We start from the raw sequence: 243793 nt of genomic DNA on the forward strand, positions 1-243793 counted from the left end.
GAACTCAATCAGCACCTCCCCCACCCTGTTTCACAGTCCGCCGCGAATTACATGACATGAACTTACGGGGTCGTGTTGCACGGGCCAAACCGCTCATCAGGTACCATAACGCTTTCGCACTCCGCAAATGGTGCCGCGACCATGCAACTTGGACCGTTGAGGACTGGAAACGTGTGATATGGTCGGATGAGTCATCCTTCACCCTATTCCCAACCACGGGCCGTGTTTATGTGTGGAGAACGTCCAAAGAAGCTTATGATCTGCAGTGTCTCCGCCCAACTGTGAAACATGGCGGCGGCTCGGTGATGCTGTGGGCCGCCATATCATGGTTTTTATTGGGTCCTGTGGTCACACTTAGCGGACGAATCACTGCCAACGATTATGTCGCAATTTTAGGAGACCACTTGCATCCTATGGTCCGGATGTTGTTCCCGGACAATGACGCCATCTTCCAGGATGATAATGCACCCATTCACACAGCTGACGTTGTTGCAGCGTGGTTTGAGGAACATCGGGATGAAGTTCAACACCTCCCCTGGCCCGCCCAATCCCCAGATCTCAACATAATTGAACATCTGTGGTCCGTCTTGGAAACGCGACTCCGGCGACGATTTCGATTTCCATCCTCTCTCACAGAACTGGCCGATGCCCTGCACGAGGAATGGTGTAAAATTCCACTTGCTACCATTCACGACCTCTATGCCTCCATCCCACGTCGCATCAAGGCTGTTCTGAAGGCGAAAAGTGGCCGGACACCATATTAATCTGGTAAGTTGCAATTTCGTTTAGGTGTTTCCATTTTTCTGATCACCATCTGTATCTTTATGTATAAAATCATACTATTTGTCTTAGGAACTTGGATGCTCAGTTCTTCGTGGATGGAGATCGAACCCGAAGGACGACATGGCATCGTTGCGCGTTTTTCTCTTGAAATGATGCCGTACATTACGTGAGTTGTCTTGATTGTATAACCGCTACCAGGTTATAGAAGGATTTTTTGTGGACACTCTGTATATTTCGTCAAGACAGTGATCATTATTTTCGATTTATACTTTATTCTGCAACGCATATAAGTTCTTTATTTGGTGGGAATTGCTTCTTTCCCACACAATTGGACAAAGAAGTCTTTCATCGTTTTCTCATATATATATTTAAACATTGCTTTTGCTGAGAACATTTCAGCGAATGACTAACCATTTCAGTGTTTCTCCCTGACTTATTATATGCACAGTATATATTCTATAGTTATTGGGAACTGAATTAAGTGCTTTCTTTAATCACTTATGGAAACATTATAATAGATTAGAGAAATACGGGCTGATCAGATGTTCCAGTAACCAAAGTGGCACCAACTGCGTTGTTTCGTAGCCCGTTATCTGTACTTTCTCACGCCAGTGTTATCGCCGCGTCTAGTGCATTATAGGCAGTTGACTAAAATTAACATAAATTGTTTTCCGTATTCTGTTTGTATGTGCATACAGGTGAGTTAACCGAGTGATTTTTGAAATGAACTGCCAACACTTTTCAGTTGACCATCGCAACCCGTAGCTTGAGCTTGGATGCTCGAGGAGTTTGACTCCAGGTCTGGAAGATGCAACCACGCATCTCGCGTTGAACTTCAAACATAAGTTGTGTTAAGGGGCACAAGCTATTTAGCCGGTGAAGGACGATTTCTTACGGCTAGCCCCAATCAGTGAAATCCCAGGTCCTCAGACCTTGTGCGTTTAAAATGTTACATACGCGCCCTCCAATATCTGTATTCCATTGTGGAGATCTTCTTTTGTGTGTTTGCTGAAGATTCACCTTTACGCTGCAGGACTGTTCAGCGTAACAACTGGATTCATCGTGGGACGATCCAGACAACTTTTCCCCAGTGCGAATCCCCCAAGTGTGTTAATGGTGTGAGCAAAGTATTTATAGTGATACCTGAATTATAATCATATATATAGAAAGGGCTCTATTTCCCGAAAAGGGCAAAACGTAATTTCAGCGGCAAAATTTATTAGTGTCCAGTGTTGTGTTCATTTCTCTTCGTTATTTTTTTCAGAATAGTGTTCTAATAAATAAGTATAGTGTCATTTAACCCAGTGTGTTTTCGTTGTATGTATGAGTGGTGTTTGTGTGCGTTATGGTCTGGATGACCGTCTGATCGTCCGTGAGGTTTTCGAGACGAGACACCCGAACCTCTCGGCGCCTAATGCTCATCTCATTATTGAGACCGACGAGCTTTTTGGGAAACAGTTTGTAACCTTTCTTGGAGAGGTCTTCGTCGTCCTGTCCAGGTAAGTTAAAGTATCAGGAGTATACTCATTGGTAATACCACGAGCCAAGGACAGCGAACAAAACTAAAGGCGGTTACAAATAAATAGCTGCCCGAACAGTGACCCGACCTCTAGCCGGTTACAAATAAATGTGTGCCCGAACAGTGACCGGAACCCAGATGGTTACAAATAAATAGCTGCCCGAACAGCGACCAGAACTCCTGCCGGTTACAAATAAATGGCGCCCGAACTACCGACCCGAATCGAGACCGTTGGTGCTCGAATACTTATAAGATTAATATTTTAATATATCATTTCTCTTTCAGCTCAGTACCAGTAATCTGAAAAAAAATTTTAAAAAAATCTCTTTCAGGTGATTTTAATCATATGTTTTGGTGATAATATATTTTATTCTAATCATACGTTTTAAATTTTACTTTTGTCCATAATGGAACATCAAGAAGTAGATATTATAACTAGAATGAGTTCACTTCTCGAAGAATCGATGAGAGACAATAAAAAGAATTTTGCTCAATTTAAAGAGAATTTTGCTAGATTAGAACAGGGAAATAAAGAGAATTTTGAGAGGTTAGAACGAAAGCTAGATAAAAATAATGAAAAAATTGAGAGATACATAAAGGAAAGTAAAGTTGATTTTAAAGAGAGCTGTGTTGAGTTTAAAGAGAATTGTGCTCGCTTGAAAGAGAATCTCGTTGAGTCAAAGAGTGGATTAGGTCAAAAGATAGACGCTTTACGGGACGTGTTTCGTGAAAATAGTCAGCAAACGGAAAATGCTGAAAACAAAACACGGGAATGTGAACCCCAGTTACAGTCAGATGTTCCTACTGGATACGAAACACCGGAAATTGAACCTCAGTTAGCGACTGATATTCCTAGTGTAAATAAAACATTGGAATTGAAACCTGAGCTAGAAACTAATACTCCTAATGGAAAGGAAACGCAGGAATCTGAACTCCATCCAGAGACAGGTAGTCTAAACCAACCTCGTAACAAATCTGATAATGATTTTATTTATTCAGGATCTAGTGACGCCGCTTGTAGTAGAAGTAGTGAAATCCACGAACATATGATTGTACACGACAGAGGTCGTAAGCGCACAAGAATAACTACCACAAACCACAGAGAGAAAAGGCGTAAACGAGATTACAGTAATAGCAATAGGCAAAGATACGCAGACCGGAGCGTAAACAATACGAAATTTAAAGGGAATCAGAACCGAGAGCGCATACGAAAGAATAACAGATACAAAAGAAGTCGTAAATCACGGCCACGTAACCTGAGTTCTCACAAACGAGACAAGAACCGCAATTTGTGTGACATTAAACATAGATTTGTACATAGAGGTAACCGCTGTAGGAATAGACGAACAAACCGTAATTATCAAAGTAGAAACAGTAATCATAGAAAAAGAAAAAAAAACACTGATACAAATTTTTCTCCTAGGAGAGCGACGCATTTCTAAGCGATAAACATGTATTCATTTTCTTTCTTTCTGCTTTTAGTTTTGGTGATGCCTGGAAAAAATGAAAAGGAGAACTACGCATTTCTTTTAAACTCATTTTTGCTTCCAGCTTTTAACTGTTCGGCAATGAGCAGATAACACGTTTTTCTTTATTTATTTTGATAAGATAGTCGCTGCATTCTCGACCACCTGTGCTTATGGTTACGAATGACGAACGACACACAGCTGATTCTTTTCCGCTTTTGGTCTTTACTCCGTGTCGCGCCTCACAATTGAATACTAATGTTGCAAACCTTATCACTGACTTACTATTAGTTTAATGTCATTAATTTTTTCTTGTTTTCATTTCAGATGTTTGAATTTAGATTTTTCAGTAAATGATTAACGTATCCCATACGTAGGGAGATTGCATTTATCCAAAAGCAATTTGAACTAGTGGCGCAGTTCCGTATTCCTAGCTAGTGGGAAGATATTTTGGCGTTATAATGTATATATTTTTATTGTGTTTTAAAATTAAAAAAAAAATCTTTTAGGATCCCTTCCCACTTTCGAAATTCATAAATATGCTATTACGTGTTACTTACAATTCATGTTTGGTTTTCTTTTTAGAATTTTTTCCAAAAATATCCAGATGCGCAAGATCAGAATATTTTAGTTGTTACTAATATAGATGTATATAGTTGTATGTTTATAATTAAAATTTAGTATGTATTCACATACGTAGGGGAATTGCATTTTAAAAGCAATTTGAAATCTTGGCGCGATTTCCGTACCCCCAGCTAGTGGGAAGATATTTTGGCGTTATAATACATTTTACAGTATTTTAAAATTTTAAATTCCTTTTTAGGATCCCTTCCCACTTTCGAAATTCTCAAATGTGTTACTACATGTTATTCACAATTAATGTTTGATTTTCTTTTAGATTTTTTTTAATAATGCATCGAGATGCCCAGGAAGAGAAAATTTTTAGTTATTCATTTATGTACACTTGTATATTTGTAAATGAAACTTAGTACGTAATCTCATGCGTAGAATATGGAATTCTACATTTATAATCAATCTCAAATTTATTTTTTAGTGTTAATCTTAGATTTTCGTTTTCATTTTGATAGTAACCTGTAATTAAGCATGTGTATTCTTAGGTTAGATTTTTTGAGTATATTTGTTTAGTAATATTCTAGTGAATATCGTAATGTTTATGAACCGCAATTTTATTATGAGTATTTGTATGCTAATGTGTTACAATGTTTAGTTTATACATTAATTTTCAGAAAATTGTATTTTAGTTCCAGTATGTCCCAAAATTATTTGGAATTTATTAGTAAAATTGTTTTTGTTATGGAGGATTTTTTTTTAATCAACATGGCCAAAGGTTTTGGATAACGAACCTTTAGGTTTCAGCTATAACAAACAGTATGGAGGATTTCCTTCAGAAATCAACATGGCCAAAGATTTTGAAATACAAATCTTTAGGTTTCAGCCATACTACCATTGACGGATGATTTTCATCAAAAATCGACATGGCCCATTATTTATGAGGTTTCAGCCGTCTCAGAAATATTGATATAGATCCCGAAAAATAAACTTACTTTCTTTCCAACAGCATGAAGCCATAACGATTTTTTAAAATTATTTTCTGTCAATTATTTCGTATGCTCGATGACTGAATTTTAATGCGTTAATAAGACCATTTTGAATATTTTGTAGCGAAGATGCCTAAGGAAGTTTAACTGTCGTGGCGCGACGTAACTGTTTTGTAGGGAATTTAATTTGGATGTTTCAGACCGACCAGAAAGTTGTAATGTCGTTGACTATATTTTTGTTTGTATCTCATGTTTTTCTTTTAATAGGTCTCATGTGTTTTGTCTTATAGAGACATATCTTTACGATGCTACGAAAGCATTTGTATCTTGTGTGTTTACACATTTCTTCTAGGTGGAAGACGTATGTTATGTTCCAGGGAACATACACGTAGTTTACTGAATATTAATGTTTATATTTCAGTTTTGTACAGAAACATTTTGTAAGTGCCTATGGTTGCAGGCCTATTCACGTTTCTAGTTTTTGCCTCGCAGGTGTCGATGGCATATTGTGTGTGTAAGTACGTGTAGTATTACACATTTTTCCCACCTATGGTTTTGGTCAATTCATGGTGTAATGACCATTTATTTTCAGGAATGTTTGGACTAGTGAGTCAACTTCCTTGATTCAGACCTTTGAAAAACTTGGATCAATATTGAATAGTTTTCAACACTTTATTAATAAATTTTTTGCAGATAATACCCACCTATTCTGGTAACCCTACAATGTTTACGTTTTTGAAAGTGAACAACGACCATTATCCTAGGCCTAAGCTAATAATAACTTTGTTTCAGAACGAAACCATTTGTTGTATTGAGCATTACTGAATTAAAGTCTCGATTTTCACGACGAGCAGATGGCATTTGATCTTATGGCGTGCCAAATTTTCTTCATACATGTCAACGAAATCACGATCTTTTTCTTTGATATGCAGAATCATGCTTATTTCTTGGAATTACTATGAACGTCAATTTTGACACTTAAGTTTATTTTTTTATTATTTTTAAAAAACGATTTTTCGTTCTTTTCTGCCAAACAACACGAGGCACATTTAAAAAAAAAGGGGACATACAGGTGAAAATCTTATTTCGTTTACATATTGTCAGTTTATCATGTGTTTACATTTTCATTCATTTTACTTTTTCAATGATTTTCATATTTTTCTAATATATTATAGTGATATCGAAAGTTTAACAATAATTTTAATATTTTAGTACCTTTAACATGTTTTGCTATTTGCTTATTCATTCACATTTTGATATTTTAAATACAGATATCAGTATATTTACTAATTTTTATTGAGATATTTGATAATTCTTCAAGTCGATGTTTTCATGAATAGTTATCGTGTGTGTATATTTATTTCATATTACACAAAATAAAGTGATCGAAACGGAACAATTAAACATTTTATGAAAAGAATTTATTAGTGTTTAAAAAAAAAATAAGAATTTTAATAGCCCTATAAACGCTTTCTGCGAACTTAAAAAAAAAAGTTATCATACAGGTGTTGTAACCGTACTTCGTTTCTCACACCAGTGTTAAAAAAAAAAATCTCCCCTTCTCCCCTCATCAACTCATCGTTGGAGAACCATGGAGGAATGGAGGATACTCACACAGGAAGACAGCATGGTTTCAACATGTGAAGAAACGGAAGATAAGGAAACTCAACTGCACCAATTGTTCAAGAGGATCTTATTACTTTATGGAACATTTGGATTGAACATTGCTCATGCAGGAACCTCATCATGTTGTAGTGAGTGAACAAGATATTTAACTATTTTAACAGCCCTTTTTCAGGTGAAAAACCATTCATCGTTTATACACGTAAGTCTCACACCATATGACAGTGTTGCCAAATAACTTATTTTAAATTTTCAGGTGAAAAACCTAATTTTATTCATACTTCGTCAGACGGCCAAGGGTTCTCAACCTGTCTACGTGTACACTTGACAGGTCGTTCCACTTTCGGACACCATATATAACCGCTACCAGGTTATAGAAGGATTTTTTGTGGACACTCTGTATATTTCGTCAAGACAGTGATCATTATTTTCGATTTATACTTTATTCTGCAACGCATATAAGTTCTTTATTTGGTGGGAATTGCTTCTTTCCCACACAATTGGACAAAGAAGTCTTTCATCGTTTTCTCATATATATATTTAAACATTGCTTTTGCTGAGAACATTTCAGCGAATGACTAACCATTTCAGTGTTTCTCCCTGACTTATTATATGCACAGTATATATTCTATAGTTATTGGGAACTGAATTAAGTGCTTTCTTTAATCACTTATGGAAACATTATAATAGATTAGAGAAATACGGGCTGATCAGATGTTCCAGTAACCAAAGTGGCACCAACTGCGTTGTTTCGTAGCCCGTTATCTGTACTTTCTCACGCCAGTGTTATCGCCGCGTCTAGTGCATTATAGGCAGTTGACTAAAATTAACATAAATTGTTTTCCGTATTGTTGTTTGTATGTGCATACAGGTGAGTTAACCGAGTGATTTTTGAAATGAACTGCCAACACTTTTCAGTTGACCATCGCAACCCGTAGCTTGAGCTTGGATGCTCGAGGAGTTTGACTCCAGGTCTGGAAGATGCAACCACGCATCTCGCGTTGAACTTCAAACATAAGTTGTGTTAAGGGGCACAAGCTATTTAGCCGGTGAAGGACGATTTCTTACGGCTAGCCCCAATCAGTGAAATCCCAGGTCCTCAGACCTTGTGCGTTTAAAATGTTACATACGCGCCCTCCAATATCTGTATTCCATTGTGGAGATCTTCTTTTGTGTGTTTGCTGAAGATTCACCTTTACGCTGCAGGACTGTTCAGCGTAACAACTGGATTCATCGTGGGACGATCCAGACAACTTTTCCCCAGTGCGAATCCCCCAAGTGTGTTAATGGTGTGAGCAAAGTATTTATAGTGATACCTGAATTATAATCATATATATAGAAAGGGCTCTATTTCCCGAAAAGGGCAAAACGTAATTTCAGCGGCAAAATTTATTAGTGTCCAGTGTTGTGTTCATTTCTCTTCGTTATTTTTTTTTCAGAATAGTGTTCTAATAAATAAGTATAGTGTCATTTAACCCAGTGTGTTTTCGTTGTATGTATGAGTGGTGTTTGTGTGCGTTATGGTCTGGATGACCGTCTGATCGTCCGTGAGGTTTTCGAGACGAGACACCCGAACCTCTCGGCGCCTAATGCTCATCTCATTATTGAGACCGACGAGCTTTTTGGGAAACAGTTTGTAACCTTTCTTGGAGAGGTCTTCGTCGTCCTGTCCAGGTAAGTTAAAGTATCAGGAGTATACTCATTGGTAATACCACGAGCCAAGGACAGCGAACAGAACTAAAGGCGGTTACAAATAAATAGCTGCCCGAACAGTGACCCGACCTCTAGCCGGTTACAAATAAATGTGTGCCCGAACAGTGACCGGAACCCAGATGGTTACAAATAAATAGCTGCCCGAACAGCGACCAGAACTCCTGCCGGTTACAAATAAATGGCGCCCGAACTACCGACCCGAATCGAGACCGTTGGTGCTCGAATACTTATAAGATTAATAATTTAATATATCATTTCTTTTTCAGCTCAGTACCAGTAATCTGAAAAAAAATTTTAAAAAAATCTCTTTCAGGTGATTTTAATCATATGTTTTGGTGATAATATATTTTATTCTAATCATACGTTTTAAATTTTACTTTTGTCCATAATGGAACATCAAGAAGTAGATATTATAACTAGAATGAGTTCACTTCTCGAAGAATCGATGAGAGACAATAAAAAGAATTTTGCTCAATTTAAAGAGAATTTTGCTAGATTAGAACAGGGAAATAAAGAGAATTTTGAGAGGTTAGAACGAAAGCTAGATAAAAATAATGAAAAAATTGAGAGATACATAAAGGAAAGTAAAGTTGATTTTAAAGAGAGCTGTGTTGAGTTTAAAGAGAATTGTGCTCGCTTGAAAGAGAATCTCGTTGAGTCAAAGAGTGGATTAGGTCAAAAGATAGACGCTTTACGGGACGTGTTTCGTGAAAATAGTCAGCAAACGGAAAATGCTGAAAACAAAACACGGGAATGTGAACCCCAGTTACAGTCAGATGTTCCTACTGGATACGAAACACCGGAAATTGAACCTCAGTTAGCGACTGATATTCCTAGTGTAAATAAAACATTGGAATTGAAACCTGAGCTAGAAACTAATACTCCTAATGGAAAGGAAACGCAGGAATCTGAACTCCATCCAGAGACAGGTAGTCTAAACCAACCTCGTAACAAATCTGATAATGATTTTATTTATTCAGGATCTAGTGACGCCGCTTGTAGTAGAAGTAGTGAAATCCACGAACATATGATTGTACACGACAGAGGTCGTAAGCGCACAAGAATAACTACCACAAACCACAGAGAGAAAAGGCGTAAACGAGATTACAGTAATAGCAATAGGCAAAGATACGCAGACCGGAGCGTAAACAATACGAAATTTAAAGGGAATCAGAACCGAGAGCGCATACGAAAGAATAACAGATACAAAAGAAGTCGTAAATCACGGCCACGTAACCTGAGTTCTCACAAACGAGACAAGAACCGCAATTTGTGTGACATTAAACATAGATTTGTACATAGAGGTAACCGCTGTAGGAATAGACGAACAAACCGTAATTATCAAAGTAGAAACAGTAATCATAGAAAAAGAAAAAAAAACACTGATACAAATTTTTCTCCTAGGAGAGCGACGCATTTCTAAGCGATAAACATGTATTCATTTTCTTTCTTTCTGCTTTTAGTTTTGGTGATGCCTGGAAAAAATGAAAAGGAGAACTACGCATTTCTTTTAAACTCATTTTTGCTTCCAGCTTTTAACTGTTCGGCAATGAGCAGATAACACGTTTTTCTTTATTTATTTTGATAAGATAGTCGCTGCATTCTCGACCACCTGTGCTTATGGTTACGAATGACGAACGACACACAGCTGATTCTTTTCCGCTTTTGGTCTTTACTCCGTGTCGCGCCTCACAATTGAATACTAATGTTGCAAACCTTATCACTGACTTACTATTAGTTTAATGTCATTAATTTTTTCTTGTTTTCATTTCAGATGTTTGAATTTAGATTTTTCAGTAAATGATTAACGTATCCCATACGTAGGGAGATTGCATTTATCCAAAAGCAATTTGAACTAGTGGCGCAGTTCCGTATTCCTAGCTAGTGGGAAGATATTTTGGCGTTATAATGTATATATTTTTATTGTGTTTTAAAATTAAAAAAAAAATCTTTTAGGATCCCTTCCCACTTTCGAAATTCATAAATATGCTATTACGTGTTACTTACAATTCATGTTTGGTTTTCTTTTTAGAATTTTTTCCAAAAATATCCAGATGCGCAAGATCAGAATATTTTAGTTGTTACTAATATAGATGTATATAGTTGTATGTTTATAATTAAAATTTAGTATGTATTCACATACGTAGGGGAATTGCATTTTAAAAGCAATTTGAAATCTTGGCGCGATTTCCGTACCCCCAGCTAGTGGGAAGATATTTTGGCGTTATAATACATTTTACAGTATTTTAAAATTTTAAATTCCTTTTTAGGATCCCTTCCCACTTTCGAAATTCTCAAATGTGTTACTACATGTTATTCACAATTAATGTTTGATTTTCTTTTAGATTTTTTTTAATAATGCATCGAGATGCCCAGGAAGAGAAAATTTTTAGTTATTCATTTATGTACACTTGTATATTTGTAAATGAAACTTAGTACGTAATCTCATGCGTAGAATATGGAATTCTACATTTATAATCAATCTCAAATTTATTTTTTAGTGTTAATCTTAGATTTTCGTTTTCATTTTGATAGTAACCTGTAATTAAGCATGTGTATTCTTAGGTTAGATTTTTTGAGTATATTTGTTTAGTAATATTCTAGTGAATATCGTAATGTTTATGAACCGCAATTTTATTATGAGTATTTGTATGCTAATGTGTTACAATGTTTAGTTTATACATTAATTTTCAGAAAATTGTATTTTAGTTCCAGTATGTCCCAAAATTATTTGGAATTTATTAGTAAAATTGTTTTTGTTATGGAGGATTTTTTTTTAATCAACATGGCCAAAGGTTTTGGATAACGAACCTTTAGGTTTCAGCTATAACAAACAGTATGGAGGATTTCCTTCAGAAATCAACATGGCCAAAGATTTTGAAATACAAATCTTTAGGTTTCAGCCATACTACCATTGACGGATGATTTTCATCAAAAATCGACATGGCCCATTATTTATGAGGTTTCAGCCGTCTCAGAAATATTGATATAGATCCCGAAAAATAAACTTACTTTCTTTCCAACAGCATGAAGCCATAACGATTTTTTAAAATTATTTTCTGTCAATTATTTCGTATGCTCGATGACTGAATTTTAATGCGTTAATAAGACCATTTTGAATATTTTGTAGCGAAGATGCCTAAGGAAGTTTAACTGTCGTGGCGCGACGTAACTGTTTTGTAGGGAATTTAATTTGGATGTTTCAGACCGACCAGAAAGTTGTAATGTCGTTGACTATATTTTTGTTTGTATCTCATGTTTTTCTTTTAATAGGTCTCATGTGTTTTGTCTTATAGAGACATATCTTTACGATGCTACGAAAGCATTTGTATCTTGTGTGTTTACACATTTCTTCTAGGTGGAAGACGTATGTTATGTTCCAGGGAACATACACGTAGTTTACTGAATATTAATGTTTATATTTCAGTTTTGTACAGAAACATTTTGTAAGTGCCTATGGTTGCAGGCCTATTCACGTTTCTAGTTTTTGCCTCGCAGGTGTCGATGGCATATTGTGTGTGTAAGTACGTGTAGTATTACACATTTTTCCCACCTATGGTTTTGGTCAATTCATGGTGTAATGACCATTTATTTTCAGGAATGTTTGGACTAGTGAGTCAACTTCCTTGATTCAGACCTTTGAAAAACTTGGATCAATATTGAATAGTTTTCAACACTTTATTAATAAATTTTTTGCAGATAATACCCACCTATTCTGGTAACCCTACAATGTTTACGTTTTTGAAAGTGAACAACGACCATTATCCTAGGCCTAAGCTAATAATAACTTTGTTTCAGAACGAAACCATTTGTTGTATTGAGCATTACTGAATTAAAGTCTCGATTTTCACGACGAGCAGATGGCATTTGATCTTATGGCGTGCCAAATTTTCTTCATACATGTCAACGAAATCACGATCTTTTTCTTTGATATGCAGAATCATGCTTATTTCTTGGAATTACTATGAACGTCAATTTTGACACTTAAGTTTATTTTTTTATTATTTTTAAAAAACGATTTTTCGTTCTTTTCTGCCAAACAACACGAGGCACATTTAAAAAAAAAAGGGGACATACAGGTGAAAATCTTATTTCGTTTACATATTGTCAGTTTATCATGTGTTTACATTTCCATTCATTTTACTTTTTCAATGATTTTCATATTTTTCTAATATATTATAGTGATATCGAAAGTTTAACAATAATTTTAATATTTTAGTACCTTTAACATGTTTTGCTATTTGCTTATTCATTCACATTTTGATATTTTAAATACAGATATCAGTATATTTACTAATTTTTATTGAGATATTTGATAATTCTTCAAGTCGATGTTTTCATGAATAGTTATCGTGTGTGTATATTTGTTTCATATTACACAAAATAAAGTGATCGAAACGGAACACTTAAACATTTTATGAAAAGAATTTATTAGTGTTTAAAAAAAAAAATAAGAATTTTAATAGCCCTATAAACGCTTTCTGCGAACTTAAAAAAAAAAAGTTATCATACAGGTGTTGTAACCGTACTTCGTTTCTCACACCAGTGTTAAAAAAAAAAAAATCTCCCCTTCTCCCCTCATCAACTCATCGTTGGAGAACCATGGAGGAATGGAGGATACTCACACAGGAAGACAGCATGGTTTCAACATGTGAAGAAACGGAAGATAAGGAAACTCAACTGCACCAATTGTTCAAGAGGATCTTATTACTTTATGGAACATTTGGATTGAACATTGCTCATGCAGGAACCTCATCATGTTGTAGTGAGTGAACAAGATATTTAACTATTTTAACAGCCCTTTTTCAGGTGAAAAACCATTCATCGTTTATACACGTAAGTCTCACACCATATGACAGTGTTGCCAAATAACTTATTTTAAATTTTCAGGTGAAAAACCTAATTTTATTCATACTTCGTCAGACGGCCAAGGGTTCTCAACCTGTCTACGTGTACACTTGACAGGTCGTTCCACTTTCGGACACCATATATAACCGCTACCAGGTTATAGAAGGATTTTTTGTGGACACTCTGTATATTTCGTCAAGACAGTGATCATTATTTTCGATTTATACTTTATTCTGCAACGCATATAAGTTCTTTATTTGGTGGGAATTGCTTCTTTCCCACACAATTGGACAAAGAAGTCTTTCATCGTTTTCTCATATATATATTTAAACATTGCTTTTGCTGAGAACATTTCAGCGAATGACTAACCATTTCAGTGTTTCTCCCTGACTTATTATATGCACAGTATATATTCTATAGTTATTGGGAACTGAATTAAGTGCTTTCTTTAATCACTTATGGAAACATTATAATAGATTAGAGAAATACGGGCTGATCAGATGTTCCAGTAACCAAAGTGGCACCAACTGCGTTGTTTCGTAGCCCGTTATCTGTACTTTCTCACGCCAGTGTTATCGCCGCGTCTAGTGCATTATAGGCAGTTGACTAAAATTAACATAAATTGTTTTCCGTATTCTGTTTGTATGTGCATACAGGTGAGTTAACCGAGTGATTTTTGAAATGAACTGCCAACACTTTTCAGTTGACCATCGCAACCCGTAGCTTGAGCTTGGATGCTCGAGGAGTTTGACTCCAGGTCTGGAAGATGCAACCACGCATCTCGCGTTGAACTTCAAACATAAGTTGTGTTAAGGGGCACAAGCTATTTAGCCGGTGAAGGACGATTTCTTACGGCTAGCCCCAATCAGTGAAATCCCAGGTCCTCAGACCTTGTGCGTTTAAAATGTTACATACGCGCCCTCCAATATCTGTATTCCATTGTGGAGATCTTCTTTTGTGTGTTTGCTGAAGATTCACCTTTACGCTGCAGGACTGTTCAGCGTAACAACTGGATTCATCGTGGGACGATCCAGACAACTTTTCCCCAGTGCGAATCCCCCAAGTGTGTTAATGGTGTGAGCAAAGTATTTATAGTGATACCTGAATTATAATCATATATATAGAAAGGGCTCTATTTCCCGAAAAGGGCAAAACGTAATTTCAGCGGCAAAATTTATTAGTGTCCAGTGTTGTGTTCATTTCTCTTCGTTATTTTTTTTTCAGAATAGTGTTCTAATAAATAAGTATAGTGTCATTTAACCCAGTGTGTTTTCGTTGTATGTATGAGTGGTGTTTGTGTGCGTTATGGTCTGGATGACCGTCTGATCGTCCGTGAGGTTTTCGAGACGAGACACCCGAACCTCTCGGCGCCTAATGCTCATCTCATTATTGAGACCGACGAGCTTTTTGGGAAACAGTTTGTAACCTTTCTTGGAGAGGTCTTCGTCGTCCTGTCCAGGTAAGTTAAAGTATCAGGAGTATACTCATTGGTAATACCACGAGCCAAGGACAGCGAACAAAACTAAAGGCGGTTACAAATAAATAGCTGCCCGAACAGTGACCCGACCTCTAGCCGGTTACAAATAAATGTGTGCCCGAACAGTGACCGGAACCCAGATGGTTACAAATAAATAGCTGCCCGAACAGCGACCAGATTACTGGGCGATTACAATTGCAAGGAAGAGAAATCTCGAACAACACTAGAAGAAAATAATGCTACATAGGACAACGTCTACGGGTAATATAGGCATCTGATAAAGCAGTAGAATATTACACGAGTGCAAGAAGTCTTGTATTGGAAACTATTTAATATAATGGTCAATAATTAACCTGTCATTAACGTCAGAAAAAAGTGACTGACATGGTTTATTATACTAGAATATTAATTCTTTTTTTTTTTTTTAAAAAAAAGTTCTCGACTCCCACAATTCCCTACACCGTATGCCCATGCTTCCAATAACTGTACAGAAGATGTCGAATTAAAAGCCTGATATTTCAGAACTACTATGAGTTTCTATTTTTAAATTTATTATATAATTTATCAGTTGTGTACGAAGAAAAAAAAAAAGAAGTCGTCGTCGTCGTCTGTATCCTTGGTAAAAAAAATGTGGAAACAATGTCATTTACCCTGTTTAGTTTGCACTATTTAATGTTTTCAACGACCTTCTTCTTATCTAAAGCTAAGACTCTTTTTTAGTCTTTAAATACACATTAGTTGTAAATGTGACTTCTGAAACACGTTTTCTCTGCTTCTCGTCCTCCACGAAGCTCTACTGTAGATGTTCTGTCGTTTCCTCCAATGGCGAGGGAATTAAACTTAATGATCTGGAATGAATGGTACATTTATGCAACATGTGCCCAAAATAGTACGACACAAAAAGTGAAACAAATGCTTCCTTAACTCAAACGTGTCTAAAAACGTCTACTAATATTTCGTACTGTAAGATTGTGTAACCCTTTTTCTCTTTGTTATGCATATTTCTCTTGATATGCAAATTCTAACAATAGAACTCGTTAATATCTTCCTGTTCAAAATGAATAGATTACTTTCAAACAACGTAAATATGATTACAAGAAGTATTATGTCCACTACCTTACATTGTAATAAATCTAAAATTTCATTAGTTTTTAACGGTTTATGTATATATTGCTCAGAAGTAAGGCAAACACCTATCAATAGATCGTATTGAACTTAACATGAAGTAAAAGTCATGTGTAGTATTCGAGAAAATGGATAGAATGCAATTTATTTAATAAACTTAAAAATTGATAAAAACCATATCCCATGCCAAGAGAGTGGGCGAAACCCTCTAGTGGTGATTCATTTCTTCTTAATATTCTTTCTGAAACAATATTTTCCAAATCTGTCTCCCTCTATAAAAAGAAAAGAAAAGAAAAAAGAAAGAAAACATTAAAGAAAAAAGAAAACTTTAAAAACTTGATGCTCTGTGTGAACTATGCCGTTTATGGCGACAGCAGATAGCATGATTAATGAGATAGCCCAAAATTATAACTAAGCCTAAAACTTTAATTTGTGTTTAACTATAATGCTGTCCAAAAACAACACATATATCACTGAGAGATCACATCGGGCTGAACAAAATGACATACTTAGAGATAAATTCTCATGAGTAGTTCTTGAGAAAATTGAGCAAAGCTATTTTTGTGGCTCTAAAAAGTATGCTGATCGTTGCTAATATTAACTAAGAGTTTTAGGTTTCCAAACTATTCTATGGCTAAGTGTCTGAAGTCTTATAAAAATGCTATGTCCGTCCATCCATCCGTCGACAGCAGTAAGAGATATCGAGAAGCGGTTTTTCGCAATCGAATCAGCATGCCAAGAATATATTCCATCTCCTCCGTTAACTTTCTATTTAAACCGAAAATAGTAGAAGTCAACCATTTCTGGTTTCAACGTTCATAGAATAAAAACGCTAACAGATGCCAACAAACTTTTTTTTTTTTTTTTTAATCGATTCAGCGTCTTAAGACAACATACCATTACTACCAGCGCTATTTATTAAAACCGGGACTGGTTGAACCGGCTTGGTACTTCCAGTTTCAATATTGATTTCAATTGAGCGAAAATGGTAAGACATATCGAAAAGTTTTTTTTTCTTTTAATCGATTCACTATCCCAAGAATAAGTACAATATCTACCATTAATCTTTATTTGAACCGGAAAAGCTAAAATAAACCATTTCCGGTTCAATTTTGATATAAGATCTAAATAGCAAGTTGGTACGTCTGTTGAATATAGTCTGGGGTTTACACATAGACCCCCAGATTATAATTGTACTTGTAATGGCTTGTAATGTTGTAAGTAGAACACGAACGTTTCGTTGTCGTAGTCATTTTCTCGTGCTATACCCTGATGGGTAAATATATGTATGCATTTACGTTCATCCAAGACCCTACATGTAATGTTTACATATGTACTAACCTTCCATTTGCATATTTCAGAATTTCTTGCTTCGTTCCCATTTTCGAAAAAAAAAAAAAAAAAAACCTTAACTTCTGTGATAACACTCGTACTTCTGCTAATACACTCAAGTATACATTATATATTCCCTCAAGAATTTCCAAAATTCTGAAAACCTTTTGTGTGTGTGTGTGTGTGTGTGTGTGTGTGTGTGTGTGTGTGTGTGTCATTAGATAAGCAATATTAGTTGATATTTTGTGTGTGCTGAAGAGTGAGTGGCCCAGTTGTACAGAGTTTTCAAAATAATACAATAGTTCTCGTTCTTACTCTTCAGGTATAGGCTGCTAAAAACATGAAAAAATGAACTTTTAAAAGTCCATAGCTCCAAAACTATGGGACTTATCGTAATCGGGTCAAGACTTCACTTAGGAACTAGTATGTGTCCTATCCAAAAATCCAAGTTTCAGAATACTGTGCTACTTCGGCAACAATTTTTATAGAGGTACTTGGAGAGTACTTCAAATTATATGCCCGTAGATAAACTCCCTCTATAACAATTGCTTCGTAAGTACCTTAGGATTCTGAAACGTATTTTTGGATAGAGCACATAGTAGTTCCTAAGTAAAGTCTTGAACCGACTACCGTAGGTCCTATAGTTTTGGAGCTATGGACCTTTAAAGTTCATTTTTTCATGTTTTTGGCAGCCTATAACTCCGAAAGGAAGCATTTGTGCACCCAGGTTGGTGTACACTTCTTATCTTATCCTGGTGTCAGGAATCACCTCCCAAACGTTGTCAGTGTTGTTTTGAAACGCCCTGTATAACATTCGCCTATGTTACAAGAGACCTCTGGTTTGATCTCAGACTATGTGAGCTTGAGGTGGGCAACATCGTGTCTGTAAGTTTCTCGAGATTCTCTCCTTTCTTCCCACATTCTCATTCCACCATTTTTCATAAGCATTCGCTTTCATTAGTCACCTTTCTCCTTCAGTCTACAGGGAAAGTGTTATGTAAAACTAAATGATTTCTTTTCAACTCACATGACCGCAGGGGTAAAAGTGTGGGGGGAACGCGGTAGACGCCATCCCCTCACCTCCAAAAATAGGTGTGTCGTGTCCCCCAGTTTATAAAAAAAATTGCAAAGGACAAAAATAGACAGGGGGACGGCGTGACGTCATGTCGCTACCTACCGCCCCCCTACCTTTTCAGATCCACTTTAGCCTTGCATGACCGACGATAAAACCAGGTGTCCCATGGTAAGTGCTTAACCAATGGCGCCGATCCTGGGGGGCCGAGGGGGCCCGGGCCCCCCAAAGCTCATGTGGGTCCCCGCATTGTATTTATGAATATACAATATTTGGCATAATTTGAATGCAATTTGTTTTAAAATCCTCATATATATGACTTCTGCATATGAATGGGCCCCCTTGTGCTTACTGAGTTATCGTGTTCTGTAAACTCGTACGGTGTTCAGCAAAATGATTAAACAGTATATCTGAACTGTTTATCATTGTTTATAGAAATTGTAGTATATTTATAATGAGATTGGTAATAATCATACCAATGTGTTATATGTGTGTAACCTTGGAGATACATATCCCACTATTGGGTAATATCTCTAAATTTCCAATACATAATATCTTTTAGTGAAATTATTCTTTGGAATAATATATAATGTAATTTGTAGATTTCTGTAATTATTATTGAAAATAATAATGTGACAAGAATGGGAATGAATGTATTGAAAAATCTAATATCTATCTTTCATGAATACTCGGAGAAAGCAGCGAAGTAAAGAGAGTTGCAAATGTCACTGCAAGAGTGAAACTGAAAGTATTACGTATTCGTAGGCTTTTGACTGTACGATGTTTGAATCAGAAACAGAGTTAATATTCTGGAACGAATTGACTTCCTGTTTTCAGCTATTGAAACGGGATTTATTTTCGAATGACCTTTTCTTTTGTGTAGATAAAGCAGAATGCCAAAGAGCTGCATGATTGATAATAATAAAAAAAAGAAAAGAAAAGAAAAGAAAAGAAAAGAAAAAAGAAAACCGTTTTGACTTGCTACTAGCTACAAGAGCAGGAAGTATTCAATATGAATTAAGATTATATATCAACTTTTAATTATTATTAATAATTGTTAAAATACTTATGAAATACTTCGTGTGGAGATTTAGATTTACTATACAGAACAGAAACATGGAGAAGGCTGCGTGAAACGGAAAAGTAATGGGGGAAACCATTAAAGAAGAGAGAGAGAAACGAACACTACTATAGATCATGGATAAAGAAGAAGAGGGAGAAAGAAATTTATTAATATTTTGCAGTCATTTTTAACTGAGTGCTTTGTGACTCATAGTTTACAGCTCCTCTTCCCGGTGAACTACACGGAGAGAACACGTTCAGGCAGGAAATCTGGCATTGAGGAAAAGCAGTGCTACCAAGCAAACAACAATATCGGTAGTTCCTCCCTTCCCTCCCGTTGTTCCAGTTAATTCAGTGGCAATAGCCGAGTGGTAGCCCTCCCCACAGGTCTAGTGGTTAGCGCATACACCTTTAGTATACACGGTCCCGGGTTCGATTCCTGATGAGAGAATCTGAATTTAAATTGTCCTCGATGTTTCTGTGTTCCTGTCTCTGTCATATCAGGTAGTTCTGAATCTGTCGACAAAAGCGAAAATAAGTCAGAAAGTTTACCCCTTTCTACTAGTCTAATGGGTAGCACGTGTGCCTCTTGTGTTGGTGATCCCGCATTCGATTCCCGATAAGAGAGCGTTTGGAATTTTAACTGTTCTCGATGTTTGTGTGGTTGTGTGTCTATCCTGTTCTGTAGTCTTGAATAGTTGAAAAAAAGAGTGAGGAAGTTAACATAAAATAAAATAAAAAGATCATGAGGCGAAATCCGTTGGGAATTCAAGTTCCTCTGAAAAGCATGATCTGATTCCTAACTGTCCTCGATATTTCTGTATTTTTGTTTCTGCTATTAAGGTAAAATATTATAAAAAGGAAAACCAGTAAAAGTTAGGTAAATACAGTAACTGGCAAATGTTCGGTTAATCAGTTAACATTAAAAAATAGTGCTAGCGCGTACCTTTGGTTCACAGGGTTCTGGATATTTCCCGGGGCTTTGCCTCTACCCCCGTCCTTTCAGAGCTAAGAGAAATTAAGTACAATTACATATCACTCTTATCAAGTACATTAGCAAATAATGTCTCAGTGCAGCCCCTTCATATTGATTTTGCCTTCTCCCGGACAAAATTTTATAGAAATTTGAAAGTAAATTGTCGCAGAAACAAATTCATTCGATTTTAGTTTAACGTCCTTTTGTAGCACTAAGGCTATGTTATTAGGCAAGGTTAACTGTTGTTCAAATTGGGATACAAACCATTACTGACGTTTGTATCCGAAGCACGCGCGTTAGTCAATTGGCCATTCAGGACATAATTACATACAAAGGATTTCCTTGTGCCAATCGAATTCAGTCAGAATTCTTTTACTCATCTCCCTAAGGTCTTGCTTTACACTGCTCTCTCCTATTCTACTCGGCCTACCCAGGGTTGGATTTACCACTAGACTCCTAACGTCCGGACCTAAGAGCACAACATTCCTAGGGGAGCACGCTGAATTAACATACATGAATATGTTCAAAAGATTTTAAAATGCAAAAGTTTAATAATAATAATAATAATAAAAAAAATAATAATAATAATAATAATAATAATAATAATAATAATAATAATAATAATAATAATAATAATAATAATAATAATAATAATAATAATAAGATCCTGAGACGAATATTCGGACCCAAGAGGAACGGGAATGGGGAATGGCGGAAACTTCATAACGAGGGACTACATAATTTATACGGTTTATCCAACATTATTAGGGTCGTCAAGTCTAGGAGGCCTAGGTGGGCGGGTCATGTAGCTAGAATGGAAGAAAGTAGAAACGCTTTTAAAGTCTTGACTGGAAGACCAATCGGAAAACGACCATTAGGAAGACCTAAGCGCAGATGGGAGGACAATATTAAGATGGATCTTGCAGAGATAGGAATACAAAGTAGAAACTGGATGCAGTTAGCTAAGGATAGAAGTCAGCGGAGAGCTTTTGTGAACGCGGCATTTAACCTCCGGGTTCCATAAGCCACAGAGTTAGTTAATAATAATAATAATAATAATAATAATAATAATAATAATAATAATAATAATAATAATAATAATAATAATAATAATAATAATAATGTTATTATTAATAATAATAATACAGTAGTAATAAACATAATTAAAATAAAAACAAATTTTCTTATTCTGTTTATAATAACCTTTTCTCCTATTTCATTTCCTTTTATGATTTAATAAAAAAATAATCAAAATAATTATTTTGTATTACATTAAAAACAAATTTTCAGCTATCAACACAATTGTTCTAGTTGTTTTAATGCTATTTTTGGCGCTTAAATATTTACAATACTTCTGACAAATTTCAAAACAATTTTCTTTTTTATTATTGCCCTATGCATAGAAAATAAAACTATTCTCTGTAATTTTAACATTAAAAAAGTATATTTGTAACAATTCAAAGCATTCTTTTACACCAGATTCAAAGTGAAAATTCATTATAAAGAACGTTGAAACAAAGGCATGCATAAACAAGTTTATTTTTCGTTTTATAATGTGTTAAAATTGGGTACGTCGGGGTGAGAGTTGGTTCTGGGTATACCCAAGGGATTTCTTTCCGATTAGAAACCCTGCAAATTATATGCGTCGTTTCTAGCCCATTTTAGATGACTTGATCTTGCTAAACGAAGTGTTGAAGTTTCGTATTGTCTGATCTTTCCTTTCTGATTACAAAAAACATTTAAGAAATCAGCTAATGAGAATGAGTTTTTCGATTGAGAACATAAACCGTCCGTCACCGGTTTTAGCAAACCTTTATACTAAGAATTAGATTTCAGGGCTTTCGGCACCTATTGCCATGTTAGCCCGCTGCGTAGGAGGGATGACATCCCACGTCGTCACACTCTCCGAGGAAAGAGACGGAAGAAAGAATTGGGGAAGGAAGGAAGCGCCCTAGAAGCTGGATGTAAGGTACCATTCCAACATTTGCCTGGTGTGAATGAGAAAAACCAAGGGAAACTTTACGCAAAATGGCTTGGCTGAAAAAACTGTTAAACTTTTTCGACCGAGTGTCCCCACCGGGACCGCTCGCACCAAAAGCGAGAGCGTTAACGACTATTCAACACGGGGCAACTGGTTATAAATAATCACCTTAAGTAACAATTAATGAATCTATTTGCGAATCCCAAATTAAATGACATAACTTAGAAACCGAAAAGTCCGTATAGGAAAGTATTTCATGTGCCTACTAAACAAGTCAAAGTTTACCAGCATGCAAAATTTAGCCAAGATCACAAGAGTTCTGTGGGTAACGTACGAAACACAATATATACTGTTCTCGTGATTGATCTTTCTCATATTGAAAAATCAAGTAAAGGATAAAAAGGAAGTTTAAGCAAAGGATTTAAAAAAAAAAAAAAAGCATTGAGTCATCTATACATATTCTATATATATACAATTTTTACATTCCACGTTAAAAAAGCATGAATCGATCAGAAATAAAATTTCCATTCATTCTTACTTCGCAATCTTCCAACATATAGTATGTTACATAACACTATTGAATGACATTTATATATATAGACCTCTATATTTTACATACCATAACGATTAGTTCAGGGTCGTGCAGATAGGTCCCTGGCACTGGAATGAATTATACAGTTAAAATGCACGAACCTACTTCTTCATGTACGAAGATACCGGGAAGAGGAAGGGGGGAATAAAGCAAAATTAATGCGCAAGTTATTTATTGTCTAGGAACTACCCATTTAGAAAATCCTTTCATAACAGGAAACTCTAGAAAGCGTCAATAAAAAATAGCGATTTTAGAAACCTTGTACACATTTGCCTGTAATTCCAAGAGTATTCTTGTTGGAACTTAAATAACCCAACAGAGCTGAGGATGAACCACGTTTAACGATGATAATGTTAATTTGTTTACGCAATTCTTTGAAACCTAATCACACAATCCAACACTTAAAATTAACTCGGAACGCTTACTGAATTAGTTGGTGGGGTTAGAATTTAGCATCCCTTTAAGCACCAAGGCTCTATTAGAAGTGGATGTACATTTTAACAAATCCAAACTAAATTCGAAGTCTGTAATTTGTACAAATTCCAACGGTGTCCCACCAAGAATCGAATTAGGCACTGTGTCCCAATGCACATGGGCGTTAGCCACTTAGACTAACGAAGAGGGCACAATTGATCATTGATACAGTACTCACCTCGACAACAGGCCACATGAATTTGTGACGAACAATATCATGTTCATATGTTTTCTTGAAATTTTCTCCATTTTCATTTTACCGACCTTCAATCCTGAAAAGGGGTCCGCGGTGGCTCAGTGGTAGAGCGTTCACCTCTTATGCTTGGGGTCCCGGGCTCGATCCCCGCCAAGTGAACTTTGTGGTGGACAAACACGGTGTGCGTGGGTTTTCTCGGGGTTCTCCCGTTTCCTCTCACTTTCATTTCACCCGTCTCCTTTAGCCTAACCGTCATAACCGTTGGACGCGGGACGCATTTGTTACACGTGGTTTCGAGTTCGACTCAAAGATTTCATTTCATTTTTATTTTTTTCAATTCTGAAAAGATTAGAATTAGGAATTAGATTTCTGGGCTTTCGGCATCTATGGCCATGTTAACCTGTCACACATATGAGGGAAGACATCCCTCGACGATCACACTGTCCGAGGAATTGGAGAGGAAGAAAGGATTGGGGAAGGAAGGAAACGACCCGGGACATTGGAGAAACAGTCTGGCAAAGTATTTGACTAACACATGCGCATTTGTTGCACGTGGTTTCGGGTTCGATTCCCTATGAAACAGCTTTAAAATTTGAACAAATAACGGTGGTTCTAATTCCATGTTAAACTGTAGATCCACGTCTCATAAGCCTCGGTACTGAAGAGGGACGCTTAACTTGAACAAACAATATATCACTAATAATACGTATATGGAGCACGGTATTTTAAAAGTTTTGTGTGTTGGTTCGCCTGACATGGTAGTACATTTTTTTGTGAGAAAGAATAGTAGTCAAACTCCAATAATTCGAAAGGAAATTCTGTTATAGATATCGTTGAAGTTTTCTATCATAAATGTAGAGTGCTTCAGGCAAGCAAGCAAACAATATTATTAGAGAAATCAGCAACAGTTGTAAGTTACCTGAAGAGTAAGAATGAGAACTATTGTATTAAAAGAGGGAAAAAAATGATAAGGTCAGCCAATGTGTTTGAATATCCAGTAATTGAACCACATGGGGTGTTCCGGAAATCGGTTTGTACAGCATTATTGTTTCTTTATACAATGAGTTAGGACTTTGACCATGAGTCACTACCATGATCAGGAGCAGTTTTACACAAATAAAAATAAGTATTGTCGAGAAGGACAGTGACAAGCGAAAGCCAGGTGTGTGCATTACAAACTAACCTTATGTTGCCAAGGAAGTTAAATAATAATAATAAAACAAAGAATACTCCATTGTTACTAACCAACAAACTGTGAAATGTATTAATGAAGTACAGCACTAAGCAACTGAAGTACAATTGAACTCGTTTACATTTTTTAAAAACATCTTGCAGCTACAACTTAATTAGAAATCAGTTGGAATCTCTCATACTTGTTGAAGTCTACGTGGTTTCTTATTTGAAGGGTACACGGAAAAAAAGGGCTCATTGCAATTTTAGTGAAAAAGCAGATATGGACACTACCTGTTGGTGCTAGTTTGCACTTCTAAATGCACTACGAATATTATGAAAAAAATGACTTGCAGAGAAACTTACACAAGAAATACAGCCATACAAGAAAAGGAGGCGCCCATCAACATTTTAAATTGCTTCTCCTGACAAAAATGTAAAATGCCGATTACCCCCTTCTTTCCGTCTACCCTTCATTCATTCTGGCCCATTTATTCCATTACATTTTGCTATAAATTCAAACTATCTCTAGAGTAAACAAGATACCAAATGTGCGGTTTTCAGTTACTATTTATTAAACAGCAATCATGAGAAATTGGATTTATTTTTTCTTGCAGACCGATGTGATACCATAATATTGTTAAATGATTGCTTTCGTCACTTTTAAAGTTTTAAGCTTTCACTAAAATTCCTTTCTACCTAAGTACTTAAAGCTACCTAAGTAAGTAGCTTTCCTTATTACTATTTCCGGAATAAATATAAAGTATATTTTTCTTTATTCATTCTTATTTTTTTAAAAAAAAAATAAGAAAGCCATTTTTGATAAATAATATAATCCAAATATCACTATATATATATATATATATATATATATATATATATATATATATATATATATATATATATATATATAGACACACACACACACACACACACACACATATATATATATATATATATATATATATATATATATATATATATATATAGATAGATAGATAGATAGATATAGATAGATAGATAGATAGATAGATAGATAGATATAGATAGATAGATAGATAGATAGATAGATAGATAGATAGATAGATAGATAGATAGATAGATAGATAGATAGATAGATAGATAGATAGATAGATTAGTAGTCTTGATTTACATGTGTTCTCCTCTTCTTTTAGCCAATTAATTTGTATGAGGGATTGTTCTTCTACAGTGGGACATCGATAACTCGAAACTGAAGGGAATAGATACAAATTCGAGTTATCGAGTTTTACGAGTAATCAAGGTTCGAGTTATCAAGGTGACAACAAAAATTCGAAATATCGAGGTTCCGCGTTTCTCATGAAAAGTGTCTATATAACCTACAACCCGAAGCTTTTTTTCATTCAACCTCTATAACTCGAAGTTGTGCAAGTTCTTTAAATTAAATAAGAATGGCTAGTAAAAATAAAATGAGTAAAACACAATTAAAGTTCACATTAGCACCATTGACAGGACTAGCAACAATGACAATTATGTAAAAGCATATTAGAGCATAGCTTCGAGTTATCAAGGTCATATCAAGAGAAATTCGACTCATACAGTTAAACTTCGACTCATATCGTAGATGTTCTCAGATTCTAAAGTCCAAGTACTGATTATTAAACCTTTAAAATTCGATTTATCGAGGTTGTAATTTTCAAACATTATTATGAAGATTATTTTAACATTGAGTGTTAAAGAAAATTCAAGAAAATGTGAATAAATCGAACTACCAAAGGATTCGAGTTATCGAGGTTCAAGTTACCGATATCCAACTGTATTTTCTTTGAAATGAACTGGAATTTTAATTATTTGATTCTATCAGTGGCGTAGGGAAGGGGGGGGGCGGAGGAGGTCTGACAATGTACTTTGGTGCTTTGATGTTTGTAATTTTTTACATATTTCTATGTTTATATATTTTTTTGTTTGTAATTTTTCTATATGTACCTATAACAGCACTTGCCCCCCCCCCCAAACACGCATCCTGGCTACGCTACTGGATTCTGTTGATATCTCCTTCGGGTGTAGCTTAGTATCTTCTCGTTTTACAAAATGAATTTGCATTCCTATACATAAATTCAATGTTACGTAATGAAATTTGGTTTGTAAGCAGGGGTAAAACTGAGGGGGAACGCAGGGAGAAATCGTCCCCTCACTTTCAGAAAAAAATGTAGCGTCCCTCACTTTCTATATATATATATATATATAAAAAAAGAACTACAATGGGCAAAGATAGGCATGGGGAATGGCGTGCCGTCATGCGTCCCCCTAACTTTTCAGATCTACTTTTACCACTGTTTGTAAGTATTGGAAATGTGTATAACAAAAGTCAATTTTCACGAAATAAGGGACATTTAAATAGATTTGAATGGGGAAACAAACCAGCAAAATCAAAACATTTATAATTCTAGTTAATTTCAAAGAAAATGTAGAAATAAAATTAATGAGCTGAAACACAAAGATAGCGCAGGTTCTCGGCATCCTTAATCTCCATCTGAATTCATCGTGATTGATCCTATATAATAAAGAGATTTATGTAACTTTAATTTACGAATAAACATATAATCAACAATATGCTTTATAAATATGGTGTATAACTTTTATCTTATGAATAAGCTCATAATCAAGAAGATGGGTAACTATCTTGTACGAATAAGTTTGTAATCAAGGGAATGATATAACTTTAGTCTATCAACTAGGGTGTAACAAGGAGGTTGATGTAACGTTATCTTACGAATAAGTTATAATCAAGAAGATGAATATACCTGGACCCCAAGTAACGGAATTATAACAGTCAGGGTTCCAGATACTTTTGTGGGTGACTGTACTGTAAGCTTATAATCAGGAGGATATTATAACTTTAATACCTCAATAATTTTGTAATAAATAAGTTGAAGTAATTTTAATTTATGAGGCTCAGTGATAGAGTTCTTACCTTTAGTGTGTCGGGTACCTGGTTCGATTTCCGAGAAGTAAGTTCGTGGGGGACAACATCGTGTCTGTCAGTTTTCTCTCATTTCCTCCAACATCCTCATTCCGCCAATTCTTCCGTCATCATTCACTTGCCTTAATTATCCATCTATTTTAGCCTGAAGAACATAATCGTTAAACTGGAGATTTCATTTACTTTACGAGTAAGGTTATACTAAAAAGACTGTCTAACTTTACTTCAAGTTGCGAGTATTCGAATAAAATAAAATAAAATAAAATAAAATAATTTAAAAAGATACTTTTCTTAAAAATAAAACAAATCACACTAAAAACTAAGAAAGATAATACAAATCATAATAAAAAGTAAAAATATTAATAAAAATCGTAATACAAATCGTAATAAAAAAGTAAAATAAAAATAAAATAAAGTTATAAAAAACATTCTATTTTCAATTTTTTTTTACTTTAATAACAAATCTGTATATGAATGACTACAAGAAAAGCATGGGAAGCGCTCTAATATGCAATCAATTTATAATATATGTATATGAGAACTCTATCTGTTTTTCTTTTTAAAGTAATTTTCTTTAAAACAGTTTTTTTTTACTTTTATAGCAAGATTTGTTTTATTTTTTTAAAGGAAAATGTTTCTAAATTTTATTTTCTACATTTTAGCCTTAATTAAACACATTTTCAGAATCTTTTTGGGGTATTTTGTAAAAGCATTAATTTTATTATTTTTACAGCTTTTTTTTTTAAAAAAAAATATTTTCACATTTTATTAGTTCTTGAAGTTTAGTCACTATCTCAAAAAATGTAATTTACGAAAATATCCTCAATGTTATACTATATATGTCAACTTCACAGAGTTTCTGGTTACATAAGCAATAAGCTAGCAGTGTCATATTGCTATCAATGATGCACTAGTTATTTTTAAAAAATAATAAGTAATAGCCTTATCCACTATCACTAATTTTCCACGTACCTTGAACCGGGTCGCTACTGTAAAAAAAAAAAAAAAAAAAAAAAAAAAAAAAAAAAAAAAAAACACGTAAAATTGCTCGAACTTAAAGTTTCCCTTTCTATTTCGTGGTTCAACGATCAAAAATACAGGAGAAATTTTACGTTTAAGAAAGAAAAAGGAAAAAGGATAGAGTTTTTAGCTTGAAAGGAGAATTCATGTGTACAAGCAACACTGTCTCATCTCATCATCATTGTTCCTTTGTTTGGTCGCTTCTTCCTGAGATGGCGCTCAAGTAACGGAAAGAAGTGGAGCTTGAAGAAAGAAGACACAATTACAAAGAGATACACTATACTATTGCCCTCAACCTGTTTTGTCATTCCTTCTTTAAAAAAAAAAAAAAAAAAAAAAAAAAAAAAAAAAAAAAAAACAATAAATTCATTGTTTGTTGTCATCAACGGAAAAGCATTAGTCAAGGAAGGAGGTGATTTTCCACATACAAACAGTAAAATACTACTTACAACATTCTGACAACAAAGACATGACCAGAATAATCACATGTGTACAGCTGAAGTAACTTGTTCATAGGGAAAATGTAGGGATGTCACTTTTTCTTGGTTTTTATGAACACAAAGATATAGGTTGTGACTTTTTTTTTTTCAAAATGGACCATTTTTATTAATCAGAAAGTTCTACGGACTACGACTACGTTACTCTTGTGTCCTCCAAAAACAAATTTACTCCTTTTTAGTATAATTTTCGTCATTTCGGGCCTATTTTATAAAATCTCTGTCTCAAACTCCTTCCAGTGTTTAAAAAATTCATGAGCAGATATTATAAATATTCTCTTTCATTTTTATCTCTTTTTCAAATTTTTATCTGTATTACTCACAACTTTGGTAATCGGAGTGAATTCCTTGTACTCTGAACGTCACGTATGTTAATACCAGTATGCCTGTATTTTAAAGTAGTGTGGGTGTGCAAAAGATGTTAAGTCACAAAATGTTACTTTTGAGAAAACTCAATTTGAAAGTTTGAAAATTCGACAAAAATTAGAAACTACAATATATGATTTTTTGTATATTTTATTTCAATTAATATTCCTTCGTGCACATTATACTCAGTTTTTAGTGCTTAACAACTTATAATAAAAAAAGTTCTAGATTTGTTTTTAGGACTATGTTTCAGAACTTGTGGACTTATCTGACTCTGCACTTAATACAACTTATAGCACTTGTGGACTTATCTGTTTTTGCACTGAATGTATATAGTTATGTTATACTGTGGATAATGCTATAACATTATTTTAATGGAACAGAGATTAATTTTGGTAAAAATATATTACATTTCTGTTACAGTTTCGACAGATTAGCTCTGTCTTCTATAGACAAACATTACATACTCAAGTAAGCATGTAATGTTTGACTATAGAAGACAGAGCTAATCTGTCGAAACTGTAACAGAAATGTAATATATTTTTACCAAAATTAATGTCTGTGTGTTTTGCTCAGGTTAATTCTATAATATGGTTAATGTCAGTTTACTAATCGTCTTCATTTGGACTGCTTTCTGTTTTATCAGGAATTACATTTCGAACAGAGGATGCAGTTTTAATGACCTGTAAAACTCATGAAATACAGGGGATTCAAACGGAAGCTGTTCCAAAAGATCTTTCTTGTTTTTACTGCTGATTGCTATCGGTCCATTGTAGAGACGTTTTGGCATCAAAACACTTTGCTTTCCCTTCTTGAAACATCCATAGTTTTGAAATTTCCACAACTATTGTGTGTTGTCTTGTGAAATAATACACCTGGCTTTTGTTTCTCATAGCGTAACCACTTAATATGTCTCCACAGAAAACGTTCACCAGCACTGTCACTCTTGCAAAATTGAATAGATTCTGTTAACACAGAGGTAGAAATCTTCAAACATTTCACATACTACAAATTGTTTTTTCTTACCTGCTTGACGAATTAATTGAGCCCAGTCGTGGGGATGCTCGATGTTACCATTAAACATTTTCTTCTTTTTCTCTATAACACTATGATCTGTATCACATTCCATATGTGTATGACCTGGTATTAGAAATTTGTGGTCAATAGTTTCAAGGTTCGTAGACTTCTGTAAAACTGTGAAGCACATGGCTGCAAAGTGGGAATTGCGATTCTGTCCAGCACATGAATCGGAGTACATAACTACTTGTTTCACTTCTGGATTCATATTTTCTAATAGAAAATGATAAATACTTGAGGCGATATCATTTGCTCCTCTTTCACCGATTCCCTCATGCCACACACAAACACACACACACACACACACACACACACACACACACACACACAAAAAAAAAAAAAAAAACTGTTTGTCACAATCGTGAACTGTAAGATTAAATGTCCATAACTGTCTTTTGTAAAATGATACTGAGTCCTGTAAAAAGGGAGTTGGAAGACATTGTTGTAAGTCAATTGTGATGGTCTTGCGTGTAATATCATTCCTAGACAGTTCTTCGTCGGAAGCTTTAGAGTTATATTCTACTTCAGCCTCTTCATGATGTTTATCCAATTGTGTTTTTATGGAAGGATCTCCGGACACTTTAAGTTGAAGAAATCACAGACTTGACATATATCTACGTGCGGTTTCTTTATTTTTCAAGTTCATTTTGTGGAATTCTCGCTCATACAGACGTCTACTTACAGGAATCCCATTGCATAGTCTCTTATACTCCTCATATAGTCCCGAAAGTGTCACGTATGGCAGTAAATACTTTTTACTGGAGTCTCGTCGGTAATAATGACTTTTATATGAGAGAACTGATTGAACGTGTTTGCAAACCTCTTCCAGTTCATTTTGGGACTTGGTGTTGGAAGGTTTGTGGGTTCCTCGGCTACTAATGTCTATAACACTAGAGAGAGAAGCACGCTTCTTTTAAATTACAGACTCTATGAAGCTTTTGCTTTTACAAAAAATACACAAGAAGCAACTTTTACACACTTCATGTCTTTTACCCGACACTTCGATGTGATACAAAACTGTCACTTGGCGATAGTGCTGCTTTTCAAAATCTTTCTGTCTGATTCTGGTTCTCTGCTTATTAGCAATATTCAGCAAACTAGAGATATACATAACTCTTCGATTATAATTACCAAGAGCCTAGTAATTGTCAAATATATTTCTAAATACTTCTTCTGCACTGAAATGTACAAGCTAGAACGCATTTCCCTTTCGAAGTAACATAGGATTAACCTGTATTTCTGAGACGTTTTCTCGTTTCACGAATTTTTCGTGTATCGCCTTTCAAACCTCGTGATTCCTTCCGTCCTCTATTTTCACGTGACCTATCTTCCACAGGTACCTCGCGTTTGATGTCAGATGTTCCTGGTTTCTCTAATAAATTGGGCAGATCTGTACACTGGCTGAGTACAGTAATAGATGTTTCTCCCTCTCTCTCACTACTATCTTCTTTCATTACTTTTCTCTTACCAGTCTGTTTCTTGCGTCTCATCCTATGACTTTTAAGCTTCTCTTCTGCTTCGGATTCTGTTGATTCGGATGCAGAATCACTCCCATCAAAATCCGGGTCTATTTCTATTGTTGCGCATTTGTTTTGTTCATAAAAATATTCAAATAGAGATAGAAAACAGAAACAGAGTAAATGATTGTATTTGTTTCAAACAAATACTACTTAACCTCTGAATAATATGAAAAATCAATATAATTCGAATAGTAACTAAGCAAATAAGGACCTCGCACTTTTCTTACGGAAAGTGGCTTTCGGATAATGTTGTTGAAATTTCGCTGGTTGATAGTTCTTAACATGTGGATCAAAAGTCTCAATGGGCACAAAGACCGAAATCCACTCCTTCCCCCCCAAAAAAACCGCCTCCAAGTAGCTGGGGGGGATTGAACTGATTTCAGCATGTAAAACAATTGATTGTTTTAATCAACCCAACAAGGACCCCAAACAAGAACAGTTTTCACTACCAAACTACTCCACTTGACCCCCCCCCCACGAGTTACCCTACGGATTTTTCAGATTACTGTATCAACAGAAGACAATCAACAATCGTCGGTGAGACCAAAACTGTAGGTATTTCAACACATATGCGCAACTATAAACTACAGTGATATGGAACATCCGTAAGGTAATTTGCGGGGGGGGGGATATGTGGGTGGAAAAGGGCGGTGTCAAGTGGGGTAGTTTGATAGTCTAACATGAGGTTGTTTGGGGTCCTTGTTGAGTTGATTAAAACAACAAATTGTTTTACATGCTGAAATCAGTTCAATCCCCCCCCCCAGCTACTTAGAGGCGGTTTTTTTTGGGGGGGAAGGAGTGGATTTCGGTCTTTGTGCCCATTGAGACTTTTGATCCACATATTAAGAACTATCAACCAGCGAAGTTTCAACATTAGCCGAAAGCCACTTTCCATAAGAAAAGTGCGAGGTCCTTTACAAGCTCGTTTCTCCTTAACATATTTCACATAACTTTATTGCTTGCATTTGTTTCATTCACACGATGAAAATGGTTTCAACAATTAGGTGCAGTGCAAAACGTGTTAAGTCACATTTTATAGGACTTACCTTTCTTTTCACACATATATGAATGAACAAAGTTGGGAAAAACATGTTAAGTCCACTTACTACGGACTTAACTTGTTTTGCACTAAATAGAATCAGTATGTCAAACACGACTGAAAACGCACGGGTTTGTAACATCATTGAAAAACCTGATAGGACTTAGCTGAGCATACACAATTGTAGAGAAAAATTTGCTTATTCAGGTAGCGTGAAAAGCTCATTTTTGACCATTTTGGACTTAGCATGTTTTGCACACCCACCCGAGATATTGTATTTATTTTAATTTTATTCTTGTGTTAACAGAAGAAAATACATTTTTTTTTTTTTTAAATAATCAAAGGCTAGGAAGAAACTTTTATAAATTAGATAGGGTAACAAATTTCATCAAATATCTAAGAAAGATACTGAAAAACGTTTGCTTCTAAACTTCTTTTTTGAGATTCTCATTGTCAACTATAGGATCTGATGTGCAATCCACTTGAACTATATTTCTCTTTTTTGTTATTACTATTAATGCTCAATTTAAGAGGATCACAACGATAGACACCGTGGATCACAGTTTGAGTTGAGTTGAATTGATTTTGAGTTTAACGTACCTTTCAGGAGTGAGGCTATATGAGGCGGGACCTACTGATTAACATGGAATCTGAACCACATGAACGCCCGCCAGGAATCGAACCCGGGTCTCCCATGCCAAAGATGTGTATGTGGATCACAGTTTGAGCTGGAGAAGCTGTTTAACAAGTTCACAATGAAGTCAAAAATAGAAGTGGAAGACACGCAGTTAGAAAAATATAACACGTAAGTTTACCTGAGGCAGAAGATCTCTATAGACGGAAAATTTACAGACGCATCAGACTAGATTGGAGTGCATTCGGAAGAAACAACTTTACATTGGAAAGTAAAATACAGATGTGCCTGGAACGGAAAATATTTAAGGAATGTATTCTACCTATTTTCAGGTATAAATCGGAGACTTGGACACATAAAATTAGGCACTTACCGTCTTTAGACTATACAAAGAAGCATGGAAAAACGCACTCTCGGTACAGCCCGGAAAAAGAGGAAAAGAAATACGAAGGATGACAGGAGTGACGGGTATAATCGCGAAAATAAGGGACCACATCAAATTCTCCCAGTACGACAATATCTTGTTGCAATGTATCTTGAACTATGGATTGGTCGTGAGAGTCCTATCGCATGGATACCACGGTCCCCAGATTTAACTACTGTTGATTTTTTCTTGTGAGGCTACATTAAGGAGCAAGAGTTTAAAGTAGAACCTGAAAGCTGTGAGGTTCTACAACAAAGAATTATTCACGCATGTGTCTCTGTGACACCAGCGATGCTTCGAAGAGTACACAGGCACGTTTAATTCAGTAGGCTTAACGGACAACCTTTTGAACACTTATATTGCGAATAATGTCACAAAAAATATTGGTCTTGCTTTATCAGTTTCATAGGTACGTGTCTCTAGAAATAAAAATAAATTACAACTACAGACGTACAAGTCACTGCAAGCTGGTAGATCCTATGAGATGGAATATAAGCGTCACACAAAAGTGTGGCCATTTCTAATGTTATCATTGTTATTTTAATTGCTGTAATGATTCACTGATATGATTTAACGATTGATTAGCAGTACACGAAACAATAGAATATGTAATTCAGTTTCGTAATTTTGATTTGGTTAGTAATTTGTCAGTGTGAAATGTTTTGTTAATTCGAAATACATATAGGTCTAAATTATTTTAAACACATGTGAATACACGTTTTGGAAGAAGGTTAAATAGATATAGATTAGATATAGTTGATTTTATTCCTGAAACTTTATTGAATGGTTTTTCAGTCGCATTTACACCGAACCGAACAGTAGAGAAGATTAGCGAACGAGCCACAACGAATAAAACACTGCTTTCCGTTGAGGTGTGTGTCTATGTTAATGTCCAGGCATATAATTTTTGTGTGTGTATGCATAATTCTATAATACAAAATTATGTGCATTTTTATGTAATTTAGCTTAACTTATTGTCTTCCTACGTTGTGTTAATACAAATCATTTTTAAGTTCCTATATCGTGTGCACATACTAGTATAATTACTATTCACAAATGGGATGAACATAAATGTTCAATATAGTATAGTATAGATTATATAAAATTCAACCTATGAAACAACATACAATTTTAGACACTTGTGTATGATATTTCGACAGCTGCCTATAACAACACTGATTCAAATTAAGTTGTTGTTGGTGGTATAAACTACGCACGGAATTTGCAGTAAGGAATGGAAATGAACATCTACGAATGTTTTCTAAATGTTCGTATGTTAGTGTTCTCTATCATTTGCTTCGGTGTACATGCTACCTTAGAACGTTCAGCAAATGACGATCGTGTAATCTTATTTTTTAAATAGATAAGATGGTTTCTATATGACTTAATTGTATTCCTAATGTTCATATTGATATGTTTGATGCTATTATCTGGCATATGTGGATTAAGCCAGTTAAATGAATGAAGGAATTTTACGATTAAGTTGGAATCGAAGATTTAGATATGGATATGTAGGAAGAGGTTATTTATTTTAGATGGAAGATATCATATTAAATGATGGTTTTGATGGTAATTCGCTGTCGTCTGCTAATTGGAAATTATAGGTGTAGTTTAGATTGTCTAAAATAAGATTTTTTTATTTAATTAGTGAAGAAATTAGATCAGTGCGTTGATTACTAATTGCTAGTTTATTATTCAGAATTTCGGCTAGACTTAATTATGAACAATAATGCACGATTGATGAAACAGATCTTTCGTCATGGAGTAATTGTTGAAATACGTAATGTGTCTTAGCAGTTTTCTTGACTCGGACGTTTGGGTTATTTTCCTTTTCTTCTTTCTTTCTTTCATTTACTTCATTTACCGTAAATGTAGATTGTTGTTAAATGTATATGTTTCTTAGAGCAGTAATAATTTTTAAACAACTTCCACATCTCATATGCTATATGAATATAGTTTATTACTTTTAGTATCGGCGAAAGCGACTCGCATGATACCTCCAATATAATTCCTAAATGTATGATATGTTTTATCTGAAGACAAAGTTCTTTTGTAAGCATGTTACCCTCGGATTTAGGCAACTCAGTTTACTTCACTGTATGGTTGGTTGTCCAACTTCACTATTCTACGGCGCAAATGGACCACCTGGTATATATAACAATAATAAATTATATATATATATATATAGGGCTGCCCAAAAGTAGGTATAGAGTACTATACTGGTCAGCTCATTGCATTTTATATAATTTCTTATTGTTATACATCAAATAGATCTAGTTTCTTTATTATTTGTTCTTAAAGCGTTTTTACTTATACCTTAAGCTCGGGACGGCCGAAGCAAATAAACACATAAACTAGAATGTTGTATTTGATCAATGCAGCGTTGTATACCTACTTTTGGGCCACCCTATATATATATATATATATATATATATATATATATATATATATATGGAGAGAGAGAGAGAGAGAGAGAGATTCCTTACTCGTGTGAAAAATAAATTGTATAATGCATAATTTTACTAATATTTATAAATCAAATTTAATTTGAGTGATTTTACATTTATCAATAAAGCAAATGGAAACAAATGGATTTTAACAAAGCAGGAGACAAATACCAATGTCAAAACATTTAAAAAATGGAGTTCATTTCAAAGAAAAGGGGAAGAACAGTTTTCCATATAAATCAATCAACTAAAAACAAACCAGATTGGCGCTGTTAATAAATGCCGTTAATTCTTCGCTTAGAGATACACATAAGAAAACGTCAATTTCTTCTTATTCAATCTTTTTTTTTATCATCCATTTTCGTTATTCATTCTTTGTATTTTCGTTATCTAGTTTTTTTCCCTCCATCTGCTCTTTCCTTTGTTCAAATCAATTTTCAATAATTTTCAATCAATTTTGTTTTCATTTCCTTTTTTACTGTAAAACAAGTTATGAAGCATTAAAAATTAATAAAATACATTGCAAAATAAAAAAAAAAGTTGTCAGTGAGTGCCGATTCCAAAACAACATTCATTCTTTTGAAAATCTTACAGAAATTATGAGAACTATTAATTTCATATTACCATATTTAAAATACCATCACACATGTGTATATTCGATTAAAATACAATACCTTATTAGTCAAAGTTATTATTATTATTATTATTATTATTATTATTATTATTATTATTATTATTATTATTATTATTATTATTATTATTATTAGTAGTAGTAGTAGTAGTAGTATATTATTATTATTATTATTATTATTATTATTATTATTATTATTATTATTATTATTATTATTATTATTATTATTATTATTATTATTATTATTATAGGTTTGGGCCTGAAGATATTTCTCCCACGTTTCTCCATATTCAGCTTCCCCTTTTAATTCCCAATATGCTCTTAAATTTATCAAGTTATCGATCACTTGTGTTATTCTTCTTCTTTTAACTCTCTTTTTCCTTGCATCTCTTCTTCTATGGCGGTATGAACAAGATAATTCGTTCACAAGATGTGTCCAAACCAATGGGTCTTCCTACGAAGGATACTGGCTAGAAGCGTTGTCTTCTCTCCCATCCGTTTTAAAACATCTTCGTTTATTACTTTCTCGATCTATTTTATCTTCATCTTCCTCCAAAACCATATTTCGAAGGTCACTATATTTCTTCTCTAATTTCAGTAATGTCCAAGTCTCTGAACCTTACAGTCCAATGCTCCAGATATAGCACTTGACCAACTTCCTCTTAAGTCCAATATTGAGCCTGCTAGTTAAGAATGATATTTTCTTGCTCAATGCAATGGTAATTCTTGACCTGATCTCTTTGGTGAAGTAAGCGTCTCTCGTAAAAAAAAAAAAAAAAAAAAAAAAAAAAATATCGACCTCTTCAACTTTTCTGTGTTCTACTCTGACTTGTAAGGACGCGTCTCCGCGGGATATTCGCACGACGCGACGTCCGATATTTCGACATTGATTTCCATTCCATATATTTTTCCAGTGTTGTATTTTGTACACCATATCCTGTGATCCTTTTTCGATTCTAGCTATAATAACCGTGCCATTGGCATACCTGGCCTTGTTAATGTTCTGCCCTCCAATCTTGAAGTCTCTAATTCCCATTAATACTTTCTTCATTAAACATTTAAATGTTGAATAATTGGGGCAACATAACTCATCCTTGTCTAACTCTCAATCGCCACACTATTGGTTTTTACTTGACTCAAGCGCAACTTCACACGTTGTCTATGTACAAGTTCCAAATGGGTCGTCGGTCTCTCCAGTTGACTCCGATTTCTTTAAGTATTTTCAGAAGTTTGGTCCAATTGACCCGGTCGAAAGCTTTTTACCAGTCGATGAAGCATAAACACATTTCTTCCTTTACGTCAAAAACTCGTTCTGATATAATTCTCATCGACCCAATAGCATCCCTCGTGCCTTTTAATTTCCGGAATCCAAATTGATATTTCTCCAACATATTTTCAATCTTACTTTCCAACCGCCTGTTCAGTATAATGATAATACTATACAGTTTTACCAAGATTTACGTAAATTTATGCAACCACTCATGTACAAACATTTGTTATTGTTGTATAACCTTGCAGGAGCTTAAAAAAGATCGCTGTTTTATCGGATTATCTCACAAGAACTTATAGATAATGATAACTATGGAGTCAAGTTTACCAGAATCGGCCGCATGCAAAGGAAAACTTTGATAGCGAATGCCGGAAGCGACTACAGAAAGTTTAGTCATTCAGCACCAGCTTTTGCCTTTCAAGGCCTACTTACTAATAATTCTACAATAATATATGGTGAGTATGACAGATTTTTTTTTTCTAGAGATAGGACATATACTAACCAATAGTAATGAGCTGAACATAAGAATATTGGTAAGTGTAAATCATCACGTGTTGTTATCGACAAAAACGAAAATTTTGGTAAACCTGAAAATTAAAACTGGATGATTAACCACGCCATCTGTTAAGGTGAAACTGGTACTAAAATATAGTATACTCTCATCAAGCTCTTTGCCTAGCAAGGTGACAGCAGATAGTATGGTTAATGATGTATAGACCAAAATTATATAAAAAAAAAAAAAACACTTAAAACTTTATTTCTATTTAACTAAATTATTCTTCAAATATGATAACTACATCAGTCAATTGACCACATCGGCTTCAAGAAAATGTCAACCTTGAGGCTAAATTTTGATGAGCAGTTTTCGAGAAAATCGAGTAAAACTAAATTTTATGGTGCTGAAAAGTGTGTCGTTTGTTACCAATAACAACAGACAGTTCTAATGCTGCTGGAATAGATTGTTCATTTATTTACTAGCAGAAGATCCGTTCTTCTCACTCGGATAATAAGTTTAATTTTGTACATAATGGGCACCAAAACTGTCACAAATCAATTAGGGATCCCAAAACTGTGCATTGGACACTAATATCGGTCATTTTCGATCATTATACATATACATACATACATACATACATACATATATATATATATATATATATATATATATATATATATATATATATATATATATATATATATTACAGTGGCGGATCCAGGATATGATCTAGGGAGGGGCTAACCATAATTTGCCGCTTTATCCAATGTTAAACAGGATCCGGTGGTTCAAGAGGTATGAAGTCACAAACAGTCACTTTCATTTATATATCTATATCTGTCTATCTATATCTATATCTATATCTATATTTATATCTATATCTATATATCTATATATTTATCAATATATCCATTTCTATCTATCTATCTATCTATCTATCTATCTATCTATCTATCTATATATATATATATATATATATATATATATGTATGTGTGTGTGTGTGTGTGTGTGTGTATGTATGTGTGTATGTATGTATGTATGTGTGTATGTGTATGTATGTATGTATGTGTGTGTGTGTGTGTGTGTGTAAAATAAAGCGCTGTTTACTACTCTATTGTTTGTGACATTAACACACACATACACACACACACACACACACACACACTTGGTAGTATCACATATCTGTAACAGTTACATATATACAGGTAACAATTATGCATATATTCCTGACAGTTACACCACTACTACTTGTAATGTAAATTGTGAAATGTGATTATTACTTCCCTCAACATATCTTTAGAATATTCTTCTGGTTCTGAACAAAAATGGATGGAACACTCGCAACTACACTACGAGGATAGTATCTGCAGTTTAAAATGACCAAAAAGTTTATCACATGAACCATACTGTAGGAATTAGGTATCTATTTGTAAATGTAGTTATTATTATTATGATTACTATTAACTGCATATCTATATATACACTATTTCCTCGCTACCATAGCACAATTAATTTAAATCAAAAGTTTAAATAGTAACGACACAATATATTTTATTTACAGGAAGTATACATTTAGTTTTATTAGATTGACTGTTTTTTATACGTAACTTGCATAGAATTTTTGTTTTTGTTTGTTTGTTATATCAGAACATAATAATAATATTATATTTCTCCAATTCCATTTAACCAAAGGGAAACAAAAAAGCGAAAGTGTAGTGAATGTTTACCTTTAGAAATATAGCTTGTAGCAAGCATTTCAACAACTTTCTAACTTCAGCAGTGCACATACGTACAATAACAACAACGAAATTATATTGTTTCGCATATAAAAGAAATATTATGGGATAATAAAATATGTTTTCTTTATACTTTACTTCCTTTGTAATTTCCCATTTTAAAGTTCATGTCTCCTTCAACGCTGCCCACTAGTTTTGGTAAGATAAAGCATTTATAATATCTATATGTATAAAGCAGTTGTAATATAGAATCACAAATGTTTGTATATATGCATCATATAGGGGGAACTATGAGATGGAAATTCCACATTATTTTGCCTATTATACGATGTATCAGCGTACTTTTCATTAAAATTACAGCAAATCATAGTAAATGCGCTCCCATGAAAACATTGTGAAGCGACAGTGAAGCCAACAAGACATTTCTTTTTAAAAAATCAAGCCTTCAACTTCAATATTCGGATTGTATACATTAATACAGCGTTTCCCAAACTGTGGTCCACAGTCTGGGACCTCAAGTTCTGCCTTTGTGGTTCCTCTTAGATTGAACTTAGTCCAAAGAAGAATAAATAAAATTTAAGTAAACTAATCACATACAGCCATTGATAATCTTAAACATGCATATAGACAAATAATAATCATAATTTAATATGGTAAAGATTATAGGAATCGTAACATCTTGTGTGGATGTATTATTATAAAATATTCTTGATATATTTCACTATTTCAGTTAGTTTTAATTAATAGTATAAGTATACTCACAATACTGTAAATTAATATAAGTATAGTTTTAAATTTAAGTATACTCACATTAACATATACTCAAACCATTTAAAATACATTAATTTATTTTCGAACTTGTCAAGAATAAGGTAATCAGTAGAGCTTTGTGACTAATAAAAGTTATTCTTAGTTCAAAAATGTTTGAGAAATATTACTTTAACAGAAGTACAGCTAGGAATCTGTTATTTAATACCAATCTAATTGTGACTGTGGTATTTATATACGAGTATAATTCATATCTCACCATGTGAGTAGCTAATCTCTCTTCAAATTTGTAACTCCTTCATTTGTTAGGAAATTTTCCACTTTGTAGAGAAGGAAGAATGCTTGTAGTCACGTATTTTCAAACAGCAAATCCACCTGAGAAACTACGGGAGAGTGCAATTAAGTGTAAATTTGCTGAAACCTCTTCTCATCAGGCAGCAAACATATATTGAATAGCGAGTCTCATAGGAAATTAAGTTAATTGAGCGAGAGAAATTTCAACTACTAATATAATTGATTAAAAAAAAGTTATGTAAATGAAAATCAGTTGAAATTTGCAAATACAGACAGGTAAGTTATATTGAGTTTAGCAAAACAATTGAAGCGCGTAGTTTATTTACTGATTTTTTTGTATGTAAAGTGAATAAACTACGTATACTTTCTCTGCAAAAACTTTTTTATTTATTTATTTTTCTTCTTAATGTTTCCTCTCTCTTTTGTCGAAATCTCTCACGAAGAGCAGCCACACTTCTCCTCGCTCGCCATGCTCTACTTACTCAAGACAAAAGTTGCGTAAGTCCACACGAAACGTCACCATAGACGGAAGCTCTTTTTTTTCACGCAATTAAAATCAAATTTTCTTCGTAAAAGTGTTCTTTTTTTTTTAACGTGAATGGAGTATACGATTGCGAATTGAAAAATAGTTTAAAAAAAAAAAGAAAAAAGAGAAAAATTACGGTATATATACATAAATGCTACCGTACTTCTTCCCTCGATTGCTTCCATTCTATTCCCAGATCAATAAAAAATAAAAAATAAATGGTTTTCTCTTTAATTAAGGTGGGGAGTCTTGAGCAATTACGTATAAAAGTATTGAGCTCAAGTTCCCGGAAAGAAGGGTATCATCGCAGGAAGTTAATATGAATGTACGTATATTAGCTACGAATCCATCCTTGATTTTTTTTTTTTAAGTATGAGCTTACATACAACAAGGTTTGACATTTTTATGACCTTGTTTCGTTGAAGTTTTTTAAAATTATTATCATCATTATCATCATAAGGGAGGCTATTCTGAAACTGCTGGGGGCCGCGGTGGCTCAGTGGTAGAGCGTTCACCTCTGGTGCTTGGGGTCCTGGGTTCGATCCTAGCCCCCGCCAAGTGAACTTTGTGGTGGACAAACACCGTGTGCATGGGTTTTCTCGGGGTTCTCCCGTTTCCTCCCACTTTCTTCATTCCACCATTTCATTCATCTCTCATCACCACCGTCTCCTTTAGCCTAACCGGCATAACCGTGGGACGTAAAACTCAAAGATTTCATTTCATTTTCATTTTCATTTCATTTCTGAAACTGCTGGTAGACTGGTGGCAAATTGAAAAAAAAAAAAACATTTTATTAGTCTAAATTTTCTGAAATACTATTAGCATCTAACAGGTAAAAAGAGAAAACTACAAGAAATAATACATACATCAATCGAAACATATTCCAGTGTTCGTAGGTTTCCATAAGAAATTTCCCTCGACTGATATTTTTCCCCCTTTCTTATCAAATTTTCCCTAATTTGTTGATTGTCCAATTTCAAAGTATGACAGAAGTTATGTGATAAGATCAATTTAGCCATATGAAAAAGGAAGTGCCAACCACATTCATTTACTTTTTTTGCTTCTATTGTTTTTACTTTTTCCTTCATTTTTAATTTTTACAATAAAAGCACACACACACAGACAAATACACCTAGCCAACAAAGGGTACAAATTATGCTACTTTGAAGACACACACACACACACATACACAAGAATTATTGCTACTGTGTGGGTTTATTTCTGATGAACAAATGAAATTTAACTATCTATATTAGTCAATCAGTCAACGCGAAGATTTTCACATTTCTCAAAAATTCCCCTTTCCCCTTTTTTTTTCTAAATTTACCTACAAAATTTTCCTAGATTAGGAAAATTTCCCTCAAACTACGAACACTGACACATATTCGTCGAATTGAACAAAATTATATGAGTGAGTGTAATTCCTCATGCATAGTTCTTGGAAAATCCGAGAAAAGCTATTTATTTTATATTATTTACTTTTTTTTATTCATTTGTAAACTTCAAAAATTGATGCAATCCACGCTAAAAATTAAAAAAAAAAACTGATAAAATGAAGTGTATGCTAATGAAGCTTTACATTACAACATGAGCAAGATGACATAGTTAATGAAGTATAGCCCACAATTACGATTAACTTTTAAACTTCGATATTTTTTGTAAGACAATATATCAATGGTGAGATTACGCGCTTCAGGATAGATTTCTACTCTTAACTTTAGAGAAAATTACGGATGTGCACGAGACGGGAAGAGACAGAATTTTCCTGACGAAATTGGAGTCGAGACACAGCTCTTCCAATAGAGAAATAGACAATTTCCGAGTCGAAACATCATTTTTATAGAGCGTTTTCGAGACGAGACAGCCTCAAATCTTGTCTCACGCGCACCCCTAGAGAGAATCAAGAAAAAACTCGTTTTTATAGCGTAAGAGGGTAATATGTCGTCTGTTGTCAATCTAAACCAGTTGATATTATAATACAGTATATATATATTCCTTTTAATGACAGAAAACGATTCAATCGAGAAAACTTCCGTTTCGACACTTTTCATACTGAAATGTCTAATCAGAGTAATTCTTAACGTAAGATTATCCTGTATAGGTAGTTCGGGATGGGGTTCCTGATTCCATCCTAGCTCCACCAGGTGGACTTTGAGGTGAACAAACACCGTGTAGGTGGGTTTCCTCGAGAGTCTCCCGTTTCCTTCCACTTTCTTCATTTCACCACTATTATCCACTATCACCGTCTCCCTCATCCTCGGTGCCTAATTGTGGGACGTTAAATTTTAAAAAATACGGTAATAATAATTAATGAAATAACAATGAAACATAGGAAAGTGTACTGTCAAAAAATCATTGTTACTTATAGTGAAATACGTAGAATCTTATGGATATTGAAATAATGATATTTATATTAAAATAACGAATAATACTAACAATAACTATCAATCTTTATCTATTTTAATATCAATTATATTGTATCACTATATATTTGCAAGAATATATTCTCAATTCTCGTTTGCGAATGATTCGTAGTAACTTACTGGCGATTTAACATTGCTAATCCATGTTTTCTTAGCTGATGGCTAACGTTATTGAACTGGTATAGATACTGATTGTCTCGAGTAAGTTTTAGTGTCAAAATTGTGAAATAGTTCTACTATTAATAAACACAGAATTTTTGTTAAGTTTTAATCTGTAGTTCACGTGATTTTTTTTTTACATTTTAAAAATGTAATTTCAAATATTCTATTTTTTTTAAAAAAAAATAATAATGCTTAATCAACTTGTAAATAATAACTGAATGAAATTAGTACTATATGCTGCACTTCAGTTAATCCCTTTACCATTTTAAACATATTTTATTGCAAGTTCGTGCGAAATCTTCGACAGTAACTCTCTGCGAGTGTAAGCAATTATAAACTTTGTATTGTATGTGAACAATAGAATAGAACTTTACAGTATATATATAAGACAGTAGATTGCAACGATCAAATTTTCTACTTTTTAATAAAGATGAAAAAGGAAAAGAAAGAAAAAGAAATGTGTGAAATACATTGAGAAATTACGGTAGACTTCCAAACTACAAGGTTTTCATATTGTAAATAGAAGCAATATAATTATCAGTTCGACATCAATAGGCGGATAAAGGAGGAGATAGAACCTACTTCTAACATGGCGAATATATATGAATGTGTGTGTGAATGTGTGTGTGAATGTGAATGTGAATGTGTGTGTGTGAGCAGCGGAATCTTTTTAATTCCAAGTCCAAGATGACATGAAAGAAAGTTTGAATTATCCAAAATTCGAAACATCAAAATATTATATTATATGCATTTTTTGAATACCCCAAAGTCAAACGAGTTATACTACTGAATCTGCACGGAAAAGAAAGTATACAACTAGCTGAACCTGCGCTCTCTGCATAGCGCATCATTCACATACGTATGAGCATGAATCTCCTTGTCATTCATTCCTCACAACATCCGTACATGTCAATTTACAGACACAAGTGAAAGGCGTCTTGATAAAAATCGGCAAGGGGTACCATAAAGGGGAGAATTTTTCGATTATTTTTTTTCAATACCTCGCATCGTTTGCAAGATTTGAGGGTACTTCCGGTTGTAGTTTCTCACACATGTGTGACTAGTGTTTTCTTTCTTTTCTTTCTTCTTGCATACAGTATGTAATAAGCAAATACATTATACACACAATTAATTATAATGTCAGTGATCTATGGTGTTCATTGGGCAAAACAGTCCAAACAATAAACAATCCTCTTAGACTGGAAAAATCGATACCTTTCGTTTTTCACTATCATTTGAGAATGAAAGAAACACCTGAGAAGTATACTACTCCTGTATTTAATTGTTTTGTGCTGGAATGTATAACTCCTAGGATATCATGCTTTACTTTTTTTTTTTTTTTAAATCAACACTTCCAGTATACCCTTAAAAATGAGATAAAGAAATAACGGCCATGTTTTTTTTTTTTTTTTTTAATATTCAATTAGAACTGGACAATCCACACAAAATTTGGAATCAACCAGTGAAAACGGCACGTTTCTAGCACTTATGATTTTCGAGATCTCATTGTCGAAGGGATTGGAGACAAACAAACTTTTCTTTGGAGACAAACATATAAACCTAGCATTCTAATATGTAGATAGACTTTACCCTTAAAGCTGCACATTATTTGGATGATACACTACTACAAACAAACAAACGACAATCACTCGCACATAAAATAATCCATACAAACCATAGAGAATACACTTAGGTACAGTAATACATGCACTGAAGCCACATATGCGAGTAACAACGTAAATTATTTGTTTTCATTTAAAGAAGTTCGTGATCCTCGTTAGTTTTGATTTGGTTCTTTTTTTTTACAGATCAACAAATCCTTCAATTCCATTTCTTGTGTAAAATACGTCATTAGTAACATTTGATTGACATTCTATTTATCTTTGTTTAAAAAATTCGGAAACTTCAGATGAGTTTGGCACATGCTTTTTCTTTACTTCGTCGCCTATCTCATCATCAGATGGATAATGGTTTTGTGTCACTTCCATACGACTCTCTGGACAACTAAAAATAATTGAAACTGCATTCTTCTGTTTTCAATCTAACCAACAATAAAACAAACCTTGCACTGTAATTACTTGGAATTATCCAAACAGGAAGTTCAAAAGTTCGATTTACTTGCGAGTTAAATCTGGGGACCGTGCTATCCACGCGATAGGACCCCCACAACCAGTCTATTGTTCAAGATACACTGCTTTAAGATATTGTCGCATTGCGATTATTTGATAAGGTAGTGTGCCGTCGTGTTGAAACCAATGATTGATAACCAACAACATCTTGCAAACAATTCTGAAGGTTCAACTCATTTTGAATCAAATTCAAATATAGTTGTCCCGTAAGTCTAGGTTTGAGAAAAACAGGCCCAATGAGGTCGCCTCCAAGTATACCACACCTCATCGGTGCTGCGTATTTTAAACTATTGTTTACAATACAGTTTTCAAAGAGAATGAACTTCTGTTCGAATTAACGAGAGTTTGCTCTATTTAAAAACTATTTTCTTGCTATGTCTTGCCTTTCTTCCTTTAAAGTGATCAATATTTAAACCGGAATAGATATTAAAACCCATATTGAGCCTATTCTACGAACTTAAAACTCATATAATATTATTATTATTATTATTATTATTATTATTATTATTATTATTAATAATAATAATAATAATAATAATAATAATAATAATAATAATAATAATAATAATAATAATAATAATAATAATAATGTTACGGACTATGTTAAACTCATTTATTAAACTTTTATCCGTAACTATACTTTTAGTTCATTACTCTTCAATATGCATTGCAAAAGACAATAAAAAAAAGAAAGAAAACTAAATATTTCAAAACTCAATTATGATAAACTTAAAAATTCTTTATCTGTAAACATTGTTTTGTAATTCAGTCTTTAAATTTGTTTGCACGTACCTTACACAAGCCATAGTGTAAAATCATGCGGTGACAAACATGATGATAAAAAAAGTATATTTTTGTAGGTGCACTTACCTATTATGTTATCACCAATGCAGTAATTACATAACATTACTACTACTACTACTACTACTACTACTACTACTACTACTACTACTACTACTACTACTACTAATAATAATAATAATAATAATAATAATAATTTTCGCTATTTATTACCTGCTTTTGCTCTACGAGAATCAATATTGAAACCGGAAGTTGCAGTGCACTCCAACCACCTCCGGTTTTAGTAGAATAATAAGGGCAGAGAATAAGTCTATTCTTGAGATGCTGAATTCATACCAGAAAACTCTTTCTTTAATCTGTTGTGATTAACATTGAAACGGAAATGGTATATTTCTACTACTTCCGGTTAGAATAGGGGGGGTTAAGAACGAAGATGGAACGTATTTTTGGAACTCTGAATACATACCAGAAAACTGTTTCTAGCTCTCTTTTAAAATTGTTTTGCACTGACACCTGTCGACGGAGAAATGGACTCACATAACAGTTCTATAAGACTTCCAATAGCATGGTTTATTTAATGTCATAGTGTACAACACACGAAGGAGTTTGGTTGAAATACATTTAGTTTCATTTTAACGTTGTATTCTACGGACAGATTAGAATTTTTCATCCTTACACGGGAGAGCCCCACAAGTTGTTGCTAAAACCTGATTGTCACGTAGCACACCTGATAGAGCATCATGAGAAATGAACATGAGCAAGATTTAAGGTGCTATGGACTAGAAGGATAGGAACTACGAGGATTCAAAATTTGAATATCCAAAGAATTATCATAGAATTATGTACGTTTAAAACAAATATCTTGAAAACCGTTGAAACAATCAAAACAAAAGTTGCACAATAAAATGAAAACAAAATGCCCTATCGAAAACTATAAGCAGTATTGCCATAGGTGAAGTGTTGCCAACTCAGCATAAAAATATTTTGTTTGAAATAGCACCATATACAAGTGTGCACAGATTTAAAATGCACTATTATCACTAAACATAACAGTGAAGTGTAGTGGTACAGTGTTGCACACTGTTGGAGCTACGTGTACTGTAAATGTACAATGGAGAAATCCGATATGTGGCAACAGATGGTAATAAAGGAATCTGGGTCTCTTACTATGAATTTAGTTCAAATGCATAACACAGATAGTATAACATATCAAAATGTCAGCAATGTTATAAAATATTGATGCATTTGAAATGCGAAATTGAGTGATGCCATTTTTACGTCCTGCGAAGCTCCGAAGCTATATAACAGTGCAAAGTGGGATCCGAATCACTATGAAAGAGAAACATAACAATGAAATGTAAGTTGAAAAGTATAACAAAACCATGTCCGAGGCGGGATTGGAACCTGTGATGCCTAATATGTCGGTTGTCTAGCCTTCTAGACCACACCGCTATCCGGTCCGACTAAACACGAAATAAGGTACAGTAGTAATAAAATAATCATATTTCCAATGTGAATATGGTAATATTACAGTGTGCAAATATAGTCATATGATATGTAGGAGAGGGAGTAAAAGAATATGTCACTTAACACGAAAGACACAAGCCAAGAAAGTACTCTTTCAAATATTGATAAGATAACCTGGAGAACCAGTTTACGGAATTAGAAAACACATGTTTCTTTCCTCGCGTGTATCACTTTGTTTTCGCGAGTTGTCTGCTTATTCATTGGGGCAACAGAAGGAGGCCTATATTGCAAAATCTTCTCTTTTTTCTAATGTATTCCTTTATTACTCTTTGTTCCCACATATCACACTTCTCCATTGTACATTTTCAGCACATGTAGCTCCAACAGTGTGCAACACTGTACCACTACACTTCACTGTCATGTTTACTAGCGATAATTATGCATTTTACATTTGTGCACACTTCTATATCCCAGACAGCACAATGCACGTACAGTATCCGTATAGTACATGTACAATTGCACGGATGCAACATGTGCATCATCTGTATAAATGCACGCCTGTACATGTGATGCACATATACATGCCAGGTTCTATTCAACATCTTCACGTGCACAGAACATGTGCAATGCACACGTACACGTCCTGCACAAGTGATTTACACCTACCGCGCAGGTGATTTACAAGTAGCACGTATTCGATTTACATGTAGTTCACAAGAGATTTACATGTAGGACAGCGGTGATTTACACGTAGCACACAGGTGATTTACATGTAGCACACAGGTGATTTACACGCAGTAACCAGGTGATTTACATGTAGGACAGAGGTGATTTACACGTTAACACACAGGTGATTTACACGCAGTACCCAGGTGATTTACATGTAGAACAGATATGATTTACACGTAACACACAGGTGATTTACACGCAGTACCCAGGTGATTTACATGTAGGACAGAGGTGATTTACACGTAGCACATAGGTGAGTTACACGCAGTACCGAGATGATTTACATGTAGGACAGAGATGATTTACACGTAGCACATAGGTGAGTTACACGCAGTACCGAGATGATTTACATGTAGGACAGAGATGATTTACACGTAACACACAGGTGATTTACATGTAGGACAGAGGTGATTTACACGCAGTACCCAGATGATTTACATGTACGATAGAGGTGATTTGAAGCAGTACCCAGATGACTTACATGTAGTGCACGGGTGATTTCCTCATAGTACAGAGGTGATGTAAAAGCAAATTCGAGATGCAACGAAAAAAAAGGAGTTTATATATTTGGTGTCTTACGCAGTAACACCGTCTATAACTGCAAAGACATCACCTTCAAAGTATATAACAAGTAACTAATAATTGTCAGTGAGAATTTTAGTTTTGGAGTTTATTATTTGCTACGAGCAAAGCTTTAGGTAGTATGTTTGACATGTTAGCCAAGTAACAAATAACGCAACATATTCTGCTGTAATCGGTCCCGAAAATAATTTTGTAAACATATGAACTGCCTGACTGTAGTTACATCAGTACAATGCTGCCACCTGTTTATTTTGTATCCTAGCTCAGTGGACGTTATGGAGTTTTTACAATCATTCAGCAGTTATTCGTCGAATAGTCTCTATAACACCGCCTGGAGGAAAAACGACACCTACTAAAAATGGAGGTTACTTTCTGTTGATGAGAATGAGAGTAAAAGAATGAAAGTTAAAGTATACACTTGTACGGTATTATGGACGTCTCATACACACGTGCAGTAGCCGTGCAAATACCCACGTGCACACAACGGCTTAAGCACCGGTATTTTAAATGTGCTTCATCCACGCAAACGCACATTTGCATATGCACGGCTCAAGCATGGGTTATGTACATGCGCTGCATCCACGCAAATGCACATGTGTACATAACGGCTTAAGCACGGGTTATATAAATGTGTGCTTCATCCATGCAAATGCACATGTGCACATAACGGCTTAAGCACGTGTTACGTACGTGCGCTGCATCCATTTATATAAATGTGTGCTTCATCCATGCAAATGCACATGTGCACATAACGGCTTAAGCACGGGCTACGTACGTGCACTGCATCCATGCAAATGCACATGTGTGCATAACGGCTTAAGCACGGGTTATATAAATGTGTGCTTCATCCATGCAAATGCACATGTGCACATAACGGCTTAAGTACGGGTTCTGTACGTGCGCTGCATCCACGCAAATGCACATGTGTATATAACGGCTTAAGCACGGGTTACGTACGTGCGCTGCATCCATACAAATGCACATGTGTATATAACGGCTACAGCACGGGTTATATAAATGTATACTTCATCCATGCAAATGCACATGTGCATGTAACGGCTTAGGCACGGGTTATGTAAATGTGTACTTTATCCATGCAAATGCACATGTTCACATGCACGACTTAGTCACTGGTTATGTACGTGTGCATAACCCACGTAAATGCACATGTGCACATACACGGGTATGTATGTGTGCTTCATCCACGCAAATTCACGTGTACGGCTTACGTACGGGTTATATATGTGTTCATCATCCATACAAATGCACATGTGCAAATGCACGGCTTATGCATGGATAGTACACATGTGTCGGACACGTACGTGTTGTCTGGGATGGTGCTATTCATAATAAAATATTCTTATGCTGAGTTGGCAACACTTCTTCACCTATGGCAACACTGTTTTTAGTTGTTGATAGGGCATTTTGTTCTCATTATATTGTGCAACTTTTGTTTTGATTGCTTTAACGGTTTTCAAGATATTTACTTTAAACATACATAATTCCATGATATATTTTTTTTTTGGATATTCATATTTTGAAGCCCCCTAGCTCCTATTCTTCTGGTCCATAGCCCCTTAAATTTTGCTCATGTTCATTTCTCATGATACTCTATCAGATGTGCTATGCAGTAATCAGATTTTAGCGACAAGTTGTGGGACACTCCCATGTGAGTATTTACTAACCCGCTGATCTCATCAGCACTGCGGGTAGTCTATCAAGCAAGGATGATATCAGTAATTACTCCCACAGGAATACATTCGGAACCAATTTTTGCTTGTTTATATCTTGGGATCAACTGGATGGACCACCTTCATAAACAAACTTGATTCTTAACTTTTGACCCTCTGATGGTAGTCCATCAAGTAGTTTGTGTCTCCCGGACAGACAAAAGAACACGGTAAATATATAAGGGAGTTTTGATAAACCAAATTCAATAAAAATAAAAAATGGAAGTCTCAGTGGTAGAGCGTTCACCTCCGGTGCTTGGGGTCCCTGGTTCGATCCCAGCTCGCGCCGTGTGGACTTTGTGGTGGACAAACACCGTGCTCGTGGGTTTTCTCGGGGTTCTCCCGTTTTCTCTCACTTTCTTCATTTCACTTATCTCTCATCTTCACCGTCTCCTTTAGCCTAACCGGCATTACCGTGGGACGTAAAACTTAAAGATTTAATTTCATTTTTTCGATCGATGTATCGAAATATCGAAAAATAACGAAAATATCGAAATATTAATATTTCAGTCAGTGAACTTTTTCAATATCGATATTTCAATACTTGAAATATCGATCGATAAACCGAAATGTCGCACAGTCCTACTTAAAGGCTTATGTTTTTCAGTTTCTAATTTCGCTTTAATATTCGTGATGTTTGTTAGGTCTCGCAGTGTATGTTGAAACTATATATTACGAAGTACAAGGCGTATCCAGAAAGTAAGTTTCTTTAGGACGGTAAACACAAAGAACATAATAAACTTCAAATGTTCATTGCCATAGATACAGCACAGGTAACACTGTTTCTCAACATAACCGGGATTCAGACACTTGTAATACCGCGGAATCAACTTTTGCATTCCGATGTCGTAACAGTCAATTATCTGGGAGTGGAACCAGTGAATGACTGCCGTTTGTAATTGTTCGTCACCATCAATATCCTTACCGGACAGGACCGGAGGTGTAAGAAGACATGAAAATTTATGTATTTCTTTAAACATGGTTTTACTAACATGGTCCAGTCAATTTGTACACTAACCCGGAAAAAATCATAACAAGCTGAAATTTTGCACATATCTTTGGGAAGGTGTATATAGCAACATAGTAAAAATCCTGGAAAATCCGGTGACGGGTGTGGCCGCCATATTGGAAAATGACCGCCAAATCGTTATTTTAAAGGTAATAACTGGTTCTCACTTTAATAGCTATAACTCACGTTGTATTTGCACTATTGATGTTATTTTTACTTTACTTGAATAATAAAGGACTACGCTTACAGATACCTACCAGTCTACTACACACGGGGGGAGTAACGGAGGGATTTTGTAAAAAAAAATCCCCAAACTTTCCCTTCTTCCGATTACTTTCTCTTAATCAGTTGACGATCTCATCCTCTGAGAGTAGCAATTAAATTTACATTAAATAAAACATTATATGTAAAATATAGCTTCCAAGTTTTATTAGAATCATAAGGATAGAAAAGAAATATTTATACAGTTGGTGTAGCAGGGTTCTATTGGAGGCCAGTTTACCCCTAATCTTAGGCAAATCATCAACGAGTCACTAAATTCTCTTTAATTTATCAATAATAACAGTTATAAGTAATAAAAAGTCTGATTACTTTCCCTTCTTCCGATTACTTTCTCTTAATCAGTTGACGATCTCGTCCTTTGAGAGTAGCAATTAAATTTACATTAAATAAAACATTATACGTAAAATATAGCTTCCAAGTTTTATTAGAATCATAAGGATAGAAAAGAAATATTCATACAATTGGTGTAGCAGGGTTCTATTGGAGGCCAGTTTACCCCTAATCTTAGGCAAATCATCTACGAGTCACTAAATTCTCTTTAATTTATCAATAATAACAGTTATAAGTAATAAAAGTCTGATAACGTGCACAGTCTACAATAGTTCCAATTAAAGAGGCTTTTAGAATGTTTTCATGTATCCGAAATGAAAAGCAATCATAATTGTAGAATTCGTTAAGAACAGAGTGCCTTTTTCAGTACACAGTGTTTCTAAATGCAGTCTGGGTTTTCAATAATGATTATTACGTTTCAATAGTGTCCACGTTCGTATTTTCATCGGGATTGATTTCCTCATAAGAGGAATTGCTGTAACCACTGCCATTACAATGTACACACAACGAGGTACATATGAGTCCTATTTTTCTGCACTTAAATACGAAGCACATCTCGTCTTCACATCTCGTCTTGCAGCTATAATATATAAGTTAAAGTAGAGAGTCAAGAGCTGGAGCTTTCACTGTCATGATTGGTTCCAAACACGTTTCAATCCTCTGCGATCCCCAGGAAGTAAGAGGTAACTTATTGCCCTTCCAGAGTTGTATCTGATGGTAAACCAGAAATAAGTGCTGATGGGCTGCTGCACTGGTAGGTAGCAAAGCTTCCAACTGAATTTCACTTGTGACAGATATTTCGCAATAATTTTCATGAATGCTCGACAACGCAGCTGATCTAAGGTAAGCACTGACCTTTCAGCACCGTACAAAATAAGAAAAAAACAATTCACCAGTAGCAGTGACGGATTCAGGGATTGCATTCTCATCGTTGAAAATGATGACTTGTTTTTGTATGTCTTTGCGTTTCTTCAGCAAATGGTATGCATTTTACTTTCCTTGGCGGTAAGGAGCTGATGATGTATCGCACCTGTGACAGCACATATAAATGTTAAATGTGTCTTCATCTTTCCAAGATTTTCTTGTAATTTTCTTGAACTGAAGACTTTAGAAGAGACTTTTCCTCTGCCAGGTTTAATGAATGTAACATCTATAAAGGTAACGAAGGAAGTTCTGTTGCTTCTTCACCCACGACCTTCGAACATTGATATTTCACTTAAGACATACCCGGAAGACCAAAAATAGTCCCCATTAGCATCGACGACCTTCTGCCAACGTTCTAGAGGGCCATGGATTCCATGGAAATTTTGGTGATTTTTAAAAGTAAATCCTTCCTTTATTTCCTGCATGTTGAGTAAACTGATAAGTGTAATACGTGGTAACACTTCTCTCAACCCTATTCACTCTCAAGTACTCTCAACTTACAGGAAAGAAAAGTGACAAGAAGAAGAAAGCAATCTAGACTGAACTGAACAATAGCTATGGGCCACAAACTTGCAGCCTCTTCTAATCACTCGTTTTAGCAGACCTCAACCCAAAACCATCTCTAAATATGGAAAATATGTCTATACTCAAAGCTTAAGTTTTGACTTTTTATTACTTTGCATGATGAAACAAAAAAATGTTTATCGTTCTTATCGACTAACAAGCCACGTATTCAAGACCGAGTTTAGGTGATTAAGTGATGCACACCACGTGAGATTACTACAAGCAGCAGACGACGGACCACTGGCAGCTCCTACGAAGCACATGACGACAAGACAGCAGCAGCGCCACCGCCGCTCTGGATACCTATAAATTGAATGGCAACCAGCTGACCACCAACAGTTCTCTGGTGTCCCTCCTACTGCTTGCCTTGGAGCATTAGGAATAACCTACTCCCAAAGCCTCTAGTCTGCTTCGGGACTCTTGGCTATTCCTTTCCTCCCGGCTTAGCATGCTTCGGAGCTCGTTGGGATTCCTAACACAGTTGTTTAACCTGCTCCGGGACAGTGGAGATCCTGTCCGCGACCTTATGGTCAAGGAATACCTAATTTCTATCTGACAAATTAAAGGAAAGAACTTTTGTAGTATTATCTGTAAACACTATTATTATACAGAATTTATAAAATTAACTGGTAGTGGGAGCCGATTCCGGTCCTTAATTTTATTACCCTAGCTCTACCTACCAAAGAGTTTTACAATATTCTCAAGTGTATTATATCCATTCACATACCAATATGTTGTGGTTCAGTTTCATTTCTTTTTCCTGCAAACTTTCATTCAAAACTTAAGTTGTTTTTCTCCTGTAAACCTGATGTCTTAACGACGTGCTGGGATCATTGATTGCTCGGCAGTTCAAAGATATATTTTCTATTAGAAACTCAGATTATATTGAAATTTCATACTTGTTATGAGTAATGAAAAAAAGAGAATGATTTAAAAAAGCAACTAATCGCTATTTTAAAAATGGCATTTGGTAGAAGAATCTAAAAATAAAGAATTTGAGTGTTTTGTTCTGTTTCAGGCAGTTTATTTATTAGACAAGAAAATTATTCACAAAGAATACTCTTTTATTTATTTATTTTTTTAAAAAATGAATACTGGGTAGAATTATGTTTTATTATTGCATATTTGGCGTTGCAATTTCTTCCTTCGTGTGTAATGCCGACTAACACGCAGCTTGGAATTCTTCTATACAACAGTGCCTATATTCTAACTTCTATTTTTTCCTTTTAAATATGTGCATATATTGGTTGTGAATTATTTTGTGTATGTATCCAAGTACATTCCAGCATTATTACTTAATATTTCCGGTAAATGTAAATCAATAGGTATTGAAATAGTTCTCTCTGACTAAGATAAGCAGCATGATCAAACAACCGTGGTAATTACTCTGAATACATAAATAAACAAGGTAATTAATTATATTGTTAATGCGTGAATACACATATTTAAGATGTACAGCCTATATACATTTATCCTATTTATTTATATAATTATATATTTAATAAAATAAAATAAATACGCATCGATCCGTGATGTTCAGGAGCTCGAAACCTATAGGAATCACCTATTTTCGTTCGTAGGAGAAAAAAAAAGTTTCATTTTGCCGACCAGTGTAATCATTTTCGGTTCAGCGAAATTAGATCCCTAACAAAATTTAGTGGAAGATCAGATGGCATCCCGGCTAGCACGTTCCTAAAAAAGTTCGAGGCAGAGTGTGAGTTAATGGGAAAAATGAAATGAAATCTTTAAGTTTTACGTCCCACAGTTATGCCGGTTAAGCTAAAGAAGACGGTGATGATGAGTAATGAATGAAATGGTGGAATGAAGAAAGTGGGAGGAAACGGGAGAACCCTGAGAAAACCCACGCACACGGTGTTTGTCCACCACAAAGTTCACTTGGTGGATGCTGGGATCAAACCCGGGACCCCAAACACCATGAATTAATGGGAGTAGACAAATCTAAATTGTTGAAAATTCTACCTCATATTTTATTACCACCGTGTTCCGTATGGTTCAAAGCAATCCGAAGTAATTTACGTAATTATCTAGATTTTAAAAATACTTTACTTTCTAATTTTGAAAATGATTTCATGTTGGCCAACAGAGACGCCTTAGTTTTAAATAGACATTATAACCCAAAATTGGATAACAGCGTCACTGATTGTGTAATATCCGTATATAATGAGTTGAAATTAATTAATCCATATCAACAGAAATCAAGAGTAATAGTAACAATCCGAATCTTATTACCTTTTAAATTGCAACAAATGTTGATTTCTGCACAATATGTTAATATCAATCACCTTATTATGATAGTGCAAAATTTTGAAAGTCAATCTATGTTGCAAGCGAATAGTAATCGTAATCAAGCCAACACTAATCGTAATCAAGTTAGTTATGTACCTGTTCGCAACATTAATGCCAGGGAAGAAGGTAATTTTAATGCTAGAAATAATAATAGATTCCATTGTAACGAGAATAGAACTCAACCTAATTTTACCGATAATAGAACTGAATCTAATTTTAGGAGAAATAGGAACAATAATCGTAATACATTTAGGAATCAAGCGAACAATTTTCCACGAAATGGATTTCATAATAAGGTGGCAGAAATTATCGAAACAGAAATCGGAATACCGTTGAAGTACATAATAGGCAGGACGGTACACAAGATTGTAGTGTACAATACAACTTAACCGAACCCTTTGGCAATGTAACTTAAGCTAACGTTGTGGCGTCCGACAAAACATATTCAATTGATTTTTGATTTATTTCACTTTAAATATTGTTATGATTTCATTTATTTACAAGAAAATAGTTCTAACAAACTGAAAAAAATGTATTATGGAAAATATTCGTTTGAATCATCCTAGATATATTTGTACTTTGTTCGAATTCTCTACAGAAATTAATTAATTCATACCTACATGAATCATAAGTTATTGAAAAAAATTGTAGTATAAATACGAATATCGCTTACTAAAACTTATGATAAATATGCTCGAATAAATAAAACATGTTGTATTGTATTCTATTCTGTCTTACACCAACTTTGCTAATTCTTAATATGATAATTTCTTTATTTGTATTATTCCTGAATATGATATTGATCAATTCTTGTTTTGTCTCACTTTGAGTACTGTTATGATTTCTTTGTAATTTGTTTTACTTATCAGTATTGTACTTTTGCTCAAATGGCAGAAATAACTTATATAGTATGTCAACATATACTGAGTTGATTCGTCAGTGAGCTCCCATAATATTGAACTAAAGAATATGCCTTAGGACCTGAATAATTAAATAAGTTAATCGCGTTTTGAATAAGTCCTCTTTGTTGATAAGTTTATAGAATTAAAATGGAATTAAATTGTTAAATGAATATACCAATGAGATCAAATGAAATTAATATATATGTATTATAAAATATATGAGAGATATTCGGAAAGTAATGTAACCATATATGTCAAAATAAGTAACGGTCCAGGATTCTTTCTTAAATTTTAACCAATTCAAGAAGTCATCGTCGGGAGCCATATATACAACGATATTGTATATCTATTTTGTGAATTTCTTCTATTTTTATATTTTAGTTTTGAGCAACGGTGCATAAAAGTACATAATATGTTGTGTAGAAGAAGAAGAAAAAAGAATATAATGTTGATTCTAAATAGAAATAAATAAGATACAATCTCAGTAGCTAAAGATACATGTTGATTATATATATATATATATATATATATATATATATATATATATATATATATATATATATATATATATATATATATATAATCGGTACTCTTCGTTACTGTAACAACAGTTAGTTTTTCTTTAAAAGTTGCTATGACAACTAACAAGGAAAATTATTATTATTAATGAAGTTAAGTGAAAAGGAATAAAAGGTAATAATCACACAAGGTGACGTGTCTCATTTAATGCAATTTGATCGAGTTGATATAGCTAAAAAATTACGCGAACTGTGGACTGGAATGTAGCATAAATATAACGTTACACACATATACAATACATTGTTCACATAATGTTCTTCCGAATTCAGAAATCATACTTCCAAAATGTTTTACAAACATGTACTAAATTAATGGAAAAACTTGGCGAAAAGAAATCTAGGTGATTCTTTCATTTAACTCTCTTCCTAATAATGAATAAAAACAATTAATTGGATACATTAAAATAGGATACTGAGCAAAGGCTCCTCTGCGGAGAGAGTCCTAACACAATTTTTGTACTGGCTTTCAGTTTAGTCGAACTTCCGCGACAGACAAATTTGTAAGGCTTATTTCCTTACAGGAGGTCAGTATTTTCAGAAAAATAAATCTGGTCAGTTCAAACAGAAATTTATATTACCATGCGAGAAAGGAATTTAAAAAGGAAGAGGATGAGGACGTGCCAGCGAGCAAGAGACAGAAGAGCCCAAATATTTCTAGTTCCTGAATACAATTAACTGACTTGCAACAAAGATATGCAACTCTTTCTCTAGAAAGGAAAAATGGAAAAGGAAAACAATAAAAACTCTGATTTTCAATCAAACTATATATTTACGATTTGGTATTTTCGAAGTTTCTCGTCAACCTTTTTTTAAGACAGAAGAGGAAATATTTCATTCTCATTTTAAAAAAAGTACGACGTACCTTTGTGTACCGCCAGAAATAAAACACTAAGATTCCCATCAATTTTACAAATAGACAACATTGTTTATTCTCATAGCAGTGTACATTGTTGGAAAAAAGACACTTCGCTCTATTTTTCGCCATCGCCATCTTTTTCTATGCATTTTTGTAGACGGTGCTCCAATGTCTGTATCCCAATGTCGTAGAACTCCGTCACCAATCCGTTGAGGAAGCGTTTCACCTCGTCTTTGACTTCATCGTCGCTCTGGAAGCGTTGGTCACTCAAGTGTTCCTTTAACTTCGGGAAAAAGTGATAATTGGTAGACGCGAGATCCGGACTGTACGATGGGTGGGGCATGGCAGTCCACTCAAAGTTTGTCTAAAGGTCCTGGGTTTGATGGGAGACGTGAGGTCGGGCCTTTATCGTGAAGCAGCATTACACCGGCTGTCAGTTGTCCTCGCCAACGGTTCTGGATAGCTCGCCTGAGTTTTCTTAGTGTTGCACAATAATTGTTTGAGTTGATTGTTATCCCAGATTCCATGAAATCGATCAGCGGTATCTCCTTACGACCCCAAAACACTTTGCCAGCAGAAGGAGTTTGTTTGAACTCCTTTGCGATTGCTGACCCTGAGTGACGCCAATTGTTTGGACTTTTATTTCGTTTAGGGAGTGAAATGAAACACCCACGTTTCGTCTCCTGTAACAATGGAGTCCAACAATCCTTCCTTATCTTCTTAACAATTTTGAAGAAACTGGCGAACACAGGCAAGGCGTTTCTCCTTGTGTTCTACTGTGAACATACGCGGTAGCCATCCAGTACAACACTTGTGATACCGCAATTTTTCAGTCAAAGCTCTTTCTACTGTACTGTAAGAACTCTCAGGAATCCGAGCAACTAGTTCACGTACGGTGATCCTCTTGTTTTGAAGCACTTCGCATTGGACCATCTCGACAATCGCCTCCGAAACTGATGGTCTTCCACTCCGTTCTTCATCGTGGACGTCCTTCCGACCGGCACTAAACTCCCTGCGCCACTTTCGGAAGTGTTGAACGGACCCTCACTTGACGCCATACACCTCTGTCAACTGACGATGAATATCCAGGGGTGGAGTCCTTTTGGCGTGCAAAAAGCGAATTACGGAACGAATCTCGCACTTGGCGGGAGCAACAATGGGCACCTCAATCTCGGACGGCTGCTGAGCCAAGACTGAGCAGCACAGCAAAGCGCGGCTGGGCGGAATCGAGAGTGGGAACAACCGCGCACAGTGATGTTACCGGATTTCGCCTTGTACCTTCCCGTGCGGCCGGAGCACTTTCGGAACCTTATTTCTGGATCAACCCTCGTATACATATCTCCCTAAATCTCAAACTTAGAGAGACTTACAGAGGAGACAGAGAAAGAGGGACTGAGTAACGAAATCTGACCTTATTGATTGTTCATACCCAGAAGCCCAGGAAAAACTGCTTAAGCTAGAAACTTGAAATTTGAACAGGGCGTAAGATTTGTGATCTAACTTCTCATTAAGAAAGGATTTTTAGAAATTCGATGAGAAATGGGCGATATATATAATTAGACACGTGTTTCAGCGTTTTTAAGTACTTCCTCTACAAAGGAAGAGAAAGAGAGTCGCAGGTTGCAATTGTTAAAAAATGACCATAATACCGTCCCTTGAAATACCTTAAGATTAGAGGCATGAAAGTTGGTATTTAGGCTTTTAATTTAAAATAATTAAAGACGTGTTTTGGTATTTTTTGATGTTTGACTTAGTAGGGAAGAAAAAAGGTTGGGGTTGTAATTCTTAAATAACATTGCCATATTTCGAAATCCCTTAACAGTAGAGACATGCAAATTAAAAACATATTTCAGCATTTTTTTATGTTTCCTTTATAAGGGAAGCAAAAAAGGGTAGCGGTTGTAATTTTTATAAAATAGTCATACGTCAAAATCCCTTAAGATTAAAGATAAGAGAAGTACTAGGCCGTAGGCCAAGTTAATGCAGGGGTCTGCAGATCGTCCCCAGCTTCCGAAGGCTAGTATGTATTCCATACGGAAGGACAAGTGGAAATTTCATGACAGTATGTCCGGAAATGCATGATTACAGAACTAACCTGACACTGGACGGGAAATTGACGAATATGGCAATGTCACATTCTCTCCAGCGCTGTTTCCCCGATAATGAGCAAGGAGCCATGAGTGGTACATCAGTGGAAAGTACATGAACCACAAACTCCAACGAAGCTAATTCATGCCTATTGCGCTGAGTTGTAGAAGAAGCAGAAGAAAAAGAACCTCAAAAATAATGACCAAAAATGTGTATATACATCCCTATTACGAATGAATTCAAGAATTAAACAAAAATTCTCAAATCCGTACTAAAAACCTTCTTAATTATTTTAAAGAAAATAAAACAAGTCTGAGGGAACAAACTGATTAGCCAGAAAACAACGTTTTCATTCCCACCTCTTTGTGGCAACGGCCAGAATATGACAAAAGTTCGAACCAAGTGTTTCATCAAGTGTGTACGATCTGTCAATCCCATGTAGCATCTGAAGAATAATTTACAATAAATTATTTTAGTTCAGTATCTGGAGAGTATTTTGAGGAAAGACGCTTACTGCACCAAAGAGATCAGGTCAAGAATTGACACAGCTAAAGAAGTATTAAACAAGAAAACATTACTCTTCTAGCAGACTTAATATTTGATTAAGGAAGAAATTGATCATGTACTATATATGGAGTACTGAACTGTATGGTTCAGATATTTGGACATTACGGAAATTAGAGAAGAAATATTTTGAGAGCTTCGAAATGTTTTGTTAGAGGAAGATGGAGGAGATAAAATGGACAGAAAGAGTAAGAAACGAAGATGTTTTAAAAGAGGTAGGAGAGAAGAGGACGATTTTAGCCAGCATTCTTCGTGGGAAGACCATTTGGATTGGACACATATTGCAAAGAAATGTCTTCTTCATACCGCCACAAAAGAGAAAAATGGAAGGAAAGTGAAGTGAGGAATAGGAAGAACAACGCAGCTGATCGAGAAGAAAATATTGGGAGTTAAAAGAGGAAGCTGTAGATCGAGAAACGTGGAAGAAACATTTCCAGGCCCATACCTATGAAACTTCATTAGTCCCAGAACCTGCCAACAGGAAGAATACTTAATAATAATAATAATAATAATAATAATAATAATAATAATAATAATAATAATAATAATAATAATAATAATAATAATAATAATAATAATAATAATAATAAATTAATAATCTTTTTCCTTCATGATCTTGAGGATGGTGTTAATTTCTCTTCTAATTTTGGATAGATGTCTACTGTCTCATCTAGATACTCTAATCGAGGTCTTCTTCATCCCACCCTCACTTCTGCTTCCCCTTAATTCATTCTGAATATCGTATTAGGTAAAGCTTCTGTTTTCCATAGTTGCCAGGACAACTTCTTTCTTTCCTTATCTCTCTCAAAATTTCGTCATTCCTCTTTTTTGTCCGTCCAGGAGACTTTCAGCATCTGCGCCAACACCACGTCCTGAAAGCTGCCAACTTTTGTTCCTCGATCTTCCCCACCGCCCTTGTCTCGCATCTGTATAGCGCAACGCTCCAAATAAAGGTTTCCATGAAGTCTTTCTTTAATTTCGATGAAATGTTTTCTGTTCCACGTAGAGTTTTTTTTTCTTTTCTTTAATTTCATTGAAGTGTTTCTGGAGTTAATAAGCCTATCTTCCTGTACAATGCTATCTTCGCTTGAGTTACTCGTGTTTTCATATTCTTTGCATTTCTTCAGTCCAAGGTAATCATATTTTTCCCAAGTACAGAAATGTCTTCATGTATTTTCTCTAAGTCTATAATTGTATATGAGCATTTCGTAATGCACAAGAACACCGTTACTCGCTTTTTTCTTAAAGTTTTACCGGAAACAAAAAACTTGTTTGTTTATCATGGAAAATACGTAAGGTTATAATTTTGATTTCTTTAATCCAATGTAAAATTATAGTTGTATATTTGAGTGGCTCAGGAGAACTCAATGGTAAGCTCCACTTCAGGTGAAATTGAAATGGAAATGGAATGGAATGGAATCTTTGTTTTACGTCCCACGATTATGCCGGTTAGGCTAAAGGAGACGGTGATTATGACAAATGAATGAAATGGTGGAATGAAGAAAGTGGGAGGAAACGGGAGAACCCCGAGAAAACCCACGAGCACGGTGTTTGTCCACCACAAAGTCCACACGGCGCGAGCTAGGATCGAACCCGGGACCCCAAGCACCGGAGGTGAACGCTCTACCACTGAGCCACCGCGCCCCCCTCAGGTGAAATTGAGTTATTAGGTGGAATGGATTGGGATTGAACCACAGAACAGTATGTAAGTAGTTTAATTTCAGAAATGTACCTGTAGATGACAGGGGAAGTTTGTTTCGTATGTGTCATTGCATTGAATTACATGGAAATGTTACATCTTCCTTTTTTTTTCAATTTATTCGAAATTTAGAAAATGTGACATGCTCCGCCAAGCCGCTCATTTATCAAATATGAATACATCACTTATAGGCAGGGGTAAAAGTGAGGGGGAACGCTGGTGGACGCCGTTACCCCACTTCCAAATAGCGTCCCCTCACTTGTTAAAAAAATTAAAATGGGCAAAGATAGACACAGAGGACGGCGTAACGTCATGCTTCTCCCTACTTTTTCAGATCCACTTTTACCCCTGCTTATAGGATTAGAATTTTAAATTTCTGGGTTTTCGGCATCTACAGCCAAGTTAGCCCCTCACGTTTGAAGGATGACGTCATTCAGCGATCACACTATCCGAGGGAAATAAGGAAGAAGCCTGGGACCTGTATGTAAGTATCATCCCGTCATTTGCCTGGTGTGAATGAGTAAAACCTAGGAAAATCTCACTGTGGATGGCTGGTCTCAGAAAGCTTTTTACACTTTTTCGACCGAGTGTTCTCACCAGGAATCGAACCCGGGACTACCCGCACCAAAGACGAGAGCGTGAATCACTTACAACAAAATGAAGTATGGTATATATTACTTTTATTATTTCCTGATCTAAAGGAGGTGGATGGTTAATCATAACAGTAGATGATGGAGTTAAGACGGTTCGAGGGAATGGGAGAACATCTAGTAATTTCATAGATCGAACCGTGGACGATTCGTACCACCGGTGAACACTCTGCCACTGAGGCATTTGAGTCCCTTTTTTATTGTTACTAGACATGATGCTCAATTATAATGTTGCGTATAAAACTATTTTTATTGTATATACAATAGTCTATCATCATCATCATCATCATCATAGACATTCTGCCATTATTGACAGGTCACTTGACGCAACTGAGAAGCTTGCATACTCCGGACTTACGGTCTTTCGCAACCTGTTGGTCTTCAAGTACGATTTTTCGGTTTCAATATCGTCCAGTAACGATAGTCTCCTTCGTCTGCCACTATACCCTCTAGCACGTTCCTCATGATACAGTTACTTCTTAGCCAATGTTCGAACCAGACTCTCTTCCTCTTCTTAATATCTAAAATTGTTTTTTTTCTCCCCTACCATTTCTAACACCCTCTCAATCATTTCCCCAACGTTCCAGCTAATTTTCTCCATCCTTCTCCACACCCACATTTCGAAAGCTTTCAGTCGTTTTTCATCATTTTTGCGTATTTTCAATATTTCTGACTCATACAGTACAATACTCCACACGAAGCATTCTATGAGTCTTTTGCTCAATTCTTTATTCAAGGTCCAACACAATAGTCTTTTCTTCCTCCTGAAGGCTTCTTCCTCCATTCCCATCCTTGTTTTTATTTCACGTTCGCACTTCATGCCCAATGCAAAGATAATATTAGATGCACATTCATATTTTCTTGTTTACGGTTATGTACGGTTTCCATTTATTACATTATATAAAATTATTTTATAAACATTTTCGTTCATTCCATATATGTCAATAGCTGTGGCTACTAAATTTGTGTTATTGTAGGAAGTGCTCATTTGCCATATAGGGAAATTACGTAGAAAGCCAGTTCGTCCCTTCATGAAGTAAAATATGTTGCTATTGTTAGTTCTAGTTTTATAGGCTAAGGGAAATGGATAATTAATGCAAGTGAATGATGGTAGAAGAATTAGTGGAATAAGAAAGGGGGAGGAAACGGAAGTACCCGAGAAAACCCACGGACACAATGTTGTCCACCACAAAACTCCTGGATCGAACCAGTAATCCACTCACCAGAGGTAAGGAAGCGCTCTACCACTGAGCTACCTTATCCCTCTATGTTAGACATACAACAATATATTCGACATCTACACCGAAATATACTATGTCAACTTGTCATCATACTGACAACTATTGTAGGTGGTTGAATATGTGATTATGCGTCGCTACTGCTGACACAATCAACTAAATGCAGTTTTGGCTATTCTCACTCACAAGTAACTGCTATGCATACATATTCTATAATGGAAAACAAACTACTGAAATACATAAAACATGCATGCAAAATTGGCATTTGCATTGCCAATGAATAAATTTTCGAAAGCGGAGATGAAACCTTGATTTTGAGATGTTCTCAAAATACAATGCAATGACTATAATCAACCTTTTATAAAAGTCGTAGACACGATTACATTAAAGCAACGATGTATTTCACTGCAGTAGTAGTGTTTCCATATCAACAATTTCCAATCACTAAAAAGATAATATGTTAGACTCCAAAAAAGACACATTTTTGTTGAACTTATTTATTTATTTAACATCGAAAAATTATATGTAGTGTAGTATTCGATTGCTGTTTGTTGTTAAGAGTGTGATATTGTTGTTTTCAAACTAAAATTTATCTAAGAAAAAGTATTCTTGCAACGTTAAAGCAGTTTTCTTTTCCCTTAGCAACAACCGAAAATCAAACTTTGTCCTGGGAAAGTGAAGGGAAACCGAGCATCGTTTCTGGTTGGTTGGAAGGGGATGTATGAAAAGGTAAAAAAGATAGCTCAACTTTAACCGACCCCATTGCCTTATAATTTACCGTCGGGAACCATCTCCTGTTTTCTTTTGTCGCTGTTTAAAAGACGTAGTGTCCTCTTACAGAAAAAGGGCCATGATAATTCCTTAACGTGCGTTTTTATTTCTTTCCCCTCTATTGCGCTGTCATATCCTCTACTGGCAGCCAACAACAGCTGTGTTTTGTTGTCCAGCAGCCATCAGCTGGGACTGTGCGTTAGTCGTGCCAGGTAGAGAGATGGGACGAGCCTAGTACAGGGGAAGTAGTCGACCTTGCCAGTGAAATCAGCTGGTGCTACCAGACCGAACTGCGCAAGCACTCTCCCCGATGTTCCACGTTGTCAAATCTACGTGATTTGACATTTCGTAGGAGTATACTGATTACAAGTACACCTAGATTTAAAATTAAAATGTTTTATGAATAAATTATCCTTTAGTCATTGCCTTTGTTATTTAATTCTCATATCTTGGTTTGTAAATAGCGGAATATTGACAACGATGAGTGGAAGACGGTTTGGCAACAATGAGGGAGCTTGAGTGCGGCAGCCATTTTTCTACAACAACGATCAGAGAAGCAGAGCTCAGTACGTCGAAAGCTGGCATGTTACGAGGGGTGAAGATAATTTCTTTGGGCAACAGGAAAGAGGCTGCTAGTGAGAGCAGAATCCTTTCCTCAAAGTGCCAGCAATCTCCAATTGCAAAGCAACGAGCCAGATATAGACATACAAAGCGAGAACATAGGGTTCCATAACCCAAAACATTCCCGCTTGGTTTGTGTGTTGTAGCAGGCTGTTTTGACACGCTTGTTGCAGAGAGCGAGAGACGGCTTGGCAGAGAGAAGTTTGTTCACTGGGCTTGGCTAATGGACTGGTGTGGGTTGTTGCTTGTCTCACTGAAGTTCCAAGTCAGTCTTTGCACAGCTCTCATAGTGGCTGGTGGTTCTTTCTTGAACTGAAAGCCCTGTTGGAGGTTTTGGAGATAACATGTATTCTCCAATGGTTATTAAGATTTCGTGTTTGAGTGGATATGAAATTAGTTTTGGAGCACCAACGTGAGTGCAGTTCTGTTTTAAAACAACTGATCTGTTTTCTTTTTTGGTGAACTTAAGTGAATTTGACAACAAAAAGTTTGTATGGCCGAAAACTGGTTCATAAACTGTGGTGATGTATAGGTGACTGTTTAGTAATTGAGCATTGTGTCTCACTATTGAAGTGAGAATTTTGTGTGACATTAGGAGAGATAAGTTCGAATTTCTAATTCGAGTTCTTGCTGCTTGAATTCTTGGACATAAATTTTGCAGGTAAGCAACACGATTCTTTATTTTGAATTGTTTTATATTGTGAGTTTTGTGTGTTTGTAATTTGGTAATAGAACTATAATGTAATCTGCTCATATAAGACTTTATCGTTCATTACTGAACACCCTAGTTTCGCTAAACGAAATATTTATTGCCGTAAACGAAATGTATTTGACAAATTGAAAGTGCTTTGTTTACAAATATCGGGCCTTCTCATAAATCAGATTTCAGAGTTTTAGTTGTTTGAAATTTCTGATTCCGTCTAACAACGATTCAGATTGACTCGATTAAAACAAGTTTTGGATTTTATTTTTATTTATTTTCCGCAGCAGCAATAGGTATGTCATGATACAATTTTGCGAAGAAAATTCTCTAACTTGACGTTAGAATACTGACTGCGAACTCTGGATTATGGGATCCAGAGGTTCAATGCCACATTCGCAAAATTTTGTGCTGCAGAGTGCTTCCCCTCCCCCTAGTTAAATGGGTTTGGGACACTGAATTTCGATTCCTAATAGGAGCATGTGAAGTTCGGACGTGTCAGGTTATGTAGGACCATATCGATGTAGGAAAGGGTTGTTGAACAACAAACAGCATGGTACAACTTTTGCTGCGAATTCTGATCCTTACCTTGAATTGTTCCAATGTATAGGATACTAATATTAATGTTGCCCAATGATTCGATTTGGTCGAATGTTATTTACATTTCTATTAAAAGAGGAAGAAGCACAGGGTTGAACTGTAGTTACATATTTTCTTCTAAATCCGGTTCACATCATGAGTATGAATTCGATGTAGAATGCTTTCTGTACTGTCTTCAAATCTGTCATACTAATACTTTCGTAATAAATGATTCCATTAATGATAGCCGTAATATACATTCGAATTATACTTCTATAAGGCTGAATTACAACCAGGTTTTGATTTTTTGTACATAATGTGTGTTACCTCTGATTAGCACTTGCACCCTAAATGTCTAAGATCAGAGTTCATTTCCCGGTGAGAGTACATACAAGGCTCGTAGCCAGCCAAAAAAAAAAAAAAAAAAAATATATATATATATATATATATATATATATATATATATATAATATGGGGGCGGTAGAAATTAGGAGGCCCGATCCAATCGTAGTATAGTTCATCACTATATTATAGTTCATTTGCAAGCCTACCGTGAAGATTTTCGGGGGGGGGGGGAGCCCCCTGGATACGGGCTTGCAACATTCCACGTTAAGATATATGAACCCTCGTTGGTGAAAATTATCGAAGATTGTTCAAACATGTTAGTCGAATATTTAACATTGTAAATCAGCTTGAGTGTAAAGGGTAAAAGTATACTGTGACAAAGTTTACTGAAGTAATTGATACCCTTTCTCACAATCATCGAGCCCTACTCGCTGGCCTTTTTAAAGGTCAGCGTGTATGTCTTAGGTGAACCAGGGTCCGGATTCGATTTCAGGTGAATGCATCACAGTGGTTCAGGTCCCACTTGAAATTCTCTTCCTATATAGCCCTGCTGCTAACAAAGAATATATATACTGTACATACAAATCACAATTATCTATTCAGCTCTAATAAGTGGAATGGAAATTTCTGTAAACGTATTGACATTTAAAATAGAGAAAAAAGATCTATAGAGGAACATTGGGTTCATTCCTATTTCATTTACTTACTAAATAACATGATTCATGTTCACTTAAAAAAAAAAAAGTTGTTTTAGACTAATTTTTACATGCTTACTGCGTTAAATGATGTGTGCAACAATGTTCTCGATTTATAAGTAGGGTATTTCTGCCTGTGAACTTCGGGGAATATCGACTCCGTGGTGAATCATTTCTCTGAGAAGTGAGTTTGTCGCTTGCGCGAATCAAGTGTTCCCTATTCCAGGAAACCTGATCATAATCATGGTCCCCAACGGCTGACGAAACATAGATTCAACCCTCGCAATGATAGAGGAAAATTGTAACTACGCTTTTTAAAGTGTGATATATATGGAAGTGTTTGTCATGTATTCGAAAGATGATGCTTCAAGGTTATTGCTGCATAAAATGCTTCTTTTCAGCACATTATGATACGTTGCATTGACATTCGGCAGTGCTGCCAACCCTAACATGTATTTAGCATCAGGTCACGGAGTACATTTCTTTCGTGGAATTGTTACCCTTTAGTAAATTGAACTTTTTTTTTTTTTTCGCAGTCGTTCTTTCAAAATTTCTGATATGTAATAATGACTTCATATCATGCGTTTTAATTGTTTCCATTATCCAATACTCTAGCTGTGACGGTTCATTTTTGTCATGAAGCAAGTGAGTTCAATGAATTTGGGATAATACCAAGAGTTTTTGGACGTTGTATAGAATATTGCATGAACTTGAAAGTCAATTACTGCTAGAGAAGTTAACTTCGTGTGTCAAATGCTATGTAAGGCTAATCTTGGAAGCATTTTTCCCCTTCTGATCAATTTTTCGTTCAATTGTTAAAAATAAAATTAGTATAGACTGCTGCTCTAATTTTGATCTTCAAATAAATTTATGCTTATTAGAATGATTTTGTGTGGTATATTTAAATTTTTCTTTGCAAAAGTACTTTCGGAAAGTCTGTCATATGCCAACATTAGTTTACGTACTAGAAGCTACAGCTGTTAAAACATTTGGTACTACTTTTCTAGTGTTAACCAATGTGTTAATCCCGGAAAGACTAATATACTTCTGTGAACTGACTAATATAGATGTATGTAGAGACCTACATCAGGGTATCTTAACGTTTTTAGGTATGAGGGGAAGGTTCTAGATTACTGGTCCCCCATGTAAATTAGTAGCTGGGTAGGTTTCTTTCTGTACTGAAGTTTATACATTTAACTTATACAGTATTGCCGAGCGAGCGTTAGCGAGTGAAGGCGGGTTAGAGCCCCGCAGGGCACGTTGTTTTCTGTCTTTATTACTGTTCAATGGGAAGGGGGACCAGTAATCTAGAACCTTACCGGTATGAGAGCTACTTTATCTATTCAAAAATCCGCTAAAACGAGTTACGAAAGAGTGATTGATACAGACCACCACGATCAACATGTTGGCCACCTCTGATATACATAATAAAGGACTTTTTTTTTTTTTTTAAGATCAGAGCCACATTTTTCGTTCAATTGAAGTATTAGTGGAGACACTTGGAACGCTTGAGAGATCTTACAAACGGTGGATTATATATAGATTTACGAAACGTGGATTGATAGTTACAGGTCTTCATTTTATTTTATAAGATATTTGAAGTAGTATTTTACGATACACGCTGCAGCTGCGCATCAATAAATAGGGCCGCTGTCAGAAGGGTATATAGTAGGGTAGGGTAGAGTAGAGTAAGATAGGGTATGGGTAGGAACGCCTTAGCTTAAGGTTAGGAAAGTTTTAATCTATTTTCATAAAATTAGTAGAGTAATTTCTCGTTTCTGAATGAGTGTGCCAGCTGGAGCGGACATTGTAAAGTTAAACCAAATATTTTATGAAGAAAATTATTTTACTTGACATTACTGAATTTTATCGGACCTAACAAGTATGGCAGTCGTTGCATTTGTGTCTTCTGTAGCTGGGACAAGGTATGTCACAGTTACCGCGTGTTTTTGAATGCTAAATAGGGAGGTTTGTACTGGTGGGAGTGTTCTAAGAGAAGCTATCAATTTAAATATAGTTGCAGACTAAGTTCACCTTGGAAGTTACATGTAGTCTGAGATAGTAGTGTTATATGGTACTTCTAAGCAGAGCTGGATTTAGGTTTGTTGAAGCCCTAAGCTATTGAAGGTAATGGGGGCTCTTTATATGTTCACCCAGGCCCACAACTAGAGGGAGGGGGCTAGGGGTGGCCTCTCCAGACTTCAATACAAAATGATATAATTAATACAAAAAAAAAAAAAAAAAAAAAAAAGGTGTTAGTAAGATAATTTTTAATGACTTGCCCGCCCAAACCTCTGTGGCTGGTTTCGAGTCTGTGTTCAGCTCTTCTTTGTCTTAACATATGGACTGCATTGCAGTCTTCTGCTACATGTTGCCATGCAACTAATTCATGCAGGACGTAGACACCCTATATACAAATATGAGTAAACTAATGATGCATTTTAGTTAATATATTACTAGCATAAATATTCTAGTATTATGTGACTTCCGTTGTTGCTTTTGTACAACCCTCCAAAACTTCGTCGTTTTTCGTTGTTTGTGATAGTGTAGCGTCCTTAGTTTGTAACACTGCATAACAAGTGTGATATTGTAAGATTTCGTTTTACACGTAGATACGAAATATGTAATTAGTTGTAGTGACTATATGTAAAATAGGCAACATTGGCAACAAATAGACAACTTGGATTGGCAACACTGTTTACCTAGTGGTATGAGTGTAAGTCAAACGATGTCCCTTATTGATTTTTGTACGGTATGGAATTTCAGCGTTATGTACTTACTAGTTTAAAAGGTACAAGGGTGTATGACAATAAATAGTCCACCCTGTATATATTTGGCCCCAATTCCCTAGCAATGTGATCTTAGAAAGACGATTTACTGGAACAAACATGCTTGTTCCAAAAGAGGTTTGAGGTTTAAATTTAAATTTCCAATATTCACATTGATCCGATTTACGGAAGGCCTTATGAGGGGATGTTTCACTGAGGAAGATTGTATTAAATATGAATGAATGTTCATTTACATACGTTGCTACTGCTAATTTGTATCATTTTTCAAGAAGAATTAACCTTGTGTGAACTGAAATGACTTCTCTTGGTGATAACCTGTTTCGTCGTGAAGGACACGATCGATGAGCTGGAGGATGGAGGGGGGGAAGGCTTTCGAGCAGGCTTCTTTTTCTTGTTAGGACGTAGTCTTCTGACAGTTCATCAATCCAAGAGGGGGCGCAGCTTTGCCTGTAATTAATTATTGGTCTGTACAAGTTAGTAAAGAACCTACTTGAGAGAGGGTTAGACCAAAAGCGTTCACGGAGGTAAACTTTCTTTTTAAAATTTATAATCAATTAATCTTTTCTACAGAATGAAGGCATACATATTCAATATGTCTACATATTTTTCAGATGTGATCAACCATTTAAGAACGGCCAGAGGTGTACGTAGAACTTTATTTCTGGGTGTGTCCAAATTCAATATGTGGATAAATTACATTTAAAATTTGTAGAATCACACTAAAAATTAGACTAAATTTACAGGAAAGTTGTGAACTCTGGGGAAGGAGTCCGGGTCCCTTGACCATCCCCTTGCGATGTTCCTAGAAAGGGCTATCAGTCAGTCTTCAGAGACACAAAAAATGGATAACGTAAGAGCCATTTAAGCCAATGTTAGGTATTAGGTATTAGCGAATCCAGAAGAGTGGTTTAAGGGGGGGGGGAGGATTTGCTTCCTGGACGATGAGGGTAACTCCATATACACAATTTTACATTAAACCAGAGTAAATTACTGCAATATCTTATACAGGGTGGCGCCGAGCCGACTGACGCATTTCAAACTTGAATAAGTCTATAGTGCGAAACCTTAATGTGGTTGACATGGTAGGGTTCCGTCTTGCAATATTGGCGTGGTTGAAGAAGATTGAAGAGACTGGTATGTTAAATGTAAAACATGGAGTTTCAAGAACAGTGCGAAATCCTGTGAACGTGGAGAATCCAACATTGTTTCGCCCCCGGGAACGCAATGTTCTGTGCTTCAATGCTCCATTGCGACTGACCATGCATCGATGCATGTTCTTTCCTCTTTCGTTTCCCACCCCGCCAACCAAGATATTACGCCTGCGCAATATTAAAGTTTGAAATCTCAGTTGGCTCGGCGCCACCCTGTATATATGTATATAAAAGGATAGCAATTAGGGAGGCGGCTCCTTCCCGTGGGATCCGCCAGTGATATTGAATGACTTTACAAATTAAATAATTATAACCACACCAGTCCTTTCCGTTTAGATATTGTTTATATGCCACACCGTCTGAAGAATTAATCATTACGGAAGATACAAAATTCTTTATTTCAGATTTTATAAATGTCAGTCCTGATTTTATTTTAAGGAACTTGGCAGCATTCACTTTCGTATTTTTGGGGGCGCGGTGGCTCTGTGATAGAGCGTTCACCTCCGGTGCTTGGAGGTCCCTGGTTCGATCCCAGCTCGCGCCGTGTGAACTTTGTGGTGGACAAACACCGTGCTCGTGGGTTTTCTTGGGTTCTCCCTTTTCTTCCCACATCTTCGTTCCACCATTTAATTCATTTGTCATCATCACCATCTCCTTTAGCCTAACCGTCATATCCGTGGGACGTAAAACTTAAATTTCATTTCATTTTTCTCTCCCAGGACAGCACAGGATTATCAGAGCCGTAGCTCTAAATTTCAGGTATAAGCTGTAAAGAATAAATATCTAGATGAGAAAACTTAGTGCATGAATATATCATTTATTTACTGGCTTATGCTTTCTTGACCTAGCAACCCTACTGTTTGATACATTGCACTCCCATTCTCATCGAAAGTGAATTACATGACACATACATTATGACGTTGTAAACTGCAATACCAAGATTTCTAGTCGATAAGAATAACGTCTGGACACAACCATTGATTCATTTCTTAAGAGCATTTTACTGCATATACTTTTTTTTTTTTTTTTTTTTTAATTCTTCATTGTCTTTGTTATTCACAAAACTTAAGATCAATTGGATGGATTGATGTAGTGGAGGTCCGTGTACAAAATTCGGCAAAGTAGTGTATTGATTGTCATCGTCTGATGGATATAAATACGAGGGTCATTCGGAAAGTAAAGAACGTTTTTGTATGAACACTTTAATAACTGATATACAAAGGCGAAATTTGTGTTACATACTATGTGATACTTAAGTTACTTTTCGACATAGTCGCCGTGTAAATTTAAACACTTGTCATACCGTGGTACAAGTTTTTCTATGCCTTCGGCATACACAGTTGCCGCCAAACTGTTGAACCAATCACTAACAGCTTCCTTAAGTTCTTGAAATTTCAGGAAAGAATTCGTGCAGCCCATCAATAGTGAATCGCCTATCCTCTTGAATTTTCCGCTCAATTCTTCCTTTGAGTTCGTCAGTCACAACAGAAGGCCGGCCCGAGTGTTCCTCATCGTGCACATTCGTCCGTCCGTCATTAAACTTAATGCACCACTTACGAACTGATGCTTCATTCATTACATTTCCATACACCTCAGTGATTTGTCTATAAATTTCTATCGGACGCACTTTTCTTGCATTCAAAAATCTTATCACACTACGAACCTCACACTTGGCGGGATCAGTAATTGTATCGCACATTTTACAATCGCACAGCTAAGCAATAACGGACCGTAGCGGATCGCAGCTGGTGCCAGAATGAGGCTAAAGCATGCCCAGGTCAATAACCCAGCGGCAGCGGGGCTGGGGGAACACGCGCACGCGCTAGCGCAAAACGTTCTTTACTTTCCGAATGACCCTCGTATGTACAGTATATCTTCATTGTAACACTTTATAGTAATGGAAAATTTATTAAAATAAAATCATCCCTCAAAAAGTAGTTCAGCTCCATCTTAAAAATAAACAATTTCTAATGCAGAGAATTTGTAATTTATCAGCCAGGAAATTTCGTAACTTCTCATCTCAACTGAAGTTGAAGGTCTCAGAAGTCGAATTTTAGGTTCCAAACAGTACACCTGCTAGGTAACGAAAGCATAGGTCACTGTATTTTACGGCAAGGTTCTAGAACGAAAACAATGTGCCCTGCGGGGCTCTAATCCGCCTTCATTCGCTAACGCTCGTTCGGCAATACTATGTGATTTAAATGTTAAACTTGGTAAATGATTAGCAGAAGAGGTCCAGAAGTACGTAAAAAATTGGAAGATACAAATACCCTAACCTAACATAAACTGAAGTAACCTGAAATAACCTAATATTAATAGAAATATGCGAAATTCTATTATTTTTTCGGAAATTATGTTATACACTAATATTATCTAACATAAAATAACCTAACATAACCGAAACTAACCTAATGTGAACAGAAACTACCGAAATTTCTGGACCCCGTTCCCCCTAAATTTAGAAAAAATAGTTGGATCCCGTCTGCTAAACGTCCTTCAACTTTGGTAGAGAAAGGAACCAACCTAGCTACTAACCTATATGGGGGGAGGGGGCTGTGTTGTAGAACCTTCCCATATTTTACTTTAGTTTCATGTAATTACATTTCTTTACGCTCCTCATATTTGATCCCTTTGCTCTTTCAAGTTTTTTTTTTCTTCTCGCAAATTTAATAAACAAAAGCATTTCTCTCTTTCATTATAATATTTGAGGCAATCCGAAACATATCAGTGTAAGGTTCATGAGTAGCTCATGTAACAATACCGGAAACACGTTATGCTTAACTCATTCATTGCAATTTTTGTTTCTGAAAGAGGAAACTATCGAGCATATTGAGCACGAATGCAATTGAGGGAGGGGGGAGCATATTTACAGGAAAATAGTGAAACATAACACCGGCATGTGTTTTCTTTAGCTAGCAGACTCTTTGTTTGGAACCGAAATATGTGTTTTAGTTCCTTGCACGTAAGTTGAGAGCGGAAATGACGAAACCACTTGACTCATCCATTGACAGATTAGAATCTTCAAGCTCAGGGTTATTATTTTATGGTTGCAGTAATGAAGTTCAGTCCTCTTGAGGAAGCTTGATTGACAACGACTCAAATAACAGCGCATTGAATATTACTTATTAGGTAACATGTCATAAGATAGTCTAATGTGTTATCAAGCGTTGATTGCGATCAGTGAATGACAACTATGGATGAGTTGTTCTCTCTATATAGAACTTTTCAAGAACGAGATAAAAGAACAGTTCATATTTGGACATAGCCCTATTCGGTCTTAAGAGCAAATCATATGCTAAATATACACAAAGGCCCTACACTATTTTAATGTTTTCAAGTATGAAATTTCTAATCTAAAGATACTGTTGATAAATGACTTTTATTAAAGTGTTGGTGACATCAGCTTTAATTTCCTGGGAGGGGTCGTCAACCGGCGCAGCAGATTTTTTTGAGGGAATGGGTATTTTTTGAATACAAAAATATTAGTTTTCCATTTTTGTCCTACTACAATATAATGTCTGGGGGCAGTTGGGAAGACAGTTATCACGGGAAGCAGGTCCCTTGCCTCCTCCCATTTAGCGTCGTCAGTGAGCACTGCTGATATATATACTATTAAGTTAAAAAAAAAAAAAAAAAACTTTGCTTGGCAAGGAGCGAATCACATGCGTTACAGTGTACAATGTGTGCAAATTGTATCTAGTGTTACCAGCCGTCGTCCTATGCCAATGTCTTTACTTTTGGGGACGGAGAAGGGGATTATTATGTAATTGAAATTTCGGCAGTCGAAGTACATATACACTCTGAAATCTTTGTATGTTATCGTCTTAATTAGTTGCATTATAAACTTTTATGTGTGTAATAGTTACTGGTTGTAGGTGAATAAATTTGCATGATTGGCGACGTGCCACGTTAAACCTTCACTTCCGTTCAGTAGCCTATAATTTCGGTCTGCAACAATAAATTTATCTTCCAATGAATCAAACAAATATAGGCACATGACTGTTATTTTTGAGATTTTGTTCATGCTGCCTTATTTTGTTTTTATTAGTCCTATTTGAATACTAAGTTACGAAAGTACAACTTTTCCGTACTACAGTATATGCATATTGTAATTGTTTACACTTTTTATGATAATCTCTGTGCTTCCGAATTGGTGGAAGAATGACTACTACATGTACAGAGTTGTGAACAACTGATACCGTAACAATTTTGTATAGAGTATGTACAGAGAAGAAACATCAATATTACAAATGAGCAGTGAAAAATTTAGAAGAAATATAAAGTATCTAGTGCAAAAAAATCAATGAGAAGTGTTAAGGGAACAAACCACACTGAGAATGATGAGCAAATTTAAAAAAAAAAAAAAAAAAAAAAAAAAAAAAAAAAAAAAAACTAGTAGGCAGTAAAAAGGATTACGCACTAGAAGTTTCAATTTCAAGTAGATGTCAGCTGCTGAAGGATGTTTGCTGTCATCTAACGTCGAGATGTTCCACTCCTACCTTTTGTTTCAGCAGCAGAAATTGGGATAATGGACAGCTACCGTTAGTCACCGTTATCCGCGAAGATTTTAACAGATTGATTCTGTTAACGAGCTCGGTCGACATAATCGATCTAGCTATCTATTGCAAAATAAATAAAGTTCGAAAATTCGCTTTCCTTCAAGGGTTATCGTATGGAGTGACGGACGTAGATACTGAAATATATATATATATATATATATATATATATATATATATATATATATATATATATATATATTTAATCCCATATGCGTGATCTTAATAAAATCGTTAGGACATTATTTGAAAAGGAATTTTCTTGTAAGATGCGTAATGGAAGGTTGAGGTGGTTTAGAGTCCCTTTCAGCATAGAGGCTATGTGAGACTGGACCTATTGATTAGCATGCAATCCGAAACACATGAGCTCCCGCCAGGAATCGAACCCGGGTCTCCCACGCCAAAGGCTTGTACGCTGTCCGCTTAGCCACGAAGGGACTCCGTAATGCAAGGTAAAATTAGAAGGGGAAAAAATAAATTCACAGTCTTAAAACGGGTAGTTCAGGTCTTATGCCAAAACGAAGCTATTTGCGGAAGACCGGTGACTTCAAGAAATTTAGATTTAAGGTAGGCTCATGTATGCACACCGATATTTCAAACTTCATAAACGTTTAGTAGTAATGTTTGAGCTTTTACTTTGGATTGTGTTGTTGAAATATCCATGAAATGTGAGGTTAATGGAATATTGTAGACATAATTATTACGTTAGTTCTCTTATCTTCATGTAATAGAGCAATAGTGTTTTATTACGTCAACACAGTATTATCTTGGTAGAAAGTAATGTACAGAAAAGTATTTTCTTTTTTTTTTTTCAACAGCAATGATAAAAAAGTGAAAGCTCGTAGCTAACAAATGGCACAAGAGAAATTGATAAAATCGGAAAGGGAAGTTAATTTGTCATGCATTCATAGAATTTAACTTCCCGATAAGTGAGTATCTTATTTAACTTCATTATTGTTTCTATGTAATCGGGTGTTCTTTGTGAGTTCTCACCCGTCAGCAAAGTTCCAGGTCTATTTTATGTATGTATAAAACTCATGCTTTAATTAATCATGACCGTGATTACTTCGGTTTTTTTATTATTATTATTTTATTGGTTGTCATAAGTCAAATGGAACATCTGGTATACCTTGATGCATACAGGTGATTGTCTTCGTCTTTGGTTTGTAGAGGACCGGTAACTGATCTAATGATTTGTAGGGTTTCCTGCATTTGAGTTATATCGGAAATTAGAATGGTGACATTTACAGTATGTATTGTGCTCATTGTAATTAAGATGTAGGTCATCTAATACACAGCGGGAATGTTCCTACTACCATATATGTACTTTAGATTTCGTATAAAAGAAGTTAGGTATTTAGTAAGGAATAATCTTATCGATATTGCGCCTCGCTATCTTTATTTTTAATCATTGATTTATACGGAAGAATATAGTTTCCTCCCCCTTTGAAATGAACACTAATTTTGTTTCTCTTCAAGTCTAGGTAATATGTCCCTTTATCAAAATGTGTGTGTACTAATTTCCAAAATGATTGTCGCATATCTATAACTGTCTTCTTGTAAGAATATAATTTATAGTGATTTTACAGGGTACTTTTAATATTGATAATATGTGTATAATCGGGAAAGGTATGTTTGTGGTAAAGTTCATAGGAAAAGAATTATAATTACGAAAAATAGAGTAAGTAAAACAAAATGTTGCTAAATGGACAAGAAAGTTTTATTTTTGTTTTATTCTTATTTACTGCCTTTTTGACTTGAAATTTGCCACATACATGTCTTTTCCGATTATACACATACTAACATTAGAAGAAACACCGGGCGAATTCGTTATCAAGTTATATTCCTACAATATCATATTTATAGACATGCGACAATAATTTTGGACATGAGTGTACATTTAGTATTACTTAAATTTATTTTGTTTACAAGTTTTTACTAGCAACATCATACTGTACACCCATTAGGGAGTTTGGATTTTGATAGACGAAACTCTTCAAATATTTCTCATTAAATGAAATGTGCTTTCATATTAATTATTTGAAAATAGAAAATGTTTCTCTTTAGATCTGTCGTGTAAGAAGTCATTTGATTTCAATTTATATATATATATATATATATATATATATATATATATATATATATATATATATATATATATATATATATATATATATATATATATATATATATTTTACGGATAGATTAGTATTTTCCATCCTTAGCATTATACTAACGTGTTAATCTCGACAGCATTGCGGGTAGTCTACCAACGTGGATAAAATCCGATTATATACCCCTGGGAATACATGGTGAAGAGATTTTTGGTTATCTATGTCTTGGGGTCAGCTGAGTGAATCACCTCCATCGTCAATCTCGATTCCTAACCTTCGATTGTATACATCCTGGCCAAAAATTGTCAATGTATCAAGTAGTTCGATATATATATAATATATTTCACAGACAGAATACATAATATAAACGAGTTTTTGGTAAGCCAAACTCATTAAAAACTGGAGCTGGACTTCTATGAAGTAGTTATCAAATGGCGGTGACAGTGAATTGTCGCCTTGCTTTCTGTATCCAGGGAAAATACGGAAAATTGTCCTGCACGTGCCCTTCAATGTTGCACGATTGTGAAGACGTTTGTGAACCAAATATCAAGTACACGCAGTTAGACCATTTTTACTTCATTTGAACTCTTTCTCCCTAGGTAATTCCAACATTTAAGAAATGACGTTTGCAGCACGTGTGCCATTGATTGGGCTGTTGTACTAATGCAATAAACCATCGCAGGGTATGTGCCTGAGCCTATTTTAAGACTATAAAGTAGTTAACTTCTGTGACCTCTCTAGTATGTAGCAAGTGACTTGATATAATAGTTCACCATGTAGCACAGCACGTTCAGCATGTTATATCTACAAGAAAGAAGGTAGATTATGATATTTGCAGTATGATTTCGTATTTTTACAATTACAAGCTTATGAACATGAAATTGATAAGCGTAACCTTTTACACTATAATCCAATTACTGTGTGTTTGTGATTGAATCACGTTCGTTCCTGCTAGAAATCGCAACAATGTCAACAGGTGCTAATTGCTTGCTCTAGAATCACGTTTCTCTACAGTCAGTTTAGAAAGCAAATTATAGCAAGTGCGATTGCGTAAGTGTTTTTGTCTTTTATTCGTTAGTAAAATCTTGTGTGCCTGAATTGCTTAATATGGATTAGGTAAATTTTGCTTTCGGGAAAGATAAACACTACAGCATTGAAAATCGAGCCAAGTTACTATATACCGTAGCTCATTTATAAACATTGATCGTTTTCTTAAGGAACGATTTACTATCAGAATGTGTCACTGTAGTTTTCTTCATAAAAGATAAGTAACTCTTATGGTTATCAATAGACCAATCCTGTATTTCATACATTGTTCACTGGCGCTACATAAGAAACAATACTACTTAGTTTTAGATTTAGGGTCGAGTTTGTGATAGCATCAGTCTTCAGCGATTTTGTATTATAATTTGAAACTAATGTATTGTGTAGGTAGGTATGGTATGTTTGTAAATTATCTTGAACGGTAGGCGTATTTCGATGCGGTTTTCACTACCGGATAAGTTATTCCTAAGGAACGTTTTTACCTATAAAATAATGCCTTATAAAATTAGCACGAAATAATTTTATATTAGGTATTAATTTGTTCCAGAGATAGCGTGGGTCAATGAAAACGTGACCCATGACCCACACGCTTCTCTACACTGACTAAAGAGTTTCCACTTGTAATAAAACAAGGCTGTGAAGTTATCACTAACCGGAGTTTGAATTTCTAGGTCAATCGCTCAAGCACCGCTCTGTTACAATACTGATGGATCTGACCTTTACAATATAAAATGAAATGTTTGTCATGGACCATATTACGATGAATTTCAATTAATTATCATATATAATTATTTCCTTGTTAAATTACATATACTCTTCAGTGAAAAATGGGATGAAAATTGAAAGTCTCGAAGCCCAACGTAAAAAGAGAACTTAAAATGCGACTGTCTCGAAAGTCATAGTAAGTCCTATTGCTATTATCACAATTGCAAATATCAATGTCCATAAGTACCCGATTCTTTTTTGAGGTAATAAATGGAAACACATGAGAAAGGAATTAAAATGGAGGCCCTCAAAGTAAATCGTAGACAAATTCACCAGTGTTCAAAAGATGCACTGAGCAGAGTGGATCGGTGGGTCAGAGTGGGTCACGGTGGGTGATGGATCGCAGTGAGTCACATTCTATTGACACACTGCAGCTCTGATTCGACTTGGCACAACTTCAAAAAATATTATAGATAATTGTAGTAAATTATTTAGTCATTTAAGGTTTTTACGAGTCAGTTCCGAAGTACCAAAGATCCAGATACGCGATCTCCCACAGGGAATCGAATATTGTATGTGACCCACGTAGCCGTGAGGAGACTCTTTGAGGTATATGTAATCTGTTAACGTTTGTAAGGGATAGTTTATCCAAAATTTCATTTTGGAAAGAAGACAAACTTTTCTTATAAAAAGTAATGGGAACTACATACGTATATCAAATTATTGGTATATAAATTAATGTTTATATTGATGTGAGACGGGATGTACTGTTTATATAGAGTGGGATTCGAACCACTATTCTGGTACAAACCCCCATGTTGCACACAAGTTAAGATAGGTTATACCGAAATGTTCCTGTTTCATCCTGCCCTTTTCAATTTTCGTATCTCGAATCATCCTTCATAGAAAATCGTATTTATGCCGAGTTGAACGATTAGTTTTCCCTCATTCAGAGTTAAATCAGCGGTACCGTAATTTCAGATTTTGCCAGAAAGGAATGAGATTGTCCGACATAAGTTTTATTTTATTTTATTTTTTTTATTTTTTTTTATTTTGGTGTTCTTTATTAGTGTATTAGTGTACAATTTATTTAACAGAAAACATGCGTTTGTTAAACTGGGGAGAAAATCGCCCCTGCGCCCTCCTCATATGACTTTCGCGCAAATTAGTTTTGACAGCAAAAACGTTCAAAGAGTTCTTTGCGGCTCAGGCAGAAACAGCACATTTGCAGTAAACAGAACACCTGCAACACTATTTTAAACATTACTGACCAAACTGAACTGCTATATGTGTTAATGAATTTTCAATCAATTCCATGTTCACTTGATCGTAAACTTTTTTTTTTTTTTTTTTTTGTTTGTTTGTTCAAAAACGTAAGGAGATATGAAGCTTGATTCAACGTGCAGTATTACCAGGTTCAAGTTTAAGTCTTTGTTTAGCTTTTTCCAGGTTTAAGTCTGTTTTGCTTTTTCCGTCCCGTTGGAGGAGAAGAGGAAAGGATGAAATAGGGATATTTCGGTATAATAGTTAGCCACTTGGACTCTTAAAGTTATAGTCCATGTCTCAAGTCTTAATAAACTACGCTGCTGAAAAGAAAATTCCATAAAAACGAACAAACAAATAAAATAGTTTGAATTAGCATTATGGTAGGCCAGGTTGAATTATTTGCTATTCTAAAGGAGTTTATTGCAAGTTCTTGCCGAGATAAGCCGCACTGTAACTATAATTTTTTTTAATGCTGACTTGGTGGAATGAAAGGATGTTGTTGAGAATGATTCTATGATTCCATCCTGTCTCGTCATGTAGTCATTTCTCGTAAGTGCGTGCGTGTAGAAGAGAGACACAGTTTGCATTTCATGGGAAGAAGCAATCAGTTAGTTACTTCATGATTGAGAATTGGAGAAGATTGTTAATGTTCTGATTGAGTGATTATATTTAACCTTCTTGATGAAAGATGCCGCTATACCAAGTTGAGAGTGACCAACATTAAACTATTGTAATTGCGAATGTCTTAGTTCTTGTTTACGTGCACTTTTTAATTACTGTGCAGATGTTCATGTTAGCTTTCCCTTCACATCTGCAAAGAACAGAAAAGGATGTCATCAGTCTTGTTGCGTCTTCGCTTACCTTTCTCATGTTCTCAATTAAAGTCCAAGTATTGAGACTAGAATAGGAAGTGGGGCGATTAAAATTCCGGTTCTTGTTTGAGACTTCTTTAAGCACTTGATCCAGTACACGGTACAGGATCTGCGGCAGGGTCGATGTAAGCATATTCAATCAATCTTTGATTCTAGATACTATTTCTGTTGAATTTTCCACATATTAGAAGCATATTTATATGTGTAGTTTTTATTTATTTATTTATTTATTTATTATGATTGCAAGATCGAGTAGGTAATTTCGCTTATCAAGAAATTAATGGACCATCGAAACAGGAGTACATTTTGTAGATGGGACTGTTAACAGGGCCGTAACTTGTGGCCGCGCAGGAGGGCAACTGCCCTCAGAGAAGCTTCCCGTCGTTCGAAGAGGGGCTCACTTTAAGACACAATTTTCTTACTCCTTATACGAAACTAATATGAAATTATAAATGAAGCGTCAATTCGTATGGCTTTGAGGCTTGTCAATATTGTCCCCTTAATTATTTTGTCATGTATGAAACGGGCCCAGGGGCGTAACTAACGACCCCACAGACCTTACCGTGCGGGAGGGCCCACAGCCTCCGGGGGCCCATAAAGAGTAAGAGAAAGATGAAAAGAGAAGCCCAACAAGTTTTCTAGGGGGCCAAATAAGCGTATTAATGTTTGCCTCCCCCTCCCCCCCAGTAAATTCTAAGTTACGGCGCTGACTGTTAACCATGAAGAATCACATCTAATCTTGCCTATACATGGTTCTGTATTTACGATGCTTCTCTTCGGACAGGATGTGGTTTGGTAGCTCAATGGCAGAGCACTTACTTCTAGGTGAAGGGTCCCTGGTTCAATTCCTAAACATGAGAGTTTGTGGTGGACAATATAGTGCCTTGGGTTTTCTCAAGGTCCCCCCATTGCCTCCCTTATTTTCATTACACTATTTTTCATAATCATTCGCTTTCTTTAATAATCTGTCCTTTTTAATCTACAGAGTATAGACGTAGGATGCAAAACTTGGTCTAAATGACGTTTCAACAGCTATAGTTATATTTCATCAGCTTAGCGTTAGATACAGCAGAAACGTTATTTTACATTGGAAAATTAAGAATGCGTAATGTGGGAAGGAATTTCTGAAGAAAGTTGGTAGAGTTTACATTTAAAGGTTCCATCCCAACAGTCACCTGCTGGATCTATTGAAAATGCAGGAGAATATCAGTTACGAGATAACAGGCCTTGGGGTCTCCAAGTTCTAAAGCGAGAGTGCTGACTGGTCATCAAATCTGCTTCAATATTTTTGTTGTGTTTAAAAATTGTTTTTACTTTCGTGATTTCTCCCATCTAAAATGGCAGATGGTGAAAATAAAGTATCACATAAAAAAAATACTATTCAGTAGCTTTGGGGAGAATTAGCGGAAAATATAAAGTAGATATAAAATAGAATCTTCGAAAAGTTATCTTCGTACAATATTATCATACGCGTATTTAATTTCTCACACTTCATTTGTGTTAAATCATACACAACTTTTCATGATGGGTGCATCACATTATAATCTGTCCCATAACTTCTACCTAATACTTTAGAACAGTAATTTCTAACTGAGAGGAAGGGGCGGAGGGGAGCATCATAAGTGCTTGAAGAATTGGGACACGGTTCATTATTGATATAGACTATAATGCGTTTCCATATAAAATCAAACACTGAGAATACATGCTTCAAAGATGTGTATGATTTTAACACCAACGAAGGACATTGCATTGTTTTACATTGTTTTACAGTTACAAAAAAGGTTGGAAACCAGCACTGACGCAAATCCCGGAATGAGAGAGGCATGTCACCCCAATCTTAGAACTGAGAGGAACTGTCCCCTCAATAATCCGATTTTAATTTTTATTTATTTATTTTATTTATTTATTTATTTATTTTTTTTTTTGGAGAAATACCGTGATTTGTGTCCGACTGCCGCAAAGGAAAGTGAAATGAAATTGTTATCGCCCTAAGCATCAAATCTGCCCGCCTCCCAATGTTAAAGACAACTCTGCTCTCTTGATACTCCACAGCATTATTTTTTAACTTCATAAATATTTTGAAAATCGCTTTAAAAAAAAATGTTTATCGGAACGGTCTTACGCTTACCTGTCCCCCTTCCCCAGTGTTGAAGACCTTTTCGGCACTGGGAACCAATCATATCCTTTCTCCCCCTCCGCCGAAGTTCGCTTTGGTCCCCCTGTAAGTCTTGATAGTTGGATCTTTTGGAGGTGATCTATAACAATTCTAATTGGATCATTATAGGAGAGGACCCAATTAATAATTGACTAGTTTTTTATTTATTTATTTATTTATTTATTTATTTATTTTTTCAGTGATGAGCCTTCGCAGCTACAGGGTTATTCATAAAATAATGTGGTTTAAACTATTTAATCTGACTTCAGTAGACAACGAACATTGTTCTCATGCAATTACTAACAGTGGTGTAATTAAACGAAGCAGTTTTTGGAACCAGTTCCCGCTGTACTTTCTTAGAAATATTATCCATTCATCTCAGTACATTGAACACTAGTGGCAGCGCAGGAGCAAAAATGCTTAAGTGAAGACGCTTTGCCAGTAATACCTGTAATTTCTGTTGATTACACACGTTCTTGTTGTTTCTTGTGGCGAGTAACTGTTAAATTTAATTGTACACAAGATTGTGCTCTTCAGTTTCATCGGTTCTTCAGTGGGATGAGTACAGTTTCTTGGTTGAAAGGAAGCCTCCTTCGATTTCATTAGCGTAACCCGGTTTCCAATTTCCCTCTGGTGCATAAAATACCGCCTCACTGTGCTGTTCTCCTTTCCAAAGCAGGAAGCAACTTTTCGACAGAATTGCCATCTAGCTGGCATTTGTTACTTTGGTTGAAGATTTTCTCGAACTAAAGTGTAAGGCAATATTGATTCCTATTGTGAATTTTTTCTTTCGATGTTATGTCCCACGATTATGCCCTGCAGGCTAAAGGAGACGGGTGATTAAGAATGTCAATGGCTATGAAAGAAATAGTGCAATCAGAGTGCGGGATAAAACGGAAGAATCCCATTGGTCCAATTAGGATATTTTTCTAAGGGAGGGCACGGTCAATGGCGGATCTAGTCCGGGGCCGAGGGGCGTATCGTTTTGAAAGTTTATAGGAAACTCATGTTATACTTATCATAGTCTGGATTCTGGGTACCCCCCCCCCCAAGCTTTTACCTTCTAGATCCATCCTGGACACGGCCTCTGACGTTTGTGAATTGAAACAATTGTGAGCGACCACACTTTGACGCTGTAGTCCAACGGTATTCTAGGGGGAGCGCCCTCTTGTTACATCTATTGTAAACCTCGAGAAAGCCCATGGACAAAATGACCACCACGATTTCACATCACGTGAGATCGAATCAGGAATTCCTTGTACCAGAAGCAAGGAGCACTTTTTTCCTTGATACTTTGCCCCCCCCTCCCATTTCGAGTTAGGCACAATCTACAACATTGATTCCCAACCTGGGAACGAGCAGGGGGGTAAGCTACTCACAGAAATATACTTTGAAATTATGAATAAAGCACAACGTGTAACGACCATTTATAATTTAGCTTTACCAAATTTAAGATATGCTGTATGTTTGACAATTTCGTCTTTGTCATGGGGGTGGGGAGAGACATGAAGTAAGCAGGATTTCCGAAGGGAGCACCTGGTTACTGGAACAAACGTTTCAATAGTATTGTATTCCATAGATAAATAAACCAGTAAGTACATTTTTTATATTACCTATTCGCGTAGTTCCCTCGTGGCTATATGGTTAGCGCATGCTTATTCTGCGCAGAAGATCGAGGCTCAATTTCCGGTGGAGCTCATGTAGCCCTAGTCCTGATTTCGCGTTCACCTATAGTTCACGTTTTATTTGCCCTCGGTGTTAAAAGGTACATGCTTTAAAAAAAAAAAAAAGTCTTTATGTAAGTACTGGAGAACATAGCTGGTACGTACTTATATGATACAAAGGTGACTGCTTCTGTCTGAACTTAAGTTTACCTCATTAGTTCAAGTGATTAACTTTACCAACATTCAAGGCCATAGAGTTCAGACATTGATTGTACTATTTAATCAGAGCTTTACCAAAATATTACTAACCAAGGATTTCATGCGGTGAAAAGGGGAAAATTGAGTGGTTTTGAGTTCCAACGTTGAGAAAACAAGGCCGCGACCTAGCAAAAGATAAGCTTTGTATTTAACATATTCGATTTATTACACGTAACCGGCTTTATCTATTTAGTGTGTTAATAGTTTCAAACGCAAAAGTGTATGGATTAGTCATTCCATGAATGTATTATGTACAAATACTTGTATTTTTTTTTTTTTTGTTTGTTAATGTTTAATTATATAAAACCAAAGAGCAGGCAATGGACGATTTGATTAACTAAGTCAGTTGTTCGTATGAGCAACAGATGGCTGATGTAGATATAATTGGAATGTTAAATAAATAATGTTGTACCTTTTTGTGTGGCTATATGATTATCATACGAGTCTTGGGTGTAGAATGTCTCAATTCAGGTCTCGGTAGGAGCGCATGTTCAGAGTCCATGTTCAGCTGCAGGTCCATAACTCATATAGCCGTGGTTTTGAGAAGGGAGGTTAAGTTTTAAACAAGAAAACTAACTTTTTTTTTTTTTTTTTTTTAAATCCTGAGTAGTACAGCTCATAATGAAATTTCTCTTTGTCATACTTTTTAAAGCTTAGACAAGTTGTATGATTTGTGAATTTTGACTTTGTCAAGAGGTTTTTTAAGGAAACCATCTCATTTACATATTTCAAAATTGTTTAATAAGTGTTGAAAGCAGTTGCGTAATTTGCACCTTCAGGAGTGGCAATTCTTCCTCATTCCTAGTTTATATCATCAAAGGTATTCTGCCATTATTGGCAGGTCACTTGCCGCAACTGAGAAGCTTCCATGCTTCACGGTCTTCAACTAACATCTTCGTCTTCAAGTACGATTTTTCTGTTTTGACACTGTTCATCAATTGTAGCCTTCTTCACCCCCTTTTCCTTTTTCCTGCCACCATACCCTCTAGTGTGTTCTTCATGATACAGTTCCTTCTTAGCCGATGTCTCAATCAGCTTCTCTTCTTCCAATAATATCTAAACTTACTTTCTCTCCCACCATTTGGAACATTTTCCCATTTGTTTTCCTCTCGATCCAGCTAATTCTTTCCATTCTTCTCCACACCTACATTTCGAAAGCTTCCAGTCTTTTTTTTCATCACTTCTGCGTGATGTCCATGTTTCTGCCTCATACAGTTAAATATTCCAACACGAAGCATTTTGTGAGTCCTTTTCTCACCTCTTTATTCAAGCTCCCACAAAATATACTTTCCTTCCTCGTAGCAGACATTTTAATCAATAACTAATGAAAAGCATGAAAATAAACTTCCACCCCTCCCTCCCTCCAAACAAAACCTGAAATGACTCTTCTGATTGGAAGGTAGTTTGAACTTTGGAAGGTGACGTTAAAAGTCGTACTTATCAGGGGCGGATCCAGGACGGGCATCTGGAACGGGGGACGGTGGGTTGTAATACTGCTACTTAGAGCTACTTTTAAGAGCTCCAAACTCTGGGATGGGATTTATTTATATATAAAATAAGAAAGTCGTCTCTTTTGGGGGGCGCCTCCGCTGGATCCGCCCCTGGTACTTATGTTATTATATATATATATATATATATATATATATATATATATATATATATATATATATATATATATATATACTCAAAAAAATATTGTTGACTATTCTGATAGAAGATTGGAAAGCAGAGTGAATATTCTCGAATTTGAAATGTAAATATAACTTCGCGTAATATGTTCGTTCTTAGGCTTGTGACGCCTATGTAGGTCCTATGGAATAAAAGAATGAGAAGATATTCGTGTACTTGTTCGGCATTTTCGTAATAACCCGTTCGTTTGTTGACGTGTTTTCACCAGTCAAGTAATATCGTGAAATATCCAGTTTTGTCTATAAGTTTCATAGGCTTTTTTTTTTTTTTTTTTTTTTTTTAATAAGAGTAAATATAAACTTCACATTGGTATCTTTTAATAGCGGGAGGCAGCTCGAATCTTGTAAATTTCCCCTCGCTACATTTGTTTTACTACTTAACATTTGAACTGAAGAACAAAAAACTTTCGCAGTTGTAAACCCTGGAGTCATGGTTGTGAGCAAGCCAACATCAGCATAGTTTCTTAGCATGGTATGTGGCAGTGGAATACAGTAAGCAGGCTTTTTGGCTAGATTTCCGTTTTGTATTGAGTAATACAAAGCTTAAAAATAAGGGGAAAGGTAAACCAGGCAGGCAAATAAATTTTCTAGGCAGAAATTTTCACTTTTCCTTTTTGTGCACATTTAATTTCCGTTCTTTTTTCCTTACCACCCCACATTCTCTTCGAATGTTTGTTGCAACGTAATTATTTCTGGAGTTCGTCAGATCCATGTTATGATTACTCATAAAACATTGTTTAATTCGTTGTTTCCGGAGTATATGCTTATATTTGCTACTACACACCATATCCGTTGCTTAATGGTTGAATGATGAAACATTCCTTTAGTTAAAAGACTTAGGAATTTGATCCGTAAAAGATATCTTGATTACGATCCATGGGCAAATGTATATGTATTAGTTCCTATTACAGAGTCTCTACTAATACTGGAAATACTTGAATTATACTGGAATTTTGATCCACATACTGGGATAATCACGAAACTGGTAATTTGTGAACAATAATTATTTTGTAATTATTTTAATAGTCTTAGAAACAATTTTGTATCCATTGAGATTGTAAATTTTTCCAAAGCAAGAGTTGTATACATTTTGTAATTAAACATTTAAAGCAATGGGTGGAGTGGAGGGCTGTGAGGGGAGTTGGGAGGCTCTTTTAAAAAATGTTTAAAAAATCATTTGTATTTCAAAGAATCAAATTAACTAAATTTATTAAAAATAAAGTATTCTTTTGATGGTAAAACAATTACAAACCTGAAATCATCAAGAGTGGGATTATTCCTAAAGAACTTTAAAAAATGATTATATTAAGTAGTACTGAAATTTTGCTGATACTTTACACTGAATATTCTGGAAATATACTGGAATTTTGAAAATGAAAGTCAGTAGACACCCTGTATTAAGACATTTCCAATCATAATGTTAGAAATAGAATTTTTATGTTGAACAGAATGGCGGATATATATATATAATATGTGTGTGTGTGTGTGTGTGTGTGTGTGTGTGTATGTAATATAGGGTGTTTGCAAACAACACCGATAACGTTTGGGAGGTGATTCTTGACACCAAGATAAGACACAAAGTATAAACCAATCTGGGTGCACAAATGCTTCCTTTCGGAGTTACAGGCTGCCGAAAATATATTTTAAAAAATGATCTTTAAAAGGTCCATAGTTTTGGAGCTATGTACTCTTCAAATTCATTTTTGCATGTTTTTGGCAGCGTATAACTCCGAAAGGAAACATTTGTGCACCCAGATTATACTTTTTGTCTTATCTTGGTGTCAGGAATCACCTCCCAAACGTTGTCGGTGTTGTTTTGAATCACTTTGTATGATTTCTTTCCTTGGGTTGTAACGATAAATTTATTTTCGGTGATATAATTTCCTTTAAGACATCACTGGGCATATCAGAGTTGAATAGGTCAAAATAATTTCGCAGATTGAACAAATTACAACCTAAAATTGAAAAACTAAGCAAGTTTTAAAAATTGGGAAATTATCTTGCTTCTTATTTAGTGTCATTTTAAAGTTCAGTTAGTGATATGTTGGATAACGTGATAGTCTACTGACGTAGTAACTGTAGACCAGTCAAATTGTGTAATACTAATAACATGCTTGAAACTAAGGGGCAGCGGCTTAATAGTAAAACGATAATCTCTTGTGCGCAAGTTCCCTGGTTCGAATCCCAGCCATGCAAGTTTGTGGTAGTCAATATTGTGTCCGTGGGCTGTCCCTCTCACCCACCACACATTCTCATTCCACCAATTATTTGAAAATCATTTACTTTATTTAATCTTTTGTCTCTTTTAACCTAGAGGCCATAATATGGGCGTAGAACTAGGAATTTAATTTAATTTCATTCTTCAAGACAATTGACTGCATATATTATTCCAGTCTTCTCTTAAACATAGATGTGCAGTAAGGATTTAGGCTCCCAAAATTATCTTAATCCCACATAATTCCCAATTTGCTAAGATAGATCATCGGTGTACTGCTTGTGGTACATGATGGTTTGTCAAAAATTGATATTTGTGAAGTATACACAACAAGAATATTTAAACGGCGTGACAACTTGGCATTTGAAGGCGGCGCTCCAAGTTCCCTTTAAATGCTGCTAGCAGATGAGAGGCCTGTGATATTGCCACGTTTACTTGGCATTTGAAGGCGGCGCTCCAAGTTCCCTTTAAATGCTGCTAGCAGATGAGAGGCCTGTGATATTGCCACGTTTATTTTGTACACATCACTTGTCTATTACTGCCACCTGATCGCGCTGTAGTTCGTCTGTTTAGCCAAGTCATAGCCGCACCAATTTACCACTTGGCAACGTCGCATCAGAGCTTGCGTTTTATTCGTTTAGCTGAAATGCCAAGATGTTTGTCACAGGCTTTAGTTCGACCTTTATTTATATTAGTAGCATGTGTAAAAGAATGTAGCGCTTCAAAGATGATTTCTCAACAAATCTGCTACTTTGCACGTAGGTTGATCGCAGTTGATGTTTTGTATGTGACTAGAACAAGGTAGTAGTTACCGAAGAAACTTACACAACTAATTGTACATCTTTGCTGGGTTGTATAGTTTTTCAAATTCAAACTTTTTCCTTACTTCCACCAGATGTGCAGGGATCATGGTCTCTTGAATCTGGCGGGCTCTCCTTTCAAAATTCCTGTCCATGTTTTATGATAGTTATGCTTGGAATTTTGTTAATACGTACTTATTTATTAGCCAAGTTTGAAGCGAACTGGTTGTCTATTTTACTCTCAAATATTAACAGCAAGGGCAAAGAAAGTTTTTGGGTGTCGGCCAGAGCCTGTACTGGTATTGAAGATACGGTTGCAGCATTTGTCCTGTGGAACTCAAGAAAACCACGAAAAATGTTAGGCAGGGGCTGCCCTGGGTCAACGACAACTACTTATCAAATTAACAACATAGCTTATCAGGTTTCTTTTCTACTTAAGTCATTTAAAAGAAATGCATTATTATGCGATTTTTCGTTGTTTTAACTACAATACAAATAAAAACAGTTATTGTGGAAGAATGTGGAAGAAGGAATGCTCAGCTATTAAAATATTTCTTGTTAAGGTTATTCTTATCTTCTTTTAACGTTGACATTCACAGAATGCAATCTGAAATATTTTCTTTCTTTTACAGTTGAATTCATTCTACCAAGCTTTCATGTGGTTTCTGGCACCTTCTGAAGTTTTTTTTTGAGTTCGAAATAAATTTTATAATGACATTTCTTGTTTATATCAATTTTTATTTCTACAGTTAAAATGGAAATAAATTTCTAAGTTTAAAACGTTAACGTTTATTTTTTTCTTAAATACTGTATTTAATTCCCACAATTAAAGCGAAAATAATGTCCTTTAAAAGCTTCATGTTTCTTTTTCTTAATACAAAAGACGTTATAGCTTTCAGGAAATGGAGGTAGATGAACTGTTATGAATTAATGGTAAAAACACTTTATTTGTTAAGTCTTATTTACTTGACTGTTCTCTTTGTTTTCAAGGCAGATTATGATACTAATAATTTCGAAATATCTTGTTTTATTTTCAAAATGGCTAAGTGAGAATGAAAAATGAAACTAAATTTGCAGTTTTATGTCTCAAGTTTATCCATTTTTGGTTTAAGGAGAAGAATGATTGGATCAGAATAATTATCAAATAACTGGTGGAATGAGAACATGGGAGGAAACTGGAGATCCAGAAGAGCTCACGGACACGATGTTGTTCACCGCAAACTCATGTGGCCAGGCCGGACTCTCACCATAGGTGAGAGTTCTGAGTTATCTTGTTCTCATTAAGAGGGCTATGAAATATGTAGATAAGAGGGCTAGATTGTATGCCTGGTGCTTATACAGTTTTCTTCCCTCCTTCACCCTGTTTGTCAATTTTGTTTATTCTTATACAAGGTCTTTACCTAAAAACGTATATGTATGTTGGTATGGTTCAATTTATAGTTGTAGACCAGCTTTGTGCAACATGAAAATTAGGAAGGGGGGAGTCAGAGAATACAGTTAAGTTTATGTGCCGTTGACTATTCGCTTGGTCGAACTGAAGGAAAAATCTGAGGGGGGAAAAACTGTCAGGATAGGAGAAACCGACTTTGGAATCTGAGTCTGAGATTTCACGAAGCGAGACCGCTTATCTTCACCTGATGAGATCTACGAAAAATAACTCTCTGTAGCTGAAGGCGTAGCAGTAAAATGTCAACTTCTACATTCATATTTGTCTGCAAACGATCTTTTAAATTTGTAATATTATTGAGAGTGTTGCGTACAGGGACAAAAGGAATTTGCTGTGGACTATAGATTCTTGAGTTTGCTCAAGAAGTTTATAGTATATCAAACATAGTTTATAGTACATCAAATTATTTCCATACTCGAGCTAATTACATAGTTTCATTTATCTTTTAAAGTTTAGAACAGAAAACTGTTGAAAAAAAAAAAAAAAAACTCCGCCAATACGGATCTCACTGTCTGAGTACAACTGACAGGTGATTGATAATTGAGTTTTTCTAGTACAGTTGTTGCTGTATCGTTGATTTTATAACCAGTAGACAGTAAATAATTATTGAATGTTGAACATTAATATTCACCAATTTTGTCATAATTAAAATTCAGGAACACACAAACGTATAGGCTCCTTGGTATGATGAATTATGGCCAGGCAAACATTGCAGCATATGACAAATCAGAAGGGAAAGTTGACCTTAGTTCAACAGCGAGGAACATATGCTACGGAGCAGAAGAAGGTCTGTGTGTACAAGGACGAATACATGTTTAGTTAAAGCTCTTCATGCGTAGAATGTGTGCAAATAGTTAGTCATGACCATTAGACTTCTTCTTCTTCTTTTTAAAAATGAATTATGGAAAGTGAGCTCTAGGCTTATTTTGTTGTAATAGTTCCGAAGACTGACTGAAGTACAGTAAAACCTGTGAACTTGGCCACCTGCTTATCTTGGCCTGGTTCGTCTTGAACCTGCATTTTCTCATACGACATTTGTACTTATTATTCTGTAAGTTGGCCACATTATCAAAACTAGAACTTACTTAATGGTGAGGTGGGCTCCAAATTCAATGAGGATAAATTGTTAACGTTTGTAAAATCACCCCTAAAATTAGACTAAAGGACCTGTGATACATCCATAACGTGTATGGGCCACAACAACCGATTTTGATCAAACTTGGCAGACGAATAGGACACCTTGCAAAACTAATGTAACTAGCAGGAATTTGTCGAAAAAGCTGTAGTTTCTGAGATACATCGATTCATTAAAGATGACATTATTGTCGTGATATCTCGAACTGCTCCACCGAGATCAAGCAAACTTTGCAAGCCATAGTAGATACATGATAGTTTTAAAACGAAATTAAAACGAATTGTCTGCACCTGCGCATAATGCGCAAATAATTGTGCGCATGCGTATATCTTGAAAACGTTAAGACTGCGAAATATTTTTCTCTCGCTTAGTTTAAACTACATGACTAGTGTAACATAATGCAAGAAGAAAAAAACTAGTCAAAGGTGAGCGTTTTCAAGCAACTGAGGTGAGATGATGTTGGAGTGGTCTGCCCCCGGATACCTTCTCTAGATACGGCACTCTGGCTTCTCAGTCATACATTTGAATTACACCTGTGTAGAAGTCATATAGTTAACGTTAATATTTGCCATATTCGGGTCGTAGTGATTTCAAGTACTGTAAGTCATCAATGTTGCACAACAGTAACACAGTATTAAGAGAGCGTAAGGATAAACTATCAGACCAATAGTCGCGATCTATTGGAACTAGTGGTAGGCACAAAAAACGGTTTTTCGGTTGTCGGGCTTTAAGAAAACCGAAACCGGGTTTTGAAAAGTTTTAAAATTTTTTTTCACCGAAACTGTTTTAACCTAAATCGGTTCTGATTTCACCGAAATTGGTTATTCGCTTCTCCAAAGCAGGTTCGGTTTTTCACTGGATCCAGTTCCGGTTTTCTTCAACCCCGGTTCCGGTTTTTTTCAAAATTGGTTCTATTTCCGACCAGAATAGTGTTGTTCTCCGGAAATCGATTTCGTTTCCACAGAAATAGTTTTGTTTTACAAAAGTTTTCACAGAAACCAGTTTCGGTGAAAACCGAACCGGTTTTGAAGAAAACCGAAATTGGTTTCGGTGAAAAGACGAACCGGTTCCGGTTTTAAAAAAACGTTTTCGAGATATGCGCATGCGCACAGGTATTTGCGCATTATGCGCAGTTTTGCGCAGGTGCAGACAATTCGTTTTAATTTCGTTTTAAAGCTATCATGTATCTACTACGGCTTGCAAAGTTTGCTTGATCTCGGTGGAGCCGTTCCCGAGATATCACGACAAATGTCATCTTTAATGAATTGACTGTATCTCAGAAACTACAGCTTTTTCGACAAATTCCTGCTGGTTACATAAGTTTTGCAAGGTGCCCTATTAGTATGCCAAGTTTCATCAAAATTGGCTGTTGTGACCCAGGTGTCACAGACCCTTTACAAAAAAGTTAGAGGGGGGGTCCAGACTCCTCAGAACCCACCCCTTGCGTACATCCCTGGTCATCGGTCACATACATTAAAAAGCAATTCAATCTGCTTTCGAAGTATCCGTAATAAAGTTAGTGTGGAAACCACAATTATGTGATACAGTCCCTCCGAAATGCTACAAAAAGATCGAGCCGTATGTGTACGCCGAGGCTAACATAGACCATGGCCTGGCGCGGTAAATTTTCTTGAAGTGTATATAATATACCAGTTCTGGAAGTTTCAGGAATTTATTATGTACGTGCATATGAATATCGTATAGGATTGTATATTTATAAAAATATCTTCTCGATATCGAATTGATATTTTGAAGGATATAAGATTATATGATCGATACCTTAGCCCAGGAGAAAAATCGAAGGAAATCTCTTCAGCAGTGACCTCCTGTTGGTGAGCAATCATATCAGCCATAATTCTATGAAGTAAAACTGGAAGTCATATGCAGTTTTATTTATTGTAATCATTGCAATATAGTATATTTCGGGCGGCGTGTTTTCTTTTCCTTTTTTTTTTTTATATATATATATATCCCGAGGCGACAAAATGTTAAGTATACCCCTAAGTAGATTAGTTTTCATGGTAAAATAGATCGAAGTTCAAAGAGCAAGCTTTAGACTTGTTCTCTTGAATTTGCTTTTATGTTTTGTTTTCTTTGCTAAAGTGACTTTCTTAGCCTTTAGCAATCAATAACAAGAATTTTCACAGCAAGTATTCCGTAGCTATCTGTAGGGGGAAAAAAATGATTAATTGGTTTCCTTTTTACAGATCTGTTTTCTGGTGTTTTATATTTCATCTTTCCCTCCCCTTTTTTTTCCTTAATGTATAAGATGAGTGTACTTTCTATTTTCTTTTCTTGATAGGCAAGGGCACTATAAGAAAAAAAAATGTCGAGTATACTATTTAGGTATATCAGATTCAAAACTGCCCAATTAACTGTTTTCAGGTTACAATCTTAAAGGAGGAAAGTTAACTGCAACAGTGTGTCGATTTTTTTCTTTTTTTAAAATGTTATCGTGTAAGGGGCTGTTGTAAAGAATTTTACAAGAAAATTCATCGTACCTGTTTGCTGTCAACATGGCTCATATTGTTGTTAAAATTTGAGCATCATTTGCGCGTTAAACTCGAATGGTTTGTGAAATATTATGGACGAATATTCTTTAAGTAAGCATGAGTATGTCTATTTAAATCGATGTAGTTTATTCTTATATAGACATCTTGAATATAGTCTGTGATGATTGGTTTGGATTATCGTGGGTATGTTTAAACTGCATCTGTGAATACTTAATATATGCCATGCTAATGAACCTGCAAAGCAGAATTTAGATTTGAAAACTGTTTGACCTGAGCCATGTAACGTTTTATACAGTATACAAAGCATTGTCTCAGAATTGGAGCGCCCATCTCTAATATGAAGGGATTCCTGTTTCGATTGCATTCCATGTGAACTTGTGGTGGACAACATCGTGTCCGTGGGTTCTCCAGTTTCCTTCCACATCTTATTCCACCAATTCTTTCATTGTTATTCAGTCTCCCACCTTCGTGGGATGTTAGGGCTTTCATTTAATTTCATTCAGTGGTAATTTGATGTATAGTTCTTTTCTTTTGAAACATATCTCCGTCATATTCGTTTTCCTGTACAAAACTAAACACTCCGACGTTATATCCTACTAAAATACATGGCAACTAGCTAACACACATTCAATTTGTTAATGCGTGATGAGCGCAACAGCTCTATTGCCATTATATCTTGCTTTCTAAGGCTCACTTAACTGCCCCTTAAAGTAATTCTTCAGTTATTAACAGCGAAAATTCGTATCCCTATAAAACCATAGGCTTAAATCTTGAAATACTCAAATGTATATTTCTTCGAGCTGCGAAAATAACTGTGCTGATCAAGAGTAGTGTGAGAGCCATATTCTGTTTATGCTGTTCATTTGTTCCTGCATACCATTACATAATGCATATAATCAATATACATACTAGAACTTCGTAAGAAATAACGGATGTGCGTTTTGGATTATTTGAAGAAAATCCCATGACAAAACTTAACAAGTAATTAGGATTGTTTTCAGTCTTATTAGCTGTGTCCAAGGTAAGCTTAAGTTACGTACATGTGTTACGTGTCTTTAAAAGAAAGTATTGTGCGTTTGGTTGAAGGATAGTTAGCTAAATTTGCTTTCTTAGTGGGCATTTCATAAGTATGGTTGGTTATGCGTCTTTACTTATCTTTTTTTTTTTTTTTCTTCCTTCTAATTACTAGAAAACCGCATATATGGTTGTAGTTACTGATTTCTGGATATGATTTATTCTGTTTATTGGAATGTTCGAAACAACTGATAATCATAATAAAATGCGTAAAGGGGGCGCGGTGGCTCAGTGGTAGAGCATTCACCTCCGGTACTTGGGGTCCCTGGTTCGACCCCAGCTCGCGCCGTGTGGACTTTGTTGTGGACAAACACCGTGCTCGTGGGTTTTCTCGGGATTCTCCCGTTTCCTCCCACTTTCTTCATTCCACCATTTCATTCATTTCTCATCACAGTCTCCTGTAGCCTAACCGGCATAATCGTGGGACGTAAAACTTAAAGATTTCATTTCATTTTTCAAAATGCGTAAATGATTTTATAATTGAGTTTTCCAAGATTCCTTTGTATAGTTGCGTTTTTTAAAATTAAACATTACCATCTTTCTGAGTGCTTCATTCTTGCAGTTATTGGTTGCGTTTTGAAACTCAGGTTTGCGAAGTAGTAGTTCAAAGGAACCAGGAATATATTTCTGCTGCAATCTTGTGTTCTAAATAAAGATAAGAAGTTCGACTGGTGGCTCTGCTATTTACTTAACAGCTAGGCGAGACCACTCAGGAGTTGGAATGAAAGGATTGGTTGAAAATTAAGATTAACCTAAGTGTATACCACATACAGTATATGATGCACGAACAAATGAACTGAGTAAATTGTAGAGTCATAACATATTCATTAGAACTCAATACGTCAATTAATATTCTTTCTACATAAGGGGAAGTAGTACTATTTTATATTTACTTTTCAATTTTATGTTCCATGTTTGTTCTTTAGACTAAAGAACGTCATGAGGACTGAATGGCGAAAGGATAAAATAACATACATGCACTGTAGGAGGAATCGAACTCGTGACAAATTTTACGTTGTCAGCCCATTGCCATACCAGCCGCAAAAGTAATATTGTTGAGAAGCAAATAAATAGACTAGGTAATCCCGTCTGTTTTTTGGTCTTTCTAAACAGAACTTCAAAATAAAAATTTAAAAGTAAGATTATGCAAACATGGCACATGGTAGAACCAGACATCTTGTATGTCGCCCAGTGCTTATGATAGATATGTGACATGATTCGCCAAACTGGACTATGTTCTGAATGGTTAGACAAAATCCGAGTGAAATTGATCGTATATATGGCGAGTTCATTTTATATTATGGTGCATCTGCTTTCGACTTCCATAAAATACATGACCAAATATATTTTAAATCATGTCCGAGTTCCTGCTGAATTAAGTTCCACTTCTCAAAATGTTGGCTGTGCCACATGTGATATACTCTTTATTGCGTGTTTTGATTCATACAGACAATTAGAACGTAACGTCCTTCAGCGTTGATGCAGATCTAACAAGTCAGTTCGTTGTCGCGAAATGAGACATGTTACGATTTTCATGTTTATTTATTTTACATGTAAATAGTACAGTACCAAACATTATGCTCTGTATCATAGCAACTTACATATATTTGTAAGTTATGGCTTGTTAAATCCATTTTTTTTTTTTTTAACATTTCAGCGCACTAAATAAAAAAGTTAAGAATACTTTTTTTAATTCAAATTTTACAGCGGTGTTTATTAAAACATACGTATTTGTGTACAAAAATACCAAGATTTACCTATTCGTTTGCTCTTAGAAGTAAGTCCTCCTGTGTACTACATTTTGTTTTATTGTTCGTACAGTACAGTGCCATTTAATATTGTAATTCCAAGTTCATTTTCTCAATGTAAATTCTGATTCAAAGTAACTTCATCAACAGTGTAGCATTCCTGGAATATTTCTCTGTGGGTGAGATTAGAGTTCAAATGCTCTAGTATCGGTAGAAACATTCCATGTACCACTGAGGCACTGACCAACAAGCGTGTTTGTTTAATCCTCATGCAGTAAATAGTTGCTTATCGCGGAGAGAGATCACTGTATATGAATGGATGAAGGATTCCATTAAACGGAATTGAGTCTTACCCATTCTCGAAACAAAAAGTCTCTCAGAGATCATTTCCCTAAATGAATTACCAACGTCGTTGATTTTTTAAATAAAAAATAAATTCAGTGGTATGACTACCCAGGTAAAAATTTGAGATTTTTTTTTTTTTTTTTAAAACTTTCACTGGAATGTCTGCTAGTAAGCAAGAAAGTATTAGTTCAAGCCTTTTTAAACCTTGCTTTGCTAGAAAAGTACCAATCTGTTCAAAATATTTTAACGGAGGTAGCTTACTGTTACAAAATAAACTTTCTAGATGAGTCGATAGGTTATTTAGGGATGTACAGTAAATGTTCAAAGTGTACACCTTTTAGGTAATATAATAACAGGCGACGAAACATGGGTGTTTTCATACGACCCTCCCGTGCCCCCAAAAGGCAAGGATACACAAATTCAGAATCAAGACAATGGTCATTGTCTTGAAATGAAATTTTGAGTTTTACGTCCCACGGTTATGCCGGTTAGGCTAAAGGAGACGGTGATAATGAGTAATGAATGAAATGGTGGAATGAAGAAAGTGGGAGGAAACGGGAGAACCCCGAGAAAACCCACGCACACGGTGTTTGCCCACCACAAAGTTCACTTGGCGGGAGCAGGGTTTGAACCCGAGACCCCTAGCACCAGAGGTGAACGCTCTACCACTGAGCCACCGCGGCCCCGCTCATTGTCTTGTTTGAGAAGAATGAGATGGTACACAAAGAATTTCTACTTCAAGAGAAGATTGTCCACGCGGCTTACTATGTGGAAATCCTCAAATGCCTGCGAGACAATCAATCGAGTCCGACAAAGATTGTCAAATGCTGAAAGCTCCATTCTTGTGATGTCATTACTGGTTACAATTAACGTTATCAGCCACTGTACAGTACCGACACAAGGCCATCAGACTTGTTTCTATTCCCCAAGCTCAAAATAAACTTAAAAACTTCGCCATTTAGTCAATGTTTTAGCCATCCAAGCAGCAACGATGGGTGTTCTGAGAGACTTGTCGGAAGCTGATTTCCAGGCGGTGTACACTGCGTGGAAATCATGTTGGCAGCGGTGTGTCGATAGCCAAGGAGAGTACTTCGAAGAATTTTAACAAGTTGTTCCAATAGGATCAATTAATTTTATTTCCTTAACTCAGTCTCATTACTTTCCGGGTAAGCCCTGTAGCATTTCTTGCGCAGAATGCAATATACATTAGATTGACTTAGACTGTGTTCGGCAGTCGTCGGATGCTCTTCATTGGGTTCTTGTACACAGCTCTTAAGATATAAGATTTCCTTTACATGGTAGAAGCCTTCAGTTTTCCACTACGTGATTTGTCGATACTGTCGTTCATATTACCAGTCACCTTGGTACAGTCCGCAGCAAAAAACCTGCAACATGACCATGTAAGTTTATTGTGAAACGATTAAGTGTTTTGCTCCAAAATAAGTGTGCAGGGGAGGACGTTGAGGTTTTTCCTGACGTGATTCGTGCCACTTAGATGTTGTGTTGATTCCCTGGCTGTTAGGCGTTGTTTCACAAACTTACATGCTCATGTTGCAGGTTTTTTGCTGCGGACTGTACCTGTGGTTGAACTCCTATTTTGCATCTCTGAAACTGCTACTGTCGGCTAAGAATATGACTTTCACCCCTTTTTGTCTTGCGTCTGCATCTTCCTTCACTTCAGGGGCGGATACAGGACCGACTTCTGGGGGGGGGGGGTTGGATGTCATACTGCTACTTTTAAGAGCTCCAAACTTTGGGATGGGTTTTATATATATATATATATATATATATATATATATATATATATATATATATATATATATATATATATATATATATATATATATATATATATATATATAAAATAAGAAAGTTTCCTCTTCTGGAGGGGCGACCGCCCCGATCGTCCCCCCTGGATCCGCCCCTGCTTCACTTAGCAGTGATCTGGAACGAGAAAAGAAACTTTACTTTTTACTCACTCTGTATTATAGTTGATATTTTCTTTCTTGATTGCTGATGGGATCTTGGTAGTATAAATAATAATATTTTAATAATGTCAAATATGAATTGTATAATACCTTGTTCTGCCACGGTAATCACTAAGTTGAAAGGTGAATCGTAAGATATTCAATTGAAATGTAAGACAATACTCGTACGTTGTTCTTTAACATATGTGATATTAGCATGCGGAAACCATTAGATTGAGATACCATTTTACATACATTTCAGTTAAGGTCAGAAATAAAATATTTTTGTTATTTCGGTTGGAAAGTTAAGCTGACGTCACATTTTTATGACCAGAAACACAATTTTAGCGTCTGTAGAAGTGGGATAGCTGTCCAACCATGTCGAAGGACCGTTAAGTGACGTCATATTAGCTTGTTGCTTTTGTCAAGTGCGTGCCGCCGGAAGGCGGAGATCTTCAGGTTCTTTTGTGCACTGAGCCACTTTTTTTTTTCCCCTATCCCCACTCCTTCTGATAGTATAATCAAGAACTTCAGTTTCTGCTTTTGCAAATGCATGACCCTCATACACATGCACGGATTTTCAAATAACGTATACTTTCCTCAAATAATACAAAGGAAAGAAAAGTGTAATTGCATGGAAACTAGGTCAATATTTTCAATGATTTATAAAACTTTTACCGTAACATGAAGAAACCTGCTTGAAATAAAATATATTAAAAAAAAAAAATAGTTTTCTTGTGAAAGAAGAAAACAAATTTGTTTTTTCTGAGTTTCTAATAAATGTGACCATTATTTTAATGTGTGTAATCAAATATAGTAACATTCGATGAACAATTTGCACGTTCCGAAATTCAGAAGGTACTAATATGCAATACTACGAAGCAGTGTTATTTCTTAACTGAAAGTGATAAGGGTGGGAGAATATGGAAGGGGAGTAGGGGGGAAGATGTGATCAGATCTGGTGTGCTTGTATCTGAAGCAATAACAGTCCTATTTATATTATTTATATAAAAACGTCTGTAATATTATCCTGGAATATTATACAGCCCTTCTTAAGATATGTGTAATGTTGGTTATAGAAAGATAAGAGGTACGATGAAAATTCTTTATAATAAACTAGCAGCGTTCACCCCGCTTCGCTGCGGTCACCCCGGAACGCAATAAACTTTGTTACTTAGATAATTTTTACTTTTTCGCTTTCAAGTGATATGATAAAAACCATAGAAGATTGCATTAAATGTTAACATTATATCGCCTGTCATTTATGTTAACCCGCCCCGCTTCGCTGCGGTCACCCCGGAAGTTTTCGCTTTCAAGTGATATGATAAAAACCATAGTAGATTGCAGTAAATGTTAACATTATATCGCCTGTCATTTATGTTAACCCGCCGAGTTACACGGTCATGCGGGTTGCATATAAATACGTTTATTTTTACCTATGATGAACTAACAAAGGATTTGTACGTTATGGACACTTGAATGGTCAATTATCTCAAGACACTGGTAATTAAAAATTAAAGTGATATGATAAAAACCATCTAGGGTCCAAATCCTAATAACCCCCCAAAAATAAAAGAAATTGGTTCAGCCGTATTAGCGTGATGAGGTAACAAAGGATTTGTGCGTTCTCTTTTATATAATAGATTTAAGACTTCTCAGCGGATCACGTCTAATCTGCGCTATCACTTGCCTGTGTGATGCTGATAGATGTCGCGACGAGCATGTCTGGCACATGTCACTACCTGCAGGATTGTTGTGTTTTACGAAATCGTTGAACAATTGCACAAACAATACAGTATTAAGTTTGAGGTGGTTTGTGAACAAATCCTCCTCCTGCCCCCTCCCCCCCAAAAAAAATGTAAGTGAAACAGCTTTAGTTGAGCACAGTTTTAATCTCTAGTGTACAGTAGACCGGAGGCTTGGGAGTAACAATTATAGTATAGGGTAAGGGGGTACAATTTCGAACAGGTACAATTCTGAACACAGTAAGCTTTTGCACCATTTTTCGAAATACAACAGTTTCCAACACTGAGTGAAAAATATGGCGTTGACAGTGACTCCTGTGCTTGTTTGTTTCTGATAGAGTTGTGTGTTTAGTTGTTTGTTCAGGCCGTACAGAAATTATTCTTCAAGCAAAGGTGTATATATCAACCTTAGAAAATGTCGTACTATAAAATAGCTCATTGTTTGACGTTGCATTGTTGCTAACAATTGCGAAATGTTGATTGTTAGTTTACTGTAGTATGTTGCACGGTCCATGATGGAAACAAGCATGGTACACCAGGTGCCATCTACGAGCAGCATTTGTAACTGTTTAGTCGCAGATAAAGTATAGCGAAAGGTACAATTTCGAACACCAATAAGGTACAATTCTGAACACTAGGTTGAAGGTACATATCAGCCAGTTGTACTACCATTCTCAGCGTGCCTTTCGTGTTTTGTCATTACAGATACCACGACCGAAAACTGAAAAGAAAAAGCGTCTTTTGTGGGATCCTTCTAGTATGGCAACAGCAGTGAAGAGCGTCTTATCGGGTGATATATCGTTAAGAGGGGCATCGGCATTGTATCACGTTCCACTAGGCACCCTTCATGACCGTGTAGGCAAGGAAAAGGAAAGGCAGATTGGACTTACTCCACCGATAACAGGCAAAATTGGACACCCCACAGTACTATCGGAAGAAACAGAGAAGGCTTTGGTGAATAGGTTAGTGTATTTCGAGAACAGAGGATTAGGACTTACATCCGTGCAAGTAAAATGTGCTGCTTTTGATGTGGATGTTGCCGGTGGAGTTCAGCACCCATGGAATCCAGATGGGAAGAAAGCTGGCGATGACTGGTTCAAAGCCTTTATGAAAAGGCACCCAAACATAAGTTTGAAGAAACCAGAAGGACTATCGAGAGCTAGAGCTGCAGGTATGAATGAAGAAGTGAGGAACTACTTTAGAATTCTGAAAGGTGTAGTGAATGACTTTACTTTGTTTGATAAACCTTAATGCATATACAACATGGATGAGACAGGGATTCCCTTGAATAACAGACCCATGAAAATAGTAAGTCAAAAAGGAAAGCGTGAGATCGTGTCACTAACCAGCGTTGAAAAAGGGGAAACGTGACAGTCGTTGCTTGTTGCAATGCTTCTGGTTCTTACATTCCACCGATGATCATTTTCAAAGGTGTCAGAATGCGCCCGGAATTCAATGATGGTTTGCCACCTTGCACAGTTGTGGAGTTGAGTGAGTCTAGTTACATCAACGAAAGACTTTTCCTTAGGTGGTTGGAACATTTTTGTACATACAAAACTCCTGGTAAAGTTTTGCTTATACTGGACAATCATGGAAGCCACACCAATTTCAATGCTTTGAAATTCTGCCAGGAGAATGAGATCGAGCTCGTGGGTATACCACCTCATAATAGGCACGTTCTTCAACCTTTAGATAGAACTTTGTTCAAGTCTCTAAAGACACACTACCACACGAAAGCAACAAACTGGCAACATCGCTATCCCAACGAGGCTCTGTAGAAGCTCAGATTTAATCCTCTCTTTTGCGAGGCTTGGAACGAGGCAGCTTCTGTTGGCTCGGCCATAAAAGGTTTTGCGTGTACTGGAATCATGCCCTTTTCGGACGACACTTTTCCAAAGTCTAAATTTGCTCCTTCCCTCCTGTTCGCATAATCTTCGGAAGAAAAAAATCAGTCTAGGAATAACACTGAAACTAATGACATTTGTGCACCAGGAACATCGAAAATTGATGATTCACCTACATCACAAGATCAAGATAGACCCACTATTATCTCACCTACACCAAATACTTCAGGTTCTCCTATGCCACAAGACGAAGACAAACCTACAATTCTCTTACCTACACCAAAACCCTCCGATTCTCCGGAAAATGCTTTGGTTTGTAACATCCTCAAAACTCCTGAGAAGAACCCTACACGTAAAAGAAAACTCCTAACCTCGCTCCATCTTACAAGCAACGCTCACATTGTTGAAGTACAGGCTAAGAAATTCTGTATTGTTAACCGGCCTACTCCAGGAAAGTAGCTTCAAGTTGCAAGACAGCCGCAAAGAAGCAGGGCATTAACTCCAACAAATGAGGACATATATGGCTTTTGCCAGTTGAGCTATTACAGTGAAGAGTCCGTCGTGAAAGGCGACTGGGTACGATGCCAGTCTTGCCAAGTGTGGTATCATGAAGTGTGTGTAGGTGTACAAGGTAAGAAACAATTTATTTGTGGAAAATGTGTGTGATCGAAATTGTACCTACCAGTGTTCGGAATTGTACCTGATGTGGTACAAATCTGAACGTTTCTGTGCTAACAAAAAAATTATGTTTATGGACATTGTAACAGAGCTTTTTTCTTAATATTTCTGTAACGCAACACATAGATTACAAACTTTGTATTTACCAAAAATTGTCCTGTTATTGCATCTAGTTTGTCCGAAAATATAAAAAGTTTCTAAAGTGTTCGAAATTGTACCCTCTTACCCTGTACGTAAAAATGTGTTATTTGGTTCATTCGGGATAGGCTCCTCTGTAGCAAAATGAGTAGTGTACATTAATGCAAATAACTTTTTCAGCATCTGTAAAGAAAGGGGGTAGGAATTCTGCAGCACTATAATATAAAACTTATTCATTATCGTGTATAAATGAATTGCAAACTCACTCGGAAGGATGAAAACACTCTCAAAAAGATTGGAACTAAGAGGGACAAAATATAAAGAAGCTTACAAAACTTTTCACAGAATATTCGTTCATCTTCAGGTATATTGAAATTTGATGCTCTTTAGTCACGTAAGACTTATGGATTCCAGTGCAGCGATAATGTTCCTGCAGACTCTGGTGATTTTTGGGACCATCGAACTTCAGGGGCCCTCAAATTATAAAACTCGATTAGCATATGTCTTGATTTTAGTTCCGTGGTCAGGGAGGTGGGGCAAAGCCAATTTCGCCGCCATTGTTCACGCAATATGTATTACGTAGGCCTACAATTTAGTTAATCTGGTGAAAAGATTAACTATGAAGGTGGATAACAGTCCTCATTGGATTGAATTACCATAGGTTATGTTTTCTGCAGCAGTTTATTACATAAAGACGCAGTAAATACAGTGGGGAAAGAAGATAATTGGTTTTACCTACTAGAGTACTAGAGCAGTGGTTCTCAAACTTTCCGATAACGTGAACCCCTTTTTCATTCGGAAAGTGATTTGTGGACCCCCTTGCAATGCTATCTGAAATTTCACATGGTATTAAAAAGTATATTAATTAGAATTACCACTGACAAGAAAAAGATTAAGAAAAATAATGCAATAAGTAATTTATTCTAAAGATACATTATTGTTTCATAGTGAACGAAATTTCAATTGAAAATACAGTAACTTTCAAGACTGAAAATCAGTCTTTTTTTCTTTCTTCCTTTTCTTTCTTTTCTTTTTTTTTTTTTTAACAGAAATCCACTTAATAAATTCTTAAATGTGGGTCACTAATATGAGGAACCTTTTTTTTTTTTTTTCATAATTGCATTTACATCTGGAATAAGTTTTGTCACCATCAATTTTAGGTTCGATTCCACATTAAGATGATTTCGCTTTAAGTTTTTAATACTGCAAAGGGCAGAAAAGGTCTACTCACATAAGTGATATGGAAAGGCATCAAATGTTGCAATGTCTTTTCAGACAACTCTTCATACTCACAGCGCACAAGCTACAAAGTTTACTTTGAAAAAGTTTTTCCATGAACTATAGCAGGATAGTTAAAAGAGAGAGAACCTATGTCATGGATTTCTACATTAGTGAAAGTATAGGGAAATATTCTCGAAAACTTGCAGCTAATGCTCTCAAATGTCCTACAAGTCTCTTGTGCATTTCAATAGGGTTTTCACCTGAAGAATCAATGAAATAGTTACTATTTTGTACTCGTACTGCTCACAGCTGTTATGGAAGAAATATCTTTAAGAAACTGTAGCTGTGAGCAGTACGAGTACAAAATAGTAACTATTCCTTTATTTCCAGTGCTCAAAATATCTTTGAGCACTGGAAATAAAGAAATAGTTACTATTTTGTACTCGTACTGCTCACAGCTACAGTTTCTTAATCTTAAAGATATTTCTTCCATAACAGCTGTGAGTTCCATTTTAGTAAAACACATTTCAATTTTTAGGTCTCGCGGACCCCAGGGGTCCGGGAAACCCCCTTTGAGAATCACTGTACTAGAGGAAACGCAAGTAACACTAGAAAAGCTTATTCTCCTTTTTTGCTAGACATAATACTAGACATTGTGTAGATCCAGACAACATTCTTCTTAAGATTTAGTATGTCTGTCTGTTGTGAGTATTCCTCCCGAGGGGAAGTTTTAGCCCACTTTCCCTAACATACTTATATGGGACCAGTTTGGATGGATGGCTATTTTTTCTTTGTTCAAAAAGGTATATAACAAATTGGTAATTACGAAATGGAGTAGAGGAACTGTTTGAGAATTAATGATTAGAAATATACCAGTATGCAGGAACTGTTGAATTATGGTTTCATTACACAGTAGTCGCTTCTACACATTAATTAATATTCCTCCCATATAAAGCGCTCTGTCGTCTTAATGCCAGGAAGGCAGAACATTCAAAGGGCTCTTAGTATTTTATTTGTATTTCTCACGCATGGTTAAGATTGATACACTTCTGTATATATATTTCTATATCCAGGGGTAAAAGCGAGGGGGAATGCGGGCGAACGCCGTTACACCATTTCAAATATATATATATATATATATATATATATATATATATATATATATATATATATATATATATATATATATATATATAATATGGTCTCTCTCTCCACTTCCTAAAAATAATAATAATAATAATAATAATAATAATAATAATAATAATGGGCAAAGATAGACACGGGGACCGCGTGACCTCATACTTCCTCCTACTCTTTAATATCTATTTTTATCTGTCTATATTTACCTTCTGTATCAATCTCTATATAATAGACCCCTATACTCTCTATTATGTTCACATTAAAGTGGAACTGGGGGCGTCGGTCAATGTTAAATAATAGGTAAATAAATGAATATTCTATGGTATTCAAGCTTTAAGTTGAATCAGTCCTAATTCTCATCGTATAGTTCATCCACAGAAAGTTAAATTATAGCCTATCTTTATCATCCTATATGAGAATATTGAATTTTAGCTAGTAAAGGTTACCATTAATATACAGTTTGACGAAGAAACCAGGATGTAGCTAATTTTAACCATTAAAATGCAGTGGTTTTTGCTACGGATTTTTTTTTTTTTTTTTTTTTCAGAATTGGATTAACCTATATCGTCAAAGATTACCTAAATATAATTTCAAATTGATACTTGAATTGTGTATGTATTTAATCAAGATTGTAATTAAAAGCTGTTTGTTCCTAATTTCCCATTTGCACCTAATTTCCATTTGCATGTAATGTTCACGTGGTCGCAGCTTCAACCGCTGATATGAGTACTGGCCTTAGATTAAAAAAGAAAAATGGTCACTCCTAAGATTATTATGACATGTCACCTCTTTCTTACCTATCAAATACTGACTGGTAGCAGAAGATCTAATGACAGCTTTCATTAAACCAGTTTTGGAAAACGTGTACATTGTATAGCTGCTGGTGGTACGTACGAAACTCCTGTTATGCGAAAAAGAAAAAAAGAAAAGTGTTTTGTGGTGTACGTTGACCCAGTTTCCTCCAAACTCCTGGGGAAACGGAAGTCCTAAGGATAGCAGTACTTGCCACGAATCTAATAAAATCCTTTATGTAGAACTGACTAAGAGTCAACATTGAAATAGTTAATATTTTGGATCCTAGAATCGGATTGAGGAATTTCAAGTTGTTCTGCAAGTTTTCTACAATGTAGAAAGTAATATAAAAATCACGTTTTAAAGTAATTGAAAATCTCAATTGAAATGTAAGGTGCATTAGCAATGTTCATTTTAACTTAACGATGTTTGTTCTGATAGTAGTATCTCATTAGCCTACTTCAGGTTATGGTGTTATTAGACTATTATATTGCAGATAATTTAATTACAATGAACGTATGGATAAAAAGTGTATTGTACTATAGAATACAGTGACGTAGGCTATTTACGATTTGTTTCGTGAGGGGGGCTTTGTTACCTTTTTCCTGGAAATGTGAAAATTCTGCAAGATATTTTTTTTTATATTAAAATAGCAAATAAAATTTCTGGAGGGGCTTAAGCTCAGAAGCTCTCCTTAAATACGTCTCTGATAGTATAATATCATACAGTATTAGCATTCAAAGTAGGAACTCCTGTTAACGTATTTCTTATTGGCAATCAGAATCTTATGTATTTTTCTTATGTGTAAAATTACAAGCACGACTTTAAACGCGTGTAATATTTTATTTTACGGATGAGTTCACGAGAAGTATTATATTATACGTCTTCGGAAGAAAAAAAATAGCTTATTCAACTCTCCTACATATTTCATAATTTTAACGTTCTTTTTGTCTTCTGTACGAAGAAAGAGGACACAGTCACACTTATGTATAGTAAGCTTTATAAAAGTGGACGAAAATGAAAGGATTTATTATTTCTGCCAATCTTTTCCCCGCTAGTCTAGTGGCTGTCACGTGGTCTCGGGTTCTAGTGGGAGAGCATTAAAAGATTCACTTTCACAATCATTAATAATGTCTCCTTGAGCCTAAAAAGCGTAACGTGGGACGTTAAACCACAATTTCATCTTTTCAGTTGTTTCCTTTCTTCAAAAAGTATATGAAAAACGAACAGAAGTGAAGGGCTAGAATGGGTATCAATCCACTGCCGAATGAAGGTACATCCAACTCTTCTCACACTTTCCAGATTACTCCCCAGCAGTAGCGTAGCGTGATATTCCGAAAGGGGGATGCCAAAGTTAGTCATTTGTGCGATATAGTACTACTGCAAGCAGCAATACATAGCTATTCCGAATGGAAATATAGGGTTATACAAAATTTAGGAGGAAGCCCCCCTAATTGGAGGTCTAGTGGGGCATAGAGAAGCGAATGCGTGGATTACGTTAGGATTTAATAACCAATTGTCTCAGCTCCTTCTTGCCACTACCGTTGTGACGAGAAAACTAGGCCCCACTTTTGTATGAACATTGTTTCCAATATCGTTCCCTTCATTTCTTTCTCGTGGGCTGCTTTTTTCTCCACATACCACACGTCAATCTCGTTCTTTCAAAAAAAAAAAAGAATATCGCCCCTAGAAATTTGTCATCTTGGGTCCGGAATTCAGACGCCCGTTCGTGAATATGGGCCTGATTGTATATATCATTTGAAGATGTAAATACAAAGCACTTAAACCAACTCTTGGGGCCTGTTTCTGTATCCAGATACTGAAGTCAAGGGCGCCAATCTGTCTTCAACGTTCGTGGGATGGGTAAGACTGTTCCCATAATCCTTTCCTTTTTTAAAGATGTTCAAAATATTTATGAAGTTGAGAAAAATGCTGTGGAGGATTAGGGAAGCAGAGTTGTCTATAACATCGGCAGGAGGGCACATTTTAAGGTTTATTGTGGGGGAGGGGAGAAAAGAGACTCATATTACAGTAGATGAATCAGATTTCTGAGGTAAACCTGTTGTACTCGTATATTATATACCAAGTGATGTAGATGAAATAGTGGTACATATCATTATTACAACTCAGTGCCGTGAGCACATTTTGAAATTTGAATATATGCATAATAATAATTGACATGTTTCTACTCACGCATCCACAATGATCCACATTAAAATTTTAGGACATTTGTTTTATAACAATACAAATAATGACTTCCCCAAAACTATGAAAGAAAATCAATCAGGCCTATATTTGGCGCAACAATACTTTTATCTGAGCAAAATTATGATTACCACAATAGCATTATAGGAATTGTTACAGGAATTAAACAAATAGTTGAAAATAGACTACTAATAATTAATGACAAAGAAATATTAAAGAATACGATTCTTTTTTTAAAAATGAAACAAGTCAAAGGACATCAGTTTCCTTTGTGGCAGTCGGATAGAAATCATCATCATCACAATATCAAATCGGATTATTGGGGGGGGCCAAGATTGTAGGGAACATGTTCCCCTTATGTCCCCGAGATTTGTGGCAGTGACTGAAGGGCCCTGGCACAATCTTTGCGAGTGACGGGGAGTGGTGGCTCTCTTGTCCTACCAGATCGGTAATTCTACAGAATGCTTTAAATTTATGCCTGTGTCTGTGAGCTCCTTTACGATGAAGATTACAATTACGATGCATTTAGTTACGATTAAGGCATAACTATTTTAATACTATTATTTACATAACCGGCATGCTTCAAAAATGCGTTGAACTAACCATTTCCGTTTTGTTCTATTTCCTTTATATTAGGGCTCGTACGTTCTGTTCAGAAACTAAAGCTTAGTTCAAAATATATACAGTTGGAAATACTTGAATATGCCAGCGTATATCTAAAGCGAATGTATGGTTGCAAGGGATGAGGAGGAGTGAGAAGGGTAGTATTGCGCATGCGCATTCAACAGAAAGCAGACGAAAACCCCGATGCTTTCAGTAGGCCTGGAAGCCCGAGGAAAATAGCATACGACAGGAGGAAAGACAGAAAATGTGCATCTGAGCGACGCGCATGCGTAGGTTCCTCTTGTCAAAGTAAGTCGAGAGAGCGCGCCAGAAGATTGCAGTGGAAATAATTGTGATAATTACAAGCAGACAATTTATATATAATGAAATACGTACTTTTTCTTATTAACAGGGGATGCCGGGCATACCAGCGTTCCCTTATGCTACGCCGCTGCTCCCCAGTGTTTCTTGAATTCGACATACCACTTTATTTGAGGTTTCCAATAGTTCTTCTTGTCTTGGTATCCAGTCAAGATCAAGAAGGGCTTTTGTCCATTGATAATTTTCTCGCGATGTGTCCAGCTCACCGCTACTTCAGTGCCTCAATTTCCAGAATATTAATCACTTCCTAGTAGACATCTTACCACGTCTTATTGTGTAGTCTATAGCTGATAAATATGCAAGTCAAATTATGGCCAGATTATTTGCAATAGGGCTATACCATATATCAGGTTTCCCAACCTTTTTCAACTTGCGGCACACTTCAGGGTAACTTGAATTCTCGCGGCACACATTATTATTATTATTATTATTATTATTATTATTATTATTATTATTATTATTATTATTATTTGAAAATATAAAATACTGTAGTATTTTTTTTCTGATTACTGACATCCTTCTCACAGAGAAGAAAGCTAGACCACTGTTTTTTCCCCGTGGTAAATCATTATGCTTATTTTTCATTTTAATTTAAAAATAGAAAACAATTACAATCAGATATAGGGCTCAAGTTGTTAAAAATACACTTTCTTTTTTCGAAAACTGTATCCAACCTTTCATTAAGAGGAGGATCACTAAATAACGAACGAACAAACGAACCTCTTTTACTTTTAAAACACAAATATAGGTAATTCGTATGCATGTTTACTTTGCCGGAAGGATTGAATAATATTTTAAAATTTCAAGTTACGAAATAGTCTGCAACAATAAAGAAGCAATAATGTCATAACAATGATAACAAATACTTTTTTTTTTTTTTTCAAAATTAGAAATGTACAGAAAAATGTTCTACAGAAAAGTAACACAGTATGAAACTTTAAATTTTAGATTCATAGTAGTAATTTGAAATTCAAATATACCTTTTTCTGTATGTCTTGCAATTTGATTGCTATAGAATTAATAATTTTGTTCCGATTTCCTCGCGGCACACCAGCGACCCATTCGCGGCACACCGGTTGGGAAACGCTGCCATATATATATATATATATATATATATATATATATATATATATATATATATATATATATATATATATATATATATATATATATATATATATAAATTGTTAGATGTGGTATTTTATGGATTTTGTAAAGATATATATATTGGTTTGAGAAAAATACTTGGAGAACAAATAGATGAACAATCTGGAAAGTGTGGAACATTACATAGCAAGAACCTTCACAATGTACACGGTCGTCTTCGTCATTGCATATATTACCGTGTAATGAGATTGAGAAGTTTATATGCACAGTTCTCGGGACACATGGTTGGCATAAAGGTATAAAAGAGGGTTAGATAGTGCTGTAGTAGCTGGAAATCTTGTAGGGAAAAAAACTTCGGTAGATCTAGTGCAAGATCTACCAAAGTAAATCTGAAGTAGACTGTGATAACAATAGGGCTCAGAATAGGGTCCACTTATTGGATTTTGTCTGTGCTGTTCAACTTGCAAGCTTCTTAAGTCTTCATCCCGGCGAAATTAAAATACCGCTAATTTTACAGTAATTATGTGATATCTTCAAATAGATAAAAAAATAATCGAAATGTGGAACAAGAGCGCCCTAGACAATATTATTTTACATGAGAAACCGTTTTCACGACTCACTTATCTGCTTTCGATTTCGAGCCATTTTGAAAATCGGCATTTATTTTCGCGTTTCTAAACAGCTGAAAACGGAAAGCCATAGTGACTTGTGATAACGGTACCTCACGCAAAATAACATTGTCTAGGGTGCTCTTGTTCCATATTTCAATTATCTTTTATCTATTTGAAGATATCACATAATTAGTGTAAAATTAGCGGTATTTTAATTTCGCCGGGATGAAGACTCTTAAGCCATACGATGAATGAGGTTTCTTCACGCAGCTCGAATTTGTGAAGTATGAAAATGCCATACACTTACACTAAGACAACGAAAAAATAGTTATATGATTTGACTTTTCGCCTTTGTTTTGGTGTATGTCTACCTGTCTGTGTTTGTACTAATCTGAAGATGTTTCAGCAATTATGTTTCTCCTAAAATTGTACCGTACAATCTTAAGTTTTATTACTTAACGCACAAATTGTTGATCATTACACGTGGAACAAAGATGGAATTTAAGAAACTCGTGCTTTCGATTTTATTGTGTTGCGAAAAAGAATAATATTTCATCACAACAATGGTTTCCTTGTTTGTTTCCACGATTCTTTCACACAAAAGGTTATATACGTAGTTTCGTCATTTTCCAACTGCAGTATTTCGTAAGTTCCGTGTCATTTTGTAATATTTTAAATAAATTCATTTGGTGAGTTCAAAAGTCAATTCTTTCTTGGATGGGTAAGGAGGAGTAAGGATTTTTTTTTTTTTTTTAAAGCTTTCGTGGTGCAACACTATTTTCCTTTTTGCATATGGATTAGTTTTTATATTGTTCATTGACTAATGTGTTTAAAATTTGAACTAAGATTTTGCAATATTCCTTTTCTATTTTTTAAAGGCACAGATAATCATCCTGAGGACGTTAAACATAGAGGAGAAGAAATGTAATATGCAATAGAAAAAAATATGCATCCATTAATATTATATACTGAAAAGAGAAAAAAAAACTATTATTGATGTTTTCTAAGTATTGTACTTTTAAGCGAAAAGTCCTAACAAAATATATGTTTCCAGAAGTGCGCGTTTATCGAACGGGAAGAACAAAGTTTAATAAATATAAAACCGGAAATTTTCCGTGATCCCCTTTTACTGCCTTTAGCGGAATTTATTGAGTTTCTGACGAATTTTGTCTCCCTAACTTCAGGGATTTGTGAGATAGTTTGTACATAGAAATTGTAATAATAATAATAATAATAATAATAATAATAATAATAAAAGGGACTGTTTTTTTCTGTCCAAATTTCTGTAGTAATATGTTCTGGTCGTTGATAAGTAAGTCAATGCTACTGTTTTATGTATAGTAGTATAGAAGTATGTCAAAAACGCTGGCTAATCAATACAACATTGTATTCATTTATTTATTTTAATGCAGCAATAAATGATTATTTTTCTGCGTGAGCTTACAGTAAGTGGAGGATATCACTCACTAAGCTTGTCAATACTCAGTCCTAGTTCGCAGCCTGGCTGCAGCAGTACAATACGATCTGAAGACGTATTCTTTGAGCAGGGCCGTGCCGGAGGGGAGGGGGCGACGGCCCCGGGCACCGAAGTAAGGGGGCGAAAAATTCGGGAGAAGAAAGGAGAAAAGATAGGGAAAATTGCTTGGAATATATGAATGGGGCGCCGTCGCATACTCTCGCCCCGGGCGCTGATTTTCCACGGCACGGCCCTGTCTTTGAGAGCCATATTAACAACACAAAAGTAGTATTTCGAAGTATGTAGAGAAAGTTTTGTATTACCCTTTGATTTCACTATATTTGGGAAGAAAAGAAGCAAAATAATGCGGTCTAGACTTTTGATGGGCGGGGCCAAGATTCTATTTTGTAGATCCTACTTTCTTTCATAGTTACGGTTTCGAGACTTGTTCTCAGGGCAGTTCGGTCGATGTGTGGCGACTGGAGTGAAATTGAATTGCGGGATCAATGATGTAGGTGAGAATTTCATATCCAACATAAATAAATTATTTTTGGTAACTTTACTTTTCTCTTATCAATGACAGTCAGTGATGATTTCAAGGAGAGCAGCCCGAGTGTGGAAATTTCCCTCCTGAAGCTGTGAAATTTCCCGCGGAACATACCTCTGATTATGCTCAGTGTGTTTCCAGTATTTTTGCTGTACTACTTTCAACTCCTGTGTGTTGAAAGTCCCTCTTTTTTTTTTTGGGGGGGGGGGAGCTGAAATCATCATGGATGATTTTGATATCCACTCGAGTGCACGTCGCGACACAGTCGTGAAAATGTGCAAAATGATGATTCATCATTCCGAAAAAGTTGAAATACAAGAATGAACTATAGTAGAATAGCAAACTTGATACTTTTCCTGAAGGGCCTAATTCTATGGCACAAGGCCAAGTGTAAGTGCCTCACATGCCCTCACTCACTTCTGGCAAATTATAGGCCGAACAGTCTTATGCTGTTGGGTGGAAGTTTTGATGTAAATGGTAACATGTTTACCCAATGATTAAAACATTGAAAAGGTAATCCTCCACTCCGTGAGATCATCAATGCAAAGCATTCGCTCTAGTAAATCCTCAAGAAGCACAAAAATACTTTGATTTCAATGAACCACGTTGTGAAGACATGTGAACACATGGTAACCTGCTTCAAGGTCTTGCTCTTTGTCTCCTTGACGACCAACCACCTCGGCATAGTGCAGCGTAGGCGGGTTTCGATCTTCAGGCATATGAAGATGGGAAGCGAGCATGCAAGCACAGGGAGTCCCTAGCGAAGTGCGGTGCTCCGCGGCATTTGCTTTGTCAGAGTTGAATGACCTTTTGTTGTCTTGGAACAGCTGAGTTGAGTGTTTATTACGACGGCGAGCAGCCCGAGGGCAATTGCATGTCAATGGAGGACACCGGAAATAAAAGAAAATTAAAGAAAAAAGGTCATTGTAATACACTACTCAGGCTGTTTTCCATTATTTATTTACCTCAGGTGTATCATTTAGTCAGACGGTAGGCGTTACGGCTGCACCTGAATTGAGCACGCAAAACTTTGATCAATTTCGTGCAGTTTTTTTTTCTTTTTCGGTCAAGTTCTTGGAAACTGTAATTAGAGCAAATATAGTGGCCATTTTCTCTTCATTTACAGAATAAAGCGAAAAACATTCATGCTACGAATTCATTCCACGCATGCCCGTATAACATCAATATTTTATGATAATGCTCCTATACAATATACATTATTTTTAACAGGTGCTGCTGCTTAAAAATTTAACAAGCATTTCTGAACTGTTATCGTTCTCGCTTTTGTAGTCGGAATATCCTGGGTTCGAATCATATGGCCGGTCACTTTTTTGAAAATCTTCCCTCATTTCCACTAGGAGAATGATGGAATGGTGCCTTCAGTATAATAGATTCCGATCTACTCATGTAATTTATTCCAAAAATTCTTTAACTTTCCAGATCCCCTCCTCAAGTATCTTGAATACTAAAGTACAGGACAACAATAAACGACCAAAAGCGCCATTAAGACTAATGACGATTTATGTAGTTTTTCTCCCGTATTTTGTAAGTATAGAATAATGGCTGCTTGACCATGGTGCTACAGAGAGAGAATAATTTGTCAGATAAAATGATTTGTCTACTTTTATTCCTAGGTAGATAAAACCTGTATTATTACACAGTTATGCTAAAAGTCAACTAATGAAACACATTAGTTGAAGATGGAGGTTTTTCAACAATGCACTCAGTGACAGTATCTATTTCAGTAAAATAAAAAGGAGTACCTATTTCAGTAATATGAAAATTTTATAATGCTGCTTCATCGTCACTGTTGTAGCTCTATGCATAGTAAAGAGTAATTTTTAATTCTGTATGGTTTGGACTCATTTTATGCTACAGTAACAAATATATATAACCTGTTATCAATAGGTTCTTTGCAAACATAATACCTCTTGATAAGCTGTGAAACATCTTTTGGTCTGATATAACCGAAGTCTTCGTATTCCTTATTAGTATTTGAACTTTTGTACATGTGACACTACTATACATATAGATCATTTAGTACAACGAATGTTGTTGTCATAAATGCAACTAATATAACAAGTTATTTTGTACGAAAAACAACAAATGAATGCATTTTACTTTCTGAATATTTGCCAACCAGTTTCTTTGTTTCTCCTCAATTTCTTAGTCGTCTTCGAGGTGATGGTTGAGGGCGTTCCCCGTCTTCCATCTTCAACGCTGACTCATTCTCAACGACTCTTTCGAGGCCACGCGTGGTGGTCGAGATTTTCAATATGTGGCCCCCTGGAGGTTTCAACATACATGTAAATAGTAATTGTACCTATGTCTTTATTTTTTTAATGGCATGCAAAATAACGTTTAAACCACATCAAGTAGAAAGAAAATGATCATTACATAATATTGTATTGAAGTTTCCCATGTTTGGAAGTAGGAAAGGTGGGGACATTGTAGTAAAGGAAGATTCGCGAATGAAGTATCCACGATAAAGTAATAAAATGTAATAACTATCATGCAAGTTTATTCTACTGTTAAAGGTTTCTTGAAGTGAAATGAGCTGCAATCTCTACTTGTTTTATTTTATGTCTGTAAGCAAGCTTGCAGTTTTTACTGGAACCCCAAACATTTTTATTTGATATAATTTTAGTTTTTCAAATAAAATTTTCTGGTCAACAATTCAGATTCCTTGGTCATATAATTATCGAACATTTTTTAAAAGTATTTGGTTGCAAATGTTGAGTGATAATTTACAGACAGGGTGAACATGTTGGGAAGACAGTCTTGAGAAAAGTTATTAAGAACGGAAGTAGAAGCATGATTGTTATGTACTTAACTCGGACTCTGTATAATATTGTACTCCTCGCCTGTCATCAAATACAATGCGAGTACTTAATCCCAGGTGTCTTCGAGAGCGGGGCACATGGTTTTCTTGGGAAATACGTGCAGACTTAGTTTGAAAGTCGGTTGGAAAAGGATTAGTTTAGATTAACTATCTGTGGGGTTAGAAATCAATTAAAGTTAACATAGTGCCAGAAACTGTTTAACGTTTCTAACTGGGCCTCGAGTGTCTGTTACCACTACATTATGAACTAACTACAGGGTGTCCGAGAAGTCCTTCCCTGATTACAGAAATTGATAACTCAGGCTAGAAATAAGATAGAAATATGAAACTGGTGTTGAATTGTTTACAAACTATAAAAGTTTTGGTCACATCAGTACACTTCCACATGAGCACCCTTGGTAGCACGTAGCACATCTAGGCGATATTCAATTTCCATCCACACATTAGCCAACATCACTGGAGGGATCGATGCAACGACTGTGGTTATTCATTGCTGCAGGGTTTCAAGATCTGGTACACGTGTTCGGTAGACCTCATCCTTGACATAACCCCATAAAAAGAAGTCTAATGGGGTTATGTCAGGAGAGCGTGGAGGCCAAGCTGTTGGTCCATCACGACCAATCCATCGCCCAGGAAATGTCCTATCGAGATAGGCACGGACGTCCAAACCCCAATGAGATGGTGCACCGTCTTGCTGAAAAACGACATCGGGGCGATACTGAAGCAGCTGAGGAACAGCATACAGCTGCAACATATCCAGGTACACTGCAGATGTGATGGTATCCTCAGCGAAGAAGAATGGCCCGATAATTCGATCGTGCAATAACGCGCACCAAACATTCACCTTTGAACTGCCTCTGGTGAACTCCCTGACCTCCCTGGGGGGTTCTGAACCCCAAATGCGTACATTATGGCGATTCACTACTCCACTGACAAAGAATGTCGCTTCGTCGGAAAAGGCAATTCGTCTGAGATAACCATTATCGTCCGCAATACGTGATAGCATTTCGACTGCAAAGTCATATCGACGTGTACCGTCGTCGGGCAACAAGTCCTGAATGAGTTGCACTTTGTAAGCACGAAACAATAAACGTTTGTGTAAAATGTCATGGATAGAGCTTTTTGGCATCTGTAATTCCTGCTGAGGCCCTGCCCACCGATTTCTTAGGACTTCTCAGAAAAGACTGCCGCACAGCTTCCATCGTGTCTGCTGAGGTTCTTGGTCGACCAGACCTCGGAAGGTCAGCAACCGACCCTGTGTTCTTGAACTTCTCATACCAGGCTTTAATGCTCTTGACATCAGGTGGAGTCCTCCCAAATGTTGTCTGGAACTGTCTCTGCACCGTGGTTGGTGATCGTGTCTCATGGTACCACAGGACACACTGTGCCTTCTGGTTGGTTGGCATGGCTTCTTGGGTTTCTTACTTACGTACTACAAACCTAAAATAAACAAAATTGAGACTTGGTAAAAACAGAACAAACCTAACACAGACAAAAACTTTTATAGTTTGTAAACAATTCAACACCAGTTTCATATTTCTATCTTATTTCTAGCCTGAGTTATCAATTTCTGTAATCAGGGAAGGACTTCTCGGACACCCTGTAGTTCAACTTAATACGACCAAAAAAAAAAAACTTATTTTTACGGTATTGACTGAAGTTCGTCCTTCCTCTTGAGTGGGTGGTAACAACCTGAGTAAAAGAACGCGCACCTGCCATAATGCACTCCATTTGAGGTGGAGTGCTTGTCTTCGAGACCTGTGACTGGTGCGATCAACGAGTCTTAGTAGTTATTGCTGCTGATAGGTGGCGTATGCCTTGCTAATGATGTAGTTAATCAGCTGCATAAGGAACATGTCAGATACTCCTAAGCAGAGGAAATTTGCTAGATCAAGTATAACTGTTTTATAAACCACTACATATAAGACTATAATTGTGTTAGGTATTTTCAGAGTAATTATGAGGGTCGCAATTATGAAGTTGGTTCAGTTTCTCAAGTAAAGAGGCATTTGTGTATATAAATGGTTGTGACTAGGGAGGTAGATGGACAGTACGTATATTTTCTTTCGTTTTCTCATGATTAACTATTCTTATATCCTGTATACATGAAACAAGCTAGAGTCTTACAATACTGGTAATTAAACCAGAACACTTTTTGTCGATCTTATGCATACATGATGTTTTTTTGTGTAAGATGCGTCTCGCATTCAAATAACCCTTAAAAAGAAATCTTCAAAAAATCCTCATCCCTCCTTTTATTGTTCATTGCCCGCATGTCCTGTGTGAATTGAAGTTAATATGTAGACTTCCTCAAATGTCACATTAATTGTGCTAATCACAAATGATTCATTGAAAAGTTTAAAGGCCAAGAGGAGGGGAACCCTTCAAACGGAAACAGTTTTTCTTTGCATAGAAATCTGTCTAGCGTGACCAGATGAAACGTGTGGTAAGCAAAAAAAAAAAAAAAAAAAAAAAAAAAAAAAAAACCCACTAAAGTTGCTTGCTTCTGTTTTCACACACAGCCCTAAGCACCAAAAAATACAAACAGCAACAAATTATCTTATAGGAACGGGGCTTTTCACAAAAAATATTGCACAAAAGTCGTGTACACACATGTGCACATGCGTTGATGCAATCCTCTTTACCTTTTTTTTTCCTTCCCTGTTTCTTCTACTGAAAAGTTTCCTTTCATTTCGTGTCATTATTATTATTATATTTTCTTAAACTTTCACTTTTCTTCCCCCCCTCCTTTTTGTGACGAAAGGGAGAGAAAGTGTGCAAAGATCATAAAGAGCTAATAGTACAGTTTAATAATAAAGTACCGCGGTTGACATATAACGGTTATACATTATCGATTTCGTCGTATCCACGACGTTTTGGTCGCAAACTGGTTTTTCTCACTTTGGCTCACTTTGAATTACGAATGAATGAGTTTCAAACGAAAAATCAGAGAGCGAGTCAGTTTTCACTTTCTGTTCGTAAATCCATTCTTGTGTATTATTTGGTGTTACATAGATTATAATAATAGATAATGATCAAACTGAAAAAGAAAACTTGTTTTATTACCTGTACGTCTGTATATGATGACTATTACATGTTCTTCACCCGAATATGACTTTTTTTGTTAAGTTATGTGAACTAGATAGTTGTGGAACTAATTATGATAAGTAGTACACATATTTTACTTTCTGTACACATTGTTTTCTTATATTTTTGCATTTTTTCATGGTAATATTTCTCAGATTTAAATAAATGCAAAGTTTAAACTGCGACTGATCTTTTAGCGAAATATGAGGAAGTTCCTTCCTGTATTATATTCAGAAAAAAAAAGAAAGAAAGAAATTGAAGCGTTGTGAATAGTGAGGGCGAATTCACCAAAAGTTTGTTTCCTGAAAACGCGCACGAAATGATAAAAATTATCGTCCATTTATTTCAAAACTATACTTTCTAAGGAAAAAAGGAACTTCCACATACTGCGCCTTATGCAGATTCATTTTGACGTATGATTAGCGTCATACTAATGGCCTGACTACTGCAGGAAACGTGTTAGTCGAACTCTCTAGTATGCAACTAATCACACGTCAAAATGACTCTGCATAAGGCCCTCTATATGTATGTAATAGGTATGAGAACTGGCTACCACAGAGCAATCTAGTATTAGTACTCGAACGCCTCAAATGTAATTTCTGAGAGGTCAGATTGCACATAACTTGTGCTCCCCCTTATACCCGTAATGCATCATATAATATAAAGTAAAATTAAATTTGCTAAAGATATTTGAGAGTTACTTTTAAAAAACTTGCTAATTTTCGAAAAAAAAAAAAAAAGATATGTTCAGATATAGTCCCTGGGAATAGAATATACTGTATTTTATTTTAATTTTTAAAGTTGGAAGTTTTTTTTTTCTTTTTTTTTATATAAAGTAAGTAGCAATAGGCATAAAGTATTGTGGTTTGTGTTCGTACATGTTACAATCCAAAGGAAGATAAATAACAGTTTTTGTAACTAGAGAATTAACTCCCGTTGGTCGCCCCTGCATCACTCGAGGACGTTAACAAAAATTTTCCATAAGAAAACTTGTTGAAAACCAGGTCGAGTCGAGGGAAAGTAAGTTGCCATTGAGTAGTGACGGTGACTGTTGAGAATCCCCTTGAGCAATGCTTAAGTACAAACACAATAGCTGTGAAACGACAACGTCAGTTCTCTTGACACTAAAGTAATTGTAGAGTATTAAAAAAAACGGGGGAGGGGGGAGTAAGTAAGTACAGTAGTGCTGCAGCTTAACGTATGATTTCCTTGATTTCTAGTTCCTGCACGTGGACACATTCATTCTATAGTTAAAGCTGTCTGCTGAATCCATCCATGATAATTTTCTGGAACAAGCTTTGGTGTGATACTTGTAAAGAGAAACTAGGACGCATCAATGTGTCGGCGTAGTAGTAATATATGAACATGTGTTTTATGATACTCTTGGTGTTGAGTTTGCTTCATCCATTGAGAATATATGGAATTCAAAGTAGGTGTATTGGCTAGGCGCTTCTTACTTTATATCTTGAGATCCTTGTGTTTCCAGTACATTCTCCTGATAAACTTCTCTTTTTGTATACTTATTTAAAATACTGTACGTTTACACTTAAAAAAAAAAAAAAAAAAAAAAAAACCCTAGGAGAATACCATTGAGTAGAACAAGAAGAACATGAGAGGATAATATAAAGCTAATCTTAGAAACGCAGATACCCCTGATTGACTTATTCATCACGCTACAGATAGGGTCCTTTGATAGTTTCTTTGTTTTAGTAGCGTCCTGTTCAGCATCGAGACTACATGGAACATGAACTTACACTTTAAGATGTAATCCAGACTATAGTACTGAATTTTGAGTGCTCTCCAACCGGGAATACGTACATCGAAGGCTTTCGCGCTAGCCACCTGACACTCTGGTGCCTTCTAGTTCGAATTCCATCTTAAACTGTTGCACTTAACCAGTTCCAATTTGTTTTATGATCGGAGATGGCTTGATGGAGTTTTCGACTTCTGAACATCCTTTAAGGTATATGGTTACCATTACTAAGGGTTAATTCACTAATTGATTGTATTTATATGCTTTGCCACTTCGAAGTTATATAGGACAAAACTTCGCACCCTGGTTCAGGTCCTAATTTACACTGAGGAAATCTCTTCTTCTCCTGCTTATATTTATGGAATAAAATTTTCCCATATTGATATGTCGCTGAAGATGAATAAGATTACACTCCTGTCAAAGTTTACAAATTAATTACAGTAATTCATGTGGAGTTAACATGTAGGTATTTCATATGTAATTAACGGGTGAACTAGTGATATACCCTATAGGAAGCCACAGAAAGCAACTAGAGGTAATTATTTGGTAACTTTGTAAACAAGATAGAAGTGAAAGCTGAAGTATTCGTTTTGTGTCAACTGATACGGAGTTTTTACTGTTCATGCATTTTAGTGAGGTTGCTGTAGTAATTACGTTATTTTAGAACATGAATCGCTTATGGGAGTTTTACACCTCTGCCTTCCTCTTACCCCTCCCCACTTTGAATGTAATTTCGCATCCTGATTTAAACTGTTGTAGTGTGTTCGATGCTCTCCCACCGGGAATTAAACCCGGGTTCTCGTGCACAAAAGGAAGTAGACTAGCAGGAGACCACTATTATAAGGGGCTTTCATATTAAATGTACAAATTTTGAACAGTATTGTATTATCCACAAAAGAAATGCACTTGAATTACTAGCCTATTTCTTTTGTTAACGGTGTTATTGTTATGGAAGCTGTATGTTGGTTCAGCTGTAGGCCGATTCTAAGAAGCGAATTTTTGTATTTAATAGTGTTATGGCAAAGCGCGCAACGAACTCCATAACCGCTACCACTTATGATGTAATAGAACATTGATTACGTTACTTCTTATCTTAAAAATATATGAGGGTAAATGGTTCGTTGTAGTTTTTGCCTTACTTCTTGCAAGACCTTGCTAATGAAATACTAAGACACACCAAGTAACTCCACCCATGATATTTTTCCTTCGAAGGCTTCGCGAAGGAAACGCCCTTTCTTTTGTATGTAGCTCATTTGCTAATACCATTTTTTTTTTAACGTGTATGCTTTTTAAGGTAGGTACTTTCGGTCTTGGTTCATTATTTTTGTACAGATTACCTGTAAAAACACCAGTTGGAAGTATTGGCTATGCTCGAGAACTAGCTTATTCCTAGAAGCACGTAAGTGTTTGAAATTAGTGATGCGTTTGTAGGTGTCGCTCACTCTCATGTACTATTTTTCAAACAATTGAAAACTTTACCATGGTGGATGTAACGAAGTAGGTAAACAAACTTGTGTGGGCCCCATGTAGTAATGTATCGTAATAGTTTTAGAAATGATTGTCAACGAGACCAAACTTTCAATAACTGAAAGACCATTAGCCACATTTTAATCTCCTTTGGATATCAATCAATGTATTTGCCTTTGTTATGAACATTATTTCGATTTGTTATCTCACCAATTCAGGACGGTTGTCTGATGAACTGGAATTCTTCCAAGGTCTAGTTGTTTGCTGTAACTTTCATACTTCAAACTCTGTAGTTGAAAATACAGGGAAGGTTTTGAGGACTTCGAACATTTTAGGTTCTACCAGATTAAATTTTCAGTTATTTAATGATAGTATGAAAAAAGTAATAGATAAATGTTTATATTCGACGACTGGGAAAACAAAAAGAATGGGAATGTTTGAAACCAAGCAGGGATATATGTGAAAAATGCTTTGACCCTCACCTTTCAGTTTGTTAGGAATTCTTGAATGAAAGCAAATTTTTGAATTGTTTATTATTTATTTATTTTACAATAGAGATAGAGTGATCTATTCCGATTTCATTTTAATGGAGCCAATTCATTAACGTCTTAACGAATAAGAGACTTTGACGGTGGCTGCTCATATCCCATTCATTCATTAAAAATGTAAGCTTCGCGTAACATCGATATGCAACCATCAAAACATTTGAGTTGCGGGTTACATAAATGTCTAGGCGAAAATAGAGCCTGCCTTACTAAATATAATACAAAATTTACTATTTTTCTTCTGCTTGTTTATTCAAAAGGAAATGCAACTTAACATAATCATAGATTATGTTATTCTACAACGGAAAATATGAACGTGCAGAATTTTCAGTGCTGCTATCCATATTGTACAGTATTGCCAGAATAATAACGCCCCTTAAGTTACGGTAGCGACTAGAGGAACAATCTCAACTGCATTTAGTTACGTATCATGTTGTTTTGGTTTCCTGTGATCTACTTTTTAAATAACATTATTTAATTTTAATAACTGTATGGTAAAACTATTTTGTTTATTATAAACTAAATACAGTTGTTATTTAAAAAGTAGTTCACAGGAAACCAAAAAACTTGATATGTAACCAAATACAGTCGCTCCCTTAACTTAGATTTTAGGGGCGTTGTTATTCTGGCAACACTGAATATTTTTCAGATTCATATTTTCTGTTGTAGAATAACATTATCTATGATTGTGGTAAGTTGCATTTCATTACCTCCTTTCACTTCTGAAAAACAAGCAAAAGAAAAATGATAAATTTGGTGTTATTTTTTAGTAAGGCAGGCTCTTGATCCTTGTTATACGCAAACGTAAGTGTATCTGTTCATAAATCGGCCTACAGCTGAACCCAGTTTCGTGTGATCCTCTTTACTGTCTCGAACAAAGCGTATTTCTCTTCGCTCGAAAAGTTCCCAGACTGTTGAAAACGTTCACTTACTTTCATTTGAATTTGTTCGGTGTGTTGGCCTGTTGATTGAAGTATTTTTTGTGTTGTATGATGCAGTCTCGTTTATAATATGAGTTTCGTTTCACGGTATGAAACTGCGGTATGCGAATTCAATACTTAAAATAGTACATCTACATAACTACACGTTGCAATAGAGGAATAAGATTACAGATACAATCCGTTCATTGGACGCTAAAAAAAAAAACATATCAAAAAGCAGTGTTGGGTAAGTTACTTGTAAAAATGTAACGCGTTTCAAGTTACTTTACTTTCTCTTAAAATGTAACGCGTTACTAACGCGTTACTTGCCTCAAAAAAGTAACTGTTACTTTACTTCGAAAGTAACGCGTTACTAATGCGTTAATTTTAGGTCCGAAACTGAATATGTGAAAAAATCTTATTACTTCAGTTTTCCGTACTACTATTACCTACTACCGCTATTATTATTATTATTATTATTATTATTATTATTATTATTATTATTATTATTATTATTATTATTATTATTATTATTATACGTTCTGGATCGATTTATGTAAATGCAAGGACAAATTTTTACGTGACAGCTACATGAACATTTTAATGTAATGTAACATTGACTAAAATGCCATATTGCGTTACTCGTAGGGATGGGCACGAGTGAGTTCGAGCAAGTTTTCTTTGACACTCGATTCGACTAGAAACAAGCATCTTTGAGTTCGACCCGAGAACTCAGCTTGAAAAATTTCCTCCAACTCGACTCGAATTCGGGTCGAGTTGAGCCAAATCTGGTGTATAGTTTCGAGTACTCTCTTCAAGTATCTTACATAGACAATATGATTATTGTCAATGGTACTACTACTACTACAACTTATTATTATTATTATTATTATTATTATTATTATTAGTAGTAGTAGTAGTAGTAGTATAACACTGTGTATAAACATGAAAGATAGGCGGTTTATATCTGAATACTAAAAAAGTAGTTGATTGTCAACCTCGGTAGTCGTGAAGTCTAGAAAACTGCTCGGCCCAGGTTTAGAATTGTCAACGACTCGAGCAGCTCGGCTCACAGCTCATTCACTGTCGAACCAAACCGAGAAGTGAGCCGAGCCAACAGCTTACCCAACCGAGTCGTCTAGAGCCCTTCGCTCAGTTGAGTCGAACCGAGCAGATGGCTCATCTCAACCAAGCCAGCTCGAGCCGATGGTTCACCCCAAGCGAGCCGGCTTGAGCCATCGGCTCAGTTAAGCCGAGCCGAGCTAAGCTTGTTATAAAAATCTCTTGTAGTCTCGCTATCGAGACGCGACGAGATGCGAGCAGTGTCCCCTCTCGTGAGCAACACTAAAAGTATTCCATATTACTGCTTAGCTTACATTTCTCATGGTTTTCGCTTTCCAGTGTAATCAGGCCATGATTTCAAAACGAGTTAAAACGAGCGAGCCATTTATCAAACTCGACTCGAAAAACATGAAATCCGCTCGGAACTCGACTCGAGAACATTACTTTTGACTCGAGTTTTAGCTTGACTCGTGCCCATCCCTATGCGTTAGAAAAATGGTTGCTTATTATTATTCTGCTAAACTAATTATATAATAATAACAATGTTGCTATGTAAAATTAAAAAGACAGAATATAGAGAAACATTACACTACAACTGACAAAATGAGAACACATGAACTGGGGGGTGAATCAAAACTTGCCAAAAACTCTAAAATCGATACAAGCTTTTTAAAGCTAGTTGTTCCAAACTCTATAATCAACGGGACTTGAGGATATGCAAACTGATCTAAAAGAACTCTAATATTACATACCATCAACATTACATCAATAAAGTAGGCCTGCTCATCAGAACACAGTTTATTCATATTAACCCCTTACTGTATGTCGTTAATTATGACACCCTCGTTGTTGATAAATATTTCTCGCCGGGGCACCACTTTACTTTTAAATTCTGTTCACCATCATCTTCAGCTTTTAAGAAAAAACATTCTTTCAAATGTTCGAACGATAAAATATCTTCGCTCTCCATCTTTATAAATTCAACACCAATCAAAGTAAAATAGACTACAAGTACCATTGCACTCGTAGTTCAGTCACTGAATGTATTGATTTGGAGCTGTCAAAATCTAAGACAAAATCTTCCAGGTGCTTGCAATCAGTACACGTAATTTCCCTGAGGCTGTCCTCATCTTCCAAAAGCAGCAAGTGGCACTATATTTTGTTATAGAAATAAACAAATCAAATTGTATCTATGAATGTATTTGCAAGCCTACCAACATAAAGTTCGTAAGGCGAAACGGGAAAATGCACATCGAGATTTCCCGTTCAGCATTACATTAAGATAAAAAGTGATAACAAGTTTTACATGCAAATTTCATTGCTAGAGGTCATAAGGCGAAACGGAAAAGGGCGAACAGTGCAGGAATCGTCGGTCACTGACATCGTTCATGCTCCATTGTTCCATTCTGAGAAATTCACTTACAGGAAAGAAACATTTGTTTCCGAAAAAAAAAATACATATATTGTAGTTACTCATCCGAAATGTAACGCGAAAAAAGTAACGCAAACTAGGTACGTTACTTAAAAATTTGTAACGCGTTACCGTTACAGTTACTTTGTAAAAATGTAACGCGTTACTAGGAAACGTTACTTAGAAAGTAACGCGTTACTTGCGTTACGTTACTTCCCAACACTGTCAAAAAGCCCTAACTTGCCATCTCTTACTGTCATTGAAACAAGAAGTGCTAATTGGTGTGTCACTTCCTGTTGCGATAAAGAAATAAAATCAGAACTGAAACCTATTCTTGCGGTATTAAATCCAAACCGGAAAACTGTCGCTGTTTTCGTTCCCTCCATTATGCGATCAGTGTTATAATTACAAAATGGTATATTTTCACCACTTCCATTTTCAACAGATAGATAAAACTCGAGACAAAACTCATTCTTGGGACGCTGAATCTGTCAAGAAACCACTCTTTGAAATCTCTTACCGTCTTCGCTCTATGGAAAAAAGTATTTGTACTAGAAGTACTAGTAAATTTCAACCACTTCCGGGTTTGGCAGTGCGTTGCGGGTGGTGATGGCGTGTTCTGCTGAATTGCTAAAAGTTGTTAAAAATAGATTGTCGCTATCGATTATGGCTTTTGTTGTATGGCGATCAACGTTACAACCGGAAATGTTTAATTTCTACCATTTCCGGTTTGAATAGAGGACTAACGAAGAAGATAACCTATTCGGGTGACGCTGAATTGATTGCAATAACAGCTTCTCGATCTCTCTGATAGTTTTTGCTTTGATACCTGTCGTCAGACGGACGGATGGATATAGCCTTTCTATAAGACTTCGACTTCTATCGATAACATAATTGGAAGTATAATAATAATAATAATAATAATAATAATAATAATAATAATAACTTGCCCATACAAATTTCATTTGTACTTTAAAAAAATATGAATAGATGGAATTAAAAGAAACTAATATCAATGACTAGTTGAGATTTTTTTTATTACTAACTAGAATGTACTGTACATTAGTGTTCAATATGGTTTTCAATACGGTAGCTATTTTCGCTTGTACCCATCGATTTTCAAGTTCTGTGAAATAGCATGCTTACTTGCAAAAATGACTACCTCTCTTTCCTACCGTAAAATCGAATATATTATTCGATTGCACAGATAACAAAAATAGCTATTTTGGACTTCAACTAATACGTAAGTAAATCTTGAATATGGAATTATTACATTCAAAAAATGGCGAACTTAAGGATTAAGTACAATAAAACATAATATAACGTACAAATACAGTATACCATAATACATGATTTTTAAAAAAAAAGTAAAAACACACATAATTTGGTTTCTCGTGCCAATCATATCTAGGGATAGAAACTGGCTAGTTTGAATCTACATTAAATTTGGATAGTCTTTTTTTAAAGTAAAATGTTTGAAGTGCCAAGCGAGATGGTAAATGCGCCATTGAACACCATTATAAAACAAGAGTATTTTTATGCACAAGCCCTTTTAACACACTTAAAGCTTGCGTTTTCTAAAATTATTACTCTAAATCCATATTCATTATCAGGGTATGGCCTATAACTCTTAAGGAAGTAATATATTTATTGAGGCTTCTATTGTACAGCATATTATGTAGCGTGAATACAAACTTTTTAAGTCCTTTTGAGCGTGCTTGCTGTTTTGCATTTTTGGAAGGCCTTGAAACTTGTTTAGAGTGGAATTTGACGGAGAGGAATAACTACCGCAGACGAATAGATAATAGATGGAGACAGTATGTATATATTTGGCACAAACAACATGGACGTGGATTTGTGCACGCAAATTGTTCTTTCGGGCAGAATAAAATATTATTTTGTAAAAAGGCAACTAATGGAAATATGTATTTCGATAAAGGCTACTGTCATAAACTGTGATTTGTGAGGCTCAAAAAGGAAATGGTGTGCTTTAAATATACAGTATTTTTAATTTTTTGGAGACGGAATGAGCCCGAGCACTTTGGCAATGTGCCTCATCTTTGTATGTGGTCGACGAAGTACTGCGAATTGGAACTCGGCGTTGCAAAATTGGATATTACCCCCCAGATTGGAGTTAATAGCGAAGTAAGGAATAACTATCCAAGTGTGTAATTTTTTTTATATATATAATTACAAAGAACAATTGACAATTGCTGTGCTTTTATTGCAGCATGAAGTGAATGGAAACGCCCAGTTAATTCTTAAACTTCACATTCACAGTGATCATTTATTTTAATTTCTGAGAAAGGAATATTAATTTCCCGTGCATTAGTTTTCTATTATCTATCTGCTGAAGAACAATACAGTTGTAATATTCATATCACTTCATGTACAGTTTTTAAATTTCCTTTGATAAATTGTTGACATTACTTGAATTTCTGGAAATGTGCACGTAGAATTTTCTTTCAGTATGGGAAGAAAAAAGATCCGTAAAATAAATCAAATACTTTAGATAAGAATAAGTGAACAGGTTTTTCCTGGCATACTTCCGTGGCAGAGGACTTTGTCTATTTCTGGAACTAAAGTGATTGCCTAAAATTTTACATTTACAGTCACTTTTGTAGACGACACACTTATTAAAAAGCAGTGTCTCAGTGCGTCCCCGACATTTGTACTTTGCTCGTCTCCGGACAAAATGTTCTGGAAGAAAGCCTTTGTGAACGTATTCCTGGAAAATGAAGTTGAGATACTTTGGCAAAAATGTGGGAAACTGGCTGTGGAAAGCACAATACTTCAGTGTCTTAATTTCTATCGTATGAGAGAGTCACGGCTTTATATTAATGTCATACATTGTGCTATGCACTTCCAGTTTTCCCAACAAATATATTTGCTTATGTTCCTGATTTTTACATTATGGAGTATTTTGAAGCTACAGTTTTCTTGACTATGGTCAAATACTTATTAGTTCATAATTACCTTTGTTGTAGAAGTGTATATATGGACAGTGTTCGAATTAAACTTCCGGACAAGGGAGTGATGCTTGTGTATTGCCGGCTTATATAAAACGGAAACGGCGTAATCTATACATAGATAACACATTAGAAATTTAATTTAAAACCTATTTCAAGAATGTTTGCAGTAATTAAATTGCAATATTAGAAATTGTCTTGATTAGGGATGCGCACGAGACAAGATTTATGGCTGTCTCGACTCGAAAATGTATATTTTTGTATTGGAAGAGCCGCGTCTCGACTCGAATTTTGTCAGGAAATCCTGTCTCTACTCGTCTCGTGCGCATCCCTAGTCTTGACATATTTCTACAAAGAGAAAAAATATATCCCCGGCAAGGAAGACATTTACTTGTCATGAGCCGGGGATAAGTTGTGACGAGAAGAGGAAATCCCCATCCCCATTCCCCCGTTAATTCGAACTCTGTATATGGATCGAAGTTTTCGAAATGAACAAATTGATTTGAGTGGTTTTCTGTATAACTAGGAAAAGTAGTGAAGGTCTTAACAAGATAACTTATCAAAACACCTATGTCATATACCACGATACAATGATGCCACCTTTCTCTTCATTCGCCATTTGGTGTTTGTTTAAACAGAGAAAGTAATTTGAGATTGACATAAGAATCAATTATCAGTTTTCTTCACTGTTTTACGTTGCAAATTACATCATTCAAAGAGTATTAGCACAAAAATTCGCTCTGAAAAATAGAGCATATATATATCTATTCTGAATATATATATATATATATATATATATATATATATATATATATATATATATATATATATATATATATATATATATAATATAATATTTCAACATATCCACTTCGAAGGTGATATTAACACCCTGCCGACCCCCATGACAAACAATTACAGAAGTTTTCTTTGTCATCCTTTTTGTGATCCAGTCTATTTGTTTCTCAATGTTGTTACTGATGGGAAGCTATGAAAATTTAACCTACATATCCACTGTAAATGCGTATCAGTATATATAAGGGTAGCAAATTCATGGTCTCAAGTGAGTGATAAGATGAATCTTAGATGATAACCTTCTGCTCTAATATTTTGTGTATTCCTAGAAATTTTTAATCTTCTAATCATACTGACAGCTTTTCAAAGTTAATTGTGGTAAGAGTTTCATCATTTGTTATGGTATGCACTTAAATAAAGATGTATTGATTTATCAGTTTGAGAGATGTCCACATAATACAGTAACATGGAGGAATCTCTTTATCTTGCTCAACGGGGGTATATTAAACCCCGAAAACCCCCTTGCGTACGCCACTGTTACGATTCTCTTCCTCTTAAAAATTACCTACGAAAGTTCACCATTGTTTGTCTTCTTGTGAATACAATAGCATTTCAGCGTATAGCTCAGATCAAGTGTCCCTTTCTCTACGCGACTTGATACCCTATATTAAGTAGTCATCTTGTGGGACATGCCCACTGGCAATTACAAAAGCCTGCAATCTGAAACTGAACGTGTGCCAGCTGCCAGTTCTACGTCTAACATTCAGAGAGATCAAAATGCAAAGTCTTTATTTGTGATTGGTATCTAGTGAACGCTGGTGAAAACTGGTAACAGATAATAAGCAACATACTAAAACCAGCATTGTTTGTATTTTGCATTATTACATAGTGTATTTATCTTTGTATAAATGGTATTTTATTCATATTAGTTTCCTTTTTGTCTTTACAGGTTAGTATCATTTACCATTATTCATAGAGGAAATGTTTTTCCACCTTAAGTATGAGGTATGTAGCCCTTTTATATGTTTAAGGATGTTAAATTTGAATGTTAATACTTGTAATACCAAGTACTTGTTTGAATATAAATGTATTTAAAACAGTCACATAATTTAATAGTAAAATTGATGGGATTTTAAAATTATTTTTGATTGGATTTCCTATTTAGCTGGATCTTATTTATTTCTCAGTTGCATAAACACATGTTTTTTTTTTTTCCCCTTTATATTTAAATTTTGTAGTTCTGTTGCGTAAGAAATAAAAGCTTAATTAGTTGGAAAGCTTGTGTAAAGTTAGAACTAGACGTTAAAAAAAAAAAAAAAAAAAAAAAAAAAAAAAATACATTACTTTTGAAAGATCCTTATTTGCCATGTCACTCAACATATTGATGATAAAAAGTTTGTGTGGCATTTGCAGATGAGCTTTTATTTTTATTTATTTATACTTTTGTAGATGAATCTTTTCTGGAACAGCTTCAATGTGGAATAAATTATAAGGTTAGACCGTGCACATTGCATACTCGGCTATACGGGAAGCTTCAGTTAGTACTGTAGTAAGCGGCAGTTAGTAGTGAAATTTAGCTCATCAAAGAATGCAGTTGATAAAACTTACGTTTGAGTTCTCACATCCAGTTTTATACGTTTTTGGATCAAAACATCCCATATATTTCAATCAAGAATTTTCATCTACGCCTTAGCTATATCTGGAGAACTCCATATAGTGTAGCCAAACTCAAACTATCAGTTAACTTAGTATGATGTGTTTATTCCGTAGAAAATATGAAAACTCGATTTAGGGGCCGTTCAAAAAATTTTTGGCCCCTGATCCAAAAACTAATTATTGGCCAAGATCGCAATGTTTTGATCATTCCTAAAATTCTTGTCACCACATATATAATAAGAATTTTAATGACATTTTAAATTACTATACATTTTGATTCATTTTTGATTAATTTAGATTTCGAAGCTTTTTTTTTTTTCAGTCCTATTTATCGATATATTGCTTAGAGTGCAAGTAGAAAGAACTGTTAATGTGGTATTCGTGTTCATTTTCGAGCATGAGTGTACAATGTGCAGAAATGTTTTAGATATAGACAGATTGATGGGTAGATGGCTTGGATTCTTTAGCCTTGAGGTGCAGCGAGAGCCAAATATGGCAACAGCGCTAAAGCGTGATAAAACTAGTACTTTTTTACGCTAACCGACAAAGTTCAGCCGAGAACCAGCAACCAAGCGGTATCTTGATGCGCGTGCAGACGGGATAGGCTGAATCTATCAAGCACGCAGAGTTGACCTACTTTTTTTTTTTCTCTATCATCCTGGTGCGGAAACAGATTTGCAGTAACCCGTAGACACAAGACTTCACATCAAATATAGCCGCAGGCACAATACCAGAAGTTGTTCCAACCAACCGAGCCTCTCTCGAGCTCTTTTTCGCCAATGACACAACTTTCCCCCTCACTTCTAGATTTATCATTCTTTATTATTTTAAAATGATGTTTAAATGGATTTGACTAACGACTTTTTAAATTAAAAGTCTGTTTTAAATGTTGCCTAGTGCTAATACTAGAAAAGATTTTACCTAATGATTTTTTTTTTTTTTTTTTTAATTACGTAAATTAACTGGTAAAATGTAGAACAAGTTTGGGGGCAACTTAGCTTTGCCTCTGGATATTGTCGAACAATTAGATGTGATAATGAGTTTTTCTGTTTTAAATACTGTCTTCAGTGTTGCTCACATAACCTGTAAATTGATGTCCAAAAAACTGACTACTCTCAATTTTAGTTTACTTATTTCTTATGTAAGCAGAACATTTTTAAATACTGCACAGATTGCCTCGATGCAGTTTTTTCAGTGAAAGTACTCATAGACAGATTTTTTTAAGTAGATATAATTGAGTTATTACACAGTTTGTGTAAATCAGTATAATTCACACACACACATACACAACCAATCTCCTCCCCCCTTTTCTGTAAGACAAGATCAAATGGTGACGTTATTCAAGCGAAGAGCAAATCAGTGTTCTTGTGCCTTCTACTGGCAATGGCAAATGGTTAACCTTTTGTTAACGGTGGCAATAGTTCGCTCATTGGCAGCCGCATATGGCTCGCAATGTTCTTGTGACTCCTTTGCTATTGATAAGTTAGTTTACTTTGTAATTTTACTATAAATAATAGGTGAACAAATTGGGACGTAGTTTTCTGCATCTAATGTAACTATGCAGGAAGGGAGGGGGAAAATTAAATCTTTTGTACTACTAACAAAACTGTGTCTGAGCTTCGCATAGGAGTCGATTAGATCCATGATCGGGTTATGATCGATAAAAGACTGCTCCTGCTTGAATAATATGCGATCAACACATCGTCTCTCGTCATTATTATTATTTCTGTCTTCGAAGATCCCTTTTTCTTGACTTCAAATAGTTCTCAATTTGTTTGCAGTGTTAGGTAAACTCCAAAAAGTTGTGCCTCCATCTGGACTTGCACCAAATAAAATTTTGCGTACCACTCGAACTGTACTAACCTTCCAGCTACACGGAAGCATAAAGTTGTCTATCATTCAGTTGTGTAACAGAGGGCTAGAAGCTGCAAAAGTTTACATTTTCAACCGTTTTTGGTACCGTAACTTTCACAAACAACAAATAATAGAATGCTACAAGTACATTAATAACAATGCAGTTACACTAAATACTATCATTTCAGAATGTATCTAATTTGGTGGGATATTGGATTGAATAATAGAAATAATACATCATAAAAGTCATTTGATCGTTATAGAATTTGGTCATGAGTGCCTTTTGTATCTCTAATTATAAAATTTGTAAACGCAATTTCTTTTATATTTTTGCACAATTGTATGGAGAGAAGAGAGAGAGAGAGAGAGAGAGAGAGAGAGAGAGAAAAGAATTAACTGTACACTTTTTTTTTTTTTTTTTTTTTTTTGAAAAGCAATGAAGGTACACAACACGAAATCATGCTCAAAATACACGCTTCAAACCAGCATTTCCATGAACAAGTAAGTATGCTGTCGACTTGGATAATTAGGATTTTCCTGCGTTTGCGCCAAAACTACGATTAGGAACGACCTGCATATGTTGTCCTCTTAACCTGATTATTTTGTCTTGTATACTTACCGAACGAGTAGGAAAAAAAAAAAAATGCTACGAGTCAGGTACATGTTATTACATACATTAATACATAACAGTATTTATCGACTACTTTTCAGTCTGAAATAAAGGCTCATTGTTGTCTTTGTATCGTGAACGTGTGAACATTGGACTGCGTGAGAGAAAGCAATGCAGTAAATGATGCAACAAGCTTAATTTGTGAAGTAATTTGTATTGATATTCCTGTATTGATTGGTTTTCTGCCTTGTAAGGTGCCATTTGACTCAAGTGTTCTTACGTAAAATGCATAAGCATGAAGTATTATTATTTATATGTACCATACAAATAATAATAATAATTGACATAGTGAAAAGAAGTTTGCATAAACGTTCAACTCTGTGTATATATACCTAATATTTCCATCAGTTGAAGTGAAAACATTCTGTGGCAGCTATGCAGTAGCCTGAAAGCCTGACGTGGTGACGCTGAGGCTGAAATTTGGAACCCAAAGTGTGCATCGTTGACCTACATCCCATCCCTTCCAGTCACGATCGATTGCAAACTGCTTGCAGGAGATTTTTGTTTGCTTTTGGCCGTTTTTAAAGGAGCCACATCCTCCATAAGTACATCATCAATGTTAAATGATTTATTTATTTCTGTTACATTAGAAGCAGGTACACAATCAGAAATTAAGGGGCTTACATTGATTTTTTTTTTTTTTTTAGTTAATAACTTTAAACACAACGAACAAAATAAAAGAAAATCAGGAAATTAGCCAGATAGTATTTACAGAGTGCTACGAATTGCTTCTATCTTTTTTCTTTTAATATGCTAGAAATTTTTGGAAACTTGGATACACAGCTTATAATGTCATGGCAGTTAGTTCATGTAAAACTATGGCCAACTTTCCAATGTTACTGAGTTATTAAAAAAAAAAAAAAAAAAAAAAAAAAAAAAAAAAAAAAACTCATATCAGTAACAACAGTTACTAGGAAGGTGGGTTGAGTGAAGGGCAGTTGGGGACTTTCTAAGCTGATGCTTTAAAATATTCGTTTTTGCGAATACTCAATAGTTGAACATGTCAAAGTATCTTTAACAAATTATTATTATTATTATTATTATTAATGTTGCAGTATTCACCGAACATGAATCTTGAGTTTGAGTTCAGCGTCCCTTTCAGCAGCGAGGCTATATGAGACGTGGATCTACAGCTTAACATGGAATCCAGAAGTTTCACAACCGTAACCCGTAATCACACAGATTTACGTACCAAACGAATTATGAATAACAATAAAATTCTTTCTTAAAACTGTTACACATTATAGATTAGATTGTTTTTTTTTCCTTCTCCTTTTTAAATAATGAATAAGATGAATTGTCCTTAATCCATTATTCAAGTGTGACCGTAGGATATTCAAATTTATAATCCGTTTTTTATATTTAAACATTCACCAGAGACAAGTTTTAAGCGTTTGAATTAATGGTTTCAGTGTGTGCATCACCAGAATGTGACCTTCACGGATATTTGTGTTTGAAGGTCCTTTTTCTTTTCCTGTTGATGCATTTATCCATCTTTTCTGCTTGAGAGCAATTTTTAGTTACGAGCTTAAAAACACGCTCACTATAGGATGCTATTCTAGTCAGGAAACGTTGTGGTACGTTCGAATCATAACTTGGCAAAATATTCCAGGGAAGAAGAAAAAAAAAGTAGGTGTTTGACAAACTATTCTTTATGTTCCAGATAGAGAGAACTTAAAACTCCATTTATCCAAGTTCTACGTTGGGACTATTTGTACATCTAACAAAGAAACGAATGCTGAAACATCTTAAGTCTTTTGTGGGTATATGGACCTTAAAGCAAAATCGATGGTGGGAAGCTGGGAAGTGACATTAGGCTTTCCTGTGTAAATCAAGAACTTGTTCTATCATTGGCGTGGGAGACCCGGATTCGATTTCCGGTCTGTGCTCATGTAATTTGGATTCCATGTTAAAACTGTCAGTGTAGCCTTGGTACTGAAAGGGACGCTAAACTCGGATCAACAGACCATCCAACAACCGAAATATCTCTGCCTTAGATCAGAAATCAATCTTGAAACTGCGTGCTTCAACCATTAAGCTTTACCAATGCATTTCTCAATACTTCCTAAATTCCAGAGCATTAGAAATTCGCGTTTTCTTTACGGTTTATTTTGAAGAAACGAGAAATAAAAGCATGAATGGTTGTTTGGTCATTAAGTATCCCAAGGGCAAGTTCAATCAAAATGTTCGTCCTTCTTTGTACTGTAATTACGTACAAACTCAAATTGAATATGTGCAGCGTAAGAACATGACCAGTAGAAAGGTAAAGGACATATAGTAAATGCAAAGTCCAAAGTGATTCATTTAATGGTCATGAACCTTTTGTCAGTTACAGTTTACGCGCCAGTATCCTCTGTTTTTTCAAAACCCGTTCTACGTAGGAAGCTGAAGATGACTACGTGGGCTAGAAGCAAATGTATACTGTTGCCAAAACAAAGTGGACCCGTAGACCTTAGTTGAGAGTAACTAGATAAAGCAAAATCAATGATGGGAAGTGACATTGCTCTTTCCTGTGTAAATCAAGAACTTGTTCTGTCTTTAAATTTGATAAATCAGCTTCTGGCATTAATCTTTTTTTCTATTAAGTACTAACGATATTACCGGACCACCAGTATGGGAGGACGTAAACTCATATTTGAAAGATGTACATACGTAGGTAGGAAGGTAAGTTTTTCTTTCGTTTTTCCGAGTTAACTGACCTTACTTGATACGGGACATTGCCCTCATAGTTGCATCCAGTTAGTACTTGTTTCCGCGCAGAAAATTTTTGCACTCAACATCATCTCTGACGCATTTCACACACCGAGAATAGACGAAAGGTTGAGATAAAGTCAGTGACAAGATACTACATCTGGTTTCTGTACGCTTCTCTTTATTTGTAACTTGTTAGTCGTTGCTGTTGAAATGGTTCTCACAGTTTGCCCAGATTCAAACCTCCAATGGCTTGTAACGAACAGTCCATCATATCTCTAACAAGGGTGGCCAACCTTTATAGGTTTGAGAGCGTACTTTTCACTTCACTTCCAGAAATCTTTGTCAGTCTATTTGGTTACTAGCGTGCTAGAGGGACTCACAAAACAATCCATAGAGACATTATGACAGACCAATGCAGGCTACTTTTCATAATTGGCCGGTCGGCGGTGCGTTGGCCACTTCTACTCTATAGCATGATTTACTCAAAATTTCATTATTTGGTGGTGTTTTGGAATGACTGATTTCATAGTGGTCATCCTGCCATTTTTGTGAATAAGCCCCTCCCCCCTTGTTTTCGGTAATGCAATCGTTGGAAATTTGGTCAGTTTTAATTAATTCCACATCTTCTCTGAATTCCAGTCAAAATTACGATGAGAGTAACCGGCATTCACCTCAGTTATATCAAAATAATACTTGTTTCTGTACAGATAATGTACAGGGTAGTGCTAACACTCGCTTATAGAGGGACAAAAGAAATATTGGTAGGACAATGCAATAATACGTAGCGTATTTACATGTAATAAGACCTTCAAATGCGCAACCACGCGGGGGCTTCACCAGGTCTGCCCCCCAAACATTTTAACTCAACATACATATCTATACGTTCTTAATAAAGCTATACTTATTAGCAGAGAAGTAATTGATACAGTATAAATATTTGATTTCACACTTCATCTGTACTGTCTCTTCTTACAAAAACAATGTAATTCTATCTGTCTACCTACCTATCTATATCTATCTATCTATCTAGATAGATAGATATAAGTATTTAGAAGATATAAGTGGAAGTACTGTACAATTACCTATCTTTTGGGGCGCAGAATAATATCCGTTCATTACTACATAGATGTAGTGTCTTGCAGTATTGGACTTACCCCAATGAAAAGATTTTGGGTTCTCTCCTGAAGACGTCTACCTGTTTTCCTTCATTTTGACAGAATTAACAACGTAATTCTAATGAGTAACTATCCTTACTCCTCGCGTAAACTGACTTCATGTTCTCTGTGGCTGCACCCCTGTTATTGCCTTAGCTGATTAGTTTTTATTGTAGATGGAAATATTACTAGTATTTTTTTTTTTTTTTTACCTGCTATGAAAATTCCCTCTATCTTTACTACTGATGTATTTTTTTATTTTTCTCACTGTTGACGTCCCCATTAAGCTTTTAAATAATCAGTCAATGAAATAAATAAATAAATAAATTAAAGTATGAAATTAAATAAATTCGCATTTTGGTTTTCAGAATTGAAGATTCTGAAGTCTAGCTTATGTATATACTCGAACTTAGGTAGTTTCGGAACTCCAGATATTAAGCTCGATATTCTAGGTGTTTTCACTATACTTTTTTTTTTCTGAATTTGTTACTGTAATCCTGTAACTAGTAATTCATGAGATAACCTGCAAAAGTTTCTTGTGATACAGATGTTCATGTACCTTTTGTTATCTCAGATAACTAATCGAGATAGGCAGCAGTATAGCGCACTTTCTAAACGGAAGATCACTAGTTCGATCCTCAGCACTAATATTGCATGAGACAACGCCAGGCAAACACTATTATCTCCCTACTTCTTTATCGTGTCTCCATTCCTTCGTTAGCATACCTAAAATATGGTTGAGAGTTGGCAGAAAACTCCGTAATAAATAACGCTATTGAGTATCATCTTAACACTTCCTCTAATAATAATTTCTCCATTTTTCTGCACATACATTTCGAAAGTCTCAATTAGTGTTCGCATGATATACATGTTCTGCTCAACAGGGCACAATACTCCACACGAAGCATTTTTTTCAAGTCTTTTCATTAAGGTAAGCTATTATTTCTCCTAAAATTGAAAGCGCTTTGACTTCTCATAGTGTCAGAAATCACATCTTTGAAACTTGTGGTTCCATTAAAAAAATGATTTTTAAAAAATTCGCTGGCACAAGAAAGACACCAAACTCACAGTGGTAACATTGTTATGTTGACGAATAAGTTGAATGATGTTTCAAGGCTGTGGTATTACATAATATAAGCTGAGGCAATGTAGATAGCAGTCAATGCCAAACTGTTGGCTAAAAAAAGACCCTTTAAAAAGTGCTTGTTTATAATTAGTTCGAAAAAAGAAAACGACAGTCATTCATTTAAACCTTAAAAAGAAAGGAAAAGCGGAAGAAGTTAGATGAACAGGAAATCATAGCTTCATTTTATATTTAGTGAGGATGAGAGTTTGATTTCACGTTTCCATAACGTGAAAGCTTAATGTAACCGTGCTATATTTTCTTTTCTTCAGTATGTTGTCCAATTAGAATAGGATAAATGGTTCAAAGTTTTAGACCTGTATCTATCAGGAAGACGAAAAAATTAAATTTAAATGAGTTTCCTAACAAAACCATTATAATCATGGATGCTGATATAATGACCTAGAACTCCCATTCTGAGATCTGGTCACTTATGCACAAGTGATGGCCTGCTATACAATCTGAATAGAAGATACCATTCAAGTTTTACTTATTTATTTATTTATGATACTGGTTGCGCCCTCCTTCAGAAACATCAAATATAGATCGCTTTTGTTATAAGTGAGGATATTTATCCTATGTATTTTCTTGTTCATATTTGACAAGTACAATATTTTAGAATGATCTAGTTTCTCAAATTTTTTCATGTTGCTGAGGTTTTTTTCTGGATATAAATTAGTACACATAAGATTTAATAAAATCAACTTAACAACAATCCTGAACTTACTAATTCGACTGCTGCGCAACTTCAGTTGCACACTTTAATGTGTAAGTTACTTTAAGATTGTATGAATCAAATGAGCAAATTATATATTTCCACTTAAAGGGTAGCTTCATAATTTATTTCATTTTATTGAACTTCCAAATATTTCTTTTCAGTATCCAAAAAACTTGATACACAATGTCCATCCCTATAACCATCAATAAAGCTCATTATTGCGTAGAGCAGAGACGTACGCAGGGGGTGGGTCCTGGGGATACGACTTTACTGTATTGAATCTAAATTCCCCCTTCCCAATAAATCCATGCGTACGTGCCCGGAGTGAAGGGTACGATGGTCCAATGATAGAGCGCTTACCTTTCGTGCAATGGATTTCTTGTTCAATTCCTAGCCACTGAGTTTGTAGTGGAGAACCTCGTGTCTGTTGTTTAGGGTTCTCCTGCTTTCTCATTCCATCAGTTCTTTCATCATTTGCCTCGTTTAGTCTACAGGACATAATCTTGGGAAATCAAGTTTTTATATATAATGTGCATACTGAAGGGTCGAAGGAAAAAATTCCTTTCTGCTGACAGATTTTAAATTATAAATAACGTTTGAACTAAATTGATTAATTTGAATTAAGTTTAGCATAGACAGAATGTAAAAACCATGTAAAAAACTATCCAAAAACCTATATTCAAATGATCGATTTATTCGAAACCTACTGACAAAATAAAGTTAGCAAGGAGGCGCGGTACTTCCAACTGTACACCCAGGTTGCATAGCAATTTTTTTTTTTTTTTTTTTAAACTAGGGATTGTACTATATCTGCAAAGAAAATGGGAATAATCGTAATCTTTGTAAAAGAAAAAAATAGGCTCAACTTCCTGCACAGACGTGACTCATGTTACCGCCAAGAGTTTGGTTGCGAATTGCTTATGACTGAACATTGCTAAATTTTCTGGACTTTTTTAAAAATTCAACCAAGGTAAAGCTGTAATTATTCGGGAGAACGAAATAAATTTTTAAGCAACGTTAATACTTGCGTGAATTTTTAGAGATCACCCACTGCTCAGTTCAATTATGTATCTTTGTGGTTGACATTTAAAAGACTTTTTTTTTTTTTTTACTTCGTGTTAATTCGATTCAACGTTGAATTTGGAGGTAACCTGTATGATGAGGTAGAAAGCTAGTTTATAGAAACAAGATTATAATTCACGGTATATTATTTCCGTATAATCATCAATTATATGTAAAATTCAGTGTATTTAAATGCTACTTTTATATATAATTTTTAGTCTTTGTTTTCACTTCCTGTTGAGTTTTTTTCCACGCTATAATTCTTAAAGTAATAATTAACATGTCCCATATAGAGCAGGATATGTAAATGAATATACATTTTCTTCTTAACTTTTATTTTATTTTATATATTCCGTTTCTCCCGTGATTTGCTAAGGATTTAATTTTATAGTAAATTAGCGAACTGTAACAAGCATTTCCTAATGTATTATATAGACAATGGGTAGTAACAATCCTTGTTGATATTACTTTTTGGTGTGCAAGAAAGATTCATTATGAAACTTCTGGGCAATGGGCAAATGAAAATTAAAATAAATCTATAGCTTCACGTCCTAGGTTTATGTACAGTTACGTATTGTAGTCTAAAGAGACCGTTAGTTACAGAAGTATATAATTAAGGTTGATCATGTAACGAAACAAATTTCGTGACGAGTCATGAAACGAGAGAGGGCTGTTCCAGTAGAAACACTTTTCGAGACGAGTCATGTAACGAGAGAGGGTTCCAGTAGAATCACTTTCCGAGACGAGACATCCTTTCACACCTTTTGGAAACGAGATAGTCTGTCGTCTTGTAGGCAACCCTATGCAAATTATAAAGAAATTTGAACGAGAATATAGGAAAAAAGTGTCCTGTGCTCTTTCTCACGGTTCCTCACCATGGGTGTACTCTCTGGGATAGAACCAGGGCCCGCTCATACTAGAGGTGAGCGTAGTACCATTGGGCCATTGTGCTTCTAGTGTTGAGCAAGAATACTGCTACTGCAGATAGAAATACTAAATTTTCGTGAATTCCAATTTTAACTTTTTCATGGATTTTTTTTTTTAAGTCCGTTCATGTCAGTCACGTGAAGTTAATTTCCGGTTGATAGAAAAAAGTTATGCAGTGACACAAAATTGGTCTTTGTTCAAAAGCGCTCCCGATCATATATGTATTCAAAGAAGTAGTGAGCCAATGTGGTGACCAATACTCTGAGTTCTATACATGAGGAAGTTAGTTTCAATTTCATATCTCAATCTCTTCGATACAGACTGCGGATGCTCTGTAAATAAATGAATATTTTCGTAACTCACCAATGTTTGAGACTCGTAACTCACGAATTAGCCTATCTAAGAGACCATAATTGATGAAATGAATATTTTCGTAATTAACCAATTGGCTAAGATACTATAATCGATGAAATGAATATTTTCGTAAGTTGTTAATTGCCTAAAGACTACAATCTATATAAACGAATGAGATACAATTGATATAAGAGATCCTTTCCTTAGCTTTCTTTTTTGAAGTAGAAACTTCCTGTAATGATTTGACATTTGTATCGCGTCTTTTAACCGATTTTCCAGTATTGTTCTGTTTGTAAAGTACACACTAAAATTGTTGAAAAACCTACAGCAGGAGGTTGTGCTGAGTGCTGCCAGCGAGAATTTCTCTGTGGTACTTCGGAGTCCGCTCTTCCGGAAATACACAGGAGGAGAAATTGCTGCGCGCACATTTAATGTAGTGAACTGAAAGTTACGTAGTGTTCGTGTGTCCTTTTGAAATCACTGGACTAAAATGAATTTATATATTCACTCTTATAATCTGCTCGAGAAATTGTGAAAAAAGTTTTTTTTTTATTATTATTATTAAGTATAAAAATAACACTAGCCGCTTTTTTTTTTTTTTTTAACTTGTAACTACATGACAATTTTTCAACTTCTCTTAACACTTGAAATACTACATATAACGCAAGCAAAAGCAATTTTAATTGAGATAAAATTTATTCGGAGAAAAATAACCGCACAATCACGGTCTCTGGAATGAGTATTTTAGCAAGAAAAATCAGATGGAAATTTATAATGAATGCAGAGTGAAATTTAGTTATCAATACAACACTCCATCTTTAGATGTCTAAAGTAGCCAAATTAATAAATACTCGTATGATTGTTATACAAGAATTGGTTTAACTAAAATAATTAGAGGAAACTAGAGAATTCAAAGAAAATCCATCGACTTTTGTTTGTCAAAAACGTACATAGCCTGCGCAGAGATGTCCAAACGTGGGAACCCTGCTCTCGAGCCCCAATATGAATCATAAGCACAGCCACGATCGAATGCAAGCTCCAGTGAAGATAGGGAACCTGAGGCATTGGTAAATGCGAGCCCAATGGGAGAGACCCCAAGTATGAGCCTCAAGTGCAAAATGGTCAACTGTGGGCCCTCCAATTGAATTAGGAATCCCTTACGACAGGGATCCCCGCAGGATTTATCGAAGATAACGGAATACTGCGTACAATCGAAACGGCGCACAATCAATGCTGCGTAGAGTCGACTAGAGCAAAGATTTCTTTCTTAAGAAATCAACCAGAGCTCTGCCAATTGATTTTAAATTATTAAAATTCTAAGATATTGACAATATGAATATAAATAATTGTTAGCGACAAAGTAGTCATAGTGCTGAATGGTAGTGGATGCAACGTATAATTTCGTGTGTGCTGGTCAACAACTTTCATCCCCATATCTATGAATACTTATTATTATTTATATCTCGTCTGTTCTACAATATTTACAGTTTGTCATTGATAGGATAGGATACGTATTCTGGATGTTACAAGCAATATTTGCGTTGTAACTTTCTGAATACATTTGAAACATTGTATGACATGCTTGATACATCATTACAAACCATTTAGCCACATCCTCGTAAAGCCCCGTGGTCAATATTTTAGACATGCTTCTTTCTCCGTGTAGTACAGCACACATGCTTAAGACTAGATATTCTTAATCGCTGTACTTTGTGACAAATTCACCTGTTATTACTCATTTCCTGCTCCATCTACGTACTCGAACATTGCAGCAATCTCTTATCCGTACACACTAATTAAGCAGCTTTATGATATAAAAACGAGATAACGCATCAATATTTAATGCTTAATAATAATAATAATAATAATAATAATAATAATAATAATAATAATAATAATAATAATAAGGGAACGCGAATTGAAACAATAGCTTTGAGTGTTCCTGAAGAAATATATAATATAATGCAATGCAATCCTGCCGGTTTTGTCCCAGCCACGATTATACCGAGTTGGTTAGAGGAGATGGTGATGATGACAATGAAATCGTAGGAGGAAACAGGATAACCCCCGAGCGAACCCAGTTTCGGTTCTATGCCTTTCGATCATATGACGGTTTTCCCCTGTATATCTTCAAGAAAATGATTATTACTTAATATTGGGTGATTATAAGATAATGTTTATTATTTTGATCGTGTGCAGGTAACTGTTTTCGGTCCTACACATGTAATCAACCCATTTACGCATTTATTATTAACGTAACTACAGTAAATAAATTATATTACCGGTATAATAAACTATATTGTTATCCATAGTTCCTCTAATATTTGTTCTTAATGTCTTTTTTCTTATATCTTAAGCACGGAACAGCCGAAGCAAATAAACCTATAAGCTAGAATATTATACTTGATCAATCCAGGTGTGCAATACCTACTTTTGGGCCACCCGTATTTAATATAAATTTATTACATACTAAAGTATGTGAGTAAGCAGATTACCATATCTTGACATATACTTCCAAGAAACTGAACATTCTTCAAAAATCCGGGGAGCCAAATGCCCGCCTTGGTCTCTGTTACGGGCGGCCATACTTGTAGCAGAGGTGAGTTGTCTTAAATCAAGCCACTGTGTAGTTTTCTGAGAAGAGTGTTTATGAAAGAAAAAGCGCAATATCTCTCTGAGTTTTGAGATGTAAATATGTGCTCTCCCGGTTTTTTGCCAATCAGAAACTTTGAAGCAATTCATATAGCAGTTCTTCAGTCTTAGTCATGCAACGCAGTATCTGTCGTATCCAGATCCACGATGTTTATGATGATTTGGAATAGTACATGAAGTATACATATATTTGGTTTCTGCGTACCAAGATATTTCATCCAGCTTGGCTGCAGCGAAAAGCTTTTATACATATTATTTTTCGCTCTTCCCTTCCTAGGAACAGTTTTAGCTAACGGTGTTGCCTGTTTGTATGTCGCTGGTGAGAAACGTCATAGAACAACCTGAGTATTATACACGAGGAGGTAACAAGTGAAGTCGTTGACCTCTTCTTCATCAGCCCAGCAGCACATGGCTGGCGTTCAGTCAGACACGCTGAACAGTGTGTTGTTGTGTTGGTTGATGGACAACAAAGAGGATCAACGGCGCATCTTGTTTCGGCATGTGGAGCGGGGACAGAGGAGAATGGGCGGGGTTCCTTTTTTTTCTTCTTAAAGTTGATTGATGTCATGAAGGGTATTTTCCAAAGAAGTTACTCAGCCTGTTACTTCTTTTTCAGACTGACTGTCGCCTTTAATAATTAGGGTCGCGTCTTATTACTTCTGTGGTGTGATGAAGTAACAATTGTATCGACTATTCGTTCGTATTTTTGCTTGAATTTTGTCATTGTCTGTAACAGGATAAATTAAATGCTGTTTTTAGTACAATAACAGGACATGTTCAGTATTCTTGTAAAGAAAGAAACCTTATTCAGGTATTCTCAATTTTCTTTCCATTGTGAAAACATGTTACAGAATAAAAGTGTTAGTTACCAAAAAAAAAAAAATCTTGTTTCCAGGTTCATTCTCAAATCAAATTTCAGACACTATTAATGTCTAGAGCACAGCAATACTTACCAAATGCCGAGCAGGAAGAGTGTACCTAGCCACCACAATATACTTGAATCGAAACCTGGCTTTCAACCGTGGTATTTTCTTTAATGTTTTAGTTATCAAATTCCAAAGGTACCTTGGCTCAGTGGCAGAGCAGTTGTCTCTGGTGCATAGGTTCCCTGGTTCAATTCTCGGTCAAATAGGTTTCTAGTGGACAACATCCTATCAGTGGATTTTCTCGGGGTACTCCAGTTTCCTCCCCAATTTCATTCCACCCATTTTACCATAATCATTCAGTTGCCATAATCACCCGTTTCCCTTAGCCTGAAGATCATAATCTTCGGACGTTAAATTGCAAGATTGCATTTCACATTTTGGTTACCAAACCCATTCTGCAAGGTGAAGCCATTGGTATCTGGCCAATTTTCAGGAGTGGTAATATGGAAAGAAATGGAAGAACTCCGAGGAAACCCACGGTCACAATGTTGTCCACCACAACCTCACTTGACCTAAGATCGAACTAGGAACGCCTTGCACCAGATGTAAGCACTGTACAACTTAGCTACGGTGACCCCGCGAAACTAAGTTCTTGATGAGATGTTTCTTTTACTCCCGTTGAAAGGAAATGTTTCTGGAAGTTAGCAGCTCCTTCCAGAAAACGTTTGCTTCGTGTAAAAGCTTTTTCATGCGAGGTCAACGCTTCCCAAAGGAAATATGCAATGCCTATTTTTCTTAGCGTACATTTAGTTTGCCTTGTAAAAATTACGTAAAACTATATATTAGTAGATTCTGATTTGGGGCAGTAAAATTATATAAACGTGTTAAGACTAGATCGTCACATTCTTTATTTATTTATTTATTTATTTTCTGATTTTTGGTCGGAAGAATTGGTAGGAAGCCTGTTTAATACGTACAAAATACTCTAAAACACACAAATAATGGTTTCAATAGTTTCATACAAGGAATTTTATCGACTGAATATTGACGTCATAGTCTGAGCCCTGAGTTTTCTAAATTGTAAGGAAAGATGCGGAATTATCTATTGTATTATTAGCCTATCTAATAACGTTTTAAAGGTACTATTTATTTCCTGAGAACGTAATCGCGAAAGAGAAGTTAACAATAATGACAGTATTAAAATGCAATTTAACAATAATTAGATTTTGTGAACCAAATAAACATGTTTTTCCCGAGATTAGTTTAAATAGAAAGCTGTCTAGACTAGTTGCTGAAAAGAAAAGAACCTGTACAAGCGAGTTAGTGCCAGAATTTGTTTTTTGGTGTCACTCGATAACTTTTGCTCCAGGCAGAATCGAGTTCTGATTAAGTGTACACGTAATGACCGAACATAAGGAGCTTGACCCTTTGCCTACGTGGAGTAGGTGGATTGATGGTTTCAAGGTTAATTTGTATTTGTCAAGATCAGTCAGAAATCTTTGTACTATAGTTCGAGGGGGACAGACAAAATAGATATGTACGTTGTATTCTACTTATTTGTTGTCTTACGAAATCCTCACAAGGCGAGGTCATCGACCTGCTGTTACCTTGCAATAACCATTGGTGTTTCTACTTCGTTGGTAGGGGTCGCTTTGCTTCTTCGTCCTTGTCTCGCTTCTGTAAACCGCAAGCAAGGAAACTCAGTGTTGGGTAAGTTACTTGTAAAAATGTAACGCGTTACAAGTTACTTTACTTTCTCTTAAAATGTAACGCGTTAGTAACGCGTTACTTGCCTCAAAAAAGTAACTGTTACTTTACTTCGAAAGTAACGCGTTACTAACGCGTTACTTTTAGATCCGAAACTTTGAATATGTGGAAAAAATCTTAAAAAATCTTATTACTTCAGTTTTCCGTGCTGCTATTACTACCGCTATTATTATTATTATTATTATTATTATTATTATTATTATTATTATTATTATTATTATTGCACGTTCTGAATCGATTTATGTAAATGCAAGGACATCGAATTTCGAGTCGAGTCGAGTCGAGTCAAATCTGGTGTATAGTTTCGAGTACTCTCTTCAAGCATCTTACATAGACAATATAATTATTATCAATGGTACTACTACTACTACAACTTCTTTTTCTTCTTCTTCTTCTATTATTATTATTATTATTATTATTATTATTATTATTATTATTATTATTATTATTATTATTATTATAACAACACTGTGTATAAACATGAAAGATAGGCGGTTTATATATGAATACTGAAAAAGTAGTTGATTGCCAACCTCGGTAGTCGTGAAGTCTAGGAGTAAAGGACATTGTTCACCAGCTTGTGAATTTGGGTTGAGGGTCTAGGTTGAGTATTCGGGCTCGAGCCAAACGTTGTTAAAAGTTAAAGGGCACTGGCCAAATATCTTCAAAACTGCTCGGCCCGGGTTTAGAATTGTCAACGACTCGAGCAGATCGGCTCACAGCTCATTCACTATCGACTCAAACCGAGAAGTGAGCTGAGCCAACAACTCACCCAGCCGAGTCGGCTAGAGCCCTTCGCTCAGTTGAGTCGAACCGAGCAGATGGCTTATCGCAACCAAGCCAGCTCGAGCCGATGGTTCACCCCAAGTGAGCCGGCTCGAACCATCGGCTTAGTTAAGCCGGTCCGAGCTAAGCTTTTTATAAAAAAAATTCTTGTAGTCTCGCTATCGAGACGAGACGAGATGCGAGCAGTGTCCCCTCTCATAAGCAACACTAAAAGTATTCCATATTACTGTTTAGCTTACATTTCTCATGGCTTTCGCTTTCCAGTGTAATCAGCCCATGATTTCAAAACGAGTTAAAACAAGCGAGCCGCTTATCAAACTCGAAACTCGACGCCAAAAACAGTGAATCGATTCGGAACTCGAATCGAGAATATTACTTTTGACTCGACTCGAAACTCGACTTGGATTCGAGTCGAGTTTTAGCTTGACTCGTGCCCATCCCTATGCGTTAGAAAAAATGGTTGCTTATTATTATTCTGCTAAACTAATTATATAATAATAACAATGTTGCTATGTAAAATTAAATTTACAGAATATAGAGAAACATTACACTACAACTGACAAAATGAGAACACATGAACTGGGGGTGAATCAAAATTGCCAATAACTCTAAAATTGATACATGCTTTTTAAAGCTAGTTGTTTCAAACTCTAGAATCAACGGGACTTTAGGATATGCAAACTGATCTAAAAGAACCCTAATATTACATACCATCAACATTACATCAATAAAGTAGGCCTGCTCATCAGAACACCGTTTATTCATATTAAATCCTTACTGAATGTCGTTCATTATGGCACCCTAATTGTTGGTAAATATTTCCCGCCGGGACGCCAGTTTTCTTTTAAATTCTGTTCAGCTGTGGCGTACTTACGATTTTGTTTCGGTGGGGCTTTGCCTGAAAATGTGAAAATTCTGCAAGATATTATATATACTTTACTATAGTAAGTAAGATTTCGGGGGGGGGGCTTAAGTCCGGAAGTCCCACCCGTAAATACGCCACTGCTGTTCACCATCATCTTCAGCTTTTAAGAAAAAGTTTTCTTTCAAATGTTCGGACGATAAAATATTTTCGTTCTCCATCTTTATAAAAACAACACCATTCAAAGTAAAATAGACTACCAGTACCATTGCACTCGTAGTTCATTCACTGAATGGATTGATTTGGAGCTGTCAAAATCTAAGACAAAATCTTCCAGGTGCTTGCAATCAATACACGTGATTTCCCTGAAAGTGTCCTCATCTTCCAAAAACAGCAAGTGGCACTATATTTTGTTATGTAAATAAACAAATCAAATTGTATCTATGAATGTATTTGCAAGCCTACCAACGTAAAGTTCGTAAGGCGAAACGGGAAAATGCACATCGAGCTTTCCCGTTCCGCCTTGTATTAAGATGAAAAGTGATAACAGGTTTGACATGCTAATTTCATTGCCAGAGGTCATAAGGCGAAACGGGAAAAGGCGAACAATGCAGGAATTGTAGGTCACTGACATCGTTCATGCTCCATTGTTCCATTCTGAGAAATTCACTTACAAGAAAGAAACATTTGTTTCCGAAAAAAATATACATATATTGTAGTTACTCATCCGAAATGTAACGCGAAAAAGTAACGCAAACTAGGTACGTTACTTAAAAATTTGTAACGCGTTACCGTTACAGTTACTTTGGAAAAAATGTAACGCGTTACTAGCAAACGTTACTTAAAAAGTAACGCGTTACAAGTAACGCGTTACTTGCGTTACGTTACTTCCCAAGACTGCTGGAATATTATTTTTTACATTATAGAACATGCTACTTAAAACGTAGTGTAATTGAGTTGATGTTTTTTGTAAAATAAACTAATGTACGTTGTCAGTGTAAGTATAATTATGCCCCTAATAGATTAATTACATATTACCGAATTTATATAGTAAAAAAGTTTATATATTTTAAAATTTTATAAATATAAAACAAAAGTAATTACCCAAAAGAATAACACAACCTAATGAAATATTGAATTTAAAGTCCCACAAATTATGTTGCTAGTCTAATAAATGAATGATTATGAAAAATTGATGAGAAAACGTACAGACACGATACTTTCCATCACAAACTCGCGTTACTTAGAATCGAACCATAGGTCCTTCATCTCCAATGTGAGCGCTTTACCACTGAGTCCTCATGACTTCGCTACATTAGGCAAAATTTTAGTCTTATGTGAGTTGGCTGGAAAAAGAAAAAAAAATCTTCGGTTTCGTTCAAGAGTTCTCATGTGCAGTAACGGACGGACGTAAGTCACCGTTACCTGTAGAGATTTTAGCTGAATAACTCTTTCAGTTAACTCAGTCTCTAGCTAATCGCTGTTGTGCAATAAATAAATAAAATAAAAAGTTCGCTTCCGTTCGAGAGTTATCGTGTGGAGTAACGTACGTACGTACTAACATTATAACTCCTACTAGCCTGATCCTAATAACTTTACAACTGTGTACGGCCTACTAGCCTCATACTAATAACATTACAATCGTATAAGGCCCACCAGCGTAATCCTAATAACATTACAATGTTATAAAGCCCACCAGCCTGATCCTGAATACATTACAGTCTTACAATATCCACTTGCTTGATCCTAATAAAACATGCTGCCGTGCAATTCCATTCAAGAAACGTTTCACTAGTTCAGTATAGATTTTTCTTGCTGTGTAATTTTGTTTATGATTGAACATTTTAAACGTTAAAGAGAAATGAAGTCGCAGGATAAATTGCTGAAACAAGTTAAAATTGTCATTTATCATACGGGAAGATCCTAATGCACAACAAAAGTATTTTCCTTCATTTCTTTACGTTGTAGGTCAATGTGTAGGATCAAAAGAATCTTCCCGTTCCTAGTTTTACCGATTGGTCAAAAGGTCGCTGGTCTCTCACGTGCTATAGAAACAGTTTCTTTTACGCCTACTTTCTTCCATGTGAGGTTTCCCAATTTGTTTGTTGGTTATGGAATTTTACAGGCTACCTTGTCCGACTGGTCTATTTTAACAGTTAACTGTATTCGTAAAAATAATCCTCTTTGGCTAGACGGCTGTTCCACTTCTAGAGGTTCGGTGTTCAATAACTAAACTCGTTTATAATGAATTTTTAATTAATTGTGTTTTACATTGATAATATTTTTTTCAACTTTCTTACGTTAGTTAAGTAAGTATAAGCGTTAAAATCTCAAATAATGCCATATGTTTTCAGTTACTATAGAGTTGTTTGTTGTCGAGACCAATTTGCTGAAACTAGCAAAATAATAACGTTAGATATACTTTGTGCCAATATTTTTAAATTTCAGTTAAGTAGGAAAATAAGTAAATTATATAAGAAGGGATTGGTATATTTCTTCTCAACTAACTAACTAACTAACTAACACACACACACACACACACACACACACACACACACACACACACACACACACACACACACACACACACACACACACACACACACACACACACACACACACACACACACACACACACACACACACACACACACACACACACACACACACACACACACACACACACACACACACACACACACACACACACACACACACACACACACACACACACACACACACACACACACACACACACACACACACACACTCACTCACTCTCTCTCTCTCTTCTTCCCTCTCTCTATTTCTCTATATATAGTTGAATAGGATAAGCATTTTTTCCTACTGTTACCCTATTTAATTTTAAACTTTTGTTTTTTCGAATATGTCAGATATTTATATAATTAACCAGAGAAATTGTGTAAATTAAATTTATCTGGACTCAACACTCTCAAGACAATATTTACCATATTACCACCACCACCAATAACAACAACGAAAAGTTTTAAAGTAACACTACATGAAATACACACACGTGTTGTATAATCAAAACAAAGTAAACGGAATGTCACGTAATATCTTCCAAATAATATTGTAATATAAAAGTATTTAGAATTAAAAAAATATATATATATCCTTTTAATGAAATACAAAGCAGCATTAACATATATGGCAATGGCATTATTATTCTTACTAAAGGTGAATAAGAAGTTGCTTTGTATATCCTATATACTGGATGTGAAATTTATCACCTTGGTTAAATGTTCAAGTAATATGCAACCTAGAGGATCTTGTTAAGAAGTGCAGGGTAGTGTTTTTTCAAGGATAACTTAATCGTTACTGTAGATCACTATCTATCGTTCTCTGTATAACAAAAATAGGTCTGTAGAAGGACGATTATATAATTACTTTAATCTCAGTCAAGTTTTTAGAACCGGAATTAGGTACAATCTGCAACAAAAGTTGTGATTTGTTTGCAGTCTTTGCATAGTTAATAATACATTAATTAGACCTATAGAAAAAAAACTAATTATAATAGTTAAAAGTTTTCCCACTATATATATATATATTTTTTAAGTTTATATCAATCATGTTTCTTAAGTTATGCTTTGATGCATTTCTTTGTACTATATTTTCAACTTCTTTGAGACAAGAATTTTAGGAAAACCAAAAATGGATCACAAAATTACCATCTTAGCCAATAATTGGTTTTTGTATCAGGGGCCACAAAATTTTTGAACGGCCCTTAAATCGAGTTTTCGTATTTTCTACGGAATAAGCACATCATACTGAGTTAAGCGATAGTTTAGGTTTGGCTATACTATCGGGTTTGGGTTTGGCAGTAGTTTTCCAGATATAAGGCGTACAAGAAAATTTTTGATTGAAATATGTTGGATTTTTTGATCTAAAAACACTGGGAGAAGAAAATATACATAGTTGGTATATTTTCCTCAGGTTTGTGCATTCAAGTTTATAAAGGTAAACTCAGTGGAGACCTGGATGTACAGTAATGTTTAAAAAAAGTTTCTGGTTGCTTCATTTTTTGTTCTATATAAAATTGCACCTGTCAGTAGTATGTTGTATAAATTTACAGGATAATTTCGTAGCAATGACAAACGGAATGTGTACCTATTTTCCCCAAGCTCTGGATAATAGACCAACAAAAGGCGTGGATGTTCTTGTCTTTGACATAGCTGTACAGTGAATTACCAAAATCGATATGTACTTAAGGTCATTGAATCTATTGCAACTCATAATGGAATGATTCACCCACGTGAACTCTTAGGCAATCTAAGGTTATTAACACTCAGAGTAGGCTCTTTTTAAGTATTTCCTGATGCTGTAAAACTACGTTATTTCATACTTCAATTACGTAAAAAACAAAGTTTTATTTTGTAATAATAAAATTAATTGTATTGCGCACAATTCATCTGTTCCGTTTCAATAATTCTTCTATCTTCTGCCTGTCGTTCAACATATAGAATTTGCGTCATTACAACATATATTCTAAATCAAATTAAAAATGCATTGCTATTTACGTGAAAGATAAGACATAACACGTCACTGAGCTGTTTCAAAGCACAGCCCTATCACGTTAATAAGACTATAGCTCGTGATACAAACCTGAAATGTACTCATTGATTGATCCATTTATGAAACAAAACAAAACAAAATAATAAACAAAAAGGTATATTTATATACTTCAAAGTAAGTAACATTTTTGCGTATCTATACCCAGTTATGCCGTTCAAATCATTCTATGATCAGGATAGTAAGTTGGCTTATTATTATTATTATTATTATAACTATATTACAGTATTTATATTTATTCTAAGTATACTAGTTGTAGTGACTAGGATTAACCCATATAGCGTTTTTGGATTGATTGAATATCGGTTTTCAAAAATAGCACTAGAGAATTATTTTTTTTTCGTAAGTATTAGTTCTACAGTTGAACAGATACTTTTCAACAACCGGTTCCGGGAGCCTGATAAATTTTGACAATCGGTTCGGGAAAACCACCGGAACTGCCTATACCTATTTCCATAGAAGATCCTGCAAGGCGTGCATAAGCTACAGGTGTACCTTACTGGTGCAGCCATTACCTACCGATCCATCGTTTTGTTGTTGATTTCTTTTTTATCTGTTACTAATCAGAATCTACTAATCCTTGAATGCCATGCAAACTAATATAAATACCTGATATTTTGATTATTCAGTTTTCTTTGAGCTTGAGGGTCTAATATCTAGTGAAATGTAAGGGAAAGAAAATGTTCTTTCATACAATAATAAATTAAAGGGAAAAAATAGTAATACACGTTTTTTTTTTTTTTAATTTCATTTAAGGAAGGGAAAAAGAAAAACAGTGAAAACTAAGCTAGTATTACGTAAATTTTGATTTCCTCCTGCCACCCCTATTTCCTTTGACCACGTCTACCCCACGTTAAGTGTATCACTTGCTTCTTAAAGAAACAGGCAAATGTGAAATCTGAGATTCCGTGATTCGAAGTGACTAGTATCAAAGTTTCTGATAGTTCATTCAATTGGTTGATCTGGGATTGAAGGTTCCTTTTCAGCAGCGAGGCTATGCGAGACGTGAACCTACAGTTTCACCTGGAATCCGAAACATTCTAGCTCATACTGGAAGTCGAAGCCGGGTCTTTATATTGCTGACAGATGACGAGAAGAACCCTAAAACAGGGGAAGCGGGGAAAGGTCAACGACACGGTCAAGTCCATTTTCGGTTTTTGAGGTGCGGTCTATACTTAGATGTCGTCTGCTACTCCGGGCAAAGTTATATGTGTGCTATTCTGTGGTGTCATTTGAAACCCCGTGCGAAAAGTGCGCGAGCCCATACCTACGTCATACTGCTTCTGCTAGGGCTCTTCTCGTCATCTGTCCACTGTACAGGGTGTTTCAAAACAACACCGACAACGTTTGGGAGGTGATTCCTGACACCAAGATAAGACAAGAAGTATAGACCAACTTGGGTGCACAAATTCTTCCATTCGGAGTTATAGACTGTCGAAATCATGAAAAATTGAACTTTAAAGATCCATAGCTCCAAAACTATGGGACCTACCGTAGTCGGGTCATGACTTCACTTAGGAACTAGTATGTGCCCTATCCAAATATCCATGCTTTAGAATCCTGCGGTACTTCCGCAACGATTTTTATAGAGGTAGTTGGTGAGTACTTCAAATTATCTGCCCGTCGTCAAACCCCCTCTATAAAAACTAAATATAATATGGATATTTAATTTCAGCATGAACGCTTATGTGGTATGATGTGATCTAAGTTTTATAATAGCCTCGTTCTAAACTTTTTCCATTCTTCCAAACGAATGTTGTCCTATTTAGCAGCAGTGGCGGTTCTTCAGAGAAGTCGCATCGGTAAACATTTTACCGCTGCAAACTAAGGAAAATAGCCCACATTTTATTACTACAAGAATTACTACATATTTCCTTGCCTTACTTTTAGCTATAAAATGTTTTATATCGACGTGAGTTGCCTCAAGAACCACTGCTCTTTTAACAGGTTATTTGAAATTCAACCCGTACTCTTCTTTCTCAATTCCAAAATTGGCCTCTTTCTTGGCACCTGCAAAACAATAAATCCTTCTTAACTGTTGATAATACGTGCAGCAGTAACCGCAATCCTTATCGCTATTTTTATCAAAGCACGCCAATTAAAACAGTTAGGATCACTGCTATTATATATGGCATCTGAACTTTATTAGTCTTTGTATATCTGTGAGACAACCTATGACTGCTGTGTGTCCATATTCCTACATTATAAATTAAGAATAATATTTGGTTGTATAATAGTGGCAATAATAAATGGACCGCTTGAAGGCGAAATCGTCTAACAAAAATAAGTAAATAAAAAAAATGGACTAATGTTTTAATTCACTTACATAGATGGATACTTTTTAAAAAGATATTAATGAAATAAAAATAAAAACAGTAGATTGTAGTATCATAAACGTCATACTTACGGGTTTGGTTGCCAACGTAACAGAAATATGAATTGTTGAACTTCAAATTTCACTACCGGAGCTTCAAATTTTACTGCTGGAAAATTTCAGTTTTGGAGTTACGCCACATTGACATCTAAGCGGTCCATTGGATTGCTAATTTGAAAGAGTTTTTTTGAATAAATCAATCCAAGTTCTTTGTACTCTTGGACTTAAAGGAAATATTTTCTCCTTTTGCAGGTGAGGATAGATACCATTTCACTCTCCATTTCTGTGCATCCTATTCAGTAATTGTGTTATGGTGAGTGAGTGTAATAATTTTTATTAAGCAGTTACAAACTTTCATTGTAACAGTAGATATAATTCGTTAAATTTCAAATTATGTACAGTTATTTTATATAGACCTAAGGATAGCATTAAAATTTCAGCAGAAGGAAAATTAGGGAACGCGGAAATACATAGGAACAAATAACCTTCAAGCTCGAAAATAACATAGAATAAGTGTTTCATTGAAGCTTTCAAAGTATTTCGAGGCGCCCCTGTAAGTCACCCAAGGCGCACCAGGGCACTGCAATGCAAAATTTGGGAAATCCTGGTTTGTTTTCGTCAAAATGAAATTAATATAGTTTTCATGTGTGATAAAGTGATCTAGATAAGTTCCGACGTTGGAAGGGAAGAAAAGGACGGAGAGACAGGACTCCATGAATTTGGAAATCGCTATTTCCTATTTCTTGACCCAGAGGGTTATACTACCACATGTTATATACTACTAGCTGAACCTGCGCTCTCTACACAGCGCATCATTCACATATGAGCATGAATCTCCTTGTCATTCCGCACAACTGTACATGTCCCTTTACAGGAAAATGAGCTCCTTTGTAGCAACTGGTTAGCGTACGCGCCTTTGGCGTGGGAGGCCCGGATTCGATTCCCGGCGGGAGCTCATGTGGCTCGGATTCCACGTTAATCAGTAGGTCCCGTCAACAGCCTCGCTGTTGAAAGGTACGTTAAATTCAAAATCAGCTCAACCCTTTACAGACTAAAGTGAAAGACGTCTTGATAAAAATCGACAAGGGGTGCCATAAAGAGGAGAATTGTTCGATTATTATTTTTCAATATCTCGCACCGTTTGCAAGATTTGAGCCTACTTCCGGTTGGGAGTTTCTAATTCATGTATGATCAGGGTTTTCTTTCTTCTTGCATGCAGTATGTAATAAGCAAATATGTAACACACACAGGTAATTATGTCAGTGATATACGTATAGTGTTCATTGGTCAAAACACTCCAAACAATAAAGACTGGAGAAATTATCATCATTCGTTTTTCATTATCATTTGGCTATGAAACAAACGCCGGAAAGAAATTAACCCCGTATACAAATGTGTGGTGTTGAAGTATATAACTCGTAGGATATGATACTTTTTAAAATTTCAATACTTCCAGTGTACCTCCAAAAAAAAAAAAAAAAAAAAAAAAAAGTAACAAAGAAATAACTGCCATTTTTAAAATATTTAATTAGAACTAAAAAATCTACACAAAATTTGCAATCGATCAGTGAAAACAGTATCTTTCTAGAGCTTGTGGTTTCGAGGTATAATTGTCTAAAGAATAAACCTCCTCAAACATTATAAACTTTCCTTGACCACAAACATATAAAACTAGTGTTTTAGTATATGGATTAATCAAATCTTTTGCTGGTCAAAAAAAAGTACTTGAACTAGCCTAGAATAAAATGGTAATGGTAGCCGAGAGATACTAAGCACTTGAAACGCTCGAATCATCAATAGTTGTAATCTTCATTTTAAACAATTACATAAATCATAATTAAAGAAAATCAGTTTTATAACTTTAGTAGGAAAATAATATATAGAGAGAATTTGATGTGAAAAATTACAACAAAAAAAATCGTATTTCATATTTAAGGATAAATGTTCCCTACGTCTTGGCTTACTCTGACGTTTTTTTTTTCTTTCTTTCTTTCTTTCTTTCTTTCTTGTGAAAATTTCCCTATGTCGTGGGAATTATCCCTTTAGACACAAGATAACTGAATCTCAGGTCAAATATTAGGTTTCCTTTGTATGAAAGGTTTCTTTATTCGTAGTTGCGTATGAGCTGGAAGGTGTAGGTGATTAGAAAGCGAATGGAAAATACTTTGTTGAATAATGGTGTCAAGAAGAGAAGCAGTAGTTTCGACATTTTTTTTTTCCTTCTTTCTACTCTTGATTCGCTGTAATGAGCGGTAGACTGGCAACCCTTGTTTCTCTGCTTCTGACCTTGCGGTGTACCGCTATATGCAGCATTCAAAGCAAAGCAAGTGTCCTACAAATGCACACAGTGTGAAGTGAATGAAGTAAGTGAAGTGAGAGGAACCTTTTGAAAAATCACCCAATCGAGTCACGGAAACGTGAACATGTTACCTTCGTTTCTATACCTTCTCTTCACCCCTCTCCCATTTTCTATTAACCAATGATTACGTGATGATGCCCCCTCGATTTGAAGTTATTCGGCCTATAAGAGAATCCTTTCTTCTTTCACCAACAATAATCTCGTTATCTCACTGACATTTTGAATTGACAGGCAGAATGTCATCTTTAGTTGTAGATGTATTTATAAAATGTGGGCGCTTTTATTTTCAATAACAGCATTGTCTTCGACAAACTAGTGAGAATTCACAATTGCGTCAGGGTAACCTTAGCAACTGTGTGGTGCGGGTGGATTGAATACTCAGGCGACCTTTCATATAGCAGGGTTGGTGGATTTCTAAAATTGTTGCGCTTTTGTATTCTGATTTGATATTCCTCACTTATATACTTTAGTTTGGATTAATAAAGCGTTTAAATAGGTTATATTTTGTGTTCAATTGTTATAATACGTTGTGTCCAGTTGATTGGAGTTATTCTTTGATTTCGAGATACACGTGAACACAGTAACACGCGTGCTTGAAAGTGTAATTCCAGCAAATACTAGCGATTTTATCCGAGGCAAGTACCTATACCAGGGATACAACCCCGGATCACATGTACAGAAAGTGCGCGGGTTATTCACTTGAAGCACGTAACCGTATAAGGATTAACTCTGTGGTTAAAATTCGAGGGAAGGGGAAAATGGACCTGAACCCCTCACCAAATTTATATTCAGCTAGCGCTCTTTGCTCAGATAAAACTGCAAGACGTCAATCTCAAATATTTATATACGAAAGTACGTTCTACAGTAACTTTTTTTTTTTCTTTTAAACACCAACATACATCTATAAGATGTCATTTACTACTATGTCATCTATAAGATGGCGTAGTTACTTTGGTGTGTTCTCTCCTAACAACACTTTCGGAGCAACATTTGGTCGAGAGCTTCCCACTGGTCACGTTTAGAGTTTAAACACTGCTCCTCTTTAAAGTGGGTGCAATGCAGTTTAATAATAAAAATAGCTTCAGAGTAGCCAGAAGGCTAATAGTATATTTCCTTTTATGCTCTGACGCGGGTTCACTACCGTGGAGCATTAGGGTTGTTAATGGTAACGAAACTGAAAATTATTTAGGTTCTGATACCGGAACCTAAAATAGATTTAATTCATATCTGTTCTCAGAACAAACTGAAACACATTTAAGTGTTTTGGGTTCCGGTACCAAAACTTTAATGTTTTAATTCGGTGTGGGTTTAGGAACAAAACCGTAAGACGTATATATCGACATAAGAGTTGTGTACCGAGGGAAGAGAAGAAGAAAAAAAAAAAGAGAGAGAGAGAGAGAGAAAGACATACTATAAGCTGTTTCGAGAAGAGAACTGTTTTGGTCACTAAACCGAAAACCAATGCTACATTAAATTGTGTTTTGAAATGGTTTAATTCAGATAGGTTTTCTGGTAATTATTATTTTTCAAATTGTTAATGGGGTGCGCGGTGGCTTAGTGGTAGAGCGTTCAGCTCCGGTGTTTGGGGTTCCTGGTTCGATCCCAGCTCGCGCCGTGTAGACTTTGTGGTGGACACACCGTGATCATGGGTTTTCTCGGGGTTCTCCCGTTTCCTCCCATTTTCTTCATTCCACCATTTCACTCATCTCTCATCATCACAGTTTCCTTTAGCCTAACCGGCATAACCTTGGGACGTAAAACTTAGATTACATTTCATTTCATTTTCAAATTGTTAATGGCAATGCAGTAATATTCTTCAAAGGTTTGTTAAATATTATAATGAAAGATTCGAAACGTTGACCAGCTGAATACTTATAGAATATTTAAGGAATATTCAGTTAATGTGGAGGAAGCAATCGGAAAATATTTGCCGGCTCTATTCGACCAAATGCCAGGATAGTTTTGGATATGAACAGCGAAGGCGTCCCAGTGTCATAGATTTATGGCACCTGGAAATTTTTATCCGCTTGTCGCTTTTTATTTCTTTCAGTCAAACGTGGATGTCACATAAATTGATATCATTGGATGCTATCTCTATTCCATCGTATAAGGGTCCGGACAGAAGGGCGAAGACAGCAGAACATGTCAAAAGGACCCTTGATCAAAGCGACATGCATCGAAACAGCTCCGCGTCAGAAGGACCCGGGTCGAACTTCTCCTCACAAAAAAAAAAAAAAAAAAAAAAAGCACTAATTAAAATTTCCTTGCAACAGAAGGGCCCGAGTCAAAACGGCCTCTCGTCAAAAGGAGCGGTCAAAGAGGCCTTGTGTGATTAAAGGGCATAGGTGAAAATTACCCTGCATCAAATAGGCCCGGTTTGAAAGGCATCATGATCAAAAGGATCAGTTTCCTTTTGAATAGTGATCTTTATGAAGCGGAAAGTTTTCAACTGGGCTTTGTTGACCGGAATAGTTTTGCCACCTCTTTGACTCGACTCTGACATAAGTCTTCGTACGCGCGGGGTCTTTTGACATAGGTCTCGTTTGATTCAAGCACTTCGGATGTATTATAGATATATCACATTGACTTGACATCTAGTCTACTGTTCCAAGCGCTGCTATCGGCTGAAGGAATTCCACTCACTTTCGCGTAGACGGCTGCAAGGCTCTCTTACTTAGCAACAGCTGAACTCTTATTGGCTCAACGCGTAGATATGTCGAAGATGTGAGCTTTAGTTCGCATTTTTGCCACGGCTTAAGACATTTTGGCAGCACTATAGTTTTGATCCTTGCCTTTTCGACGACAGTTTTGATTAAGGCCTTTTTGACTCAGGCTTTATTGTTGTTGCTCTTTTTATCCTGGTCCTTCTGACATGGAATCCACTGAATGTTACGATTATTATTGAAAAAAAAAATACACGGATCTCACAAACATGTGTGTATACGGGATTTCGAAATAAGTTTCGAAAGGCTTTGAAGATAGAGAGAAAATGTTTTGAAAACAAAAAGCTTAGTTTCCTGTAAAACATCGACAGTTATTCTTTATCTGTAATTTATTTACAATGTATAATTTATCAGGGTTATTGATGGTAACGGTACCATAGGTTAAATGGGTTCTACTAGGCTTCTCGAATAACGGTTGTTGGCGCAGGACCGAAATAAACAATTTTTTTCTGATAAGTTTTGGTTTTGGAACCGCATGGCGCAATTTGTGCCTGATAAAGTGTTTTTGCGGGGTGTCCTGCTGCATTACTTTAACATGCAGAAAAGTGCGACTGAAAGTCATCGTATTTTGGTGGAAATGTATGGTGACCATGCTCTAGCTGAGCGAACGTGTCAGAAGTGGTTTGCACGGTTTAGAAGTGGTGATTTCGGCTTGGCAGACCAAGAGCGAGCTGGACAGCCAAAAAAATTTCAAGACGAAGAATTGACAGCATTGCTCGAGCAGGATTCGTGTCAAACGCAGGAACAACTTGCAGCAGCATTAGGCGTTGGTCAAACAACAGTCTCCAAACGCTTGAAAGCCATGGGAATGATTCAAAAGATGTCACATTGGGTTCCACATGAATTGAAAGACAGAGACGTTGAAAGACGAAAAACCATTTGCGAATTGCTGCTTCAACGACAGAGCAGAAAGGGGTTTCTGCATCGAATTATTACGGGTGATGAGAAGTGGATCCATTACGAGAACCCTAAACGAAAAAAGGCCTGGGTGAAACCAGGTGAACCAGGTCCATCACAACCAAAACGAGATATTCACTGTGCAAAGGTTATGCTGTGCATATGGTGGGATATGAAAGGTGTGGTGTACTATGAGCTGCTGCAACCGGGTGAAACTATGAATGGAGAACGTTATCGACGACAATTAATGCGTTTGAAGCAAGCTCTGGCCAGAACACGACCAGAATGGGAGAACAGACATGATAAACTTATTGTTCAACATGATAACCTCGCCCACATGTCAAAAACCGGTCAAAACCTATTTAGAAAATGTCGGATGGGAAGTTTTACCCCACCCGCCGTATTCACCAGACGTTGCTCCTTCGGACTACTACTTGTTCGATTGCATGAACAACGATTTGATTGGACAGCGGTTTACTTCTTCAGAAGATATCGAAACATGGGTCTCTGACTGGATCGCTTCCAAGGATGAGGACTTCTTTCGCCACGGAATCCGTACATTGCCTGACAAATGGGCGAAAGTGGTGGCTAGCGATGGACAATATTTTTCTTAAGGTATTTATGTATTTTGTGTTTGTACTACAGCTTCAATGTGTGCGTACCAACCGCACGAATTAATTCCTAGACCAAATATATATATATATATATATATATATATATATATATATATATATATATATATATATATTATTTGTTTAAAGAAATAGTTTTCGGTTGCAGAACCGAAATCCAGTAAAACTTATTTGTCACTTTCTTTACCGTTAACAAGTGTATGGAACATATATGACTGACGGTAACGTCTTCATACATAGCCAGATGCTTAAAAAAAAAAAAAAAAAAAAAAAAAAACTTATTACAGTTAAAAAAATTAAATTCCTTATCAAATCGACATGCATGATAAAATAAAATTGATTCTAACATCTGACATCTTGACTAGAAACTTTATCAATAATTATCATTTATTTATTAACTTTATTTTCCTTATCAATAATTCAGTGAAAATCACCCTGTATATTTGTAACATGGTTTTACGGTGCACATGTTGAAGCAAGAAGATTCAACATACTGAAATGGTTCGAAAGTGAATTTACTTTCTTTTTAAGTACTCATAAAAGTTTCTTTGGCGTTTGGAACAAAATGAAGCACGTTATAATAGGCTACGAAAGAATTTGCTTTTGCTTCATGGCTGATCATAATAGTAAAAACCAGTAGGTAGTTAAAGAAAGGGCACACGTTTCGTCCTTGATTCTTTGACTTTTACATTACGCGATGTCTGCAGAATATAATAGGCCAAGTAGTTACTGGTTTCTCATTCCCTGATGGCAGTCCTCGAAATAAAACTTACAATGCGCATAACCCACGAGACTATTATGTTTGTGTACAATGAAATATAGGATGTTGATAAGTGGACAATGGGATTCTGAGGTTCATATTTTTAAAAGAAGGAGAATCTATTTTTTCCCCTGATTCTTGAACCTCTTATTATTGCTTTTACGTGAAAACAAAGTGATTCAGTTACTTTATTATTATTATTATTATTATTATTATTATTATTATTATTATTATTATTATTATTATTATTATTATTATTATTATTATTATTATTATTATTATTATTATTATTATTGAAGATTGGTACACACAGTGCCACAGTGCCGGATTTACGTATAAGCTAAACAAGCTATAGCTTAGGGCCCCACTCTCTTCGGAGCCCCCAAAATAATAATAAAAAAAAACTGAATTTACATTTAGAAAATATAAGAAACAGTAAATAAGATAAAATCTACATATAGCAACACTGCTTCGTGTTGTGCAAGTCCTATGATATAAGTAATGGGTTCCCTTCTGCTAGCCTATTTTTTAAAATATCACTAGTTTCATTCCTGTAGGGTATATAGGATGCCTACCTTCATCTGCTCAACTTCATTACCTTCAATAGCTTAGGGCCCCACTGAACCTCAATCCAACTCTGGGTACACATATTTTACTTATCTTTACTGTTAAAAACTGGTATACCTACATGCATTTTGAAGGCTTTTCGACAATGATGAACTTATTACCTTCAGTGAATGCTTGTAGCAGGCCCGTTGCTAGAGAATGGCCAGAAGGGCTGAGTTCCCTCCTCCGACGAACTTCAACCCCCTTGAAGCTTTCAGTTGTTTATTTGGTACTTACGTATGAATGTAAAATGAATTCAAATTACTTCCCGCCCCCTAAAAGGATGTCGTTCCCTGTACTTAATGTTCTATCTATAGGCTTGGTTTGTAGAACTGAATAAGAATTACAAAATTCAAAAACGAAAAAAATGAAATCTTTAAGTTTTACGTCCCACGATTATGCCGGTTAGGCTAAAGGAGACGGTGATGATGAATAATGAATGATATGGTGGAATGAAGAAAGCTGGAGGAAACGGGAGAACCCCGAGGAAACCCACGCACACGGTGTTTGTCCACCACAAAGTTCACTTGGCGGGGCTGGGATCGAACCCGGGACCCCAAGCACCAGAGGTGAACGAAGAATTACAAAATTCAGTTAACGTTATGAGATGTTAATAATAACAGCTTAATTTCCTTTAATGTTACCTATCATTTACACCTGTCAGCTTAACAGAAATTACTCGCTAGTCGCAAGTGCTATTATAACTTATTACTCGAGTAAGCTCATAGTGTAATTTCTAATGATTTTTTTTCAATAATTTAGAACTATTATGTAGTTTACGTATATCATAAAACCGTTTCTTAATATTGCAGAGAAACTATATATTATTCAGATTATTTTGGTTGTTTGATAGATATTTATTTCTTGTGGGCAAGAACACATGTTCGATCTGGATCGCACTGTATGTGCTCTTTGTGTAGTATAGAATTTATTTACCCTCTTTTTGTATACATTTGAAAATTATTTTGACAGTTACCATTTGAAAGTTACTGAATACGTACTATAGAAACAATTATAAATACTTTTGACTCTTTGAAAAGGAAATTTAGATAGTCTACAATAATGAAAATCTCTGGCTGGATGGCTGGCCTGGACAGGAACCCAATATTGAAATACAAGCTAAACTATATTAACCAGAAAGAACAGCATGTGTTAGGTTTAAATAGTTTGTTGTTAACTTCTCCCGAGTATTTGTGGAGAACTAAATTAGCCGGTCTACCTTCTCGTTCCTTTGTATGGAATAGGAAGAAGCACGTTATTCTATCAATGTTGTTTACGTAGCGTTAGAATTTGTGCCAAGGAGCGTGCTGAATAGATTGAAAGTTCGGCAGTACAGATGGCACCATCGGGTGATTGGTGTAATCAGTCCAAGAATTCGAGGTTGAAATAACTTGCACTTACAAATACCCAGTCTCTTCAATAGCTTGGATGCAATCTTTTGATTTTCTTTCTTCCAACGTAACGAAAACACTTTGAAGTGTATTTGCAATTATTAATAGTGCTGAGCACGTCGTCGCAGTTTGATAATACAGATGACCTTCAGTTTTTTTACGCGTGACTTAAGTGTACTGTAGCAAGCAGTCTCGATTGCGTTAAGCAGAAATAAATCTGTTGTATGTACTGTACGTCGGCTGTGTATTACATACGTATAACACTATATTTGCGTAGACTTATGTAAGTAACTATAAAGATGATGAATATAAATATGAAATTTAGGTTGCATTGCCCACTCATTTCGTAGTTGTAATTTTATCATATCATTATAATCATCATCACCCAGTATGATCAAGTTTTCCTAACGGGTGCGTCGTGCATTGAATAGCTCATGGAGTGTATAGCGAAATTTTAGAATTGAAAAATAAATTTCATGTCGTTCAGGCTATAACTACTTATTTTTACTATGAAGCTTCTGTGGAGACGGGGGCAACAGGCCCTTAGCCAGCCCAAAAATGTAGGGGGGCCCGATCCAACCATATTAGCCTATAGTTATAACAATTTGCAAGCCTGCCGTGAAAATTTTAGGGGGGCAGTAAATATTTAGGGGACCCGGCCCCCCATGGATACAGGCCTGGCAGGCATAGTGGCTTAGTGGTAAATTATTCACCTCTGGTGTAAGAGGTCGCTGGCTCAGAGTCAGGCCATGTTAGTTTGTGGTGGATAGCATCCTGTCAATGTTTTTTTTGGTTTCTCCCGTTTCCTTTTACATTATCATTCCACCAATTCTTTCGCAGTCATTCACTTTTATTAATCACCCCTGTCCTTTATCTATAGGGCATAATCGTGGGACGTTAACCTATAAATTGTATTTCATTTTCACTGTAAAGGCTATAATAATTAATAATAATAATAATAATAATAATAATAATAATAATAATAATAATAAAAAGTTTAGCAATCTGTGTTGCAGTGCCGTGGGCGTTCGTTCAATAAAGTGTATCGTTAGTCAAAAAAGGTTGGGAAGCGGTATCAATATTCAGAAACAGTATTCTAACCAGATTTTTTTCGTAGATTTTTTTACCCCTAAACACTTCCTTGAAAAAACTGCTGATATTTATTTATTGATGTCAATAAAGCGTGTCACAGTCAAATAATAGGTTGAGAAGCATTTAGTATCATTCTTCAGAACCATTTTGTAGTACTTCAATTTTCGGTTCAAAAAGAAAAAAAAAACTTACATAGGCGCTATTTCTATTTAAATTAATGTAAAAATGATACTACTCACTTCGGAAGAAACAAAATAGGCCCCAATCGCCACTATTGTGAATTAGATGGGTGGCATAGCCAAAAATATAAGTTGTTTATTTTCACATTCTATGTTATTGATAGTGTAAGTTACTACCGCATGTTATAATTAGAGATTATTATAAAGGCACAAATCTAGTTTGAAGAAAGGCAAATAAGCCGTACAGTGTATATAGGCTATATCTTATATGTGGGTGGAAATTTAAGAAAATAAGCCTGTGTGTGTATTCTTCCCCTTCCTGGTGTGCATAGACACTCATTAAACCTGATAATATGCTACTTCTACCGTACATTATTTTTGGGAAAATAAATGATATTCCTAATCTTTAATTACTGTTAAAGATACATGAAGAGTTGTTATATCATGGAAAACTTCCGAACGGCTGGGGCGGCAAAGTAGGCCAGAGACTGATAAATCATACACGTGTGTTGCATAAGTTTCTTTTTATCCGTCGTTGTGTATGTGTGTGACGGAGATTAAGTTGTCGAGGGGGAAGGGAGAGAGAGAGAGAGAGAGAGAGAGAGAGAGAGAGAGAGAGAGAGAGAGAGAGAAAGAGAAGACAGAACAGAGCGTTGGGAGATTGTTAGAGGGCGAATGGAGAACTTATTTCCAGCAGATCTTAACTGTTGATTCTGTCGAGCTTGAAGTAAATAGTATCCACACGTGTTTTCAAGCACTGGGACTTCGTATGCATTTTTTTTTTTTTTTTTAAATCAACCAGACAAATTCTTTCTATAGAACAGGTTACCAGGGAGAGGACTGACTAAGATTTCCTTTGTAGTTCTCGAGCTGTAAACCAAACAGTTGTTTCCGTGTAGTTTTAGAAGTACCCAATATTTGACACAATATCCTCACTTGATGTAAGTTTCTTTATTACCTTCCATAAAACGAATAGGCCATATAGCCCTGAAAGATTTCCAAGTATTCTTTTCTGTTTTTGAAAACATTCGCGGCAAATTTATTATATCACCTACGGTCAATGGCCATATATGTTTACGAGGAATACAGGAATAAAAGTATGACCTGAACAATTTTGTTACTGGGTAGCATGAACCATAACATAAGATTTATATAGGCAGCGAAGCACTAAGGATAGAAATAGGATAGAGATTCTTCACTAGGTGTTGGCGAGTATTATACTGGTAAGGCCGAGAATGATTTTTGTTATGCGAATATAAGTTTTCGATATTCGAATCCGTTATCCGAGTAATTGTTCGCATAATTATTCGTTATCCGAGTAATTGTTCGCATAATTATTCGTTATCCGAGTAGTTGCTCGAATAACTATTCGATATCCAAGTTATTGTTCGAATAACTATTTCATATCCGAATTATTTTTTTTTACTGTAGCGCCAGGCACATAATTGTGCTGTAGTCTTCATAGTTTGAATAATCGTTCCGCTCCAAAGCTCCTGAGCGCTAATAACCGGAATTTTTTCCAGCGCACCTTTTGAAGTTTTTTTTTTTTTTTTTTGTATACTATAATGACAAAAATGGAAAGGCCATGGTAGCTCAGTGATACAGCACTCACCTCTAGTACGTGACATCCAAACTCCGGTCAAGTGGACTTTGTGATGCCTAATCGCCGGACGTTAAACTCAGAGGATAATTTAAACATTTTGTTCTTCTGACCTTCCAGTTTGTCTAACATTTACTCCATTCTTTAAAATTCATACCCTAATAATGAACGACAAACTTCTCAGTCTGTGCGTCACCGTAATCCTAATAGTAGCTAACAGAAGCCGCTAAATGTATCGCTTGCCTTGTATAACTTAGGCTCTTGAATAGCTACGGTGTGAAGTTTGGGATATTACTGGGCAAAATAAAAATAAATTAGTAAATAAGGTTACATTTCTTTCTTTAAAAAAATAGAAACAATTAGACCTTTTTAATGCTGCATTATTTCAATCTTTAGTGTACAGTGGGCCGGAAGGCTGAGAGGAACTAGTAGTTACACTTTGAAAAAATGAGCACTAAAAATATTTGTTAAAAAGAAGTTTGTTCCTCTCGAATTCAGTTAACCCTTAACGGTTCACTATATTTTCTGTCTGTTTCCGGCACTGCTTGCAAAACAATATATCCACAGACTACCTTCCGCGTAAAATTTACCAGAGTTGTCACAAGGAGACAATAGATTCTCTGGATCGCGGAAAACATGTACACAAATAACCACAAGGAACAATACCTAAAAATAATAGTCTTCAAACGCAATAGGCAAGATCAAAACATGTGTAACCAAATGGTTACGAAAACTCGTTAAGGGTTAAAAAGCACTTCGAAGAGTAGATTGGAGCAAATCGATGAAAAGAAATCCAGCAGAATATGGTGAGAGTAAACTGACCGTAGGAGACCGGTGTTGTGATAGGAACAAAATAGATCATTTCTAATTGAAACAATTTACGAAATATTTAGTACAATTTTTTTTCCAATTCATAGTGTAATGCTATATTATAAATTAGGCGTAATGATAAGTTGCATTAAAAAAAAAAAAAATACAATGGTTATGTGAAAAGTTTCCATGGTTTTTTGGTACATATTTGAACAAAAAATTTCTTTATTGAAAATCAATATTTATCAAGTGTATATTGACTATTATTATCTATGACCTTTTGCCATTTTTCAGGTAGCTTCATAATTCCATTTCTGTTGAACTTCAGTGGTTTATCGTCGAAAAATGTGCATAAATGATTTTCAGTGGCACTTCGGTCGGCCTTTTTTTTTTTAACCATCAAGAGTTTGGCAGAGATCGAAACAGATGGTAGTTAGACGGTGCAAGGTCCGGGCTATACGGTGGATGCATCAAAACTTCCAACCAAGTTCCGTCAATTTGTTCCGAGTTATCAAAGATTGTGGGGCCTTGCATTGTCATGATGGAACACAACTCCCTTTCTGTTGGCCAATTCTGGTCGCTTTTTCTGGATTGCTTCGTTCAAACAGTCGAGCTATGCAGAGTACAGGACCGAATTCATGGTTTCGTCAGGTTGCAGCAGCTCATAATGGACAATTCACTTCCAATCCTACCAAACACTCGACATAACTTTGTTTGTCGACAATCCAGAGTTGTGTTCCAACATGATAATGCGCGGCTACACGCATCTTTGACGACTCGGAACAAATTGACGGAACTTGGTTAAGTTTTGATGCATCCATCGTATAGCCCGGACATTGCACCGTCTGACTACAATTTGTTTCGCTCTCTGCAAAACTCTCCTAGTTAAAAAAACGACCGAAGCGTCGCTGAAAATCACTTGGCCAAATTTTTCGACTATAAACCACAGAAGTTCTACACCAATTAAATTATGAAGCTAGTCGAAAAATGACAAAAGATCATAGATAATAATGGTCAATATACACTTGATAAAAATTGATTTTCAATTAAGAATTTTTTGTTCAAAAAATGTACCAAAATACCGCGGAGACTTTTTATATGACTCTTTATTTTATTTATAGTATACTGCGCTTGCCGAAAATTTGTAAAATTAGAGATCGTTATCATCCGAGGTAACATTAGTTCTATCTAATTCGATTTACCGAGACTGTACTGTATGTGCGATTGATGAAAATAAAAAGAAACTAGAAGGAATATTTATTAGGGACAAACGTAGTTCAACAGCATAAGACTTGACTTCTATCTTAACTAGTTGTTCCCCGCAAGCCTTCGGCATGTTTCCAAGTTTTCTCCAGGCTATCGATATCTCTTGGCGTCATGTAGGAGGCAGTGCAGCTAGCGACAACTATTAACCTGCTGGAAATTAGTGTGACTTAAGAGTACAAGGAAAGGATTAAGAGTATTTTAATAATTTCACTGCACCCGTAACTCGTTAACTGTGTTAAAGTTGGCATATTAATATTACTCACGGACTGATTAATATTACTCACGGACTGATGTGTTTTTCCTTTATAAATAAGGATTGCTGTGGTTCACAATGTATGTTTTGTGTGTGTTGTCAAAGTCCTGATCTAGCACATCCTAAAATATCTTCTTTTGTTTTGAATCACGTGTAGGCCTACGTGGATTTTTCGCAGTCACGTGATAATTAGAAGGAAAATAAGCCAACTCGACCTGTTTGCTGACTATCTGCTTTTCCACTTGTGTGCTTGCTTTCCTCTTCGGGCGAGAGCCAAACTTCGAAATAAATTTGTTTTTCCCTGGGACCAAGTTGGTTGGGATCCTGCCCTAGTACAAGGACAAGAGAATGGGTCTTATCTAGCAACTTTCAAAACAGTCGCTATGTTTGTTTTTCCTTTTTAGGTTGCTTTTAACCAAATAGTTCAAAGAGGCCAAGATAATTTCGTACATGGTCGCTTTCTTTCTTTTTTCTTTTTCTGTTAAGTGACTGTCCGTGAATTAACTGCGTATTATTTGAATGAGCGCTTGCTTCTTTGCGATACAACACATGCACAGTGAAAAGTTTATATTTTAGTAATGTCCAAAACCGATCTGACCTAGGGGTGTACATATTTTTCCTCAAGGGCTTCGGCGTAGATCTCTCAAAATTACAATTGTTCTTCCCCCCTCCTTAAAAAATCTCGAGTTTATACCATTTTTACAGGGAAATTTTCTCCCAAATAATACCATGAATGCAACTACACTCTAAAACTGCCTATGACACCACTGATAGAATTAGGACACATCGTGTACAAGAACTGACTATGACTGCAATTATTGACACGTTGTAATATTCAAATTGAGATCAACGAAAGCAAACACAGATAATATATTATTTGTTCAAAAAGCAATTAAAATTGTTTTTTGTCGCAAATACACTAAAATTGATCCGATAACGGAAACAATCTTTGTCAATACAATACTATCGTGTTTCCCTGAAAATAAGACAAGCCGATAATAAGCCCTAGCGTAAATTTTCAGATTGCCCCACTCCAGGAATAAGACCTATTCGAAATCTCTCGACTAAACTTATTTTACGCGTTTGTCCCAGCAGAAAGCACATTATAGTAACGGTTATGTTCCCGGGTTGACAGGAAGTGTACGTAAAAATGAATCATAATCCACCTTTTGGATAAATAATAATAATAATAATAATAATAATAATAATAATAAAATAAATAATTTAAGACTTGTTTATTTAATTTTCGATACATGGTAGTATTGAGCAGTGAACATTTTAAATTCATACAGCCAGCCTACATTGTAAGAATTTTCAGTAAAATTACAGTGAATTACTAACAATTTTTATGCCATGACATCATTAAGTTGCAGTGCATTCTAGGAATAATTTATACTGAAATATAATAATAGTAATGAGAGATTGTTATTAAAATAACGCACAGTAATATCTGTAAACGATTTGTTTATGTTAGTTTAACTTATTTCTCTGAGTTAGCCTAGCCGCATATTGACCAGAGGACAGGTCAGTCAAGCTGAAGAAGGAGAGTATACGGAGAGGGTTGTGAGTGCATTAACAGCATGTCACAATTGCAGCGTTGGAGAGGCCTTTTGTCAAGCACATTCTCGGGTATTTATATAATATATTCTCAAGCACATTCTCGGGTTAATATACGGTACAAAGTTTGTTCCATTGTTCAGTTTCTTACTTGTACTGTATCTGGCTGGGCTGTCATTTTCTCTGGTCAATATGTGGCTAGGCTTTCTTTTCACTGTAATTTCACAAAGATGCCTAAGCATTTTTGCCAGTGATTAGTTATAATTTTACAGAAAAATCTATTAGAACATGTATAACAAGTAGTATGTGTAGTGATGTTAAAAAAAAAAAAAAAAAAAAAAACTAACGAATGCCCAACCAAGAATGCTTATAACATTTATCCTATGATTATTTCTGTGTCGGAACCTCTAATACTAATAAAAGTTTTCCCCTATATTCCCCACCATTTATTTTCGTTAAGTAATATATGTATATAACATAAAGAATATTTTAAAAAAGTTAACGAGGAAAAAGTAAGAATTGCCTCAAAGGACCCCGTTATTTACAGGTATGACACAAATTTGCGCTTCAATTTGCGATAATAAACATAAAAGTAATAATTGTTTCGGGTTTTGCGTTGCGATCCGCCAATTTTACTAAAATAAATACATAATGAGGCCTGTGATTTTTCTTTTAGGCGAGAAACTGGGAGTTGAACAGTTAATTGATAATGCCACACACAGCTGTCAAGCACTCAAATTTCTGTACAATTTGAAAAAAAAAAACAAAAAAACATTAAAGCAATAATTAGTCTATTTAAGATCATTGCATAAGTATGAAATAGTGCATTTCTCAAAATTATAATTTTATTCGTTGTTACGGAGTTAGTTACAAACGATAAGAAAACATCAGGGGGGGGGAGACACTTATAGACGTCTTGCATAACTAAAAGTTCATTGCTCCATAACTTCATAAAAGAAATCGAGAAATTATAAGCCAAGGCCATTATTTATGTTTGTTCGTGAGCTTTACCTTGAAATAATACAGTAAGTCATACTAGAAAACAAATCTATTCATTCTGAGCGAGTGCTTCTGTTGCAGATGTCCCAGGTTCGAGAGCAAGATTATAGCTTTGGTGTGCAATTATTCTACATATGAAATATGTTCCAGTTTTGGAGTTTGAAATAATCTGATAGACTTGAAGTTTTTATTTATTTATAAACATTGTTAGGTATGTTAACAGTGAGAGGATCAAATGATTTGCACCAATGGCAGTGTCTCTGGGTGGAGTTTCCTCTTTTATAGGGATTGCGTTCTCGTTCTAACTTAGCTCTCTCGCTCCCTTGTACTGCGTGCATGGTGGATGTTGTTAGGCAGTGCGTGTTCGATCTGGTGCGTAGAATACAGCGTTGCCACATCTTCATACGCATATTATTTTTTATTTTATTACTTCGTATTTTTGTTTACTTTTTAACAATGATTTTAGTAAACGAATAACTTTATATCACAAAAATATTATAGAATAATAGTGATTAAACCAAAAATTTCCTTCATTTTTGTCCTGTTTTAAGCTGTGATTGAAAAGAAGTTTGTAAACGTACGGGGTAGCAAGTGGAAAATTCCAAGTGTTTTTTTTTTTTTTTTTTAGGTCAGTGTTGTTTATTGCTGGGATTTTTTTTTTTTTTTTTTTTTTTTGAGAGGTCACAGGAATCTCACCAATCTCTGGAAGAACATTGAGATGCACCACGCGACCTTTCTTTCTCGCAGATGAATGTAGTCACTGGCTTTTTTCTTTTAATCATTGACAATGGTGATGGACGCGGTCGTAAGAGCTTAGGGTCATTCTTCGATCTCCGGCAGTCACACGTGCATGCGATTGGTTTGTGGTTCTTTTTTTTTTAAGTGCTCGCTCTTGCGACTCTCCATTTGTTACATAAAATATTACTCACTAGAAGCTAAATCTACGTAATATTTTTTTTTTCCAGTAGAGCAAAACTTATTTCAGCAATAACTTTTGAAAATAGATGGGGCATTTTGACCGAAATTGGGCTTGAAATATATTAATTTACATTACTACGCCAGCTGAAAATCATCTTTTAAAAATGTAAGTGACCGTACTTCTTGAAGAGAAAGGAATTTCCAAAATTCATCACAATATAGGAACAGTTATTGGAACCGATCTATTCTCCGCAGTGCGGATATACTAATCTATTCTTATATCTTAGCTAGCATTCATGTAATTCATAGTACGGAACAACTACTACAATATTATACGAAGGAGCTTCTATTCGGTTAATAAGATTATCCCAACTTTGTGTCTTGCAAAGATACATTGTATTCACCAATAAGGGCGACTGATATAAAGAACGCAAACCAAAAGAAATTTTGAAGAGTAGCAAAGTTTAAAAATAAAGGTCGCACCATTTTTATAATTTGTTTTTAATCTAGAATAGTTCTGAAGAAGACTGGACTTCCTCCCCCCCCCCCCGCCTTTTAAGATCTCTAGTTTATGTGACAGTCACTTAAATTGCGTCAATTCTTTTATACAGGGTGGATCGTTTGTCTTAAAAGGATCTTATAACTGTTAAAAAGTTTCATACTTTTTATCAAGTAGTTTAATATTCAAATATCGACAGGGGTGTTGCAGGGCCGGATTAAGGGGTGCTATAGCCCCGGGCCTCTACTCTGATCAAAATCTCAACTGGATATCTAAAAAGAACGATGAAGATACAATCATCATAAAATATGAGCAAAAATATGAAACATATTCCCTTAACTTTCCTCCTGTACTTTCACAGAAATGTAGGCTATTAGGTGGTCAGCAGGGGTCACATATTTTTTGTAGCCGCGGGCCTCCAGATGGGTTAATCCAGTCTTGGGGTGTTGCAAACCCAGCATAAAGTCATATATTTTTAAAAATGGCACTATTACATTTCAAATTTCATATGCTGAACAAAAACTTACAGTACCACATTGATTATACAATGTTGTAAACTAAGGATGCTACAGCATCACAGATAACCACATTTAGAAGATCACTATGACAGTAATAACGCATCTGAGACGAACGGGACAGTACATATCGCAAGTACTTTAGTGTCGAATACTATAACGTATTTCTAACAAGCAGGAACAAAATTACAAGGGGTTGAAAATTTTGCTTCAAAATGATTTATTTTGAAAGTGTGCTTAGATAAGTATCATATCTGCTCACATAGATATTTTCCAATAAATGTATTTTTTTTAAATGCTGCTTCCGTCTTCTTCTATAACATTACAACAAGAATTTTTGGTGGTTATATAAGTTCTTGCAATTACATATATTTAAGCAGTGTGTCAAACTTTACTAATGTTCATCGTATCTCCGTGAGATATCAAGTTGCTGTGATTGAACTGAAACCATCTGAAACTGAAACCGCACTTTTTGTATATAAAATCTTCTGAAGAAAGTAACATTTTCAACCCCTTGTAATTTTGTTCCCGTTCGTCAGAAATAAGTTATATCGTGGTTATAGTATTCGACACTAGGGTATTCGCAATGTGATGGTGCCGTTTGCCTCAGGTGCATTACCCAATTATCTGGGTTGTCTGTGATGCTATAGCATCCTTAGTTTGCAACATTGAATGATTAATGTGGTATTTTTTTTTATTTAGCGTATAACATTTAAAGTGTGTAAGAATCTGACACAGTGTCATTGAAAAGGAAACTTTAGGATGGGTTGGAAACACTGTTAATCTGGTGGTATTGCGGGGTATGTCAAGGTCTTCCGCCGATGTTTGTATGTTACAAAATTTCATAATTTTTTATTAATTTGTTTAAAAGTTACGAGGCAATTTCAAGATAAATGGTCCACCCTGTATTAACGTATTCTCTAATCTATTAGATTAGCAGTTAGATACGCTTAGCGATAAATCACAAATACAGTAGAGTGTCGATTATCCGAAGTAATTTGGGGACTTGGGTGTTCGGAAAACTGGTTTGTTCTGATAATCGAACTGTACTGTACTGTACTGTACTTCTACAGCCAGTGCCAAACCGACAGAAGTGTGCTGATTGTTGAAACACAGCGACTGGCGGCTTGGCCGGTCAGCAGCGCCTTATGAAGGCCCATTAGAAGCAATGTTCCGCCAGCAGTGGCTCAGTGCGGCGACTACTGTGGGAAGCTTGGTTTGGGAGTGAGGGGGATGATGGACGGTAGGGTGGGAGAGTAACAGGTGCGAGCGAGTACACAGTTCGGTTAAGCGGTCGTTCGGTTGACCGACGTTCGGATAATCGACGCTCTACTGTATGTTGAGTAAGAATCGAATGAATAACCATGGTACATTAATTCTAAAGCAATATACGTATTTGCGAAGGCATTGTGGTCCATTTCAATAGCCTTCCTAGGACTAATGTAAAACTTGTCCTAAGGACCAGTGTATATTAAATTAAATGTATGATAAAATGATTGCACGCAGATAACCTCAAATAATTTGGACATTTTTTGTATACATAACATAGTTTTCAGGTATACTCAACAGAACTTTGAGAGGTGTAAAAGCTCCATCCCAGTGTTCGGGCGATTGATCTTCATACCATCACTAAGAGTGAACCTGTTGAGTCACAGATTGCTTTTCCTTCAGTCTTCGCTTACTTTCACATTAGCCATTCAGAGCGAAATGTTCATCGAGTATTGAGAGTGACAGGAAATAAATATGAAAAGAAGGAAAGTAACCACACCAGACAAGGAATAAGTTTCCAGCACACATATACAGGTGTGAAATCTCTCTCCCTCTCTAGCTGTCCGTCGTTCCGTGAAGAGCCTGCTAGCCCCGTAATCCAATGATTTTTCAGTTCAGCCAAGCCATCAGGCTCTCGGGAGATTGTATATGTAAAAGTGGCAACGTTGGAATCGAGTCAGCTGTAGCAGCTCAGCTGGAAGAAGACTCACGTGGAGATCCGCTGATGTAACGCCAGGGCTGCCAACATCTGCGCATGTCGGGTCAGTATTGGCAGACAGTATTCCCCTACCGTGCTCTGCTTCCTTTGTTGTTCAGCGAAGGACTTCACAGCCAGCGGGAGTTGCTAGATGTCAGTGAACGTGCGCGTTTGTTCGTTCGAACTGCTGCTTATAATAGTGTAATATTTACAAAGCTGGTATTTAACACCTACATTGATAAACAAAAGCAAGCAAGTGAAGTCAGTTCACTTGCACAGTGCTCATCTCTGTGAATGAAGTTCGTGACCTTCACTTTCTGTAAGTATTAGGTCAAATTGCAGTGTCTTGTCCAATGTGTGAAGAAAGAAAGAAAGAAAAAAAAAAGCGTAATACATAGTATTTGTCACTGCCTTTACCAAACCGTGCTTTGAGGACAGTTCACTTTCTATATTAGTGAATTCGAAGTATGTTTAATAGTCACAGTACAGTCCATCAAGAACAAAACCTTCTATTTCGGGTTGTATATTTTATAGTCAAAAACTGGGTCGTTAAATCTTCAGATCCATCACGCCATCAAAAACCCAAAACAGGAGCTACATTACACATCGGTTTACATTAACATAACTCAAATTTTGTATTCCAGTTTGCGGTAATCGGTGTTACATATTAATTCTGTTAGTTTGCGATATGTTAGTGACACAAATTTTGAGTTTGCGGTCATCTTTGCAACTTTCTTTAAAACATTCATTACCAGAGTTCTTTTTTAAAAAATCCATTCTGTTACTTCATACTGGGGTGTAAGATATAATTTTTTAAATCAGAATCAAAGAAAAATAGAAAACATTACACTAGCTGGAGAAGACATTTTCACTGGGACGTTATGATCAGAAGAGGAACTAGGTGAACCAGGGGCTCACCTACAGGGGTCCACCGGGTCCAGATTCCCCCTCCCCCCCAAAAAAACTTCCTAACTCAACATATATTTGTACATTTTCTCATGATTGATATAACATGAATGTTTGATCTTACATTTCATTTGTATTCTCTTACATTAAAAAAAAAATGTAGTTCTATCTTTTTCCCTGAAAATATAGGTGAAAGTATTTTACAACTACTTAGTCCAATGGACGTAGTGGTTTGTAGTATTGGACCTTCCTCTAAGCTTGGACCCGTCCCAACAAAAATTTCTGGGTGCGCACCTGAGGTGAACTATTAATATGTAGACTCGGAAACGTAAGTGCAGCATATTTATATATTATATTTTGTGATTTTTTAAAAGTATGTGAAGTTACTATTGGAAATACTACTAAATTCATTTTTGAAATATGAAATTTGTTTTGTAGCAACAATTTGTAGAAAAAATTTAGACATGAACCTTGTAACTTGGTTCTGTCAAAAAATGAGTACGCCTACCATATAGACGAGAGAAAGAAGCGCACTAAATGAGTTACTGATTGCAACCTTATTCTGCGAATTAAATAATCATATCGCTCCTAAAATAGAGAAGTGGCACAAGTCAAAAATCTACATTTTGAGGAAAGCGATTTGAATATTTGTATTGTTGCAGTTAGAGCTGGACAAACGATAGAGTTGTTCCCTCGTGAAAAGGGGGAGGAGCCTTTAAGACCATCGAGAGAGAGGTTAATTTATTTTACTTTGCAGAGTACTTTCTTTCGAAACAATGTTTAGAGAAGTATAATATCTAATTGCGTAGATGGGCTTCAGTAGACATAAAGATTGTAATACCGTTTACTGCAATTTGATATCTCAAACTATACCAGAAATATGAAACCATTGTTAAATTTGATTTATTGCTTAAAATGGCATACTTCTGAGGTATTTCTAGGAACTTTTAACAAACTTCTTGGTAGCAATAACGAGTTATCTGAATTACATAGTTTTAAGCAGTGTTGCAAACTTAGTCAGCATTTACTCTATCTCCAGAACAGTTTATGTCAAATTGTAAACTCTTATCTTCACATCTGTTGAAAGCCGTCTATGCAATTAGATGAGGTACTTATCTAAGCAGTTTTTTTTTCGACATGAAAGCTTTTGAAAGAAGCTAAATTTTCAATCCTTTGCGCATAATACAATGTAGGCCTATAACGTTGGGGAGGATTTAGCGAGCTGTATACAAAAGGGAAAGTTATTTGCGCAAAATGCATACAGATTGCGAGAAAAAAAAAATACGTGTGAAAAAAGTAGACGAAAGCAAGAGTAATGGTTGCTGTACTGACCCTGTGGGCGACTGGTAAAGGCAGTAGACTCTGGAGGTCGGCGGCTCAAATCTCACCGGAAGTGGTTCAGATTAGTCATTTCCAGTTTCAGCATTTATAATTACAGAACAAAAATGGTAATTGATAACGGCAAACTGCTTTCTGTAATCGATTCAGTATCTCAAGAGAGCATAGTCACAGCCAGTAATACTTTACCGAAACCAGGAGTGGTTGAAATTTAATGTCACTAAACACTCTGATGCAATAGAAAATATACAATTTAAGTTCTTAAAAATGCTTGCATACTAGAAAACCGGTTTCTGTCCAAAGCAGACCGGTTCCTGTCCTATGAAGACTTAGTAACGAATTTTAGTTTTCAAACATTAGGAAAAAATGGGTGTTTGATCTGTTGTTCGTACATAAATTATTAAACGGTAAAATTGACTGTCCAGAATTAGTTTCAGAAGTATTATTACGTGTCCCAATAGGTAAGACTAGAACTAGTTGCAAACACTGGGACATTCTATTGTAGAAAAGCAAGAACTAACATATTACATAAGTCTCCTCTGTGGAGAATGTGTGCTTCATATAAAGAAATGATTAGCTGAGTTGAGTTTATTTTGAGTTTAACGTGGCGTACAGCAGGGAGGCTATATGAGACGTAGACCTACTGATTAACGTGGAATCCGAACAATATAAGCTCCCGCCGGGAATCGAACCGGGGTATCCCACGTCAAAGGCACATACGCTAACCGCTTAGCTGTTAAGGAGCTCATGAAATGATTAGATTTCATATAGGATATATTTGGTAAGTCCGAAAACAAGTTCAAAACAATTGTCAGGCAGTAACTTCTGCATAATTAAACGATGTATATGTAATAGTGTAGGTTAGATAATACTGTACACGACACTACAACTGGGAATTAAGCCTGTTGTGTTGTTCTCATGAAATAAATAAATTTTGCTTAGCCGTGGCTTGATCATTATTAAAATATCTGAATTAACATTTAAAAAAAAATCATTTACCAACATAATCTAAATTCCTTGAATTTTGTTGATTTGTCGTTCCGGTGCCCCCTCTGGTCGCGGCACCCGGGGCGATTTGCCACGATCACTCCGTCCACGCGACGGCCCTGGTCGGTCACAGCCCGCAGCACTACCAAAACCGGATGTAGTTCAAATTTATTACTACTTTCGGTTTCAATACTGATTTCCGTAGAGGAAAAACGGTAAGAGATCGAGATGCACTTTCTGCAATCAATTCAGCTTTCCAAGAGTAGGTTCTCTTCCTCTTAACCGTGTATTCAATCCGGAAATGGTTCAAATTAAGGATTTCCGGTTTCAACCTCCATCTCCATAGAACCAAAACAGTAAGGCATAGCAAGCTTATATATATATATATATATATATATATATATATATATATATATATATATATATATATATGAGAGAGAGAGAGAGAGATTGTGTCCTAGGAACAGGTTCTATATTTGATCTTATTAATGTATTGCAACCAGTAGCTGTATATGTAGTACTTCGAGTTCCCCATATTATGGAGGTAGTTCCATGCTGTGAAATTAAACTTTTTTTTTTTTTTTTTTTAAACACTATTTGGGAAAGGCAGTCCGCTCGTCAAATATTCATATAGGAAATTATTTGTATACAACACTAATTTCACACCGAATAGTATTGTTCTGAGTTTCGTTTTGTCTTTTATGTCTAAATAATGAACTTAATAAAAATGGTAAATTACGTTGAATTAATGTGCTTCACTTCAATTGCTGAAACTAATTGATTACATATCTAGTTTTTTCATTCATAATTGAGAATTTAAAAAAAAAAAAAAAAAAAAAGATTGAAGTTGTTACAGCGGTTTTTGACGCTTAAGTAGAATGAAGCATTTCGTTGTCTGAACCGCTGCTATGATGCTGTGCTCAGTCCAAAATATTTACATTATAACAGGTTGTTAAACATGGAAACACCCTGCTGTGAGATTAAGTGCCACTTAATGTTCATTCTCAAGTGAATTGAGAGCTCTTGTTAACAGCATTCTTAAAGGACAAATTCAGAACTGCTCACTCTATAAAATTCATCGGGAGTACGGGGGCTCAGTGGTGAAGTATTCGCCTTTCATGTGATGGGTCCCTGGATCCATTCCAGCTCAAGTGAGTTTGTGGTAGAGACAATATTGTGTCTGTGGTTTCTCTCGAAGTTCTCCCACATTATCATTCCACAAATAGTTTCTTCATTCACTTCCATTCATCATGTTGTCTTCAGTTTACAGGGCAATAACCAAGGAACATAAAACCAGAAATTTAGTTTCATACTTTTATTCCTAAAATTTCTAGCCATTGTAATCCAAGAAAATTGTACAGAAGGAAAACTGTAGTTTCTTTGTGCTTAGGTGGTTCCCTGTGTTTATAATAATAGTCTTTCTAATCCAATTGTCCCCACTTACCTCGGTTACATTTTTTTCGAAACATTAAGGAAAGTTAAAATTTCCAATATAATTTATCAGAATTTCTAAAACACTACAAAATAGAGAAAATAGTAGTTTTATGAAATTTCTCATTGATTTTTTTTAAAGTAATGTTACAATGGTCAAGACACTAAGATTGCATGTTGAATAATTCAGTGTATTTCAATGTACTTAAAATATAATCGACCGAGAACGAAAACTGCCCATATTAGTTCAATCCATAAGTGTAAAAAGAAAGCTTTTTTTTTTTTTTTTTTCATGTTTACGTGGATTCATGACAGGACATAAAATATCAACACCTAGAAAAGTAGCAAAATAATAAGAGTTGCTTCGTGATATTTGAAAATAGGGAAATTGTCAGTTAACCAATATTAAAAATTAATATAACTGAACAGTTATGTAAAAATATAATTTCAGTCTCGTCTTCTTGGGTAAGGCAGTGACATACGCATAATTTCATCAAGGGGTTCAAGCACTTACTTATCCTTCCAGGGCAAGTGTTATTGTTTATATATATATATATATATATATATATATATATATATATATATATATATATATATATATATATATATATAGTAAATGTTTACTTTTCCGTTATATCTTGTTCGAGGGGAGAGTTAAACCCCTTTCATGCGCCATTGAGATGAGGTTTCTATTCAAGATTTAAATAATTTGTTTGGTCAAACGTAAGTACAGCATTTTTTCAGTAAAAAAAAAAAAAATCATATTGCTACACGCAATCAGTACCTCGGATTTTAGATTTAACTAATCCAATATTCCAATATTGTTACTTCGTAAATCATCTTTGTCTTTGTAGCTTGTCTCCGATAACCTTATTGTAGTTCTAGATAGTCACCTTTTGTTTTTAAAATACACCATATTAGGTATGGCGTCAAAATTTGCGTCAGCTCTGGGAGCCCAGACGTAAGGTGTAAGGTGTAACTGAGCACATAGTCATTCACTTATATAAATATACAAAATAGTGTAAACTTACAACATTCAATAATCATGAATAATACATAGCTGCCACAGTGATGACTACATCGATCATTAACTTTTTATGATAAGGGATTTGTTTTTTATTGACGTCAATGTCCTAACTGTGTTTCCTGTTTGTCACTTAAAAAAATAAATTCATACATATCTCTCGAAGAGGTAGGCTTGTAAAGAAGTGTTCCTGGTACTTTATAAACAATGAAAGGATATTAGGAATCAGAAGCAAATTTGATACAAAAAGTAAATCGTGTGTCATATCAAAAGCGAATTGATCACATTTTTGCTTCTTCCTTTTATCAGTTATGTGTTAAAACAGCGAGTGTTCTTGTTAAGTCTTAATATTTGACATTAAAAGCGTGTGCTACCGGACACATTAATTAGGTACGTAGCCCTATATTCTGAAATTAGACTTAACTATCGCTATTTTACCTGCAGACTTGAAAAGTGTAAACTATTCTTAATTTACAATTGAAGTGAAACAAGCTTGGTAAAGGTACGCATAACTGAGAGGCAAAGAATTTAGTTGTTGGATCTTTTTTAAATATATCAATACTAGAAGGTACGATGTACTGCTGTTAAAATTCGAATATTGGATTCTTCAAATAATCGAACTAAATTCGTTATTCGATTAATTATTCGAACATTCATTTGAATAACGAACAATTCGCCACAATCAGAATACACTAACATACCGCTGGAAAGAAAAGTTGAAGGATAACAGGATGTGGAAGTTTAAGAATAGAGTATCTGACAGATATCAGGAAACCACGGCTGTATCAGCATATCAACACTTACTGATAAATAAAATTCAACCCCTCCATGTTGCTCAGTTAAGGAGAGAATACCAATGCATATTTAACTGAATGATAAATAAATAAATCCTTAATTGAAACGTAGGCTATGTTGTCAGTTGAGTTTTGTAGAATGAAGAAACTTAAAATTTTACTTTCATCTTCATGTTTTAGCTACGAATGAAATGAAAAGTACCCAATCAAATAATTGGAGGAGTCTCCCCTCACACATAACCAAGTCCACATGTAATCACCTGAAACTAGTGTTACTTTGCAAGACGAGAAGTACATTTTCAAATTCGAAGCGAAACTAGAAATTTCTCGAGTCTCGCGGGGAACAGTGTTCATCCAAGTCTTAAATCTCAAAACACTTTTAGTGTTACATGATTCATAGTCTAAACACTATAAATTGATAAAGTGATTATACGAACACAGTGAAGATCAACGTTTAAAGTTATTACACAATATATTCCAATAATAAATATGATTTAAATGTTATATCGTTCGTGGATCGCTAGTGACATGAAAGGATTCTGATAACTTGAAGATGAAATTAGGATATAACTTTTGTATACACATTTGAAAAACAAGACTAGAAAAGCTTTCTAAGAATGGAGACTAGGCGAAACGAGAAAACCTTATTTCTCATGTCTCATGGGTAATGTTACCCAAGACTGAGCGATCCTTTACATGAGAAAACATCTTATCATTAACGAACTATGGGCATTGAAAAAAGTAAGACGTCCAATTAAAACATTTTTGAATTGAAATTTCTAAGTTTACATAACACACGATTATGCCATGTAGGCTAAAGGACATTGGATAATTAATGCAAGTGAGTGATTGTGAAAGGAATTGATGGAATCGGAGTGAGGGAGGAAACGAAAAATGAAATGAAATCTTTGTTTTACGTCCCACGGTTATACCGGTTAGGCTAAAGGAGACGGTGATAATGAGAAATGAATGAAATGGTGGAACGAAGAAAGTGGGAGGAAACGGGAGAACCCTGACAAACCCCCCACACGGCGTTTGTCCACCACAAAGTTCACTTGGCGGGAGCAGGGTTTGAACCCGGGATCCCATGCACCAGAGGTGAACGCTCTACCACTGAGCCACCGCGGCCCTCGGGAGGAAACGAGAGAAACTGGTTGTCCACCAGAAACTGAAATTACTGGGATTGGACCAGGGATCCCTCAAGTACTCTAACACTGAGTCAGTGTTCCCTTCCCAACACATTGCGAATTAATTTTGTTTTAGAGGTGCAGTAGGAAGACGGTACATGAATGATCTTTGTGTTATTTCAAGTCTAGGTTTCGGAACATACCCGTATTCCGTATTGTGCGAATGGGCACTGAAATTAAGTGGGGAAAAGTAGTGACAGTTCAACTTTCCCTTTGCTATTTTATGTAGAAACAAAATATCAGCTTTTTTTGCGACTAATATGTGTGATGTTAAGTGTTTTAATGATTGCTTCAATGGACAAAACTGGAGGACAGAGTACTCAGAGACATGGAATTGTACACCATAAATTAATACTGGAGCTGAACCCAAGACTCTTAGCGCAAGATATGAGTGCTTGACTACTGAGCCACCATGCTCCTAGTTGCTGAAATGTTGATTAACTAATGTATATTTAGACCCCAATAAAGGAAAATTAAATTCAGAACACTAGTTTGAAACTTTTAAGTTTCGTGACATTTTTTTTTCTTCCGCCACAATTAGCGTGAAAGCACATGTGATCTAGGGTTGATTTCATACGAACGCATTGCGTGTGGTGCCAGGTGGTGCGCCTGCGTGTAGAAGAGATATGAAGTGGTGACCCGAATAGGGGGTGCATGTTCTGGGCTTTAGGTGCTTGATCCAAATTTGGTCCTGTGCACAAGACACGCAGCACATACACTCACAAACACTGTTAAGGAAAGTGATCTAGCTAGAGTGCGTGTAGAGTAAAAGCAAGAGAAACAGATAGTTGTTAAGAGGAAGAAAAGTTCGCTGGTAAGGTTTGTATTAACAAACTACATTTCTGTCACAAATTGTTTTGTGACACTTGCGTGTATTTTTTCAATCAAATACATACCTTCGGTCACGATCGATTGACAACAGTGGCGAATGAAACTGTTTCGCTCGAGAAGGTCGTTGTCCTCTTATCGACAGAACAGCTGTTTGCATGCGCGTGTGTATACTTTCGTTTGGTGACCAGTGAGTGTTCTCTGAACGTCGATTTAATAGCTACCCTGCACTTGGGAGGAAGAAACTAGGACTTTGACCTTTTGTGTGAGGTGAAGCGGGGGGTGGGGTGACTTGTCATAGAGTGTATCGTTACGTGGGTTCGCAGAAGGTTATGTTATTAATAGAATTTAGAATTTATTATTGGTAGAGCATTTGGATTGTTTAATGAATTTGATTCGTGTGATGAATCTTTTTTTTTTTTTTTTTTTTTTTTTTGTCTTGAAATTTTAACTATAATGTTGAGAAATTCTTAGGGAGTTTGGAGGATCAGTGGTAAAGCGCTCACCTTTTGGAGACAGATGCCGCAAAATCAAGCGTGATTTTATAATAGGCAAACACCGTATATTTATTCCAAGTATCTTCCCTTTCTGTACATTTTATCGCTGTCGTTATATACATATCTGGAAAAAAACAAACAGTGGGTATCTCAGTATTAGTTCTAGTTCTTAAGGTGATCAAAGAACTAAATTTGATATATTAAATTTAACATTGTGCTGTAATGTATGACATAGTGTTGACTTTGTGTTTATAAATATTTGAATGAAATCTTTTAGTTTAACACGTCAAATTCTATGCTGTTGCTAATGAACATCAAGTTGAAATTGAGAATTGAACGCGGACACACAGGGATCACGGTGACTCAGTGGTAGAGCGCTTAGCTCTTGTGTAAGGCATCTTTTATTTCCATTCCAGGGCATGCGAACTTGCGGTGGACATCTTTGTGTCCGTGGATTTTCTCGGGATTCTCCTATTTCCTCTCATACCACCAATTATTTCATAGTCACTCATCAGTCTCCTTTAGCCTACATCTATTAACAATTGGGCATAATCATGGGACGTAAAGTTAGAGATTTCATTCTAATTCTGGACACACACACACACACACACACACAGACACAGAGGAACCATACATAATACTAATTTGATTATCGAATGCCCAATTGTAAATTACTTTTTTTTTTTTTTTTTTTTTTTAAATCTTGGTAATGAACTACCCACTACGTATTATATCAAAGTTCAAATGAGTACAATTTCTTTTCATCGAACAAAACTAAGCTCATTATATGTTTTCAAGTTATTGTTGATTTTCATTATCATGTCTACTTGATAACTAATGCTGTTTGGTATCCCGTCTTTTAATTTTTCCCATGATAGGGTTCAGCCTGTCGTGTGAAAGAATAACCGAAAGAATATGAAAGGACTTTGCTGGAAAATATACTATTTGTCCAATGTGTCAGTGGTAAAGAATTGAAGTTGATTGACCAGATCAAGAGTTGAACTCGTTGCCGGATTTACAGGCAGTGAATCGAAAGTAGACTACATAAGTGATTGATTGTTATCCACATTGTCAAAGTAGCAGTATAAAGTAATTGCAGGATTTCAACCATAGCCCGTTTGAGGATACTTTTTTTTTTTTTTTTATCTTTTTAATCATATTTCCGAGACATATGTTGTATTATTGTTTATGTGAACAAGCAGAAATGTTAGCTTTAATTTAATTGTTGAAGTACTCACGTTCATGTGAAAATTAATACTGGTCCACTGACCGAAGTGGTTGTTCGGACAGGAGAAAGTGACTGTTCATTAGGAAGGAAAAGATTACTCAAGTCTGAAAGTGATGGTGAAACTTTCGATTTACCTGTATCAATGTATTTTCTCCTTGTGCTTTAAAGACGCTGCGACATTTTTGACATTATTCTTTTACTAGTGTCCTCGCAGACTTCGCGTTAGCCACTCGTGTTTTTTCACATCCTGCTCCAGCTTTGTAAGTATTGGGGGTAATTTATCTTATTTAGTGGCAACATAATATGCTGACTTAAGTATTGACATTAATAACACACACAATGTTTACACTCTGGTGGGAGGTCATGTGGCTCGGATCTCACAAAATAAGTTGTAGGTCTACGTCTCGTATAGCGTCACTTCTGAAAAGAACGCTGAACTTAAAATCAAATATAGCAATATTTTGTCTAGTACATATTTTGAATGAAGTTTGAATCTATCTTTCTTTAGGATTCTATAAAGCTACTGCCCTCTTTCGTGCAGCAGAATGTGCCAGTGTTAACTGGTCTAGTTTTAGAATGAGACATTCCTAATAAAATTTCCGAGTCAGTTGCATTAGGAAAGCAAACACACATATAGATCATCTTGAACTCAGAATAATTGACTAATAATTTTCTTTCTTTAGAAACTTAAAACTGGACTGTAGAATTGTAGAAATATACACTGGATTTTTTAGTTTTACTGTGTTCCTGTCTTCGGAATCCATATAATACTAAACATGCCAAACAAGTTAATAAAATATTTGCTATTTTAACTCGCAAAAGTCTAACGTAGAAGCGGGCTTTTACGAACAGAGAAAGAGAGCAAGTTGAACAAAAAAGGAGAGGGAACGAGGTAGGTGGAATGGAATAAAACCAGTGTTGACAGTATTCGGTCAGTTATAAATCCACTAGTACTGTATCTGCAAAATAAATTATACTTCGTTTACTGTCATCATCTAGGTTTGCTGCCTCCTCGTTCGGTGTGAGGAGCATTACTGAGAAAGGAGCAGCGTATTGTGACGTCATAGAGCATGCAGTTCGAAATGACTGGTATATATGAATAATGGGGTTGGATCGAGGCAAAGATCTATACTTCATTAGTAAATACTTCGTCCGAGATTCCTAAACGCGTTGTTGATATGACAGTTTCAATCTGTGACGAATGCCAAATGTGTATCACACAAAGCAGCAGAAAACTTCAATTTCAATCATGTATAGCGATACCACAGAAGAACCGTTTCTGTGGTGAAACTTGTAGTACGAAGAATAATTATTTGTCGGAATATTTTTACGTTAAAAAGAAGTTTAGAGATATGATTAATATTTTGTTTTTAACTTAATTTTCCTATTTTTATTTGTATTTCAGAGATGCACTCGAATGTTGAGAGCGAGGACGCGGAGCCACACGATGTGTTTGTGGATTTGGGTATTCTGATAGTAGAGGGGCGGATTCCAGGAGTGACAGGAAGAGGTTATGGTGAAGGACCTCATTGTGCTAGTGTGGGCATCGCTGGACCATCTGTTGCACGCCATGAATGTAATCCTAGAAGCTTCCTGGTGAGTTATTTCAATAGTACAATCAATATGATAGAGATTATGGCTTAAATTAATACTAAATTCTAATTGATTGATACACATAAAGCTTAACCAAGAGATTGTTTTTGTCCAATTTTAAATGTTGTTAATTTACTCAGGTCAGCATTCTAAATTTATGTATTCTATTCTATTCCAATTTAAGTATAATTCAAGAGATAGTAAGAGAATGATTAGTGGCGGTTCTTGAGGGAAGTCATATTGGTAATACATAAAATTTTGTCGGTAAGGGAAGAAAATTTACCTAAATGTATGAATTATTGTATAAAAGAATTAAGCATTAGGTAAGTTTTCTTCCCTTAGTTTATAGCGGTAAAATTTTAATTTTTACCAGCACGACTTTTCTCAAGAGTCATTCAAGGGAGTGATACAAAATATCAAATATTATAACACAAATCTTTAAATTTATCATTATGATAAATTTTGTATACCTGATGTATCAAAAGTCGGAGGCCATAAGCAAACTCCGTTATGAGTAGATACGAAGAAAGAAAAGAGGAGGAAAGTTGAACTGGCAGAGTTGCTTTTGCATTTAACATAGGAAGCCTTACCAATGTGAAGCCCAAACGGCTGGTGCAACTGAAAAAAAATTACAGTTTGAGACTGAAAGCCACCTATTTCCAACGGCTTTTTTTTTTTTTTTTTTTTTATCTTTTTATCTTTACTAACAAGAGTTGCCCTATGGTCCTGGACTTGTGATACACCCGGTATATTGTTAAGGAAATATGGCATGTAGGATAAACTTAGTTTGCCCTTACAAGACTGAATCATTGCTGAAATTACTATATTTTAATTTCAGAATAAATTTGGTTTACGAGCGTTGGTAGTAATTCGATACTTAACAATAATAAAGCGTTGGATATAGCTTGGAAGAATGCTTAAAATGTTGGAATTTAGTTGAAGCTATAAGTAGGATTAATGACATTATTTCAATCATAAACTCAATATATTCCAGTGGTGCCCACCCCCCCTTATGTCCATAACGCACCCCCCCGCAATTGTCTATCCATAGGTATTCTTCCATGAAAAAAAAACTGTTCGATTAATTTTACCCCCCCCCCCCGTCAAATATATTTATATAGATTTTTAACCCCCCCCCAAATATTTCAATGACGCAGTTTGCGTCATAGCCCCCCCTTGTGGGCACCCCTGTATATTCAGTAGTATTAATCTGATTTTGGGTAACAGCTATATTAACGTAGTAACTTATTGTTTTCTCCAATTTCATACTTTATGTAGTAATTTTTAAAACTTAGAGAGATACAAGATTTTTTTTTTTTTTAATAGCTTGATAATATTTCAATGTAGTTACGTGATGTCACTTAGGCTAGCAGAAAAAAGACTATTAGAATAATTTGTGGTTTGTCCAACAATGAGCATTGTAAACAGCTGTTTGCTCTATTTATATGGTATTGATCTACACGAAACATTTCCACAATGGTTTATAGACAAAATATACATGCGTATAAAATCGTGTAAACAAATTGATAAACCATACTCTAAACTATCTAAAATTAAAGAAAGAAAGCTATGCAAGTTTAGTTACAACAGTTATGAACATATTACCAATCTACATGCATGATTTGCCTATGGATAAATTTAAAACATTACGGTTTAGTGCAAGGTTCGTATATACACTACAGGTTGCGCCAGCCCAATCGTTGGATGTGTGACGTCACCGGGTAAGCAGACGCGAGTATTTTCTTGCAGCAAAATTCCTGTCCAATGCCACAAAATTTCCCGATGTGATGCAAAATTTCCCGCTAACCTAAATAGATATAGTTTATATCTAGTAGTAAACAATTTTAAAAAATACCGCTTTAGACAGACTATGATGTACAATGGAATTCATTCTCGTAGTATAAAAAGGTATTATTTATAGTTATGCATGATAAGGTAAAAAACAATTTTAAAAAAAAATACTGTGTACACTTTTTTGTAACGAACACTATGTTATGTGTATCACTTTTCAGTGTGTATATCACTTGTCTTCTTCCTTCTTTTAGGAATTGCAGTTTAATTTAAGGTGCAGATATCTGTCTCTGTCGTCTGTCACCAATTATCTAAACGATATCAATCAATGAAAATGATCATAATTTAAACATAAATAAATGATTTAAAACAATAAACATTTCTACTTTTCGAATATTTTTATTAGTTTTGAAGATATTATAGAAAAACTAAAATTAGCGGTAGTTTAATTTCGCTGAAGTGAAGACCCTTAAAGAAAGTCCTCGTAAAGTGAATCTGCACTCATGAATGCAACTCCTACCCTGAGAAACAATTTTTAAGGCATTACGAATTAATTTCGTGAAGAAATAACTACATATAACAAGATAGCACATGATCGTTCCATACACATCATATACAGGCATATTGTCAATCTGTACGCAATAATCTGAGCATGCGCCAAAGTAATAACATGCCAGAACGTCTTAATCTTTTAAATCAAGAAAAGTGAAAAAAATGTTTGCTTTTTTTTTTAAAAAAAAAAGTCACGGAATATTCTCAATCTACGCCAATTTTGGGATGTCGTCTGTAGTACTTAGCACTAATATTCTTTAAGTTTATAATTATACAAAACAGATTACTGCTAGTATGCATCAAAATAATATCAATTGCTTTCCGTGTCGGGTTACATGCGTAGGATCGAAACTGCGTAGCATCGAAACTGCGTACGATCGAAACTGCGTACGACCGAAACTGCGTACGATCGAAACTAAAACCGGCGTAGGATCGAAAACAGATAAGGTCTTATGATCGAACAATAAAAAAACAATTATTTTATAATCACAGAATATTAAGTAATAGTATTTTTTTTGAAGTTATATAGGGAAAAATCGGAGTAGGATCAAAACTGTATACGACCGAAACTGCGTAGCGTCGAAACTGCGTAGAATCGAAACTGCGTACGGTCGAAACTGCGTAGCGTCGAAACTGCGTACGGTCGAAACTGCGTAGCGTCGAAACTGCGTACGGTCGAAACTGCGTAGCGTCGAAACTGCGTACGATCGAAACTGCGTACGGTCGAAACTGCGTACGATCGAAAGTGCATAGATACGAAACTGAGAAATAAAATAGTGACAAATATAATTAAATAATCATACAGGGGTGTACCCAGGAAGTTTTTCTTGGGGGACTATGACTTATTCAGGAGGACCAAAAAAGCTAAGTCTTGTCTCAGCAGGGAGAAAGGAGAATCCTCCCCCCAAAAGCCACTACTTCTGATCAAGTTGGCAAATTTCTTGTTCAGAAGATTGCCGTTAAGTTAAATTGACTTAGCTTAACATTTTCTTAGTTACCTAGTTGCTGTGAATTGTCACTTCTTTTATAGACTTTGCAGGTGGCACAATCGAAGGTTCATGTAATTAGTTCAAGTTTTTGCTAGTTTGGGCTTCGTCCCAAATTTACTAACTTCCAGGGTTGTTTTGTTTAAAACAAAATATTTAAAACAAATGATTAAAACTTTTTTTTAACAACTGATTTTGTTTAAAACAAATTTTGTTTATGTTTTAAACATTTTGTTTTAAACACGTTTATTTTGAAGACTTGTCTTAAACATATGTTTATTTGCATTTTATTTTATGTTCGTAAAAAAAAAGAAATCTTCCAGAGCAAGAGATCTGTCCAAAAGTGCTCCCCAATCAGAAGACTATTTTCTTCCCATGTGAATGGTTTGATTTCTCGTGGCTACAGCAGGTCAATGTGGTGATCTACAATTTATTTTGTCTCTTTTCCCCCTTATTTTTAACGTATATTGTATTGTTTAAATGCTTCTCAGTTAACTTGCGAGAAAGTGTCGTAGTCGAAGGTTGGACTACTTATAGAACTGATATTAAAAAATAAATAAAATAATTATCACGGAAACAAACTGTTGTGTTGTATTCATTGCGACGTTGAGGTTCTGAAATTAAAATATCGCAAGCATTCGTTTGTACAGTACATGTTAGTTCTGTCTCCGTACAACATGGAATCGTTTAACATGAATTATGCGTGAAGAAAAGGACATGATTTGATACAAATTTATTATGGTAACTCAAACTCAATCAGGTAAGTAAACGATCAAACGAGTTTGTCACAAAACGTGTAAGAAAGAAATGGGTGGTTTAGTTCCAAGAACGAAAATCATTATGAAAAATGCAATGCTTGGTAAAAATGGAAACCCAAACAAATGGTAAAAATGTTGATCCGAAAATTGCTTCTGATGAATCTAACGTCAGTGGTGTGGCTGAGATGCAACTGGAAACTTCAGGTAACAACTAATTTTGTATCAACAATATCTTTTTCATTATATTATGAAAATTTTATTTCGTACCTCTTCCCCACCACAGTTCTAAATTTTCTTTGAAACTTTACAACTTGGCATAGCTTGTATGAAGAGACCAGGTGAGAAACGCAAGGTATGGCAGTCGATCGTGTAACTAACCAAGTGTGATACTTATTATAACGTTAGTGCTGAACGTCAAGGTCTGGGACAATTTGATCTCAATTTGTTTGTTTGTATGTATGTACCACGCTACAGGGTGCAATATTCAGTCTTTTAACATTAATTTTTGAGGATAGAGACACGAGGCGTCGGAATTTGCTGTATAGATTTTGACTGCGATCCCACGTAAAATTTCAAAATTAGTGGGTCAGATCCCACTTTAAACAAAAAGCCCTGTCTAATATAGCCTTGCTACTGATGCAAGATGTAATCAATCAAACTAAACAAACTAATTTTATATGTTTCGAACAAACTTGGGTTGCAGGATAAATTTGGCTTCAACTCAACATTTAGAGCACAAGGGATCCAAGTTCATTTTCAGAAAGGTTCACTTTTGTTCAGCAAACGTAATATCTTCGTAGCATAGGGTATACGAGGCCTGTCTAAAAAGTATCCGACCTTAATTTTTTCCACGCAAAGTAGTGATTCTCAGGCGGCGCCACCGTGCACGGTGGAAGGAGAAACCTTAATGCACATGCTTGAATTTTTTCACCGCGTTCGCGTGTGTCAGTCGTGAGCTGGTGGTCGCGAAGTGAGGTGCTGTTGGTAGTGTTCGTCGGATTTAGTGTTTCTCGCAAGATGACTAAACGAATTGAGCAAAGATACTGCATCAAATTCTGTCAAAGGCTGGGTGATTCTCAAAGCCAAACAATTCGTAAGATTCAGCAGGTGTTTGGAAAAGATGCGATGGGTGTAACACAAATTAAACAATGGTTCAACCGATTCAAAGATGGCCGCACATCAGTCGAGAGTGAGCAGCGTAGCGGCAGGTTCCAAACTGCTCGGAATGCAGCTGTTGTTGAGCGGGTGCGAAATTTGGTGATGGCAGATCGCCGTTTGACAGTGCGGGAGATTGCAGAAGATGTTGGAGTGAGTAAAGATTCTGCACATGTAATTTTGCGTGACGATTTGAACATGAAACGAGTGGCTGCTAAATTTGTACCCAAGTTGTTGTCTCAGGAACAAAAAGACACCCGTTTTGACGTTGCACAGGACCTTCTGGACACCACCAACACTGATCCTGGGTATCTGAATTCCGTGATAACTGGAGATGAGTCATGGGTGTACGGGTACGACCCAGAAACAAAACAACAATCGTCTCAATGGAAGCATCCCGATTCTCCAAGGCCGAAGAAAGCGCGGCAGGTGCGAAGCAAAATCAAGGTGTTGCTGACTGTTTTCTTCGATGCCCGTGGAATTGTGCATCACGAGTACGCACCGGAAGGACAAACAGTGACAAAGGAGTACTATCAAGATGTTCTCAGGCGACTCCGTAACGCAGTCCGGCGCAAAAGACCAGACATGTGGACAGCGAAGAACTGGCACGTCCATCATGACAACGCCCCAGCACATTCATCCCAATTGATCCACACGTTCTTAGCCAAACATGGAATTACAACCGTTCGCCAACCTCCCTACTCTCCAGACCTGGCTCCTTGTGACTTCTGGTTGTTTCCAAATTGAAGACGCCCCTGAAGGGATCCCGTTTTGAGAGTAGAGAAGACATAATGCGGAACACGACGACGGAGCTGAACAACATTCCAAAAGAAGACTTCCAGCGGTGTTTCCAGCAGTGAAAGGATCGCTGGGCTAAGTGTGTGGAAGCACAAGGGGCCTACTTTGAAGGGGATTAGGGTCCCAAATCTGTCAGGTATTCGCAACTATTTTTCTGGCCAAAGGTCGGATACTTTTTAGACAGCCCTCGTATGAAACAAAAAACACGGGAAAGCGTGTGGACCAGTGTTTCATAGGACAACCGCTAGACAAGGGCGTTGACGGAATGGTGAGGAGGGCTAATTTTCCCTTCCCCCTCCTTGCTTATACACTTAAGATATTAACATTATACTTGTATTGTGTATGTTGCAGCGTTGGAATGATTAACAAGTCAAGCTCCGAATGTCATAGTCAATGATGCATAATTACGTTACATAAATGCAGAATGTGTCCAAAAGAATACATCGACGTAAAATGTCATATTTTCACAACCACGAATCCGAGATGAAAGAAAGAAAAACTACCTGAAAAAAAGGAATCTAGAATTTTGTATGATTGCCGCTAGATAGGGTCGTTCGTTTAGAAATCATCCGTCTTCTACCCTGAATTTCAGATTTTTGGGGCAGTAATGCAGATTTAGAAACATTTTGCTTAGCAAAGTCCAACATTTAAAAATTGAAGTCCTTGCACCGAATAAATACGGATTTTGATCATTGGCCGTAAGGAGCTATAGGCCTATATTGCTTTCTTGTATATTTTTTTTACCCAAGGATTTCAAAGGTGGCTCTACTTTCGAGTTTCGGGCCTGCTTAAAATTCAGGAAATTGGACCTAAGCAACTTCCCAGTTTTAATCATCTGTATGTTCTTCGTATTTATTCGGTGTAATTACCTCAGGCTTATTCTGTTGGACTTTACTTATCAAAAGATTTCTAAAACTGTCTTACCGTCCCCAAAATCTGAAATGCAGGGTGCGGATGAGGGTGGTTGCCCTCCTGTTCCACTGACGCCCTTACTAGCGGCTGTCATATGAAACTATCCCACGCCTTTTCGCATGGTTTTAGTTACATTTGTTTTGGATTCTTGACTGCGAAGTATTATTTTTTGAAATAGAATTCATTTGCTGAGGAAAACTGAAGTTTATTGAAAATGGATTTGGATCTATTGTGCTCTGAACGCCCCAAATATTACCTTTCGTCAATAAATTTTTGACTCAAAAAACAACCAATTACATAGACTTGCAGAAAATATAAAGTTAGCACAATATGAAGTGTGCTTCAAACATTACTTTTCGAAAACGTAGCCCTATTATTATAAAATAATTTTATTAGCACCAGTGTTATGAAATAGTAATCAAATTTTGCAACAAAAATCTCACCCGCCTCCACGAAACGCTAGCTTAGCCCCTAAAGGCATAACTACAAAACTTTTAGAAGCGGTAACTCGAAATGATTTTCTTTATGGTTAAAATAACCGCACAACAGCATTTCTGGTAAAATTCTAGCCCTCATGTAACATGACACCATTTGCATTTGAAATTTCGAATACTAAGCACAGATGTTCGCCATGATACTTGATAGCACCATCTGATGTGTCAGACCACTTCCAAGATTCATCATTCTCCCTCAACCCGTTGTCAACGCACAAGGATGGTGAGGACTTTTGCTTTGCCATGTATATTGATAGATTGTGTGAAACCTCTATAGTTGGTAAATTTTAAAATCTACCTTAAAAGCTTACTATATCCAAGAAAATACTTACTGTATGAGAGTCACTGGCAAGAGGGTGTAATAAAAGGGGTCGTTATATGAAATAAGTTGAGAATTATTAATCTATACGGAAATGTTCTGTACCCAACACTGTGTAGTCTTAAAGAGAATAAAATAATGAAAAGATCGGTTGAAAGAGCAAAAAGTCTTAATAAATACGTGATTACACGATTTTGAAATATGTTTAAAATAATATTTTAAACTGTTCAAAATGTTTAAAACATGTACTTTTTTGTGTGTTTTTTAAAACATCTTTAAAACATTTTAAACACTTTTTTCATGTTTTAAACACGCGTTTTGTTCTTTTTTTTTTTTTAAAAAAAACTGTATTTTTTCCAACCCTGCTAACTTTTGACCAAGTTGGAAAATTAGAATGCGTTGCTGCCAATATTTACTTAAAAGACTTCCGTTTCTTTCAATTGACATTTGGATTAGCATTTTCTTACTTACCCAGTTGCTGTGATTTTCAATTTCTTTATGAACTTGGCAATTGGCAAAATTGAATGTTTATATAATCAGTTTAGTTTTAAGTAGGTGGGAATTTGTCGCCAGATACAAAATTTCTCATCCTACGGCCTCGCGCCTCATAAACCTACTAACATACCAAAATTCCTAGTTTTTATTCCGATTTCAATTACGGTACCTAAAATATGAGATTTTGTACATCCAAAAAGTCTATTTAAATTACACAGTTTTTTGTCTCTTTAAAGCTGCTAAAAATGGAAAATATTCACTTTTGGAAATTTTCTATATAGTCCCAGGAGGCTAAAACTTTGCCAAATTTAATCCTTGTAGTTCTACTGGAAGTGCCTATACTGTAAAAAATCGTTGTATTATTTCAACGACATGCCTATGTGTTAGCACGATTGTGTTAAAATATAACACAAACAAGTGGTTAGAACAACTCACTCTCCGTTTGGAGTTGTGTGTCAAATGCCGCTAGTTGAAATGGCACACAGCCTGTGTGTTAACACAAGTGTAGAATCTTCGGTGTTGTTTTCTGCGTGATTGCCAAATATGTTGGGTATCTAATTATAAAGGCTTATGAACTGAAGCTACAGGCAAACACAGTAGAAAGAAATACTTAAACAAATCCAAGTATACGCAAAATTTCAAAATACAAACCGCGCGATGTGTTTTCAGTTGTTTTACAAAATGTTTCTGAAGAAACCCTAACAGCACAAGATGTGCTAGGCATGTACCATTTTGGTGTTCTAAATTCATCTCCCACATTTGATGCATTTATTGCTTCTTTTTCAAAGCGGTTGTGTACTAGAAGCAACAAACGCATCAACTTCATTAGATGGCAACTGGCGCCGATCATTTGAAAGTGAATATGGAAGAACTATAAAATAAAGTAAATAGACAGTCGTCATTTTGTAATAAAATTAGGTCTACATGGCGAGCAGATTTTATCCCGAACGGTTATCGTCGAATATACGCGGGTTAAAGGAGCACTCTGATTAGCCAAATTCAAAAGACCTTAAGAATTTATCCCTCTACAAGCGACGGTTTACGTGTTATAGGCTGCCAAAAACATGAAAAAAGGAATTTTAAAGGTCCATAGCTCCAAAACTATGGAACCTACCGCAGTCGGGTCAAGACTTAACTTATGAACTAGTATGTGCCCTATCCAAAAATGCGTGTGTCAGAATCCTGAGGTGCTTCCACAACAATTTTTATAGAGGGAGTTTAACTACGGGCCTATGATATAAAGTATTCTCCATCTACCTCCATAAAAAATTGTTGCGTGAGTACCTTAGGAATCTAAAACATGTATTTTTGGATAGAGCACATACTAGTTCCTTAGTGAAGTCTTGACTCGACAACAGTAGATCCCATAGTTTTGGAGCTATGGACCTTTAGAATTCATTTTTTCATGTTTTCGGCAGCCTTTAACACGTAAAGAAGGAACTGCCATTTCGCCCCGCTGCTACAACCGTCAGCGTCTTGTATCGTGTTTACTGTAGTTTTTCTTTCAGTGGTCGACGGTATTGCAATGATTGTTAGTGACTGAATATGTAATTATTACTCCTTGTTGCACATTTCATGAGGACTTACGTAACACAAATGAACATACTAATACATACATAAAATAAACTATAAAATTGTATTAGTTTAGCGATGCCACGTTTTTCATACTCGATACATGTGGGGTGAAACCCGATTAGCATGTACACCTGGTCTTACCCCACCATTAGGGTACTTCCGGGTGATTTGCTTTTTTGTGAAAAACATATATGCAAAACAATAGACAGAACCTATCACATTTTTGTAGTATTCACGAATTATAAGTCAAGAGTAATTGTTCTGATCATCATTCCATTTTGTTGCCAATCTTGACTTTGACAACACATCAAACCTTAGTTACCCATTTCTATCCCACTTTCCCCTATATAATAATTACTTTAATATCCTTTTTCATTCATACATTACAATATACGACTCAATTTCATTCATATAGTACTTTATAATATATATATATATATATATATATATATATATATATATATATATATATATATATATATATATATATATATATATATATATATATATATATATATATATAAAGCCTGCCATATTTTTTCCATGATAATACGGGACACCTTCGATCTCTTCCCCCACTTAAATAACTTTACAACGCAATACATTTTTTTGAAACATTTTCACTACATTTTCACTGCAATATTTGAAATGGATACAAAGAAATAGCGAACAATCTAAAGCGTTCTCAGGAAACTTTATGCTTCTGTAGAGTGTTTTTCATTTACATGAGATTTTTATTTGAAAATGCTACCCAAATAATGTTATTTAAGAATCTAGCAGACGAAAAAATCATCAATCTACAATGTCCTACATAGACATAATAGTACCCATTCTAGGATGACTCAAGAAAATTGTCTTTACCAAAAAAAAAAAAAAAGTTGTTAATGGATTTTCACAAAGAATATTAGTACAAGAAATGTTATTCATTTATTATACGAAACATAATTTTCTTTTCTTAAACAATGAACGTTGCATCTTGCTCATATTGATATAGATAAGCTTATATTGAGAGCTGAAATGGGACGGAACTAAAATACGGGACACTTGCCTGTCCCGTCTAAATTGATGGGGACGCAGGACACTTGAGTCCAAAATCGGAACTCCCGTTTTTTACGGGACGTATGGCAGGCATTATATATATATGTGTGTGTGTGTGTGTATATATGTGATATGTATATATATATATGTGTGTATGGAGATCACTGTAAATATGGATAATTGTAGTAGTGTAATGTTGTTTTAATTTTTAATGGCATCAGTACATCTGTTTGAATTTAAATCTCTTCTACTTATTGTTTGGAACTTCCAGTTGTTTTGTCTTATATGCAGTTTTATAGAAATACATTACATTGGTGTTCTTCATGAACAACCTCCCCCCCCCCAACTGACTGATCCTCGTACAGGCCAAATCGCTTAAGGTAGGAACTTGAAATGTGCACAGTATGTATAATTTATGACGTAGGGTACCACTAAGGAAGGGTTTTTGGAAATTCGATGTGGAAGAGGGGGAGGAAGTGGGGTTCTAAGAATTTCAAAAAATTGAGCGTATCTCCAAATCACTTATCATCAAAAATCACTATGCCAACAGACGTATAGTCAGGCATAACCAGATTGTTCAAATTATTGAAAGACATTGCGCGTTAAGAGGCTATCAGACGGGTAAAGAGCTAGAGTTTGATATTGAGAATGTACAATTGAAACAAGACCTAATTGTTGAGAATAACTGTGTTAGTATGTGATTGACATTATCATTACGTTTGAAGGAAATGACATGGATGTAAGGGCAAAAGAAGAGAAAATAACTAAGTATGAAAGACTTAAACATTAGGTCCATGATAACAAGCGATTTGAGGTTCTCCCCTTGGTCATAGGATCCAGGGGAGCTAAAACACATGTTGCAAGAAACGTGTTTACAAAACTTGGGGTGCCTAAATTCACCCAAAAGAAAATTGCTTTTGCTGCTTTGAAGTCTACGATTGAAATGTTAAATTGCCATTTTCATTATGTTAGTGAATGTATATTTTATGTGGATTTTTAAAAAAATTAAGGGACATTTCAATTTATTTTACTTTAATACGTATTTGAATTATGAGTAGGGATGCGCACGAGACAAGATTTGTGGCTGTCTCGTCTCGAAAATGTGCTGTAAAAGTGATGTCTCGACTCGAAAAATGTATATTTCTCTATTAGAAGAGCCGTGTCTCGACTCGTCTCGTGCGCATCCCTAATTATGAGCAATGATGCCGAATGTAATTGGCTATGGTAAATATTGTAAATATGTTTTTTTACACTGCAAATATGGTTAATTATATTGTAAATTTTATTATTTTTTTAATTGACTGGTTTCGTGAACAATATTTTATTAATGTGGTGAATGTAATGCTTTTTTAAATTGAGAAAAGAAAATATGAATTGCACAACTTTTATGTGGAATTTGTGTGTGAGAGGAATATTTTGTACATTTTGAAAATTATTGACAGGCTTTTCAATATTACATTTTGATCGGGAAGAAAAATGTCATTTTCAAAATTTATCGCAACTAGGACTACGTTATTTTAGGAAATATTGGTAACTTTAACAATAATTATTATACCTCCAGAACGGTTTGGATTATCAAATTGCCGTAAACAGTATTATGATCCTCACAACCTTTAAAAAGAATCTACGTAATTAGACATGGTACGTATCTAAGCACTATTTTTTTTTTCGAAATAGTCCTTGGAAATGCAATTTTGAATTCCTTGCAACTGTTCCGTCCGTCTTACTTCAGTTATTAGCATTGTAGAGGCCTCCAAAATTTTCGCGTTCCTGAATATTGGTGATGCTGTAGCGTCCTCCGTTTGCAACAATGAACAACAAGTTTGGTTTGGTTTGTTTTTGCTTTGAATGTAGATTTGAAATTTATAATAACCTGACGTAGTGCCATTAAAAAAAATAACTTTGTGATGGGTTGGCAACACTGTTAATTTGGTGGTATTGAAGAGTATGCCAGAAAATGTCACCCTGCTGATATTTGTATGTGCAAAATCCCAGCATTATATATCTATTCGCTTAAAAGTTATAAAGGCGTATCAAGATGAATAGTTCACCCCATATCCGAACACAAAGATGCCGCCTGTCGACAAACACAGACTTTTACACGGGAATGGCTGACCCCACGGTTTTTGTGTCCAATAATTTATATAACCTACATGGTTTCATTTAGATTCTTCCGTCCGAGTCCAGATACATCTCTTGTTAGTAAAATTAATTTTCAAGCTTATAAGAGTAAATGGTACTTAAGATGCATCAAAGTGCTTTTTTCGTGATTTTCGGTGATGCAGCGATGTGGATAAATATTTTTTGTACGATGCCCCTGGTGTGCTATCTTTATATTTGTCATGTCGGTGCTACTATATTGGACTTATAATTTTTTTTTCCAAATAAATTGAGGAGGGGATATTTTGAGATATTTAAGGTCAAAGGTTAAGGCGTTGATGAAACTTGATATATAAGTTCCTTTCTACTAACTTTATTAAATATATCGTAGTCTAGAAGAAAACGTAGACTATATAGAATTTTTGGTGCGCATCTTGCGGGGAGGGGAGAAAGAGGGTAAGGAAAAGGTTAAAAACGGAAAAGGGGGTAAGAAGTAATGAAAAATTATAATATCTTACGAGGTGGGGTGATGTATAGAATACTGTCTCTTTCAGCAGCGACTCTATGTAAGACGTGGATTTACCCCACCGGAGATCGAATTCGGGAGAATATCTGTCGAGACACTTATGCTAGGAAGATTAAACTTAATATATAAGTTCCTTCTAGGTAAATTCATCAAGGACATAATAGTCTGGAAAAGACTGTAGTAGGCCTATATTTAATTTTATTGGGTGCGGATCCTAGGGTGGGGTTCAATGGGGAGTGGTTTAAACTTTGTCAAAAATAAAATATTTCAGGAAGGAGAAATTAAGTTCAAGTATACCTTGAGACCTTCCTATAACTATATTTCCCTGTGCACACCGGGCATTTCAGCTAGTATTTCATAAATGAAAGTCAATGCTCACATGTGTTTAGTTTAAATATTACCATTCGATATTGGTGCTGACTTTCTGTTTTCTGGTTCAATGCCGTGTACAGGCCTGCCGAATAAAGTTTCGTTCCATTTTGTTATGTCTCATGATGGAGACATATTTCTGAGCCTACATTTACTTACCTAATAATGACCTAACCACAATTTGTAAATAGAAAATGCACTAGAGAGAGTTTGCGAAAAGATCTTTTCTATTGCTCAACACATCCCGTTTAAATATGTCATATACCTAGGCAGTGGCGTACCGAAGAGGGGGGATTGTAACCCCTCCCATTGAGTTCTTCATATACGACAGGTCAGTTCACCCAAGGTGGTTTACAGTGCTGATAACGAGCACAGCGTAGAAGAAGGAACCAGAAGTCAGTAGCCTGTAAATCCAGTAGTGCGTAACGTACACCGCTGTGGAAGTTGTTGTGGTGAGCAGCTAGTATTTCTGTTAAAGTGACACCTTATTGCGAAGGTCACATATGTGCACTTCCCGATGCAAAATGCAATGAGTCAGTGATTGTGAAAATGTGTGCGGCAAGCAGCAACAACATCATCAAGCGTGCAGTAGGAAGGGTAATAGCGCTGTAAAAGCACCAGCCCTAAATGTCAAGATCAAGTCGTGAGAGTGAAGAAAGGAGTCCAGCCAGGAAACCACGCGTTGTGAGAAACATCAGGGCAGCAGTTGTGAAGAAGAACCCACCCACCCAAAGCAAACGTGCCATCTCATGCAGGAAGTCTCAGAGCACAATGTGTTGATTCACAAAGGACAATTTGCAAATAAAAAAACGACATAAGGCAATGGGCCATAAGTTATCACCAAGGTACATTCAAGAGAGATTCAAGAAAGTTGTATGAACAGTACCTCTTAGATGAAAAATGGTAGTGGGTTGTCACTCTGGATGAAGCCTGGATCTACCTTGATGACACAAATAAGCCCAGGGCCATTTTTTATTCACCACATGATGCGAAGAGCCGCGGCGAGTCCGTCCGTGAATGTCGCGATAAGTTTTCGAATTGCTTCATGATGGTGGCAGGTTTCTGCGCCAGTGGGAAGTTGCCAATGCATCGTGTGAATTTCGAAGGCAAGGTAAATGCAGACTACTTTCAAACGAACATCATGGAACCCTTATACAGAACGCACATCCCACAGCTGTATGACAGGGACACCCAGAAGGTGTGGATCCACATGGTCAAAGCATCCAGCCATAATGTTCGCAGTTCTGTCGCGTATTATTGGCGTATGGCCACGGAGACTGATGTGTCTGTTATACCCTTCTCGTTCAAACTTGTGGAGTCACCAGATGCGTAGCCAATGGATTTCTGCTCCTTTGGCCTTCTGAAACAAGGACTCACACAAAGGCGTCCCACTACCGTAGAGGGCTTTGGAAAGCTTGTCAAGCGGTGTGGTCTACAATTCCCCTCACACACCTTCTACGCGCAATGCTTCAGTGGCAATTGCGTTGCAGGGCGATAGTCCAGGCTCGTGGCCGCCACATCGAGCACAACCGTTGGTGGAGGAAGGAATTGTCTGAGCAGGTGAGCGCACAAACTTTGGACATCTTAGGTGAATTGAATTCGTATGGAAATGGAAAACATTTCAGTTTTATTTAAATCTTGGAAAAGAACCATTCTCTGTGTGCAAGAGGTTAATCTATACACATGACGATACATCACTCCAAATGTTTTAAACATATTAACTGGCAGAGTATATAGTTATCCTGGGGGCAAGAAAACAAAGGGATTTTTACTGAAATTAAAAATCGTAGTATGGTGGTACGTACCATACGCATGAATTTACTTTGGAGGAGGGGTCCAAATTCAATACGAAGATAAAGTATTTTCAGATTTGTCAATTTTCGAAGTTTATGTTTATAATTCCGTACCTATACGTCCGAGCGCAAGTGAACTACGTCAGTCAAACATCGGTCCTTACTGAACAAACTTGGGCACAGATCGTTGCAATTGCGTAATTAGGAGGCGCACCATAAATTCGTATTTAGGTTCTAAACATCGTGTGTGTGGGTTTTATCGGGGTTCTCCCGTTTCCTTCCACTTTTTTCATTCCACCATTTCATTCATTTCTCATCATCAGCGTCTACTTTAGCCTAACCGGCATAATCGTAGGACGTGAAACTAAAAGATTTCATTTCATTTCATTTTCGTATTAAGGTTCTAATTCTTGATTTTTCTCACTTTTATATTTACCATAATCTATTAATTTTTAATTACTAGCTTCGGTTATTCAATATCGACATGATACTTTCAGGATATATTAGTGGTGGGCTAAGGTTTATTTGGAGATAGTTGCATCTGTCTCTTAGCAGTATTTCCAGCCATAGAACTATTTATTTCCAGACTTTTTTTTAAAAAAAAATTCCTTTTTTCCCTTCTAAAATTTGCCTCTTATTTCCTTCTCTTCTATTGGCTACATTGGAACGAACATGCCAGATTCTGGAAGCCTCATCCTTGACTTACACAACGCACTATAAAAAGTTTCACTTGGATAATTGGGGACACTACAATTCCGGTCTTACAGTATACCATATTACATAATTTTAAGGATAATAGTGACTTTCTAGCAAAAATGATATACTTTTTAAAATTACATGCTTAATTTGAGAGATATCATCATGATACTAGCTGAATATATTATTGGTGGGCCAAAGATTACTTTAAAATTGTTTGCTTCTGAGTGGTAGCAATGTTGCCAGCTACAGAAAATGTTAATTGTAATTGTTTGTAAAAAATTTGGGAAGTTTATCCTTTCCCCCCTATTATTTCAGTGTCCTTGGCTATATTCAAACCAACGTACAACTGTCTGGAATCATTCTTGGCCTACAAAACGCACCATAGAGGAGCACGATTGGATAATTAGGGAAGACGGTGAACCACCATGTATGCTGATTTTTGCTTCTGACGCGTAAGAAGTGCCAAAATTTGATGTGTATTATGAGAGAGTTTTATTCTTTCTCTCTTTGTATGGCAGCCAGCGACTTCAGGTTTTTACTGTACCTTGTCAACATACCAGAAAATTCTTTTTAGGTGACTTGAACCCCTGTGGCTTCGGTGTTCCCAGCTAGAAAAAATCATGAAATTCGGCTAGGGATTTTTTTTTTTTTTTTAAATTTCACTCCTACATTTTTTCAATAATCCCTCCCGTTAGCAACACTGCAATCTAACTTACACCAAAAAATAGCCATGTCCCTCTTCTAAAATACAAGACGTAAACGATATCAATCGGGATAACAGTGGTTGGGCAATAAATCATTAACTGAAAGTCTACCAAAAACCCCAAAATCGATTTTGTCCCGAAAGGGTTAATAAGATATGCGCGCCAAAGATTTCGGGCTCTAATTTAACGTGAGCCCCCCCCCCCCCCCCAAGTTTCTGGGCTGGTCCAGAGAATGAATGGCCTACATAGTACTGTCTACGGGCTGGATAGGCTACCAAATTTCAGCTTTCGTTCTCCCATAGTTAATGTGATATAGGCGCCGAAAATTTGGGGGCTAACTTCACCAGAGCCTCCCAACTTTCTGGGCTAGTCGAGATAAAGATCGATGGGCTAACAAATTTCATCTTTTGGGCCAATATAGTTAATAAGGTGTGAAAATCAAAGTTTTGGGGCGTTAACTTAACGTGAGCCCTTAACTTTTTGGGCAAGTTGAGATAATGAGTGTACCATGTACTAAACTTCATGGGCCTTCCAACCCATTATTATTTAGCATTTGGGGCACTCAAGGAACACAGATACAGGGTGTCCAAATGTGAAAATGAAAATGCAATCTTTAAGTTTTATGTCCGACTGTCATCCTGTGTAGACTAAAGGAGACGCAGATGATGAGAATAAATGGAATGGTGAAATGAAAGTGTTGTGGGAAAGGGAAACTCCGAGAAAACCCTCACACACGGTGTTTGTTCACCACAAACCCCACTTTGCGCAAGTTGGTATAGAACCAGGGCCCCGCAGCATGTGTGAACCCTCTGCCACTAAGCCACTGCGGCCCGGAAGTCCTCGAGACGAGACACATAGGCGTATACCTAACGTGTAATTTGTTCGTAGCGGGAATTTCTGTTATGGTATAGTTAATTACATACAATGAAAAACCGAAAATGTGATGTGGACAATCGCGACCGAAAATGTAATGTGGACAATCTCGAACAAGCAATAAACAATCTGCGTGATTTGTTTTAGATTTCGGAAAATAGGTTCTGCCAGATTTACGCTTATCGACTGTAATCGTTTATTTATTTATTTATTTATTTGGGAGGGAAACAAAGTATAATACATTTCAGTCATTACACATGCAAAGAGATGTTTTATGGTAATTGTTTTTTGCTGAAATATAACTTCGGTATCTTTTATACGTGTTTAGGAGCTGAGATTATTATCTAATAATTATAAGGAAGATACAAGGGTTTTTTTTTTTTTTTTTTTTTTTTTTTTTACGAAGATACAAGTTTTTCACCTTCGTACAACAATTCATGTTTAATAGGCGTATAGAAGGGGCTCATGCCCAAAACATTGGGACACCATTTCTGGGGCCCCATGTTGGGGGCCCGGTTCCTGACCACCACTGTGCTGAGGGGAATCGGATCTTTCCAACGTCACCATCTGTATGCAACAACTCCATGCTGAAACGAGAAATAGAGTGGACTCAAGCCCAACATTTCGGAACCACATTTTCTGGAGCTTCGAGGCCAGGGCCCAATTTCTGACATTACCGCTTTCGTTAATCGACCCCGACCTTTCAAACGCTAACACTATAGTACAACACCATGTTAAATAGGCAAATAAAAGAGACCTGAACCCAAACTTTTGGGATCTCATTTCTGGAGTCTCAGGTCCCGGAGCTTTCCAACACCACAATATGTATCCAATAACTCCATGCTTAAAAGAAAAATATAATTAAGCCAAGCTCAAAATTTCGGGACACCATTTTTGGACCTTTGAGACAAGGGCCCAATTTCTGACGTTAACACTGTGCTCAGACGACCCGAACATTTAAAAACTTCACCACCCACCCACATACAATTCCATGTTTAATAGGCGTATAGAAAGAACCCGCGCCTAAAACTTCGGGACCCCATTTTTCTGGAGCCTCATGGCTGGGGCCCGGTTTCTGATATCACCACTGTGCTCGGGAGACCCGGACTTTTCCAATGCCACCATCTGCATCCACTAACTCCATGTCTAACACGGCTTCCCCATTGTAGGAGGATTTTGACGAATTTTCTGCAGGTTCTTTACAACTATTTACAACGTTTCAAACTATTCATAAGAAATGAAATTTCAATACATTAGAAACTATGTTCTTTTAAAATGTTCAAAATGGATGACAGCATTGATTTCCAGTAATAGTTGTAAACTTTCGTAATTTTATTCTCTATTTGAATAGTAGTTTAATTTCGAATCTTTTACGGTTAAAAATATTTTTGTGAAATGTAACGGAATACATTGAAATGCTCCTACCCCCACGGGTACGTGTTCCAATTATAAATCGATTTGAGGTTCAGCGTACAAATGAGAAACTCCCAAAGCGAAGTACAATATTGTAACGTTGTTGACATACATATGAATAACTGGTGATTAGGTCGTTAAGCTGTACATAAAATCATATAAATTTTCATTCATATTACGCAGACAAGTACACACAGAACAGCATATGAATCTTTATCTGACTTTTGTTTCTCTAACTTTCTGATAGCCTTTAGAAATAATATCTTTAGAATCGAAATATTCGTTAAACATTATTATTATTCTTATCCTTCAATATTCATTATACATCATATTCTTCATTACTTTAAATTCTTCATATTACATAACTATTTTACATTATATTCCGTCGAAGCTGTTTCAAAGTTAGTATTACACTTCTGACATAGTCATCATTACAAATCATAATTGATTCTCAATCCATACGCCTGTAACTTGTCCATCCTACCTGCAGTGTGGATCCTACGCAGTTTCGATCCTACGCAGTTTCGACGCTACGCAGTTTCGACTGTACGCAGTTTCGATCGTACGCAGTTTCGACGCTACGCAGTTTCGACCGTACGCAGTTTCGATCCTACGCAGTTTCGACGCTACGCAGTTTCGACCGTACGCAGTTTCGATCCTACGCAGTTTAGGTCGTGTGGAGTCCATGAATATAACCCTAATTTATAGCTGCACAGGTTAAACAAATTAAAGAGAGAGAAAAAAATATATATTTTTTGAGCGCATGATTAAAACTTAAATTATTTCAGGGCAACTGCGTAGGATCGAAACTGCGTAGCGTCGAAACTGCGTACGATCGAAACTGCGTAGGATCGAAACAGGTTTTGAGCTGAATTTTTCGATCGTACGCAGTTTCGATGCTACGCAGTGTCGATCCTACGCCGCATTCCCTTCCGTGTCCACATACTCAATTTTAGTGCCACCGCATAGCGATTTTCGTTTGTTTTATTTGATATAATGTTGGATAGAAATAGAACAAGTTCTAATTTAGAGCTGTTGTGTCAAATGTTGTAACCAACCAAAAGTTGCTTACAACTTGGTATCATAAATGTTCAAATTCCACTTTGATGAAATATTTGATACAATATATGATGGGATATTTGTTCGTCTATAGCGTATTTAAAAAAGTTGAGAATGTCTCCATTTCCCGTTTCCAGTCTATTTTAAAGAAAAATTCCCGCATTCCCGCCAGTGCTCAGAATTTCGCATTTTACGGGAAATTTCCCACAAACTGGCATCACTGGCTTGGCTGTGCTTACCACATGACGTCAAACGTGTTCGGCATAGTTCGTAATCTCAGTTTGCGGCGCCCCCCTGGTTTAGTGGTAGTTTTTTTTTTTTCTTACAACATAAATGAATTCGTTAAATCTCAAACTTTGTGCTCATTGTTGATACTAGAATGTAAATTTTATTGTTAGCAAGTACGTATAAAGCATGATAATGTAATATATAGGTTTCATAAACCATGTATCTTTCAATTGACGTCTATTGTCTAGTTATAAGCTTAACGACAATAAAATATTCTATTCTTTTCTATTCTATCAAAGTGTGGAGACTTTTTACTATTGAGAAATTTCACGTCAAAGACTTGAACTTTAGTGTTTCTTGTGACTCTATGAATGGACGTGTTTAATTTTTTTTTTTTTTTAAATTGGATTCAGCATCCTCAAATTAGTACAACCAGCTCAATTAGAAATATATGCAAGCATAGACACCTTTTATTAGTGGCATGGTCGTTATATTATTATTATTATTATTATTATTATTATTATTATTATTATTATTATTATTATTAGAATTATTATTATTATTAGAATTATTAGAATTTGAATTTCAGATTTGTTGTTGTTCAGATTAGCTAATTTGTATATAACCTAGTGTGAAACCCGCAATACAATAATAATAATAATAATAATAATAAATCATTGGTATTTTGACATTATTGACAGGTCAGTTGCCGCAAATTGAGAAACTTCATCGCACCAAGGGTCTTCGTCTGCACGTACAATTCTCCATTTTAATACCGTCCGTCAGCTTGTCATTAAATATACAATGTAAAAATTCTCGTACCACTTTCTCTACTCATGTGAAAGATTTAAAAAAAAAAAAAAAAAAAAAGTTTGAACCAAAAAAACGAAAAATGTTCGTAAAAGTGGAAATGTTCGTAAAATCTTGATTAACACATATTTGTGGGTTATCACATGTCACTCCCGCATATTATTCGTATTATAATTCAGACCTAAATTCCCCATTCATTACTCAGAGAGATTATACTACAAAAGAAACTTTTTTAAAATAAGTTTATGAAGTTTCTTTTGTGATTTTTTTATATAGTTTGTTATTACTGTTATGCAATTGCAATCAAAGAAAAATTCTAAATATTGTTTCGTTGTAATAATATTTACTATTGACAAAATACATCGAAATACCGTACTCTTTTTTTGGGGGGGGGGGGGAGAGGGTCATACAAAACACCACCAGAGGCATTTACTGAAATCAGAAGTATCTTTGGTATCTATTTATGTATAAATGGGTTAGAGCCAAAGTGGACTCAAATAATTCTTATCTTTATTCACTTTTCTTACTGATATGCAAATTAAGTCGTCGTATTTCTTTAACTTGGACTAATACAAGTCGTAGTGAACTAACTTGAACTTAATTAGTTCTTCTGTACTTTGCAGTATTTTAAAATTGTCCATATGTAATTCTGTATAATGGTTTCACTTGTGCAACTGTTTCTTTTTGTCCTTCTCAAACGACTCTTGACAAATAGACAATTATAGTAAAAGTATGTAAAGATCAGTACAAGTATCAGGAGTCCTTCCTGAGCGAGTCGGCAGACGTATAACATTTATGGCCAATTAATCCCGGCTTCAAGTTCAAATGGAGGACAATTTGTTTCGGATGAAAGACGAGAAACGGTTTGGACTCCGCTTTAAGCTTGTGTGACCCCTTCCAGCATAACCCGGTTGTTGCATAACACCAAGGTGAAACAAACTTTTCTGTTCATACATGATATAAATACACACAGGAAATTTAAACCAAAAAAACCTAGTTAAAAAAAAGTTTAAACCAAAAAAACCTGTTTTTTATTTTTTTTTCAATAAAAACCATGGTTTTTGCCAACCCTGTTCTCAATACATCCTAATTCATGTATGCAATATTAGATTATTTACTCAAAACCTTAGTGAATATTTTTTTTTTATATTATTATAGTAGCTTATTAATATTATTTTAATTTCAGTGTAAACGGGAAGAAATGTTCCGAAAGCACATGCTACTTCTGTGGCAAAATAACATTCCTATGTGTATTGAAGTTCTTCTTTGCTCAAATTGCCCATGTGGAGCCCAGAAAGCTCAGTCACCAGAAGTGGCTAACATCCCTTCCCCTTCAGATGTCCTTTTGGAGCAGTGGACTGTTACCATGCTTACCAAAAGGTAAGACAAAAAGTTTCTAACTTATACTATTGTAATATCTAAGTTTCTAATAATTTTTAATCAGCTGCTATTTGGTGAGAAGTAAGTTTTGCATTGGATGCTCGGAAATATATTACTTTTTGAGCATTTATAAATACTTATAATAAGTCGTAATGTGAGAACTATAATTGTAATCAGTAAGTATTAATTTTGGTTTGAAGTAACTTCTGATAATGCATTGTAAAAATATGCTTAAAAGCCTTATTCCTAGACAAATTATAAAAATAGTGCGCTTGGAAATAGGTATGAAATATAAAAGCTAATGAGAATGAGCTATACTGTTATCTAGACAAATTTGGCATTGTATATCACGATCTTCCGAGTCCTTACCAATTTTAAATATATAATGCTTAGAAATTCTAAAAAAATCTCTTAAATGATAACCTAGCTATTTTTGCTTAAGTTCTGTAATAAATATTTAAAATAGTTTAACATTCTAAAAGGTAACTTAGTGAACGGATTTGATACATTAAGGGCACATGCATACGGAAAATATTATGGACACCACAACATACTCTTGTCTTTTGCAGTTGAAAGAATAATTCCTGATTCTGTATATATTTCAGCTGTGATGGCAGGCTTTGTCGACCTTCCCGTATCCACAATCCCCCAATAAAGCATGTTCCCACAAATCAAATATACGAAATTAGAAATTATACGAATTAAATATACAAATTAATAAATTGGATCATATGAAATGTAAACGAGTAGTAAGTCAGCTCAACAAAGGCTTGTTTCCTGAAAATGCACTCTGAATAGTCAAAATAAACGTCGATTTAATATGAAATTGAATTGGTACGGGAAAGAGGAAAGACGTACTCAAATTATGCATATAGGCACGAGGACTGCCTGCCACAGAACAGTTTGTGTTACTTAGGTACTGCTCAAACATTTCAAATGTAATTTCCGAACACTCACATTGTATGTAGCTTTTGTTGAGTTCACCTTTACTACACGAAACGCTCATATAAGCTTAAATTTTTAGCTTCTTTTGGCCTGATGAGTTTTATTATGCATATATCCGTGGTAAGATTGGTTAATTGATATAGTGCCTCCATGTTTCAACCTTGCAAATGTAACTCAGTAATATAATATAGTCGTGATACATAAATTTGTACTGAGCTCCCCCGTGGCTAAGCGGTTAGCATACGCGCCTTTGGCGTGGGAGACCCGGGTTCGATTCCCGGCGGGAGCTCATGTGGTTCGGATTCCACGTTAATCAGTAGGTCCACGTCTCATATAGCCTCGCTGCTGAAAGGGACGCTAAACTAAAATCAACTCATAAATTTGTACTATAGTTTGAGAAGCCGTCATTTTTACATGTAAATAAACTCAGTTGATACATAGATTTGCAAGTAGGCTTCATAACAGAGAACTGCATTTACCTAGGATAAAATTATAGAATCTCTGAAAGATTGAAGTGATGTATATATTTCAATAGATTTAACATATCTTAATAATAAACAACAATTTTGTATATCTGTTTCTGAAAAGCTATATCAGGATAATAAAATTTAAATAATCAATTCACAGAATATAACTCGTCATTTTGTTTACTTACAGGCTTCCAGATACTCAAATAAATGTTCGAGGACTTTTCCAAGCTGTCCGATCACAACTGCATTTTTCTCAATTGAGTGCCTGGTGGAGTAGTACTGGTGGCCGGGCACCTGCTCATGTCAACTACCGGGTCACTGTGCCAGGGGAAGCTTTTGCATCTCAGTTTCAACGTCCTCCACTTGAACATAGCTTTCCTATAGCTGGTGTGGGTCGAAACAATGCCATCAAGGTATGTATTATTGTGTCACGTACTTTCGGAGAACAAGGCTAATATTAATAATTCTCGTATAGGATAAGTAAACCAGTCATATTAACATTAAATATTTCATCTTGGTGTGTTTTAAAAATTAGAATGAATTACACCAATTGGAAATATATCAATAATTTGGTAGGCCATATGGTTATCTATTTATATTCACAATTTCAGTTGAATAGTTCAGTTAATATAATGAACAACAGTACTAACTGCAGCCCCGGATCTAAAATTTTTGGTTCTGTTCAAAGACAGATAAACCAGGTATAGAGTTTACTAAAACATAATATTGGTCACGTTTTTGACCTGTTAGATCCACTCCTCTCTTTCTGTAGATGATAGATGCAGGACTGCCTGGCTGTGTACTTCACTTGAGACAAGTGTTTCGAATTCCAAAGTTTTAAGATCCGTTTATGACGTGTAACATTTATTAGTTATAATTGCTTAGTTCTCCTACTTGTTAGCTTAATATTAGTAATATGCTGTATGATACAGAGCTGTCTTTTGATTTTTAAACATTCGGTGTTACTTTCCTAGGTTTGTGTCCGTTCACTACCTCGGATGGAAAGTATTCCTCGAGTACCTTGTAATGTTCATCGTGAGGAGAATGCTAGTGACGTTGAATTGCCACAAGGTGCAGTAGGACCCAGTACATCAACCAAGGATGATGGAGCCAAAAGATGGAAGTAAGTCTCTGCGATTGAAGCAATCTAATGAGTAATGTGTATCATGCGGCTGAAAATGATCAATTCTTAACGGATGTTCAACATTACTGCACCTTTGAATCAAGAAGCATAAAATGTTCAGGGATGTTGTTTATGAAGAGTCAGCAACGCCTGAACGAGAATTGCAACAAGAAAGGGGTTAAACATCGAGTTCAATAATTCTTTTACTAATAAAATAAAAGTGTCTACCAAGCTTAGCATGTCTCTAATAATGAAATAATTAAACCATTGATAATTGTGTTCCCCTCAAAACTGAAATTTTCTGATGGGGAAAATTGATGGAAATGTAAAAGTTTTTCCCAGTGTGTAGAAAACATTGTGCATGCAGAGATCATGTTACCAGATAGTTTAAATCAGTGTTTAAAGATGACTTTTCTGTTGCTGTTCACTCCAAAGTATTACTTACTGGTTCATAATTGATACAAAAGTTTCCTCCAAAACTTTGGTACATGAATTGAATAAAATTTCCAGTAAAATACCATGAATTAAAATCTTCAACATTATATAAAATGTCTTACTTAGACACGACTTGAAACACAACAGATACCAGTATTTTTCCTAATCGCATTAGATGTCATCTGGTGGTTAAAAACACAAGTCAAATATAAGCTCATGGCGAAGGGAATACAAGATTAAAAGACTTAAGTAATCGCCCCAACTGAAACGATCTATTACGCATCTTCTTCAATATGTTGTAAAATAATTATTTTAGTATTTAAATTAGTAAAATAAAGTCGTTGAATAAAAAATGCTAAATCTTGTAGATGATAGGATTTCAGTAATATGATGATACATTTTATATATCATGTCTTGTAAGTAAATTAATTTACTGAAGTCAACATATTAACTCTATAAACAATGAGAACGCAATTATAATTTACAGTAATATTTTTTAAGTTGCCTAAGATTCATGCATTAAAAAATAGTTGTATATAAGAGGAATCAATTTCCCCATTTAAATTTTATTCAGCAAAATCTACGTTCCCGATTAATGTTTTGATTCAGGTAAAATATTAACAGTATAATAGACTTTCAATATACAACATCCACATGGAGTAGCAAATTTGGGGTATGGGTTTGTAAGAAAATGATACCCGAATGTTTGCTTAATTCCGAGTAGAAGTAGAATTATCGAGGTTCTGCAACCAAAGTGGGTGGTCAGTTATTTAATATATATACCAAAATAAACTTAGTATTGTAAACAAACATGTCTATTGTATTAACATACGTAACTGATACAAATATATTTTTTCTTTTTGCTTGTGAATATAGTGCTGTGGATGACCTTCGTCGTTCCCTGGTGAAGTGCAGATTTGGTGGCGGTAGCAGTAGTCCAAGCAGCAGCAGCAGTAGCAGTTGCAGTAGTAACAGTAGTAGTAGTATCAGTGGCCATCAGGAGACCGCCAGTAATCCTCTGTTGGGGGAGAGTCTTCTGGATCCACCTCATAGTTTGGATCTGTTTCCTCGTCGTTACCAGAGTCCCTCTCGCTGTGGAAGCCCCAGCCTGGAAGCACCCGAATATCTTTTGTTCGGACTGCCTCGCCATACTCCGAGGCCTGTGGGTGAACCAAGATCTCATAGGGATGAAGGTAAGAATAGCTGGTGGAGATTTTAGTATATATATATATATATATATATATATATATATATATATATATATATATATATATATATATATATATATATATATATATATATATATATAATATAATATAATATAATATAATATTTTTTTTTTTTTTTCAATCTGTAGATTTTACGGCTTGAAATTACAATTTGTAATAGTAATCTAAATTGGAATTCAATATATATTGTTTTAACAGCAACTTCCAAATCTTGTGTAATTGAAACAAAGGAATCCGAAGCGGGAGTAGAAAATGAGTTACGAGAAAATAATGGAAACACTAAAAGTAATGCAAAATAATGGAAACTTTCACTAACTCTGCTTTCATCTGATAAGGAAAGAAAGCTGTAGAACAAAACTAAAATTAAAGAACTTAAAAGTAGCTGTAAAGTGGACAGTGGGCGCCATATTGGAATTATTTAAATAGTGTTTTGTGTGATAATGCTTTTACCAGTTTCTGGTATATAATTAGTTCTCTATGCCCATATAGTCATTTCGTTGTTCTAGTCCTAGTCCATATTACCTACAGATCAAGCCACGTTTCTTCAAATATAGTTTATTGTTAGTATGTGGGTAATGTATGAGTCTATTGTACTATAAAATTTAGTTTAAAAGAGAAATTACAAACACATCAATCAGAAAGTTCAGCTCCATTCATTCAGAAGATAATATCCATTGCAAAACACCTCATAGATGTGGTGGTACAAATACTTTAATATAGTATAACCAGTTACTCAAGAAATTTTAAATAGTAATAAATATTTTTCTGTTCGTCTACTCACAAGTCTACACAATATTAAGGTGACTCATAGTTTATACATATATCAAGAGAAGTGATAAATATTTCTATATTTTAAACGCGCTGTATTTATTAATTAAAATGCCTTAATTTCCATTAGTTATACGAAAGTGGACTATTCATTAACTTTACATTTACTTATTTAAGGTAAAAGCCAACAATTTCCATCAGGTAAAGACAATAATGTAACCAAACCAGCAGAACCTCAACAGCGCCTTGGCAGGCGTGGTCTGGTCAGAAGACGAGATATGACAGAGAGTGAACTTGGACTAGTTGATGATCGGATGCAAATGCCTTGCAATCAGCCAGGAAAACACCACTGTTACCAGTGTGATGATCTCCAGGATGACGATTTACCATGTGAAGGCAAGCCAAAGCGAATGTCACGGAAGAAAGAGGGGTGGAAAAGGGACCAGAATGACTACGGTTTGCCCAGGTCTTCCAATGTCAGCGAAGAAAGCAACAAATCCAAGAAACTCAACCTTGAGCTCAGTCAGAGAGAGGTCGAAGAAGTATTGGCTGTGCTAAGGTAATTATCAAATTATTTAATCCTATTTCAAGCTAGTAATAGTTTTCCATACATGCGAAGCCATGTCTTCCCTCCTAACTTACTGAAGAGGCATGTTAAAAATGCTAAAAGAAAAGAAAGAAAAAAAAAAATATAATGGCTGTACGGACAACAAGAAACCAGTATGTTCGTGAGAAAACAGCAATGTCACAATCAGGTTCACATGCTTTGTCCATCCAGTATTTACACAGTTAACTTTCTGCTTGCAAATTTCCAATATTATATACCTACATTGGAGAGCCTCCATTTGTAACGATATTCTTCAGCTTGTATTTAATTTAAAATTGCTGAATGTAATTAAATTGTTGAAAATGGAACAGCATTATTTCCACAAAACCTTGATTTAATTGAATTACTAAGAGTGGAAATATGACACGAACAATGAAATGCGATAGTATTCTTAACATGAAGATGATTTCAAATTCTCTGTCGCGAAATTAGCCTGGAAGTCAATTTCAACGTCAAGGATGTTACATGTGTATGCTACTACTTTAAATGAGTATAGAAATTTTACATTTTCCCTACTTTTCTGAAATATAGAAATGAGATCATTTTGGATATACTGATGAATGCGGTAGATATTCGTAGACGCTGATTGTAATTTATTTGCGACTGGCTCAAGAAAAGAGGAATTTTAGTTTGATATGTAAACAAACGGTAAATACAGGTGCTGTAATAGCAGCTGTCAACTGAAAGGCACGTGAATGGAAATGCCTGATTGTGAAGAATATCAGACTTGATGCTTGTGAAGAATCACATAATTCGCTAAGCGCTTCCTTAATTTTTTTTTAAATGAAATTTTTTGTGAACACACTTTATATGTTTCTGACCATCTTGTTTCGCTCAATAGGGGAATATTTGGAATTTATTTCCAGCGAATGGTGGTTTCACGAAAGAATTTAATTACATCTTTCATAGTTTCAATTGTATTTCTTTATCTGAAGCACTTCATCAACAGTATTAACCATCAAATTTAGTTCATGTGAAGTTCAATGAAAAAAGATTGCTTGAGAAAACTTTTTTTTTTTTTCTTAACTGTTGTTTGTAATCAGTTGTTCTTCTGCCATAGTTGAACAGTCATCAAATTCTAGTCCTATTCGTTTAGTAATGTCTAAAGCACTTTTTCGGGTATAGTTCATAATGGCATTTGGTATCGTAGTTGCATCACTCTGTTGCAGTTGTATAAATCCTAGAAAGTCTGCTTTGATTTCTCATAATTCGTTATAGCTTTCAGCGCATCGCACTTTTTTTAAAGTTACTTCCCTTCAAGGTTAAGTTTCAACTACCAGCAGTGAAAATGCATTATACTTAACTTTCCTAACTAGTTCATGTCTTATCATTGACCTGCAAACTTCTATTAATTCATTTTGAATATGAACTGATTTCTGTTTAAGGTTACCACTACACGACTCAGATTTTTTTTTCTTTCTTTTTCTTTCTTTTCAGAATGGTGTTCTTGGTATTAGCTAGGAAATGAAAGTCTTTAAAATTGCCTTCATGAGATTCTTTACCACGATGTATTGTCATGAGATCTGCAGTGTATAATGGAATTTACTATGGATGCTAACTTTTTCCGGTTAATTTCTATTATCTCTGCTGTCACCGAATCCATTAGTTCAACAACTGATTTTCTTTTCACTGAGATGCACTTAAAATTTTTTTTCTTAGAATTCTTAGATACTCGAGCATCTCCATGTGAAATTTTTATTTGGAGCACTCCTTGACAACAAGAGCTCTATATAAAATACGTTTCACTAATGGACAAAAAAGAGTGCAATACTTACCTAAGGTATTTTTCAGAAGTGGAAAATAACTAATCCAAGGATACTAATCAAACCATTTATACATGAAGTATCTTCATTTGGTTGTGCTGCTAGGATGCATAGTTTTTGAAACCTTAAGTAGCACTTCGTACTTCAGAGTGTCCGAGCTTACAGAACTTTTTACAGGCCTAAATCTAATGAATCGCTACTTACGGATGGATTATCTATTTCACTGTTTTGTGCTACAGGTGTTTCTTCATTCATCGGTGTTTGAAGTCTAGACGCTGGCTCCTATCTCTTGATTTTAAATATCTTGCGACATTGTGACATCACTACAGCTACTAGCAGATATTTCTTAATTTCCTTCACGTCTAGATCTTTCACTCGGACAAAAAATTCTTATATCCATAATATATCCAAAATTCTTATATCCATATACCAGTATCACCGGGCAAAACGAAAATACTATGTTCACTTTCACAGACAAGAAAACTCAGTCTATAGCTAAGTGGACTCAATATTGTATTATTTCACTTAAGTCATTTTCGGAAATAAAATAAATTTTTAAAAAAGTAATGCAAAAACAATAGCTCATTGATAATGACACAACCAGTGAACCGATCCTTAGATAGGCTACGTGAAATCACTTCTGAACACATCTTTATTGTAAATTGTGCAACAATGCTACTCTACTACGCACACAAGAGGAATATTTATTTTTTTAAATTTTTTTATTATTATGACACAACCAGTGAACCGATCCTTAGATAGGCTACGTGAAATCACTTCTGAACACATCTTTATTGTAAATTGTGCAACAATGCTACTCTACTACGCACACAAGAGGAATATTTATTTTTTTAATTTTTTTATTATTATTTTTTTTAAGCAACCTGCTCGCAGTATAATACACAATGCACGCCCGCTTTGATGGAGTTGTTTTTCTGAACCAGAAATTTTAAAAATTATAATTTAAATAGGTATGGTATTATTTTACTTAGACTCCTGTATAGGCATTGACCTTCAATACACGTAATTCTGATACGGGCAAAACGGTATTACGGTTTCAAATCAATTGACAAAAACATATGTCTATACGAAAATGAAATATTTATTTTCCTTGTGTTGTTTTCATTTTCCTATATGTAAAAAAAAAAAAAAAAAAAAAGCAGCCAAGGGGAAGGGGACAATTTATTTTTATAGATAAGTTCCCTCTCCGTACTTTTATGGACACCCTTGTGAGATGTACACTGAAATAGTTATATGCTTATAAAACTGGGAACATGCCTTATATAGATTTTTGTTGGTTTGAAAAATTCTGGCGAGAATGAAAGTAATTGTTTCTATTATGCAATCACTGCTAGATTATCTGCCGCAAAATGAAATTTCAATATAAATTGCGACCCTCTTCCCCCTCCTTCTCCCTGTACATGTTCTGTAATATCGTTCATAATGCCATCTTTTTTCTACTTTTGCCAAGTCTTCATTACATCTCGAAATAAACGGTTTTTCTCTCTGAATATGCTAAAAGGACGTCTTATGCTCTTACAATGAGTGTAAAAAGTAACTATAGTATAAATGTTATCCTCTTAATTTTCCCAAAACTTTCTTTTTAAGTTTCCCTTTGCGAACTTCTTTAGTATTGTCCATATCCACATTCTTATCGTAATATAGGTTTTTTAATTTTTTTATACCTGTTTTACACAGTAAAACGTTCCACACAAAACATTTGAGTCATCTTATCCTCCACAAAATATGCTTCTTCCTACTTTGGTGTAACGTATACTGGATGTTCTGAAGATAGGGGGTTTATTTATGTATTTATTTTTATCTATGGAAGAATTTGGGGGACGAAGTATAAGATTTTACTTTAGAGATATTCTAGGAGGGCTATTCAGAGGTAAACGTACGCTGGATGGAAGTAAAGTTAAATGATGGAAATCAGTAGATGAAGTTGAGAATACTTTTGTACATTAAGAATTTGTAGGGTGTTTTGATATGGTAACAGGAAAATTTTATGGAAGGTATAATGACAATTAATATGAATGGTGGAATTTATAACCGAATATTTGTATAAAGTTTAGAGAGAAATTAACTAATTGGTATAGATTTTAATGTGTAGATGAGTATTTCTAGGAGCCTTACTTAAGTCTAGTACCGGTGTACTGATAGTAACACCCTCTTACATGAAAAGCTAAATCATTTTAGTTTTCTTGGATTAAATTTAAATTAACACCAAACAGTCAAAATATTCTATGATCTGGTAATGTGTAGTTCTCACACTTCCGGAAGTGAAATGCAGAGTACTTCCTTGGCGTAATTTTAAACTATAATGATAATACAAACTTAGAAATTTTCGAATTGCTATAGCATTAACAAAAATGAAATTTTTATTTGCAGAAATCGGAATAGTCCCGTTGCCAGACATGGCAAAGTAGAATCTGAAGAATTTAACCCAAGCTGTGATACATCCTGTAATCTCCAACCCAAAGTGCCAGTGACAAGAGACGTTTACAAGGTAGAAGTGCCATCCAGTGCTACACCATCTACGGGCAGCACAGATAAAGCAGATCGCTTGTTGGAAGCAATTCTAAGAACTAGTGTGAAAAAAGAATCAACCAAATGTACTCGAAGTCCCATTTCAGTATTAGGAATGAAATTAGATGAGAACGTAAGGACTAGTGAATCCGATTTAATTGATAGTGATTGGGGAAGTGAAGATCAGATACTTGATGGTTGTTTACCAAGTAACTCTCAAGATGGCTGTATTCGCGAAGTTTCTCTTCCCGACTGGAAGAAAGATAACTTGTACAAGTCTAGTTTGAAACTCCAGGATAGTAGGAAACAAACTAATAGGGTTAGTAGTGTAGAGACTAAAAGTGATACAAAACACGCGAATTTTAGTGAATGCGTAGAAACAATTGGTGCTCATAATATAGCTTTAAATAAAACTGACTGCTGTGACAAAGCAGTGAAACCAAGTCTTTCAGTGCGTGATGCCTCATCCATTGCAAGTACCAAAGAAAATAATCAACCTGTGCCTTCATTAAGAAATGTTGGACAAAAAGGGCAGAACGACCAGGCTGCTTCTATAGTTTCTGGTGATAATGTACAACAAAATGTTACTCGAAAAGAGGAGTCTGTCTTTAACAGGGGAATTAATCGAATTAAGCAGATATTCAAGAAGGATCTCGAATTACAAGTGGAAAATTCAGAGGTAAGTTAGTTTCTATTATAAGCAATAAATTCCGAAGATAATAGTAGAAATAATTTTTTTGTCAATGCTGTGCACTGATAGCACATACACTCGGCACCTGTTTATGTTGTAAAACAACGAAATTTATCAATTACTGATATCTTCGCTCCAAAATTCTAAAATGTTATATTGCAGGAGAAATTTCTTTTAGTACTGGCAGCTAACGTTTGATGTAAAACAGTGCGTATAAGATACGAGCTTTGTTCATGTGAGCAGTTAGCTACGTTCTGTTCTACCATTATATGGATTTCATAAATGGTTAGTATACTTCGTTGCCGCTGCTATCAGGAAACTGTCAGTACCGAAGATACTTCTCCCGCCATGTAGTTCTTTTTAAAGACATAGGACAAAATCTTGTACCTTTTCGTATTCTCAGAGCTCAAAGAAATTCTGTCATCTTGAATAAATACGGAATTATCCAGGCTTCAGTAGCTACACAGCAAAATAAATGTGCTAGATTTAGAATACGTGCTAAAAAAAAAAAAAAAAAAAAAAAAGTCCCAAGTTACAATTTTTTTTTTCTTTCTTCATTTGTTCGATAAGAGATCCAGGTTATAACTTCACGGGACCAATTGGAACTTTCAACTTGAAGTTTAAAAAAGAAGGAAACAAAACCACACACAAACTCATGAAGTCTAATTTGTACGTATTGATCAAAAGATATTTCATGTTTGTGCGAATATCTTTAAAGAATCTTCATTTTGAAGAACAAGAAACCTAAAATATTAGGTGGTATAATTTATTTCAGAGTAAAGAACCTTTGATCATGCAAACCAGTATTTCAAATTACACTTTTTTTTTTTTTTTTTTTTTTTTCAAACCAGTGTTTCCAAAATTGTATCCTGTTTTATCCAGTTCCTACCAAATGAGTACTTTTTTCTACTTAGAACATTTTACATTTTAAACAGGGATTAAACTTGTCCATCGGCCTTCTGTTATATAATTTTATTTTGAAACTGGAATCTATGCCATTCCTAAATTTAAAGCATGTTCTAAAATACGTTTGTGTTCTTTGTTCTCAATACTATGTACTCACTACAGGAGCGAAGTTGAGATTTGCCTTAACTTTTGATGAGAATACATCTCAAATTTGAGAATGCATATTGAACTCTTGAAAGATAGCATTGTCCGTAAAATCTTTTTGCAAATAAAGTTCAGGGAAAAGTTTCTATGTCTTCATTATACTTGTATCAAAACAGTTTACAATTGCACTATTTCAGAGTAATAGTTTTAAAACTGTAAACTAACTAAAAATTGTATTCGTAGGTTGCCACAAGTCGTTCTGTTCCCTCTGCGTTGGAGAAGGCCAAATTTCGCCAGTCTTTAGATTCAGCTGCTTCCATGGTTTTTCACTCAAAAACCGGCCTCCCCCTTACCTCAAGTCCTGCTCCTGTTCGTCGTGGTACCTGTTTTGACTTCGATAGTTCATTGAACTCAGTGTCAGCGATTAGAAGGTGAGAATCATATGAACACACACTACTGTTCTATCTCCATTTAATTAGAGCATGGAAAACATTATGATGGCTTAAATGGTTGAACTCTCTGATATTGTGTGTACACGCATTCTTTTTAATATATTTCTTGTGCGCATTACGTGGGATTTGGGGTCAGAAAATTAACGACTTAGCCTTTGTTTTTGGACCATCTTAGTAGTAAATGTTGATATGGGATCAAAAGTGTTTAAAAAGGAAAATTTCAACAACTTCTAAATTCAAGTAATTAGATTAGTAGTAAAGTAACGATATTACTATACAGGGTGGCTCAAAAGTAGGTATACACCCCTGCATTGATCAAGTATAATATTCTAGTCTATGAATTTATTTGCTTCGGCTGTTTCGAGCTTAAGATGTAAGTAAAAACGCATTAAGAACAAATAATAAAGAAACTAAGTCTACCTGATGGATAACAATAAGAAATGGTATAAAATACAATGACCTGATCAGTACGGAACTGTATACCTACTTTTGGGCCACCTTGTAGACAGTATGTAAAAGTTGTATGCTTAATTTGTCTAGTTCAAGGTGAAGCTATTTTAGAATACAGCTTTTGGACATGTTTTAATAAATGTATATATGAACAAAAAATAAGTGATAATCGTAAGGGGCTCTTGAGGGAAGTAGTTATATCGGTATTTTCGTTTATCGCTACAAGTTGTATAGAGTTAGTACCTGTGTTTTTTTTTCTTAACTCGTAGCGATCAGATGTTATTTTTTACTGATGTAACTTCTCTTAAGAGCCACAATTGCTGCATTACCTTATACCGTAAACAATAAATGTCACATTACCTAGAAACAATCATGCAGATCATATATAAAGAACATGGGAGCCATTATATATAAAATGAATTATCAGAAAATCGTAAAAACACATTCACATACACTTGAAGAAAGGAAAAAAAAAGTATACTATAAGCACTTTCGCCAAATACTTCATGTAGGAAGAGGAACAACTAGGGCCAAAAAGAATAGAAAAGTAACTGTGAATCTTCGAAGTGGGCGCCATATCGGAGTGCAATGTCATAAATTTATTTGGTCTAGGAATTAATTCGTGCGGGTGGACAAGAGATGGCGCAACGAACGGAGCGTCCCACAGTTCCGTGTATCCACACATGTGTTGCAAACCCCTGTCATCGCGTATCGTTCGTAGTATAGGGCACTGGATTAAAGCGTCAACAACACCAGTTTGTAGTTAAGTGAACATGGCGCAATTTGTGCCTGATAAAGTGTTTTTGCGGGGTGTCCTGCTGCATTACTTTAACATGCAGAAAAGTGCGACTGAAAGTCATCGTATTTTGGTGGAAATGTATGGTGACCATGCTCTAGCTGAGCGAACGTGTCAGAAGTGGTTTGCACGGTTTAGAAGTGGTGATTTCGGCTTGGCAGACCAAGAGCGAGCTGGACAGCCAAAAAAATTTCAAGACGAAGAATTGACAGCATTGCTCGAGCAGGATTCGTGTCAAACGCAGGAACAACTTGCAGCAGCATTAGGCGTTGATCAAACAACAGTCTCCAAACGCTTGAAAGCCATGGGAATGATTCAAAAGATGTCACATTGGGTTCCACATGAATTGAAAGACAGAGACGTTGAAAGACGAAAAACCATTTGCGAATTGCTGCTTCAACGACAGAGCAGAAAGGGGTTTCTGCATCGAATTATTACGGGTGATGAGAAGTGGATCCATTACGAGAACCCTAAACGAAAAAAGGCCTGGGTGAAACCAGGTGAACCAGGTCCATCACAACCAAAACGAGATATTCACTGTGCAAAGGTTATGCTGTGCATATGGTGGGATATGAAAGGTGTGGTGTACTATGAGCTGCTGCAACCGGGTGAAACTATGAATGGAGAACGTTATCGACGACAATTAATGCGTTTGAAGCAAGTTCTGGCCAGAACACGACCAGAATGGGAGAACAGACATGATAAACTTATTGTTCAACATGATAACGCTCGCCCACATGTCGCAAAACCTATTTAGAAAATGTCGGATGGGAAGTTTTACCCCACCCGCCGTATTCACCAGACGTTGCTCCTTCGGACTACTACTTGTTCGATTGCATGAACAACGATTTGATTGGACAGCGGTTTACTTCTTCAGAAGATATCGAAACATGGGTCTCTGACTGGATCGCTTCCAAGGATGAGGACTTCTTTCGCCACGGAATCCGTACATTGCCTGACAGATGGGCGAAAGTGGTGGCTAGCGATGGACAATATTTTTCTTAAGGTATTTATGTATTTTGTGTTTGTACTACAGCTTCAATGTCTGCGTACCAACCGCACGAATTAATTCCTAGACCAAATAACATAAGGAAAGACAACAGCTTCTTGTTCATTGAAAGGGTTATAAGTTAATGTCAAGTTAAGCTTGTAAAAAATAGTTTGTTAAAAGTTAGAAACTGTTCCTAAGGAAGATATCTTATTCCAACAATATTGGCATAAATCATCATCGGTATTGTGCTGTATCAAGTACTGTTAAAATAAATAATACGGTAGAATAGTGCTTAAGCAATGATGAATTGAAAGCCATGGTGTTTAATATTGAAAGGATTAAACTCTTCTTGCAAATTTATTCTCTCGATCAGCTGTAACACGAAAGCAGGATACGAAGAGGAATAACTTCTTTCGCCCTACATAACTTTTCCATTTTTGTTCTTTTCAAGAATAGAATTTATTCCGTCTTTCTAATATTATTGGAGCATGCTTTGTTTTATGTCATTGTTCTCATTCAGTATAAAGACATCTCAATTTACGACTTCGATGTGGTATTATTTGGCTTCTGTATATAATTTTGTACTTCTAATTCTATTAATGTTTATCTTTTTGCGCTGGGAAATATTAATTTTAAAAAACTTAGTAAGGAAAATTTAATTTACTGCATTGAGTGATTCAAGCTGTGGGTAAGATATATTACTATATCCTTAAATATATTTTCAGTGCTCTGTTCGAGGCGACATCCACTGAGAATGAGTGTGAAGGTGACGCTGAGAGTGAAGAAGGCAGGTCACCGCCACCCGTACAAATGCCGATCTGCCTTTCCTGGCCTTCGTCCGTGACATCATCGTCTTTGTTGGGCAGCTTCGAAGAGTCTGTTCTCAATGGTCGATTGGAACCCGTAAGCACGGTGCAAGGATTTACAGCCGAGATAGGAGCCAGTGGTTCATTTTGCCCACGACACATTATTCTTCCTGTGACAGTGTTCTTCTATACTGTTGGGGACAATGACAAGGTGTCAACTCCCTATTTGGTGAGTGGCACAAGGGAATATATTTTTTTTATATGTTATTAAGCAAGAATGGGTTAGATAATTGTGTCCTGTTGCTGTAGTTGTCAAGACTAGCGTGTTTTTAAGGTGCTAATGTTGGCGGAAGAAAAGCTGATTAAAGGTTTTAAGTTAATTGCGGATTATCATGCATACACAGGAATAGGGTAAGGTATGTGTTCATATAATAGTAGTAACTTAGTTGTTTCTTTCAAACAAAGATTCGTCTTCATGGTAAGATAGTAAACTTAGTAGTATGTTCGCAGTTTTTAGACGGAATGCTGTGCAAAATAACCGAATTACAAGTTCGTACCATTTGAAGAATATGTAGTTCCTGATTTTCTAGTTTTTCAAAGTTACTGAAAGTTCGTGTTTGGGACAAATAGAATCACCATTGCTGTTAGGTACACCGAACGAAAATAACTAACCGTGCTTGTGTGTTGAAGTTCTGGATCGCAGTAGATAAAATTTTCACATAAAGCTCAATTCTCTTTTTCTTTCTCTCTCTCTCTCTCTCTCTCTCTCTCTCTCTCTCTCTCTCTCTCTCTCTCTCTCAATAAACCAAAGAACATTTCATAATAATAATAATAATAATAAACTTATTTAGTATGAGACAATGTCGTGATTAATCCACTCTTACAAGTTTACAAGAAATGAGCAAATCCTCGTAGAACTCAAAACTTTTCAAAAAGTTTTCTTTTGACTTTTCAAGTTAAAATTATGTGTCCGTATTAAATAGCAGAGGGTGCCCTTTTTTGCAAGGTAAGAATGAAGTTTGTTGCAACTCATATAAATTGGCCTCTTTCTGTCCTTCAAAAGTGAAATTTTCTAAAACTCAGAAATATATATTTCATTATTATTATTTAGGAGTTTAAATACGGAATTTCACACCTACAACTTACGCAAATCCTCACATTGGAAGTTATTTTTACTATTTTATATAATAGTATCAATTACGTCATAGTCTGATATGTTGAATATGTATGTTTATAATGTAATGTTTTGTAGAAAATGTTCTTTGTTTTAACGCGGAACAACATGTTTCATTTATAACTACTAGTTTCTAGTACAGTTCTCTCCAAAGTATTTCTGGCCCTTAAGCCTCTCCTATCTTGAATCCTACTGGACAAATGGATGTTACGTCAAAATAAAATTTAAAATTTTGTTCCTAGGCTATACTATCAATAAGAATAATATATATATATCTCAAAACTAACGTTGTAGCATGTAAAAGACTGTTTATCCAGAAGTGTAGGTTCAACTAGGATGTAATCAGCTCACAGATTCTTAACGTTATTATTTCTAGCTTTCCGTTACCCATAATCCACTATTTTTTAAAATTATTTTATTTTATTGAAATATCTTTTCACTTGTCAGGACAATACCTTTTTGACCGAATGGATAACATATGTGCTTTCTTTGTGCGTGGTCCTGGATTCGATTCCAGTACTGTAAAAGTTTAAATTTGAAACTTTTGATTTTGTAGACTGTCGGACTGTTTAATTGTACTTTATTCTTTCGCGTCTGAATATACTACTTTTTGCATAGCTTCATAGAATTAGCATTACAGTTGTATATTGTGGAATATGAATTTGAACAAAACTAACGGTCTATTAAAACAAAGGGATCAAATGGAGTAAGTGATAATGTTAGGGTCAAATTAAAATGAAATGAAATCTTTGAGTTTTACGTCCCACGGTTATGCCGGTTAGGCTAAAGGAGACGGTGATTATGAGAGATGAGTGAAGTGGTGGAATGAAGAAAGTGGGAGGAAACGGGAGAACCCCGAGAAAACCCACAAGCACGGTGTTTGTCCACCACAAAGTTCACTTGGCGGGGGCTGGGATCGAACCCGGGACCCCAAGCACCAGAGGTGAACGCTCTACCACTGAGCCACCGCGCCCCCCTGGTCAAATTAAAAATGATACATGATTTGAAATTAATCAGTGTCCGGTAATAATGCTGATGAATATACAGGCGTATCTATCAGTAGCAGCTAGTTTGTTCTCTTTTTGTATCAGCAGAGACGATTATTTTCTCCTTGTCTCTTAAACACAAAACCTAGGTAATATCTCTGTCATTTGTTACCTCAGGATTCACATACTCAAGCCACCTTCAGTGCATGTGCAGAACCTGTTAGCTTAAACCATAAATTAATGTTTACACGAGAACAACTTCACAACTTCTATAAACCAGACCTTCAAAATCTAACACCATAACTACAGACTTAATTCCATACTACATAATTTCTATGTGCAGTATGTACAATATAAAGCACTTCTTTTGTTATTGAACTTTTCCTCAACAGATAACCTTGAAAATATGAGTAAGCTTATCGACGTCCTTCGCATATCGCTTCTTCTTGTGGGCCCTCTTCATGGGCCAAATACGTTAAAATTACGCGACATTACGGCTGAACTAGACGCAGGATGAAGTACCAGATCTCAGCCGAATTTCTAGATTTCTCTCAAGATGTCAGCTGCTGTATGTATCCTTGCTTTGTCCTGCAAGAGAACCATGACTGAGACAGCATTCTAGGTTAATTGTCTTTAATCTTCCTTTTCATTCCAGTGCTTCGCAGCAGTGAGCAGTTTTCACTATAATCCTCTTTCCGTAACCTAAACTAAATATTTAATCTCTGCTGGCTGCATACCTTGAGCACACGCAAACTGAATCACATACTGTTGCGCACATTTGGAGGACTCTTATCGCTGCTCTCATTTACGTTTGAGGGTCGAAAGTCTACTTGCGAATAAAACAGATGACTACCATATACATGTAATATGCGCAATAGCAAAGTGTATCAATAAACGCAGTCGGTTTCTATTTATATATGGTATTCAGTTTCTGTTAATTGCTGTCGTGGTCTCAAATACTTCGAACTAATGTATATAAAATGAACAAATAACAGTAAATTTAGCGTTTAAACCAATACCAAATATTCACAATTGATAATGCGCATTCTTTATCAGGTGCAATTTCCCTAAATGTATTAGTAATAACTTTCCTTGTTTCAACAGGGTCACATCAACTTAGGTCAGAAAGGTTACAACGTACCGCGATCGGGAACCATTCAGGTGACGCTGTTCAATCCACTGGGCACTGTTGTGAAGATGTTCGTTGTTATGTATGATCTGAATGATATGCCTCCTAATTCCCAGACGTTCCTTCGCCACCGAACTTTCTACATGCCTGCCAATATGAGTGACCAACACAAAGATGCTCAGAAGTGGCTGCGATACCTCATTCACCTCAGGTAAGAAACTGAATGTAATTTCCTTAATTCTTGTTTGATTATATATGTAATATATCGGGTATTCTAAAAATGGCGCTCATGAACAACACAGCGAAAATGGGAGTATTCTTCAGTCAAAGCTAAAATGCTATATAATGGTATACCCTCCCGCAATGGAGAATGAAAATTTCACTATGTGACAACGTTGCAGATTAACTTGGAACCATTAGCATTGCTTTACGAATCCATCAAGCAATTACATCGATTCTTACGCTAAGTGGTGCTAGTGTCAACACCTATATAGTCTTTAACTGCCATCTAGAAAGAATCGATGTAATTATTTGATGGATTGGTATATTTTCTCTGTGGTTCTTTATCTGCGACATTACCACATGAAATTGATTTGATATTTCATGTAGTAACATCCGAGTTACAGGTGAAAAGGCAAAAAAAGGATGGGCGTGAAGATAAAATTACTGATTTAATCTACATACTAGAATGTCGTGTCCAAGCCATGCGTGAAACGCGAGCATGTGTACACCCGTGTTCAACTGGATTAAATATGAAAAAATGACTTCAGCATGTTTATCAGACATGTAGCGGTCCAAACGCAGCTTGGACACTTGGAGATTTCAGTATGTAGATTGAGTCAGCTATTTTTATTTAATCCTTCCCATACATACTTTCCTTTTTACCTATAATTTATGTTCGGAGTTACCAGACAAAATATAATATATATATTAGTGATCTGTTCAATATTTGAAGTTTTTCAGGTATCAAAAATGACTGATTTAAAATCTTGTAACTGTGCAACTAATTTTCAGAAGCTTACAGCATTGACTTAGTTTACTCATAGAATTAGTTGTGCAGTTTACTCATAGAATTAGTTGTGCAGGTACTGTTTAGTTATGAAACTTCGGAATTTTGAATAGAGCTTATATATGTTTCTTGATTCGGATTCGCTTATATATGTTTCTGCTTTAACTAATCATAATCTTCGAGCTAGTTCGCTTCAGAGACAATTCTCTAGACTTACATCTCTGCAGAAAACTTTTTAATAAATAATTAAATAAATCTCTGCAGTTCAGATTTGTTCGTAACCTTTTAAACAGCCTGTATATCCATATGTATTTAATGATGTTACATAGTTATTGTTTCAATAGCTGGAAGGCCTATATAATTTTTGATCTGTTTTTGTACCTTAGATTCGCAAGTTCGAAGTCTGGACGTATCTACCTCCATACAGACATCCGTATCATCATATTTAGGAAGTCTGATCTTGATACAGCTACCGCTCATAGCATTGAGAAGTCTTATGAGTTAAGATCTTTTACTCATGGCCCTACGAATCCCAAATTCTCACCTCGCAAATGATCATCAGGATACAGTATGGTAAAGAGCGGAAGTGGGTGTATAGCTTTATTGATAACATTTTTGTTAATGCGTTGTTGCAATTGAGTTGCCGACGATAATGTTGAGATGCTTGGGTTGCTACTACAGTTTTACGATCTCTCTTATGCTAAAAAGATACCTGCGCAAATAACTACAGAGAATATGAAGGTACCTGAGTGGGACCATAGATGTGTTGTAAAATCATTATCTTTAAAGTAATATTAAAATGAACGCACAGTCTACATTAATGGATTTCAGCAATTTGCTATATGATCTTGCAATATGTAATGTATGTTGGACTTGTTTTTGTTTTGTCATGTTATCAAAGGGATTTGGTCAATTCTCCTTTTGTTTATGAAAATAACAAGAAATTAAATATGAGTATCATAATATTTCTAACGACATTCATAAAGGAAGGAACAGAAAGTATGAAAACACAATAGGCAGGAGATTTGTTTGCTTGGCATATGAACTTAGATGAAAGAAAGCTATCCAAGGTCCTTTTTTTATACCTTACGTAAGAAATTCCATACTTTGCAAAGAAATTATTGACCATTAACATAAGTGGTAAAAAAAAATGGTCTTGATTGTCCTAATTTATGTACCAAATTTATAATTTTAAATAATATTCCTTTTTCTCTTTTTAATTATAATTTATATCTGCCTAGAAACTTAAATTTTGTAGGTTTTAGGAGAAATAACATTTGTTGACAATAACTGTGTGTGTTCGAGAAATAGTATAGGTAATTTACAACTATGAAACTTGGTTCTTAAGACAATATTGTAAAAAACCATACAGTATCAATTTCCATTTGTCTAGTAAAATATCGTGACACCATTTTTGCTACGGTAAGACCAAATTAAAGTAGTATTATTTACATGTAATTTCTCCTGTTAATGTAAAGATCTTTCAATTTCTGTTAATTGCGTATAATTTTCTTGGGAACAAATACATGGAATTATTTCTACATAGATTTTACGTTAAATAGGATGCTGTTTACAGAAATCTTTCAAGTAAAAGTGAATTGTTTATTAACACCCGTACAGAATTGGATATTTTAAAGATAATAATAATAATAGGAAAAGATTTTATTTTATTTTTTCTTAATGTGGCGTAAACGAATGCTTTACAGTTTTAAAAACTAATTACTTTTGTTTAAGAACTCGTATAATAGATCCGTGCTAGGCTTAGCAAAGACTAAATTATTTTTGAGTATATTCTTGTAGATTGAGAAAGATTTTTCTACTAGTCAGATGTGATTGTAAAGGTTTATGCTACGATGTCTCACTGAAAATAATATAGAATGCAAAACATACTCCCAAAAACATGCAGAAAGTAGAATCATTTATATATGTATGAATTATTGGAATCTATGAAACAAGTTTAGGATGGTAATTTTTTATTTTCCCTAAAAATAATCGTCTATGCTGTTTTAATTAGTTGAAATTAATGTTTTAAGTACATTGGTAACTGTGATTGACGAAAGTTTTTGTATGTATTTCAAAACTAAGCAGAGAATAGTATAATGTCTTTGCAAACATTAATTGCAATTGATTTCAGAACATTAATATTGAATATTCATAGAATGAAATAACAATGAACTGTAAGTAGGGTATTCTAATTCAAGTTGGTGGTAACACGGAATCAAATTAAGATTTCTAAGAAGTTTGTTAGTCTTTCTTTCCCAAAAATTGTAACCATAGTAACGACTTTTTTTTTTTTTTTTTTTTTGGAAGAGGGGAGGGGGGATAATCTTAATCACATGGAAGTCGCATATATGTTTTCAAAATTATGCTTGTTCGTGTGACGAGATATTTTATTATTCTATGTACTATATAGATCATTAGCCCAAGTAATTTTTATCAAGTGACCTTATTCGTAAGAATATTTCTTTTGTGATTTGTTGTGTTTGTGATAATCGAAAACAAAAGTTTATTCAAAATGTTTTGGGGTGAAGTTATATGTTGTTGAGAAATAAGAATTGTAGACTATACATATACTAGACATATAAATATATCTCTTATATAGTAGAATATAATTGTAATACTAGCGATTCTGGTATAATTTTATATAGTTGAAAGCAATGTAAAGAGTTTGCAATGCGTAATGGAGCTTGCTATTTGTAAGGATAGTTTTAAGCAAATATTTAGTGTCATAATGGAATTCTGTTGTGGAATGGTTTTTATAGATTTTGTTTAGAATGTTGTGTTGACGTTTGACTTTTTTTAAAAAAATATATTGAAACGGTGCCGCTGAAAGCTTCAAGTATAAAGATGGACATACAAATCAATTCGAAGCAAAATTCATCATAAGCGGAAATAAGTTCGGAAAGACAGGATAGACTGATAGAAGCATATCATTGTCTTAGAGTTACATAATGTAATGAAGCAGTGATAGTTTCCAGTAGAGGTCGAGAGGTGTGAGAAATATAAGATTCTGACAATATACAGAATGACTAAAACAACTTCGTACAGAGTATTAGTGTATTAATTTAGAATGAGAGAGAGAAACAAACAATGCGTAAAAAGAAAAGGCGATATTCACGGATAAAACTCAGATACAAATGTTGAAAAACAGTACGAATTTCAGACATGAAACATTTACATACCGTCCCTGTACCAGAATTAGATGAAACTTGTGAAAATAATACGCTAAATATGTACGCTGAATCATAAAGTCTTCGAGATAAAACATTTTCATTGTTCACTTTATTAGTAGAGCTCCTTCGTGGCTAAGCGTTTACGTACGCCCCTTTGACGTGGGAGACCCGAGTTTGATTCCCGCCGGGAGCTCATGTGGTTCGGATTCCACGTTAATCAGTAGGTCTACGTCTCAAATAGCGTATCTGCTGAACGGGATGTTAAAATCAACTCAACATTTCAATTCATTAGCGTTGAGTTGAACTAAATTGTAAAAGTTCTTTTAGATAAATCCACGGAAAACAATAGAATAACGCTTGATTGCGTCTTTTTTTCTTTTGCTACAGTAAATGCATAGGCATGCGAGTAAACCGAAATTCACATGAATTGTACATTTTGTTTAATATATAATTGCTACACAATTACCTCGTAAATAGTTAAAAGAAGGCCGATAAACAAAATTGTTGAAAGTGGGACTCTATAAAAGTATTTTGGCTATTTTTACACCTGGAGACACTAAAGAAACTAGTACGAAGTTTTCGTTTAGAATCTTGTTCAACAGCGTGTATTTAATCTAGTTTGATTTAACCTCACCTAAAATTACACCAGATCTCTCTCTCTCGTGGCTATATGGTTAGCGTACGCGTCTTTGGTGCGGAGACCTGGATTCGAGTCCCGGTGAGAGTTCATGTGGTTAAGATCTCACTTTAAACTGTAGGTCCACTCTTCAAATGTCCTCAGTGCTGAAAGGGACGCAAAATACTCAACAACAACAACAACAACAACAATAATAATAAAAAAGAAGATACGCTGGTTACTTATGTCACTGATAACATTTCTAACTGTATAGCCATGTTTTGACACTCAGCAGCTGATTATAGTCTATATTTGCTGTAATGCTAATTAGAGATAGGGTTAATAAAACTCATTAAAGAGGTAGATATGAATTTTCGTGAAATTTAATGGCGTGTTGGTCTTTCACATAATAGGAAGAACAATGTTTATAGATTGTAAGAGGGGTTTGGAAGCTGTCGGAACCCCACAAATAAATTATTGCTTTAGAGTTATAACAATTTGTTTTTGACGTGATTGAACTAAGATAATAAAAGTAAGCGACATTAGTCTTATTGAAACTTGAAAAATTGTATGAAATTAGGAGACAAAATTCAAACAGTGTTTTCTTTGTATGTATGTAATAAAAATTCAGCTGTCTTGATGTAATATTACTACCTTGTAAAAATTACTTTTCCACATTGATGCAAGCCATAAATATTATGGGCTTAATTAAAAGTAAAAGTTCACCATTATCTTAGAATTTACAATAGTGGGTATTTGGGTAAATTTCTGGAATACAATTTATTCACGTAAATCACGTATGCACGCATGCAAGTGTGCTTCTAAGATTAAACAGAGTGTCAATGAATCGCTCCTCAAATACTGTGGATTTTCATCCGTTAGATCCATCATTCAACTGAAGAATTGGTGAAAATAATGCACCGACATTTAAATGTAGATTACGAATTTAATGAGGTTGTCTCTAAGTGTAATTGTTTGCAATGTGACATCGACCAGGTACGTCATTTATATATATATACACGCAATGTATATAAAAAGATACCTTATATACATAGGCAGATGTAAAGCTTGCGCGGGTTAGGGTTGAAATCATACGCTTTTGTGCTTGCAGATATAGTAAAATACCTATGTGCATGTTAACATTTTTTCACTAAAATAATACAGTTGCTGTAGTGGCGTAGAAAGATACCATCATTAAAAATAATTAAATAAGCATTAACATTGTAAAGTTTGTGTTCAGTGTTGGTTGCAGTCCATTTGTCCACTGTGAATTTTTTTTTCTCTCTCCTCAAATCTTCTGAGCGAGAGAGAAAGGAATTCGTTATCCTGTTGTATAGATTTGTTACGTTGAAACACAATTATTCTAAACGTGTCCAGTGTTTCATCTGTGTTTGAGAAAAGAATTGTGTACCGATATAAAAAAGCAGTCCGAAAGAAATTTAAAAATGTGACTAGGTCTCGTGTTATTAATGGATCTGATGTGAGATAAATAATACATATGTAAGAAGGAAAGTTTGTATAGTTTGTTTAGAAATTCAGAGAAAAATTATATTCCCCATAAAGCAGAATTGTTAAGGCATATTTGTAATGAAAACTGCCAGACACACTCCTTTTTTTTCGACCAGCAACAAGAGGAGAAAGGTGGTTAATTCTCAATGTTTAAATACTGGTAATTGTAAAAGTCTTTCTTTTCTATTAAAATGTTGTCCTAGTTTATATAAATATATGTATACAGAAATTAATATATATACATATATATAAAAAATCTATATATACATGTTTAGTCTCTTTGAGAAGTTTATTTATTATTACTGATAAAGTAGTGCATAGTCACTACATAATTTTACTTCTGTATTGAAAAGTAATAAAAATATTTGTGTGTAAAAAAAAAAAAATAATTTATTTTTAAACACTCCTGATACTTTGAATGTTTAAAAATTATTGTTCTCACAACTTAGAAAAGATATTAGAATTTTATTCAAATCCTGTACTCGACCGTAACCGTATCATTCACGTAAGAATGTATAACATTAAGGCATAATTAGTGATATGAGGTGAAAAATTTTCCGTTCTAAACAAATATCAGTCATCAAGTAACAATTCGTCATTAACCATAAAATTGATTGAATTCATCAGGGTTCCCACTGCCCCCCCCCAAAAAAAAAAAATTCAAGACGTTTCAAGGACAAATCAAATTTTCCAAGACTTCGATATCCAGGAAGGCATAACTGGATTGCAACTGTAGATTCAAACCTCTCAACAGTGAAATGAAAAGTACAGTAGCTTATGCAGTGAGTATTAATGCAAGTACAGTATTCTTACACAATAATTAAATACACAAAGCGGAGAATAATGTGCTGCTTTTTTGGGGGGGCTTCCAACTCCCCTTATAGCCACCCGATCCATCCACACCCAGCACATGTACGTATTTTCATTCTTTCTATATGACATTTTAATTGTGCACCGAACAAATTTACAAACAACAAAAATCTACTTTTCGGACATAGCATCTTTATTGCGTGACAGTGTGACACACAATTAGGAAGAAGGAAAAAAATATATATTACGAGTTTTTTCAACTGAATATGGAGGTGTGATTTCCTCATCTATAGACATAATCTCATGAAATTTTACTGAAGAATATATGTACTGTTGCGAAAATAAACTGATCATGGAGGATTGATACTGGTACAAAGCACAGTTTCTGGAGGATAGTGCTAGTAAAGACAGCATCCAAGAACGAATTGACAGACTAGTGGATAAAAGAAGAGTTCTCCCAGCCCACAATCCACCCTGTTGGGAGAAAGAAAGCTCATCATCTACCCACACATGCAGGATCATGACAAATAATTATTCAGCACAAAAACAGGAACAGCAAACAAACACACACACACACACACACACACACACACACACACACACACACAAAAAAAAAAAAAAAAAAAAACAATCAATTAAAATCTTCATTATAATTATGAAAAATCTGACATTCAGTATTTTTGTAAATTTCAAGGACAGAAATGCATTTTCAAGGACATTTCCAGGATGCTCCCCGGACAAAATCAATTCAAGGACATTTCCAGGTTTTCCAGGACGAGTAGGAACCCTGATTCTTGTATAGAAATGTTAAAAAGTGACAGACCGTTTAAAGAACCTGAAAATTTTCATGGCTCAGAAAATTTCCAATACTATGTGGGAAGAAGTGAAACAATTTGTCATGAATCGAAAAAGTTTGTCGTATATGGAAAAATTGAAAAACTTTTTGCTTCAAAATTATTTAAATTTTCCTACTTATAAAAAGTAACAAATTTTTATGAATCGGAAAGTTTTATTGCTCTAAAATTTTCATTACCGGTACGGTGTAGAAACAAATGGAAAACTCCATAACCCGGACAATTTTGAATATTACGTATAGTGATGTTAGGTGGAAAGTTTTCCACTATATTAAACTGCACACTGATCTGTAAAATTCAATTCCTGTAAAGGAAAGTTAGCAACAAATAATTTTCCAATTAGCTTTCGGGAATCGGAAAATTTTCTAATATTTCAAGTTGGCAAGTAAAAATTTAGTTTCTCTTTCGGTGTGTGTGTGTGTGTGATT

The 243793-nt window shown here is 35.5% G+C and overlaps 1 protein-coding gene across 3 annotated transcripts; it reads left to right on the plus strand.

The window, feature by feature from the left end:
• The first annotated feature begins 67867 nt into the window (after positions 1-67867).
• On the plus strand, positions 67868-243081 carry atos (atos homolog atossa). Of its 3 annotated transcripts, XM_081735843.1 has the most exons (13): positions 67868-68743; positions 161591-161651; positions 193986-194176; positions 216807-217000; positions 218603-218828; positions 219390-219538; positions 220850-221166; positions 222148-222529; positions 226732-227548; positions 228854-229041; positions 232025-232334; positions 235370-235605; positions 236790-243081. In XM_081735843.1, the coding sequence occupies exons 3-13, from the start codon at positions 193988-193990 to the stop codon at positions 236956-236958; spliced, it is 3177 nt and encodes a 1058-aa protein (XP_081591969.1). In that variant the 5' UTR covers positions 67868-68743; positions 161591-161651; positions 193986-193987; the 3' UTR covers positions 236959-243081. The 3 variants fall into 3 exon arrangements, with proteins under 3 accessions (XP_081591969.1, XP_081591967.1, XP_081591968.1); XM_081735841.1 differs by lacking the exon at positions 161591-161651 and having other exon boundaries at positions 67880-68743; XM_081735842.1 differs by lacking the exons at positions 67868-68743; positions 161591-161651 and adding an exon at positions 182467-182679.
• Positions 243082-243793: the final 712 nt, after the last annotated feature.

Source organism: Thermobia domestica, chromosome 13, assembly GCF_964235325.1.
Source record: "Thermobia domestica chromosome 13, izTheDome1.hap1.1, whole genome shotgun sequence".
NCBI lineage: Eukaryota > Metazoa > Arthropoda > Insecta > Zygentoma > Lepismatidae > Thermobia > Thermobia domestica.

Excerpts from the sequence above, each read along its gene's own strand:
- atos (XM_081735843.1), top strand. The coding sequence starts at position 193,988 with ATGCACTCGAATGTTGAGAGCGAGGACGCGGAGCCACACGATGTGTTT. Across the intron at positions 219,539-220,849 it reads GATGGAGCCAAAAGATGGAA|TGCTGTGGATGACCTTCGTC; the intron begins GTAAGTCTCTGC and ends TTGTGAATATAG. Across the intron at positions 221,167-222,147 it reads AAGATCTCATAGGGATGAAG|GTAAAAGCCAACAATTTCCA; the intron begins GTAAGAATAGCT and ends TACTTATTTAAG.